The sequence below is a fragment of the Bos indicus genome, chromosome 1 (assembly GCF_029378745.1).
Source record: "Bos indicus isolate NIAB-ARS_2022 breed Sahiwal x Tharparkar chromosome 1, NIAB-ARS_B.indTharparkar_mat_pri_1.0, whole genome shotgun sequence".
NCBI lineage: Eukaryota > Metazoa > Chordata > Mammalia > Artiodactyla > Bovidae > Bos > Bos indicus.
In genome coordinates, this window is record NC_091760.1 from 100,162,129 (window position 1) to 100,446,450 (window position 284,322).

The following is a 284,322-nucleotide window of genomic DNA, read 5'->3' on the forward strand; positions in this document are numbered from 1 at the left end:
ATTCAGTGTCATAAGTAAGTTAAGTTGCTCAGTCGTGTCTCTTTGCGACCCCATGAATCGCAGCTCGCCAGGCCTCCCTGTCCATCACCAACTCCCAGAGTTCACTCAGACTCACGTCCATCGAGTCAGTGATGTTATCCAGCCATCTCGTCCTCCGTCGTCCCCTTCTCCTCCTGCCCCCAATCCCTCCCAGCATCAGAGTCTTTTCCAATGAGTCAACTCTTCGCATGAGGTGGCCAAAGTACTGGAGTTTCAGCTTTAGCATCAGTCCTTCCAAAGAAATCCCAGGGCTGATCTCCTTTAGAATGGACTGGTTGGATCTCCTTGCAGTCCAAGAGACTCTCAAGAGTCTTCTCCAACACCACAGTTCATAAGCATCAATTCTTCGGTGCTCAGCCTTCTTCACAGTCCAACTCTCACATCCATACATGACCACAGGAAAAACCATAGCCTTGACTAGATGGACCTTTGTTGGCAAAGTAATGTCTCTGCTTTTCAATATGCTATCTAGGTTGGTCATAGCTTTCCTTCCAAGCAGTAGGTGTCTTTTAATTTCATGGCTGCAGTCAGCATCTGCAGTGATTTTGCACCCCCAAAAAATAAAGTCTAACACTGTTTCCACTCATCTATCTCCCATGAAGTGATGGGACCAGATGCCATGATCTTAGTTTTCTGAATGTTGAGCTTTAAGCCAACTTTTTCACTCTCCACTTTCACTTTCATCAAGAGGCTTTTTAGTTCCTCTTCACTTTCTGCCATAAGGGTGGTGTCATCTGCATATATTAGGTTATTGATATTTCTCCCGACAATCTTGATTCCAGCTTGTGTTTCTTCCAGTCCAGCGTTTCTCATGATGTACTTTGCATATAAGTTAAATAAGATTCACCCATTTTAAGAGTTGTGCAACCTGACCACAATTATAGAATACTTTTATCATCCTGGAAAAAGTCTTCATGCCCAGATATTGGTTAATCCTTGTTCTCCCCAGTTCCAGGAACCCTTAACCTCTTTCTGGATGTTTTCATATACATAGAATCACACAATGTTATATTTCTAGTCTGGCTTCTTTTACTTAGCATAATGTTTTTGAGGTTCAGCCATGTTAGTATTTCTATCAGTACCCTTATTGCTAATGAATATCCCATTATATGAATCTCCTATATTTTATCTATCCTTTAAATAGTTGACAGACATTTGAGTTGCTTCCTTCTTCACTAAGATGCATAATGTTGCTATGAACATTGCTGCTATGAACATTCACCTGCTAGTCTTTTATGGACATGGGTTTTCATTTCTTTTAAATGGATACCTAAGAGTGGAAATGTTTGGTTGTTTGATAAATTTATATTTAAGTTTTTAAGAAAATGTCATACTGTTTTCCAGTAGTATACCATTTTACATTCCCAGCAACAATTTAAGGCGGTTCCCGTATCTCTACATCTTCACCATCATTTATTAATGACTTTTTTATTGTAGGCATTCTTGTACATGTAAAATGATATCTCACAGGGACATTTCCCTTATGATGAATGAAGTGCAATGTTTTTCATGTATATATTAGTATTTCACATGGTTCTTTTCACTTAATATCTTCAGGAATCACTCTATGCTTAAGTCTATTAGAGATCCTCTCTCTCTCTTTTTTTTTTTTTGTAGCAGCCTAGTGTTCCAGCGTGTGTAGGTACCCTAATTTATTTATCTGATCAATCTCCTATGCTTGTGCATTCAGATAGTATTCAGTATTTTGCAAAACTACAAGTAATGCTATAGTGAATGTTCTTACATACCTATTTCTGGTTTGTTTGAAGTATACATTCAGAGGAGACTCTTAGAAGTGGGCTTGCTACTAGTCAACAACATATATATATATGACATTTTATTAGATATTGACAAATTCCATAAAGGTTGAGGCAATTCATATTCGGCCAAGAATGTATGAGGCCATTTATTTACCCAAAACTTCACTTAAAATTGTCAAGCTTTTGAATTTTTGACTAGTAACTCATTATACCTTCATCTGCATTTCACTGCTGTGGGTAAAGTTAGGCATCTTTCATGTTTAAGGACCAGTTTTGTTATCTCTGATTTTGAATTTGCTTATGTTTCCTTACCATGCAGAATTTATGTAGACATATTTATTAATTCCTCCATGAAAGCATCTGGGCTTGGTGTTTTTTTGTGGAGTAATTGTTCGATAATTTTATTTCTCTTATGCAAAAAAATGTTAAGCTTTCTATCTCTACAGGAGTCAGCTTGTCAAATATACTTTTCTAGGAAAGTGTCCATTTCTTCTAGTTTTCACATGTGTATTTCTATTGAAGTGAGCAAACTAATGTTTTAAATTTTTCTCCGTATCATAGCTGTTTCTTTGTGGTGATTTCTTATTCTGTATATTTTCACTCTCTTGTCGTTCAGTTCATACATACACTCTTGTTTGACTTACTTGACCTGTCTCGTACTCCATGTTACAGCCTCTGTTAGTAGTGTGTTTCTCTGTTTCTCCCTGCAGCTCTTGCAGTGTTTGTTTACATATGTGGTTACTGTGTTATTTGTTGTATAGATATTCATACCTGTTACATCCTAAATGTGAATGTGATTTTAGCGTTATAAAGTGTCCTTTTCTTTTTTTCTTGTTTAGTAGTGTTTTTAAAAATTTGTCTTTTGACCTTGAGTTAAGCCCATTCACATTTATTGTCATGACTACTGTGTTTAGGCTAAATCTGCTATGTTGTAATTTCTGCATGTATTATGTTATAGATGTTTTTTCTACTTGCTTTTTAAAAAAAATTTCCTTTTGGTATTCAGGAAGGTATATATATTTATCCTCCACCAGGGAAGCCCCATTAACTATGTTTGGGCTAATTATGTATTATGTTTATTTTTTCTACTTTAAAAATTCCTTTTGGTATTTATAAAGTTTATATTTTTATCTTAGTGGTGGCTTTGTATTAATATAGGATTTTTAATCTTTTTTTCTTAAATTTTTATTATCTGGTGTGTCAGTTTTAAATCATATCCTTTAAATCTCACCTGTTATCTAAATGAGAGTCAGTGTTCTTTTTTTTACATCTTGTCCCCCTTTTCTCTCCCTTTTCTTATTTTTAATTACATTTTTCTACTTTATCAAAACATAATATTTACATGTTTTTCTTCTACCTTTGTTTTCTTCTACAAAGGTAGAAGAAATAATCCACCATTATTTCAGTATAAATGCTACAATTAAACATGAATACTCACATATATTGTGAGCTCACATACGTGTGAATGCTCACATATGTCATAGTCCCTTTGCCTGTTTTCTCTGTCATCTATTGGTTGGATGAAGTTCATCCTCTAGAAGCTTTTATAACTACACGTTTATATAGTACTCTGAGCTCTTGCAGGTTCAGCATTATTTTCCTATAGTCTTGTTTCTTAAAGACTTTCAGTTGTCTATAATATCCTTAGTTCACATTTTCTTCCCTTCAGTTTACTGAAAATTGTAGCTTCACTTTTGCTTTGCTTTGTATGTTGTTTCTGAGAAGTTTGATGTAAATCTAATTTTCTTGCTTTTATATAATTTGTCTTTTCACCTGGAAATGCAAGGATTTTCCCCTTATTTTCAGAGTCTAATAGTTTTATTAGGATATGTATCAAAGTTGGTCATTCCAGGTCAGTTTTCCTGGTACCTAATGGGTCCTTTTTATGTGTAGATTGAGGTCTTACTTTATTTCTATAAAGTGATCTTGGGTTACAGTTTTAAATACGAATTCTATTCCATTCTTTTGTCTTTCTGGGACATTAATTAACATGTTGAACTCTCTTTGCCTATCTTCCACTTTCTTTGTGACCTTCTTTTACTTTTTGCTTTATTTATTTATTTGCCTGCTTTTCATCAAGATTTTTTGTTAATTTTTTATCCAAGTCTGGCTGTAGGTCAGTGATCACATCATCGTGATTATCTGGATCGTGAAGATCACTGACCTAGAACCAGACATCCTGGAATGTGAAGTCAAGTGGGCCTTAGAAAGCATCACTACGAACAAAGCTAGTGGAGGTGACGGAATTCCAGTTGAGCTATTTCAAATCCTAAAAGATGATGCTGTGAAAGTGCTACACTCAATATGCCAGCAAATTTCTAAAACTCAGCAGTGGCCACAGGACTGGAAAAGGTCAGTTTTCATTCCAATCCCAAAGAAAGGCAATGCCAAAGAATGCTCAAACTACCGCACAATTGCACTCATCTCACATGCTAGTAAAGTAACGCTCAAAATTCTCCAAGCCAGGCTTCAGCAATACATGAACTATGAACTTCCTGATGTTCAAGCTGGTTTTAGAAAAGGCAGAGGAACCAGAGATCAAATTGCCAACATCCGCTGGATCATGGAAAAAGCAAGAGAGTTCCAGAAAAACATCTATTTCTGCTTTATTGACTATGCCAAAGCCTTTGACTGTGTGGATCACAATAAACTGTGGGAAATTCTGAAAGACATAGAAATACCAGACCACCTGACCTGCCTCTTGAGAAATCTGTATGCAGGTCAGGAAGCAACAGTTAGAACTGGACATGGAACAACAGACTGGTTCCAAATAGGAAAAGGAGTATATCAAGGCTGTATATTGTCACCCTGCTTATTTAACTTATTTGGAGAGTACATCATGAGAAACGCTGGACTGGAAGAAGCACAAGCTGGAATCAAGATTGCCGGGAGAATTATCAATAACCTCAGATACGCAGGTGACACCACCCTTATGGCAGAAAGTGAAGAGGAACTAAAAAGCCTCTGGATGAAAGTGAAAGTGGAGAGTGAGAAAGTTGGCTTAAAGCTCAACATTCAGAAAACTAAGATCATGGCATCTGGTCCCATCACTTCATGGGAAATGGATGGGGAAACAGTGGAAACAGTGACAGACTATTTTTTTGGGCTCCAAAATCACTGCAGATGGTGATTTGCAGCCATGAAATTAAAAGACGCTTACTCCTTGGAAGGAAAGTTATGACCAACCTAGATAGCATATTCAAAAGCAGAGACATTATTTTGCCAACAAAGGTCCGTCTAGTCAAGGCTATGGTTTTTCCAGTGGTCATGTATGAATGTGAGAGCTGGACTGTGAAGAAGGCTGAGCGCCAAAGAATTGATGCTTTTGAACTGTGGTGTTGGAGAAGACTCTTGAGAGTCCCTTGGACTGCAAGGAGATCCAACCGGTCCATTCTGAAGGAGATCAGCCCTGGGATTTCTTTGGAAGGAATGATGCTAAAGCTGAAACCAGTACTTTGGCCACCTCATGTGAAGAGTTGACTCATTGGAAAAGACTCTGATGCTGGGAGGGATTGGGGGCAGGAGAAAAAGGGGACGACAGAGGATGAGATGGCTGGATGGCAATACTGACTTGATGGACATGAGTCTGAGTGAACTCCGGGAGTTGGTGATGGACAGGGAGGCCTGGCGTGCTACAATTCATGGGTTCACAAAGAGTTGGACACAACTGAGCGACTGAACTGAACTGATCCAAATCTACTCTCTCAGACACTTAGTAATTTAATCTTTATTTATGGTGTAATTTTTTCCTCCTACGTTTAGTCAACTCTCATCTCTCCCTATTTTTGTGCATTTCTGTCCTTGGTACTTGTATTTCTGATTTAGTCTACTTTTTTCATATTGTTGTTGTTCAGTCACCCAGTCATGTCTGACTCTTTGTGACCCTATGGACTGCAGCATGCAAGGCCTCTCTGTCCCTCACCATCTCCTGAAGTTTGCCCAAGTTCATGTCCATTGCATCGGTGATGCCATCCAGCCATCTCATCCTCTGATGCCCTCTTCCTCTTCTGCCCTCAATCTTTCCTAGTATCAAGGGCTTTTCCAGTGAGTCAGCTGTTCGCATCAGATGACCAAAATATTGGAGTTTCAGCTTTAGCATCAGTCCTTCCAATGAGTATTCAGGGTTTATTTCCCTTAAGATGGACTGGTTTGATTTCCTTGCAGTCCAAGGGACTCTCAGGAGTCTTCTCCAGCACCACAGTTCAAAGGCATCAATTCTTCAGCTCTCAGCCTTCTTTGCGGTCCAGCTGTCACAACCGTATGTGACCACTAGAAAGACCATAGCCTTGACTATAGGCACTTTTGTTGGCAGAGGAATGTCTCTGCTTTTCGACATACTGTCTAGGTTTGTCATAGTTTTCCTTCCAGTAAGCAAACATCTTCTGATTTATTGGCCGAAGTCACCATCCACAGGGATTTTAGAGTCCAAGAAGAGGAAATGGAGGGGGGAAAGTAGAAGTAATTTTTCATATACCACATGCTTATTTGAGGATATTTTATTTAGTTGGGGTGGACTCGCTCAGTTTTCTTTAGTGGCTTATTTTGGGAGGATTTTTAGCAGCAAAAAATGGATTGTGTTGCTGTAGGGGAAAGAGCCCAGTGTACCCTGTTTCTTTTCTGTGACTGCTATATACTTAGTTTCTGCTTCTGCTCTCCTCCTTTTCTTCCACTGCCTTGTTCTCTGGATGCAGTGCTTCATCAGAGCTGCCGCACCCAGCCCCTGCAACTCATGCTGAGAGCTTTCTATCAAGTACCCACCTGTGCTCAGAGTCTTGGCCTTTCATGTTGCACTTTCTCTTTCAAGAGATGATTTTATTGTTGCTTTTTCTAAGTCCTCTTTTCCTTTCTGCTCCTTTCCAGAGGCTCTTAAACTTCCCCTAACCTGCTCTCCTGGCTCACAGGCTTGCCAACAGCAGGAGAGAAGTGAGAACTGTCAGATTTTTCCTCTCTACTCACTGGTGATTTGAAAGTTGTGGCGTTCGCTGTCTCCTAGTTACACGGAAGGCATACATCAGCTAACATTTCATTTACTCTTATTGAATTTGTCATTTCAATTAGGATACCAAATATCTTTTGGGATATTAAGAATCAGACGGCCACTGTTCTCCAAACCTAGCATTTCCTTTCTCAGTTTTTCCAGTAATTTTGCTGGTTTGTGAAATCCCCAATTCCTGAAACCTATGGATTAAAAGACTCGGCTTTGGAGATAAATGAAGACTCCGTGTTTAGGCAGGCAGGCTTCACTGAGACGCTGTGGACTAGCTCAGTCCTTCCAGTCTCCTTCCTCTACAGGCAGCACTGGTAGGAAGTCAGCTTCTGGTCTGGCTCTGGTCTTGGTGCACTTGCTGCTATCTTACAGGTTAGCAGTGGGAGACAGTTTTCTATTCTGAGAGAGTTCTAAGTGGCACACTCATGTTGGCTAAACTGGGATATTCCTGGACTTCAAAGTAAGCATAATGTATCTGGAAAGTCCGAAGGTCATTTCCAGCCCTCCAATGAACTACGCAGACCAACTGTGATAAATGTAAAAGCATGCATTTTGAGTAAAACTTAGTGTTATTAATGAGGAGTAGGCCCAGCTGAATCAGTCTACCCTGGCTGTCATGAAATATCATAGCCTACATGGCTTATACAACAAAATTTCATTTTCTTGCAGATTTGGAGGCTGGAAGGCCGAGATCATAAACAGAAAAGAGGATCAGCGAAGAGAACGCTAGGAAAACTGTTGAACTTCAGTTATGTTAAGGAAGACCTAAGATAGACGGTCTCATTTGCTAAAATTAATATTAAAGGAGGGAGGGAACCCATGAAAGAAACACACAAGAATTTAAAAATGAATTTGCATACCATGCCTTTCAACTACAAGAAATAAGCAGAAAAAAGAAAATGTTCTGAAGATGATTCTAAATAACATTACCTTGTAAATATGCTAAAATGTTTCACTCAGCATGAAATAATCAAGATATTTGTTTTGTTTTGTAAAGATGCTAAATAAGAGAACAGAATGCTTCAGAAATGATGTCTCATCACCTGGCACACTGCATGAAAAGCTAAAAATTATCCACAGGATATTATTCTAAATGGAATTTGAAAAAAGAAGAAATTACATAGATTGAATTCCAAATGAAATTAAGATTTAAGGTGGGGGCAAGTATAGTGATCTATTGCACCTATTTTCTTGATTGACATTTATATTTGACCTCTTTTATAATGTTTATGCATTTCTCTTTGCTATTACACATTTTCCAGAAATTGTTTTAGAGCATTTTTATGATTTTGACAGTTTGACATTTATATTCCAAGCAGAAGCGCTAAGCTTTTTCAAGCATGTGTTACTAAGGTCTTTGAGAAAATAAACCCAGTCATTTGATACCACTGCAGGGAAATAGCAGTCATCTTTCTAAATCACATCAGCTATTCATAACAGCATATTTAATATCTCATTTCATCTACAACTACCCTTCAGGGTCTGGCTTTGTGAATATAGTTGGAAAATTATTCTCCAAATACCATTATACTTACCAGCATATTTCTTATTTTCCTCTTTTTTTGATGGTACACACAAGCCCCCCATGAGTTACTTCCTCCAGACTCTATCCTTGAAGGAAACTGCTCCATTCATGGTCATTGCTGAAGAAAAGGGATCCTGGCTGTTTCAATGTGACGTTTCCCATCTACACTGATTGGAACAGGGGTGGAAACCTTATCCAAGGACAAAAATTACTGGGATTGGCTTTTGAGATAGCTGTTCTGTAGTACATCTCTGCTCAACCATGGCCACTACAGCCAGGCCACTTCAATCTTGCTCTAAATTCTAAGCTAGGTAATTCTGAAAGTCAGCTGACTATGGGAAAGGAAACTGAAATGATACAATGACGCTATAAAGCAGAAGAAGCACATACCAGCCCACAGTAGGAGGAAGCAGAAAGGATGAGGTGGAGAAAATTGGCCAGAAGATAAATTGTCAGTTTGTAGTGAAAAAGTAGGTGTAGAAACAAAAATAAACAGCAGAATCACTCAAGTTACAATTGAGGTGAAAATTCAATTGACTGCTATTGAGAGAAAATAATCCAATTCTCAGCCCTAGTTTGGTTCTAGAATGACCTTCCAGTGCTGCATCAAACTTGGCTCTGCTGTGCAGACATATCTCAGAGATGTTGCAGGTTCAGTTCCATATCACCACAATAAAGCAAATCCAGTTCTTTCATTTCCCAATGTATATAAAAGTTACGTCTATACTGTAATCTAGTAAGTGCACCATAGTTTTATGTCTAAAAAACAACACACATGCTTTAATTAAAAAATACTTTATTGCTAAAAGTGCTAGCCATCATCTGAGCCTTTGAAAGATGAAACTGTTAGTCATTCAGTCATGTCTGACTCTTCTGTGACCACATGCACTATAGCCCGCCAGGCTCCTCTGGCCATGGAATTCTCCAGGCAAGAATACTGGAGTGGGTAGTCATTTTCTTCTCCAAAGGATCTTCCTGACCCAGGGATCAAACTGTGATCTTCTGCATTGCAAGCAGATTCTTTACCATCTGAACCACCAGGGAAGCCCATCTAAGCCTTTGAGTTGTAATCTTTTTACAATAGTAATATCACAGATAACTGATTACAGATGACCATAACAAATACAATAACAATGAAAAAATTTAAAATATAAAAATTACTGAAATGTGTCATGAAGATGCAAAATGAGAGATGCTACTGGAAAATTTGCTTGACACAGGGTTGCCACAAACCTTCATTTTGTAAAACGTGCAATATCTGTGAAGCATAGTAAAACAAGGTATACCAGTAATTCCTTACTTCTTCAGGGGTGCCCAATGTGTCTCTCTCCTTGCTTTTAGTCATATTATGTAACAAATCCCCATTACTTGGTTGTCGGAGCAAGCCTGGTTCTTACAACCCATATAGCCTGACCTACATTGCCTTATAGTAGTGTTTCAGTAGCTCTATTGTGAAGTATTGGAATATAGGTACTCAATTTTCTTAACCTATTATTCTCTCTTAATTTCTCTATTCCCCTCCCCCCACTTCTTTTTTTTTTTTTTTTTTTTCCTGTAAGTTACCACTGAAGTAAAAGCTCTATTTGTGGAGTATTGGTATTTAGGTACTCATTTATTTTCTTAACACATTATTCTCTTTTAATTTCTCCATCCCCTCTTTTTTTTTTTTTTTTTTTTTGCTGATAAATCACCACTGAAGTAAAGGGAGGAAAAGAAGGTGGGCTGATCTGGAGAGTTATCAGCTATAGAACTCTCCTGACTAGTCAGAATTTCTTTCTAATTTAGAACAGAATGGTCTCTCAATTGTACTTACCACTCTCAAATAAAAGACAACTAGATTTCTAAAAACTGTTTCTCATTTTTTCTTTCCTAACTAAGAGAAAAAAATATATATATACAACAGGTACTTCCCAGGTAACAGAAATAGCACAAAGGAAAAACAGTCCCCACCTGTTGCTTCGCCTCCTGTGTGTTCAAAAATACAGAAGGTGGAGAAATACGGGAAAATGATTTCAGGTGTCACTTAACTGTGATGAGTGCTCAGAAGGCTGATGTACATCATCCTCTCACCTTGATCTCCCTCCTTCCTCCCCTGAATCCATCATTCCAAATTCAAAATGCCTAAGGAAACACTCCAACACTCATAGTTGCTTCTTGATTGGACACCCCAGTTAGCTGGTCCTCAGAAACCTAGGTTCAAAGTCTAAAGCTTCACTTGTTGCTTGTGTATTCTCTAGTATTTTCTAACAAGGCGAATGGTGTTATCATCTTCCTAATTGTATCTATTAAGAACATCAGGCTTCCGAGGTGGTGCTAGTGTTAAAGAGCATGCCTGCCAATGCAGGAGACATAAGAGACATGGGTTCAGTCCCTGGGTCGGGAAGATTCCCTGGAGGAGGGCATGGCCACCCATTCCAATATTCTTGCCTGGAGAATCACATGGACAGAGGAGCCTGGCAGGGTACAATCCATGAAGTCACACAGGATCGGACACAACTGAAGCAACTTAATGTGCACACACACATTAACAACATACTAGTTTGTGAGTAGCAACAGGAGGTTTTTATTTTTTTTTTATAAGACATTTTTTTAAAAAAGAAAGTTGCTGATGTTGGTTAAGTGACACCACTTACAAGATTTTTGAAGTGTTTCCTTCAGCTGCTTCAGTGGTGGAGTCCAGATTCAGGACAGGATGAAAAGAAGAGGGGGTGCCTTTCCTATTTTATCATGTAAAACAAGAACCTTTCCAGGGCCCTGTTAGTCTTCTACCTATAGTTTCATTGACCAGAATTATGTCATTGTGTCATGTGGTCATCTCTGCCTGTGAGGGAGTCTGGGAAAACAACCTGTCTTGCCTTGTGTTGGGTACAAATTTCTTCTCTATGAAAAGGGGATTCTCTTAGCAAGGAAGGGACAAGGAAGGAATGTTGAGGGGGAAACCCAAAATTCTTGCAAGATGGTGAGAAAAAATTTACACCTGGTTCAGTGGCTTTTTCAAGCCTCGAAATGCCTTGCATTTGACCTTTTTTAGAAATGCTCTTGCCACATTAAGTCTAGGATTTATAGGGAGTTTATATATCCTGGACCTAAGAGAAACGAGTTTCTAAGGACTCTAACAGTAGGATTTATAGGGAGTTTATGTATCCTGGACCTAAGAGAAACGAGTTTCTAAGGACTCTAACAGTTCAAGCACCTGTACTTGTGTTGTGCTTAGTCACTCAGTCGTATCCAACTCTTTGGGGTCCCATGGACTGTAGCCCCCCAGACTCCTCTGTCCGTGTAATTCTCCAGACAAGAGTACTGGAGTGGGTAGCCATGCCCTCCTCCAGGGGATCTTCCCAACCCAGGGATCAAACCCAGGTCTCCTGCATTGCAGGCAGATTCTTTCCAATTTGAACCACCAAGGAAGTTGCAAATGACTTTGTAAATGACTTTGGAGAAATTAATAACCAGTACTATGAGAGGCAGGCTGTGCTGGAGAGTGGGCACCTGGGTTGGAGGAGGATGCTGGGTGACTCCTAACTGTAAAAACTGAAGTGACCCCAAAGTCAATGGCTTCCCTGAATGAAAATGTCCTCAGACACTCAGCTGGGCATCGGTGGGCACTTCCCCCAGCTCAGGTTCAATCCTGAAATTTGCTCTTTATCTGAAAAAAAATGTAAAGCTACAGAATTGTAAGAATAATACAATAACATATGTCTATGTATCAATATTTAGAATTGTTATATAATATATGATCATTATTGTTGAGTCCATTGCAAACATTACAAGCATCATGAACCTTATCCTCAATACAACAATCACCATGTATCTCTAAGAGTAAATACATTCTCTTACATAACCACAGGTCAGTTATCAAATTTGGAAAATTTCATATTGATTCATAACTATTTCCTAACAGACAGTCCACATTTAAACGTTGCCTCTCCTCCCCATGCTGGTCCCTCCTTCACGCAACCCCGATTCGAGGAGCCAATCAGGGATTATGAGTTGCATGTAGTTGCTTTGTATCTTCAGTCTCAGTGATTATCTTTTCATGACACTGATTTTTTTTGAAGAAGATGGTTGGCTGTATGGAATTCTGTCGATTTGGATATGTCCGATTGTTTGTTCATGACAGACTCAGGTCTGGGTTTGGCAGGGATGTTGTGGAAGTGATGCTGTGTCCTCGGCACATTGCATCCAGATGCACATGGTTGTCAGTCTGTCCCATTGTTGGCCGTGTTAACTCCGATAACTTACGCCCCTGCAAGGTACCCCTTTGCCTTGTGCAATACAAGTAATCTGTGGGAAATATACTTTGAAATTGTGTAAATATTTTATTTTTTAAGAATATTTAGTCAACTGATCTTTTCCTGAATCAATTATTAATAAAGTTGGTTATAAAATAGTGATTTTCTAACTCTATCAAAATGTACCTCTTTTTATCCCCTCCCTGTCCTGTTCCTTCCTTTCATCCTTCCCTTCCTCCCTCCCTCTCTTGTTTCCTTCTTTCCCCTTTCTTTATATATATACAAATACACATATATTTGTGTCAATACAGAATGATGGACTGTTCTTGAAAGTTCTCTGTTACCCATTCCTCTCATTCATTTTGTTGCTCAAATTGACCCCAATTTGGCCAGTGTGAGTCCCTTTGTGCCTTCTCCTATTCCTTTTTTTATGTCTCTCATTTTTAAAGCATTTTTTAAAACTTTCTAACAAACAAGATACCCAAGGTTTATCTCGTACTGCTTCTTTCAGGGCTCAGAAATCATTTACTTCTCCAAAGAGAATGGTATTTAGAAATGAAGGCCTAGGCTAGATGTGCTTATTGCATTTGAGATGTCAGCAGTCAGAGCTAGGAATTAAGTTTGTGTGTGTTTGTGTGTGTGTGTGTGTTTGTGATTAGTTTATATTTTTATCTTTTAATTCCAATGCAATATTATAGAATTCTTCTTTGCCATGTTTGTGTCTCTCTTCTGCTACAAAGAAAATCCTGATTCCTAACAAAATCAATGTTCATTTATTGGTGCCACCCTGCAGTAAACACAAAATAGTTTTAAAATAACTGAAATCCATGTCACTGCTGTCAAGAAAACTATTGTTCAAGATACTTTGTAGTTCTGTTTGTCCTTCAGTCAGTTAGTTCAGTCACTCAGTCGTGTGACTCTTTGCGACCCCATGAATCGCAGCACGCCAGGCCTCCCTGTCCATCACCAACTCCCAGAGTTCACTCAAACTCACATCCATTGAGTCGGTGATGCCATCCAGCCATCTCATCCTCTGTCGTCCCCTTCTCCTCCTGCCCCTGATCCCTCCCAGCATCAGGGTCTTTTCCAATGAGTCAACTCTTCACATGAGGTGGCCAAAGTACTGGAGTTTCAGCTTTAGCATCATTCCTTCCAAAGAACACCCAGGACTAATCTCCTTTAGAATGGACTGGTTGGATATCTTTGCAGTCTAAGGGACTCTCAGGAGTCTTCTCCAACACCACAGTTCAAAAGCCTCAATTCTTCAGTGCTCAGCATTCTTCACAGTCCATACAAGACCACTGGAAAAACCATAGCCTTGACTAGATGGACCTTTGTTGGCAAAGTAATGTCTCTGCTTTTCAATATGCTATGTAGGTTGGTCATAACTTTCCTTCCAAGGAGTAAGCGTCTTTTAATTTCATGGCTGCAGTCACCATCTGCAGTGATTTTGGAGCCCATAAAAATAAAGTCTGACACTGTTTCCACTGTTTCCCCATCTATTTCCCATGAAGTGATGGGACGGGATGCCATGATCTTAGTTTTCTGAATGTTGAGCTTTAAGCCAACTTTTTCACTCTCCTCTTTCACTTTCATCAAGAGGCTTTTTAGTTCCTCTTCACTTTCTGCCATAAGGGTGGTGTCATCTGCATATCTGAGGTCATTGATATTTCTCCCGGCAATGTTGATTCCAGCTTGTGCTTCTTCCAGCCCAGCGTTTCTCATGATGTACTCTGCATATAAGTTAAATAAGCAGGGTGACAGTATACAGCCTTGACGTACTCCTTTTCCTATTTGGAACCAATCTGTTGTTCCACGTCCAGTTCTAACTCTTGCTTCTTGACCTGCATACAGGTTTCTCAAGAGGCAGGTCGGGTGGTCTAGTATTCCCATCTCTTTCAGGATTTTCCACAGTTTATTGTGATCCACACAGTCAAAGGCTTTGGCATAGAGGTGATATAGTCAAAATCCTGTGGACTTGTTCTGTTTTTGTTTTCCCTGTAGTTTTGTTTTATCTTTGGTTAAGTTCACTTGTTTCTATTTGTTCTCAATTTTAGTTTTGCCCCCCTCTTATTTAATTAGTTATATTTTAAAATATTTAAACTATTAAAGTAGTTTCTGAAATCTAAACCATACAATAAGATTTCAGAATTGTGCCAATGCTTATCCTGGATTTTTCTCTCCTCCACACTTATCGAATATTCTCTCTTGTATTTATGATAGTTTTCTGGGAAAAAATAAAAGCCATCATCAGCTCTCAGCTTTATTTCCTCAGTTGCCTCCTAGCTGATCTTGCCTCCTTTTGATACAGTAGTTCTGAGTCTTAGTTGTACAATCTTAGAATGGAAGCATCTGAGGAACTCTAAAAATTACTGGTGACTAGATTCTACCTCCAGAGACTGTAAATAATTGTTCTGAAGAGGAACTTGGGCATTGGATTTTTAAAAGCTATCAGATCACTTAAAAACTACTGAGATGAGAGCCACTTGGCATCAGTGATCTTCCATAAATGCACATCTCATCATGTTACATCCTCTGCTTAAAATTTTCCATAACTCCACTGCCCTCAGCGTGAACACCCGACTCCCCAGCAGGGCTCTTACAATCTGGACCAGCTTACTTCTCCAGCCAGACTTCCATCCCTTCCCACAGCCCTCCTTCCCTATGCTGTATGAGCCATCCAGACTAAATTGTTTTTATCCCCAGGAATCCACCATGAACTCAGTCATCTCCAGACCTTGGCTATTTCTTCTGTTTAAACTCCCTTCATCTTATTCTTTATCTGGCTAATACTTACCCATCATTTGGTAGCCATCATGATTATAACTTTTTTCAATAACACTTTCCTTTTCCATTCTTTCCAACTCTGTTAAAGCCCCTGTATGTTCTTCCTTGAATCCACTTGCTCTATTGAGTTGTAAGCTTTATGAGAGTCGGAGCCAGTCTGACTTCATCCCTTGATAGCACCAGTACCTTCCACTACGTGTAGGCCACTCTGTCAATCACTATATGGTGAAATGGATGGCTGGGTGAATAAGCAAATCCATTTGAACTGTATTCTTTTGAGAGAATCCTTTTGCGATAATCAAAAGCTGAAATCTCCACTGCTAATCCAGTGAGAGAAACAGGTAGTCTTGGGGTGAGAGTGTGGCAGGTGGGCAGATGCTTGACTGACAGGTCCCATTAGTTAGTCCATATGATAATTTATCATCAAAAAAGTATTTATGATGTCGAAAGTTGTGTCTTGGGTACTGTGGGTAAACATGAAATACTACTACCTGGGACATGGACTATTTTCTTTTTCTGCAGAGCTCACAGGGTTCTTATGCCCCCCCACCCCACTTCTTAAAATTAGGTAATAGAGGAAACTTTTAAAGATCATATGATTTAATCTTTTGATTTTATAGATGAAGATTCTGAAACCAGAGAAGTTGAGTAACTTCCCCAAGGTCATGCAGCTGGTTATGATCATAGATTTGTATCATTTTCCTGTTCAGTTGAAAATCTGACTCACTTCTATAAATTTAGCATCCCACTTGGTAAATTTGTGTTCCTGACCATTACCACAGCTATATTTTCCCAATAGGTGGATGAGATTTTTCCTGAGCTAACTGGCCCCCTACACACACACATCTGTAGAAATATGAACACAGTAATCAAGCCCTCCTGCCATCTGCTCTGAACATGCCCAACTCCCTGTCTCATTCCAGAGTGCATTTTTAAAGCTTTCTTTGAAAGGGCCTTGTGTTTTTTTCAGACATTGTCAAAAATTCATCTTGAAAATTACAAAACCAAAATATGTCGAGTAAATTAAGATCCATTTTCTCTGACAGCATTTGGTCTAGGCAATGATTGCAAAAGTTCCATCTGCATTTTATAAGACGCTTCTCTATGAGTACAGTTTCAATGACTTGATTTTGGAGTGTACTTCCGATGTGAATTTGACCATTGCTGTTTCTGCCGCAGACAAATAGAGGCCTGTGGTCTTCAGGGCTTTTCATCAGAGCACCATGTCCGAGAGCATTCCTTTCTCTGAGAAATATTTGTTGTGGCAGTGTTCTCTCTCTTGGGATCATAGCTCTCAATCTTTTAAAGTGCCATTTGTCTCAGAACTTTCATTTTTACAAGTTTTGAATTCCTTTTTATTGCCTTTTTTTATTTCTTTACTTTCCTAGACAGAATTTCTTGGAGTAAACACAGGGGAATTGGCAGCATTTTTCATAGGAGTGTGGATTTTTCTTTTTCTTTTTTTTTGCATGTGTGATAAGTAAAGGGTTGGCCTGGAGAAGAAAAGAAAGTATGAAACAGATAAAAAATACATATATTTGATGCCAATCTATTCCTCTTTCTGTGATCTCCGTTTTATTTATTAAAATATTCATTCAATAAGTATTTATTTGGTGCCAAGTATGTGCAAGCACTGTGCTAGGTGCTTAATATTATATAATAGTATATTACCTAATATACTATTGTAAAATCTGTCCATGGGATTTCCCCGGCAAGAATACTGGAGTGGGTTGCCATTTCCTCCTCTAGGAGATCTTCCCGAACAAAGGATCGAACTTGGTTTCCTGCATTGCCGACAAACTCTTTATTGATTGAGCCACCAGGGAATCCCACATAAAATATTATCAGTTCAGTTCAGTTGCTCAGTCATGTCCAACTCTTTGTGACCCCATGAACTGCAGAATGCCAGGCTTACCTGTCCATCACCAACTCCTGGAGCTTGCTCAAACTCATGTCTATCGAGTCTGTGATGCTATCCAACCATCTCATTCTCTTTCGTCTCCTTATCCTCCTGCCTTCAATCTTTCCCAGCATCAGGGTCTTTTAGTTACCATATTATTGTATTATAAATATTGTATTTACATTTTATTGATTTAATAATAATAGTAAATATATTAATAACACACATTTCTATACATAAACTGTCTTTCTTGTATTACCATATAAACAACTGTATGAATTTCCAAGGGCTGCCATAACAAATTACTATGGACTGAGTGGCTTCATTAAACAACAGAAATTTATTATCTGAGTTCTGGAGGCTGGAAGTCCAAAATCGAAGTGACAGCAGGCATGCTCCCTCTACAAGCACTAAGAAAAGATCTGCTGCAGGCCTCACTTGCTTCTAGCTTCTTCTAGTTCCTTAGCTTGTAGCAGAGTAACTAAAATGCCATTGTGTGTGTGTGTGTTTATGTACAAATTTCCTCTTTTTATAAGGACACCAGTCATACTGGATTAGGGGCCTACACTACTCCAGTATGTTCTGCTGTTCCTGCATGCATGCATGCTCAGTTGCTTCAGTCATGTCCGACTCTTTGCGATCCCATGGACTATAGCCCGCCAGGCTCCTCTGTCCATGGAGATTCTCCAGGCAAGAATATTGGAGTGGGTTGTCATGGCCATCTCCAGGAGATTTCCCAACCCAGGGATTGAACCCAGGTCTCCTGAATTGTAGGCAGATTCTCTACGTAACACTGAGCCAACTGGGAAGCCACCTTATCTTAATTTAACTGATTGCCTCTGCAATGACCCTGTTCCAAATAAGGTTACATTCTGAGGCATCAGGGGTTAAGACCATATGAATTTGGGGGATACATAATACAAGCCATAACACCAAGTTTAATGCCACCTCTTTTAAGGCTATCTTTGCTCCATCCAAAATGCCTCCTCAAATATATGTAAGCAATCTCTTTCTTTACCACTTCCACATAGTACTTCATCTATAACACTTATTTTACCTGAATGAATCATTTTGTAGACTTTATGTCCTTTACTATAGGACCCATGACTGATAACCATGGGTATCATGACAGTGATACCTTGCACATGTTGGCATAGAAATATTATAAAATGAATGAATGAATCAACATCAATCAACATCAATCAACATCAATCAACATCAAATATGTATTCACACAGCTGTCTCTGTTTTCACATATGTTGTCCCCTTTGAGCCTTAAAGTGAGTCTTTGAAGTAGGCACATAGGAATTACTATTTCCATTTATAACTGTAGAAAACTGAAGCTCATAGGTAAATATCCAGTCTTACATGGAATAGTGGAACTACATTAAAATCCTGGTCTCCTGACTCTGACTTAGTGCTTCTTGTCTCCTTATATTTTATCTGTTCTGGATATTTTTGTCTCCTCTGGATATTTTTATCTCTGAATCACACCTGGTTAGTGATCAGTGCTCACCCAAAGGTTATGCTTGCCCACGACTATCCCTTGCTTTTGAGATAACTCATCTAGAAGCTCCCAAAGTTACACTCCTAAACATGTCTCCTCCTCTCTCTCCTTCTCTCTCTGTATGCATACATATGTGTTTAAATTTATGTACACATATCCTCCCTTGAGGTTAAGCCATCCAGAGAGTCCATATTGAATTAAAAATCCACTTCCCTTTTAAAACAGAGTTTTCAATGCTTTATAAACAAAACATCTGATTCTGGGGATTTGGACACTTGAATAGTAAGAAAGAAAGACAGTAAAGTCTCTCAGTCATGTCCAACGCTTTGCGACCCCATGGATTGTAGCCTACCAGGCTCCTCTGTCCATGGGATTTTCCAGGCAAGAATACTGGAGTGGGTTGCTATTTCCTTCTCCGGGGGATTTTCCCAACCTAGGGATTGAACCCGGGCCTCCCATATTGCAGGCAGACCCTTTACCCTCTGAGCCACCAGGGAAGTCAAATAATAAGAAGCTCATGTTATGACAGACAGTGGTTACACGGTTTCAGTGATGGGAAATAACTATTTCCATTATTATTAAAGACAGATTCAGCACCAAGCAGATTTCTGTAGTTACCATCAGCTCTAACTAACTCCACACAGAAAATGTTTTTTCAAGGTGTTAAATATAACATATACACACACATAATAAATATTGTATTTAATAACTAACCTTGAAATTTTTTATATGGCATTGATCTCTCTGGGATGGATTCAGACATAAGAACTAGGAGCAATGAAAATTCCTAGGAGCAATGAAAACGATGATAGAATATCAGCTTCAATAGTAAATGTCATGACATGGATAATTTTGCTTCATTCTGCTTTACTTACAGTATTCCAGCCTCTCCGTGAACTCCTACACAATCTTTCTGAGTTTGAAGGGATTTCCCTTGCACTAACAGTGTACTAATATTAATGCTAATTCATGTGCATAATGTTTTTACCGTTGACAGACTTTCATCACCTTATGTCATTTCAACCTTAAAACTACTCTGAGATAAGCAACACTATCTTCATTTTGAGAAATGATCCAGCTTGCTCAAGAAATAAAGGATTGAAAGGGAGAGAATTAAGACTTGAACCTGGTGTACTGAGTCTAAATTCTAAGTTCCTCTGACTTTATTACCAAGTATATGCTTTCTCATTTCCTCACTTTTCACACATCTCAGCTGCTAAACTAGATCACAACTTAGTCTAGTGTCTAGCAGAGTACTCTGCACAGGGTTTTGCACTGTGGAGAACATAGAAGGCTGAGTTTTGAATTATAGTTTTGCTGGGTCACCTTAGACAAGTTATTTAAGTCTCAATTTCTTCACCTATAAAATGGTGACCATACGATGCCCACATCATAGGATTTCAAGGAGAATTAAATGAAAAATTAAGTGTCAAGTCTTGTTGTTGTTTAGACTCTAAGTCATGTCCGATTCTTTGAGACCCTGCCAGGCTCTTCTGTCCACAGGATTCTCCAGGCAAGAATACTGGAGTGGGTTGTTATTGCCTTCCCTAAGGGATCTTCTGGACACAGGGATCGAATACATGTCTCCTGTTTGGCAGGCAGATTCATTACCACTGAGCCACCTGGGAAGGCCATGTATCAAGTCTTAGAAGAGACCATAGTATGATATTATTGTGTTATACAATTTCCAAGTTGTGTGAAGTTGGGAAAGATACTTCCTCTTGTTTAGTACCATTATCAGTAAAAATCAATTTGGAAAATATTAAGTATCTTGCAGGGATATTATGAGGCTTAATAAAATTACCCTTGCAAAAGTGCCTAACACAGTGTTTGGCATATACTAGGGACTCAATAATTGTTAATCTCCCACCTACCTGCTTTCTTTCTTTATTTAAGGGTGAAATCAATAAATGTTTACTGGATTTTCAGTGAGCCCTTTCTTGCAATGATTTTATGACTACTTTTTAGTGTTTCTATACATGGATGCAAGTGTTCGATATCAAGGTGACTTTGACTAACTGTTTGCAAGCTCCAAGTGGAATAAAATGCAGCATTCTCTCAGAGAGGCAACATAAAGGAATTTGGTTACCTAGTTCAGAGTAATTGTCCAGAAAGTGGCTCCCTGGTGAAATCCCACTGACAAACAAGTCCATGTGTGACTTTGAACATGGACATTGGATTTCTTTTTTTTTTTATTTTAATTTTTTTTTTCTAGGGACAGAGGAGATGAAGGCTCAGTGCGGGCAGTTGATTCCTAAGTCCCAAGTCTTCTGGTTAGGGCGTGTAATCGTGAGAAAATGAGAAAGTGTGTTTGGATGCAGAAACTCTCTGGACATGGACATTGGATTTCAAAGACAAAAATTTGTTAAACCAAAGAGGGCCTCAAAAACTGATTAACTGTTGGGAACACCTGTCAGGATTTACATAAAAATTGAACTTTAGAATATTTTTAAGCACTGATTCTCAATATTTAGTTCAGTGGATCTGATGTATCTACTGGTAAAATAAAATCATAGTTGCTTTTTTCAAATGAGTAGGAATGCTTAAGTCAAAAATTAGGATTTCCCCAGTTTTACCTTCCACTTCCACATATTGAAAATTTAGCTAACATTGCTTGCTTAGACTAGAACTTGACATATGATGATATGCAATTTATTGCACAATGATAAATTTAATTATTTTACTATATAATAAATTACTATTTAATGAATTTTCAGTATTTAAATATTTGAACAGTCTGAGAAGTGCTGTTGTATAAAGACAGTTTTCTTAATTTGGGCATTGTACAGCAGATCAAAAAAATAAAAGGCAAATATTATGTGGCGTAAGAGTTAACAGGGGACCTGCTTTCTCAAAAGATAAAATTAACTTAAAACCAAAATTGACTTTTTAAAATTTTTGTTCTGGGTTTGGGTTTTTGTTGTCTGTTTCTTTTTGGCTGTGTCGCATGGCTTGCAGGATCTTAGCTTCTGACCGGAGATTGAACCTGGGCCCACAGCAGTGAAAGTGCCAAGTCCTAATCACCGAAACCGCTAAGGGATTCCTCAGAGTTTACTATCATGTCCCTGAGCAACAGTGAGCACAGAGCACTAGCTCATTCATTTTTGCTTTTCTGGTGTCTGGATCAGTGACCAGAACAGAGCAGGGCCTCAACAGGTCTGCATCTTATGTAGAAATTGCATGTATTAAATGGAACACTTTGTTTCAAGTGTTCTCAAACAGTTTTTTCTAAGAGCCTTGAAGATACAATGGCAAAGTTGGTTTCCCTCATTAATTATTTTATTGTGGAATTCTACCTCTATTTCAGACTCAATACCACTCAGGAAACTGTCCTGAAAACTCAAAGCCACAGGAGAATTTCCTTTTCAGCCCATCTTATTTTACAAATAAACACACACAACCGTGCCGCTGTGCAGTTTATACAAAGCTCTGTGTTGGGCCATGTTAGGCTGTAAGCTTTAGTGAGGTACTGTCCTTGTTTTTAGGGAGTTAGTGTGGTGGGAGAGAGACAGAAACACAGGCAATTAATTATATTGCAAGGCAGAAAGAAAAACTGCTGTGGTTAAAGTGTAAACAAAATGCTGTGGTTGCAGAGTGAAAGGAGTAATTAATTTGAGCCAGGAGGATCTGGAACAAGAAAGGAGAGAAACTAATATTTATTGAGGGCTTAAAATGTGCCAAGGGTGGAGCTGGTCCTTTCTCTCAAGCTCCGAGAGGATGTGATGTTTAAGTGAGCTGGGAGCTGAAAAGAGAGGGCTGTAGGGGTGTGTTTGGCCACTGGGACCATGTTGGGAAGGTGTGTCTTCAAGAAGCAAGGAGACTGTGGGAAAACACCCTGCTACTGGCCCCAAGGGAGGGGACTGGGGCAAGGAGCAGCCTCAACTTGAGATGGTTTGGTGAAAAAGGGGGTTTGTAAGGGGAAGCTGGTTTCTCTTATGTGAAGGAGATGGAGGGAGAAATTTTGTCAAAGATTATGGCTCGGTGGTAAAGAATCTGCCTGCAAATACAGGAGACTCAGGAGATGTGGGTTTGATCCCTGGATTGGGAAGATCCCCTGGAGGAGGAAATGGCAACCCACTCCAGGTATTCTTGCCAGGAAAATCCCATGGAGAGAAGAGCCTGGCGGGCTACAGTCCATGGGATCACAAAGAGTTGGACATGACTAAGCGACAGAGGGTGCACAAGAATGTTGATAAGAACAGGCCTTGGTGTGCGGAGAGGAGAAACAAAGGGAAGGAAAATTGAGAGGAAAGGCGGGGCCTGCTCTTTGTGTTGGTGGGTGTGAATTATGGGGGAGGAAGAGAGCAGAGATTTGGGGGTGGACTGGGAATTGTGACAAGGACACATATGGGAGTGTCTATTCAGTGGGGATAATGATGCAGGCCCAAGGTTCCAAAAAAAGCAAAAGCTAGTGATGTATCTGCTTGCATGGTCCTCTTGGGTGCCTAGTGCTCTTCTGTGCTGGTGACTGTTGGCTGGTCCCTGCAGGAGAGAGGGGCAAGTGTTAGTCAGTCAGCTTTCTCTCCAAACTAGAGCTCCCACTTTTAAAAACAAAAACTTTAGGCTGCACTGGGTCTTCGTTGCAGCGTGCAGTCTTCTCTTGTTGCAGCGCATGGGCTCAGTGGCCACATGGCGTGTGGGATCTTGGTTCCCCAACCAGGCATTGAGCCTGTGTCTCCTGCATTGGAGGGCAGATTCTTAACCAGCGGATCACCAGGGACCTTCCACTTTTTAAGAGCACAGACTGTCATCACTTCCCTGTCCCACACAGAGCCTGGGATGGGACTGGGCAAGTGGCAGATTTTCACAAACTCATAACTGATGCTTGGAAAGCAAGGAGGGTAAATTTCAGCATAGGCAAGAGTTGCAAAGAGTTGGACATGATTGAGCACAGGTACACACAAAAGACTAGGTATAGACTTTTTAAAGTGGTAGAAGTTTAACCTGAAAACTAACCACACCATTACAAAGAAGGTGAAAGCCATGGAAGGCTTTGTAATTGAGAATGATTTCTAATGCCATGATTTTACAGGAAGGAAGCTGTGTGAATTGATTAACTTCTACGGTAATTTGTTGGCTGCTCATTATAGTCTCCTGTTTTGACTAATGAATACGTTTAGAGCTTCATCTCTGTGCAAGCTAAGGCATCCAGGCAGTTTGACTGTCTTAGAATAATTAGAGAATTTTGCATTGTCAGCCAGTGGGATACTTACCTCTCCCGGTGAGCTTCACAGAGTATTTTTTCCTATTTCCTCTTCCTTCCCTCATTAGTGTCTGTTATGGAATTAAGCCCAACTCTCCAACAGATCACTATAAAACATTTTATAGACATTTATAGGACTGATCTGACTGAACTAAACTATTATTAATTTGCTAATTAGGATGGTAAGAAGACAGATGTTATTCTTATGTGAGATAATTTAGGGGAATTTATCATATTAGGGCTTAAAGATGTTTTATCTAATTTACTGAAGGGCTAAACCAGGAAAGTTAAATGTGTGATAAACATGCCCCCCTCAACCCTTTTGTGCCTGTGATACACATTTATAATTTATAATGCCGCTCTTTTCCTCTGAGCCTGCAAATGACTTCACAATTCTGCATACAGCACTGGAAACAGCAAGAGCTTGGGACCTGACATGAAAGATGAACCAGACAGCTAATTGTTCCTACAAGACTGTAAGTCCCTCAGGGGTAGGCACCGGGTCCAAGTCAGGACTCGACACACAAGAGACTCTTAATAAATGGTTTTCGGAATGAATGATAGAGAGATGGATAAATTAATGGGTGGGTGAATAGTATTTCATTTTTTTTACTACTGGTTCAGGAAAGCCTGTGGGATGCATCTATCTCTGTGTTGTAGGGAACGTGCTTTGCATCACCTTGCGCCTGTGAACACTAGCTCACTGAATGATGTTGCTGGAAGAAAACTTAGAGAACATCTTTTCAGTTTTACAGAGATGAGAATAAGGTTCAGAGGAGGCATGCATCTAAAACCAGGAGCCACTCTGCCATTTCCTACACCTTACTAACTGTGAGACTTTTGGGGTCAATTTTGCCGCTTCATCTGTAACCTGGAGTAGGAAATGAAAACCTACTCCAGCATTCTTGCCTGGAAAATTCCATGTATAGAGGAGCCTGGCGGGTTACAGTCCATGGGGTCGCAAGAGTCAGACACGACTGAGTGACTTTCCCTTCATCTCTAAAGTGGGAAGAATGAGCTTGTCTGCTTTTCAGGATTATTGTGAAGCTTTAACAAGATAAGGAACTACAAAGTGCTTAGTGTAGTGCCAGGACTTCCCTGGTGGCTCAGGCGGTAAAGCGTCTGTCTACAATGAAGGAGATCTGGGTTCGATCCCTGGGTTGGGAAGATTTCCCTGGAGAAGGAAATGGCAATCCACTCCAGTACTATTGCCTGGAAAATCCCATGGACAGAGGAGCCTTGTAGGATACAGTCCATGGGGTTGCAAAGAGTCGGACACGGCAGAGCAACTTCACTTCACTTAGTGTAGTGCCTGGTACATGGTAAATGTGAAAACAAAATGTTAACTTTCTCCTTTTTCCTTTATTTTCATTAATATTAGCTGAACCAGTGATGGTACTCGGAGAAGGCAATGGCACCCCACTCCAGTACTCTTGCCTGGAAAATCCCATGGACGGAGGAGCCTGGTAGGCTGTGGTCCATGGGGTCAAGAAGAGTTGGACACGACTGAACGACTTCACTTTCACGCATTGGAGAAGGAAATGGCTACCCACTTCAGTGTTCTTGCCTGGAGAAGCCTAGGGAAGGGGGAGCCTGGTGGGGCCTCACAGAGTCGGACACGACTGAAGTGACTCAGCAGCAGCAGCAGCAGTGATGATACTGTAGGTAGTTTTATCATAAGATTTATCATATTATGTTATACTGTGTTCTCCTTCCATATTTTCAGTGAATTGAAAACCTATGCTACCTGTGGATACAGAGCACCTACTGTAGACTGATGATAATTTTACTTTCAGATGGGACAGAAAATGAAATATTTGCTTGGAGAGCTGGATTAATCTCTTATATGAAGTAATTAGCATTCCCTCTGACATTTGCCATTTGGAACTGCGCATTGTTCCCAGTGCTGCCAAAAGTCCATAGTAGAGTACACACTGCTATATTCGAAAGGGATAACCAACAAGGACCTGCTGTATAGCACAGGGAACTCTGCTCAATGTTAGTGCCAGCTGAGATGGGAGTGGGGTTGGAGGAGAACAGATACATGTTTATGCACGGCTGAGTCCCTTCCCTGTTCCCCTGAAACTATCACAGCATTGTTAATCGGCTATACCCCAATACAAAACGTTTTTGGTATTAGAAAATAAATAAAATTTTAAAATATATATAGTAGGTGCTCAATAAATATTTATGAAAAGAATGAAAAAAAAACAGGCTAAACGATTCCCATTTTATACACATAGAAACTAAGACAAAGAGATGATAAGAAATGGGTTCTTATTAAACACAAATGAAACATTTTTTACATAGAAAATGTAAAATTCCTAAATTCATTGTTGTTTTCTTTGAATAATCATCTTGCTTCATAATACATTACACGTTTCATAGAAAATACGTTTATAAAAGTTGTCTTTAAATAATGCAGTGATGAAGTTTAATTTTAAAAAATGAGTGGGCTGAATTGTCCTTGAAAAAAAACCTCAGTGTTTATATTGTTTATTCAAACCTTCAGGTCAGTCATTAGTTGCTGGACGGGATGGGGGTGTGAAGAGGAGGAGAAAAAGGAAGCCTTAGTTGGCTTCGCACTGGTTGCCAGGAAGCACACAAAGACAGCATGCATGCATGCAACAAACAAGGCCATGTTGCTGGGAAGGTAGTCATCAGAGGCACACACTTCACTGGGACAGAAACCCTACAGCTGTATCACCTTACACCTCAAGACAAGAAAACGGAGTTTAAATCCATGACATATGAATAAAAGCAAGGTTAGCCAAAGAGATTTTGAAACATTGCTTTTCTAATGCATTTTAAATGAGTATTAGAAGTTGCATTTTGTGTCAGTTGCTATAAACCCGGCAGAAAGCTTTTATACTCTTGTAATCAAGCCAGGTTAAACAGAATATCAGTGGTGGTGGGGGGAGGTGTTTTAAAAGGATTCAACAGTGGACTTGGAAAATAAACTGGAATTAAGGAAGAGTGAGGGTCAAGAGCTTTCATTCCCTGCCTCTGGGCTTGAATTTTTTGCCTCCTAATTGAGTGCCTTTAAAAGTACTTTTATTTTGGAATTCGATTGCTAAGTTGTTTCTTTTCAAAGGCACCTGTTGAGGGATAAAGAAAAAAAAAAAAAAAAACTTATAGAGAGAGTTGAAGACTGCTGAAAAGAGGTGAAGCCATTATGAGTTGCCAGAATGCTACCCCTGGGTTGAACAAAGGATCTCAGCCCCGGCCAGAGAACCTGGAGAAGACTTCACACGGTGCAACTGCAAAGGAAGACGCCAGCACAGTGCTGCTTGAGAACCAACTCACCCCGGGCGACTTTGTCCAAATACAGAGAGCCTTTGAGGTAAGCACTCATCTTATTTGCTGGAGAGTTTGAGTTGTTTGTGAAAGGGGCAGGGATGGAACAAAGACTTTTCTCTTAAAAGATTTTTTTTTTTTAAATATACTTAATAGTTAAAAGGGCTTCACAGGTGGCTCAGTGGTAAAAAATCTGCCTGCAATGCAGGAGACACAGGTTCAATCCCTGGGTCAGAAAGATCCCCTGGAGCAGGAAATGGCAACCCACTCCAGTACTCTTGCCTGGGAAATGCCACGGACAGAGGAGCCTGGCAGGCTAACAGTCCACGGGGTCATGAAAGAGTCAGACACATTTGAGAGACACAACAACAACAGGGAACTGAAGAGAATTAATCCGACTTGGATTTAACACGAAGTAACTTTATCCATTGGTTCACTGGGTGAGATAAAATTATTTAGTATGAAATTGCTGCTACTGAATATCATTACCATCCAGGAAGGAAAATGAATTCCTGGACAATTTTTTTTTTTAAGAGATCAATGTACTTTTGGAAAATAGAAAATTATGATGCTAAGAAGGGGAAGCCAGATCTCTAGGGTGACTCCCAGTAATAACCCTATCCCTCTGCAAATGCAAATAGGCACCTCCAGGTATATGGGCTTCCCAGGTGATGCTAATGGTAAAGAACCCACATGTCAGTGCAGGAGACACTAGAGATGCAGGTTTGATCCTCGGGTTGGGAAGATCCCCTGGAGTAGGAAATGCAACCCACTCCAGTGTTCTTGCCTGGAGAATCCCACGGACAGAGATGCCTGGTGGGCTACAGTCTGTGGGGTCACAGAGTCAGACACGACAGAGCGTGCTCCCACGCATGCACCTCCTGTGTGAAGACATTCTCCCCTGCCTCACCCTAAGCAACATGGCTCCTTTTCATAGCAGGTAATGGCACTTCATTGTCCCAGATCTCCTGTGAGGAATCAGTCTGCCACTCTTTTTTGCAAATATTGGAGCAATGCCAATGAAAACAAAAAAATTTAAATTTTAATTCTACATATAAACCTTAGGAATTTTAGCTATAAATGAATAAGTCCCTTCTCTCTATCTCAATTAAGTTGGAACTCTGCCGATGTGCAGAATGAACAGCGTACATCAAAATGACTTTTAGCCTCTGTGCTGATAGGAAGTATTCTTCCATGCTGTGGAATTTCAGTACATATGAGCCTCCATCCTTTCTACTTCATTACACTTGCTAAAATATGCTCTCAGGGCTTCAGGATGTCCTCTGAGGGTGCTTGAGAATGTCATGTTAATTTGAAACAGACATACAATGTTTGGGAATACCACCTTGAAACTAATAAAGCATGGTGAAATCTAACCATTCTATTGCCCTATAATTGGCACAAATTTTAATCTTTACCTACCCCCCAAATAGTTGCTAGCCACTGAAAAACTACTATATCCTATTTTGTATAACCAGTTAAATTCTACCTGTGTTGATAATGTCCCATTAGTATCAATCATCTCTTTTTAATAGACTCTATCATATTTAGTAGGACAGACATGCTCTACCCTACACTTTTCTCATTTTAATCTTCATGTTTTTGCAGTTCACCCAAACCCACTGGTCTGAAAAGACTTTTAGTGCTGCTCATGTCCAATGCCCTAAATGAATCTGGCATATTTTGATAGACATTGCAAACATTTTGACAGCTTGAGGGCATTCAGAAAAACGTAACCACAGACTTTGACAGCTTTGACTCTGGAATGAACAGAAAAGTGGGCAGTTTTGTTCTGGTGCTCAGAACATGAAGTAGAGTACTAGGGTCTGTTAGGAGAGTCTATGTTATAAAGTCCATGGGTTAGAGAGTGAAACTGCTACAAAAGGTTGGGGGTGGATGTTCTTTCCAAATTACTGATTAGTCTGGAGTGAACCAAAGTAAAATGGGACAATTCAATTTCAAGATCTTTTTTTTTTTTTTTTTTTAATCTCTAAATGTTTCAAAGACTGGATCACTTTTTTTGAAATTAACCACTTTGAAGATCAGGTTACCACTAATGGATCGAAAAGGAGAAAGAGATTACTATTCAGAGCTTGCATGAACCTAGAGAATCTAATGACAGCATTTAAAAAAGAAATTGAGCTTTGCAGGCTTACTTCAAGGAAAAGTGAAAGTCCATCCAATTTTAACAGACTCAACAGACAGAATGGAATCATCCAATGGCAAATGTACAACCAGGAATAAAAATTAGGCCCTCGATACAACACAGTTTCCACAAACACCACAGACACCTAGAGAAGAATGATACACTAGATGATTTCCACAAACTCCCTTCCATCTGTCGTGAGGGATGGGCCCACAGGTCACAGGTGTAGACTGCTGTAAAAGGAAAAATTGCCCTCAGGGGTTGTTCTGCATCATAGAACTCCGAAGGCAGTTATTTGTAGTCCATTCATTAAAGACACACTCTCAGAATGCCACAATTCTGAAACTGGATCCTTTTATCTCTTGTTTTGTTTTCTTGTACCCAGATTGCTTATTCGGAGCTGAAGAGTTGTCAGGTAATAGGCGAAGTCCATGTTCTTAAATAGCAGTAGCAATGCTTACTTGAAAAATGGAAAGATGAGTCTTTGAATTGTGTAGTGAATGTTTCACATGTTTCCAGATGAGTTATTACGTACCATATAAATCTTAGTAGTAACATTTAGAAATAAAGTGCTTGGGACTTCCCTGGTGGTCCAGTGGTTGAAACTTGCCTTCCAAGGCACAGGGTGCAGGTTTGATCCCTGGCTGGGGAGCTGAGATCCCACATGCCCCGTGGCCAAAAAACCAAGACATAAAACAGAAGCAATATTGTAAAAAATTCAATAAAGATGTTAAAAATCAGTTCAGTTCAGTTCAGTTACTCAGTCGTGTCCAACTCTTTTCGACCCCATAAATTGCAGCATGCCAGGCCTCCCTGTCCATCACTAACTCCCAGAGTTCACTCAGACTCACTTCCATCGAGTCAGTGATGCCATCCAGCCATCTCATCCTCTGTCGTCCCCTTCTCCTCCTGCCCCCGATCCCTCCCAGCATCAGAGTCTTTTCCAATGAGTCAACTCTTCGCATGAGGTGGCCAAAGTACTGGAGTTTCAGCTTTAGCATCATTCCTTCCAAAGGAATCCCAGGGCTGATCTCCTTCAGAATGGACTGGTTGGATCTCCTTGCAGTCCAAGGGACTCTCAAGAGTCTTCTCCAACACCACAGTTCAAAAGCATCAGTTCTTCGGTGCTCAGCTTTCTTCACAGTCCAACTTTCACATCCATACGTGACCACTGGAAAAACCATAGCCTTGACTAGACGTTAAAAATGGTCCACAACAAAAAATTCTTAAAAAAAAACAAAAAAAGGAAAGAGAACCTGAGTAGTGCTTACATTGTTTGGTGGTATAAATGAGTCAGAATCAGTGTTTAAGAGTCGGGGGTCAGACTTCTTGGATTTGATTCCTTGTTTTGTCACTGACAATATAACTTTGTGCAAATCACTTAATCTCTCTGAGTCTCAGTTTCTTTTATTTCTAACCTGGGGATAGTAGGGTTGTTGTGAGGATTAAATGAAATATTACCTGGAAAGCACTTGAAAGAGTGCTTGATATAGAAAAAGTGCTCAGTCAACATAGTTATTATATTTTCAGTGAGTAGAAATTGAACAACATGGCCTTTAACAGTCTCTTAACTTTAACACATACATACCCCCCTAAAAAATTAAGCTTTGAATAACACTCACAACTATTCTTTTATATTCCTTTTGGTTGGGGTAGGAAGTGGAAACAATGAGTTGCAAAGACACAAATTCACATAGAAAAATACAAAAGCTCATCTTTTCATCTCGTATTTCATATTTGATTAGCATGTGAAAGATGTCAAGATATCTTGATCCTCTTCTTTAAAACAAAGGAGTTATCTGGATAGAAGTACTAGAAAAGTAACTATGAGTTTTGTTTTGTTTTGTTTTGTTTCTTTTAAGTGATGGTATCCAAAAAGCCATATTTCAGTTTGCAGGGAATGTAACTTGTATTAGTCATAGAACTGTAAAATGCTTGTTACCCAAACTTCCCTACTTAAAGAAATGATGTGCTCTCTGGATAGTCACATTATTTTAATGTTGAACATACTTTACATTTTCTTAGATACTTCAGTAGCCCATTATTGTGTGAAGAGGGATGCCTATGATTTGCTGATCTGATAGGAATCTTGAGAAGTAGAAATTAATGGTCCAAGGGAAATGGGATTTTGGAAATGCTGCATTGAGACTTGATATATTTTGATTTTTTTTCCCCAAGACTGTGACTATGTAGGTTCTTGATATTTCTTTTCTTGACTTCTCCATCATTGACTTCTTTATATCAGGACAATCTGCTCTTTGATCTTGGAAGCCTTGTTGCCTGTTTGGCTTGGGTCTATAATTTGCTATGCTGCTGGACTCCCTGGATTGGGTCCTGACCTGCCTCTGTCAGCCGCGCTGTCTGTAGCATCCCTTGGTACATCCTTTTTGGCCCTACCCTGTCTGCTCTGTGCTGCCATTTGCCCAGTTCAGTTCCGTTCAGTCGCTCAGTTGTGTCTGACTCCTTGCGACCCCGTGAACTGCAGCACGCCAGGCCTCCCTGTCCATCAACAATTCCTGGAGTTCACTCAAACTCACATTCATTGAGTCCGTGATGCCATCCAGCCATCTCATCCTCTGTTGTCCCCTTCTCCTCCTGCCCCCGATCCCTCCCAGCATCAGAGTCTTTTCCAATGAGTCAACTCTTCACATGAGGTGGCCAAAGTACTGGCATTTCAGCTTTAAAATCATTCTTTCCAAAGAACACCCAGGACCCATCTCCTTTAGAATGGACTGGTTGGATCTCCTTGCAGTCCAAGGGACCTCAAGAGTCTTCTCCAACACCATAGTTCAAAAGCATCAATTCTTTGGTGCTCAGCTTTATTCACAGTCCAACTCTCACATCCATACATGGCCATTTGCCCAAGTCCTACTAAATCTTAAGCTTCAGTTCAGTTCAGTTCAGTTGCTCAGTCGTGTCCGACTCTTTGCGACCCCATGAATCGCAGCACGCCAGGCCTCCCTGTCCATCACCAACTCCTGGAGTTCACTCAGACTCACGTCCATCGAGTCAGTGATGCCATCCAGCCATCTCATCTTCTGTCGTCCCCTTCTCCTCTTGCCCCCAATCCCTCCCAGCATCAGAGTCTTTTCCAATGAGTCAACTCTTCACATGAGGTGGCCAAAGTACTGGAGTTTCAGCTTTAGTATCATTCCTTCCAAAGAAATCCCAGGGCTGATCTCCTTCAGAATGGACTGGTTGGATCTCCTTGCAGTCCAAGGGACTCTCAAGAGTCTTTTCCAACACCACAGTTCAAAAGCATCAATTCTTCAGCGCTCAGCTTTCTTCACAGTCCAACTCTAACATCCATACATGACCACTGGAAAAACCATAGCCTTGACTAGATGAACCTTTGTTGGCAAAGTAATGTCTCTGCTTTTGAATATGCTATCTAGGTTGGTCATAACTTTTCTTCCAAGGAGTAAGCGTCTTTTAATTTCATGGCTGTAGTCACCATCTGCAGTGATTTTGGAGTCCAGAAAAATAAAGTCTGACACTGTTTCCACTGTTTCCCCATCTATTTCCCATGAAGTGGTGGGACCGGATGCCATGATCTTCATTTTCTGAATGTTGAGCTTTAAGCCAACTTTTTTACTCTCCTCTTTCACCTTCATCAAGAGGCTTTTTAGTTCCTCTTCACTTTCTGCCATAAGGGTGGTGTCATCTGCATATCTGAGGTTATTGATATTTCTCCCGGCAATCTTGATTCCAGCTTGTGCTTCTTCCAGCCCAGCATTTCTCATGATGTACTCTGCTTAAATAGTTTGAAATAAAGCTCCTAAACCATATGTAAAAGGTGAGCTATTTATGCTTAAAGTCGGAAGGGCCAAAACAGTTCAGTGTGAGAAAGGCATGGTAAAAATCCTAACAGGAAGTCCCCAGAGATGTTCAGGGAAGGTTCTCAGAACACAGTTATCTTGGGAGATGAATGGAATCTAAACACAATGCACTTGTGCTCACTTAACCTCGATAGACCAAAGTTCAGGAGGTATTTGCAGTTCTGAAAATTGTGCTTAAGGTATAATAAATGATTAAATCCACAGAATTTATGATGTATTCATGCTTGATTGTCTCTATAAAAATTCCCAACATTTTTGTCTACAGCAGGGCCTATGAACAATGTTTCCCTTGTACCAACAGGACCAAATCGAGAGTTCTGATGCCCTGCTAGGCAGGGTAGACTTTAAGGAATCCAGAAAGTCACTGTTATCAAAAATTTAATTACATGCATTTACAGTTAGATAAGTCATATTAAACCCCTCTCCAAACAAACAAACAAACAAGAATGATCTCGGTCTGATCCTCCTGTTCCACCCCTTCCACCCTCACCTCTCCCAGACATGAGAAGGAGAAATTACTTGAGTAACCCAATTGATGGTGACAGTGTTGGTCTGTATTTTTAAAGTAAGTGGTGGGTGGGTGGGTGGGGGGTAATCTATTAAAAGGATATGAGGTTGAAAAAAAAAAAGATTCCCACTTTTTCCATTATTTGGCCTTTCTTTTATATATATAAATGAATTTGTTTTATTTATTTATATTTTGTCCATGCCACTTGGCATGTGAGATCAGAGTTCTCTGACCAGGTATTAAACCCTAGCCCCTGGCACTGGAGGTCAGAGTCCTAGCCCCTGGACTGCTAGCGAAGTCCCTGTCCTTCTTTCTAAACTCTTAGGACTCTCCCAGTTCATAAGGGACTTGCCTTCTCATTTCCCACTGTATCTTTGCTATTAATTTACCCAAATGGACAGGCCTTCCTAAATGTAGCTCCTGTTCCAGAACTCTTCTTACCTCTTGCTTCTTTTTTTTTCTACTCTAGATATCACCATCCCAAATGCATAAATAAAACCATCCATCTTTGTTTCACCTCTCCTCAGAACTGTTAGATTTTGCTTGTCTCTGTCAAAATATGATACAGTCCATGAAGATCACTTAAAAATTATTTTTAAGGTATCACTGATAGTTAACAACTGTATAGTATGGTATCCAATGAAGTTCTGAAATTAGAAAATTTTACAGGGTGTACAAATTGTGTAAAGTATATGATAGCACATTCATGATAATGGTTTATTTATCACTCATGTAGAGGGCAGATATTTCTAATTGGCAGCAGCTCCAAGTAGGGATTCTAATAGGCAAGCTCCTTCCATCTTCTGCCTTCAGGCTGGCTGTGTGTCAAGCTAGTCGTGGGAGTAAGAGCTTGAAGGAGCACATAGGGGAGGTTTCATGGGCCAAATTCCCCTCTCTACTGCCAGGGCAGCTGGAAAGGGGAGGCAGGCGTGTGCCCAGAAAACAGTCTCACTCACTATCCTCAGAGTGTAATGGTAGGAAAATTTACATCTCTCCTAATAAACCTGTGTGCTATATTTCATAGATTAAGGAAAGCTATGTACCTAAGGATGCTTTATGTTTTGCCTTTGTTGCCAGGAAGTTCAAAGTTAAATTTAATCTTCGATTGATACAATGATTCTTAACATAAATTTTTCTGAAACAATTATCTTCTATTTTCATTCTATGATCCTTGTTCTTTTATCTTGATTTTAATGGTCTGACTGCCTGTGTACTGTAACTGAACACTCAAGTTCTTTCTGGAAATCAGTGGAGGTAAAAATGATGAATAAAAATTTAATGTCTTTGAAGTATGGTGAGATTTTACCAAATACCTCTGTAGGTATTGTGTGATTTGATCCTCTCACCAGCCTGGAATGTAGTCAAGGCACGTATTTTTATTTCCCGTTTACACATGAGGATAATAAAGCTCAAAGATATTTAACTGAGTTACCCTATAGAGCAGAGCCAGGGCCCTGGAGTAGATTGTCAATCTTCTAGCCCTTTGTATGGCAGGGCTCCCACTGGCCACCAGGCACCCATCCTTTGGGATTTGCTCTAAGGAACAGGAATCCAATAGGATACGGACTTTAATAATCAAATGAACATGTCAAGTTAGTACCACACAGACACTGTGCCTTGGTCACTTGGAATTAATGCAAATCAGCAAATAATAAGCCACATCCGAGGTCAGCGGCAGAAGCCGGGAGGACCCCATGCCCGAAGGGCGGCGGCCAAGAGGAGTTACCCCACATCCGAGATCAGGAGCAGCAGCCGAGAGTACCAGACTGCGATGGCGCAGTAACAGCCGAGAGGAGCTACCCCGCATCCGAGGTCAGGGGCGGCGGCCAGGAGGAGATACCCCACGCCCCTAAGCCCGAGGCCAGGGGCGGCGGCGGGGAGGAGCAACCCCACGTCCAAGGAGCCCTGGCTGCGCGGGTGCAGGAGGGCCTAGAGGAGCTATCCCACGCTGAAGGTCAGAAAGAGCTGCGGTGAGGAGATACCCCTTGTCCAAGGTAAGGAGCAATGGCTGCGCTTTGCTGGAACAGAGGTGAAGAGATACCCCACGCCCAAGGTAAGAGAAACCCAAGAAAGACGGTAGGTGTTGCAAGAGAGCATCAGAGGGCAAACACACTGAAACCATACTCACAGAAAACTAGTCAATCTAATCACACTAGGACCACAGCCTTGTCTAACTCAGTGAAACTAAGCCATGCCCGTGGGGCAACCCAAGATGGGCGGGTCATGATGGAGAGATCTGACAGAATGTGGTCCACTGGAGAAGGGAATGGCAAACCACTTCAGTATTCTTGCCTTGAGAACCCCATGAACAGTATGAAAAGGCAAAATGATAGGATACTGAAAGAGAAACTCCCCAGGTCAGTAGGGGCCCAATATGCTACTGGAGATCAGTGGAGAGATAACTCCAGAAATAATGAAGGGATGGAGCCAAAGCAAAAAGAATACCCAGCTGTGGATGTGACTGGTGATAGAAGCAAGGTCCGATGCTGTAAAGAGCAATATTGCATAGGAACCTGGAATGTCAGGTCCATGAATCAAGGCAAATTGGAAGTGGTCAAACAAGAGATGGCAAGAGTGAATGTCGACATTCTAGGAATCAGCGAACTGAAATGGACTGGAATGGGTGAATTTAACTCAGATGACCATTATATCCACTACTGCGGGCAGGAATCCCTCAGAAGAAATGGAGTAGCCATCATGGTCAACAAAAGAGTCTGAAATGCAGTACTTGGATGCAATCTCAAAAATGACAGAATGATCTCTGTTCATTTCCAAGGCAAACCATTCAATATCACAGTAATCCAAGTCTATGCCCCAACCAGTAATGCTGAAGAAGCTGAAGTTGAATTGTTCTATGAAGACCTACAAGACCTTTTAGAACTGACACTCAAAAAAGATGTCCTTTTCATTATAGGGGACTGGAATGCAAAAGTAGGAAGTCAAGAAACACCTGGAGTAACAGGCAAATTTGGCCTTGGAATATGAAATGAAGCAGGGCAAAGACTAATAGAATTTTGCCAAGAAAATGCACTGGTCATAACAAACACCCTCTTCCAAAAACACAAGAGAAGACTCTATACATGGACATCACCAGATAGTCAACACTGAAATCAGATTGATTATATTCTTTGCAGCCAAAGATGGAGAAGCTCTATACAGTCAGCAAAAACAAGACCAGGAGCTGACTGTGGCTCAGATCATGAACTCCTTATTGCCAAATTCAGACTTAAATTGAAGAAAGTAGGGAAAACCACTAGACCATTCAGGTATGACCTAAATAAAATCCCTTATGATTATACAGTGGAAGTGAGAAATAGATTTAAGGGCCTAGATCTGATAGATAGAGTGCCTGATGAACTATGGACTGAGGTTCGTGACATTGTACAGGAGACAGGGATCAAGACCATCCCCATGGAAAAGAAATGCAAAAAAGGAAAATGGTTGTCTGGGGAGGCCTTACAAATAGCTGTGAAAAGAAGAGAAGCGAAAAGCAAAGGAGAAAAGGAAAGATATAAACATCTGAATGCAGAGTTCCAAAGAATAGCAAGAAGAGATAAGAAACCTTCTTCAGCGATCAATGCAAAGAAATAGAGGAAAACAACAGAATGGGAAAGACTAGAGATCTCTTCAAGAAAATTAGAGATACCAAAGGAACATTTCATGCAAAGATGGGCTTGATAAAGGACAGAAATGGTATGGACCTAACAGAAGCAGAAGATATTAAGAAGAGATGGCAAGAATACACAGAAGAACTGTACAAAAGGAGCTTCACAACGCAGATAATCACGATGGTGTGATCACTGACCTAGAGCCAGACATCCTGGAATGTGAAGTCAAGTGGGCCTTAGAAAGCATCACTACAAACACAGCTAGTGGAGGTGATAGAAATCCAGTTGAGCTATTCCAAATCCTGAAAGATGATGCTGTGAAAGTGCTGCACTCAATATGCCAGCAAATTTGGAAAACTCAGCAGTGGCCACAGGACTGGAAAAGGTCAGTTTTCATTCCAATCCCAAAGAAAGGCAATGCCAAAGAATGCTCAAACTACCACACAATTGCACTCATCTCACACGCTAGTAAAGTAATGCTCAAAATTCTCCAAGCCAGGCTTCAGCAATACGTGAACTGTGAACTTCCTGATGTTCAAGCTGGTTTTAGAAAAGGCAGAGGAACCAGAGATCAAATTGCCAACATCTGCTGGGTCATGGAAAAAGCAAGAGAGTTCCAGAAAAACATCTATTTCTGCTTTATTGACTATGCCAAAGCCTTTGACTGTGTGGATCACAATAAACTGTGGAAAATTCTGGAAAAGATGGGAATACCAGACCACCTGATCTGCCTCTTGAGAAATTTGTATGCAGGTCAGGAAGCAACAGTTAGAACTGGACATGGAACAACAGACTGGTTTCAAATAGGAAAAGGAGTATGTCAAGGCTGTATATTGTCACTCTGTTTATTTAACTTATATGCAAAGTACATCATGAGAAACACTGGACTGGAAGAAACACAAGCTGGAATCAAGATTGCCGGGAGAAATATCAATAGCCTCAGATATGCAGATGACACCACCCTTATGGCAGAAAGTGAAGAGGAACTAAAAAGCCTCTTGTTGAAAGTGAAAGTGGAGAGTGAAAAAGTTGGCTTAAAGCTCAACATTCAGAAAACAAAGATCATGGCATCTGGTCCCATCACTTCATGGGAAATAGATGGGGAAACAGTGTCAGACTTTATTTTTCTGGACTCCAAAATCACTGCAGATGGTGACTGCAGCCATGAAATTAAAAGACGCTTACTCCTTGGAAGGCAAGTTATGACCAACTTAGATAGCATATTCAAAAGCAGAGACATTACTTTGCCAACAAAGGTTCGTCTAGTCAAGTCTATGGTTTTTCCTGTGGTCATGTGTGGATGTGAGAGTTGGACTGTAAAGAAGGCTGAGCACCAAAGAATTGATGCTTTTGAACTGTGGTGTTGGAGAAGACTTTGAGTGACCCTTGGACTGCAAGGAGATCCAACCAGTTCATTCTGAAGGAGATCAGCCCTGGGATTTCTTTGGAAGGAATGATGCTAAAGCTGAAACTCCAGTACTTTGGCCACCTCATGTGAAGAGTTGACTCATTGGAAAAGAGTCTGATGCTGGGAGGGAATAGGAGCAAGAGGAGAAGGGGATAACAGAGGATGAGATGGCTGCATGGCATCACTGACTCGATGTACGTGAGTCTGAGTGAACTCCGGGAGTTGGTGATGGACAGGGAGGCCTGGCGTGCTGCGATTCATGGGGTCGCAAAGAGTCGGACACGACTGAGCAACTGATCTGATCTGATAATAAATCAATGCAGAGAAGGGTGGAAGAATGTAAGGGAAGGATAGGAGTAACTCATTGCTTTTTTATTACTTTTTCCTTTCTGAAGGCATTCACTGGAGGCCTGTGAGAAGGTAAACAAGTAAAGCTTAATCTACTACTGTATTCCATAGTACAGCGTGCATCCAGCAATCTCAGTCAGTCCATCACTTGCTGACCAAAAGCAGCAGGTCAGAGCATTTCTCACTCCAGCTCCCTTAGAAGAATCAAAAAACCTCATTTTTTATGGCAGCAGAAAATCGGTGAACCCTGCAGGTGCCCATCCTCATCATTAAGGTAATAGCATGAAGACAAATTTGATAGCCCTGCAGTTGGCACAAACGGGAACGACAGAGGATGCTTTGGTGGTTTTGTCTGAGTTGTTAGAATTCATGGGGAGGTTAACAAAGGATGCCATCATTGGAACACAAGCAAGTGAAGTTCTCTGTCAACACACATGAAAAATCGGCCTTCCTGAACACTGCTGCCCTTGTGCTGAATTTTGTGACAAGTTCTAACAGCTTCATGCCTTTTCTAATTTCTCTGTTTGCTTTCAGAAATGTCATTTATAAAAATTAATCTAGATCAGAAAGGGTGATGAAGAGTACTTTTGAGGGACAAACATTTTAACCTTAAGCTTTGGCCAGGATTGGAGTAGAGAAGGCAAGCAAGAAACTTGTTATAAAGGAGAAAGAAAGCAAGCAAATATGCCTACTGCTATTCATTTGTAGTATATCAATTTAACAAGACCTTTACACCATGGGCCTGTGTGCTTCCTCAGTCACTTCAGTTGTGTCCAACTCTTTGTGACCCCATGGGTCATAGCCTGCCAGGCCCCACTGTCCATGAGATTTCCCAGGCAAGAATACTGGAGTGGGGTGCCATGCCCTCCTCCAAAGGATCTTTCCAACCCAGGGATCGAGCCTCATCTCTATGTCTCCTCTATAGCAGGCAGATTGTTTATTGCTGAGCCACCAGAGAAACCAAGATGAAGGGCACAGCCTACCTTTTCAAATTTCCTAAAAATTAAGAAAGAAAAATGAGGAAAACAGACAATTGGAGAGATATAATTTGCGCTGTTTTGATTTTGCATTTGTGCTATGTTAGCAAGTATAGTTACACCCAATGATTAGACAGGAGCCCTCTGAATTGCCCTTCATGATTTCTGATCTTTCCCTGAAGCTTTGGTCAGACACAAGTCCCTCGGGTCATTTTTTCCTCTCATCAGGTGTTACCAACATATTATGGAAAAGAGTCTTGTTAGATCTTGACTCTGGGCACCAGCATTCTCTGCTGAGGACTTCCAGGGATACAGTTTTCCTATACTCTATTGCTTCCCATGTTCTCTCTTCTTAATTCTCACAACCTCTGAGGCCAGCTTCTCACACTGGTCTTTCTCCAGATCTGTCCAATATGGCAGCCTTGAGCCAAAGGTGGCTATTTAAATTAAAATGAAATAAAGTTCAGTTGAGTTCAGTTGCTCAGTCATGTCTGACTCTTTGTGACTCCATGAACTGCAGCACGCCAGGCCTCCCTGTCCATCACCAACTCCTGGAGTCCACCCAAACCCCTGTCCATTGAGTCGGTGATAACCATACAGCCATCTCATCCTCTGATGTCCTCTCCTCTTCCCGCCCTCAATCTTTCCCAGCATCAGGGTCTTTTCAAATGAGTCAGCTTTTTGCATCAGGTGGCCAAAGTATTGGAGTTTCAGCTTCAACATCACTCCTTCCAATGAACACCCAGGACTGATCTCCTTTAGGATGGAATGGTTGGATCTCCTTACGGTTCAAGGAACTCTCAAGAGTCTTCTCCAACACCACAGTTCAAAAGCATCAATTCTTCAGCACTTAGCTATCTTATAGTCCAACTCTCACATCTATACATGACCACTGGAAAAACCATAGCCTTGACTAGATGGACCTTTGTTGACAAAGTGATGTCTCTGCTTTTTAATACGCTAAGTTGCTCATAACTTTCCTTCCAAGGAGTAAGCATAATAAAGTTAGAACTTACTTAATAAAATAAAAGTTCAGTTCCTCACAAGCACCAGCCATGTTGAAAGTATTCAGTAAGTACATGTGGCTAGTAGTCACCACAGTGGAGAGTACAGATTATAGAACATTTTCTTCATCAGAGAAAGTTCTATTAGACAATTAGACCTTTTTCTTGGTGTCCAAGTAGCTTGCCCCCTTTCCATACTTCTGGTCATATATATATGGCCAACAGGCTACTCTCAGCCCCTCAGTACCCCCTGGAAGTATACCAGACTCCTCATTCCTTAGAGCCTGGAGGCCAAACTGATTATTAGCTCCGGTGATTGTTGGTGTTGTTCAGTCACTCAGTCATATCCTACTCTTTGCGACCCTGTAAACTGCAGCATGCCAGGCTTCCCTGTCCTTCACTATCTCCCGGAGTTTGCTCAAACTGATATCCATTGAGTTGGTGACACCACCCAACCATCTCATCCTCTGTTGCCCCTTCTCCTCCTGCCCTCAATTTTTCCAACATCAGGGTCTTTTCCAGTCAGTTGGCTCTTTGCATCAAGTGGCTGAAGTATTGGAGCTTCAGCTTCAGCCTCAGTCACTTCAGTGAATATTCAGGATCGATTTCCTTTTGGATTGACTGGTTTGACCTCCTTGCTGTCCAAGAAACTCTCAAGAGTCTTCTCCAGAACCACAATTTGAAAGCATCAATTCTTCAGTGCTCAGCCTTCTTTACAGTCCAACTCTCACATCCATATATGACTACTGGAAAACCATAGTTTTGACTATATGGACTTTTGTTGGCAAAGTGAATGTCTCTGCTTGTTAATATGCTGTCTAGGTTTGTCATAGCTTTTCTTCCAAGGAATAAGCCTCTTTTAATTTCGTCACCATCTGCAGTGATTTCAGAGCCCAAGAAGATAAAATCTGTCACTGTTTCCGCTTTTCCCTCATCTATTTGCCATGAAGTGATGGGACCGCCTGCCATAATCTTAGTTTTTTGAATTTTGAGTTTTAAACCAGGTTTTTCCACTCTCCTCTTTTACCCTCATAAAGAGGCTCTTTAGTTCCTCTTCACTTTCTGCCTTTAGTGTGGTATGATCTGCATATCTGACATTGTTGATATTTTTTTCTGTCAATCTTGATTCCAGCTTGTGAGATATCCAGCTTTGCCCCTAGAGATACCAGAAAATATTTTCCTTTTTAATTTAGTCTAAGACCCATTTCTCCATTTTACCAGGACTGTAGAGAATGGGGACATCCATTTCTCTCTAAGGAATCCTTACCTCCCCCCTTCAAGCCCAGAGCTCACCTCTCCCCACTGGTATTCAGTTAGGCTTACAGTTCTAACAAGTCAGTCACAAAATTATCTGACACTGGATGGAGCATTACCCATATTGTCCATTCTTGTAGCATTTTAGTTATTAAGTGTATTCCTGTTTTAGAACCTATCATATGCTGGTGCCTCAGGTTGAAATATTCCTGCTTCTCTCCCCACAATCTCCAGCTAATTCCTATTCATACTTCATGTTTAAATACTGCTCTCCCCAGAAAGCCTTCTCTCTCCACCCTGGCTGGATTAATATCTTAATATCTATTCCTGTCTCCTTTCCTCATAGCTCCTGTATGTTCTTCTCTTGTACTAATTGCAGATGCTCTGATTAAGTACAACTAGAGCCAAGTAGAAGGATCAGAAAGGCAGAGAGAAATCCGTGTGGGATCCCGGAAGGTGGAGACCCTGGGTTCAAATGAGATCATCTTGAGGAAAGAGCCCAGTGTCTAAGACTGGATCTTAGGGAAATCCTTCAAGGGGGTAAAGAAACAACTGGAGTCCTTACATACAATACAATACAGAAAGAGAAGCAGGGTTATTTCCTAGAAATAACCTAGGGAGGAGAAACAGGAAACAGGAAAACAGGCAAACAGGAAAAGTTGGTGCAGCCAGTCATACACAATTTCATTTAACAATCCTTTTAAAAACAAGTTAGAATGAATACAACATTTTCATGGTTATAAAATCAAATGTATCATGTGAAATCCCCTCTGGCCCACCTTCAGTGACGAGTCTGGGTAACTACTCCTTTTTTTTTTTTTATGGTAGTTGTGCTTTTTTTTATTGTAATGGTTTTATTTTTTAATTGAAGGATGATTTCTTTATAATGTTGTATCACTTTCTGCCATACAATAATGCGATTGTTAACTATTCAATGCTGCATCCTTCCAGTGTGTTTTTTGTTCATATCTACCCATATATGCACATATACATATCATATGTAGCTTTATTTTACATACAATGTTATTTTACATATAATATATATTACATACTTCGTCATATTTTGTGCATTCAAGGAAAAGTACCATATAAATAGCTGCTAAACATGTTAAAAGATGCTCAAATTCACTAGGAACTGGATTTGAAGTTCTAAGCAAGAAAGAAGACAGCCTTTTCATTCATCAGCTTAGAAAATATTAGAAAGATAGATGATATTTTCTGTTGGCAAAGAATCAGGGAAATGGACATTATTACTAAGACTATAAATTGTCAAGGCTGTTTTTGGTAGGCAATTTTCCAAAATATATCAAATGTATAATTTTTGAACCAGCAATTCTAATTCTACAAGTTGTCCTAAATAAATTATGACAGGGGCAGGAATAAAATTTGTATAAAATATTCATTGTAATATTGTCAATAAAATGGAGTATTTAAAATAGCCCACATGTTCATCAATAAATTAATGGATAAATAAATTGAGGTAAACTTCTACTACTCTGCTATTAAAAAGAATAAGGAAGACACCAAATTGCCATGATTTACTATTCAGTGAAAAGAAGAAAATAACAGAAAAGTGCATAATATTATTCTAAAATGAAAAATGTGTGTTTTTGTGTATGTGTACAAGGTCTCAATTATGGAAAAATAGAACCATGCCTGTAGCAAGGTAAGGTATGCCAAATGGCTTTGTGGGCTTTTTATCTATACCATAATTCGATGCAAAGATAAATGTTATTAAAATGTCAGTATATCTTAATAGCCTAAAGACTTGTTGCTACTATTTTCTAAACATATGGTCTAATGATGCTGAATTTAAAAGCAGGACCATTTTTGGACTTTCCTGTTGGTACAGTGGTTAGGACTCTGTGCTTCCATTGTAGGGGCATGAGTTCAATCCCTGGTCAGGAAACTAAAATCCTTTATGCTTCTCTGTGTGACAAAAAAAGATTAAAAAGTTAAAGTTAAAAAAAATAAAAATAAAAGTAGCATCTCCTCTAGATATGTTGTCTTAATATTACGTAGTTTTCTTCAGGAGAAGGAAATGGCAACCCACTCCAGTGTTCTTGCCTGGAGAATCCCAGGGACAGGGGAGCCTGGTGGGCTTCCGTCTATGGGGTCACACAGAGTCGGACACGACTGAAGTTACTTAGCAGTTTTCTTCATCACTTTCCTTTCACTGAGCTTTAGCATCAAGAGAGAGACTACAGAGACCTATTTTATTGCCTATATTTTACAGATGAGGAAACAAAAATCCAAATGAAAGGATTTATCCAGGTTCATTTGACTTGTTGGCAGAACCAGAATATCACCCAAAGTAGTCTGATATCTATTTCTGTCTGTTTATTCTTAGTGAAGAATGCTAAACTTCACTCAAACTTACTTCTAATTTTCCAATGTTATTTTATACAGTGTTATCTTATAATTTGGGCTTTCTTTACTACTCTGACCCCCACAAAGTGAAAGTCACTCAGTCGTGCCCGACTCTTTGCGACCCCATGGACTATACAGTCGATGGAATTCTCAAGAATCGAACCCATGTCTCTTATGTCTTCAGCATTGGCAGGCAGATCTTTATCACTGCACCACCTGGGAAGTCGAGTGTGGTTATGTGTACACACACACACACACACACACATATACATATACATATACATATATACAGTGTCTTACTCCTTCCAGGAGACTTAATACAATATGACAGATGGGTAGCTTACAAACAACAGAAGTTTATTACTCACACTTCCAGGGACAGGGAGTCTGAGATCAGGGAACCAGGATGGATGGGTGAAGACCCTCTCCCAGGCTGCAGACTTCTTGCTGTGTCTTCACACGGTAGAGAGGGCTAGGGAGCTCTAGATGTCTCTTATACAAGAACACTAATTCCATTCATAAGAGCTCCATATTCATAAACTATCAGTTTCCAAAGGCCTCACTGCCTAATATCATCATGTTGGGCATTAAAATTTCAATTGGTGAATTTTGAGGGGACACGAATATTCAGACCATAGTACATCGTTTTACCTCAGTCATTTAAAAGTAAGTTCAGGCATGATAATAGTTTGCCCCAGTTAGCTCAAAATATATCTTTTAAGAACAAGGGCCTTCTTCTAAATTTAACTTCATGTATTACCTAATAAAATGTGTATATTAAAATATCCCCATTTGTCCTAATGTCTTTCACTTTTTTTTTTAATTACAGATCTTTTCCAGGATTACACATTTCCTTTAACTTCCTTTAATCGAGAAGTATAATCCTACTTTTTGTGATCTATCATGATATGGACTTTTTGAGGAGTCATGCCATGTCTAGAACATCTCACAATCTGCATTTTCTCGTTAATTTGATTTAGGTACACTGTTAGATTTAGGCTCACCATTTTTGGCAAGAATACTTCATAAGAAGTGTTATGTCTACCTCTTGAGACATCAGAGGCACAGCATGTTGCTTTCCCATTACTGGTGATGCTATAAGCTGGATCCCTTGATTAAAGTGGGTCCACTAGGGGTTTTGGATTCCCAGGGGGCACAGTGGTAAAGAATCCGCTCGCCAGTGCAGGAGATACAAGAACAGAGGACAGAGGAGCCTGGCGAGCTACAGTCCATGGAGTCACAAAGAGTCAGGCATGACTGAGTGACTGTTCTAAACATAGCATTACTCTGTAAAAAAGAGGCTTCTTCTTTCTCACGCCTTTTGTTCTCTTCCCTCATTATCACTTTGTCTCTGTATCTCGAATATTACTACAGACTCATGGAATCATTGATTCTATTCAATGCATTATTATCTATTATCATCATTATTCTTTCTGATACTGGAAATTACCCCAAATTTGATCAGTGTCAGTCCCTTCAGACCAGCTCCCACATCCTTTTTACAAGTTTCCATCAATCTTTTAGGGCTTCCCTGTTGGCTCAGATGATAAAGAATCTGCCTGCAATTCAGGAGACCTGGATTCAATCCCTGAGTTGGGAAGGTCTCCTGGAGAAGTGAATGGCTACCCACTCCAGTATTCTTGCCTGGAGAATCCCACGGACAGAGGAGCCTGGTGGGCTACTGTCCAAGGGATCACAATCAATCTTTTATTACTTCCTTGCTTTCTGGCAGAGCTTCTGCCCAACAGTCAACCTTGATCAACTGTAGACTTTGGTCAGTGAACAGACACTGATAAATACTGCCAGAAACAAGACTGGAGCTTTTCCCATCACTAATGTGGTGTGATCAGGCTACTGTGAAGTTCTGGGGAAGGGAAAGCTCCCAAAGCAATCGGTCATGAAGACCAAATTCTTCAGCAGAAGAGCAGAGGAAGGGATTGAGAATGTGTGTATATGTGGAAGCCTTTATCCTAGTGGCTTGAAGTCACATGGAGGGAGGTTCATGAAAAGCTAAGTATTTATATGTATAAATTTTTTTTGAGCTATGTTGCCCGTGGAATTTTCTCAGTGGCCATGTCACCACCTGCCATCTTGTCTCCCATCTTGTCCACCTCCCCTATCTGACGCTATTCTCTTCCCAGCTGTTTAATCAAACAGCAAAAACTACCAAATTCTTCTTCTCTCCTTTAGAGCAGCTTGAACCTTTTTCTTTCTTGATTGATGTCTTTCATGTGCCTCAAGTTTCACTTTCTAACTAAATAGGAGTATCAAGAATCTGAAACAAAGATACTTTGGCATCAAAATTAACTTGGTATATTTTTCCTTATAAGAATTGGAAAGAATCCACTAGAAGATTTAGCTACAAGTTATTAATCCTCATAGTAAGAACAGCTTCAGTGGAGGGGAAGGGAAAGAAGCTGGATTGCAAAGACTGAGTAAGTTGGAGGAGAGAGAATTGAAACAGTGAAAGAATATGATTCCTTCAAGATGGCTGTTCGAAAGGACAAGGGTGGGGCAGTGGCTAAAAGAGATGGGAATGTCGGGCAAAATTTTTAACAGTTCAAGTAATTTGATTATGTTGACATGCTAATGAAAAGGAGTCAATAAACAGCAAGAGAAGATATTCACTGAGGTGGTGGGGGAAGGACATATCTAGGAAACAGGAGAATTTCTGTTGCCACAGGAAGGAAGAAAGAAATGGCTACAGACGCAGGTCAATCTCTGTGTGTATGCAGAAGACTGAGGAAGTTCCCATCTGGTTGATGCTCCCCAACCCCCCATTTCTTCTCTCTATTCTCCTTCTTCTTCATTTCTGTGAGTGAGTAGTCAGATTTCTGTTAGGAATAGACAAGGAAATGATGAAGTAGGTGTTTGAGGAAAGCAAATGAGTTCAGACAGGAAACATGGAAGGGTTCCTATTAGCAAAAGAGGGAGTTTTTGAGGTTGGAGATCCTGTATTTTATTATAGTGGCACCATTCTGCCCATTTCTGTGATGTTTGTTCAGCAACCTGGTTGTAGGCATGGAGAAGACGGTTTTCCAGGGTTAGTGTTTTGCTGGACACCTGGGACGAAAGAGTGACATCAAAGAAATAAGTATAAGGACCAGAGATTGGTTGAAGTATTGGATTTCTGGTTTGAAAAGGATACAACAGCAGGAAAGAGCTAATAATTTGGTTTAAAAAAAAAATGTCCTTTAGAGCCTGGGATGGACTCTTTCTCACTCATTTCCTGCTTACTTTGTTGATTCAGAGTTCATATGTATATTTTAAGTACCTCATCAGAAAGCTTCAGTGTGAAATTGAAAGTATTAGTTTCTCAGTCGTGTCTGACTCTACAACTCCATGGACTGTAGCCCACCAGGCTCCTCTGTCCATGGATTCTCTGGGCAAGAATACTGGAGTGGGTGGCCATTCTCTTCTCAAGGAGATCTTCTTGACCCAGAGATTGAACCCAGGTCTCCCACAGGCAGTTTCTTTACCATCTGAGCCACCAGGGAAGCTTCAGGGTTCTCAGTAAATAGCTTTTATTAAAATTTCATGAGGCTATTTGCTGAGCCACAAGGGAAGCCCATTTTTTTTTGGCGGGGGGGAGGGTGGTGTATGCTGCTGCTGCTGCTAAGTCGCTTCAGTTGTGTCCAACTCTGGCGACCCCATAGACGGCAGCCCACCAGGCTCCGCCGTCCCTGGGATTCTCCAGGCAAGAATACTGGAGTGGGTTGCCATTTCCTTCTCCAGTGCATGAAAGTAAAAAGCAAAAGTGAAGTCGCTCAGCCATGTCTTTCTCTTAGCGACCCCATGGACCACAGCCCACCAGGCTCCTCTGTCCATGGATTTTCAGGCAAGAATACTGGAGTGGGGTGCCATCGCCTTCTCTGGTCGGGGGTGGGGGTGGTTATGGGAGAGCTTAATTCTAAACCTTCAATTCAGTACAGGGGTTTCAAGGTTTGTGTCTTTGTTAGTCACAAAACTTTAACTCCATTCAGATTTCTGAGTTCTTCAATCATTGATATCATAATGTAAATGAAAATTATAACCAACTAAAATCCATTGAAGCAAGAAAAAAGAGCAGTATGAACTTTGGCTGGCAGACTAGTCTCTTCTGTTCTGTTGTTCAGTCTCTTATGAATGTTCATGGGTAGATGAAAATTGCAGTGGATGATAGAAAATGATGCATCTGTTTTGAAATAACATATCTAATCTTCTGCTCCAGAAGATGTTCACAATGTTTGACAGCAAACTCTAATACATATTCATAACCAACGCACTTTGTAACCACGGGAAATTGAGGCAAGTGCAATGGAATAAAGTGTGAGGAAGCAGCATGCTAATTTTATATTTAATTAGAGAGATGGGGAGAAGGATGCATTGAGATAGTATATCCTCATTCAGCTGTCATTGAACCTTACCCAAAACTCATGCCACAAGTTTGACAGAAAAAAAAAAATAATTTTGGTGAAGTGATTGATAAAACTAGCAGTTCTGGGGAAAACAAGATTCTGAGATCCTACTAGAAACTATTTTTTAAAATTTATTTTAAGTTGGATAATTGCTTTACAATAGTGTGTTGGCTTCTGCCATACAAAAATGCGAATCAACCATAAATATACTATTTTTTTTTAATGTAGAGAAAAAGAAGCACTGCAGAATTCTAATCATTTTAAGACAATTTTTTTTTTTTTCAGAGAAAAGAAAGATTTCTGGTCCATGAAAGATTTCAGTTCATGGAATGTCTTTGACATGTTTAAATCCTAAATTCAGTTTGAAATTAGGAAAAGCATTAATTACTGTGATTCTTGTGATGTTATTACTTTGGGTAACCCAGAACCACATGTCATTCAGTGTGATCAGTATGTTTGGGATCCTCACTGCAGTATAAGGATTCGAAGAGCAGAGACTTCTGCTGTCTTTTTTTTTTTTTTTTTTTTTCTCTGCTGTCTTATTCAGAGCTGGTTTGGCATGGATCAGACGTTTTACAAATACTTGTTCAATGAATGAATAAATAAATCTACCTCATGCTGCCTTGTATGGGCTACATGTTCAATATATGTTAATAAATAGGTCAATGGGTAGATGGATGGAAATATTTCTCTAAGTGACTTAAAACTCACCATTTGATATTAATTTTCAGAATCAAAGGAAAATGCTTAACAATGGGTAAGGGCAATGAGTGTGACATATTAACCCACTCTCAGTTTTGAAAAATACTCCAGATTTCTGACCAGATTGGATTGTGCTCTGTCCATGGTTTTAAAATTGTGCTCTCTCCATAGTTTTAAAGCAGAACTTGTATTCTTGTCTTAGGCAAGTCCCTGGTTACAGAATAGGAAAAAAGAAGAAAAATTATCTTTCTTTTACTCATTATAAAATATTGCTATAGGAAAAAGTTAAAGAAAAAACAAACATAAACAGCATTTCTAAGAGTTGGTGTATTTTCAAAGAGTTAAATGTCTGGTTTGGGAATATTTCACTCTGTATTGCCAGCAAGTATGTCAATGCTCAGGCTAACTAGAACTATTTTTTAGAAACGAATCAGTGACTCTTAAAAAAGAATAAGAATACCCCAGCTTGGTGAAGGTCTCGCATGTAAGCAATATCATACTTTGTTAATGAAAATGTAAATTTTTTTGGTCTTTTGCAGGACGATTTGGCAAAATATACCAAAAGCTTTAAGAATGTGCAAAGTCTTTGATGCAGCACTTCTAAGGAATTTCCCTCAGGAAATAATTTGATAACTAAGCAAGGATGTATCTGCAGGAATGCTTGTTGCAGGGTTGTTTACTTGGAATGGGAAAGCACTGGAACAATTGAAGTTTTTAATAATGGGGAGTATAATTGTATTTCTTCTCTACAGAAGATTGTGTGGCCATTAAAATGATGTTAAAGACAAATATATATTACACAAGGTGTAGCTAGAAGGTATGATATAAAATGGAAAAAGCACACAAGGTATACATTAATAAATCATGACACCATTTCGTAAATAATGCATAAGTATTTCTATTTCTGCCTAGGAAAAGAGTCTGGTAGGCTGATGGCATTATGGAGGATTTTAAATTTTGGCTTGTGTATATTTTGTCTTTTCTATAGTAAACATGAATTATTTCATGCAAAAAGTAAATAATTTTAAAAATGGGTTGGCACCCTCATATGTTCTAATTGAAAGTACATGATCTCTTCTTGATGAAAAGAAAGGGCTGTCAAGTATTTTAAAAAGCTGTATTTTCAGAAATTTGAACTTAGGTTTAGTGCTCAGTTTTTATATAAGTTACAGTGAAATCCAAATCTTGACAAAGCTGAAAAGCTGAAGAGAATTTTATAGAGTTCATGCTTTTTAATTTTTTTTTTTAATTTTAAAGCTCACAAGGACTGACTGTAGCTGCAGAAGATGCTTTCCAGGCAAAAGAAAATGATTTTTAGAATATTCTTTGAAAGGGATTCAGGAAGACAGGAAGACTTTTAAAGGTCTAAAGTTGTGCTTGCTGAGATAATCAATCAGACATTCTGAGTATATTAGCTTCCTTGCAGGAGCAGTTGGAAGCCTTCGCTGGTTATTTTCTTACTCAGTCATTACATAGACACAGCAAAATAAATTTATTGGCATTATCTTAGCAAGGGCTGAATAAGAATACGTTTTTTAATAGATCATTCACCCTTTGCTTTTATTAGAAGAGGAGTTCTAATAGATGCAGGGGTACTAATTTTTACTTAAAAAGATTGACATGGTCATGACTAATAGGAGCAAAACTAACAGGAGTGAAAGGGTGTACTTTAAACACTGTGTGGTAGTTTTTATTTGGAAATCCTACATTCAAGTTAGAACAAGCTGTCTATGGGAAGACAGATTTGTTAAAGCCATACTAATTACATTTTTAATTGAAGAGAGAATTATTTTGTACTCTGTTTTATAATGAAATCTGATTTCCTAAATTCTTAATATTTTGCCAGCTATACTAACTATATGCTTGTGAATTTAACTTGATGTGGATGTCTTCAACAATAATAAATATTGCTTGAATAAAATCATTTAATGCAAAAAGTGTTAATTGCTGAGTCATGTCCAACTCTTTGTGATCCCATGGACTGTAACTCACCAGGCTCCTCTGTTCATGGGATTCTCCAGTCAAGAATACTGGAGTGGGTTGCCATTTGCTTCTCCAGTTTAAAGATGGCCTTGCTGCTGCTGCTGCTAAGTCACTTCAGTCCTGTCTGACTCTGTGCGACCCCATAGGCGGCAGCCCACCAGGCTCCCCTGTCCCTGGGATTCTCCAGGCAAAAACACTGGAGTGGGTTGCCATTTCCTTCTCCAATGCATGAAAGTGAAAAGTGAAAGTGAAGTCGCTCAGTCGTGTCCGACCCTCAGCAACCCCACGGACTGCAGCCTTCCAGGCTCCTCCATCCATGGGATTTTTCAGGCAAGAGTACTGGAGTGGGGTGTCATTGCCTTCTCCAAAAGATGGCCTTATATACATATTATTTTACTGAAGCCTTATAAAAACCCTGGGAAGATTATGACTAACCTATGGTCACATAAATATGTTGTAAATTCAGGCATAAAACTCAGATGTTAACTAAATTAGGACTAATTTAAGTACATGCCAAGCCATGCTAAGTTGCTTCAGTGTGTCTGACTCTTTGTGACCCTATGGACTGTGGCCTGCCAGGCTCCTCTGTCCATGGGATTCTCCAAGCAAAAATACTGGAGAGGGTGGCTGTGCCCTCCTCCAAGGGATCTTCCCCATCCAGGAACTGAACTCATGTCTCCTGTGGCTCCTGCATAGTAGGCGGGTTTTTTACTTCTGAGCTACCAGGGAAGCCCAATTTAAATACATATCTATATGTATATAAATGTTAATATATAAAAATATAAATGTAAATTTATGCATACCTACATATAAACATATAAAAATATATCCAAAGATGACTCAAAGATAAATTATTTTGCCACTTAGCACTGAACCTAATACAGATTGAGAGTTTGTAACAACTAAATCATGGTATGTGCAAACTCATTTTTAAAATGAAGGATTTTCTTCCTTCTTTCCATGAAATTATCTATTGCCAAGAAGAGAGGAACAGCAGGCTCACCTGAAATTCATAGAGTGACACTATAAATAGCTCAAGACAAGATAGGAGCTGCAATTACGGTGATGAAAAGTCAGTGTTATATATGTGAAATACTCTTGGTTGCTGAGAAGAGGTAAACTTCACTTTCAGTGGACTCACTGAGGACAGTTTTATATTTGTGCCTCTGAGGAAGAGCAGCTGAAACAGTGTGCATTTGCTGTTTCATATTAAGGCAAAAACAAGCATCTGCTCCTGTGACCGCAGTGGTCATAGAGAGCTTCATGTAACCCTGTGAGTGGACATATTCTTCAGACCCACTAAGATCATTTTTAAGACCATCTAGCTAGTAATTAACCACCCCTGATAGATAAGATCAATTTACTAAAATTAGTAATTATGCATACCTCCCAAGCCTTACACACACACATACACATAATCAACAAATGAGTTTAGCTAAATTCTCAGGGAATAGTCATTGCCGGCATGATGACTCAATTTATAGCTCTTTTTCTTTTTTAAGATTTTTGATGTGGACTATTTTTAAAGTCTTTAGTGAACTTGTCACAATATTGCTTCTGCTTTATGTTTTGGTTTTTTTGGCTGCAAGGCATGTGGGATCTTAGCTCCCAGGTCAGGGATCAAAGCCATACCGCCTACATTAGAAGGTGAAATCTTAATGACTGGATCACCAAAAAGTCCCAATTTATAGTTCTTTTCTTCTTTAAACTCTTTAGTAGTCAATCAATAATAAATAAGGGCTCCCTTGGTACTTAGACGGTAAAGAATCTGCCTGTAATGCAGGAGACCTGGGTTCGATCCCTGAGTTGGGAAGATACCTTAGAGAAAAGAATGGCTACCCACTACAGTACTCTTGCCTGGGAAATCCCATGGACAGAGGAGCCCGGCAGGCTACAGTCCATGGGGTCACAAAGAATCAAACACCAATAACACTTTCACTTTTTGACTTTCAATAGTAAATAAATAGTGACATACAAAGGATGGGGAACACGTGTATACCCGTGGCAGATTCATGTTGATGTATGGTAAAACCAATACAATATTGTAAAGTAATTAACCTCCAATTAAAATAAATAAATTTATATTAAAAAAAAAGAAATGTGTTGAACTCACATTAAACGACTCCATGTGGTATACATACATTAAATTATCAACTAATCCTGATAACAGCTCTGTTATCAGGGCTGTCGCTGCTGTCACTTCAATTGTGTCCAACTCTGTGCGACCCCGTAGACGGTAGCCCACCAGGCTCCCCTGTCCCTGGAATTCTCCAGGCAAGAACACTAGAATGGTTTGCCATTTCCTTCTCCAATGCATGAAAGTGAAAAGTGAAAGTGAAGTCGCTCAGTCGTGTCTGACTCTTAGCGACCCCATGGACTGCAGCCTATCAGGCTCCTCTGTCCATGCGATTTTCCAGGCAAGAGTACTAGAGTGGGGTGCCATTGCCTTCTCCAGATAACAGCTCTAAGCATTAGTTATTAGCTCTACTTAGAGGTGCAAGCTGAATCTTCAAGCTCCTATTATGCAACCACACAATCTCCCTACTACAACTTGTGATACAAATAATACAATGGAATGAGTGAATGAATTCTAATCCTAGAGCATAAGTGGAGGCCACTGATAAAATGAGAATTAATTGTTCAGTAAAAGTTAATGCATTTATGATTCTGAGCTTGAATCAAAGTTCATATATTTAATTGTACATTGAATTTATTAAAACTGGCATAAGATAGAATTAATAAACACAAATCTCACACTGATCAAGGCATAATGCTTCTTGAACAAGTTAGGATTTTTTAATAAACAGCTTTCTAAATTATAACCAAATGTATGGCAAAATCATGGTTTTAGTTTCAGACTAAAGCAAATAAAGCTAGCGAGTGAACAATCAGTAATAGAATTGTCAAGAATATGGTACAATTGCACATATCTGTCAATTTCATAAATTGGAAGTATTTCTTAAATCTTCCCCCACTGTATATTGGCACTATCAATGTACATAAAATTATGAAGTTGATTGTATGTATTACTTTGGGGAAGAAAATTTATTTTTGTCCTTGTTTATGTTCCATTTGCAATTCCATATTCTAGAATGTAAAAAAGAAATTGTCTTGGTATTTGTCAGTCAAAACAGTTTATTGATTGTAGAAATAAAAGTAAATTACAAACACAGGAAGAGAATATTTTGATTCAGCTTTAAAGTGTTTTTTTGTTAAATGGATTAATAACATTAATAAATGGATTAATAACAACATACATTTGAGGCATGGATTGATGTCATTATGTAATAGTTCAAAGGGTCTACATCTACTTAGCTTTCAGAAACAGTTTGCAGTTTGGCTCAAATGGAATATTTTCAGGATGAAATTTCTTTCCACATTGTTAATATCTGGGTCACTGAAAAGTTTCCACCTCTTTGAACTTTTAGATTAAAAATAATTTAACAAAGACAAGAATGATGGACTTCTGAGTAGTTCAAATTTGCATTTTCCATTTAGGTCTGTGATCCATTTTGAGTTAATGTTTGTGAAGGGAATAAGGTCTGTGTCTAGTTCACTTTTTTGCTATATGAATGTCCAATTACTCCAGCACTGTTGAAGATGTTATCTTTTCTCAAATGTATTGCTTTTGGTTCTTTATCAAAGATGAGTTGACCATATTTGCTGCTGCTGTTGCTAAGTTGCTTCAGTCATGTCCAACTCTGTGCGACCCCATAGATGGCAGCCCACTGGGCTCTCCCGTCCCTGGGCTTCTCCAGGCAAGAACACGGGAGTGGGTTGCCATTTCCTTCTCCAATGCATGAAAGTGAAAAGTGAAAGTGAAGTCACTCAGTCGTGTCTGACTCTTATCGACCCCATGTTTACATGGGTCTATTTTTGAGCTCTCTATTCTGTTTCATTGATCTAGTTTATATTCTTATGCCAATATCACAAATGTCTGGGTTACTGTCATTTTTTAATAAGTCTTGAAGTTGGGTAGAGTCCGTCCTCTAACTTTGTTCTTATCCTTCAGTATTGTGTTATCTCAGTATTTAGCCTCTCCATGTTGACTTGGAGTCAGTTTGTCAGTATTAATAAAATGACTTATTGAGATTTTTATTGGAATTGCATGGGAGCTATAAGTTGTCTTGGGAAGAATTGAGGTCTTAGCAAAAGTGAGTTTTCCTATCTATTAACATGGAATATTTCTCCAATTATTTATTCCTTGATTGTGCTGATAGGAGTTTTGTAGTTTTCCTCATATAGATCTTACACACATTTTGTTAGATTTACATGTATTTCATTTTTGAGGATGCTAATGTAAAATGGTATTGTGGTTTTAGTTTCAAATTCTTCCTGTTCATAATTGGTGTACAGGAAAGCAATAGACTTTTGAATGTTAATCTTGTGTCCTATAATCTTTCTGTAATCACTTATTATGATGGTTCCAAGGGTTTTTCCATTGATTCTTTCAGATATTTTACATACATAATCATATCTTCTATAAACAGACAGTTTATCTTTCTTTCCAATCTTTATACTTTTACTTCCTTTTCTTGCTTTATTTCATTAAGTAGAGCTTCCCATATGGTGTTGAAAAGCCATGGTGAGAAGACATCCTTGCCTTGTACCTGATCTTAGTAGGAATGCCACAAGGTTCTCACTGTTAAGTATGATGTTTTTGGTTAAGCTGTATGTTTGTGGTAGATACTCTCTTTCAAGGTGAGGAATTTTCTTTCTATTATTAGTTTACTGAGAGGTTTTTTTTTTTGTAATTATAAATTGGTGTTGAATTTTGCTGAATGCTTTTTCTTCACCTATTGATGTGCCATTTAACATTCATAATCATTTTTCTGAGACTGGCATTTTGCTATATCTACTGGCATATATGGTTTTTCCAGTGGTCATGTATGGATGTAAGAGTTGGACTGTGAAGAAGGCTGAGCACTGAAGAATTGATGTTTTTGAACTGTGGTGTTGGAGAAGACTCTTGAGAGTCCCTTGGAATGCAAGGAGATCCATCCAGTCCATTCTGAAGGAGATCAGCCCTGGGATTTCTTTGGAAGGAATGATACTAAAGCTGAAACTCCAGTACTTTGGCCACCTCATTCGAAGAGTTGACTCATTGGAAAAGACTCTGATGCTGGGAGGGATCGGGGGCAGGAGGAGAAGGGGATGACAGAGGATGAGATGGCTGGATGGCATCACCAACTCGATGGAGGTGAGTCTGAGTGAACTCCGGGAATCGCTGATGGACAGGGAGGTCTGGCGTGCTTCGATTCATAGGGTCGCAAAGAGTTGGACACGACTGAGCAACTGAACTGAACTGAACTTTGCTATATCTACTGGCATATCTACTTTACAGATGGGAAAATTAAGCCTCAACAATGAAGTAACTTTCTAGTAGTTCCCACATATCTGGTGAAACCAGGATTAAACCTACAATTGTTCGACCTCCTCTACAACATGCTGCCTCCCAGTGATTACTATCAAATCTGATGCTTTGGCTCTGAGACAGTAGGAAAACAGATTCTCTCGCTGTGAAGCTCACCAAACTAACCAGCCTATCAGTATTAAACTACATAGTTATTTGGAATACAGATGGTTCTCATCATTGTCAGATTTTGTATTTGTGAATTTGCCTACTTGCTAAAATTTATTTGGGTCCCCAAAGTCAAAACTCAGGTCACCTTCATGATCATTCACAGACATGTCAGTCAGTCAGTCAGAGAGTTCAGTCACTCAGTCGTGTCTGACTCTTTGTGACCCCATGGACCGCAGCACCCCAGGCCTCCCTGTCCATCACCAACTCCCGGAGTCTATGCAAACTCATGTCCATCGAGTCGGTGATGCCATCCAACCATCTCATCTTTTGTCGTCCCCTTCTCCTCTTGCCTTCAATCTTTCCCAGCATCAGGGTCTTTTCAAATAAGTCAGCTCTTCACATCAGGTGGCCAAAATATTGGAGTTTCAGCTTCAACATCAGTCCTTCCAATGAACACTCAGTACTGATATCCTTTAGGATGGACTGGTTGGATCTCCTTGCAGTCCAAGGGACTCTAAAGAGTCTTCTCCAACACCACAATTCAAAAGCATCAATTCTTCATTGCTCAGCTCTCTTTAGAGTCCAACTCTTATATCCATACGTGACTACTGGAAAAAGCATAGCATTGACCAGACAGACCTTTGTTGGGAAAATAATGTCTCTGCTTTTGAATATGCTGTCTAGGTTGGTCATAACTTTCCTTCCAAGGAATAAACGTCTTTTAATTTCATGACTGCAATCACCATCTGCAATGATTTTGGAGCCCAGAAAAATAGTCTCTCACTATTTCCACTCTTTCACCATCTATTTTCCATGAAGTGATGGGACTGGATGCCATGATCTTCATTTTCTGAATGTTGAGCTTTAAGCCACCTTTTTCACTCTCCTCTTTCACTGTAATCAAGAGGCTCTTTACTTCTTCACTTTCTGACATAAGGGTGGTGTCATCTGCATATCTGAGATTATTGATATTTCTCCTGGCAATCTTTATTCCAGTTTGTGCTTCTTCCAGCCCAGTGTTTCTCATGATGTACTCTGCATAGAAGTTAAATAAGCAGGGTGACAATATACAGCCTTGATGTACTCCTTTTCCTATTTGGAACTAGTCTGTTGTTCCATGTCCAGTTCTAACTGTTGCTTCTTGCGCTGCATACAGATTTCTCAGGAGGCAGGTCAGGTGGTCTGATATTCCCATCTCTTTAAGAATTTTCCAGTTTATTGTGATCCACACAGTCAAAGGCTTTGGCATAGTCAATAAAACAGAAGTAGATGTTTTTCTGGAACTCTCTTGCTTTTTCAGTGGTCCAGCGGATGTTGGCAATTTGATCTCTGTTTCCTCTGCCTTTTCTAAAACCAACTTGAACATCTGGAAGTTCATAGCTGGAAGTTCATATTGCTGAAGCCTGGCTTGGAGAATTTTGAGCATTACTTTACTAGCATGTGAGATGAGTGCAATTGTGCGATAGTTTGAGCATTCTTTGGCATTGCCTTTCTTTGGGATTAGAATGAAAACTGACCTTTTCCAGTCCTGTGGCCACTGCTGAGTTTTCCAAATTTGCTGGCATATTGAGTGCAGCACTTTCACAGCATCATCTTTCAGGATTTGAAATAATTCAACTGGAATTCCATCACCTCCACTAGCTTTGTTCATAGTGATACTTTCTAAGGACCACTTGACTTCATGTTCCAGGATGTCTGGCTCTTGGTGAGTGATCACACCATCATGATTATCTGGGTCATGAAGATCTTTTTTGTATAGTTCTTCTGTGTATTCTTGTCACCTCTTAATATCTTCTGCTTCTGTTAGGTCCATACCATTTCTATTCTTTATTGAGCCCATCTTTGCATGAAATGTTCCCTTGGTATCTCTAATTTTCTTAAAGAGATCTCTAGTCTTTCCCATTCTGTTGTTTTCCTCTATTTCTTTGCATTGATCACTGAGGAAGGCTTTCTCATCTCTCCTTGCTCTTCTTTGGGACTCTGCATTCACAGCCATGTGCAGAATGTCAAAAAGTTGCAGTCTTCCAGTGTGTCTATTTCATGCTGAGATCAAACTTGATGACACCCTGCCTTCTTTTATTTTCTAATTTATTTACTTTAATGGAAGGATAATTGCTTTACAGTGTTGTATTGGTTTCCTCCATACATCTACATGAATCAGCCATAGTTATGCATATGTCTCCTCCCTCTTGAACTTCCCTCCCATCTCCTACCCCATCCCACCCGTCTAGGTTGTCATAGAGAACCAGGTTGAGCTCCCTGTATTATACAGCAACTTCCCATTAGCTATCTATTTTACGTACACACTTTGCCTTCTTATTCCAGTTCTTGCACTTTAAACAGGTATTCTATTTGTGCTCCACTTAGGGTAAAGTTTTTGCATTTTGAGCTTTTTTTCTTGGTGATTTTCACTTTTTAAAATGACTCCCTAAGTGTAGTATAAAGTTCTGTCTAAGTGCAAGAAGGCTATGCTGTGCCTTTTGGAGAAAATACATGTGTTAGATAAGCTCCATTCAGTCATAAGTTATACTGCTGTAGGCCATGAATTCAATGTTAATGAATTAACAATATATATTAAAATGTCTTTCAATGGAAACAGACATAAAACAAAATTACAATTTGACCAGTTGATGAAAATATTGTGACCAGAGGCTCATAGAAACGTAACAGTCTCTTTCCATAAAAGTCATCATTCAGTATCTGCTAATTTTGTGTTTGTAGAACATAACCATTATAGTACATAACTATCATGAATAACCAAAATCAACTTATAATGTTTCACTGGTTTTGTAATTCTGTGTTCATAGAGGTGATTTCTTGCTCTTGGATTAAAGTGTTACTGTGATACTATTTTACTGGCAGTGCTAAACTCTCCTCAGGTATTCATCTATTTTCTCTAAACCATTATATTCATTTCCTATTGATGCTATAACAAATTACCACAAACTTAGTAGCATAAAACTCATAACTATATTATTTTACAGTTCTACAGCTCAGAATTCCAAAATGGGTTTTCCAGAGCTAATATAAAGGTATGGTCAAGATGGTTTTCCTTCTGGAGACCCTCTGTTTCCTTGCCTTGTCCAGCTTTTAGAGGTCACCTGCATGCTTGGTTCACAGTCCTGTGTCACTCTGACCTCTGCGTCCACCATCATATGAAATCTCTGGCTTTCCTGCTTCCCTCTGTCAATTCCCTCATCTGTGATTGAGGATGTCAACTTGCAGATCTGTCAATTATTTGCTTCGCAGCCCAAATTCACTTCAGTATAACACCATTGTAAGGTAAAAGGTATTCTTTGCATCTTGGAAGAATTGCTGATGAGATTCACCTTTGAGGGTAGCACAACGGTCTCTTTCACTGATATCTTATTTTTGTTCTTGTTTCTAGCCCTCAGAGCCCAGTCAAACCATTTGTATGTCCAGAGAAGAGTTTGTGCAGAGGATGACAGAGATTGTTGGCTGGGGTACAAAGGAAGAATATGGAGAGCTCTTTGATAAAGTGGATGTGGCCCAAGAGGGCTTCATTAATTGGGACAAGCTGACTTCATTTCTGCTGTTAACACTTTATGAGAAAGATGAACAAGCAAAGGCAACTGTGGTTCCCCAGTGGAGAGACCTTGAATTTCTCCCAGTGAAACACAAGGATACCATCCAAAGAGTAATTTTCTTAAAAAGTTCAAGTCGTTATCTGACCATAAGTAAGGAAGGTTCAGTAGGAATCTGGGGAGAGAATTTAAAGCTGCAAGAAATGCTTCCCATCACTTCAGATGCCACCAAGCTAAAGAACCTGTGGGTGACAAGTATGGTTTCTCTGGAAAATGTAAACAAGGTACAGAGGCTGTATAAATAAATTTATTGCTTGTTAAAGGGGGGAAATGATGGGACAGGACTCCTGATAAATAGCAAGTGTAACACTAGCAATGATAGAGAACTGCATTATTCTTCCATACCTTTAATATGACCTGGAGGGAACACAAGTCAAGCTAAGTGAATATTTCCATTTCCCAAACTTTTCTGTTGTGTGCCTTTAAATGACAAAACCGGTGGTGACTCAGATTCTTGGCTCTGTCCCCCAGGAGGTCAGTGTACATTACTAGTTGATAAGACCTTTATACCTCTGTAGTTTTTAGCAGTCTGAAAGTATATACATTTATATGCAGAGTTGAGAGGCTGTATAAGTGCAAGGCACAGATCAGAAAATTTCAGGAAACCGCTGATCTGATTTTGACTGCTGGATTAGTCAATTTCTTAATTTTGATGGGTAGGGCCCATTCAGTCCAGATACCCTCATGTAACCATACCTATATGGAAGATGACATACTGAAAGGAAAGTCAGTTTCTGAGGGAATAATGAAGCTTAAATAACCCATATTCTTATTATATTACATTAAACAGATGGTAAATTTTACTATGAAAAAATTAAAGTGCACACACAAGCAGAGATAATCCCATTAAGAGCCAGTATTCATCCTTAGCCATTTCCAATCCACAGCCCTCCTGTTTCTTCTACATCTCCTCTTTATACTGAAATCCAAAATTCCAATCATTTAATCTGTAAATACTTCAGTATTTCTGAAAAATATCTCTTTAGCACAACCATAATACCGTATCACATTTTATACCAATAACAATAACTCCTTAATATAATGAAATATCCAGTCATGAACATATTTCATTGTCTTATGATTTTTTAATAGTTTGTCATTTGTTTTGATAGTTTGTTTGACTCAAGATATGAATAAGGTCCAAACATTATGAATGGTTGATATGCCTTTTTTGATTCACACATTTTCCTCCATCTCATTTCTGTTTTGTATTTTGTTGTTGTTGCTATTGCTATTGTTCAAGAAGCTAGGTGTTTGTCCTTTGGAGTTTCTCACAGTCTAAATTTCTCAGACTGTTTGCATGGGGTTGTTTAACATGGCCACTTGCTCTCCGTGTTTCCAGTAAATTGGTCCTCAAGTTGAAAGCCTTGATCATTTGTATATTTTGGAAGAGGTGTTCTTCAGTCACAGGGCATAGAATGCCTGGTTCCATCTCTTCTTGGGATGTTAACAGATATTATGGATTATTATTAGATACATCAATTTATCAGGAGTTGCAAGATGGTGATATTCTAATTTCATCATTTCCTTTTTCTTTATAAGCTGGAATACCTCTATAAAATAAAGAAACTCCCTGTCATTAGCTACTGTGTAATACAAATTGTTAACAAAAGCAGAATAAATGCCCAGGTCTTTCCTTTTATTCACCAGTATTCAAAATAATTAGCTAGTTTTCTAATGAGATGAAAAATGAGTGCTATATCATTATTGTTATCAATATCATTATAAACTCATGGGTTTAAACAAACTTGATATATCTCAATCCACTGAGGTATTATCCTGCCCCCTAAATTATACCATCTTTGGACAATGGAACTAATACAAGTTAGCTGGAGTCTTTTCTGATATAATCCTATCTGTCTTTCAAAGCTTCCTCGTTTCCTGGTTAGACTAGACGTTCCAGGATCATCTTGTGTATTTATTAGAGCAGACCCAGGACCAGCCATTTGAATGGCTCCAAGAGCCAGATTCTTTCAAGTGGGGAATAGCATGTTCTACTGCCAAGAATCATCAAAAAATAATCATCATGAACATTAGCTTTCTATGTACACATGCCTTGCTCTGTTAATCATCTCCAGATCACCTTGTTGTTCAGTCACAAAGTGGTTTCCAACTCTGTGACCCCATGGACTGCAGCTTGTCAGGTTTCCCTGTCCTTCACTATCTCCTGGAGCTTGTTCAAATGAATTTTCATTGATTCCATGATGCCGTCCAATCATCTCATTCTCTGTCACCCCCTTCTCTCTTGTCCTCAGTCTTTCCCAACATCAGGGTCTTTTCCAATGAGTACTCTTGGCATCAGGTGGCCAAAGTGTTGGAGCTTCAGCTTCAGTCCTTCTGATGAATAATCACTTTTGAGGGGATTTATTTCCATTTTAAGAGAGACTGGGCAAGGAGAGGTTGTGAAACGTGCCCCATGTCACACAGGATGCAATCAGCGTTGCAAGATTTGTAAACTAAGGTGGCTTGATTTCAGAACGTGTGCTTCAGAATCTTTGCTGTGTCCCTAGTGGCAGTTGACATCATATCCAGTTCTTTCTTGCTAAGGATCTGATGTTAATGTTTAGCTGGCATGGATTAAAAATGTTTCTAGTTTATCCTTTTTTTGGTATGTGTGTGTAGCATTCTGTGCATGAGTGTGTACTCAGTTGCTTCAGTCATGTCCTACTTTTTTGCAATCCTATGGACTGTAGCCTGCCAGGCTCCTCTGTCCCTGGGATTCTCCAGGCAAGAATACTGGTGTGAGTTGCTGTGACCTCCTCCAGGGAATCATCCCAACCCAGGGATTGAACCCACATCTCTTACATCTTCTGCATTGCCTGGGTTCTTTACCACTAGCACCACCTGGGAAGCCCTTGTAACATTCTGTATTATCATGTAATGCTTGTGTTGGTATTGGGTAATGACTATGTTGCACTGTTTCTGCTTTCCAGGACTGATCATTAAATCTTAGCCTTTCCTTTGTTTAGGAAAGCTTTGTTCAGGTGTGATTATACAAAATCCACTGTATATATTAAAAGTATCCAAGTTGACAGATTTTAATATATGTACATAGCTGTGAAAAATCAATAGTATGATGAAGATAATGAATGCGTTTTTTCACCCTCAGATTTTCCTAGAGTAGTTTTGTAATCCTTCATCCAGCCCCTCCCTTCCTTACTTATCAAGTAACCACTGGTACGCTTTCTGTCACTATAGACTAGTTTGCATTTTCTCATCTGTTATGTAATTGACATTATACAGTGTATACACTTTCCTTTTATGGTCTGGCTTCTTTAACATAATTAGCATAATTATTTTGAGATTCATCTATGCTGTTGGATATATGAGAAATTTATCTTTTATGGTTGTGTAATATTCCATTTTTGATATAACATATCCTCGCCAATACTTGGTATGATCAAGTTTTTTCCTTTCTTTTAATATTAGCCCTTTTAGTAGGTTTGTTGGAGAAGGCGATGACAGCCCACTCCAGTACTCTTGCCTGGAAAAGCCCACAGACAGAGGAGCCTGGTAGGCTGCAGTCCATGGGGTCGCGAAGAGTCAGACACGACTGAACGACTTCACTTTCACTTTTCACTTTCATGCATTGGAGAAGGAAATGGCAACCCACTCCAATATTCTTGCCTGGAGACTCCCAGGGATGGGGGAGCCTGGTGGGCTGCTGTCTATGGGGTCGCACAGAGTCGGACACGACTAAAGCGACTTAGCAGTAGGTTTGTATTTTGTTTTATTGAGGTTTGATTTCACTTTTCCCTAATGAGTAATAATGTTGAGCATATTTTCATGTGCTCGTTTCCTACCTGTATATCCTTTTCAGTGAAGTGTTTGTTCAAATTCTTTGACCATTTTTATTGGGTTTATTTTGTTATTATTGAGTTTTGAGAATTCTGTACATATTCTATGTATGTGCAATTATGTGATAGATAATTTACAAATATTGTATCCCAGTTTGTGCTTTTTCTTTTCATTCTGTTAACATCCTATTTGATAATTTCATTTTCAGATTGTCCATTGCTAATTAATATAAACAGATTTATAAACTTGATCTTATACCCTGCAACTTTGCTGAATTCATTTATTAGTTTTAATTGGTTTTGCTGTTGTTTATTTTTCATGCTTAATTTCCCTGGATAGAAACTCTAGCACAGCGTTGAATAGAAGTGGTGAGAGTGAACATCCTTGTTTTATTTCTGATCTTAGGGAGAATACACTGTTGTTCACCATCAAGTATAATATCAGCTGTAGATTTTTGCTTTCTTGTACAATCTCTTTATCAAATTTCTTTCTATTCCTGATTTGTTGAATATTTTTATCATGAAAATGCATTGGGCTTCATGAAATGCTTTTTTGCAGACATTGAGTTGATAATATAGCCTTTCTCCTTTATTCTTTTAATATGGTGTATTACATTAGTTGATATTTGTATGTTAAACTAACCTGGAATTCCTGGTGTTGGGAATAACATGTATATCAGAAGTATCTCAGATGAACTGAGTAACTCACCAAAATGTCCAAAGCCCTCACCTTAAATACCATCTTTGTTGTTGATGTTGTTTGGTTGCTAAGTCATGTCTGACTCTTTGCAACCCCATGGATTGCAGCATGTCAGACCTCCCTGTCCTTCACTATCTCCCAGAGTTTGCTCAAACTTATACCCATTGAGTCGGTGATACCATCTAACCCTCTCATTCTCTGTCAACCCCTTCTCCTCCTTCAGTCTTTCTGAGTATCAGAGTCTTTCCCTATGAGTCAACTCTTCATATCAGGTGGCCGAAGTATTGGAGCTTCAGCCTCAGTATCAGTCCTTCCAATGAATATTCAGGGTTGATTTCCTTTAGGATTGACTGATCACCTTGCAGTCCAAGGGGCTCTCAAGAGTCTTTTCCAGAAACACAGTTCAAAAGCATCAACTCTTTGGCACTCAACTCAGCCTTCTTTATGGTCCAACTCACATCTGTATAGTGGAAAAACCGTATCTTAGACCATACAGACCTCTGTTGGCAAAGTAATGTCTCTGTTTTTTAATATGCTGTCTAGGTTGTTAAAAATACCATCTTTAGGAAAGACAGAAGAGGGTGTTGGAGTGGTGGTTTAGTATTTCGAAGGGGATAAAGACAATTTACATGAAGACCGAAAAGTAAATTTTTGGTGTACAAAGGTTTGCTGGGCCATACAGTGATGCTGGGACCTGGAGTAACTCTGATCTCTAGACCCTGAGTTTCTGCCACCACACAACTAGCCTGTAGTCTTTGCAGATATCTCTGGTGACACCTCTGTTCTGGTTTTTGTTGTTGTTCAGTCGCTCAGTCATGTCCGACTCTTTGCGACCCCATGGACTGTAGCATGCCAGGCTTCCCTGTCCTTCATCGTCTCCTGAAGCTTCCTCAAATTCATGTCCATTGAGTCAGTGATGCCTTCCAACCATATCATCCTCTGTTGCCCCTTCTCTTCCTGCCCTCAATTTTTCCAACATCAGAGTCTTTTCCAGTCAGTTGGTTCTTCACATCAAGTGGCCAAAGTATTGGAGATTCACCTTCAGCATCAGTCCTTCCAAAAAATATTCAGGATTGATTTCCTTTAGGATTGATTAGTTTGATCTCCTTGCAGTCCAAGGAACTCTCCAGAGTCTTTTCCAACACTACAGTTCAAAAGCATCAATTCTTCACTCAGCCTTCTTTAAGGTCCAACTCTCACATCCATACATGACTACTGGAAAAACCATAGTTTTGACTTATATGGACCTTTGTCAGCAAAGTAATGTCTCTGTTTTTTAATATACTATCTAGGTTTGTCATAGCTTTTATTCCAAGGAGTAAGCCTCTTTTTATTTCATGACTTCAGTCAACATCTACAGTGATTTTGGAGCCCAAGAAAATATAGTCTGTCACTGTTTCCATTTTTCCCCATCCATTTTCCATGAAGCGATGGGACTGAATGATTTGCATGTCTTCTTTTCATTTTCATTTCACTAAATCCATCAAAAATGTTTTCTGATTTTATTCTTTGTTACTTTAGATAGCAGTGGCTTTTACAAGTAAAGAGATTTGTTTCTATGATCTACTGTCCAAAGAAGAATTTCCTTGTCAATATAAACTCCAAGGCCTGAAAGGAACACCAATTTGTATGGATTATTGGTACAATCCTCTTGATGCCAATGAGTCAATTCTTTCTTTTGGGGACATAACTGGAAAGGTAAGTGAGGGGAGGATAAGGTTGAACATTATGGATTCAATCATCAAACTATAGCTCAAAATAGAAGTAGAGTGCAATGAATGTGACCTCCTAATTGAACTGCTTTATAGATGACAAGGCCACATACCATGGATATGAAAAGATGGACTAGGTCATAGTTCCTCTTCTTGCCTATGAAAACCAATCTTCACTGTGGTTTTCTTGCCTAGGTATAGACTCATTTTCTTTGTTTAGGAAAGAGTATTTGCTAACTTTTTCACCATAGGATGCTTAATCTATTAGATTCCAATGTGAATCAGCATATAACGCTAAATGTCTAAAGTTATGTCTCACAACCGTTTCATATTGATTATTCAGATTTTTATTCACAAAGTTTCAGGCTTCTCAGTAGCAGACTCCCTGGACATGCTTATTTCCTGTCTCAAGTGACGAAGGAATAGATGCATTAAAGAGAGCAGCACCAAACCTCAGACACTGCATACAGTGATTTCTGTTTTTCCATCAAATTCTATGACTCTGAAAAATGATTTTTAATGAATGACATAGACAGAATATGTCTATGAATGCTGAAATAGTCTAATTTGAACAATTTCATTTCGTAATTATGTAAGTTTTTCATCCTTACTGTTTTTAATGACAAATATATCATAAAAGCAAACAAATAAATGCCCTTGGTAATTGCCTTAGCAACCTTGTAGTGTCATGCCTTTCAATATAACTGCCTGTGACCTTTAAATAATATTAAATAAATGCCTATTTGTTCAATATCTATTCCTTATTAATCTTAAAAAACATAGAATCTTCTATCGACAATCACCCTATGCTTATTTATTTTTCTTGCAATGTCTCTCTCAAGGTTCAAGTAATTGCTTTCACAACGGCCTTGATTTCCCTTTTTGAGCATCCTGCTGGTGCATGTGAAGATGAAGAAGCAACAGTGACCATTAACTGGGCAGAGCTGTGCTCTGGACATCACAAATGTTGCTATACGTTAGGGCACAAACTTCATCATGGAGACTGGGTCAGACAAGGTACTTAACCTAAACAGCGATGAAACAATCACCTTAGCCTTCTACATTTGTATTTTTTCATGAAAATATTTCACATACAGTGTTCAAGTCTAGAAACTAATCATTGATTCCCAGGAGGTTCTGACCTGAACTCTGCTATCCCCTACATGCTAGCAGGAATTACTTCTTTCTTTCTAAAATTTATGCCTCATACAATTAATTCAGATGGACTGTGCAGTCAAGAAATCTCAAGAGAGAGGAGAAAATTATCACAGAATCCATTTAACTTCACCCCAACTCTGATCCTAACTAATTTTGTGTAGTCACATTCGGATCTACTTAATAAAAGAATTTAACAAGAGCCCTTAAAACACTCCCTTGTTTTCTTTATATTCTCATGAGAGGTGTATTAGTTTGACTGTCTTCAAAATGGAATCTTCTTAATTTTCTTTTCTTGTTTCTCTTTTTCTATGTAATGACTGAACTGCTTTGATCTAGAGTACTTGAGTGGCAGTTCTCTGTGAGATAGGAGTGTGTTATAAAACAGTATCTATGGAAGGTCAAGACTTTTTTAAAACCTAGTCAACAATGAGTTTGCTAATTTTGTATTATGCCTAACTTTTACAAAATTTGCATATGATGGTTTAAGATCCAAATGTGCAGTATCTGCTCTGATATCTGTTTTGGTCCAGACACTAAGAGTATGGTATTTTTCTCACTTTAAAACTATTACATAAACAATACTCACTGAAAAGAATGGATCAGTCTCATTGTTATATTGCAGGTATATTCTTAATGTACTTTGAAGAAGAGATAGTCAAAATGGACCCAACAATTGGCTGGTGTGATAGCTTTACCCTCTTTGAGTTTTAGGAGTTTGGAACTAACTCTTTAATGCATGACCCATGATAATAATATCCCACATGATGAACTGTAAGTTCTGCATTTTTTTCTTTGGTACAAATCATACCATGTCTTTTGTAATTTCTGTGCTGTGTTGTGCTTAGTCACTCAGTCATGTCTGACTCTTTGTGACCCTATGGATGATAGCCCACCAGGCTCCTCTGTCCATGGGGATTCTCCAGGCAAGAATAGTGGAGTGGGTTGCCATGCCCTCCTCCTCCAGGGAATCTTCCCAACCCAGGAATCAAATCGGGGTCTCCTGCATTGGAGACAGATTCTTTAACAGCTGAGCTACCTGGGAAGCCCTTTGTACTTTCTACCTACCCTTAATTCTCACATGATATTAATCATGGGTAAACAAAAAATAAAATTTTTGGTCATCCACTATGTGTGACAGGCACAAAATTCTGTGTTATGTTTTCATAACATGGAAACAAGTAAGTACTAGAAAGTGAAGAGAGTACTTGAAAGTGATGGAAGGTGTTACAGCTGCTTCCAAACAAGTATTATATTTTCATATATAAACTAAAGACTTAATATTTTTTGTGCTTTAAAACTGTCTTAGGCATTGGTGGCAATAGAAGAAAGATAAATTATAGACTTATTTCAAAAAACTTAATATACAAATAAGAATGAAAGAGTAATATAAAATAACTTATTTAAACATTGTACAGTGGTGCTGAAAATTAACTACTAAGTCATATAAACAAGATTTTGCCTCTTTTGGAATTTGTAAGCAGGAAAAGACATGAGAAAAAGCTTCAGGGGTCAGTGGAGGTAGTTGAAGGATGAATGAGGGGAGAGGAAGAGAGCACAGTGAACATGAGGAAATATAGGCAAGCAGGCATAGTAATGCAGCAGAGATGAACATGAATAGATTGGACATGGAGTATTAAGAAAATAACAATGCCAAGATCGACAGGGATATCTATTGGAAGATCTTGACAACCAGACCAAGTTCACATTTAACAGAAAAACGAAACAGTGATGCACTGAAGGTTTTTGAGGAAATCTGTGCAGACTTGATACAGATAGCGTTTAGGAAAAGTTTATTTAATAGTTCTGTCCAGCATAGATTGGAGGACAGAGAAAGAAACTGCAATCAAATTGGCTAGTTGGTCATGAGAAAATGGAAATGATAAAGCAAGGAGAGAAACAGGCAGCCTTTAGAAATGGGATCTTCAGAACTCAAGGTCAGAAATGTGGAGTGATGAACAATATTAGAGTATCTTATAATGACTTTGATTCCCAAGTAGGGAAATGTTCTTTTTACAGATGACAGATGCTCTCTGGGGGCCAATGCTTGGACTCTCCCTAGCTCACTTTCTCAATGTTGACTACTTCTGAAGGAGTATTTATTCTGAGATATTCTAGATCTGCCACCAAAGAAGAATCTTCCTTGCCAGTATTACTACTGAAACTTCTCTTCCCTTTGTCAAGCATCATATTTGTCTCTTCAGCCATCACGTGCAGGTGGACTCTTCCTCGTGTAATTTGCAAGCTCCTCAGTTCAGGCTCTGCTCTTGGGTTCCTATAAACTTCTGTTCTCATATCAGAATCTTGGTTCTGTCATAACCTTCCTAACCCCAGCAGGAAGTTTGGATGCCTGACATGCAAATCACACTTATACAGAAACTGAAAATTAAAACACTGTATTTAGGGCAGGAAATATGTCCTTTATTCTCATTAGGGTGCACTCTAACACATAGTACAATGTTCTTATGGTCCTTCCATTTCTCACTGATTTTAAGCAATTTGATTGTAATGTGCCTTAGTTTTCTTGGTGTGTGTGTGTGTGTTTATGCTGTTTAAAATTCACTGAGATTCTCAGATATGTGGATTTAGAATATTCATTAAATTTGAAAATGTTTCTATTGTTATTTTTTCCAAAGGTTTCTGTTTCTCTCTTTTTCCCCCAGGGACTCCCATTATTTATATGTAAAATGCTTGATATTGTCCTACAAGTTATGGAGGCTTTTTCATTTTTATTCAACAATTTTTTTTTAAATAACTATGCTTTAGATTTTTGTGTGTGTGTGTTCAGTTGCATTTGATTCTTTGTGACCCCATGGACTGTAGCCCACCAGGCTCCTCTGTTCATGGAATTTTCCAGGCAAGAACAACAGAGTGGGTTGCCATGCCCTCCTCTAGGGGATCTTCCTGACCCAGGGGTTGAACCTGCATTTCTCATGTCTCCTGGATTGACAGGCTGGTTCTTTACCACTGCGCCACCTGGGGAACCCATGCTTTAGTTGAGTTAGGTTCTATTACTGTGCCTTCAAATTCCTGGATCTTTTTGTCTTGAGATATTGCAGAGTGGTTTCAAAGGTGAGTGAGGCTGCCTCTGTGGTTCAGGTGAGCCAGCATGCCCCGGCCTAATGCCTTGGTGGGGGAACCTGGCAGAGACCTGGTGTAGGCTGCATCCAATAGAGCCCTGACATGAGTGGAGCCACCTTAGAGAGCTGTGGCATGGGTGGGGCCACTGCCACAGCACGGACAGTAACTTTGAGGGTGACATTGCTATCCCAGTGGGTCTGGAAGGCAGATAACCAGACCAAGAGGGCTATTCTTGATCCATAATGTTTAATGGAGGTTTCCTTGTCAGGTTTTGTATTTACTTGAGACCTATCACTTCCTTTTTCCTCTCTTTTGGAATAGAAATACTTATCACATGCCTGTTCTACCATTCTATTTTGGAAGCATAGAACTCACTTGGTTCCACAGTTCATAGCTTGGAGAAGGATTTGCCTCAGGATGGGTTGATTGTATCCTGAGTCCTACCCAAGTCTGATTTAGATATTTAGATGAGATTTGAACTTAAGACTTTAATGTTCTTGTTGGAATGAGTTAAGACTTTCAGGATTGTTGAGATGTATTTTTCGTGTGATAAGGACATGAATTGGGGGAGAGGGCTAGGGGAAGAATGTATGGACTGGCGTTTTGTGTCCCCTCCCCCCAAATTCACATGTTGAAGTCCTAATCCCAGTCCTCCCTCCTCATGATTGTGCCTTTGGGACATGATTAAGTCTTGAAGGTGTGGCTCTCATGAATAAGATTTGTTGTTGTTCACTCCCTAAGTCATGTCCAACTCTTGCGACCCCATGGACTGCAGCCTGCCTGGCTCCTGTGTCCATGGGATTCTCCAGACAAGAACACTGGAGTGCATTGCCATTGCCTGCTCCAGGGTATATTCCTGACACAGGAATCGATCCCGTGTGTCCTCCATTGGCAGGTGGGACAGGAGTCCTTTACTGCTGAGGCACCAGGACAGCCCCATGAATAGGATTCAGTTCAGTTCAGTTCAGTTGCTCAGTCGTGTCTGACTCTTTGTGACCCCATGAACTGTAGCACTCCAGGCTTCTGTGTCCATCACCAACTCCCAGAGTTCACTCAAACTCATGTCCATTGAGTCGGTGATGCCATCCAGCCATCTCATCCTCTGTCATCCCCTTCTCCTCCTGCCCCCAATCCCTCCCAGCATCAGGGTCTTTTCCAATGAGTCAACTCTTCACATGAGGCGGCCAAAGTATTGGAGTTTCAGCTTTAGCATCAGTCCTTCCAATGAACACCCATGACTGATATCCTTTAGGATGGACTGGTTGGATCTCCTTGCAGTCCAAGGGACTCTCAAGAGTCTTCTCCGATACCACAGTTCAAAAGCATCAATTCTTCGGTGCTTTCTTCACAGTCCAACTCTCACATCCATATATGACCACTGTAAAAACCATAGCCTTGACTAGATGGACCTTTGTTGGCAAAGTAATGTCTCTGCTTTTGAATATGCTATCTAGGTTGGTCATTACTTTCCTTCCAAGGAGTAAGTGTCTTTTAATTTCATGGCTGCAATCACCATCTGCAGTGATTTTGGAGACAAAAAAATAAAATCTGATACTGTTTCCACTGTTTCCCCATTTATTTGCCATGAAGTGATGGGACCAGATGCCATGATCTTCGTTTTCTGAATGTTGAGCTTTAAGCCAACTTTTTCACTCTTCTCTTTCACTTTCATCAAGAGGCTTTTTAGTTTCTCTTCACTATCTGCCATAAGGGTGGTGTCCTCTGCGTATCTGAGGTTATTGATATTTCTCCGGACAATCTTGATTCCAGCTTGTGCTTCTTCCATCCCAGTGTTTCTCATGATGTACTTTGCATATAAGTTAAATAAGCAGCATGACTATGATTAGTGCCCTTATAAAAGAGACCCCAGAGGATTCTCTCACTTCTTCCCCATGTGAGGGCCCAGTGAGGAGAGGGCATCTGTGAACTAAAATGTGGACCCTAACCAGACACTGAATCTGTCAGGACCTTGGTCCTGGATGTCCTAGCCTCCCGAACTGTGGGAGATAAACATTTGCTGTTTACATTACTAGGTCTCTACATTTTCTTATAGCAGCCTGGAGTAAGACATTGGGCAAATATTATTAAAATATTTAAAAAGAAAAGAGAAACCAAGAGAAATCTTGCTAAATATTGGTAGCCTTCTTTTTTTTTTAAGAGGGATAATTTATGGTAAAGAGGAAAATGTCAAAGTGAGAAAAATACATTTACCAATAATGTGTAGTTTAATACTTTGCAATGGCTGTTGAGGAAAATGTAGTAGAAGAGACGATAACTGAAAAAGGAGAAAGTAGAGTGTGTAGAAAGGTGAAGTATCCAAATAAGATTCTCTTCTTTCAAAGTTGAGATTTGAAAGGGGATCTGCTTCAGATTAAGGCAATGGGTGACTGCCTTTCTCCAGGTTTAGTCTATGGGACTTAAAGCTTAACTACAACTGTTTCTTGGCTTCTTTGCAACTCAGGTGTTTTGCTATGAGACAAAGGGAGGAAGGCTGAAATGAGGAGGCAGAAAAAAGAGGAAAGCAGGCTGGAATAAAACACAGGACGATGGTCTTGGTAGCAATTATGCTCCTTGGTCTGCTAGCCTTGCTCTGTCAGGAGCAAGCAAACACTGGTTGCTTTCAAGTGAGGCTTTTTTTGTGTTTTTTTTTTGTGTTTGTTTTTTTTTTTTTTTAAATTTTGGGGCGGCCCGGCGGGGCCCAGCGGCCTCGGCGCGGCCTTCGCTCGGGTCCCAGGCTCGAGCCTCGGCGTCCGCTTGCGACACGCTCCGGCCAGCCCCGCGCAGGCTCCGCCCCTTCCCACGTGACCCGCGTTGTCCAAGTGAGGCTTTTTTTGACCCCAGCAACATGAACTGATATTCTTAGACCTCCTCGAGGAACATTTTTACTGATTTCCATCTCAGTGTGAGGAGGGAATATACAACAGACAAAAGAAGCTAATACATGGACAAGCTTGGTAATACTGTTTCACTGAAGCTAAGATAAAGGTATCTGTAAAACTGAAATATAAGAAATACTCACTTTCAGACATAAGGATATTAGCTTACTGCTTTGAGATAAGGTTAGGTTTATTTAAAACTTTGAAGGAGAAAATGCTTTCATCTCATCTGAGTAGTTCTGTGTTGTATCTTAATGGAAAAATAATTACCTTCTGAAATGTAAAGTAAGTGCAGAGTAAGTACAGAGATTTTGAGCAATAGTGGCAAGACATAAATATCTTGAACCTCAGAGAATTTTCTCTCTCTTATTTGATCATAAAGAATTGCTTTTTCATATAGATAATATCATTGGAAACCTTGAAACCCACAGACTGGAAGTTCAGCTCTGGAAAGAGTGAATACTAAATTGCCTACAATAAATATAATTGCTTTTCTTTATTATGTTGGAAGGTGTTTTGCCCTCTTTGTTTGACTATGGCTATGAGAAGGTACAAAACAGTTTGAACTGATAAAATCACTAATTGCTGAGCTGATTAATGAAAGGGTGCCAGAGAATTTAGAATACAGAAAGCAGATTGTTTTCTTAGGGAGCCTTTCTAATTGATGCAGACTAAATCTGGAAAAGAAGCCAGATTTAGTGTCTTGCATGTGTGTTTTTCCATTTCCCTACATCTACGTCAGTTCTCCAGACAAAAACGGTGCACCACAGAGTCAGCTGGAACATGCTGCCCTTCTGGGCAATGCTCTTGCTGGGTTTAAAGCAGTTGAAATCAGCTGTGAGTGACTGGCCAATATTTGCAGTAAAAGATCTCTTCCTGTAGATTTTCCCATAGTGTGACAGAAGGGTAAGATCCATTATAAGTCTAGTCTAGTATTTTGAAAATTCATTAAACGAATGGCATTATTATTTTTAATATGCCTACCAGGGCTGAGTTAGATTTTTTTTTTTAATGAAATAGCTAGCTTTATTCTTTCTTATCTTTCCTCTTTGAAATGGTAGTTATTCAGAATGTAGAGAGTCCCGGGGTGGTCTCAGAGAATGGGACTACTCCAACTTCAAAATAGGGAATACAACTGAGAATAAACTCCCTCAGACAAGACTCCTTCAGACAAGAGATCTTCCCTGATAGCTCAGTTGGTAAAGAATCTGTCTGCAATGCCAGAGAATCCGGTTCAATTCTTGGGTCGGGAAGATTCACTGGAGAAGGGAGAGCCTACCCACTCCAGTATTCTTGGGCTTCCCTTGTGGCTCAACTGGTAAAGAATCTGCCTGCAATGTAGGAGACTTGGGTCTGATCACTGGGTTGTGAAGGTCCCCTGGAGAAGGGAATGGCTACCCACTCCAGTATTCTGGCCTGGAGAATTCCATGGACTGTATCATGGGGTTGCAAAGAGTCAGATAGGACTGAGCGATTTTCACTTTCACACAAGAGAACATCAAAGAAAGTTCCAGGTAGGGAGTTTTCCTAAGTCACATGACTCATAAAGTGAAAACCTGAAAAATGATAATAAGAATTTTTAGTTAGAAATGGCCCAGTTTTCTACACTGCTATAGTTCATGGGATCGCAAAGAGTCGGACACGACCAAGGGACTGACCTGAACTGATAGCTTCCGTCTGTTGGCAGATGATAGAAAAGGGCCTCATTCTAACTTCAGAGAAGGCAATGGCACCCCACTCCAGTACTCTTGCCTGGAGAATCCCATGGATGGAGGAGCCTGGTGGGATACAGTCCATGGGGTGGCAAAGAGTCGGACATGACTGAGTGACTTCACTTTCACTTTTCACTTTCATGTACTGGAGAACAAAATGGCAACCCACTCCAGTATTCTTACCTGGAGAATCCCAGGGACAGAGGAGCCTGGTTTTCCCAGAGACAGAGGACCCCATAGCTGCCGTCTATGGGGGCACACAGAGTCGGACACAGCTGATGCGACATAGCAGCAGCAGCAGCATTCTAACTTACTCTAAGTGCACTTAATAGCATTACTTACTGAGTTTTTAGGTATCACTTTTCATTTTCAAATCACTTTTTCCACATAAACTAATTGGTATTACACAGTATTTTGATAGCATCACAAGGGTGAGGATCTGTGATGACAGCTTCCCTTAATGCCTTTTTTATGACTAAAGGGCAAGACAGTGGAAGAGTTGAAAGTTAGCATCTTAAGGAATGGACAGACATGATCAAATTGTCCTTTTTATCCCTCAACATATCATCTAAAAGTAATTTTAAATATTTTGCTACCAATCCTCAAACTCATTGAGACTATTTAAAACAAATCATTTATTTTGTCAGTTCTTTCCATCCACTAGCTTGATATTTTAAAAACTTTTTCATCATAAACCCATCATTTCCTTTTCTCTCTTCAAGAAATGAGGAACACATTTTTATCTACCAGGTAATTTGATTTCAAGGAAATGGCTTTACTTTTACCTTTTGCTCGGGCATTCTCAGGAACTCTGGCATTCTACAGTTTAACCAGAAACGAGTTACATCTTGGTTTAGAAACAAAGTGTGAATTGTTTGAACCTCCAGTATGGAAGACTGCAGGTCCATAAATGTCACTTGCTATATTTTGGCCACCTCATGCGAAGAGTTGACTCATTGGAAAAGACCCTGATGCTGGGAGGGATTGGGGGCAGGAGGAGAAGGAGACAACAGAGGATGAGATGGCTGGATGGCATCACTGACTCGATGGACATGAGTTTGAGTGAACTCCAGGAGTTGGTGATAGACAGGGAGGCCTGGTGTGCTGCGATTCATAGGGTCGCAAAGAGTCGGACATGACTGAGCAACTGAACTGAACTGAATCTCCAGATTAAAATCTTAAAGCAATACTTTAAATACAAGGACAGAATGTACTTCTTTATATGTCTTTCTTTAAAGCCTTAAAACTGAAGAAGATACCTGGATGTAATGTGGAAATGACAAAGCAATTTTCAGGGTAGAAATACTTTATTTTGATTGTATTGTAATGACATTATGGAATGTCCATGGATTTGAAGATATAATTATAGTGCTCTGTAGTATCCTTCATGTGTTATACTACTGTTTTATTAAGTCAAGTTATAATAACTCTTAGCATTTTCTTTTTTAATTTTTTTTCCTCTTTTTTTTCCTAATTTTATTTTATTTTTAAACTTTACATAATTATATTAGTTTTGCCAAATATCAAAATGAATCCACCACAGGTATACATGTGTTCCCCATCCTGAACCCTCCTCCCTCCTCCCTCCCCATACCATCCCTCTGGGTCGTCCCAGTGCACTAGCCCCAAGCATCCAGTATCGTGCATCGAACCTGGACTGGCAACTCGTTTCTTACATGATATTTTACATGTTTCAATGCCATTCTCCCAAATCTTCCCACCCTCTCCCTCTCCCACAGAGTTCATAAGACTGTTCTATACGTCAGTGTCTCTTTTGCTGTCTCGTACACCGGGTTATTGTTACCATCTTTCTAAATTCCATATATATGCGTTAGTATACTGTATTTATGTTTTTCCTTCTGGCTTACTTCACTCTGTATAATAGGCTCCAGTTTCATCCACCTCATTAGAACTGATTCAAGTGTATTCTTTTTAATGGCTGAGTAATACTCCATTGTGTATATGTACCACTGCTTTCTTATCCATTCATCTGCTGATGGACATCTAGGTTGCTTCCATGTCCTGGCTATTATAAACAGTGCTGCGATGAACATTGGGGTACACGTGTCTCTTTCCCTTCTGGTTTCTTCAGTGTGTATGCCCAGCATTGGGATTGCTGGATCATAAGGCAGTTCTATTTCCAGTTTTTTAAGGAATCTCCACACTGTTCTCCATAGTGGCTGTACTAGTTTGCATTCCCACCAACAGTGTAAGAGGGTTCCCTTTTCTCCACACCCTCTCCAGCATTTATTATTTGTAGACTTTTGGATCACAGCTATTCTGACTGGTGTGAAATGGTACCTCATAGTGGTTTTGATTTGCATTTCTCTGATAATGAGTGATATTGAGCATCTTTTCATGTGTTTGTTAGCCATCTGTATGTCTTCTTTGGAGAAATGTCTATTTAGTTCTTTGGCCCATTTTTTGATTGGGTGGTTTATTTTTCTGGTTTTGAGCTGTAGGAGTTGCTTGTATATTTTTGAGATTAGTTGTTTGTCGGTTGTTTCATTTGCTATTATTTTCTCCCATTCTGAAGGCTGTCTTTTCACCTTGCTAATAGTTTCCTTTGATGTGCAGAAGCTTTTAAGGTTAATTAGGTCCCATTTGTTTATTTTTGCTTTTATTTCCAATATTCTGGGAGGTGGGTCATAGAGGATCCTGCTGTGATGTATGTTGGAGAGTGTTTTGCCTATGTTCTCCTCTAGGAGTATAACTCTTAGCATTTTCTGTAAACAAAGGGAATTGTTTCATTGAGGATGCTCCTGATAAGGACATTATCCTCAGATTTTATACTGCTGGTACTTCTAGTAAAGTAGTAGTATTAATGTAGCAAGTGATCAGCAAACTTTATGCTCCTGAAATTAATTGCTCCCCAGTGAGGTTCAAAGGGGCTTCCCCAGTGGCTCAGTGGTAAATAATCTGCCTGCAATGCAGGAGACACAGGAGACTCGGGTTCTATCTCTGAGTCAGGAAGATCCCCTGGAGGAGGAAATGGCAACCCACTCCAATGTTCTTGCCAGGAAAATCCCATGGATAGAGGAGCCTTGTGGTCTAAAGTCCATAGGGTTACAAAGAGTTGGACACGAGCGAGTGACTACACATGCATGCACACAATGAGGCTCAATAAATGTAATTGGTAATGGAAAGAACTTCAAATCAGATAATAGAAAAAACCTGGCATACATATGGCAGTGTAGCTTAGTGGAAAAGAAAGATTGTTGTTTGCTGTTCAGTTGCTAAGTTGTAACCCCATGGACTTTGCAAGCCCATGGACTGCAGCATGCCAAGCTTCCCTGTTCTTTACTATCTCCCTCAGTTTGCTCAAACTCATGTCCATTGGGTCAGTGATGCCATCCAACCATCTCATCCTCTGTCTCCTTCTCCTCCTGCCCTCAATCTTTCCCACAATCAGGGTCTTTTCCAATGAGACAGCTCTTCACTTCAGGTGGCCAAAGTATTGGAGTTTCAGCTTCAGCACCAGTCCTTCCAGTGAATATTCAGGACTGATTTCCTTTAGGATTGACTGGCTTGATCTCCTTGCTGTCCAAGGGACTCTCAAGAGTCTTCTCCAAAACCAAAGTTCAGAAGCATCAGTTCTTCAGTGCTCAGCTTTCTTTATAGTCCAACTCTCACATCCATACATGACTACTGGAAAAACCATAGCTTTAACTATACAGACCTGTGTCAGTAAAGTGATGTCTCAGCTTTTTAATATACCATCTAGGTTGGTCATAGCTTTTCTTCCAAGGAGCAAACATCTTTAAATTTTGTGGAAAAGAAAGGTGCAGTAGTACAAATGAAAAGCTCACAGCCAGTCAGATGGCACTCAGTCTCATCTCTATCCTCAATTAGCCACATGACCTAGGGTGATATGGCTTTTGGACTATTTCCTCATCAGTAAATTTGGGATATCTACCCACATCAAGGCATGGTTTGATACCTGGTAGTGGAAGGGATTTAAAAACATTACTCTAATAATACTTTTAAGTAATCCATAGATTGAGGGAGATTACATGATGGGGGATGAGCAAGAAACAACAGTCCAGGTGAATTCTGGGCTGAGTGGAGAAGTAGACCATTTTGGCCCTTAGCAGTCCTTTTGTGTTTCACATTTCACAGCACACTGTATGGTGAATTATTCTTCTGCCTGGAGCTCCTTTCTAAAAGTCTCTTTTGCATTATCAGAGCCCCTTCTTTTTTCCTTAGAAATTGTGTTCTGATTGGCATTGACTAGTAGAAACTTGGCATCAAAACTCAGCTAAACTCATTTACTTTAAGAAGTAGAAACTAAAAAGACAAGCCCAAACTCAGGTTCGGCTGCTCACCAACTGAAAGTCAATGCTTGAGAGACAAGTGCTGGCAAGAAAGGAAGTGCCTTATTCAGGAAGCCTGCATCCTGGGGTAGAAGGTAGACTTGTGTTCCAGAACCAACTCCAAAGATTCTGCTTGGCCTTGAAAGCTTTTAAAGGGAAAAAGGAGACATAATCTCATTTAATCATCGAGGTAGGGGGTTAGATTCATCACTATCTCCCACTGCGTGCAGACTCGTGGACTCCTTGTGATCTTTCTTTAGATGCTGTCTCGTTCCCATAGGTAGCTTGAGGGATTACGGAAGGGGAAGCTGGGGAAAAGATCTACTTCGCTGTTAATTACTTACCCTTCATTTCTATTTCTTTGATCTAAGAAAAGAATCAACAGATTAGACAAGGCACTGTGTGATCAAAGGATTTGGAAGGTGTGCTTGACCAGGAGATGAGTAGAGCATGGGAAAGCCTGGTTTAAAGGTTAGTTACAATATAGCTTTTCTAAAGTGACAAGACAAAAGGGGCCTCCTGCAGAGAGTGGCTTCCTGCAAAGAGCTATTTCCTGCCAAGAGATACTTACATGGGCATTGATTAACACAAAGCATATGCATCATTAGTAATAGGAACTTTAAGAATCATTTGAGAAAGCAGGTGAAAGTTTTGCAATCCCAAATTACCTTGTTGCTAGAGATTTCTCATTTGATTTCTTCAGATCTATTATTGTTGGGCTTCATGAATAGAGGTGGGGAGGTTGGGGAGGTTCCTCAAATCCTGATATTTTATACAAACTTTTGTGTGTGCACATCTTTTTGATGGAGAGGGTCTACAGCTTTCATCAGATTGCCAAAGGAGCATTTGATCTCCCAGATTTTGAGAAAATGAAAGTGTTAGTTGCTCAGTTGTGTCCAACTCTTTGCAACCCTATGGATCGTAGCCCGCCAGGCTCATCTGTCCACGGGATTCTCCAGGCAGGAATACTGGAGTGTATAGACATTCCCTTCTCCAGGGGATCTTTCCAACCTAGGGATTGAACCTGGGTCTCCTGCACTGCAGGTGAATTCTTTACTGTCTGAGCCACCAGGGAATGGTTTAATTCTCTAGAGTATAGAAGGAGAGCCTTGCTCTTAGTAATGTATTCTGCTGCTGCTGCTGCTAAGTTGCTTCAGTCATGTCCGACTCTGTGCGACCCCATAGACGACAGCCCACCAGGCTCCCCTGTCCCTGGGATTCTCCAGGCAAGAGTACTGGAATGGGGTGCCATTACCTTCTCCAAGTAATGTATTCTAGTGTCTTGCTACTCAAAGTGTGATCATCACCAAAGAGCATCACCAGCCACAACTGGGGATTGTTAGAAATGCAGCATCTTAGATTTTCTGAATGAATATCTGCATTTTAACACCAGTTTCTAGGTGACTGTTTTGCTTATTACAATATGAGAAGCCCTGTTCCAGTGGTCAAGAGGTCAGGTCTGAATTTGTACTCTGACTCTGCCAAATGCTAGTTGTCCTGAGCCTGGATCTTTAATATAGTATGCTATATAACATTAAACCAAACTTAGAGGCTAAATGCTTGGGCTCCAGTCCAGAGTTTGACAACAATCAGTTGTTGACTTTTGCCAAATACTTGAATCTGCACAGGTGTCTATTTTTCAGTCTGTAAAATAAAGAAGTAGATAAGTCCTCTTTCAGTCCTGAATTCTGGAGTTTACCTTTTGTTTCCCACCCATGTGTTTTGTTACTGCTCAGACTGTAAAGAAATGCAATGTGAGAGACCTGGGTTGGATCCCTGGGTTGGGAAGATGCCTTGGGGGAGGGCGTGGCAACCCCCTCCAGGATTCTTACCTGGAGAATCCCATGGACAGAGGAGCCTGTCAGGCTACATTCCACAGGGTCTCAAAGAGTCGAACACGACTGAAGCAACTTAGCACACACAAAGCACAACCATGTTAAGACATATATTTCATAGTGAAATAACTATGAAATATGTTAAATTAAGCTATTCACATGTCAATTGCAGTTGTTTTAGTTGCTAAGTTGTGTCTAAGTTAGCTCTTCCCTTTTAGTTTATTAAGTGTATTGTATTAAGTGTATAATGTATAATAAGTGTATTATTAAGAGTATTGAGCTACAGTTCTGCCTCTCAGAATACTTGCCTTTACTAATTTGGAAATATATATATATTCATATATATGTATGCATATATGTATACATACATTTATATAAAGCAAATTAAATTCTTCCAACCAAAATAGTAGGACTGTTTCCAAGTTAGTTACTAGTAAGTTAGCTTGCCATTTCCAGCACAGCCAACAATACAAATACTGTGGCTCTCACGCGGAGAAAGAACTTTTAAAATAATCTTAAAATGAGAGAGAACATAAGACTCCTGTGTTGCAGAAAATAGGACTTCATTATTCACAACACAGCAACCCCCGTAAGTATCAGCATATTCATGTCAGTTCCCCTTGACACTCAGGTCTCACAGAGGCAAAGCAGAGAGTTGCAGATGAATGCCTGCACAGTGGGTTATGTTATAGGAAAAGAACCCTGAGCTTATAGAATCTGAATCTTCTGCAGTGGGCAGGATGCATGCTGTCTTTGGCTCCAGAGTTATTTTTGGTAGTAAATTTGTCTATCGTTTGCTACAGAAAAAGAGACAAATATGAGACTGCCATGTCTCATATTCTAAGGTGTTTTCTATGCAAACACTCTTGACAAGATAGTGAGGAACAGTGCAGTCAAGGATTAGTTTAATAAGAAGCGCAAGAATTCTAGTGATCCCTGAGAATTGTATTACAAGAGTGTTAGCTCTTGATGCTGGATAATAAACAGATCAGAAACATTTTCAAGAGCCGTTCTATTAAAACAACTTGTCTTAAGCTGTACGGAGTTACAACATCCCTCTTTGTGTGAGGCAGAAATTTGGGTTTGAGATCAAATTGGAAATCTTTCACCTTGGGGCACAAATATATTGTCTCAGCCAAATGTGAAAGAAAACTGTCATCTAACCATGGAGGGAATAGTGGTGAGAAGTTTGTGGCAGAGCAGCTGTGTCTTTTGGAGCCTGTGAGTCTATAGGAACTCACAGGTCTTTCTGACAAAAGACAACAGAATCATTCTTCTTGCTTGTGGGGTTTTGCTGCTCATCTAGTGTATCCTTGCCTGGACAATCCCATGGGCAGCGAAGCCTGGCGGGTTGCAGTCTGTGGGGTCGCAGAGTCGGACGTGACTAAACACGCATGGTCCTCTCATACTCCTATTACTAGATCATCAAGAACAGGAAAACTGCCAATCGATCTAGATTTCTAGCTGTGAATATTGGCAGAGCTTCAAGTCCTGGCCACCCCACTCTCAAACATTCTAGACCAGTCAAAACATAAGCAAACCAATGGTTTGGGCATGAGCTGGACCTTGAGAGTAGCAGATGTTTGCTCAACTCCTGTTTGCCTACTTTAGACCCAGGAAGAAGCACCGAGCATTTTAGCCAGTTACTTATATCTCCAGAATCCCATGTAATTATTGATTCATATTGTTTCCTGTCATGTGTTCTAATTAAAATTTTTTAAGCTATCCTTGAGGTGGAAGAAAAGTCTGATTGCAGATTTTTTGGTAAGTTTTTACTCTAAGTTTTTTGGTGGGAGAAGCAGTTAGTGAGGTGTTTTCTAAGTATCAGGTTGTATCATCATAATATGAGTTTAATTTTTAACCTCATGTATTAAAATAATACTGTTCTCCCTGTGTCTTGTGAGAAATCAACTAAAGATTGTTTTTTTTCTTTTTTCTTTGCTCAGTTACTTACAATGCATCTTTAGATGCTATTATTTCCAGTACAACCAGCAATACAAATACCGTGGTGCTGGCCTGGAGAGAGAAATCTAAAAAGCATCTTAAAATGACATCCTTCAACATTGCCCAGGGCATTCATGGTTTTGATTACCACTCTCAGCTCAATTTAATTGGTATGTAAAATAAATCACGATAACTATGAGAGACTCCTGAATAGTTTGCTATGCATATTTGCATGCATGGGGCCTCTTCACCTTGTTGCTTTTATTGCCGGAGAGACCAGCTTGAGTAGCTCACATTTTATTACCTGAGAATGTCTGATAATGATGCATTAAGATGTGCAGCATATATGAACTACATTGGGGTGAAAATATGAGAAAGTGCTCCAATGCTTTAATGAGCCTTTTGCTCAGCATTGGTGGGGAATGTAAAATGACATAGAGAAAGAAGACTATTTGTGCAGTATCTGCCTTCTGCCATCTTCTTAGCATAACCAAATGCTCAACCCAAACAATGGAGAAAGAAATGGCAACCCCCTCCAGTATTCTTGCCTGGAGAATCCCATGGACAGAGGAGCCTGGCAGGCCACACTGTATGGGGTTACAAGCAGTTGGACATGGCCGAGTGACTATCACTCACTCACTCTACCCAAATACATCATTTTCTTTGTTCATGTACACACACACACACACATACACTCACTAGAGAAATGTAAAATGTAGAACATTTTCTAATCACCTTTCAGAATATAACTTCTGATGCTTTTTGAAAATTTTCAAACTTGCCCTTTAGCATACTAAGGGAATTTTCTTTAAGTAAATTTTTATTGGAGTACATTTGCTTTACAATATTGTGTTAGTTTCTGCTGTATAGCAAAATGAATTATCTATAACATATAGATATATCCCCTCTTCTTTGGATTTCCTTCCCATTTAGGTCACCACAGAGCATTGAGTCAAGTTCTCTCTGCTATGCAGTAGGTTCTCAGCTATCTATCTTACACAAACTAGTGTATATATGTCATTCCCAACCTCCCAGTTCATTCCACACTCCCCTTCCCCACTTGCTGTCCATACATTTGTTCTCTATATCTGTGTCTCTATTTGTACTTTGCAAATGGGTTCATCCATACCATTTTTCTAGAGTCCACATATGTGTTAATATACACAATATATATTTTTTCTTTTTGACTTACTCTACTCTGTATGATAGCCTCTAGGTCCATCCACATCTCTGCAAAAGGCACAATTTCATTCCTTTTATGGCTGAGAAATATTCCACTGTATATATGTGCCACATCTTTATCCACTTCTCTGTTGAAGGACATTTAGAGGAGAGCTCTTTTTTTATATGTAAATTTTAGCTGAGGAAATAAGCAATAAAGATTTTCAGGTGTTGTCTATTTAAATAAATTTTAGGCATTTTGAAAGCTGATAATTTGATTTATATGATATTAGTTCAAATATGAAAAGTGAGGTGTTATTCTAAACATTGATAGGGTAGTTACAGAGAATGAATACACATGGCCTACAGAATGGGTCTTATTGACCCTCTTTCAAAAGCTGTCATTTATATAAAGAGTATTGATATCAGCTAAGGGGCTGAATCTCTAAAATTCCCAACAATCATAGCTGCCATTCATGATAAAAGAGACTGACTTTGAAGTCAGAGATAGGCGAACAGCAAACTTTCAAGGAGGATTGTAGATTTATTAGAGAAAGCTGGACGAGTTAGTGAATTGGGCTTAAAAGGACTCAAATATCAACCAGTGCCTTGGTTCATTATTATTTCAGCCCCTTTGTATTGATCTCTAACATATACCTGGCCCACTGCTGGAATTACATGTTACTGTATGCAGTAATACTCAGGGTAAAATTTATCATTTACTAATTTCATACTATGGAGTAAAGACTTGAAACAAAAGTACATTCAGTTCCTCTTATTTCTGTAACCCTGGGCTATTAATCCAAATAGGGGTCTGACATTTATGGCAACTCCATAAATGCGAATAGATTCAGCTCTTCAGTTAGCCCTAAAAATGGGAACAGCAGAGAGGGCTCCGCTGAATTTCCTCAGAACTGAAGAAGCACAGGCACCGTGCTCCCAGTTTCTGATGCACGCCCTGAATATAATTAATTTGTATTTTTTTAAAAGCCTTATTCTTTCAATAGAGCAGGTCAAACATATATTTCTGCTGCTCATTTGCTTACAAATTCTTGATTATTTACATGACAGTGAAAAATAATTGATTTCCTTATAATTTTTCATTAATTTGGAAACTTTAAATATTGTTTTAGTTCTCTCTTACTCCTGGGATAACTTTAATGTGATCTGCATTCCTAGGCTGTGCAGGCTGGAGAGGGAAACACTGGGACCGGGAGGAAGAACTTTCTGTCCTCCTGCTTGGGCTGCTGGCACCTTTTAAAGAAACTGTTGTCCTTTTACCCCGTGCAGACCCATCTTCCCTACACCTTCCATTTCAACTACTTCCAGTGTTAGAACTCATGCCCTATTAGCCTGGACTGTTGCACAATGATAGAATTTTCCTTCCTTCAAAACAAAGGTGTGTTAATGCTGAGAAGGCTTTTATCAGCCTATGGTGATATAGTATGTGATATACTCATTTCAAAAAGAAAGTGTTGTGGGGTATTCCTATTACTAAAAACATTTTTTTTCTTTCTAATTCTGATTAGCAACTGCTGGCATTGACAATAAAGTTTGCCTTTGGAACCCCTATGTTGTCTCTAAGCCGGTTGGTGTCCTTTGGGGTCACTCAGCCAGTGTGATAGCTGTCCAGTTCTTTGCTGCAAGAAAACAACTTTTCAGCTTCTCCAGAGATAAAGTAAGTAACAGTGTACATTCAGTTTATTTAGTTCTGCCTCCCCACTTCCTACCCAAATCTATCTTTGGTTTGAAATTCCTCTTAGAGATGGTATAGATTTTTAAAATATAGTGACTTACTACTATGGTTTGGAAATCTATATTTAAAAAAAAGATATTGATGATAATTTAGGATCGTCCTGGGCAACTGGATGAGTTATTTCATTAAAAAATTTTTTCAAACCATGTGCTCATAAATTAAATCCTTATTAATGAGTTTTCGATGGGTTGTTTTAAAAGTTTCCAAAGTATTCATTAACCCAATAAAAAAAAAACAGAAATGGGAATGATAAATGTTACTTTGATAAGATATGGATGAATAGGATCACAGATGTAGGAAATGGACTTGTGGACACAGTGGGGGTCGGAAAGGATGGGAAGAATGGAGAGTGGCATTGACGTACATGCACTACCATGTGTGAAATAGATAGCTAGTTGGTGCTCCTGGTAAAGAACCCACCTGCCAATGCAGGGTCAGGAAGATCCCACTGAGGAGGGTACTGCAACCCACTCCAGTATTCTTGCCTGGAGAATCCCATAGAGAGAGGAGCCTGGCAGGCTGCAGTCTATAGTGTCGCACAGAGTTGGACACGACTGAAGAGACAACATGCGTGCAGTGGGAAGCTGGTGTAAAACACATATGTCCTCTGTGATGACCTAGAAGGGTGGAATGGAAGGGTGGGAGGGAGACTCAAGAGGGAAAGGACATGTGTATATATGTATATAGCTGATTCACATTCTTGTACAGCAGAAACTAACACAACACTGCAAAGCAATTACATTCAAATTAAAAAATATGGAATAGACACAATCAACCAGCGTTGCTTTGCTATTGAAGAGTCTCATAAGTTAAAAATCAAAGTTAATCTGCAGGATATTACATTAAGAAATTTCAGTTAAATATGTCTGTCCATTCTATTTGATGACATTGATACATATTCTATATAGGGTGGAAAAAACATTGTACCAGAATCAGATAGTCCGGGTTATACCTTGACCACATTATTTACTACTCATATCTCCCAGGTAAATTTCTTATCTCTAATAATCTAGTCATTTGTTCCCCTGTAAAGCTTCTGTTTTACATAATGCCTGACATAGATCCAGTAAACACGTGATAGATTTCAAGAAACCTGATTGTGAGAACACGGATAGGCTATACACTTATTGGGGACAGCCCTTGAGAGTTTTTCAGTGACTCGGACTTTTAACTTTATTCGGAAGTGATACACGTATTTGTGAAAATTAAATAGAATATAATAGAAATTCACCTCAACTCCTTAGCCTCACCTTATGAATAAAGGGAAACAATGGAAACAGTGAGAGATTTTATTTTGGGGGGCTCCAAAATCACTGCAGATGGTGAAAGCTGCCATGAAATTAAAAGGTGCTTGCTCCTTGGAAGAAAAGATATGACCAATCTAGACAGCATATTAAAAAGCAGAGACATTACTTTGACAACAAAGGTCCGTCTAGTCAAAGCCATGGTTTTTCCAGTAGTCATGTATGGATGTAAGAGTTGAACTATAAAGAAAGCTGAGGGCGTTTTTGAACCGTGGTGTTAGAGAAGATGCTTGAGAGTCCCTTGGACTGCAAGGAGATCCAACCAGTCTGTCATTAAGGAAATCAGTCTTGACTATTCATTGGAAGGGCTGATGCTGAAGCTGAAGCTCCAATATTTTGGACACCTGATGCGAGAAGCTGACTCATTTGAAAAGACCCTGATGCTGGGAAAGATTGAAGGCAAGAGGAGAAGGGAATGACATAAGATGACATGGTTGGGTGGCATCACCGACTCAATGGACATGAGTTTGAGCAAGATCTGGGTGTTGATGATGGACAGGGAGGCCTGGCATGCTGCAGCCCATGGGGTCACAAAGAGTTGGACATGACTGAGTGACTGAACTGAACTGATACATAAGTCCTGTCAAACTTGCTTATTTTAGTATATTATGTATCAGACTGTAAATCTCCTTCACCACTGAACTACCAATTCCAGTTGATTCTGCCATCAAATATATTCATCAACTTCACCTCTCTCTCAGCTGCCACAGCTCTAATCCAAAATCTCATCTTCTTTTGAATTATCTCACCCAAACCATGGCAAATTTTTCCTAACATGTCTTTCTTCTTGCAGATGGGTCTCATTTCAATCTGGCCTCCATCCTGCTAATTCAGTGGTTTGTAAGAAAAATTCTTCAACAGCTTCTCTTACCCTCATTCTAAATGTCAGCACTAAAATTCTTAAGCTTTTCTATAAAACTCATCCCCAGACCAGGCCCAGCTCACTTCCTGCTTTTCTCTTCTGTTCATTCGGTGTTGCAGCCATATCACGCTTTGTTCCCACCATGCTGCATCATGATTCTGCTGCATGCCTGCTCTCTGTCTTCAGGTCCCTCTCCTCCATGCTCGACTGGCAAAAGCCTATTTATCCGTGAAGTTTCAGACTTTTTTGGAGTCTTTCATGGAGACCTAGGTGTTTGTTTCTCTGCACTCCCACACACCTGTGTCCCTTCTTAGAGCATGTGTCTTGTTGTACTGAAGTTGTTAGTTTGCTGTCTTAAGCTGGGTCGTATCTTTTCAGCTTGTGTGTTGGCATCAGTCATAGTGCTTTGCACCTCGCAGCATTTGTTCAGTGGTTATTTGTTGACAGTTTAAAGTGAAGACATATTACTGTGAATATCAAGTCACAAAGAAACTCAGAATGAAAACTCTTCTGATGCCTTAGTCTTATTTAGTTGTTCTATTTCCTAACGTCTTTTAGCTCTAACTCCTATTATTGAATTTCACACAATCTGACAAGTATACTTGAAGATTGTATATGTATATTGTGTCTTTCACTAGATTTTGAGTGCTTAAAGGCAAAGATTATTTGCTGAATTCATTTCTTTGAATTTTTTTTGTTGATGTGTATTGTGGTTGTTTATTTAGTCGCTAAGTCGTGTCTGACTCTGTGACCCTGTATACTATAGCCTGCCAGTCTCCTCTGTCCATGGGATTTCCCAGGCAACAATACTGGAGGGGGTTGCCATTTTCTTCTCCAGGGCATCTTCCTGACCCAGGGATCGAATCTGTCTCCTGCATTTGCAGGCGGATTCTTTACCACTGAGCCATGAGGGAAGCCCACCATACACATAGTAGGTCCTTAATAAATCTTAGTTAAGGAAGTAAATCTTTATCAGAGCTAAGTATGAAGGAAATAACAGATATTTTATCATTACAGAATTCCCTGAAAGGTGGTATACCTTTAGAAGCAAGTGGAAAAAAATGTTCTTAAGAGTCAGAATTAATTGCATATAGCTATCATCAATGTTAAGACTGCCTGGTCTCTTTAAAGGCAATTTTATCATTCTATTTTTGCTTTGACTTTTAAAACATTATGGTGTAATAAAGCTTGTCATGCTGTCTTTCACATTAGTCTAAATCCATTTCACTTCGATAAATGCATAATAATCTTAGCCTGTATGTCTTCACAATAAACAACAGGTTTTCAGCTACCAGGTTAATCTTTGGCTTTATTGTCATAAAATTCTTCTGTATATTTTATAGGACTAGGGTTAATTTAGGGAATGGGGAAAATGAAAGAAAGCATTCTTTTTTCAAAAAGTCTTTGATTGAACCATATTTATGCCTATGAATTGCTAATAGAGGATTTTCAAATCAAAGCAATTTAGATCTAAATAACTTCCTCCAATAATGACCTGAGACTTCAACTGTTTTTTTTTGAAAACTGCAGTACTGTGCTTTCCAATGATGATTAAACAATAAATTTATCTGTAGAATTTAATATTATACTAAGCAATAGTCCAATTGCATTTTGTTTCTGAGCCCTAAATTGTCTCATAAAATGGTAATCACTGATTGATAGCACGGCCCTGCTGGGAACCAATAACTTGGTCATTTAAAGGAGGAATCACCATGGGAAGTAAAAGGATTTTCAAAGCCTCTGGGAAATACCTCTGCTGGGGGTTGACATTCCAACCAGGAAATCTGATTAGGCTTTTCTATTGCTCCTAACTCCTCTCTTAGGCTGCTCATCCTGAATTGGCCACCAGAATCAGATCAGTTTGTAACTTAATATTTTGTTTGAGGTTTTGATTTTTTCCAGAGTGTAGTTTCTATACTGTGGTCCCACGGTTGGGAAGGAAAATACAAAGGCTCTTGTGCTGGTGACTAGTTCTTACCTGTCTGTCTTCCTTTCTGTCCTGCATACCATTTCTCCTCAAATTTCCTCCATCCATCTAGAGACAAAGCCGGTTTCATTTTGTTTAAATTGTACAAGTAAACAGATTAATGATCTTTTGTAGAAATTGCAAACGAGGAAGCAAGTTGGAAAGAAGTAAATATTCCTTTTCTTCACCCTCTTAAAATCAATTCCTCTTCCAAGAAATAGCTATTATTAACACTTGATCTGTATAGTCTCACATTTTTATCATATACTTACATATTATAGTATTGATATATTACATTTTAATATGTGGTGGTGTCATAATTTGTTATTTATGTCCCTTCTTATGTGTGTATACAAATTCAAAGTACTATTTATTATTACTTTTATATAAATGGCATCACATGATATATATTTTTCTGCCGCTTCCTTTTCCCTAAACAATATCTCCTGCAGATCTTTCATTATGAGTGTACATATACCTGATTTTTTTTCCTGCTGCATAATAATTCATAGAATGGATGGTCAACCTTAATTATTCAATCGCATGTTGATTATAAGAGATATCGTGTCTATGACACCTACACACACATGCACATACACATCTTTAAGACCACATAAGTTGATTTCTTTGTGATATGTTCCTAGAGATGAATTTCTAGAAATGATGCTATTGGGCCAACAGGGATTCAATTCTTAAAGAATGATTTAGATCCAGAATTTGTGTCAATTGGTATATTCATCAGAGGTGTGTAAAGGTGTAAAGGTATTTGTTTCCCTGCACTCTTGGTAATGATGTGTGTGTGTGTGTGTTGTGTGCTCAGTCATGTCTGACTCGTTGAGACTCCATGGACTGTAGCCCTCCAGGCTTCTTTTTCCAAGGAATTTTTCAGGCAAGAACACCGGAGTGGATAGCCATTTCCTACTCCAAGGGATCCTCCTGAGCCAGGGATCGAACACTCACCTCTTGTATCTCCAGCATTGGCAAGTGGATTCTTTACCACTCCGCCACGTGAGAAGATCCTTTGGTAATGACAGATACCATTAATGTGCTTATTCTTTTGTGAATCTAATGGACAAAAAATTAGAATGAATTTCTTCAATTATTTACTGACCATTTCTATTTCTATTTTTTATGGTGCATTATCTGATCATGTTCTTTATTTTTTTTCATGATTTTAAAAAACTTTATTTATTTTTAGTCGGAGGATAATTGCTTTAAAATGTTGGATTGGTTTCTGTCTTACATCAACATGAATCAGCCGTAGGTATACATATGTCCCCTGTCTCTTGAACCTACCACCTCCCACCCCATCCCACCCCTTTAGGTTGTCATTGAACACCAACTTGAGCTTCCTGTGTCACATAGCAAATTCCCACTGGCTATTTGTTTTACACATGGTAAGGTATGTATTTCAGTGCTGCTCTCTTAATTCATCCTATCCCCTCCTTCTCCCACTGTATCCACAAGTCTGTTCTCTATGTCTGTGTCTCTTTTGCTGCCCTTTAAATTCTTTTATCTTATTAACTGAACTCAGGACTATACTATCAGCAGTTGTAGTTTGGAAAATAAATTGATTATCCCTTATTATATATGATGCAAGTATTTCGCCTCTGTCAAGCATACTGCTTTTAACTTTGTTCATGTGAGTTTTAAAAAATTATTGTATTTATTTATGTATTGCTGTGCTGGATCTTCATTGCTACCTGCAGGCTTTCTCAGTTTTCAGTGTGAGGGCCTCTTACTGCAATGGCTTCTCTTGTTACAGAGCACAGGCAGGCTCTAGAGTGCTCAGGCTTCAATAGTTGTGGCACATGGGCTCAGTAGTTGTGGGGTAAGAGCTTAGCTGTTCTTCCACATGTGGGATCTTCCCAGGCCGGGGATTGAACCAGTGTCCCCTGCATTGCAAGGTGGATTCTTAACCACAGGATCACCAGGAAAGACCTGTTTATGTGATTTTTATCATTCAAAAGTTTTGTTTTTGCAAAACTGAGTCTAAGAAATGATTTTCTTTATGGCTCTGGATTTTGTATCTAGCTTAAGAATGTGTTCCACACATCATATTTATAGAGGTGTTCTCCTTTGGTTTCAGCTAATACTTTTTATATTGTTGATTTTTTTTTGCATTTAATTTTGCAGTTTATTTTTATGTAAATTTTTTGTTCTACAAATGGGTATCCAGGAGGTTTTTGAATAATTGTTTTGAATAATTTGTTCCCTGGTGGCTCAGATAGTAAAGAGTCTGCCTGCAGTGTGGGAGACCCCAGTTCGATCCTTGGGTCCAGAAAATCCCCTGGAGAAGGACATGGCAACCCATTCCAGTATTCTTGCCTGGAAAATCCCATGGATGGAGGAGCCTGGCAAGCTACAGTCCATGAGGTCGAAAAGAGTCCGACATGACTGAGTGACTTTACTTTCACTCACTGGTTTCAAATTCCATTGTTATTATTTGAATTTCCATGTATACATGAATTTGTTCTTGGATGCTTTATTCTTTCCATTAGTCTGTCTTTTCTTGCATGCATATATCACCGTTTTAACCAGCATAGTTTTTTTATATGTTGTGATACCTGGCAGAGAAATTCCTACTTCTGTTTTTTTATTTTAATTTTAACAACCCCCTGGCATTCCAATCCCAAAGAAAGGCAATGCCAAAGAATGCTCAAACTACTGCACAACTGCACTCATCTCACATGCTAGTAAAGCAATGCTCAAAATTCTCCAAGCCAGGCTTCAACAATACATGAACCATGAACTTCCAGATGTTCAAGCTGGTTTTAGAAAAGGCAGAGGAACCAAAGATCAAATTGCCAACATCCTCTGGATCATCAAAACAGCAAGCATTCCAGAAAAATATCTATTTCTGCTTTATTGACTATGCCAAAGCCTTTGACTGTGTGGATCACAATAAACTGTGGAAAACTCTTCAAGAGATGGGAATACCAGACCGCCTGACCTGCCTCTTGAGAAACCTGTATGCAGGTCAGGAAGCAACAGTTAGAACTGGACATGGAACGACAGACTGGTTCCAAATAGGAAAAGGAGTACGTCAAGGCTGTATATTGTCACTGTGCTTATTTAACTTATCTGCATCATGGGAACATCATGAGTACATCATGGGAAACGCTGGACTGGAAGAAGCACAAGCTGGAATCACGATTGCTGGGAGAAATATCAATCACCTCAGATATGCAGATGACACCACCCTTATTGCAGAAAGTTAAGAAGAACTAAAGAGCCTCTTGATGAAAGTGAAAGATGGGAGTGAAAAAGTTGGCCTAAAGCTCAGCATTCAGAAAAACTAAGATCATGGCATCTGGTCCCATTACTTCATGGCAAATAGATGGGGAAACAGTGGAAAGAGGGGCTGACTTTATGTTTTTGGGCTCCAAAATCACTACAGATGGTGATTTCAGCCATGTAATTAAAATATGCTTACTCCTTGGAAGGAAAGTTATGATCAACCTAGATAGCATATTGAAAAGCAGAGACATTACTTTGTCAACAAAGGTCTGTCTAGTCCAGGCTATGGTTTTTCCAGTAGTTATGTACAGATATGAGAGTTGGGCTATAAAGAAAGCTGAGTGCTGAAGAATTGATGCTTTTGAACTGTGGTGTTGGAGAAGACTCTTGAGAGTCCCTTGGACTGCAAGGAGATCCAACTAGTCCATCCTAAAGGAGATCAGTCCTGGGGGTTCATTGGAAGGACTGATGTTGAAACTGAAACTCCAATACTTTGGCTACCTCTTGCGACAGGCTGATTCATTTGAAAAGACCCTGATGCTGGCAGGGGGAGAAGGGGACTACAGGATGAGATGGTTGGATGGTATCACTGACCCAATGTAAATGAGTTTGGGTAAACTCTGGGAGTTGGTGATGGACAGGGAGGCCTGGAGTGCTGTGGTTCATGGGGTCGCAAAGAGTTGGACACAACTGAGCGACTGAACTGAACTGAACTGGCATTTTATCTTTCTAAGTAAATGTTAGGATCAGTATTCATGTTCCATGAAAAACTACATTAATTTTTGAACTGGATTTCCCTTGATTTTGAACATGACATCGTTAAAATACTGAGAATACATATTCTGTATTTTACTTATTGATTCTTTTAATGGTCTTTCCAGAAAAATTGTACACTAAGTTTCCATTCCTTGTTGAGGTTTTTCCTCCACATTTCAGAAGGCATTTTGTCATATTCTTGACTTTTATGGGGGTGTTTATAATGGGATGTGCCCACTTTCTATATAACCTATGCATTTAGTTTTTAAATGTAACAATTTTTTTTCTAAACATTTTTTAACTGCCTGTTAATTGTATATACTCTTTTGTTGTTTGCTCATTTGGGGGATTTTGACTTTTAGGTCTTTAATTTCATTTTAATTACTGCATTTTCTTATCAGATAATTTTAATACCTGGAGTCATTGGAGAACCAAATTTGATATTTGCTATTCTGGTGATTCTCCCACATGGTGACATGTTTCCTTTTTATGTCTGGTTATCCTTTATTGTTACCTCATTTTTGGTTGTTGCTAAACTATAGACATTCTGAAGAATGAAATTGAAAATGCTTTCCTCCAGAGAAGATTTGTGTTTGTTTCTGCAATATGGAAGTAAAGAAAGCTATTGTCCTGAGGCTACTGCATTTCCTTTTTCTTTGTCCCTTTAATTGAGCAATCTTGCTTCAGTGCCTCGGTTGTCCTGCTGGTCCAAGGCTTAGGCTCCTGGTTATAGTCTCTTCATGTATGCATACTGTTCACTGTCTCCATATTAAGTTTGCTTCTTATACCTCTTTCTTTTTTTGGACCTGTGGAGATTGTTTTCAATCCCTGAAGATCCAGCAAGGCGACAGAAATTATGTTTTAGTCATAGCTATTTTTCTTTGAAGCAGTAAAGCCCCCTACAAAAACCTAGTCTGCAGTGATACTTGAACCAGAGTTCCCTTATTTTAGTTGGTTTTCATTTACTTTCTTCAAAAAAGGTTGTTAGTATAACTATTGAGCTTAAAAAAAGAAAGAAGTTTAAAGTGTTTATGTTTACTTTGTGAAATAAAAAAGAGAGAGTAATCTTTAAAACACCAAGTTTGAAAATTTCTGTTTAAAGCCTGGGAAAAAAAACCTGGTTATGTTTTTCAGTGTTATGTGAGTAATGATAATAGCCAAAAAATCAATTTAACTGAAGTTTTAAAATCCCCAAGTGAATTTTGTTCTGGAAAAAAAAAAAAAAAACAGCCTTTGAAACAAAATGTTGATGTTAGTTAAATTTATTGCCGAACTTGAACTGGGAAATTAGTGAGATTTTTTTCAAAACAATTCATAGTGTTAAGAAGCATTTTGACTTTTTCAAGGTCAGTGATAGAATACCAAACAGACACACAATAGAAATCTGTGTCTTAGAGCTGTATGTCTTCTCTCATTTTTATTGAAAAGGATGAAAATAAAAAAAAAAAGATGATAATGGCTATGGTAACAATTTAAGGGTGAATAGCACAACAGATTTTAATTTCCAACTAATATCTTAAATTAGATCTCATCCTGGGGGGAAAAAATGGCAAAAATATTTCTTAAAAGAAGATCTGTTATATGAGTTAAAGATAAAAACACTAACTGAGGTGTTCAGTAGAATACTATTGCTAGCATATATCATGTCAAACAAAATTGCCTCTAAACATTCACTGATTATGCCTTTGTGGATTATCCCAAGGCTGAAATTCTAAATAAATAGACTTGTTAATACATAAAGGTATATTCAGAAGAGCCAATGCCCTCAGTTCCTGTTATCCTATTATCTGCAAGTAGGCTATCCATTTTTGTGGATTATCCTGGAGAGCTGAGCTGCTGCACTGCTGTCTTCAAAATCCCCTAGTGCTATATTCTCTCTCTGTCTCTCTTTCTTATTGTCATTTTATATCTATGCCCTGCAGGATGGCAGGACTTAGTAGCAAATGTTTGATGCAGTCAAACAAGTCTCATTTAGATACAGTTGTCTGTCTTCTACTTTTTTCTCATTTTTCTATCATTATTAGGAAACTTAACAGCTTTTCCCCCAACCGCTTTGAATAAAATTTGAACATGTTGCTAATATGTAAATAATACTGGTTTGGTTTTTAAAAGTGCACTGAAAACAGATTCTATATCCATCCATACATCTATTTGTGCATCCAACCTTCCCACTTAATAAGTTACCCACTTAATAAATCTAATATTTATAGGATAAAAAAAGTTTTATTTATTTATTTATTATAGTTGTATTAGGCTTCCCCAATGGCTTGGCAATAAAGAATCCACCTGCAAAGCCCAAGCCACAGGAGATGCGGATTCCATCCCTAGGTCAGGAAGATGCACTGGAGGAGAGCATGGAAATCCATTCCTGTATTCTTGCCTGGGAAATCCCATGGACAGAGGAGCCTGGTGGGCTTGGGTCCATGGGGTTGCAAACATTATAGTTTTGTTATGCCTGTGTGAAATGATTCTGCCCATCTCTAGCAGGGACAAGAAAGAAATTCCTCAGTAAAATTAGACTACATTTCTTTAACCCAATTTTCACAATACCCTTTCTTGAAACTGCTTCCATTTTGTTATTTTGGAACCTATAGATAATGGATCGAGCAATTTCAGTACATTCCAAAAAAAAATGGTAGAATTTCAAAGCTGGCAGGAGCCCATTCTGTATAAAGATGAGGAAATGGAAAGGTAATATAATACACCTAAACGGACAGACCTGAGTAGTATTAAAATGAGGATCAGCGTGTCTGGAGTCTCCATCTTTGATTTCTAGTGCTAGTTATGATTTGTACTGGATTTGCTTTCATAATCCTGCATTATCAAGTGGTAGCAAGATAAAGATTAAGTAGAAAGATGTCTTCATCATTATGTGAAAAGCTAAATTCTGTCTTGATATATAATCACAAGCTTGGATATTTATTCCTCCTAATACTATAAAAATGGAGATGAAATAAAGAGCCGTGCATAAATCATTTCAAGGACTAGACTTAGTAAGTCTGTGTTTGGACAAGCATCACAAGTTCTCAGGTATCGTGATGAAAATAGAAGGTACAGTTTAGATGAGAATTTATGGAAAATATAAATTAAAAAATAATCATTTATCCAATGATAATTTTTAAGTCTGGATGTTTGTCCAGTTCTTTATTTTACCTACTAAGAATAAAGGAAACATCTCTAAGATATTTGGAATGGAAAATGATATTAAATATACTCCTTTCTGAAATGTGGCATAACCCTCTTCCAGAAGTCAACATGAACATATAAAAGAGGAAAATGAAGAATTCTCAATAATAAATAGTTATTTAAGTGATATTTTACAAAGAAAATAGAATTAATGTGAGATATTTTTCATGATTAAAGAGATATAGGCTGATTAGGGGAGCACAGTTATCTGGCTTTTAAAGCCAAGTCACATGATATTACTTATTTAACTTATATGCAGAGTACATCATGAGACACGCTGGGCTGCAGGAAGCACAAGCTGGAATCAAGATTGCCAGGAGAAATATCAATAACCACAGATATGCAGATGACACCACCCTTATGGCAGATAGTGAAGAGGAACTAAAAAGCCTCTTGATGAAGGTGAAAGAGGAGAGTGAAAAAGTTGGCTTAAAGCTTAACATTCAGAAAACAAAGATCATGGCATCTGGTCCCATCACTTCATGGCAAACAGATGGGAAAACAGTGGAAATAGTGTCAGACTTTATTTTTTGGGGCTCCAAAATCACTGCAGATGGTGACTGCAGCCATGAAATTAAAAGACGCTTACTCCTTGGAAGGAAAGTTATGACCAACCTAGACAGCATATTAAAAAGCAGAGACATTACTTTGTCAACAAAGGTCTGTCTAGTCCAGGCTATGGTTTTTCCAGTAGTTATGTACAGATATGAGAGTTGGACTATAAAGAAAGCTGAGTGCTGAAGAATTGATGCTTTTGAACTGTGGTGTTGGAGAAGACTCTTGAGAGTCCCTTGGACTGCAAGGAGATCCAATCAGTCCATCCTAAAGGAGATCAGTCTTGGGGGTTCATTGGAAGGACTGATGTTGAAGCTGAAACTTCAATACTTAGGCCACCTCATGCAAAAAGCCAACTCATTTGAAAAGACCCTATTGCTGGGAAAGATTGAGGGCAGGAGGAGGAGCGGACGACAGAGGATGAGATGGTTGAATGCCACCACCGACTCGATGGACATGGGTTTGGGTGGACTCCGGAAGTTGGTGATGGACAGGGAGGCCTGGTGTGCTTCGATTCATGGGGTCCCAAAGAGTCGGACACAACTGAGCGACTGAACTGATCTGAACTGAAAGCCAAGGCAAATGATATTACTGATTAAGCTGAGAGAAAGAGACCTTAAAAGCAAGTTGAAAAGCTAAAGTATAATACAGTGGAAATACTTGGGAAATTAAAGAAACCTCATGCTTGAGCCCCATCCTCAGAGAGTCTGATTTAATTGGTTTTGGAAAAGGGCCCAAACATGAGCATTTTCTCAAACACCATTGGTATTTTTAGTGTCAAGATTAATAATCACTATCATAGATTATGTAAGTATAGGAAAAAATGAAAATCATATGGGAAGTCACATGCCATGACATTATTTCTGGGAGAACTGAAACACTGTTGCAATGGAGTATTACTCTGCCATTAAAAAGAATACATTTGAATCAGTTCTAATGAGGTGGATGAAACTGGAGCCTATTATACAGAGTGAAATAATCCAGAAAGAAAAACACCAATACAGTATAATAACGCATATATATGGAATTTAGAAAGATGGTAATGATAACCCTGTATGTGAGACAGCAAAAGAGACACAGATATATAGAACAGTCTTTTGGACTCTGTGGGAGAGGGCAAGGGTGGGATGATTTGGGAGAATGGCATTGAAACATGTATACTATCATGTGTGAAATGAATCACCAGTCCAGGTTTGATGCATGATACAGGATGTTAGAGGCTGGTGCACTGGGATGACCCAGCGGGATGGGATGGGGAGGGAGGTGGGACAGGGGCTCAGGATGGGGAACACATGTACACCCATGGCGGATTCATGTCAAGGTATTGCAAAACCAATACAATATTGTAAAGTAATTAGCCTCCAATTAAAATAAATTAATTAAAAAAAAAGAAACACTGTGTTGTACATTGATGACACTATATAAATGTTGTTGGCTTTGATTCTTAGCAGAAAGAAAAATTAGATAGTTAAAGATGGAAGGGAACTTAGTAGGATCACTAATTATGAGAATTAAGGGTTCTTCAAGGGAAGGAGGGAAAGAAGAAAAGTAAAAATTAATTTTAAGAAAAATTAATAAAGATACACACTATGATTTTTAAAAAGCACCTCTAGTTTTGATTGCTGATAGCAGGAACTCACCTGTCATAGAGTAGAGGTTCACTCATCTATTTTTAATTTTTCATTTAATTAAATGTGACTAAATGTCAACAAAATATTAAAGTCAATATAAATGATTTGAACAACATGTGGAAAATGATTCTGGGGAAATTATAATCCATTAATATTGTTGGGTTATCTTGCCCCATATTGTTTTTCTAAAATGAAGTTAATTCTCCTGAAATAAAGTTAATTTCAGCTTTTTTAGGAACAAATTCATACCAAACAAGACAGAATTTTGAACAATGGGGATATAACTATTTTAAGTTATATGAGAGTTTGAGAGTGATATAGATGTGTTTAATCTTGTGACTCTAACATTCAAAATAATAACTTATCAATCCTATTATATTTAGAACACTTTGAAATATATTTGAAAGTCTTAGTTCTTACAGGATTTATAGTTTTGAAGATAAACATTTGCCTCAGAGTTGCCAGAATGTTTTAAATAAAAATTATAAGGTTTAAGATTTAGAATGAGTTGTTTAATAAAAATATTCTTGTCAAGAAAACCCAGTGTACTTTTATAAACATATAGTCTTGGGGTTAGAAGGGTTGGTAATGCTTTTTATCTGGGAGGGTTTGACTATGTCAGTTTAAGTTTGTTACAAGCGTTAGTACATGGATACATTACCCAATACATCAGTTCAGTTCAGTTCAGTCACTCAGTCATGTACGACTCTTTGCTACCCCTTGAATCACAGCACACCAGGCCTTCCTATCCATCACCAACTCCCGGAGTTTGCCCAAACTCATGTCCATTGAGTCAATGATGTCATCTAACCATCTCATCCTCTGTCATCCCCTTATCCTCCTGCCTTCAATCTTTCCCAGCATCAGGATCTTTTCAAATGAGTCAGCTCTTCACATCAGGTGGCCAAAATATTGGGGTTTCAGCTTCAACATCACTCCTTCCATTGAACACCCAGGACTGATTTCCTTTAGGATGGACTGGTTGGATCTCCTTGCAGTCCAAGGGACTCTCAAGAGTCTTCTCCAACACCACGATTTAAAAGCATCAATTTTTCGGCACTCAGCTTTCTTTATAGTCCAACTCTCACATCCATACATGACTACTGGAAGAACCATAGCCTTGACTAGATGGACTTTTGTTGACAAAGTAATGTCTCTGCTTTTGAATATGCTATCTAGGTTGGTCATATATTTTCTTCCAAGGAGTAAGAGTCTTTTAATTTCATGGCAGCTGTCACCTTCTGCAGTGATTTTGGAGCCCAGAAAAATAAAGTCTGACACTGTTTCCACTGTGTCCCTATCTATTTGCCATGAAGTAATGGGACAGGATGCCATGATCCGGTTTACCCCAAGCATACTCATTTCTGCAAGATTTTTGAAAAATCCTCATAACATTTTCTTGTGAATTAGATGAGATCTGCAATTGGGTAAATAACCATGTAGAAGTTGAGGCAAGCTTTGTTTATGGAAGTGTTATATTTTTCGACTTATCCTAGCTAATATTTGTCATCAGTGAGCTGGATAAAAACATAGTTATTAGATGAACCACAGCCTTCAGAAAATTAAGAAAATATCTATTTACTATTTACAGTATTCCATGGGATGTGTGGACAAATCAGGGAGGAGTTATCAATATAATATAATTAGGATTCAAAACTGTATTCTTATACTTTGAACCTAGAAAAATCCTAACTTTAGCTTACAACATCAGATTTTTGAAGGTAGAATATTAGATGTTTGCCTTGTTTATTCATGGGAATAAGATTTAGAGTTTTACTCAGTCAGGACCTCAAGGTAAGGGCGATGCATATTGGAATGGCTTATTCAGCTAATGTAAAAATAGAGTTTTTAAAGAAGTCACAGTGTCTGTAACAGTGGTTAGAACACACTTGAAATATTGGCTCAGTTCTGGGGACTCTAAGGTGTTCATGCTATATATTGGTGAGTAGAGATATACTGTCTTCTATTGATGGTACATTAAACATTGTGTAAATATATTATTTTAAAGTGTACAACACTAGGACTTCCCTGGTGACTCAGTGGTAAAGAATCCACCTGCCAGTGCAGGAGCCACAGGAGACAAGGGTTTGATCCCTGGGTGGGGAAGCTCCCCTGGAAGAGGGAATGGCAACCCACTCCAGTAGTCTTGCCTGGAGACTGGAGGAGCCTGGCAGGCTACAGTCCATGGGGTCACAAAGAATCAGACACAACTGAAGCAACTTAACACACACACAATGTTTAGGACCAAAAAATACAATGTTTAGATTGGGGCAAGGGGATGAGAAAGGGAGAATAGGAGTGTAAGTAAGTATTTCTTTCAGAAGAGAGTGTTATTCGATGTACAATTAATATATGCTATATTCACACAGGCACACATGCATGCACACCCACACAAACAGCTGTTATTTGGTGTTATGGAGAAAACCATAACTCAGAAACAGTCAAAGAAGGTTGTCTCTGAGATGGGGGGTGGGGGGGATGGGGACTTGGGATTGAGAGGGATGAATTGATTAAAAAAAAAAAAACATTTTAATGCTATTGGATTTTACACAATGGACATATCTTATTACATTTTTTAGAAAAAGTTATCAAGGCCTGGATGACCAACCTCCCTGGAGAGAAAGTGAAAAAAAAAAAAAGACGAAGTGAGAGAATCAAGAGTGGGATCTACAAATGATGCTATGATTTAGAAGGAACTGGGGGTCATCTACCCTGGACAAGAGCTGTATGAAGAGACTTATGTAGATGTAGGGAAAGAGAGTAGAAATGTAAGAGATGTAGGGAAAAGAGAAGTAGGGGAAGAGAAGGAAGGCTTTGGCTTATCATAGTGCTATAGGAATTCCTATCCCATGGGATCCCAGGATCTGCATGGGAGACTCGTGTATCTATGTATCCAAAGAAATTCTATGGAATATTGTGCTCATATATGAATATGTGCATTTAAGAGGAGGGGATGCACCATCGTTTTCAACTGATTTTTTTCCCCCAAAGGAGTATAAGATTTAAAATAGGTTAAAACTACAGGGTCACTTGCCTTATGGAGTAATAAACACTTGTGTAAAGAGGCCATCTTTTATAGATAATTTAGAAATAATTCTCACACTGGATAAAGCACACTGGTTTATTTGAAAGAAACTTTTTCTGCTCTAAGGTTCTAATATTTATATAATAAAAAGGAATAAAACACATTTATAATAAAACATTTATTGGGCACTTGCTACATATAGCTCATCATGCCAAATGCTTGACATGGGCTCTCATTCAATCTTTATAGGGTCAGATTACATAGGTACCAGGCTTCCCTGATAGCACAGTTGGTAGAGAATTGCCTGCAATGCAGGAGACTCTGGGTCGATTCCTGGGTCAGGAAGATCCACTGGAGAAGGGATAGGCTACCCACTCCAGTATTCTTGGGCTTCCCTCAGCTGGCTAGGGGGTGGCTCAGCTGGTAAAGAATCTGACTGTAATGTGGGAGACCTGGGTTTGATCCCTGGATTGGGAAGATCCCTGGAGAAGGGAATGGCTACCCACTCCAGTATTCTGGCCTGTAGAATTCCAAGGACTGTATAGTCCATGGGGTTGCAAAGAATCGGACATGACTGAGTGACATTCCCTTTCACTTTTCAGGTAGGTATCACATCAAAAACTCAGAGAGACAAAGAAACTTACTAGAGTTCACTCTGCAGTAAGGGACAGAGCTAAGATGACAGCCGAAGAAGTCTGGCCCTAGAACTGGCCTGAAGCCCCCTTTGGAAGGGTTTTTCCCTCTCATTCTGACTCGCCCTCACTGAAAGAATTAGTCGCTCAGTCATGTCTGACTCTTTCCAACTGTATGGACTGTAGCTCGCCGGCTGCTCTGTCCATGGAATTCTCCAGGCAAGAATACTGGAGTAGGTAGCCATTCTCCAGGGGATCTTCCCCACCCAGGTGTTGAACCAGGGTTTCCTGCATTGCAGCCAAATTCTTTACCCTCTGAGCAACCAGGAAAGCCTGATTCTCCCTCACTGCACTGTGTTAATTCTACTCCATGACTGACAGTGGCAACACTGGCATCTGCAGAGCTCCTCTTCCCATTTCCTTCAGTGCTTGTCCACGTGTGTGGCATTTTGGTGCCTTAATTGTCTGTGTTATCTGAACTTGATTTCCTTTAATGGACTTCCCTGGTGACTCAGACAGTAAAGAATTTTGTTTCACAAAAAATACATATATTATCTACCTAGCTAGCTATTATCTATTCTTCTATCTATATAGAGAAAGAGATTGTTTTCATTTTCTTTTGCTACTTTGACAGATAACAACAAACTCAATGGTTTGCAACAGCATACCTTTTATGTTTTGTAGGTTAGAATTGTAGCCTGGTTCTCAATGGAGTAAAATCAAGGTACTCACAGGGCTGTCTTCTTTTCTGGAGGCACTGGAGGAGAATTTGTTTCCTTGCCTTTCCCAACTCCCTTGGTTCATAGCCCCTTTTGTCCATCCTCCAAGCCAGGAACACTGGTGGTAGTTTTAATTGCCGAGTCGTGTCCAACTCTTGTGACCCCATGGACTGTAGCCTGCCAAGGCTCTTCTACCCATGGGATTCTCCAGGCAAGAATACTGCAGTGATTTGCCACTTCCTTCTCTGGGGGATCTTCCCAACCAAGGAATCAAATCCCAGTCATCTGCATTGCAGGCGGATTCTATACTGACTGAGCTACCAGGGAAGCCCTAGGCAGAGTTTATCTTACATTCTGGAACTTTAATCTCCCTGTGGTTATATTGTTGTTTAGTCACTTCAGTTCAGTTCAGTTCAGTCACTCAGTTGTGTCTGACTCTTTGTGACCCTGTGGGCTGCAGCATGACAGGCCTCCTTGTCCATCACCAACTCCCAGAGTTGACTCAAACTCATGTCCATTGAGTTGGTGATGCCATCCAACCATTTCATCCTCTGTCGTCCCCTTCTCCTCCTGCCCTCAATCTTTCCCAGAATCAGGGTCTTTTCAAATGAGTCAGTTCTTCACATCAGGTAGCCAAAGTATTTGAGTTTCAGCTTCAACATCAGTCCTTTCAATGAATATTCAGGACTGATTTCCTTTAAGGGGGACTGGTTGGATCTCCTTGCAGTCCAAGGGACTCTCAAGAGTCTTCTCCAACACCACAGTTCAAAAGCATCAATTCTTCGGTGCTCAGCCTTCTTCACAGTCCAACTCTCACATCTATACATGACTACTGGAAAAACCATAGCCTTGACTAGATGGACCTTTGTTGGCAAAGTAATGTCTCTGCTTTTTAATATGCTGTCTAGGTTGGTCATAACTTTTCTTCCAAGGAGTAAACATCTTTTTATTTCATGGTTGCAATCACCATCTGCAGTGATTTTGGAGCCCACCAAAATAAAGTCTGACACTGTTTCCTCATCTATTTGTCATGAAGTGATGGGATCAGATGCCATGATCTCAGTTTTATGAATGTTGAGCCTTAAGCCAACTTTTTCACTCTCTTCTTTCACTTTAATCAAAAGGCTCTTTAGTTCTTCTTCACTTTCTGAAATAAGGGCAGTCTGTCTGCCCTTCTCCATCAGAGGGCAGACAGACTAAAAACCACAATCACAGAAAATTAACAATCTAATCACATGGACCACAGCCTTGTCTAACTCAGTGAAACTAAGCCATGCCGTGTAGGGCCACACAAGATGGATGGGTCATGGTGGAGAGTTCTGACAAAATGTGGTCCACTGGAGAAGGGAATGGCAAACCACTTCAGTATTCCTGCCTTGAGAACCCCATGGACAGTATGAAAAGGCAAAAAGATAGGACACTGAAAGATGAACTCCCCAGGTTGGTATGTGCCCAATATGCTACTGGAGATCAGTATAGAAATAACTCCAGAAAGAATGAAGAGACGGAGCCAAAGCAAAAACACCACCCAGTTGTGAATTTGATTGGTGATGGAAGCAAGGTCCAATGCTGTAAAGAGTAATATTGCAAAGGAAACTGGAATGTTAGGTCCATGAATCAAGGCAAGTTGGAAGTGATCAATCAGGAGATGGGAGGAGTGAATGTCGACATTTTAGGAATCAGTCAACTAAAATGGACTGGAAAGGGTGAATTTAACTCAGATGACCATTATATCTACTACTCTGGGCAAGAATCCCTTAGAAGAAGTGGAGTAGGCATCATGGTCAACAAAAGAGTCCAAAATGCAGTACTTGGATGCAGTCTCAAAAATTACAGAGTAATCTCTGTTCATTTCCAAGGCAAACCATTCAATATCATGGTAATCCAAGTCTATGCCCTGACCAGAAATGCTGAAGAAGCCGAAGTTGAACAGTGCTATGAAGACCTACAAGACCGTCTAGAATTAACAACAAAAAAAAGATGTTCTTTTCATTATAGGGGACTGGAATGCAAAAGTAGGAGTCAAGAAACACCTGGAGTAACAGGCAAATTTGGCCTTGGGATACGGAATGAAGCAGGGCAAAGGCTAATAGAGCTCTGCCAAGAGAATGCACTGGTCATGATAAGCACCTTCTTCCAACAACACAAGAGAAGACTCTACACATGGACATCACCAGATGGTCAGCACTGAAATCAGATTGATTATATTCTTCATAGCCTAAGATTAAGAAGCTCTATACAGTCAGCAAAAACAAGACCAGGAGCTGACTGTGGTTCAGATCGTGAACTCCTTATTGCCAAATTCAGACTTAAATTGAAAAAAGTAGGGAAAATCACTAGACCATTCAGGTATAATCCCTGATTATACAGTGGAAATGAGAAATAGATTTAAGGGACTAGATCTGATAGAATGCCTGATGAACTATGGACGGAGTTTCATGACATTGTATAGGAGACAGGGAGCAAGACCATCTCCAAGAAAAAGAAATGCAAAAAAGGAAAATGGCTGTCTGAGGAGGCCTTAGGAATAGCTGTGAAAAGAAGAGAAGCGAAAAGCAAAGGAGACAAGGAAAGATATACTCATTTGAATGCAGAGTTCCAAAGAATAGCAAGGAGAGATAAGAGAGCCTTCCTCAGTGATCAGTGCAAAGAAATAGAAGGAAAAAATAGAATGGGAAAGACTAGAGGTCTCTTCAAGAAAATTAAAGATACCAAGGGAACATTTCATGCAAAGATGGGCTCAACAAAGGACAGAATTGGTATGGACCTAACAGAAACAGAAGATATGAAGAAGAGGTGGCAAGAATACACAGAAGAACTGTACAAAAAAGATCTTTATGACCCAGATAATCATGATGGTGTGATCACTCACCTAGAGCCAGACATCCTGGAATGTGAACTGAAGTGGGCCTTAGGAAGCATCACTATGAACAAAGCTAGTGGAGGTGATGGAATTCCAGTTGAGTTATTTCAAATCCTCAAAGATGATGCTGTGAAAGTGCTACACTCAATATGCCAGCAAATTTGGAAAACTCAGCGGTGGCCCAGGACTGGAAAAGGTCAGTTTTCATTCCAATCCCTAAGAAAGGCAATGCCAAAGAATGCTCAAGCTACCACACAATTGCACTAATCTTATACACTAGTAAAGTAATGCTCAAAATTCTCCAAGACAGGCTTCAACAATACGTGAACCATGAACTTCCAGATGTTCAAGCTGGTTTTAGAAAAGGTAGAAGAACCAGAGATCAAATTGCCAACATCTGCTGAATCATGGAAAAAGCAATAAAGTTCCAGAAAAACATCTATTTCTGCTTTATTGACTATGCCAAAGCCTTTGACTGTGTGGATCCCAATAAACTGTGGAAAATTCTGAAAGAGATGGGAATACAAGACCACCTGACCTGCCTCCTGAGAAAACTGTATGCAGGTCAGGAAGCAACAGTTAGAAATGGACATGGAACAACAGACTGGTTCCAAATAGGAAAAGGCTGTATATTGTCACCCTGCTTATTTAACTTCTATGCAGAGTACATTATGAGACACGCTGGACTGGAGGAAGCACAAGCTAGAATCAAGGTTTCTGGGAGAACTAGCAATAACCTCAGATATTCTGATTACACCACCCTTATGGCCGAAAGTGAAGAACTAAAGATCCTCTTGATGAAAGTGAAAGAGGAGAGTGAAAAATTTCAGTCACTAAGTCATGTCTATTCTTTTGTGACCCCATGGACTATATGTCGGGCTCTTCTGTCCATGCAATTTCCCAGGCTAGAATACTGGAGTGGATTGCTATTTCCATCTCCAGGGGATCTTCCTGACCCAGGGATAGAACCCACATATCCTTCATTGACAGATGGATTCTCTACCACTGAGCCACCTGGGAAGCCCTGGGATTATCCTGGACTGGTCCAAATCAACCAGGATTATCTCTCCATCTCAAAGGCCTTAATTTATGACATCTGTTTTGCCATATAAGATAGCAATTTCACATTTTCCAAGAATTAGCACATGGATATCTTTGAAGACAATTATTCTTCCTAGCACAAGCACTTAATGCAGGCATTTTTTTCTGAGGACTGAGACAAAACAAAATCCCTTCCCTAGAAGAGATTACATTTGAGGAAATACTGAAACAGAGAAGGGAAATACAAAAAATGTGTTCTATGAGATAAGGATGAACAGTTAACAGCACTATGGGGAGCCTGCCTGAGGTTGAGGGTGAGCTAGAGAAAATTTGGTTAGAAAATTAGAATAATTCTTGACATAGTCCTATGACTCTGTTACTTTTCCTGCAGGTTTTGAGACTCTGGGATATTCAGCATCAACTGTCCATCCAGAGGATCTCTTGCTTTTTCCCCAAGAGTCAGGACTTCAGGTGTCTCTTCCACTTTGATGAAGCCCACGGACAACTCTTCATCTCGTTCAATAACCAGCTAGCTTTGCTGGCAATGAAAAGTGAAGCCGGCAAGAGGGTGACAAGCCACAAGAAAGCAGTCACTTGTGTACTTTACAATTCAGTCTTGAAGCAGGTAACAATGCTTTTCTGTCACTCTCCTAACATGTGCCCACATTCAGTTCCTTAATTCAATCTGGGGACAAATATAGAAAAGGAAAGGTGGGAAAGAAATGATTTAAGCTGTGTGCTTTTCTGCAATAATGTGTATTCGGGTGGATTTGGAGAGTTATTTCATTTTCAACCAGCAACCACAGCAGCACTGATAGAGTTACTCGGAGGCAGTATTCCAGCTAAAGCAAACACAGCATGGAATGTAATTGAACTTATCTTTGTTACCCTCTAGTTTAGCTCTTGATGCCAAATGCAAGTGAACCTGGCTGTAAAATTCCCTCTTACGCACACCATCACCATCCCCCTGCATCCCTGTGGAAAGATCTGAAATATGCATGAAATGTAATTAGCAAAGATCCATTTTGCCGGCACAGTTTCGGCGAGTGGCTCGCTGTGGCAGGCCCGGAATGTATTCATAATAAAATGATTCTGTTAAATGTGCTGCCACTTGGTATGCAGCTCGAGTGTTGTTTGTCTCCCCACCACGTTAATGACGCTTTGCAGCCTTTGCTTATGGGAGCGCTCCCTGCATGTCAATGAGAAAATGGGCTGCTCTGGAGTGGAGATGCCACAGGGACCACAGCTCTTCTTAGAGGACAGGGAGGGCCAGCCTGTGGGTATTGTGGAGGGAGTGGAGCAATCCTTTTCATTGCCCTTGGAGCTTAGTCTGTGGCCATGATCACCCCAGGCCTGACAGTCACAGAACAGCAGGAGCCAAGCTGACAGCCAGTATCCAGCTTGTGGCCGATTAAACAATAACTCCAGCCCATCCTTCTTTCCTTTCTGCAGAAGCTTCTGCATCCACGCAGAAATGAGTAGTTCAGATGGTGTGCAACGGGAGGAAAGGCCTTTGTTAGTAATGAGTAGTGTGTCATGTCACTACTTCAAATACTCTGCTGGTTATTCTAGGAGATAAAAGTCCTTTATAAAACAATCCATTTTGAATTCCATCTGTGGGGGAAACATCCCCTAGTAAATGTTTTACTGAACTGTATGAAGGCAGCCAGTTAATTTGGCTCCCTGGTGGCCACTGAGAGATATATTTCTTTCCAGAAGAATGTTCTGCTAATGGAGATTTGCAGAGTTAAAGTGCTGAGTTTATGTGTAGATGTTATGATCCTATATTGCCTGACCATAAGATGAGCAATTTTCCATGAGGCATTCAGAAAATAGGACACAAAGAAGGTCTGGAGTCTTCCATTTGGAACATGAAGATAAAGCCAAAATAACACAAGGATATGCCAGTTATAGGCAACAACGGAATATGCACATGTGGAATATTACATGCAAAGAATCTCTGTACAAATGAGTTGGATATTGATGCCTCTTTTATTTCTGAGATCAAAAGTATAAATAATTAAATGCAATGTTAAAGTATATATAAAGTACATAGAGTTGTGTATCATCAGAAATGTTTCCTATTATCAGCTAAACTATGGAGAAACACTTTAACATTGTGTAACATTTATAATTGCAAAAAATATATATTGCAATCAAGTACAAAGGAAACAATATCACCCACAGACCCATAAGCCAGTGATAACTGATCATTTCTAAGTAGTTAGATAAAACAAATGAAACTGTTTTGAACAAGTGTCAGGTGCCAGGAACGAGGGATCAAAGATTCACATACCACAAAGTTTCTTTACCCTCATAGTTCAAGGAGATTTAGATACAGAGAATCTTCCCAGAGCTCACTGCTGGGCAGGTGCTCATTACAGGATTGTGGGGTGATATCAGGGGACCAGACACATGACTCACTCACAAAGAAACAATGGAATAGAGTCAAATGAAGAGAGGAAAAAGCAAAGTGCTATACTTGGAAAGAGGACCATTCTGCCTAGGGCTGAGTGGGTGACAGTTTAGCAGAGCCCTGAAATCTCCAGTGGGAACCTCTGAAAGGAGAGAATGAAGTAGCTCCAGACAGATGGTACAACGTGACCGCCTGTTTAAGCACAAACAATGCATTTTTTTTCAGGGAGAGGGTTTATTCTGATGTGACTAGTTTGTGGGTACTTAGCAAACACTGGGAGACTTGAGACAGTGGAGGGAGCTTAGAGTCAGGTTGTGAATGCCATTCACTCAATGAACCAAGGTCTAGTCTTGGAAAAATACAGACTTGAGGTTAGAACAGCAATTCTCACAGTGTGATCTCAGATTTCTGGGGAAGTCAGACCCTTTCAAAGGGTCAAAACTATTTTCATCATAATATTCATCTATTGTCCACTTTTTCCACTCTCATTGTTTCATGAGTGCACAGTGGTGTTTCCTAGAGGCTATGTGATGATTGATGGCACAATGTGCTTTTGTATTTATGTGTTTTAACGATTTCTCAGTTTAAACTTCTAATATGGTAAATAAATATATGTGTTTATCTGTTTTTGTCTTTATCTCTATCTCTGTCTCCCAGATAAATAGAAGCTATTTGGATTCTTCTGTACTTTTTAATAGTGTAAAATCAAAAGATCAACGTTTTGAGAACGCAGAGAGAAAAGAGTTCAAATGTTTGGCAGACTACGTCCTGTGTCTAAGCTTCAGTTTATTGATTTTCACCAGTGTGTGGCTGCGTGTTGGGGGCAGGCATAGACATGATGATGGTAGCAATGGCTGTCTCTGCAGCATCACCCTGCTGTGTCCTGCTTCTCAGAGGTAGTTCTTCTTCCTCCCAGGCAGTCAGCCCAGGCAAGTCTCCCCGGTCCCCCCAAACCTCTCAGGTTGAAGGGTGATGCTTTTAATACACCTCTTCCTTATTTACATCTTGATATTTCTTACTCTTTATTTTACCCATGTGACATATGAAAGCAGAAGTTGGAAACAGTTAGAAAGGCAGAGGGACCCCTGAATAGGGCTTTGTCTCTGGCTCCGTGAGATGAGGAAGTGGTTTTTCCTGCTCCTCCTCTTCTCTGCCACTGCAGTTCTTGCTGGTTAACATTCAGTTCTGGCACTCCTCTCTGGTCCTCTCTGCATCTGATGTCTCCAGGAACATCTTCTGCCACACCTCTCTCCCTTGCATTTCTAGTTGTTATCCAGCTAAACAGTTACCTAAATTCTCACTTTCTCTCCTCCCATGTTTGATAAAAGGGAAAGATTCTTGTCTTTCACTTTCGTATTTTCCTACAACTCCCAACACTCTTCTGAACAGCAACAAATGCTCAATTCTAGATTTGGTCGATTGTTGCTATTTCTAAATCTAAGTTCAAAAGGAACCCATGCTTTTTCAGTCTGCTGGTGCTCTTAGGTTATTTGGTTTGGTGTCTTTTTGAAATACTTTCCTTTTATCTGAATTAAATGAAAACATGACAACATGTTGTCATTTCAACACTTTGCTACACCTTATTATTATTTCATTCTATTTGGTCATCAATGAGAACTTCCCATTATTCCTATATGAAAGTGACATGGCATATTTCTGTGACTCATCTTCCTGCCTTTTGGTACCTTCACATCCTAATCTAAGAAAGTGATGTTAAGCCACACAGAGACTTTGAAAATGGACTGTGAGCTTTATTTCACTCAGCAAAGCTTACCCTCTCAGCTAGTGGCAGAACAAGTTGGGACAGGATGAGGGAGTCCTTGGAATGCACAATTTTGAAAGAATCAAAGTCACACAATATCCTGGAGGTAGTTCTAATGAACTGTCTGCATAGAATTCTTAAGTGAAGCTTTTCTTAAAAACCCACGATTGTTGGGGCACTTTAAAAATGTGTTTGTAGATATCATATAAACTTAAAAAGAGAAAATTTCTGACTTATCCTAATGATGTGCTTTTGTAAAACAGGTGATGTTTCGGTGCTTTTTACATCTGGACATAGTTAGGCTAAATGTAAATAGGCATTATCAAATCTTGACAGTGATAGTCACTATTTTTCCCATTGAAATAATTTACTTTTTGTAAAACAATACTTTCTTATTACAAGAAATTAAAATAATGCTGTAAAGTTCAAATAAGGAACTAAATATTGCTGAAATATCATCAACATGTTCTAAATACCTCTCTGTGCATAGACTATTTCACCTGAATATGGTTCTATAACCTACATTTTACCCTATGACATATTGGAATTAATTCCTTGTTTCTAATGTAGATGTCCTTCATCATTTAAAAAAAGCAGCACAGAGTCCCACTGTATGTGTATCATAATTTACTGATGCATTTGCCTTAATGAGCATTTTGCTATTATGAATTTCTTTATGCATAAATATATTCACACTCATGACTTTATCTCTCTAAGGCAAAATCTTAAGAATGAATTTCAAAGTTAAAATATATGTATATGAGATAATTTGGTACACAAATTGCCTCCTGAATCTTACTATGTTACCCAATCTTTAAGAGTAAACACATTATTCATATAAAGAGACGTGTCAGACAGCAAATGCCTGGCAGCCTCTGGCAGGACTCCTACGATCTCTGACATTGTTCCTGTTATTCACCAGGAAATGTTGTCTTTGAAAATTTGAAGATTAGACCTTCTTTACTTTACTCAGAGTAGTGTCTGTTTCTTGAGGACCAACTCTTACAAGAAACATGATGTCAATCATTCATTTAAAATGGGGTTAAGGTATAATTTTTTAGTGACAGTGCATCTCCTGTCCTTTTTTCTGCATGCGATTTTGGGGGAATTGTGATGTTTGAGAGTCTAACCAATTCAATACATAGTTCCTATGGGAATTGTAAAATCTGAGTAGAGGGAAGTGGACAAGCTTGAGGGAAATTTATCTCCACTTTACAAGACATTATGCCTCTTTGTGCTTGTATTTAGGGCAAAATCAATGAGTTTCTCCTTGATAAGTAGATAAACACAGATGAAAACTTTCTCCTTGCCTGCTTACTGCTGGGCTCCAAGTGACTTGTGTTAATGTGGCTTTTCTTCACTGGTCAGATTAAGGTTGTACTTGGTTACATGTCGATACTGAGGCTATGAGCTCTGGTCACTTGTTGAAGACATGGGAAATGCCTTAGTGTTAAGGGTAGAACTCCCCTGGTGTTCCAGTGGTTAAGACTTCATGCTTCCACTGTAGGGGACCCAGGTTCGATCCCTGGTTGGGGAACTAATATTCTGCTTGCCAACATATATACACACTTACATGCGTGTGTGTGTACATATACATACATGTTTATTTAAAAGTGATTGCTTGGAAGGAATACCACATTTCAGTGTTACAAAACTCAAAAAGACAAAGGGTATACAGTAAAAATTTCCTTTTATCACTGTTTCTATCTACCAGTTTCCTTTGCTTGTAAGCAACTAGTTCATGAGATCCATGAGCACCCTTTAAGAGCTGTTGTATTCATACACAAGTAAATACATATTTGTTGTAAAAAATATGTATACTCACTTTTAAATAGATGTGTATAATAATTCTTAATATTTAAGAATGTTAATTATGTGGTTTTACAAAACAGTTGTATGTTATATGCACAGCAACACTGCTCTGTACTTTGATTTTCCACCCAACAATACAGCCTAATGATCATTTTATTTATCTCATTACCCAGAATATCCTCTTTATTTTTGACAGCTGCATGGTATCTATTTAATGTGAGTGACAAATGTTGAAAAGTAGAGACATTACTTTGCCAACAAAAGTCTGTCTGGCCAAAGCTATGGTTTTTCCAGTAGTCATGTATGGATGTGAGAGTTGGACTATAAAGAAAGCTGAGTGCTAAAAAATTGATGCTTTTGAACTGTGGTGTTGGAGAAGACTCTTGAGAGTCCCTTGGACTGCAAGGAGATCCAACCAGTCCATCCTAAAGGAAATCAGTCCTGAATACTCATTGGAAAGACTGATGCTGAAGCTGAAACTCCAATACTTTGGCTACCTAATGTGACGAATTGACTCATTTGAAAAGACCCTGATGGTGGGAAAGATTGAAGGCGGGAGGAGAAGGGAAGACAGAGGATGAGATGGGTGGATGACAGCACTGACTCGATGAACATGAGTTTAAGTAAGATCTGGGGGTTGGTGATGGAGAGGGAAGCCTGGTGTGCTGCAATCCACGGTTTGCAAAAAGTTGGACATGACTGAGTGACTGAACTGAACTGATGGGACCAGATGCCATGATCTTTGTTCTTTGAGTGTTGAGTTTTAAGCCACCTTTTTCACTCTTACTTTCATCAAGAGGTTCTTTAGTTCCTCTTCGCTTTCTGCCATAAGGGTGGTGTCATCTGTATATCTGAGGTTATTGAGATTTCTCCCAGCAATCTTGATTTCAGCTTGTGTGTCATCCAGTCTGACATTTTGCATGGTGTACTCTGCAAGTAAGTTAAATACGCAGGATGACAACATACAGCCTTGATGTACTCCTTTCCCAATTTGGAACCAGTCTGTTGTTCCATGGATGTTCCAGTTCTAACTGTTGCTTGTTGGTTTGCATACAGGTTTTTCAGGAGGTAGGTAAGGTGGTCTGGTATTCCCGTCTCTTTAAGAATTTTCCACAGTCTGTTGTGATCCACACAGTCAAAGACTTTAGTGTTGTCGGTGAAGCAAATGTTTTTCTTGAATTCTCTTGCTTTTTCTATGATCCATTTGATGTTGCCAATTTGATCTCTGGTTCCTTTGCCTTTTCTAAATCCAGCTTGAACATCTGGAATTTTTTGGCTCACTGTTGAAGCTTAACTTGGAGAATTTTGAGCATTACTTTGCTAGCGTGTGAGATGAGTGCAATTGTGCAGTAGTTTGAACATTGTTTGACATTGTCTGTCTTTGGGATTAGAATGAAGACTGACCTTTTCCAGTCCTGGGCTACTGCTGAATTTTCCCAATTGCTGGCATGTTGAGTGCAGCCCTTTAACAGCATCATCTTTTAGGATTTGAAATAGCTCAACTGGAATTCCATCACCTCAACTAGCTTTGTTGTAGTGATGCTTCCTAATGCCCACCTGAGTTCACACTTCAGGATGTCTGGCTCTAGGTGAGTAATCACACCATCGTGATTATCTGAGTCATGAAGATCATTTTTGTATAGTTCTTCTGTGTATTCTTGCCATCTCCTCTTAATATCATCTGCTTCTGTTAGGTCCATACTGTTTCTTTCCTTTATTGTGCCCATGTTTGCATGAAATGTTTCTCTGGAATCGCCAATTTTTTTGGAGAGATCTCTAGTTTTTCCCGTTCTGTTGTTTTCCTGTATTTCTTTGCACTGATCACTGAGGAAGGCTTTCTTATCTCTCTTTGCTATTCTTTGGAACTCTGCATTCAGATGCATCTAGCCTTCCTTTTCTCCTTTGTCTTTCACTTCTTTTCTCAGCTATTTGTAAGGCCTCCTCAGGCAGCCATTTTGCCTTTTTTTTTCATTTATTTTTCTTGGGGATGGTCTGATCACAGCCTTGTGTACATTGTTACTAAACTCTGTCCTTACTTCTTCAGTACTCTGTCTATCAGATCTACTCCCTTGAATCTATTTGTTACTTCCACTGAATAATTGTAAGGGATTTGATTTAGGTTTACTTGAATGGCCTAATGGTTTTCCCTTTTTTCTTCAATTTAAGTCTGAATTTTGCAATAAGGAGTTCATGATCTGAGCCACAGTCAGCTCCTGGTCTTGTTTTGCTGACTGTGTACAGCTTCTCCATCTTTGGCTGCAAAGAATATAATCAATCTGATTTCGGTGTTGACCATCTGGTGATGTCCACGTGTAGAGTTGTCTCCTGTGTTGTTGGAAGACTGTGTTTGCTGTGATGTGTGCTTTCTCTTGGCAAAACTCTGTTAGCCTTTGCCCTGCTTCATTTTGTATTCCAAGGCCAAACTTGCCTGTTACTCCTGGTATCTCTTGACTTCCTACTTTCTCATTCCAGTCCCCTATGATGAAAAGGACATCTTTTTTTTTTTTTTTTTTTGGTGTTAATTCTAGAAGGTCTTGTAGGTCTTCATAGAACCGTTCAGCTTCTTAAGCATCAGTAGTTGATGCATAGACCTGGATCACTATGATATTGAATGGTTTACCTTTGAAACAAACAGAGATCATTTTGTCATTTTTGAGATTGCATCCACGTACTGCATTTCAGACTCTTTTGTTGACTATGAGGGTACTCCATTTCTTCTAAGGGGTTCTTACCCACAACAGTAGATGTAATGGTGATCTGAATTAAATTCACCCATTCTGGTGAATGATATGATTATATTGCATTAATTTTATGATAATATTGCATTGATATGATAGTTTGCATTAATATTCAGAAGTTGAACCAATCAAATGCTTCTTACACTTTGTTGGATTTGAAATTATTTTGTTGAGTACTTTTGCCACTATGTTCATGAGGATATAAATACTTTTCTCTACTTGTATGTCTTTGATTTTGGTAATGCTGGTCTCATAAAATGAGCTTGGAAGTATTTCCTCTACTTCTTTTCCCTGAATAAGATTGTATAGAGTTGGCATAATTCCTTCCTTAAGTGTTTGGTAAAACTCAACATCTGCTGCTTTCTGTTTTGGAAGACTATTAGCTATTGATATAATTTATTTAATATTCGGTGAACTCCGGGAGTTGGTGATGGACAGGGAGGCCTGGCGTGCTGCGATTCATGGGGTCGCAAAGAGTCGGACACAACTGAGCAACTGAACTGAACTGATGGGCCTATTCAGACTCCTTCTTGTGTGAGTTTGGACAGATTATGTCATTCAACAAATCAGCCCATTTTATCTAGGTTATCAGCTTTGTAAGCACAGAATTGTTTAGCATACCTCTATAATCTCTTTAATGTGTATGGGGTCTTGGGTGATGTTCTCTCTCTGATTTCTGATGTTGGCAATGTGCATCTTTTGTCTTTTTTTTTTTTTTTTTTACTTAGCCTGGATATATCATCAAATTTTAAATTTTTTTCTAAGAACAAGCTTTTGGTTTCATTAATTTTAATGATTTTTTATTTTTAATTTCATTGATTTCTATTCTAATTTTATTTTTCTTTTCTCCTGCTTATTTATATTGTATTAACTCTTTTTTTCCCTACTTTTGTGAAGTAGAATTTTAGATGATTGATTTTAGATCTTTCCCCCGCCCAATACATGTATGTAGTGCCATAATTTTTCTTCAAAGCACTGCTTTCTCTGACCTGGGACTTAGAAGAAAATCTCATAAATTTTGATAAGGTATATTTTCATTTTCATTTAGTTAAAAATATTTTAAAATTTCTATTGATGTTTCTTCTTTAATCCATGCTTTATTTGAAATATGTTGTTTAGTCTCCAAGTGTTTGGGGGTTTTCCAGTTATCTTTCTGTATACGTTCTGAGTTTAATTTTATTGTGATCTACGATCAGACACTGTATGATTTTTATTCTTTTAAATTTGTTAAGGGGTGTTTTATGACCCCAAATGTGTTCTATCTTGGTCAATTTTCCATGAGCGCTTGAGAAAAATGTGTGTTTTGCTGCTGTTGGGTGAGGTGGTCCATAGATGTCAATTATATTCAGATGATTGATGGTGTTGTTGAGTTCAACTACATCTTTACTGGTTTTTTGCCTGGAATGATTCTTTCCATTTCTGATAGAGGGATGCTGAAGTCTCCTACTATAACAGTGGGTTCATGTATTTCTCCTTGTAATTCTACAAGTTTTGCCTCACATAGTTTGACAAAGGTTTTAGTCATATACACGTTGGTGATTGTTATGTTTTCTTGGAAAATTAACCTTTGTCCTTATGAAATGCCCTGCTTTATTCTTAATAACTTTCCCTGCTCTGAAGCCTGAACATGAAGTGAAAGTCATTCAGTCGTGTCTGACTCTTTGAGACCCCATGAACTGTAACCCATCAGGCTCCTCTGTCCATGGTATTTCACAGGCAAGAATACTGGAGCGGGTTGCTGTTTCCTCCTCCAGGGCATCTTCCCAACCCAAGACTGAACCCCAGACTCTTGCATTGCAGGCAGATTCTTTACCATCTGAGCCACCAGGGAAGCCCAGTTCAGAGCCTTCAGAGGACAAAGGCTCTGAAGTCTGATTTTTCTGAAATTAATACAACTACTTCTGCTTTATTTTGCTTAATGTGAGTATGAGATACCTTTCTTTATCCTGATCTGTAACCTCAAAATAATACTTGTAAACTTGTGGGAGAGCTCCCTATGACCAGCTACTCAGAATTTTTGACTCTCAGACTTGTCCACTTTGAGCTTCCAGCAATCCGTCAGTTACAGTTCTGATTTTCTTCTCTCAGCTTCCTTCCCCAGGGAGTTTTTGGTTCATGAGTTTCTGCTCTGGTAGGTTGTGATTTTCTCGATCTGCTTGTTGGTCTCTCCAATTTGGAGAGCAAAGATCTGCCCTATGATCTCGCTTCTTGGAGTGGTCTAAGAAGAGTTGATGTTTCAGTTTGTCCAGCTTTTTACTCATTGTTAGGATGAAATAAAAACTTCCAAGCATGTGGCATCAGGACCTGCAAGTCCAATGCAATCTCAACTATTTTTGGAAGTAGTTTTTTTTCTCAGCAATTTTTCAGAAGGAAGGAGGTGGTGAGGTTTTAGACTCAGAGTTTTCCAATGATTTCTACTGAGCAAGTAATTTAATTTCTTTAAGCAAAGTTTTATTATCTATAAAATAAGAATTTATAATACCTCCCGTGTAGATTTTCTTTAAAGGACAAAGGCTATTGTGTATAAAGATACACAGAACAAAGCAGGAGTAAAAGCTAAATAAAGACTAGCCAAAAAGGGGAAGTGATGCTTTTCTGACTTCATACCCTAATCCCTGTGTGTGCCTGGTCGTTTGGGGAGTATTTTGAACACCTGAATAATGAGCACAGATGGTCCCAGCCCGTGGCCCGTCTCCTGATTTACATTGCTTAAGCCTTGCTGGCCTCCTTGCTAGTCCTTGAACATGCTAAAGACACTCTGTCTCGGGGCTTTTGCATTGCTGTTTACTTTGCCTGGAACTCTCTTCACCCAGGTATCTGTATGGCTCCCTCCTTCACCTTAGTCATATCTTTCTTCAAATAATTCCTCAGGGAAACCTCCCTTAGCCTCCCAAGTTTGTACCCACTCCCAGTGATCTCTGCCTTCTTCTTGGTTATAGTTTTCTCCATAATGTTTTTCACTGTGAAATATTGTGTGTGTATGTGTGTGTGTGTGGGCACATGTGTGTGTATGTATGCATGCCTTTTTTGTCTTTCAGTTGCATCACTTCCAATCTTCCTCCACTAAATATAAGGGCAGGAATTTTTCACTGTTGAATCACCAGTGCCTAGACCTTGTGCCTTGCATACTGTTGTTATTGTTTACTCACTAAGTTGCATCTGACTCTTTTGTGACCCCGTAGACTGTAGCCCATAGACAGAGGAGCCTGGCAGGCTACAGTCCATGGGGTCACAAGAGTAGGACACTACTTAGCGACTAAACCACCACCATCAGACAAGAATATTGGAGTGGGCTGCCATTTCCTTCTCCAGGAGATCTTCCTGACCTAGGGATCAAACCTGCATCTCCTGCATTGGCAGGATGATTCTTTGCTACTAAGCCACCAGAGAAGCCCTTGCATATTGTGGGGGTTCAGTAAACTCAAGGAATGAATCTAAAAAGTCCAATTATAAATTCATCTAGAAAGAGGTGATACCTGACAAATAAGATTTATAAATGGAGAATGACGTCCTTAAAATATTTGCATTCTTTGTCTGTACCAGTCCTCTGAGATATTATTATTCTTCTCACCTCACTACTTACTGAGTTGTAACTTCTAGAGATTTGATGCAAAACAGAAATAAAAGAGGTAACCTGCTTTATATTATGGAACTATAAACAGCACTGACTTAAAAAAAAATAAAATTATGAACAGCAATTCAATCAAATGTCCTGATCCCTTGGTAGGCAAGCAACACCTGCCACTGCAATTCTGTAATTTTTGATTCTTCTTGCCTAGACCTAGAAATTGAGATGCATATAAAATAGAACAGAAGTTCTTATTGTTGTTGAAATAGCAAGAAGACATTCAGGGGGCATGGATAGCGCCTCCCATCTCTTACAATTTTCTGATTGACTGTGACAGCTTCAGATGAAAGAGACAAAAAGACCTCTATATTCCTAAACAGCGATTAACTCAGGTACATAAGGTGGAGCATTTCTCCATCGGAATGATGTGCTCACAAGGTCCATTTGCACTGAAGTGTAGTTATTAAGACCATGCTATTTTCTGCTCTGCAGATGCCAAAGCTCGGTCCTTAACGGTTTAGGTCTCATCTGATGAGAAGCAGTCAGGAGTAAACTGAAAACTTAAAGGGACTTGATATCATCAAAATGTGGCATCTAAATGTGATGCCAATACTTATTTCTGGGTTTTATCACTGATAAAAACATTTTGCTATAAATACCATCTTCACAGTCTGATAGTCAAACCTCTTCATCTGCCAAGTAATGTGAAACACACTTCTCTCTCACTAGACTTTGAATGTCTTTTCACTTGTCTTGTTATTCTTGTATTCTGATATTGTCATAGTGAGAGTAGATTCTGGTTAATACTGGGTGTGTGTTTGTGACATAGTCAGTCCTTATATTTCAACACATGGTTTTCCTGAAGACTGCGCCTTAAGGCAGATTGCTATAGAATGAAATCTGACTGGCTGTACACTGTTGTCATTATTGATTCAGATTTCATGAGAAATTGTGAAATGAGTAGAGAAAGGTGCTGAAAAGTGATGAATGGTATGTTGGGGCTCAGCCAGTTAAGGCAGAGGAAGGGGAGTATAAAGCAGCAAAAAGCGAACGTTCCTAACTCCTGATTAAACGTCTGCATTAGATAAAAGCAGTGGGTGGATGATGAGATGCTTTGCAATATGAACGAGGCCAGTCTTGAACAAGTAAGCACATCTTTCTTTGAACATAGTTTACTTTCTTTTTCTTTTTTATTGTTTCTGTCAAAGGATATTTTTTAGTGCTGAAATGCTTAGCATATAATAGATCAATGAATATTTTTGAATAGATGGTTCCCAGGTGGCTCAGTGGTATAGTATCTGCCTATCAAACAGAAGATGCAGGTTCTATCCCTGGGTTGGGAAGATCCCCTGAAGTAGGAAATGACAACCCACTCCAGTATTCTTGCCTGAGAAATCCTATGGAGAGTGGAGCCTGGTGGGTTGCAGCCCATGGGGTCTCAAAAGAGTCAGATATGACTTAGCAACTAAACAACAACAAAAAATTCCATAACCTTTCTTCAAAGATCACTATCAAAAATTTCCCTTGAGGGGACATAAATAGTATACCTAAGGCTGATTCATGTTGATGTTTAACAGAAAATAACAAAATTCTATAAAGCAATTATCCATCAACTAAAAATATATATAAATTTTAAAAAAGAATAAGGGCAATTAATTAAACATTTTTTCACTCGTTTGGAGTATTATGTTTTCATGACTTTGTCTTTAATGAATACAATCCAAAGTCTTAAGCAATTATGTGCAAAATCTTGTGTGACATAATTTTAAATTTCAAGGTTCATCTAAAAGGCTGGTTTCTCAAATGTAACTGTCTGCATTCATTCTCATGGCTGGAAGAAACCAAGTCATTAAATATTTTTATTAAATTGGTTTGGATATGAAAAGTGACATTAATTCAAATAAGAGGTCAGGTTATTAAGCTTAAATGGAATAGTAATACTAGCTAACTTTTATGAAGTATTTATTGTATGCTATATACTGCACTAAGTGCTTTACAAGTATCTGCTTACTTAAACCTCTTAAAAACGGTTTGAGGGATAACTATGAATCTCTCTGGTTTATAGGTGAGGAAACTGAAGCTTATAGAGATTAAGTAATGAATCCAAGTTTAGACACTGACATTTAAACTCAAACATACTGGCTCCAGGCCCAGTACTTAACCACCATGCATATTGCACAAACAAAAGCGGATAGAAACACAGTTACATGGAATGATAACTAAAGTGTTACATCATATTATTATGAAGATCCAGGTCATTTGCTCTAGAAGTTACACTCTAGGGTATGTGGCAGCCTGGATGGGAAGGTAGTTTGGGGGAGGATGGATACATGTTTATGTATGATTGAGTCCCTTCACTATGCACCTGAAATTGTCACATGATTGCTAATCAGCTAAATACCCTGATACAAAATAAGGTTAAAAAAAAAAAAAAAGAGTTTGTATAAATTGGGTAAGTATGGATGTTCAGTTCAGTTCAGTTCAGTTGCTCAGTCACGTCCAACTCTTTCTGACCCCATGAATTGCAGCACGCCAGGCCTCCCTGTCCATCACCAACTCCCAGAGTTCACCCAAACTCATGTCCATTGTGTCGGTGATGCCATCCAGCCATCTCATCCTCTGTCGTCCCCTTCTCCTCCTGCCCCCAATCCCTCCCAGCATCAGAGTCTTTTCCAATGAGTCAGCTGTTCGCATAAGGTGGCCAAAGTATTGGAGTTTCAGCTTTAGCATCAGTCCCTCCAATTAACACCCAGGACTGGTCTCCTTTAGGATGGACTGGTTGGATCTCCTTGCAGTCCAAGGGACTCTCAAAGAGTCATCTCCAACACCACAGTTCAAAAGCATCAATTCTTTGGTGCTCAGCTTTCTTCATAGTCCAACTCTCACATCCACACATGACCACTGGAAAAACCATAGCCTTGACTAGATGGACCTTTGTTGGCAAAGTAATGTCTCTGCTTTTGAATATGCTATCTAAGTTGGTCATAACTTTCCTTCCAAGGAGTAAGCGTCTTTTAATTTCATGCCTGCTATCACTCTGCAGTGATTTTGGAGCCCCAAAAAACAAAGTTTGACACTGTTTCCACTGCTTCCCCATCTACTTCCCATGAAGTGATGGGACCAGATGCCATGATCTTCATTTTCTGAATGTTAAGCTTTAAGAAAACTTTTTCACTCTCCTCTTTCACTTTCATCAAGAGGCTTTTGAGTTCCTCTTCAATTTTTGCTGTAAGGGTGGTGTCATCAGCATATCTGAGGTTATTGATATTTCTCCTGGCAATCTTGATTCCAGGTTGTGCTTTTCCAGCCCAGCGTTTCTCATGATGTACTCTGCATAGAAGTTAAATAAGCAGGGTGACAATATACAGCCTTGACGTACTCCTTTTCCTATTTGGAACCAGCCTGTTGTTCCATGTCCAGTTCTAATTGTTGCTTCCTGATGTGCATACAGATTTCTCAAGAGGCAGATCAGGTGGTCTGGTATTCCCATCTCTTTCAGAATTTTCCACAGTTTGTGGTGATCCGCACAGCAAAGGCTTTGGCATAGTCAATAAAGCAGAAATAGATGTTTTTCTGGAACTCTCTTGCTTTTTCCATGATCCAGCAGATGTTGGCAATTTGATCTCTGGTTCCTCTGCCTTTTCTAAAACCAGCTTGAACATCTGGAAGTTCATGGTTCAAGTATTGCTGAAGCCTGGTTTGGAGAATTTTGAGCATTACTTTACTAGCTTGTGAGATGAGTGCAATTGTGCAGTAGTTTGAGAATTCTTTGGCATTGCCTTTCTTTGGGATTGGAATGAAAACTGCCCTTTTCCAGTCCTGTGGCCACTGCTGAGTTTTCCAAATTTGCTGGCATATTGAGTGCAGCACTTTCACAGCATCATCTTTTAGGATTTGAAAGAGCTCAACTGGAATTCCATCACCTCCACTAGCTTTGTTCATAGTGATGCTTTCTAAGGCCCACTTGACTTCACATTCCAGGATATCTGGCTCTAGGTGAGTGATCACACCATCGTCATATTCTGGGTCATGAGGCTCTTTTTTGTACAGTTCTCCTGTGTATTCTTGCCACCTCTTCTTAATATCTTCTGCTTCTGTTAGGTCCATACCATTTCTGTCCTTTATCGATGCCATCTTTGCATGAAATGTTCCCTTGGTATCTCTGATTTTCTTGAAGAGATCTCTAGTCTTTCCCATTCTGTTGTTTTCCTCTATTTCTTTGCACTGATCGCTGAGGAAGGCTTTCCTATCTCTCCTTGCTGTTCTTTGGAACTCTGCATTCAGATGCTCATATCTTTCCTTTTCTCCTTTGCTTTTCACTTCTCTTCTTTTCACAGTTATTTGTAAGGCCTCCTCAGACAGCCATTTTCCTTTTTTGCATTTCTTTTCCATGGGGATGGTCTTGCTCCCTGTCTCTTGTACAATGTCATAAACCTCCGTCCATAGTTCATCAGCCACTCTGTCTATCAGATCTAGTCCCTTAAATCTATTTCTCATTTCAACTTTGTAATCATAAGGGATTTGATTTAGGTCATATCCGAATGACCTAAATCTAGTGGTTTTCCCTACTTTCTTTAATTTAAGTCTGAATTTTGCAATAAGGATTTCATGATCTGAGCCACAGTCAGCTCCCAGTCTTGTTTTTGTTGACTGTATAGAGCTTCTCCATCCTTGGCTGCAAAGAATATAATCAATCTGATTTCAGTGTTGACCATCTGGTGATGTCCATGTGTAGAGTCTTCTCTTGTGTTGTTGTGCTGACAGAATGTGGTCCACTGGAGAAGGGAATGGCAAACCACTTCAGTATTCTTGCCTTGAGAACCCCATGAACAGTATGAAAAGGCAAAATGATAGGATACTGAAAGAGGGACTTCCCGGGTCAGTAGGTGCCCAATATGTTACTGGAGATCAGTGGAGAAATAACTCCAGAAAGAATGAAGGGATAAAGGCAAAGCAAAAACAATACTGAGTTGCGGATGTGACTGGTGATACAAGCAAGGTCTGATGCTGTAAAGAGCAATATTGCATAGGAACCTGGAATGTCAGGTCCAGGAATCAAGGCAAATTGGAAGTGGTCAAACAGGAGATGGCAAGAATGAACGTCAACATTCTAGGAATCAGCGAACTAAAATGGACTGGAATGGGTGAATTTAACTCAGATAACCATTATATCTACTACTGTGGGCAGGAATCCCTTAGAAGAAATGGAGTGGCCATCATGGCCAACAAAAGAGTCCGAAATGCAGTACTTGGATGCAATCTCAAAAATGACAGAATGATCTCTGTTCGTTTCCAAGGCAAACCATTCAATATCACAGTAATCCAAGCCTATGTCCCAAGCAGTAATGCTGAAGAAGCTGAATGGTTCTATAAAGACCTACAAGACTTTTTAGAATTAACACCCAAAAAAGATATCCTTTTCATTACAGGGGACTGGAATGCAAAAGTAGGAAGTCAAGAAACATCTGGAGTAACAGGCAAATTTGGCCTTGGAGTATGGAATGAAGTAGGGCAAAGGCTAATAGAGTTTTGCCAAGAGAATGCACTGGTCATAGCACACACCCTCTTCCAACAACACAAGAGTGTGGATGTTAGAGATATTGATATAGGTATAAATATGTGTTTGTGTGTAGATATAAATAAAATTCAAGTGTATTCAGGAAAAAAAAGAGGAGTCTCCATTCATTCAGTCTAACATCTGCTCAGCCTAAAGTGGAAACACCTGTTAGTTTATTAAATTGTAGAATTAATTCATGTGGAAATAAGAGAGGAGGGAGAAAGGAGGCTTTAATTCATACCAAAGGGAGGAATGAATATATTTAAAAATAAATTATGCCATAGTTTAATAATGGTAATTAAACACTGAAGCTACTTTTGGTTCACTGAGAGAAAATGTGTAGCATAGATATAGTTTTACATCATTTAAGAAATTTTCTGATTGAGAGCTGCAATATCAGGGGAAAAAAGGGCTGCAAGAGCACCCATGCAAATAATCAGTTCTTTGTTGAGGCATAAAGATTGTTAAATGGTGGCCCTTTCATTCAATCCCTCTTCTTTTTTTGCTTCTGGGAACTACTGCCGTAGGTGAGCATCTCTACCTGGACTATAACAGCAGCCTCTGAACGGTCTTCTCACAACCTGTTTGTTTTCTACACTGTTGCCAGAGGTATCTCCACAAACTAACTAATAAAAGATGCACTTTTTCTCTCTTCCCTATGAGAACAAAGCAATCATTCTTAATTTTATTTTGAGTCATACATGCCACTGATAACCAATGAAGATATGAACCCTTTCCCAGTTAACAACAAAAACTTTATACATGCTATTATTCTCTGGCATTGCTCACTAAAGATTTCAAATCTGTTGCTATTTTGCATCCTCACCTGATATTCCATCATTTATCTTATTGTCTGCACTCTGGCTTCATGACACTTCTTACTGCTTCTCATGCTTGAAAGGGACTCCAAGTTCTCTCTTCTAAGCACTTTAACTACCTAGGGGTACAATGATGAAACAGAGGAAGGCTTTTGATGTGTTTGTCATAGAAGGTCTAAGATTCAAACCTTGTTACAAGCTTGGCAATGGTACTTAGCTGATTAGAATCTCAATTTTATCATGGTAGAAAGAGAGTGATAACATAATTTTGCAGGGTCTGTATAAAGGTCCAGTGAGATAATGAAAGTAAAGGGCTTGGCACTCATTGTTCCTACCTTCAATCCCCGATTGAGCCTCCTTACATTTTATCCTCATGCCCCACTCCAGTGAATGGATTTGGGGTTTTACTCTTTGTGTCCCCAGATCACGGAGTGCTGATACCTCTGTACTTGTAAGATTTGGGGACATTTATTTATTTCTTGTCTGTTTCTCTCTCTAGCCCAGTAGCTCATGACCCAGGCTGCATACTTAAGTAACCTTTATAAATTCCACTGCTGGTCCAATTAGTCCGGTTGGTCCAATTCCAACTCTGGTCTGGTCTGAAATTGCGATTTTTAAAGTGATTCTAGTGTACAAGCCTAGGCTACAGGCCCCTTGAGAGCAGAGATTCATCAGTGAAGCTCCACTGTCCACATGGAGCTGGTGCCCAGTGGGTGTTCAATGAATGCCTGTAGGGTGAATGAATGAATGAATGAGTAAATGGATGAATACATGCATAACAGCCAGTTATCTAGGTCTTCTGAACATGCATTTGATAAACTTTAACCCATTTAATTATGAAAATGTGACACTCTAGTTTAACAAATTCCTGATAAGTTTATATTTATACATTGGCAATCAATACATAAGTGGATAAAGTTATGCTTTAAATTTTTAAAAAATCTAGATATTGCTCCAGGCAATTTTCTACCTACATATTTCTATGTTTAATGGTATTTTGTTTTTTCTTTCCTTCCTTTGTGTCCCTATGTCACATAAGCAAAGTAATTTTAACCTATAAATCTCTTAAAGGGCATCTAACTACCTAGAGCTTAAATAAGCAGTCTACTTGACACTGTTCTTACTGTGGGACTATTGCATGCAATCCTATCCTTGCATTTGTTTTGTTGCCTTCTTCTTGGAGTTTATATGCAGATTTATATTCAACCTTCCTGGATTCTTTGTTTTTAGTGACCCATCAATAATTATGCTGATTGTGAAAATATATGCAGTACCTTGAGGAAAGGAACTAATGGCGTTAGAAGCAGTAGTTCTAGCAATCAGCTGATGTGAACTTTTCCCCATAATGGCTGGTGGTGCTTTCCCTTCTGAATGCTAAATGAAAGCTGATATGTAATAAAAGTTTTATTTTCATAGAGTGAATAGTGTCAGAGCATCATGACTGATAAAATCAACTTTCTCATCTAAATGTGAAAGATTTATAAGTTTATTTTCAGTAGGATTCGATTTCAGGATGGTCTCTAGACAGTAAGCTGAACAGAGGGTAAGGGAAGAAGATTCCTATTTTTTCTGATAAAGAGAATCATGACTTCATTACCTCAGTTCTGGCCTAGAAATAGAAATGTTATCAGCTTAACAAAAGAAAGCAAATACATTACAAAAATGTCTCTAACTGTTGGTGGAACTCACTAGCGGAAATGCACAGGCTGGATATTTTGATTGAAATAAAAATGGTGGGTTCTGGGACTATATTTAATTTCTCTACAATGTTATTTTCTCGTAGGTAATCAGCTCTGATGTGGGGTCGACTGTTTCCTTTTGGATGATAGACACTGGGCAGAAAATCAAACAGTTTACCGGTTGCCATGGCAACGCAGAAATCAGCACGATGGCCCTAGATGCAAATGAGACGCGGCTTTTGACTGGCAGCACAGATGGGACCGTAAAGGTGCGAACACAGTGACGCTTCTTTATCCAGACAGGAGGGGGCTAAAACATTGGGCGAGGAGACACAGCTTTGGCTATATCTGTGTTGGTATTTTTGGTCTTGGAAGAAAAGAGATGAGACAAGGAAGAGCTAAATAACTCAAACCATCTAATAACAAAGCTGTTAGGAAAATAAACCTCTGTGGAAAAATGAATAAATGATTTTTCTGAATAAATTATTTAGAATCAAAGCACAGCTTGTCTTACTCATTTCAGAAAGCCTTTTCCAGTGTTCTAGATAGAGGACCACTTTGGGGAATAAGAGGCCTGAATACTTTTCGTGTGGTTTAGCTAATGTCTTTGATTTCATTTTTCTCAGTTTATAAAATGAGAAATCAGGGCAAGTACATAAATTTTAAAATGACATGAATGCAAGTTTTTCAGAAAATGAATATCTTAAAATCAACCTATTTTGTAAATTGCATTTTTATGTGAAGGTAAGTATCAATAAGATAGTAAAGAAGGATAGTAGGAAGGACAATCATAATCTTATTTGTTATCCATCCTAAACTAACACTATTTTATCCTCTCAGTTATCAAATTATTATTAATTTCTTCTGGGAGGAAAGTGCTATATTATTTTGCAGAAATCATCAAAATTTCAGGTAAAGCTAGATTCTTACAATCTAAAATCATGCCCAGCGGTGAATCTTCTCTGCTCACCTCAGCACTGAAAGTGATGACAATATCGGATTGGAGATGACTTGTGACACTTTGAGTCAACAGAAGGCAGTTTCCTGAATAAGCTTTGAATTGTTCTTAAGTTTCTGTCATAAGTGGGATCAGAAGGCTATTAATTAGAGGTACCTCCTGTGTTAAGGTGTATGATGCATTCAGGTAGACTGCTGGGGATGGTAGTGGAAAGCTACCTAGATATGTAGGTAGGTAGGTAGGTAGGGAGTGAGTGAGTGATAATTGCTCAGTCATGTCTGACTCTTTGTGACTTCATGGACTATAGCCTGACAGGCTCCTCTGTCTATGGAATTCTCCAGGCAAGAATACTGGAGTGGGCTGCCATTGTAGGTAGAACATGGTGGAATTTGGGGGCAAGTATTTAGGAGAATTCCAGCATGCATCGATCACTGTGAAGCATACTACAGTGAGCATCTCTGGAAATTAGCAGAACATGACCTCTGGGAAGGATAATGGCTTGAAGTATGGACTAGGAGCATGGGTTTAAGTCAAGTTACATCTTCATGTGAGAAAATGGTTAAATGTGTGAAGATAATGGGATAATTCTAATCACAATAGTCAGGTGGAATAAAATAGAAGTAACTGGAACTGGAGTATTAGACAGTGACTTAGGCAAAAAAAAAAAAAAAAAAGTGAGTATCCCACATACCAGTCCTTGGATACAAGACTAGACTGAAAAAAGAAGGCAAAGGATTAGACTGTTTTTATCCCTATGTTGGGAACTAACTGGTCATAGAGTCCAGGGTAGGGCAGACTTGTAGATGGTTGCAAAACTGGTCCCAGTTAAGGGGCTTCATAGGATCTGGGGACAGTCAAATCCTTATATACTTTTCTGTGGGTATTATTTTAGGTGGGCTTTATAAGAGCCCTGTTTAGAGAAAAACAAGACGACGTGGGTGAAGAGCATGCACACCCCTCAATGTCTCAGCTTGAGTCCTGACATCTTAGAAGTTAATGTGAATTTAGTATTACAATCACAGCTTTTGAAGGTACATTTATCTTTATCACAACAGCACAATAGAATTCTGAAATCTGGCAACTTCTGTGTAGGATGCATAAATCAAGGTTGAGCTGCACAGGCCATATTCTAAAAAGAAACAAGAATGAATGATATTTTCCCAAACACATTTATAATTTAGAACCCCAAATCCAGTACTTATGCAATTAAAGATTTAAAAGTATTACCCTACTTATCATGGTTTTCAAGTCTCTGTTTTTAAATTAATTGTTTTGAATAATGTATGCACACAATAAAATTTTAAACCTAAAAGATATATACAGTGAGAAGAAAGTGTCCTTCTCAACCCGTTCCCTTCTCCTCACTTGTGGCTACCAGAAGGACTAGCTTCTTGCACATCTTTCTAGACTGAGCACCATTTGCTTTTCAGTGGCAGTCCACTGTCCATACTGTTCTGCATTTTACATTTTCTGCATTAGACTGATTTATATGAAGGCAAACAACACCAATAATATTAGTTAAATTTGATTGCATATTACTATGAATCATGCACTGTCCTAAGCACTTTACACACACACACACACACACACACACACATACACACACCTCTATATGCTTGGTACTATTATTATACCAGTTGAGAAAACTGAAACCTAAAGAAATAAACAACTTGCTGAAGGTCCTGTGGCTGATTGGCTTTGGACAAAGCTTAGACAACTGGAGATGACCCATTCTTTGTAATAGCTGTATTATATGCTACAAATGTGGAGATATTCCACATTTGGATGTTCAATTCCTTGTTAATGAGCAATTAAGTTGATTCAAATTTTTAGCTGTTATGAACAACGCTTCCAGAAAATCCTTTAAAATACATAATTTCACATATGAGTATCTCTGAGTAATGATTTTCTAAAAGTTGAATTTTTGAGGCAAAAGGGATATGCATTTTTATCTCGATAGAAAGTGCCATCTGCCCTTTGATGATGTACCAATAATGTTTCATAGCAGGGCTTAGTTTTAACAGCTAATTACTTTCTCTCTTAAAGTGAACCGATTGGTCTACATCCTCATCCCACGGCCTGAGGAGGTAAACTAGAATTGCTTGTGCTTCTGTGGATGTGGGTCTGGTACCCACTGTCAACAGGAGGTTTTATTGGCAGAAGATAGGAAACCTCGGACATGATGACTGTGTTTCAAGCTCTGTATTATATGTTTACAATTCCAAGCATCCCTGAAATAGAGGTCCTATGTCATAAATAAGAAAATCAAAATTTAGAAAGATACTTGGAGAAAGAAACAGGATTTTGACAGACTCCAAAATGAAGCTCTTCATGTTTTTATACTGCCTCCCCCTTAAAAATAAACACTGATGTATTGCCTTTGAATCAACTATTATCAGAGTAGACTGATAAAGTTACAAATAGAGTAATAAACATACGAGCTAAATTTAAGTGGTGAGAAGGCTTTAATTATTATGTGTCTCAAGTGAATCAACCCTAGTGCAGAACATAAACAAAAAACTGTAAAAATCCTATTACATCCTGTTGCTGTACTCATTGAGAAGACATTTTCTTTTCTTATCTCAAAGCTGATTTTAACTTCTCTTTTAAAGGTCTGGGACCTCAATGGCTGTTGTCACCACACACTCAATGTTGGGCAAGAGGGAGCTGTGGATATTTCACACATCCTGGTTCTTAAGAAGACAATCCTAGTTACAGGCTGGGACAGGTATGATAGACTTCATGCAAAACTGTAGGAAGGTAAAAGGAGAGAGTTTTATAATCCCCTGAAAAAGGGAATGGCTACCCACTCCGGTATTCTTGCCTGGGAAATCCCATGGACAGAAAAGCCTGGTGAGCTACAACCCATGGGGTTGCAAGAGTCAGACATGACTTAGAGACTAAACCACCACCACCACCACAAAAGGAAAAAGAACCCAGAAATCCTGTTTTCTGCTTCAGCTGATTTAATCCTATTTCTGAGTCTTTAACTTGCTGGTGACCTTGATGAGTGAAACTGTTTGGAACTGGCTGGATGCTTAGTGAATAAAATATTTTAAGATCATGTAGCTTGAGCGGCTTTGAAAAGTGTTAACAGTGCTTTCTCCTGGTTTTAGGAACCTGTCTTTTTCTTTAACCATTTCAGACAGAAACATAATACCACTTCCTGAGTGTTAAATCCAAAACTTTCCCAAATTTTACAGTCAATAAATTCTTAATGTATAAACTTCATTCCTTCAACTGTAAAAGGAACTCATTCCTTCTTCTCTTCTTAGTTTCAGTTGCAGTTGCAGCACAAGAGGGAAGCAGCCTGCTGAAATCTGGGTTAGCACCTTCGTCACTTCAGAGTGGAGAAGGGTCTTTCACATTCCACTTACTGTACTCAAAGAGCAATTTTTCCATTTCATTTATAAAGAAAATTACTTTGCTTTCCTCTTTTCCTGAGAGAACTAAGGGATCATAAACAGGGGCTTTTCTATGGCATTGTATAAGCCCTAAGAAAATTAAAGTGTGATATGTTTCAAAAATACATTGTCCATAAATTCAATAGTTCAAGAAATATTGCTCTAGTAGGTAATTTGCCCAAGATTATTCACTATGGAAATATGATTGTAATGGTTTGAAGCTAAGATTAAATCAAATTTTATACCTAGAAAACAAGCAATATGTATTTGGGGATTTTTATCACGCTTAGGGAAGGGTTGTGTCTAATGCAAATATGAACATCCTAGACTAGACTAGAGAATACAGTGCGACACAGAGCTTAGTTTTCAGAGGTAGTTTGCCTATAAGGAAAGAAAGTATAGTTCAGATTGTTCTACTTGCTATTAAGAACTAATTTAATCATCTTCACCTTTGAAAGAAAGCTTCTTCATATCCCTGGGAGCAATCATGATCCATCAATGACTCATAACTACTCCTGTAGACTATGGCCTAATGCTCTCTATAATTAGGCTATGGCAATGAATAAGTGGAATTATCTAATATCGTGGCAGAGTAGATGTGTAGTATACACTTTAATTTTGCACATATCAAAAAGAACTTTAAAAATTAATGTGTTGGTCAAAACTTTGGAGACACCATTTTCTTAGTCATATTTTTTAGACATCCCTGGTTAGAAATGAGCATCAAATGTAAGGCTTTTTAAAAAAATTGGTCACAGGGTGAAATTTCTAAAGATTAGCTATATAGAGTAATCTAAAACTGATTTAAAAAGAACACTCAATGATCTGATCTGTATTGGGGGTGATCACTTTCTTTAACCCTGGGGAGGAATTTTGGGGGAGATTGAAATGAGTGGAGGAAAACATCACTCTTCTCATTTTTCTCCATGTTTTCCACCTTCCATAAGGTTGTCAGGACTTGGATCCTATAGTTGGAATTGAAAGTTGAATGACTATGTTCCCAGTTATATTGTTTTACTTTCATATTGATGAATTTGAAAATGATAATTTTATATTTTCTAAGCAATATGTCTTACGTTAGAATGGATTTTGCAAAATCTTTGCAGGATCAGTTTTTTTTTTTTTTTTAACCAAGAGGCATTTAACAAAAGAGGCAAGAAAACAGGTAAGTTGTTTGGTTATGTCTTGGGGAGGATAGTCCATTAAGCCAGCTCCCTAATAGTTTAGTGACTTGAGAAGAAATAAGTGGAAGTTTGAGAGTCTTTATTAGGCTTTCTTTAAAATCCAGAGGAGGCTGTTAAGTTACACTGTAACTTTAACTTTAGGCTCTATTTAAATAAAGAAATTGGTCTGATAATTCTGTCCAAGATGGAATAGAAATTACATTTATTGAGTTTGGTACATAAATATGCCATCAATTTATTTTATTCATAGAGCTTTGTAGCATTATGCACTTTACATACATTATCCAACTTAATCCTTAGCTTCATCTTGGAAGGTAGGCAATATTTTGTAGATATCTCTAATCTCTGTCTTCAGCTCTTATCTTTCTAAGCTCACTCATCCGTTTGCTTGCTGGATGTATCTGACTGTGATCCCAAATTCTTCATATTCTAAACTGAGTGTATTATGCATGAAAGTGAAAGTGATAGTCATTCAGTCATGTTCAATTCTGTACTACCCCATGGGCTGTAGCCTACCAGGCTTTTCTGTCCATGGAATTCTCCAGGCAAGAATACTAGAGTGGGCAGGCATTCCCTTCTCCAGAAGCTCTTCCTGACCTGGGGATCGAACCCGGGGCTCCTGCATTGCCAGCAGCTTGTGTATAGTCTGAGCCAACAGGGAAGCCCATTTTATTCATTCCCTTCCCTAAACCTACTTTTCTCTTAGATGCAGAGCTTCAGTTAATAGCTAGACATCCTGGTCATCCACCTGGTCATCCCTCTTATTCAACTTCACAGTCAAGTAGTCACTAAGCCTTATCTCTTTTCTAGTCTAAATATTTTTTTTCAAATCTATTCCCAATACTACTAGACTGCATACTTTAGAGCATCATTTCTATGTACATGAATGTCACGGTCTTCTCATTTGTCTTTCTCTGGTAAATGTCTCTCTTTTACCTCTTAAATAGATTTACTCATTTTAATGATTTCTACAGTGATTTCTTTCTATAATACCGTTTATCTATGTCACTTCCTTGGTTCAATGATTTTTAAAATGTCTACAACAAAAAAACCAAAGCTCCCTGTGTCCCAGACCTATTCTGAGCTTCATTTGTACACTCCATTCTTGTGTAAATTCTAAACTCAAATAGAAACCTGCTGTCAGAGTGTTCCTATATAAGCCGTACCATTTCACACTCCCGTTCTCTCCCCTTTTCTAGAAATCTCTCTACAAATATTTTTCATGTAGTTAATGTTTATTCTTCTTTGAAGTCTCGTTCATATAGCTTTTCTACCAGAACCTTTTTCTTTCCCCCTATGGTGGAAATACGCCCCCATTTGTCTTTGTGCTTTCTAATTTCCTGCACTTTATTTAACCTAGGAATATAACTACTGAACATCTAATACGTATGTATGTCTAATATGTGCTTATTAGATGTTATATGATACTTGTCGAATGACTTAACATTTATTGAATAGATAGGAAATCTGAAGATTAAAGAGATTAATTGGCCATCTATGGGGTTGAAAAAAAAAAATAAAGAGATTAATTACCCATGGTCACACTCCAAATAAGAGGAAAACAGAATTGATATTCCAATCTATTCTTTCATTACAATAAGCCAGAAAGCCAAGTATTACCAATTCTCTTTCACAAAGGAGGAGGCGAGGCTTGATGAGTAACCTTGCCAAACCTAGTAGGCAGCTGAGTTAAAAGTCTATGCCAAAGTGCATACTTTTTCTACCATTCCTGAATTACGGGTTTGCATTCTTTTAAAGAAATAATTTGACTAAGTTGATCAGGTCAATCAAAGCTAATGAATCAGTTTTGTATATTTAAAGGGAAAAAAAATACCACATATTATTAACTTAATAATACCTCAGAATTTTATCTTACCATAATTTTCCCCTTTCCTTTCCACAAATATCTTTAAACTGCACCTAGATAGAAAACATGGAGTTAGGAAACATGGTGTGCTGAATGTGAAAAAGCAGGATTCCTTCGCTCAAGGGCATCACATTCTAATTGAGGAGTTGATGCATACAAGGCTGGATATGGAAAATGCCCCTTTCTGCTAAACAAAGCCTGAATCAGAAAGCCCATTAGGTTGTTTAGGAATATGGCCATTCATATCTAGAGATTACTTCCACCGGAAAAAAGAACCCAAATTCAGAAATTCTACAATATGTTTCTTATCATCGTAAGCAAAGTGTACTGAGAGACAAAGCTGTAAATTGACATTGAGTCAGTTAAAAAATACTCGGTTAAATACCTAACCATGTTTATGTTGGTAAAACTAAGTGAAGAGATGATGAACTATCTTTGCATTTGTTAAGTAGTCATATAATATGTATAGTTCTGGTAAAATCAAATAAATGATCACAATAAAGTTTAAGATTTTATCTTATTTTTATCTTAAATTTATGCCCTGAAATTTTATGATTCTATATTTATAACTCTGTATAAAATAAAAATAAGTTCTTCATTTATTTCTCTTCTTTCAGTTAAAGGAGAAAACTTTGTTTGTGAAGGTTTTATGTCTGTAAAATATATAAGTACTTATATAAATATGTATATATAATATATAAAGATATAAATAGAGAAAAGAGAATTTTTCATATAATTTCAAATAATTCTGAAAATATGATTGAGAGTAGCATTCTTCACAGAATTCTTTAAAAAGTAGGTGCTCAATAAATAGCTGTTGATATAATTCTATTTCTAAAAGTATTTTTTAAGGGAGCTGAAATTAGGGATTTGAAGTTCCTCAACAATAAAACTTACCTATCACAAGATATTAAATTCTTAAAATAATTGCCTTTCTAAAGAACTGTATGTAATCTTATATATGACTCAATCATCTTTTATTATTAGGATGAGAATCAGAATGAGTACTTCCAAAGCTGTGACTTATTCTGGATAATCTTGTTGGAGGCTGGATGGGGGCGAGTATGTGTGAAATTCACAAATAACCCTCAAGACTAACTTTGTGATGGTTTCAGTATCCAAAATTGGGCTCCACAAATTTTAGGAAAAAGCATGAAAAATAACATTTATTTTGAACTCATTCCCTACCTTTGAGATAACCTTTTTATCCTAAAAACAATGGATATGTTCTTTTGGACTAACAAGACATGAACAATTAACCTCTGAGGGAGCAGATGTGTAAAATGCATGTCTGACTCTGTGACCCCATGCACTGTAGCCTGCCAGGCTCCTCTGGCAGGCTTTTCTGGGATTTCCTAGGCAAGAATACTGAAGTAGGTTGCCATTTTCTTCTCCAGGGGATCTTCCCAACCCAGGGATCGAACCCATGTCTCTTGCATCTTCTGCATTGCTAGGTGGATTCTTCACCCAACTGTGCCACTGAGAAGCCCCAAGAGAACAAATAATTGACTTTGTTCTTTTGTTCTCAATGTTACAATTTCTACATGATAAGTTTTGGTAAAATTTATTATCCTCTCATTCATCCTAAAAGAGATTATTTTTAACACATTGAAAATGTTTTTTTTTTTGCTCTTGTCAGGCAAACTAATTTTACTTTCTCAGAATTGGTCATCATATCTAAATTCTGAATTACAGATAAGGCCGTCATCAGAAGAACACAGTGACTCAGTAGCTGTCCTCCCAGGACTTCAGATGTGAGGTGTGGAATGGAACTAGTAACCTGCTTCAATGTCAGAAAGAACAAATCTCTCAGACTCTTAAAATGGCCTAAAAATTGGCTCGTTCTGCACTTCAATTTTACTCTTGGCAAAAGTACAAACTTAGAAAAAAAGTTATATTGAAAATGTACAAAGTAAGAAATACAGTGTGGATTCTGAAGGTATTTTAAGGATAACTGTCATTTCAAATGAAAGTTTCAGGTTAGGTTTCAAGGGAAAGTAGGCAGCTAATTAGCTTCTCACCACTGTGACACACAAGGTCAAATATCAGAATGGCTACTTTTTATACCATGTTATGAAAAGGATTTTGTGCTTTGGGGTGTACTCCTTAAGTATATCCAGTTAAAATGGTAGCTTGGCAAAGAAGACAACTGACATTAAATATTGGTGGAGAGATAATAGAGGAGATATGGACTGACCTCTTCCATCTCACTCCCACCTTCATACGCTCCCTTATCAAAAGATAATCTCTTTAATCAAACATACCAATAGGTAAAGAGGAAATTTTAAATATATACATATAAAACTCTTACAAAATTCATGACAATTTCAGAACTGCAAATTACCTTACTTATACTATCTTGTCTTGCTAAGCCTTGTATTAATATTATTAAAATAACATTGATATTAGATGATTGATTTAAAAAGTAGAATAATTCATATATTGATTCATCAAATTTTTATGAAATGCCTATTATTTTCTAGGTACTATTTTGGGTACTACTGATGCTGAGAGGAAAAAAAAAACTTTGCTCTCCTAGAGCTTACTTATGGTAGGAAATACAGAAATGAATCAGACAAATAGATATAGATTCCAATATCACATAATGATAATGTAATCAAAATGATGTAGGTGAGGAATGAGAGACTCAAGGAAGTCTTTAGCTTGGGTGGTCAGGGAGGGTTTCCCCATGGAGGTAACATCTGAGCAGAGAATTTTTCATCTGATCATTTGAAAATATTTATTGAATATTCAATATGTGTAGGTCACTATGATTGCTACTTAATATGTATAGGTCACTATGATAAGGTTGTGGAATAAAACACGATCCCTGTTTTCTGTGAACTTACATTAGAGCAGAGGAGCAGAGACTATATAATATGAATTAAATGTTGTGAGTAAAATGTAAATTATGTAAGAGATCAAAAGAGGGATATATTTCTTTCAACACTAGTTATTGACCCATTGGAAAAGACTCTGATGCTGGGAGGGATTGGGGGCAGCAGGAGAAGGGGACGACAGAGGATGAGATGGCTGGATGTCATCACTGACTCGATGGACGTGAGTCTGAGTGAACTCCGGGAGTTGGTGATGGACAGGGAGGCCTGGCGTGCTGCAATTCATGGGGTCGCAAAGAGTCAGAAACAACTGAGTGACTGAACTGAACTGAACTGATTAAGGAAGCCTACAGAACAAGATAGGACTTAATGAATGGGTGTATAGACAGGTAGTGTGGGTATGTGTGTGGAAGGAAATCCACAGAGGGATGGAAGATCCCACTGTGAATAAAAACAAAGCAGCTAGAAATGCAAAGCATATTTAGAGAGCAGTAAGAATATTGCTTAGGTCTTCTCGAGTGGCACAGGTGGTAATGAATTCACCTGCCAATGCACAAGATGCAGGAGATGCAGGTTCAATTCCTGGATAGGGAAGATCCCTGGAGGAGGAAATGGTAACCCGATCTAGCAGTTTTGCCTGGAAAATCCCATGGACAGAGGAGCGTGGTGGGATACAGTCCACGGGGTTGCAGAGAGTCAGACATGGCTGAGCAACTACATGCACACACATACACACGCACAAACACACATGAGTACTGATTGGCTTGAACATGAGATGTGCTTCAGAAACAACCTCTAGATACTCCTAACAGCTTAAAATAGCTCCTGCAAGGAGAGAATCTATTTGAAACCTTGTATTCTATCTATAAAATCCAGGTGAATTTTGCTTTCTATTGCATTTATTCATGTATTCTTATTTTAATATAAAAATATTTTCTCCCAAACTCTTTGAGTAAAATGAACACTTAGGAAGGTGTGTCAGCTCTACCTGTGGTTTCCAGTAGCCCTGTCAAACATTTAACTGAACATTCACATTTTACTCTGAAAACCAAGGACAGAAGAATAAAGGGGAAAATGCTAAAAGAGTTGATTGGATCCAAGTATTATTGGGTCTCAAATAATAGGTCCAGACATTTGACTTTTGTCATGTAAGAAATGGAAAAACTAAGAAATATTTTTTAACAGGGTATTAGCCTTATCTTTTTGATTATGCTGTTTCCCCACACTGCTTGGAGTGACTTCCTCTTCCAAATCTTACCCATCTATAGGGTTCGGCTCTGTAGGTTCTGTTCCCTACAGCACCATGAGCAGGGACTTTCATGGAGAAAACAAGAAATGTTTGTAGAATGAATGTATATCAAGAGCTCCTGAATGAAATGATTAATCTGGTAGCAGGATGAAGGATGTACCAGAGGTGGGTAGCCTAGAGACAGGGAAATTTGTTAAGAGTCCTTTACAATTGTTCAGCCTTGAGCTAGTGAGTGCTAAGCTAGGAAGCTGTCATTGATTATTCAAAACAAAAAAGGAGGAATGAATATATAACATCACAGAGGCAGAATCTGAGGATTTTATTTGACTAAGGAAGAGAAAGACAAGCAGGAATTTGGAATTCTGGTCTATTAACCAATTTTGAGAATTTAGTGAGTCCTCCTGTGGAGGGAAGGTAGAAATTTTAGATTTTTGATATTAGCTGATGGAAACTATAATGGAACTGTCAGCTGTCAAGTGAGAACAACTCAACACTGGAAAAAGTCATGAATGAAGATAGATTTAAGAACCACGTTTATAGAAGTGAACTGGAAATTCACTGGTGGTGAATATAAAACCTGCCGGGGTCCAGCCCCGGCTGATCCAGGGTATTCGAAGGAGAGACGGCATCCGCGACCTATTTATTTAAATATTGATCAAAGATATAAAGAGTAATAGAATGAGGATAGCTCAGTGAGGAAATTCAGTGGAGAAAAGTGGCTGAAATAAGGATAGCTCAGTAGGAAAATTCAGTGAAGAAAAGAGGCTGAATAAAATTCCAAAGCAAGGAATTTACGTCACCTATGAAGGCCGCAGGCGTCCTCCCGTTCTCCCGAAGGAGAGGAGACACTAAGGCCTCCCCGGTCAGATCTTAGAAGCCCAGGCAAAATTAGTAGGCTTGACGAGCTTCCCCGCCTTAGAGGAAAAATTCAGCCAGAAGGTGAAAGAAAGAACGACATGGGGAGACCAAGTTTTGGTGAACAAGGCCCACACTTTATTTTCCAAAGTAGTTTTTATACCTTAAGTTATGTATAGAGGATAATGGGGGAAGGGGTAGGTAGAGTCATGCAGTAAGCCAGGCTTTCTTCCTGCAAACTTATCATATGCAAAAGTTTAGGTGATTTGCACCATCTTCTGGCCTGGAGGCCTGTTAACATTTTAAGACCCTTTCTTCAGAAAACTTATTTTTCTCTAAAGGTGATTAGTCAGGCACCACCCTCCAAAAGCATTAAAGTTGCATTCCTATAGGGCAAAGGTGTGGTGGGCTATAACAAGAAAAAGAATTAACTCAAGGGTTCAAGGTTACAAACATTGAGGCTACTACTTACATTTCTATACACCCATTATATCAATCAATACACTGCCAAGGACACAGTAGGTAAGGGATATGGAGATTTAGCAGCAAACATTGGCCCAACAAGTGAAAAACCCTTCACCAATACAATTTCTAATCAATCTTTTAACTACTCAAAGGAATCTGTGTTTAGACAGTTTAGAACATCTCCTGCCTCTTACAGTTGGGAGGCTCTGAACAATCACATGTGGCCGGAAAAACCTATTCAGGCAGGCTAGAGGATTTCCAAAGGAGTTTGTAGGTTGAAACACTGTCACACCCAGGAATTATTAACTGGAGCTGTAAGCTAACTCTTTTTTCAGAGAGAGGTAGTGGGGGACAGCCCCCGTAAAGTCAGAGGTGTAGGTGAAAGCACAAAGCAGAAAGTAGGCAGACTCTGGTTTGGGGGTAGATGCTCGAGAATTTCCAGGGGGACTCCTGAGGCTCGATCCTGCCTTTGCATATGCCGAGCCTCCTTCCTCATGACCTTTGCCACGGGCGGAGTTCCTCACGCTGGCTCCTGGCAGTGATAGACTTCCAGCTGAGCTATTCCAGATCCTGAAAGATCATGCTGTGAAGGTGCTGCACTCAATATGCAATATGCTGGCTCCCGGCAAAAACCCAATACAAAAACAATACAAAAACCAATACAAAAACAATACAAAAACCAATACAAAAATAATACAAAAACCAATACAAAAATTGATGGTTTACAAAACCCCTGCACAAGCCCTTTTGATCAGAGAGAGGGGAGTGGATGAATGATGGTCAACAGTGTCCATATCGAAAGGTAAGAGAGAGAGAAGGAAGGGGCAACAGAGTACAAGGAGTGACAGGTCAGGGAACAGGAAGAGAAGCAGGGCATTTGGCAACAGAAGAGTTTCCAGAACAAACTCATCCATCAGAGGGTGAGGAGTTGGTAGGGCAATTGGAGATCTTTAGTGTGAGTGAAACATAAGCAAGGTTTCAGGAAAGTGAAGACAGAATGTGGGTGGAGACACCAAGCCTGGGGTTACAAATGCCCCTTTGAAGTGAGTGTGGCTCTAGAAGTGGGGAGAGGCTTGCCAGGGCTGGTAGCCAGAGTTCAATCAAGAGGAAACAAGGTGGTCCTATAACTTGATGCCTCCAGTATGTAATTTTTAAGCTCCTCACCAGGCATCAGGCATTTCATTCTCTGTCCTTTCTGATCTGTCCTCAAATTCACCAGTAATGCCTCAGGATACTGACCTTTAAAAAAATTTTCTGTTGAAAACATCTCTGTCCTCCATCCCATTCCTTTGAAGCTGCATTTTCAAGTGTTCCACAAACAGTTCCTCAAGATGCCGTATGAGAAAGTACTCTGTGGTCAAGTAAGTCTGGAAAATGCCACAGGGAATATAAACATGTTAAATATCCTGGATGAACTGATGAAAAGAAACTTTAATGATTTTGTCTAAACTATCCAATATTATTTGTTCACAGACTCTACTCTTTTGTCTTGTTACTGCCATGAAATTCTTAGTGGTTCCATTTTGGAGACATTTTATTTTTAAGGTCTTGGTGGTGGATGATTAATCTGATAAATGCACACATGTTTGGTATTAATGATTGTGAAAGGAAGATTAACCTTCTGATATTCATAATTTACCAGGGAATTTAAGAGAGACTTCAAAAGGAAGTTCAGTGTTGGGATTTAGCATTATGGATGACAAGTAGGGATAAAGTTTTGGATAGCATCTTCTTTTTTTATTTTTTAAAAAATATTTATTTATTTGGCTGTGCCAGATCTTAGTTGCAGGATCTTCAATCTTTGTTGTGGCACATGGGATATTTTTTAGTTGAAGCAGGCAAATTCTTTAGTTGCAACATGTGGAATCTAGTTCACTGACCAGGAATGGAATCCAGGCCCTCTGCATTGGGAGTGTGGAGTCTTAACCACTGGACCACCATGGAGGTCCCCAGCATCATCTTTTAGACTTCTCAAATCACGCTATTCAACTGTGGGATGGCTACTCCATATCTATATCACTTTTATTTCCACGGCTAAGTGCAATATCCTTTTTTCACTAGGTCTATTACTGTGTTTAGACCTCAGAACTTCAATCAGTTTTCCATCCAGCCTGAAGAATGGAAGGGAGGAATTCAACACCATGATGATATATTATGTGCTGCATTTTCACCTCCACAAACTCTTGTTACAGGTTACTTGAATGTTCACTTGACAATCAGTGGTATAGTTTCCTTTGCCTCACTTTTAAAAAGCCTTTTCTCAACTACAAAATGAACAGGTTTCTTAAAGAAGCTGTCCTTGTACTTTAAACTAAATCTGGTCCTTATTTCTAGGGCTGTACAACAGTGGTTACAAACACCATCTCTGAAGCCTGGCTACCGGGCTTCAGATCCTGGTTCTACAAGTTGCCACTACCTCATATTGAGCAAATTATTTTGACTCTAAAATACCGTTTTCTCTGGCAAATAATAATTTACCAGCATGTTGGTTTATAGTGAGGATCACATAAGATAATCTGTGTATGGGTTTAATCCAGTGCTTACAATAATCCCGTCAGTAAATACTAGCTTTCGTTTTCATTGTCCTTTTCTGAGGAGCAACCTCAGGGTTGTTGGGTACAAATCACATTTCTGAAGCACTCAGATGTTTCATAACAGGAACACCCTCTGGGCACAGTTTACTCTAAGTAATGTTGGTTAACGACTGGTCTCACAAAAAGTCTATAAATCCAAGCTCTTGACAGGATCCATGGGCATACTTTGATGTGGCATATTAAAGAGGATCAGAAATTGTTGAATTATTTCCAACCAAAGAAAACAATTTATAAAGACAGATTGCACCATGAAATTATAAAGTCCGTATTTTGACAGCCTGATTTGTTTTATAGGACCAAAAATGTCATTAATTAAGATGAATGAAAAATTACAGGAAAAGAATATACTTTTTATATCCAAGAACACTTGGATATCTACAAAGTGTTATCATATGAGGTTTTCTGCTTCATCTACACTTAGAATTTTGTTTTCAGAAGTTCCAGGAGGGCCAACTCTGCAGTTGAATTTGCTCTAAAGCTGCTGGAAGTCTACCCTGCAGCACGTACCATATACTGAAATGTGATTAAAACAATATCGCTGTGTAGCTGATATTGAAGTGTCATAAAATACCATTGTAACTGGGGAATAAAGGATCTCTTCATTCACTTTCATTCCTTCAATCCTATGTGAACATGCTCGGTCAAACACTTTGCAAGTGAAGCATTTTAAAATGTTAAGAGAAGGTGGATGTTCCCATGAACAGCTAGCCCGTGGAAGCTTATCATCTTTGGCCGGTTTGTGAGTTACACAGGTTGCCTCTCTGCGACAATACAGAGTGCAGTAGGCATTACTCGCTTCTCTTTTCAAATCCCAAGAAGGACACCATCAGTACATACCACTCAGCTCTTGTCTTTTGCTCTCCTCTTGCTGTTGGCCCTCTGCTCACTAGGGAGCTCTTCTCATGGGGCTGCTGAGAACCGTGGTCTGGGTATGCACTGCTCCTTCTAAAACCAGCTTGGTCAGACTTAGCCTCACTGTTTGGACTTTTCTGTGTTTTCTGCATGGAACAGTATGAAAAGACTTGTGTAGGGAAAGTTCTAGGATTGGAGAAAGCAATATTCAATAAAGAACATATAAAAAATAAACAAAACACACACAACAAAAGAACAGATGTAGGAAACAAAACTTAGAAGGAAAATTCATTTGCCCTCAATAATAAACCAATAATATAGTAGTTATTATTACTATTTCAGTATTTGTAATATTCTAGGCAGTAGGTGCTTTTCATTCTTCAGAGCATAAATTCATTTATCAGACAAAAACTTTATTAACCCATTTTTTAGGTGAGGAACTTGTGGCATCAAGTAAAGTTAAATAACTTGCCAAGGTTACACAGCTGGTAGGTGGTAGAACCAGGACTCAAACTGATGAAGTACAAAGCCTTTATTCTGAATGCTTTCTTACCACAAAATAAAAAAAGATATAACAATAATCTCTATCAAACTTACTGAATGGTATTTTGTGAAGTTTCCAATTTCTAAAGTTTAGTAAAAACAGTAGTAATTACTATTCATTCATGTCTCCAAATATACAGAGAAAACTTACAAAGTGCCAGATTCCATGTAAGTTATTATGATAATGATTTCTTCTAATTGTTGTTGCTCATATTTTCTATCTAACTTTCTGGTAATTTCTATTCTCTGTCTTGGCTCCTGTAGGGAGTTATGATGGAGAAATTGTTCTGTGGAACAACAGCACAGAAAATGCTCACTATGTCCTTCACCCTGATTATCAGAGGCTGCTAAAATCAAAATCGGGTGAGTGCAAGTTTGAAACTAAAATAATGTGGCCTGGTTGTTTGTGCATGGGCCTGCTGCAGCTTGCTTCTGAATTATAGATGATTGGCTGTAAGCGCAAGGGATTAGTGATACCGTTGTCTTGTCAAAGTGACTAAAAAGAACCTTGAGATTTACTTGGCTTAGCAAATTCTCCATGGCTGGCTGTTCCTTTTCCTTATGCTACATCAGCGCTTCTGAATTACTGATGGTGGGGAACAGGACTCTCATTTTTATCTAGTTTATTTTTTGCCAATAAACCTCGCCAAATTGCCTTTGAGTGAACCTTGGGTACTCCTTGGTAGAAAAATGGGAACTCGTGTTCACTTGATAGGCTGCTCAGGCTTAGTCTAGAGCTTGTATTAAATATTATGCCACCTGGAAATCTTAAATTATTTCTTGCTTTAGAAACCTGTGTGAAGCATTAGATGGAATTATATTGTATTTTATGGAAGTTTAGCAGAGCAGATGAATATTTTATGCTTAAGCAAAATGTCTTGACAATTGCCTCTCACATTTTATTTTAGTTTCCTTAGATACTAAAGGTTTTTCCTTAGACTAATTTATTTGGGTAATGAATATGTCACACCTCATGTCCCAGTGACGTTCTGTTGTATCAACTGGATAAACTCACAGAGACTGAATTAGATTAGGAAAGGACTGGTCATCAGATACGGTTTTGCGTGTGTGTGTGTGTGTGTGTGCGTGTGTGTGTGTGTGTGTGAAAACCTGAGGGAGTAATTTGTTAGGAGGAAGAAAACTAACAAGAAATTTGGAGTTTACTTGGCTGCAGGCATGAAACTCTGACTTGCTTTATGTTTTCAATACAAAGAGCTCATCATTAGGGTTCATTTGAATCCTCAAGGGAGAAAGTGGAATTCTGCCTCTTTGCCACACCGGCCCTCAGGGGAATAGTCTTGTTCTCACAGCAGACTTAATTGTGACTGTGATTAAAAACACAGAGAGACAAATAGAAAAGAAAAGCAGATAATGTCAAATTTTTAAAAGACACAAGAAACATTGCTGTAGATTTCTGGCTTTGAATGTTTGAAGATACCTCTGTATACATTTTTCATAAGTATGTTCAGACTATTTATAGATTCTGAGATGAATATCCCCAGCTTTTATTAGTGTGACATGAAGATGGTATCATTAGATCATGGAAGTACCATTAAGGATATCCTTTTTAGGGTAACTCACTAACAAATAATATTGCTTAAAAATGATTTAAATACATAGTCATTATATCTCAAGTTCATTAAATTATTTACAAGCTTAATATTAATGATTAATAAGTTGAAAGTGGCATGATATTAGGATCACATTTGTCTTGAACATATCAGTATCTCTAAGATGTTATCAGGGACTACAAAATGAAGTCCCTATTAATTCATATCAAGAGAAAACACAATAAACTTATATGCAGTATGAGAAACAAAAATGGGATCAGTCTGTGAAGTTGAGGTTGAGGAAGTGAACTGCAGGGGGCTCCATGGATGTTGACTGGAAGCCCATTGTAAGACTTGCTGGAGTCATCAGAGATTGTGATGGGGGTGGCCTGTTGTTTTTCTTAAGTGTTTGAAGAGCAGATGCTTCTATTCATTAAGTCACCTGGCTTGTCTCCATCTCAGATACAGGGCCTCAAAAGCTTCTTGGTGCTGGGAGGAGCCCCTCTACCCACCCCACCTACGACCAGGCTACCCTGGGAGCCTGTTCCTTTGAGATGGACACTGAATGCAATCATGCTGTTATGAGGCTTTGCTTCCTTGAAGCAAGAAAAAACATCACAGAGACAGGTAAAATACATATTTATATTTTGACTATAGACTGCTTTGATACATTGTAAAATGTTGGGACAGGGAACCATAAAGAAAGTTCAATCTAATTTGATCTAGGTCTTGTAGAGTTTGACTGCATCTAGCAAACAGTCAGGACCAGATTACAGAAGTCACAGGCCACGGCCAACAAGGTTAAGGCTCAGGAGGATGGGTCCAGGAGCAGAAGCTAGACCAGACTCTGCCAGAAATTTATACCATGTGGTATATGTCAGGATCAGAGAGACAAAAACTCTAGGCAACAATCAGAAATGAAGAAAAGCTATGACAAACCAGACAGCATATTAAAAAGCAGAGGTGTTACTTTGCTGACAAAGGTCTATATAGTCAAAACTATGGTTTTTCCATTCGTCATGTATAGATGTGAGAGTTGGACTATAAAGAGAGCTGAGTGCCAAAGAACTGATGCTTTTGAACTGTGGTATTGGAGAAGACTCTTGAGAGTCTCTTGGACTGCAAGGAGATCAAACCAGTCCATCCTAAAGGAAATCAACCCTGACTATTCATTGGAAAGACTGATGTTGACGCTGAAGCTCCAATACTTTGGCCACCTGATGCAAAGAACTGACTCCTTAGAAAAGACCCTGATCCTGGGAAAGATTAAAGGTGGGAGGAGAAGGGGATGACAGAGGATGAGATGGTTAGATGCCATCACTGACTCAATGGACATGATTGAGCAAACTCTGGGAGTTGGTGATGGACAGGGAAGCCTGGCGTGCTGCAGTCCATGGGACTGCAAAGAGTCAGACATGACTGAGTGACTAAACTGAACTGAATCTAGCCATGGCATAGAGATTTGTTAGGTATAGGGCTCAGCATGGGCTTCCCTGGTGGCTGAGATGGTAAAGAATCCACCTGCAATTCAGGAGATCAGGGTTCAATCCCTAGGTTGAGAAGACCCCTGAAGAAGGGAATGGCTACTCACTCCGTTATTCTTGCCTGGGAAATCCCATGGATAGAGAAGCCTGGTGGGCTCCAGTCCATAGGGTTGCGAAGGGTTGGACACGACTGAGCAACTAAGTACACAAGCACAGGGCACAGCATGAAATATGCTCCAAATGTATGAGCCAAAGCCTACATGGGGTACAAGAGTTGCATCTGAGATGAACACACTGGCACATGTTATCAACATGGGCTAGGAGAAAATAGTGAGAAACTCGGAGATTGGAAACTATAGTGAAATTTGAAATGGCTGCTGCTAATTGCTGATCCCAGGTCATGAGAACTGCCTGCTCTTTGTCTTAATATTTTTGGTGGGGGTTAGTAGGTAATGCTTTGGGTGTCTATACCAACTGTGCATTCTTTTCAGAATAAATCTGGTTAGAGCTGCTTCTAAGATACATGCTAACATATGATTTACCACAGTTATTTGATATTATAATAGATGAAATAACTATTTGCTTAATTTCCTTTTTGTCTTCAGTGGTGATGTAAACATGGTATTGATGCAGCCTGCATCTTCCCAAAATAAAAATCTGCTTCTGAAAGCAATGCATATACTTTTCTTCTGAAAAAATAATTGTTTAATTTTAGAAGTATTTTTCCTTAATGTTAGAAATCTAGATCTATATGTATAATAAGATTGAAAAAAGAAATAAACATATCTGAACCCTGTTTTCCATATTCACTTTCTCATATTCAATTTGAAGATAGAAAATCTGCATGATTTTCATGTAAAATTTTTTTGCATTAAAAATCAATAAAGGTGTATACCCTTATAGAGTTCTAGAATCATTGTGGAAAATTTAGAATAGACCTTGAAATGGTTAGAGTCTAAAACTTTCTATTTTCCAGAATGCATCTACACTCACAAAATGAACTGTTATCCTGAAATTGCTCTCATTTCCTCAACACTAATTCGTCTTAATGTTATCAGTATTCCCAAATTGTTTCCACTGAAGCGGCTACATACCATTATTTCTACCTTAAACAGATATCATTGTTAATAGGCAGCTCATTTGTGAAGCAAATTGGAAGTCATCTACAGATTTATCAAATAATAATAGGAACTTTGCCACAGAAGAATAATTTAGGTAAAGTACTTCTACATGCATATAAAAATGGAAAATGAAAAGGTTAGTTCTAGGCCTGTGAACCAAAAAAGTGTTCCATAAGAACTTGCAATGAATTCTTGATGAAAGATTAAAAAGCAAGCTCATAAGTAGATTTCTAAGCATATGGCTGCATAGAGAAACCCATAGCTGTGCTACTGTAACTATACATATATGCACAGCCAGCTCTGTGCATGAGGAATTTTACTACTTTGGTATATGTGTCCAATGGGTAGTTAAGAAAGATGGATTTTCTGTAATTGGAATATTATCATAATGTTGAAATTAATATTTTGTAAGTATGTCTGAAGTAACAGATCAATTTTATCAAAATTTTGAAACCCAAATAATATCAAAATAATGAATGAAGGAGTGGTAACTAGATTTTATAGAACATCTTATGTATCCTACCTCACTTAATACTCAGCACAAACCAGTGAAGCTTTCATTGGGCTTTTCCCAGTGTATATTTGAGAGAATCAGAGTGCTGGGAATTGATCTCAGGGCTACTCCCCTGTCCAACATCCATATGCTTTCAACAAGGAAACTGAGGAGAAAGTTGTTTCTTGTGTTTGTAGTTTCCTAATTAGGTGTTCTCATATATTAGGGGGAGCCAACCTGGTATCATGTGGAGGATCTGGGTATGTCAGATTCTGGGATACATTTAAGAAGCAACTTTTGGCTGAATTTTTGGCTCATAGTGGAGTTGGTTCTATTATTATGTCTACTGATAAATCAAATCGATACCTCGCCACAGGAGATCTGGAGGGCTGGTTAAAAATCTGGAATATAGAGGTATGTTGAAAAAATTTTCACATTATCATTATAATTTTTGATTGTCTTTTGTTTCAGATAATTATGAATCAGGTCTTGTCTGTTTCTAGATAAAGGAAGAAACATTCAGTAGTCTAAAGAAAACTTATGTATTGATCAGAGACTTCTTTAATTTATGGAGAAAAACAGATTTTTCTCAATATTGAAAATCCTCTATTAATATAGTCAGGTCAGTCTCCCAATTTAGGAATGCAGTATTGTTAGTACGGTTCTACAGCATTGTTTGAGAATAAATAGTTAAGATACGCCTCATTTTAAATGAGATAGTAAACATGATCTAAGTAGTGTACTGCCTTTTATCTAACATTGTTGTCATCTGAATTTGGGATTTTTTGTGTCACTGATTACCTGCTCAATTTTCTAATAATGCTGTAAAATTGTATAATATGTGACTACCTATACATGATAAAGTTCATCCACTTTATCTAATAGCTGACTTTACTGCTTATATTTTTCCATCCTTCCATTCCCCGTCCTTCCTTTCTGTCTACTTCTCAAGTTAGTCAAATCAGTTAGAAACATTTTCTTGAATGTGAATACCATTTTTCTAACCTCTGTTATCATGAGCTCTTCTTTTGCATTTGTATCACAGATTGCTATTCCCAAATGCACCTTTGTTCAATTTCTGTATCAGACTTTTTTTTTAAAAGTGGTATATCACTGTAGTCATTTCATATTTGGACATTTTAGAATTCTGGCATGTCTTTTCATTCAGGAGTACTGTCTTAATTCCAGCAAGAACAAACTCACACAGGCCCCAGCTCTGATAAGATCCGTCCGGCCTCACGAAGACTGGATAAGCTCCTTAGAGATGTGTGAGGCGGGCGGCCGCTCGCTAGTTCTCTCTGCCTCTGCAGACTGCAGCATTTGTGCGACTGATGTCTGTGGTGTTCCTGTCCAGACCTTTGGTCAGGTAGAAATATTGCTTCTTTACTATTCTAATATTTACTTGACATTTAGTATGAACTTGGCTTGGTTTCCATTTGAATCCCATCATCTAGTAAAGTTCATTAGTCATGAAAGAACTGACTTCCATTTCTGCAACTATAGCTCCAGGCATCCCTTATTAACCATGGCAGTTCCATCAAGTAGAGGACACTGGAGACATGGAAAGATGGGGGACCTAAGCAGCTTAAAATATGTAAAGATTTCTGAGCAAAATTTCTCCTCCAAAATAAGTGGATCTCTTCAGTTTCAAAATTCAGTAGAAATACAGTGTGGATAATTGTACTGCATTATTATAAAATAGATGACTGTGACAGTCCGATAATAATCAGGCAGTGATCAAATACAGAAATAAAAAAACAAATCTTTTGTGTTCATTGTCTGATTTATTCCTGCCAAAATTGCATTCATTAATGTTTTCTGAGTTTTTCCTGTTCTAAGGTCTCTAAGGGCGTGCTGTGTTGCTTCAGGTGTGTCTGACTCTTTGTGACTCCATGGACTGTAGCCCGCCAGTCTCCTCTGTCCGTGAAATTCTCCAGGCAAAAATACTGGAGTGGGTTGTCCTGCCCTGCTCCAGGGGATCTTCTTGACCCAGGGATTGAACCCTCATCTCTTACGTCTCCTGCATTGGCAGGCGGGTGCTCTACCACTACTGCCACGTGGAAGCCCTACGTGAATTATTTCATGTAATCTTTGTAACTGCCTGTCCTAGGGAGGAATGCTCATTGCTCCCATTTTACATATGAGGAAACAGAGGCACAGAGTTTAAATCAATTGCTGAGGTCACAGACACTAATAAGTGGTATAGTTTGGCTTTGAATTCAAGCTGTCATTTCACAGCTCATGTTTTTAATTTCTTCCTCCCGTGAAACTAAGCTCTGATTTATATGAGCCTACCAAAAAATGGAACCAGAGGTCTTGGAAGAAAGAAAATATTTATTGTCTCACATTTCTTTTTTCTGTTTGTTTTCATGGGTACTCGGTTCCTAGTCCCTTTTGTTTGGGGGACAATGTAGCAGTTTGTTGTATTTCAACCAGTACTGTTCAGACATGGTGGTATGAGCTCACCCTGGAACTTCAGCTTCTGTCTGGCTGGTTGACTTAGTCCTAGTCAGCAGCCTTGGATGCCGCTCTCATGCCCTGAGTATGGCGGTTCCCTTCATGCTGGGAGACAAAGTCTGTTGTTCCTTTTGTGGAGTCAGCTTGAGGATGTCAAGCTGTGCTGCCCCAGTTCCGTACAGCCCCTGAAGACATGGAGGGTGGTGGTAAATCAGAAAATGATGGTAAATTGGTGGGTGGATTGGCTGGGAAATGTGGGAGTTGCCACGTGACAGCCAAGAGCTGTATAGCCTTTTCTGCTCTGTAAATAAGGCAAGTGCTAGACTTTTCTTAGCAAAAAGAGTGTGTGAGTGGGAACGCAAATGGGTGTGTGGGCAGTTGTGGTGAGAGAGACAGCGTGGGGCATGGCTGGCATTCTGAACATGAAAGGAGTTGAAAAGCTGTCTGGCAGCTCTAGAAGTTACTGCAATCCTGACATTGCTACAAGGCCACGCCACACGGGCTCTGGTAAAAGGAGGTGCAAAGAAACAAAGTCATCTGGCAGGTGGTGTCTGGAGTATAAGTACCTTTTGTGTGTGTGTGTGTGTGTGTGTGTGTGTGTGTTAGATGCTCAGTTTTTTCTGACTCTCTGGATCCCATGGACCTTAGATGATGCTACAGCAAGAAATAGGACTATTCTAGGTATGGGTGCCACAAAAACTGTGTCCAGAAAGCACAATCTTTGTGGAAATTTTATTAGGATTAAGAAATATATGCTAGTAAAACTGTTCATTTGTATGCCTTTGGTCGTTTTCCTTAGTTGTTTTGTAAAGTCTTTTGTATTTCGAAGGACTTTAGCCTCAAAAAGCCTCCGTGAAAATAGTTTGGTTTTATCCCTTCTGTTCAACATAGGAAAAGAGCCACTAGAGCCTGGGTAGTTTTAGAAAGTAAAGGCTGGCAAAGCAGAGGACAGCTGGCTTTTCTAGTCCCTTCTGCCTGAGCTTTAATTTTTTTTTTTTTTTTTTTTTTTTGAGAGCTCACTTTTATTAAGCTCTTGGATATGGTGCTGCTAGTTTCAAGGGCCAGAGGAGGCAGTGGGAGGGGAGGGACATCAAAAGGAGGGGAGGAAGAAAAAGGAAATTAGTAGATAACTGGAAAAAAGCAACAGTGAATGTTCTTCTCATGGTTTGAGCAGAGGCATGATTTCACACAAAGATATGGTAGGCAGATGGAAATACTTAGAGAAGAAGAGACTCCATTTGTAAATATGACTAGGGTCAGAACAATTTTTTCCTGATCCACCTTGATTTGTATAGCATAGTGACCTTTGATCTATATTTGAATGTTGCATTTGTCTTTTAGTTGAATTAATTTTGGTCTAGTAGTTATAAAAACAAAAGGAAAGGCAATCATGTATTTTAATTTCCTTCATTAAGCCTTCATCTTCCGATTGCAATCAATTTGATTAACGTATTCAAAATTTCATGTAATTGTGGTTCAGGATATTTCATAAAAGAAGTTTTTTTTTCCTTAACAACTGTGAATCAGTTTTACAACATGGCTATTCATCTGAGGTTGGTTTTCAAGTTAGATTTTTAAACGTAAGTAGCGCGCTATGTCTATTTCTAGAGTTGGAGAGATGGAGTGGGGATGTTTATCTGTGGAGATACATTTATCCCAGGAAACTGTCAGACGATTGTGGTATAAAAAGAAGTGAGATGGTTCGTGTGCTTCTTCAGTGTCCATCACAGCACTGACCACTGTTGTGCTCTACAGAACTTGTGTTCTGGTGCCCGCTCCTCAGCTGATGCTTCTGATACTCAGTGACTTTGATTGAGCTTATTTACCCAGTGTTTAAAATTTAAGTTTCCCATGTTTGAACATGAGTTTTCATATAAGATCCGTATTTCTTACTTCTCTCGGAAAAGAACATATGTCATTCCCTGAGAGTTGCTATGGCTCCCTTAATGGAAAATGGGCTTACTCTAAGTCAGTGTAGTCCCATCTTTCTTTCCCTTTTGTTTATGAACACTGAGGCTGAATTTAATTTACTATTTATCATCCTATATGAGACCTGATCATTCATTGACACTATATTCCTGGGCCCTGGAGGCATTCTACTCTGTAAATCCTTCTGACAAAGGTTGATCAGTTGCAGGTGAGATATGCTGGGGATCCCTAATGTTCTCTCATCATACAGGCTGTGTTCCCTGAGGCATTCCTGTGGATGCAGTGTGAACTGGTAGAAGACAAATTATAACTTCAGAAAATTTCTGTTTGCTTCTTATGATGCATCCCTTTCTAATGTTATTAAACTTACATGTGTATGGTCCATCTCCCTTTTAAGCCTATAAGCTCCTTGAGAACAAGAGCCATATATCCTTCATTTTTGATGTCCTGAGGATTTCAATAAAGAATCTAGCACATTTAGTCACTTCACTCCTGTCCCAGTCTTTGCTACCCCATAGACTTTAGTCCACCAGTCTCCTCTGTCCATGGGATTCTCTAGGCAAGAAGATGAGTGGTTGCTATGACTTCCTCCAGAGGATCTTTCCGACCCAGGGATCAAACCTGCATCTCTTATGTCTCCTGTATTAGTAGGCAGGTTCTTTACCATTAGCTCCAAGTGGGAAGCCCAAATGTTCAAGGAAAGTACAGTTTATAAAAATAAATCTCTCTCTCTCTCTTTTTTTTTTTTTTTAGGAAAAGCATTGGCAACTTGAAAACTGTTCTTCTGTTCCTAAAAGAGACACTAATTTAATGGGAAATAAGATTCAAGAGAAAAGCATAAAGGAAATTCGTTTATTTTCTAAGGAGGAATCATGTTTAGACCCATCAAAACATTCGCTACTTGATAAGAAAACATACAGGTTAGTACATCTTACCTGTAAAGGGTAAAATTGGCCCCCAGTTCCTTCTATGCTCTGTGGAATGTCTAATAACTACCTCAAGATTTCGCTCACATTGTGATCATTGGTAGATGTGTGTGTGTGTGTGTGGCAGGGGGAGAGCTTATATTCTCAGGCTGATATCTGATTCTTACTTCTTGTCTCTTTGTAATGATTGATTTCTATCCTGTCTTCTAGTCTTCTGTGTCTATTCCATCATCAACCTAATTTTGGAAATTAACCCTTTTCTTCAAAAGCAATATATGTGTGTATGTGTGTATGTACGTGTCTGTCTAGCTAGCTACCTCTCTTAGAATGTATGTCAGATTTTACTTCTGGTTTTGGTAAGGCACACAGAGATTTGTGGGCTTCCCAGGTGTTTCAGTGGTAAAGAATCTGGCTTTCAACGCAAGAGCTGCAGGAGACGAAGGTTCAATCCCTAGGTCGGGAAGATCCCTGGAGTAGAAAATGGCAACCCAGTCCAGTATGCTTGTCTAGAGAATCCCATGGACACAGGAGCCTAGCAGGCTACAGTCTATAGATTCACAAAAAGCTGGACATGACTGAGCATGCCTGCATTCACAGAGGTTTATGTGACAGAAGGTCAAAGAGCTTAACTTTGAATATTGAACATTACTCTCATTCTTTGACTTCTAGTCTTTCCTTCCTGTTGTTCAGCCATTTCATCTCTTCTGCCACTCAGATGGATCCCATTCTTACATTCCTCTAACTCTCTAACGCCAGGCAGTTTTAATTTTTTTTTTTTGGTTTATTTGTTTTCTATATTCTTCATAACTCATGGTCTTGTAATTTCATCTTTTGTATTAAACATTTTTTTTAGAAAACAATTTTATTCATTGTATTTTCTTTGATACAGTTGGCATTTCTATTACCACATGCCTATATTACTTTTTTAAGCTCTATAGAAAAATTGCATAGAAAGTAGAGAGTTCATACATACTCTGCCCTCAGCCCATACAGTGTCTAATGTTAGTGTGGTACATTTGTTACAATCCATGAACCAATATTGATACTTTATTATTAACTAAAGTCCATAGTTTACATTTAGAGGGTAAAGTTGAGCATTCTCTGATGACACTACCCAGAGACCTCTGCCTTGCACTTTTCTAAATTAATGCACTCTTTGACTAAACTCTTGGGGCTCAGACCCGCCAGTTGGGGTTTTTCTGTTCCAGTCTCCTCACCCTGGCAGCCTTGCCTCTTGCATAACTTCCCTTGGGTTAACTTCTGCTTGGCCAATAGGAAACCCACACATCCTTGCCACCCCAGCTACTCGACAGTCACTCCTTCTCCTCCTGCTCGCTGGGGCAGTTTCAGTCATAGTAGACTTTTTCAGATATTAATTCACTGGTTCACTGTGTCCCTCTAAGGGTTATCCTGGGCAGCATATGTTTAGCTTTTTGCGTGGCTTATGTGAATGGAAGCTAAAACTGAGAGGAAGAGTCCTTCCTCTTCCATGAGGGTGGGACTCAGTCCTTACCTGTGACTCTCTCCAGTGCAAATCTCTCTCAGAATTTCTGCATCCTTAGTCTTTTTTTGTCCTAGAGTGGTGGTTGATCTGAGCATCACAAGATCAGTTTTGGAGCCACCTTCTTGACAAAGGGAGCAAGCACAAGGAATTGATCTAGCACCTCAGTTTGAAATGTGGGAATGCTGTCTACCTCCTAATTAATTAATTATTTTGCTTTCAGACTTTTTGGACCTCTGTTGATAAGGAGGTAGAGGAAAAAAAATTCCCTTTTAAACATCCTGTTACACTAAATTACCCTTTGGTATTTGTTCTTCCATTTCCTTGAATTATGGCTTGCTAAAATGTCAAGTGGCATTTTGCTTTCAGTCAGAAGAATCTTTCAGTTTAGAAATATAGCATGACTGATCCTGTACAAGAATAGAACACTGAGAATGGAAAACTTGGGGTATGGTAAAATGCCCCCACCCAGCCGCCCAACTTAATCAGGAAATAAAGTTACCCCAGGATAACACCGATTGATCATTATTTCTCTTTCTGTGACACTTCCAGAAGACTGAATCCAAATGTCCACAGATTCTTATTTATTTCAGCCAAATACTAATTTCCCATTCCTTATGACAATCTCAGTCATTTAACTTTAATCAACCTTTCCTTAGAGTTCAAAATTGGCCTCTTGAACTCTTTACTTCTTTTTGGACTTCTGTCTCATCTTATTTCCTTTCCTGTTGTCCCATGACACTTGTCTTCTGAAAATTAGTGCTGATGTGTAGATACTTAAATTCACAGATTTCTCTTAAAACTAGAGCTTTGCATCTGCTAGATTAGATAAGACTACAGCAGAGTGATCTTCTTACCTTTGTTATATATTTCTGTGGGCCTTGGGAGAGGTTTCTGGCAGTAAAAATCGAAGTTATCCCTGTTTACTGCATCTTTTCAAGTGACAATATACCCCAAAATATCTGTGGTCTTTAAAATTTCTGCCTTTAATTCAAATGGGTAGTTGGCATAATTTTAAAAATTTGTAGTAAAGAGATAGTACAGAATAAAGTAATTTTGAAATTTTTGAACTAATGGGAAGAAAAAAATTAAAAACATATCCTTAGAATTGACTTGGCAGGTACAGCCCTGACTTCTCCCAGAAATATGTTCATGAATCCTATGGAGAAAACCTAAAAATGCAATACAGCTGTCAGATGTAAAGTATCTTTTGTGCTCTTCATCCAGTATTGAAGAGATTATAGATTACCGTTTACCTAAGAAAATATTATTCTGAAGAATGTGCCCTATTCCTAATCAGATCAGGAAATCCAAGGAGAAATCATGCCAGTTCTCATCTATATGCAAAAGTATGAATGAAAAGTAAATACATGAAAGAATTTAGAGAGACTAAAAGGGGAAAAGCACATTTGGTGAATGTATGCAGGTGGGGAAATGTTTAAATGGAGAGGGAGGAAAAATAAGAAAGATAGAGATACAAAAAGAAAAAGCCGTTCAGGATGGGGAACACATGTATACCTGTGGCGGATTCATTTTGATATTTGGCAAAACTAATACAATTATGTAAAGTTAAAAAAAAAAAAGCCAATAGGAAATAGAAGAAGCAGGAATAATAAAGGAAAAAATTAAATCATGTAAAGCCATGTTCTCACCTTAACTCCTAAGAGTCTCTTTCTAGGATAAAATCTTTGCATTTATTATGTTCTGTCTTATACATAAACATCAGGTTTCCATAGACTTAACATATTTTATGATATAATGTGTGAGAAGAAGGTAGGTGGTAAAACGTCATCTTCAATTTAAACCTGAGGAGATGAATGAAGATGAATATGGAGTTTAACAGAGAATAGGAAGTTTTAATGCTTAGTTAACAATTGACCCAAAGAAATAGATTTTTCCCTTCTATAGTTTCTACAAATGTCATATTACCATCAGAAAATGGGAAAAAAATAAAATGACTAAAAAGATAAAATAGAGAAAGAAAACCGCAGTGTACATGCATTTTTCTTAATGTATAGCAATATTTGGTTTCTGGACTCACACAAAAGTATTCTAATCTAGATAAATTACAGATAAAATGAATAATTTAGGCAATATAGCCTTAGAATACTTCTTTATTATGAAAATAATACATGTCCATTAGGATAAAAATTGGACATACAAATAAGCAAGACGAAAAAGATGAAAAGAAATCATTAACAGCAAAACCACCGCTAACACTTAGGCATTTCACTCTTCAGGTCTTGTTCCGAGCATGCTAATGCAGCTAAACAAATATGCATTTTATAAAAGTGAGGATGTAGTACACATAGTTTGTAACCTGTTTTACAACCTAAAAAACATACAGGTAGTACATTTCCATGTTATTTAATATGAGTGTCCCCAGATGTCAATATTCACGACAACTCCTTAAGAATTATCATGTAGCTTTCTAAACATTCTCTTCTTTTAAATATTTAAACTGTTTACAAGTTTTAACTGGGAACATTTCTTTAAATACCTTCATGCATACGTGTTGGAATACCTGACCACATTCATCATTAGAATAAATTATTTGAAACGGAGGTGTTGAGTCAAAGTTTTAAAGGTCTCTGAGTCTTGCTAAATTGCTGTCCCAATGATGTGTGGGCTCTACCACCAGCAGGAAAGGGAAATGACTGTGTCTGAACGAACACTGCATGTTGTCATTGTCTTAAAATTGTTGCTCTGATAGACTGTCAGTGTTTTAAGTTGGACTTTTAAATTATTTGTGAGAATAAACATTTTCACATGTTTATTAATCTTTAATAATTCAGTAACAAACTTGAAAGAGGTATCTGATGTCTGGTAGACTAATTCCCAATCCAGCCGTAAGAGAAGCATATTCCAGCCGTATCTTGAATAAATCCCATAGGCTACACTCACCATTGTACAGATAGACTTCTCTGTTATTGAACCACTCTTCATTTTAGAATGACTCTATTGGTAAGTCAGACCTATCCATCTGAACACACTCTAATCCATCTTTATTCTTATGCTAGGGCAACAAAGAGCACTCTGTCTTTGGAGTGCTCCAGAGCACTCCGTCTGCTATGATCTGACACACTTTTCTTTGGCTACCATTAAAAAAATATTTATGGTGAAAGGATTATTTATTAGAAGACAGGGTAAAAGAATTAGTTGAGAAATGAAATGTAGATTTCCATTAATTTCTCAGTAAATTTGTATAAAACAGAAGGCACACTTACCGATTCTTAAACATACGAGATGATTAGGTTCTAGAGTCCATATTATTATTAGAAGGGAATTTATATTTAGTATTATTTATATGATATTGATTTTCTAATTATTCTGCCAGTAGAGCTTATGTGATAAAATAGGAGTAATTGTAAATGTAAAAATTTTTAATATAAGATTAAAAAAAAGAATATTAGAACTGACTGCATATACATGTGCTTAGTGTATGACTCTGTGTGACTTTATGGACTGTAGCCCACCAGATTCCTCTGTCCATGAGATTTTCCACGCAAGAATACCAGAGTGGGTTGTCATGCCCTCCTCCAGGGTATGTTCCCAATCCAGGTATCAAATTCTCATCTCTTGCATTGGCAGGCAGGTTCTTTACTGGTGAGTCATTGGAGAAGCCCCAGAATTGGCTTTTGGGAATATTGGAACACCTAATTTGAGTGGTAAATATTGTATTATTCTGTCCTAAAGTGATAGTAGTCAATACTTACTGAGCTCTTACCATATTCTAAGCATTCTTCTAAGGTTTTTATGGTTTAGCTCATTTAATTGTCACTATAATCCTTGGTCATGTATGGACATGAGAGCTGGAGCCTAAAGAAAGCTGAGCTCTGAAGAATTGATGTTTTTGAACTGTGGTGTTGGAGAAGACTCTTGAGAGTCTCTTGGACTGCAAGGAGATCCAACCAGTCAATTCTAAAGGAAATCAATCCTGAATATTCATTGGGAGTACTGATGCTGAAGCTGAAGCTCCAGTACTTTGGCCACCTGATGCTAAGAGCTGACTCATTGGAAAAGACCCTGATGCTGGGAAAGCTTGAAGGCAGGAGGAGAAGAGGACACAAGAGGATGATATCGTTAGATGGCATCACCGACTCGATGGACATGAGTTTGAGCAAGCTCTGGGAGTTGGTGACACGGAGGGAAGCCTGGTGTGCTGCAGTCCATGGGGTTGCAAAGAGTCGGACATGACTGAGCAACTAACTGAACAGAACTCAACTGATAATCCTTGGTGGTATCCACAGTTGTAATCTCCATTTCATGACTAGGAAAGCAAGACAGAAAAAAGTTAAGTGACTTACACAACCTATAAGAGGTGAGCCAGGGACCCTAAAGCAGGCTCCAGAGTCAATACGCTTTGCTGCTGCTCTATTCTGCCTGTGCAACAATCAACATGTGGCAGTATTGAAATTTTGTTGGTCTCTGAGTCAAGTGATCAAACGTTTTGTTAAGCATCTGCTATTGGTAAGCAACTCCTCTAGGCACCTTCACTTCCTTTAATGCCCAATAGGGCACTTGGGAACTTGACAGTCATCATTCCTCCCTTGTACATCCAGCACTGAGAGACGGGAAATATGGTCTTCCCTTCTCATAGAATTGATGGCAAGGATGCCATAGTCCATAGTAGGCCCCCATCTTGCATCACCCCATAAGACATTTTTGCAAAAGTTTTAAACTCTATCTATGCTCTGTATTAGCTTCCCAGGTAGACAATCCCCAAGCTAGTGATAAAGAACAAACACCCCCTGCCCCAGCCTGCCCCAGCCAATGCAGGAGATCCAAGAGATGTGGGTTCAATTCCTGGTTCAGGACGATCCCCTGGAGAAGGAAATGGCAACCCACTCCAGTATTCTTGCCTGGAGAAACCCATGGACAGAGAAGCCTGGCAGGTTACAGTCCATAGGGTTGCAAAGAGTTGAACATGACTGAGGAGACTTAGCACATGCACACATTTTCTTTATTTCACTTCTGAGGTGGCATAGTGGTAAAGAATTTGCCTACCAATGCAGGTGAGGTGAGTTCAAACCCTGGGTCACGAAGATCCCCTGGAGGAGGAAATGGAAACCCATTCCAATATTCTTGCCTGGAGAATTCCATGGACAGAGGAGCTTATAGCCCTGACAGGCTACAATCCATAGGGTTGCAAAGAGTCAGACATGACTGAGCAGGCACACATGCATGCTGTTTATTACATCCTTTAGTTTCTTTGTATTTGTCCACCAGGAATACTGGAAACTTGGGAGTATTCACCTCTTTCCAGTTCCCTGTACATTTTCATAGTCACCGTTTTCCCAGGAGTCAAATGTCTTTGGAAATGAAGCAATAGATTGGCCTTTGTGGTTTGGGGAAAAATTTCCATCTACCCTCAGTCTTTTGGATGGCAAAGATTTCCTTTAAAAAAGTTATAATTCTAAATAATTTATGTAGATACTCCCCCCAGTCAAGGAGGTAGAACTTAACTTTCCTCTTCATCTGCCTTCAGGGAGTATTGTGTAGACATTTAGGGAAAAAGTAACTTTGCTGAGACCTGGCAAGCAACCTTGGCCAGTTGATAAAGTTTACATCAAACAGTGGTAAGTCAGGTCAATAGCAGGTGCCCTTGATAAATTGTGGGCTTCCCCGTGGCTTAGTTGGTAAAGAATCTGCCTGCAATGTGGGAGACCTGTGGTTCAATCCCTGGGTTGGGAAGATCCCTTGGAGAACGGAAAGGCTGCTCACTCCAGTATTCTGGCCTGGAGAATTCCATGGACTGAATAGTCCTTGGGGTCAAAAAGAGTCTGACATGACTGAGCGACTTTCACTTTCACTTTGATAAGTGGTAATGAACATAACACTTCACCTCTCTTATCTTTCTTCCAACAACTCATAATCCCCATCTAAGCATTAGAAAAGCATCAGTTCAGTTCAGTTCAGTCGCTCAGTCGTGTCCGACTCTTTGCGACCCCATGAATTGCAGCTCGCCAGGCCTCCCTGTCAATCACCAACTCCCGGAGTTCACTCAGATTCACGTCCATCAAGTCAGTGATGCCATCCAGCCATCTCCTCTGTCATCCCCTTCTCCTCCTGCCCCCAATCCCTCCCAGCATCAGAGTCTTTTCCAATGAGTCAACTCTTCCCATGAGCTGGCCAAAGTACTGGAGTTTCAGCTTTAGCATCATTCCTTCCAAAGAAATCCCAGGGCTGATCTCCTTCAGAATGGACTGGTTGGATCTCCTTGCAGTCCAAGGGACTCTCAAGAGTCTTCTCCAACACCACAGTTCAAAAGCATCAATTCTTTGGTGCTCAGCCTTCTTCACAGTCCAACTCTCACATCCATACATGACCACAGGAAAAACCACAGCCTTGACTAGATGGACCTTTGTTGGCAAAGTAATGTCTCTGCTTTTGAATATGCTATCTAGGTGGACATAACTTTCCTTCCAAGGAGTAAGCGTCTTTTACTTTCATGGCTGCAGTCACCATCTGCAGTGATTTTGGAGCCCCAAAAAATAAAGTCTGACACTGTTTCCCCATCTATTTCCCATGAAGTGATGGGACCAGATGCCATGATCTTTGTTTTCTGAATGTTGAGCTTTAAGCCAACTTTTTCACTCTCCACTTTCACTTTCATCAAGAGGCTTTTTAGTTCCACTTCACTTTCTGCCATAAGGGTGGTGTCATCTGCATATCTGAGGTTATTGATATTTCTCCCAGCAATCTTGATTCCAGCTTGTGTTTCTTCCAGTCCAGCGTTTCTCATGATGTACTCTGTGTATAAAGTTAAATAAGCAGGGTGACAAAATACAGCCTTGACGTACTCCTTTTCCTATTTGGAACCAGTCTGTTGTTCCATGTCCAGTTCTAACTGTTGCTTCCTGACTTTCATACAGATTTCTCAAGAGGCAGATCAGGTGGTCTGGTATTCCCATCTCTTTCAGAATTTCCCACAGTTTATTGTGATCCACACAGTCAAAGGCTTTGGCATAGTCAATAAAGCAGAAATAGATGTTTTTCTGGAACTCTCTTGCTTTTTCCATGATCCAGCAGATGTTGGCAATTTGATCTCTGGTTCCTCTGCCTTTTCTAAAACCAGCTTGAACATCAGGAAGTTCACGGTACATGTATTGCTGAAGCCTGGCTTGGAGAATTTTGAGCATTACTTTACTAGCATGTGAGATGAGTGCAATTGTGCGGTAGTTTGAGCAATCTTTGGCATTGCCTTTCTTTGGGATCGGAATGAAAACTGCCCTTTTCCAGTCCTGTGGCCACTGCTGAGTTTTCCAAAAGCATCAGACAAACCAAAATTGAAGGAGACTCTACCAAAAAAATGGACAGGTGTTTCTTAAACCTGTCAAGGTCATCTAAAACAAGTAAAATCTGAGAAATTGTTTTATACCAGAGGAGACTAAGGGGTCAGAAAACTAAATGTAATGTGGGATCCTGGGACAGGAAAAGAGCAGTTAGAAAAACTGGGAAAATCCTAATAAAATACTACTAATAATGTACCAGTATTGATTTTGAAATTGTGACAAATGGTAATATAAGATGTTAACAATAGGGAAAATTGGGTGAAGGGGTTCCAGAACTCTCTACTATCTTTATAAATTTTCTGTAAATCTATAACTACTCTACAATGGAAATTTTACTTTTAAGCTCATTTAAGTTTGAGAGATAGTCAACTAGGACAGAGGAAAAGGAAGGAGGGAAATTAACATTTATTGAATACTATTATTTATTAGACACATCACTCAGCATTCATCCTTCTTACCTCCTTTAACACCACAGTAAGAATCACACGCAGAGCAGAAATTGAGGCTGAGAGAATAAGAAACATCTCAAGGTTCTATGAAAAAGTGAAAGTGTTGATCACTCAGTCGTGTCCAACTCTGTGACCCTGGGGACTGTAGACTTCCAGGCTCCTCTGTCCATGGAATTCTCCAGATCAGAATACTGAAGTGGGTTGCCATTCCTTTCTCCAGGGACTCTTCCCAATCCAGGAATCAAATGTGTGTCTCCTGCATTGCAGGCAGATTCTTTACCATTTGAGCCACCAGAGAGGCCCCAAAGTTCTATAGCTGCTCAGTATGTAACAAAATTGGGAATAAAGGTTAGAAGGGGGAGTAGTAATCACAAAGGGTTAAAGAATGCAAGGAAAGGAGGCAGAAGGAAGAGGGCAGTCCCTGTGACTCTCAACAATTTTGTGAAAATAGGGATGTTTTCTGACCAGACACTTCCCAAGAAAATAATAATTTTTGGCAACATGGCTTGTAGCTGTTAAGGCTGAGGTCTATGACAGTAAATGTTAAATATATTTGAAATCATTTCCTGTTTGCTGACTGGAATTATATACAACCATGTAATGGTTTCCCTTCCTGTGTTTTATTGATAAAAACTTTTTCTGTAAATTTAAGCTAATCTAAGGTTTTCATGTAGATTTTATATGACAAGTCTCAAAAATACTGAGTTATTTTTTTCTTTTTGCATTTTGGATACCATAAGTGAAGATGCAGGCATAACAATGGAGAAAAGAACTTTTGATCAATAACAGTAATTAGCCCATATAATTTACACATAGGGCAAGATAGTGTGCATTTCTGTGACATTTTCTTCTGAGGACGGGACCCTTGCTTAAACTGACTTCTCCTTCTCTGTGACTCTTCCTCTTTTATACCGTCACCTGGCTAGGCCTTGTACTCGAAGGTGTAACTTGATTAGTGTAAACAAATGTCACTACTTAAGTCCACAGGATAGAGATTTTTTTTGTTGTTGTTAAAGGTATACATTTACAGCCAGAAAGTGTCTGTTCATCCTTTGTGGTTGATTTTTATTTCATCATAAATTATTTTCTTCCAGTGTCAGACCTTCAGAAGTCATAAACTTAGGTGTGAAATATATGGAAACACATGACCTTTACGATGGTGGAATTATACGAAAATCTTGCAGTAAGTTATCACTGTTGATATATTTTTATTATGTTATTATTTTATAGATTGTTATGAAGAAAACAAATAACTATGCTATGTGCCAGGAATATTGGTGGTGGTGGTTTAGTCGCTAAGTTGTGACCGACCCTTGCAACCCCCAATGGACTGTTCGCCAGACTTCTCTGTCCATGGGATTTCCCACGTAAGAATACTGGAGTAGGTTGCCATTTCCTTCCCCAGGGGATCTTCTTGACTCAGATTGAACCAGGAATGTTGGTATTCCATAATAAACCTGAATAAGGTCTTGTGATCTCCATTGAATAAAGGGAAGACAAAGAGGCTCAGAGATATTAAGTGACTTGTCCAAGCCTTCACAATCAACAAGTGGAAGAAGTGTAAAGTCTAAGCCAGAAAACATGTGGAAAGTGCCCAGTATAGTTTCCAAAATAGAGTTGGCACTGAAATGTTAATTTTCTCCCCTAAATATTTAAAAGATAAAAATAAAACTAAAAGTTTTTTTTTTTCTCAGAAAGTCCCAAATCACACAGAATAGTGTATTTTTTTTTTAGTTTTGGCAGACCAGATAATTATTTAAAAAATTAATTAAAACAAAAAATTGTTATCATACTGAAGTGTATTATTTAGAAGAGTAGTGAGAATCATTCTGGAAGCTCCATCATATAACAAGAATATTTCACTCATTACAAATCTTTTGTCAACTTATGTCCAAGGGGGTGCTGCACTTTCATAGAGCAAATATGCTCATTTTTGTTGAAATTTTTGTTGTCAAAAGGTACATTATTATTTGTTAATATTCAATGCATATTTATAAACTAATTTGCTCCATAGGGGTTTTGCCAAGATTACATGAAATAATTATATGTGAAACACTTTAGTGCTTGGCATATTATAAAAACTCAATACAATTTTATTACTAATATTATTAATTATTATTAGTATTATACCTTGGAACACAACTTTTGGAATGAAATATGTTTGAGTAGATGTCCAAGGTCTGCCATTTACCAATGATACTTTACAGGTTGTGAATATTTCTCCTTTGGTTTGACATACACTGGTTCCCAAAGTATGTTCCCTGGTCTACCAGAATTAGCATCACTGGAAACTTAGAAAGGTAAATTCTGGGGCCGTATGCCCACCTGCTGGAGAAGGAAATGACAACCCACTCCAATATTTTTGCCTTGAAAATCCTATGGACAGAGGAGCCTGGCGGGCTCAGTTCATCAGATTGCAAACAGTCGGACATGACTGAGCAACTAAGCATCCCCACCCAACTAAATTAGAAACAGGAGTGGTGCAAGTGGTTTATGCTTAAACAAGCCCCACAGATGACTCTGATATCTGGTATAGTTTGAGAACCACTGACATAGCTTGTCTCTGAGTAGATGCTGGTTACAAGACAGCACAATGAAAAAGCACAGTTTTTACCCTAGAGCTAACAATCAAGAACACACAGAATCACATCTTTTTAATTAATTATTTTTTGGCTGAGCCATGTGGCATGTGGGGTCTTAGTTCCCCAACCTGGGATCCAACCCATGCCCCCTGCAGTGGAAGCATGAAGTCTTAACCATTGGCCTGCCAGGGAAGTCCCTAGGGTCATGACTTGAATTAAGTTTTTGTAGACTTCTATTCCATTTGCTAGGGGCTTCCTCAATGGCTTAGCAGGTAAAGAATCCACCTGCAATGCAGGAGATACAGGAGGTTTGGGTTTGAGCCCTGGTTGGGGAGATCCCCTGGAGAAGGAAATGGAGAAGGAAATACCCAGCCCAGTATTCCTGCCTGAAAAATCCCATGGACAGAGGAGCCTGGTGGGCTATGGTCCATGGGGTCATAAAAAGTCAGACATGTCTTAGCGACTAAGCACACAAGCATTCCATTATCCATTTATCCCATGAAGCAAAAAGAAAACTTTCCACTCTTACTTCTCATTATCTCATCGTGTGAATCATAGATATAGTAACACAGCCCTGGTTTACATTATAGCAAAATGAAATTGTACCTGCATATTCAAAATTTTAGATATATTGTTAAATTAAATACTCAAAAATAGGTTTCACCTCACAAAGCCTGCAATTTTCTTGCAGAGAAACTGGGCTTTTTCCAAAATTGCAGAATACCCGTTTTCAAAGGAAGATCGCAAAAGAATACAAAATGAAAAATAAATGAATGGGGAGTCTTGAGTTTCTTTTCGTCCCTTTGAATAAAAGGACCATGGCTTTATCTTGAACAGCTGTGTTTACAGGGTTTGCTGATCACTGCAGCTGTACCAGCTGAGTAACAGGAAGGTTAAATTTTAAAAAAAAGAAGTTAACTTGGAAATGTGCTAGCTCTTTCTGAGGAATTAATGATATTGTACTTTTTTTCCCCATCCTCCCTTAAAACTTGCTGTTGTGAAGGCAGTTTTAGGTCATTAAGCATTGGAACGTTGAAAGAGCTACCTGAAGTGAATAAACCAGCTTTTCTTCTAGACCCTGAGAAATACTTTAGGGAAGGCCCAGAGGAGCAGTGTCCCCAAATTCCAGAATTTCCATCACTTTCTGAAAGTAAGTCCTCAATCACTGTACCACTTCGTCCTTTCTCCTCAGGAAACTCAACCAGTTAAGAAAACAAAATGGAGAGACATGAAGGGAACACATGTTCACCTTGTAGATGGCAGTGAAATGAAGTGTGGTTTGACTATTAAGATTTATAGCTTAGTTGCTGGTCAGTGCTCACAGAAAGGACAGCTAATGGGCTGAAATACACAAAAGGAATATTTTTATTTTGCCACTTTTCTGAAGTCAGAAAGCCATAAACAATATGATTCTGCTATGAATAAGAACCTTTCCCCCCCAGTAATCTGAATTTTCAAATCTGATACCAGAGAAAGAGACATCCTAAGGCTGCTGCTGAACAGAATCTCTGCCAATCTGGGTTTGTTCTTTTCGTGTGAAACTCTATAAATGGCGGCTACTTAAAGTGTATTGTTTTAGAGCCTTCCAGCTGCAACACTAGGCTAATAGGATGAGAGGAAAAGAAAGCTTATCTTAGAACATAGAAGTGAATGGGCTCTGAACATTTGGAAACAAGATGTGCATAAGAATGCTCTATTTTTTTTCAGATTGTTATAGGGTTCCAAGTTTCCAAGAATTTAAAGAGTAATTCTGTACAAACATCCTACCCGCAAAGAGGGACACAACGGGAGTGCAGGCGATACAACCTGCTACTCAGCGAGGCACTCGGAAAGCATATGGACACCACAGGGAACTCATTTAAAATAATTAATGAAAAGAGACATTTTCAGCTTGTAGTAGTTAAAAGATCAGAACTGCACTCTAACCATCTGAGATCTGTGGTTTCTAAACTTTTCAAATCCTCTGCGATTGGGGTTCAACATCATCCTTGAGAAATAAGGAGGGAGGTGTTTATGCTTACACTTGAGGAAGTTTAAGCCTCTTGTCTCTGCTTGCTTCCCTATTACAGCTGGTCAAAATGTGTGTGGTTTTTTTTTTTTTTTTTTTTTAATTCCACTTGGAAGCAAGGTACAGCTGCCATTCCTCACCACGGTATTTCCACTCTAATTATTATCAGCTTCCTTTGCTTTTTCGCAGTTTCTCTTTTCTAAATCTAGCGTTTATTTGCTCTCAGGAGGATCATCTATGATACCTGCTCATTTCCTTTTAAAAACATGAATCCATAAATGGTAGGGCTTTAAATAACCTTTAGTTCATCCGACAGGGCTTTCAGTCTATCAGGCAATTGCTTTTTCCCCAGGATGATTCATTTTCAAGAATAAACATGGGAGGACTTATCTCATCCTGCTGAGTCACAGACGGAAGAGAATTTGGGGAACAGCGAGTAAGAAAAGATCCAGGGAGCCAGAACAAAGTGTAAAGGCAGTCCAGGCGTAGAACATGTACCCAGGAGGAAACCAAGATGGAGCAGAGTTAGAATTGAGGCAAGAGAAATAGGAGAGGGAGAATGCAGAAACCTGAGAGCCACGAAGTAGGAGAAAGAAATGATGAGCGCAGCAAATGACTCTTCTCAGATCTGGGAGCTCCTGTGTTTTTGAGGAGCCTTGCCGTCTGTGAGGTCGCACAGAGTCGGACACTACTGAAGTGACTTAGCAGCAGCAGCAGCAGCACATTCTGCAGCAGGAAAATTCTCCTTTGTTTTCAGACAACTGCTCCTCATGGGCAGGGAGGATGTGTAAGGGAAGGTTGGGGTGAATGACTGGTTGGAAATACCAAAAGTGCAAAGAAGTACTTTGACAAGTACATTTTCAAAGTTCAAAGAGAATTTTTTCTCCCAGATATCTTAATATGTTTTCCTGTAATTTCCACACGATTTAAAAAAGATGCTTTCTTTCTTTTGCTTTTCTATTTTATTCTTCAGCTTTTCTTTCTTTGCTCCCTTCTAAATATTTCTACTCATCTGCTTTCTCGGCAAGGAAAACAGTTCCTTTTTGAAAAAGTTTCATCAACTTGAGAGAGACAGATATAAACTATTGAGGGTGACCGAACACATGACGCATGACACCACAAATGGGTTCTGTACCAGGCAAGAAGGCAGATTAAGTCTGTGCTGTGTTGTGCTTATTTGCTCACTCATGCCCGACCCTTGGTGATCCCATGGACTGTAGCCCGGCAGGCTCTTCTGTCCATGGGATGGAACCTAGGGGTCGAACCCAGGTCTCCTGCATTGCAGGCAGATTCTTTACTGTCTGAGCCACCTGCCTGGGGCATAATGCTCCCCAGGTGGCATTAGTGGTAAAGAACCCACCTGCTAATACAAGAGATGTAAGAGAAGCAGGTTCGATCCCTGGGTCAGGAAGATCCCCTGAAGGAGAAAATGGCCAAATCCACTCCAGTGTTCTTGCCTGGAGAATCCCATGGATAAAGGAGCCTGGCAGGCTACAGTCCATGGGATCCCAAAGAGTTGGATATGACTGAGGTGACTTAGCACACATGGGGCATAAGAAGGAATTAGTTCAAATTTCCTCTGAGTAGTGAGTGGTGTTAGTCGCTCAGTAGTGTCCAACTCTTTGCGATCCCATGGACTATAGCCTGCCAGACTCCTCTGTCCATGAGATGCTCCTGGCAAGAATACTGGAGTGGATTGCCATTCCTTTTTCCACAGAATCTTCCTGACCCAGAGATTGAACCCAGGTCTCCTGCATTGCAGGCAGATTCTTTACCATTTGAGCTACAGGGAAGACCCTGTGGACTTAAAATGGGTAGGAGTTCAAAGGGTGAGGAAGGACAAGAGGAAGTCTAGACCAAAGAAACGTAAGGAAAAACGTAAGGAAATCAGGAGTGAAGTAGGGCAGACGTCCAAATGATTTCAAGCTGGCTGCAGTGGGTAACTCAGACAGTGTCATGGTGACTGAGTTTGACACAGATGAACAGAGTTGAGTTTGGAAGGTGTTGAGTTAGAGGTACTGGTGTGCTAGTTAGAAACAAAGGTCTGGAGAATGCCCCAGGATTGTACCATGCTCTGCATAATAATGGTCTTCAACTAGCTGATATAGAAATCATGTCTGCTCATGTGTGTATTTAGCCTCCCTGGTGAATACTGAATGCCTTCTCTGCTGGCACTTGTGCTGGATGGTGAAGGGACAGAGCTGACATGTAGAGGGACAGCCTTCAAAGTTCTTGAAGATTAGTTGGGGAAATAGATAAGGAAACAAATCATTACGTTGCAGGAAGGGGGACGTCTTCCAGGGCCCGAGAGTGGGCCTTGTCTAATACTCAGAAATGAATTGTCTGAGGAGACATGTGTGCTGACAAAGGAAGAGACTTTATTGGGAAGGTGTGCCCAGGTGGAGGGCAGGAGGGTAAGGGAACCCAGGAAGACGGCCTTGCCATTTGGCTCAAAGTGGTCTTATGGTAATGGGATTAATTTCCAGGTTGCCTCTGGCCAATCATTCTGACTCAAGGTCCTTCCTGGTGGCATATGCATCACTCAGCCAAGATAGATTCCAGTGGGAAGGATTCTTGGAGGGTGGAAGAATATATGGACTGGCGTCTCCTTTAGACTGTCCCTTGTTGATGGTGGTGTGTTGGTTCCGTGTTCCTTACCAGGACTTATGGTTATTATGGTGCTTGGCCTGGGTGGGTGGTTTTAGTTAGTGTTTCCCCATCGCAATTATGTTTTACAGCAGAGGCTATAATAGCGATAAGCCCTGGGCACTGTGGGACCATATGGAGATTCATAGATGATTCTCCAGAGAAACCAGATCATGCCTGAGCTAGATAGTCAAAGTTATATGTGATATTATTCAGATTAAAAAAAAAAGGAGTATATGTTTCTTGCAAAGGAGCAGTGTATGCAAGGGTAAGGTGGTATGAAAAAGATGGATGGTGTGTGTATAGGGAGCTATGTGTAGTCCCATTTAAATGGCTGGGTTCTAGAAGGAACATGAGAATTAAGGCTAGAGAGGCAAATGGAAGCCAAAGCATAGAGCACTCAGCTTGCTATGTTAAGGACTTTGGTATTTATTTTACCAGAAATGAGGAGACATTGGAATGTTTCAGTCAACTGTTCTGAATTATCCCATTTTATCTCTTCTATTAATTCTTCAGTTTTTATATCAGTTTGTGTTATCCTTTTAATGATTATTATAAAGGTTACAATACTCTTTCTTTTTTTTTTTTTTGAAAGTTAACCTTTTAATTTCCTTTGAATCAACTTTATCTGACTCTGAGCCCTCATCCAAGCAGATGAACAGAAAACCCCTTTCTGGTCATTGTGGGGCCGTTCCTCCTCCTTGGATGACTTCAGGATCCAGGAAGTTTCTCTTTAGTCTTCTGGTTGCCACAGACATCCTCCCCATGATAATCCTTGAAGGTCCCTTGAAGTCAGAGTTGGGAGTTTATCTGCTTCAGCACTCCATGGGATGTGGGAATCTTTGCCAGGCTGAGAGTCCTGGTTTGGGGTCCTGCTCCTCAAGACAGCCACACCAGAATTCCCTCCGAGAACGTGTCTTCCTGTTTCCTCAGGGCAAAGCACTTGATACCCGCTTCCTCAGCACAGGGGGAAGTCTCTCCCTTCATCTTCAGGGTTATTAAAGCCTTTGTCCTGTACCCTCCACCCATTATGAGCATCTGCTGGGCTTTGTTGGTATTTAGTCACACAGTCGTGTCTGACTCTTTGCGACACCTTGGATTGCAGCACACCAGGCCTCCCTCTCTCTCACCATCTCCTGGAGTCTACCCGAGTTCATATTCATTGCATTGGTGATGCCATCCAGCCATCTCATCCTCTGATGCCCTCTTCTCCTTCTGAACTCAGTCTTTCCCAGCATCAAGGACTTTTACAATGAATTGTCTGTTTGCATCAGATGACCAAAACACTGGAGCTTAGATTTTTACAAATGAGCCTTTGAATTCAGGCTACTTCTGCCTTCAGTCCTGCAGAAATACTTGAAGTAAGAACACACACACACACATTCTTTCTTGTGTCCTTTAGTTCTTCTTGGGGTACTAGGCTTCCAACTGAGATTACTTTCTTTCATTCAGAACTTCCTGTAGTATTTCTTATAATGTCTGATGGGTCTGATGGTTAATCATTTTCCAGGCTTTTTGTTTCTGAAAGATGTCTTTATTTCATTTTGACTTTGAAAGGATACTTTCACTGGATTTAAAACTCTAGATAGCAGTATTTTTCAACTTTTTAAAGATACTATATCATTGCTTCCTTGCTCCCATAGTTCCTGTTTATAAAGTTCCACTCTTCATACTATTGTTACTTCTTTGAATGTAATATTTTTTTCTGACTGTTTTAAAGGTTTTTCTCTTTATCTTGGTTTTTAGCAGCTTTATCATGCTGGGCATAAATACACTTTTATCTGTATCTATTCTGCTTGGGGTTGATAGGAATTTTTGAGTGCATCTTTCTTCAATGTTGGATAATTCTCAGCTATTATCTGTATTTCTTTTCAATTACCACTTTCCAGTCCTGCTGGGATTGCAATTACACATATTTTGGACTTTAATTATATCACAAATGTTTCCTGTGTTCTTATATTTCCATTTTATTTTCCTCTCTGGGCTTCATTTTGGATGTGTTATATTGATTTATCTTTGCATTCACTAATCTTGTCTCCTCTGCAATTCTTTTAAACCTATGATATTAGTTTCCCATGTTAGATTATATATATGTGTGTGTGTGTGTGTGTGTGTGCATATATACATATATTCAGTTCTAAAATGCCATTTGAATCTTATATATATATTCTAATTCTCAGTTGAAAATACTTATTACTTATGTTTTAAATTACTTTATGTCATCCATTTTGTCCAAATACTCTCTCTGTTTTCTTTAACATATTTATAATTTAAAGTCCTGGCCTGCTGACATCAATATCTGGATGATCCTTGGATCTGCTTCTAATATCTATTTTTCCTTTTTGGTTATTGGTCACATTTTATTTCTTTCTTGCAAGTCCTATAATTTTGTACATTTTCTGGTACAGTTTTTTTAATTGTATGACAGAAATTGTGTAAAAGTTCTATAGATAATGAAGTTAATGTTATTTTCTTTCCTTAGTTGGACGAAGAGCATGAAGTGTGGTTCGTGTTAATTCAGTTAGGAATTGAGTTCAGTCAGAGCCTGGTCATGGCTGCAGTTAGACTTTGTTCACTTTCAATTTCAAATGTTTGTTTAAGGCCTCTCACGTTAGTGTAGTTATTGTCTTCTAAGTACTGTAAGACTGCGGGAAATGTTAATCTGCCTCCCCAGTCCAATTCATGGTCTCCCACACCATCCAGCACTCAGATTAAGTCCTGTAGGGAACCCTGGGCACAGTTACAAAGTTCCTCTGGATTTCAGTCCATCACATCAACCCACACAGTCATCCAAAGCCTTCTGATTTTCCTTTCCCTTTAGAAAAGTCTCTTTGTCTGTGGCAAACTTGTTTCTTAGCAGTGCCTGGACAGGATTAATCCCCAGAGGGAAGAAAAGATTTGGCAATCTCAGCTCACCTGAGAAGGTTCTACCATCTCATGTATTTTAATTTGATAATCTTTGTTTCCACAGCCCTCTATGGCTTTAAGAATATTGTTTCTGTAATTTTTTTTCCTTCTATCTAGTCCAATGAGAAGGATGACCTGCTGCTGCTTATATCCTACCCAGAAACAAAATTCCTTTTGAAATCTTTAAACAGGAAAATGCCATGTCCAGATTTGCATTTTAGAAAGCTTTCTGGAAACTGTGTGGTGGATACATTATAATGGGGCTAAACTGAAGGCAGTGGATGTATTAGAGCTGTGGGAACTTGTGTGACATCAACTACCTGCTTTTCCATGTTCACTTTGCCTTTTACTAGTTTATATCTGGATAAATTACATAACCTACAAATTCTCAGTTTTCTCATCTGTTGAATGGGACCAATGGTGCCTGGAGTTGTGTGGATTAATTTTAGCAGTGACTAGCCCATAATAAGCATAAATGGTAACTATTATTATTTTGAAGATAAGGAGACCCTGAAAGGAAGTAACTAATCTGAGAAGTGTTGCAGAGATAAATGAAAGGATTATGTGCCCTGGTGAGATGTTAAGACATGTATGATTGTCAGGTTTCTAGCCTGGATAACTGTGTCAATAAAAGAGGCAGTTATTGAGAGAGGACTTATAGGAGGAAGAGATGGTGTAGAGTTAGTTTCAGACTATGTTGAGACAGAGGCACCTGTGGGTCATCAACCAAGGAAAGCTAGCACTTTTCCAAGAAACTGACTATAGTGGGGAGGAAAGATAAAGACCGATAACTGAGAAGCCACTATAAGTCAGGAGAATTACAGTCAAGGCATATTTTAGAATTAGTTTTATTTTTTAGTTCATTTTTTCTTCTGATTTTAGATATAATATATGCACATTATAAAACACTGGCTAGTAAGAAGTAAAGAGATTCTAAAGAACACAGCAATAGGGGGTCTAAAGAGCAGCCACTACTTCCAGGCCTGAGTTAGATGGGGGAAGATGTGCACTAGGGCTGAGACCCAGACCTTGTAGGAGTGGGTTCATCCCTGTCTCACTGGATGGCAAGATGGCAGAGCTGCTGCAGGTGGAATTTGCAGAAATCTGTTATCAGATTCTCTCCCATCCACAGGGGGTGCAGAACTCACTGCAGAGCCATGAAGGGGGTGCAGGGGAGGCTGTCACAGGGAGGAATCACACTGGTGGCCTTCCCCTTGCCTCCTGGGGTATTATGGAAAGTCATTCACTGGATGGTGGCACACAGGTGGCACTCTGCTGCAGTCACCTGAGAGGGTGACAAGGGAAGCTGCCGGTTCTGGAGAAGCCATACTTGCATAACAAGAGTCTGGAGCTGGAGAAGACACAAGAGGAGCTGGGTCCTTGGGAAGCCACGCTGTAGGTGTCCAGTGCTGGAGGAGCAGCCCTGTAGGAGGCTGGTGAGAGAAGCACCCACTTAGAGAGAAATCCAGTGTCCCTCTAGTGCCCTCTAGTGACAGAGCTCAGCATCATACCAGCTGTTAAAGTAGAGCATTTACAAGACTCTGGCCCATTATCACCCGGTGCTTAAGAACCTGCCTGCCAATGCAGGAGACCTAAGAGATGTGGGTTCTATCCCTGGGTCGGGAAGATCCCCTGGAGGAGGGCATGGCAACCCATTCCAGTATTCTTACCTGGAAAATCCCATGGACAGAGGAACCTTGAGGGCTACAGTTCAAGGGTGGCAAAGAGTCAGACACGGCTGAAGTGACTTAGCATGCAGGCACAGACCATTATCACACAGCAAGCAGTGAAGAGTGGAATGGGAACTGAGGAGCAAAACATTGGTAGTTGGCATAGTACCCTGTTCCTTGGCTATTCATGCTTTTTATTCCACTCCTGTCCTTCACATTATTTGGTAACCTTTGAAATCACAGCCATTATCCCTACTAAGTTATAAGGTATCAATGGTTATGGTTGTCTTTTGAATAAAATCTGGAAGACTCAAAGCAATAAACATATAGTAAGGGCCAAATTTCTAGCGTAAGCATGGCTTCAAATCAAGACTATTTGCTATCTGTATGACCTTGATCAAGTCAATTAAACTCTCTATGCCTTAGTTTCTTCAACTAAAAATGGGCATCATATTTGTTACCCTCCCCATAATGTTGTCGTGAACATTAGGTGAAATAACCCATGTGAAGCCCTTAGCACAGAGCCTGTCACCTAATCAAAGTTTAATACATTTTCTTTATTGATGATATTATTATTCCACTAAATACCTCTATGACATAGGGATTATTATTGCCCCTATTTACTATATAAAGGGTCTCTGGCATAGGCTCCATGGCATAGAAGAAGAGTTTAAATAATTTATCTAGCTTTGCATAACCAGTAAAAGGTGGATTATAGTTGAGAAGAATCCATGTTATTCAGGCAGGTGTCCATGTTATTAATATTTCTAGATGCGGCCCCTCTTGTTCAAATTTCAAATGATGAAATCACAATCCCTGGGCAACCTATTCTTATGATGATTTATAAATCCAGCTATTTCACTTAATATTGCCTGTTTTTATCATTTTCATTTAAAATTGTTCATCTCCTTTTTCATAGGAGGTATTGAATTTAAAAATTACTATTATAAAGGGCACTTAAAAAAAACTCTTAAAAAAAATCTCAAAAAATCTTAAAAAAACTCAATCACCAATACAGTCCCCCCTCCACATTATCATTACAGAGTCTACCTTAAGTCTTTGCCCTGCATTTTACATACATTCTTGAAATCTCCATAATTACAGTGTTTGGAAGGTTATTTGGGGATTGTACGATGAGAGGCATTTTGCCAGACTTACTTTCAACACTCTAAACTATTATTTTGGAACTTGGGACAGTTTTCAAACACTTTGTAACCCCCAGGTGACTTTTTAATCTTACCTACTGGGTTTTTCAGTGTTCTTTTGTATTTTCTTTCTTTCCCTTTCAAGTTGAAACATCTTTCACAATCTCTCTTTAGCTTCCAAGTTGTTCCCTGTGGGTTCTCAAACAGCTTGAAACTCCTTTTTGATATGCTTTATTCAAAAAACTGGAAGCTACTTAGAAGTGGCTCTGGGTCAGATTTTGTCAATAAATTCCCCAGAAGTCATTCAAATTGTACCTATAATATCTTTAAAACTTCCAGGGTAGAAGAAATGCTGCATTAGTGATACCTCGGGCGAGTTGTTTTGTTGTTGTTGTTCTGTCAAAGACAAAATGCACAGGATAAAGTAAGAGATAACTGTATTCAAGCTATTGCAAGAGGAAGAACATTCATTAAAGAGGAATATCTCAACAAAGGAAGGGGGCTTGAGCTCTTACAGAGACAGGTCGAAGAATCTCAATGAATCCAAGTCTTATCAGACTTATGAGGAGGGTGGAGAAGGCCTTATCGCAGAAGGAGAGAGAAAAGAGTGGTCTTTTGTTGTCATCTGTTTCCAGAACATGAGAGAGTGTGACATTTCTTAACTGCCTCCATGTTCTGGTTTTACAGGATCCAGGTAAGGTTCAATGTTGTTAGCCACCTTACTTCTGTTCAAGATGAATGAATACCGCTCATTGTTGGACAACCCAGAGGTGATCATGAATTCTCTGGGTTGGGCAAAACAGTGTCTAAGAAGTCTCTCTTGGGGATTCTTGCCGGCATTGCTCCAGCAGAACCAGTTGAGCCCGATGTTAAGAGGGAGTGGCAAAGGTCAGTTGTTTCTAAGTCCGGGAGGTCCTGACAGCAAAGGAGAGCTGCAAGGCAGCCTAGAGACTTGGACTGTCAGGTTTTAGTTCTCAGTTTTAGACAGATGTAAGAGGAACTGAATAAGTTTGGAGGATTGTAGTCAGATACTGAAGAAAACTAGAACTGAAAAATTGGTCCAGTTCAGTTCAGTTCATTCGCTCAGTCATGTCCGACTCTTTGCGACCCCATGAGTTGCAGCACGCCAGGCCTCCCTGTCCATCACCAACTCCTGGAGTTCACTCAAACTCATGTCCATCGAGTCAGTGATGCCATCCAGCCATCTCATCCTCTGTCATCCCCTTTTCCTCCTGCCCCCAATCTCTCCCAGCATCAGAGTCTTTTCCAATGAGTCAACTCTTTGCATGAGGTGGCCAAAGTACTGGAGTTTCAGCTTCAGCATCAGTCCTTCCAATGAACACCCAATACCGATCTCCTTCAGAATGGACTGGTTGGATCTCCTTGCAGTCCAAGGGACTCTCAAGAGTCTTCTTCAACACCACAGTTCAAAAGTAGGGGTTAATAATTTGTACAAGATAATAGCCTCTGACACAACTTGCAGGTAGAGTACCAAAACTGGTGTTTTCAAGGAACAGGAGCAAGTCCGTTAAAACTCTATCAGATGAGACAGAGTTTGCATATCCATGCTGCTGCTGCTGCTAAGTCACTTCAGTCGTGGCCGACTCTGTGCGACCCCATAGATGGTAGCCCACCAGGATGCGCCGTCCCTGGGATTCTCCAGGCAAGAACACTGGAGTGGGTAGCCATTTCCTTCTCCAATGCATGAAAGTGAAAGGTGAAAGTGAAAGGTAAAATGAAGTTGCTCAGTCGTGTCCGACCCTCAGCGACCCCATGGACTGCAGCCTTCCAGGCTCCTCCATCCATGGGATTTTCCAGGCAAGAGTACTGGAGTGGGGTGCCATTGCCTTCTCTGTTGCATATCCATGGCAACCTACAATTTACAAAGAGGGGAAAAATAGTTCCAAAATAGTGAACTCAGCTAGAATCTGCCTACTTAGAAGGATATGCTAGAGTCAATACTGTCAAATACTGGGTTTTCATTGCTCTCTATAGTTCTTAAACTATAGGTAAGACATATACATATAAAATCCACCCTGCTTTATAATATAATCTTAAATCTAATATCAATAAAGAAAAATAATCTGATATTATGGAAATCTTCTTACTTGAACAAATATTTAAGTAAGAAATAAGAGATTTCTACATGTTATTCATTCCAGGAAATTTTAGATAACTGAAGGTCCAGATTGAGCACAAAACTCAGAGACATCTTAGAAGGAAACAAAAAATCCTTCCTATTATATCTTTGCTTACATGATAGCACCATAAATTGAGTGCTACAAAATAGAAGTCATTAATGTGTGAAAAACATTTTTTAAAAGATCCAACAGATGGTTCACATCATATGTCATCAGGGAAACTCAAAGTAAAAAAGAACAATGAGTTATCACTATGCAGTCATTAGAATGGCCAAAATCTAGAACATTGACAGCACCAAATGCTGGTAGGGTTGTAGAGCAACCAACCAACTATCTTCCAAAGTGGCTGTACAATTTTGCATTCTCACCACGGGGAAAGAAGCTAATCTGTGAGGTGCACACTGTGTGATTCCCATGACTCCTACTCTGTGAGATTCTGGAAAAGGCACTGTTGCTCATCTGATATATAGTTAGTCTTCAACCAGGGGGCAAAGGGGAGATCAGATGACAAAAGATTAACTTTGCTTTATTAAAATCAATGGATCATTTTATTTTCATGAAAATGTTTGAATAGCTTCATGACCACCACATTTTTCATTTTCATAATTTTTAAAACACCTTTTGGTTATCATTATTAACAAATCTTGTTGGGCAGCCAACTATAAAATAAAGTGATCAATGTATAATGTCATCATTTCCTGACTAGGAAGTAGAGACTGTAAATGTTTACTGATAACACTTGATGTTAATTTTTAAGAGCAGGTGTTATGGTTAGTGGGTGGATATACAGATTTGCGACATGGAAATCCACCCTTCTATTACCATAACAGAGTTCCTCGGGTCTCTGGAATGTAGGAATTTCAAAGCGTGAGGAGTGCGCCTGCCCTTTACAAGCCTGGAGAATCTTCATTCATTTGTCCATTTATTCAACACACACACACACACACATATATATATATATATATATATTTTTTTTTTTTAACCATCTTCTAAATACCAGACACAATGCTGCATGCTAAGGATGTATGGGATATAAAGGCAGACGTGGTCTGTGCACTTATTGAATTTATCACCTAGGAGCAATAACTAAATAACTGAATATAAGAAGGTACATTTGGATAGTGATATGGATAAAAGGCAGCTTCCCAGGTGGTGCTAGTGGTAAAGAACCCACCTGCCAATGCAAGAGATGTAAGAGATGCGAGTTCGATCCCTGGGTTGGGAAGATTCTCTGGAGGAGGGTATGGTAACCCACCCTAGTATTCTTGGCTGAAAAATCCCATGGACAGAGGAGCCTGGCAGGCTACATAGGGTTGCAAAGAGTCAGACACGACCGAAGCGACTTAGCATGCATACATTAACAAATGGTATGAAGAAAACAAAGCAAGATAATGTGATGGGATGTGACTAGATGGAGCATCAGTGAAAGTTTCTCTGATTGTTGAGCTGAATCCTGAAAGATAAGAGGAAATAGTTCTTCAAACAATTGAGGGTAGAATATTCCAAGGATGGGAACAGAAGTGTAAAGCTACTGAGGTGGGGACAGTGTTGGTGTATTCTAGGGACAGAAATGTCAGTTTTGCCGGAGCAGAGTGAGAGAGATGCTTGTAGGGGGCATGAGGTGAGGGTGGAGTGGGTTAGGGATCAGGTCACATGGGGCCATGTAGCCTAGGCAATAAACCTGGGTTAATTTTAAATGTGAAGGAAGTCTTAGAAGGCTTAAAGATGGAATGTGACCCAATGAATCCAAATACACTGGCTGTTACTAACCCTTCTGTGTGAACCACTCGCCAAGATTACAAGTAAATTGTTGGGCCCAAAGGACAAGAAGTTTGAGGCTTGAGGTTCTACATGACACCTATATGGGAACTTGAAGGTGCTTTAAGATAAGCTGTATGTTTGAATAAATATACATTTTCTTTACAAGGAGTATCTGACAGATTCCAGTCACAAATCACAAGAACTTTGACAAACAGTCTATTTGTCTTCATAAGAACACTTCACCCTTCACAACTGTTCTGCCTTAAACAACACACTTTATGGCAAGTGTATCAGTCAGGGTTCAGGGAAGCCAAAGTAGCAGGACCATGTATTGAAATTTATGACAAGGAATCACCTTATGCGGTTGTGAGTCTGGTGCAGCAAGTCCAAGAAGAGTAGGGCTGAGTCAGGAAGGAAGATTGTGGGCAGATTGAGCATAGGCTAAAGCTGTCATCCACAGCAGTTAAAACAGGAAGAGCATGGAACTCGTGGGCACAAGCAGAAGCCTTTATCCAGTATGTTGGCATTTCTTTTCTCTCATAAGGAAGCCTCAGTCCTGCTTTTGAGGTCTTCTAACTGGCTAAGTCTGGCTTTCCCAAATTATCCAGGATAATCTCCCTACTAAGAGTCCATTGATTAGGGGTTTTATATTGGCAAAATTCTTCAGAGATGCTGGGAGCCGGAGTGAGGACCTCCACCCATGGCAAAGGTCACGAGGAAGGAGGCTCAACATACACAAAGGCAGGATCGAGCCTCAGGAGTCCCCCTGGAAATTCTTGAGCATCTACACCCAAAACCAGAGTCTGCCTATTTTACTACTTTGTGCTCTCACCTACACCTCTGACTTTACGGGGGGCTGTCCCCCACCACCTCTTTCGGAGAAGGACTTAACTTAGAGCTCCAGTTAATAATAATTCCTGGGCGTGTTAGGAGTGTTTCAATCTACAAACTCTGAAGGTTCTCTAGCCTGCCTGACAGGCTTGTCTGGCCACATGTGATTGCTCACAGGCTCCCAACCGTGAGAGGCACGAGATGCTTTAAACCTTCTAAAAACAGGTTCTTTAGAGAAGTTAGAAAACTATTAGCGTAAGTATAGTGGGCTGTTTAGAAATTGTATTGGTGAAGGGTTTTTCATTTGTTGAGCCAATGTTTACTGCTAAATCTCTACATCCCCTGCCCTTATACACATTAATGAATATATAGAAGAAATAAGTATTAACCTTTGATATTAATCATGTTAGACCTTAAGCTAAGCAAATTCTTTCCTTAATTAAAACCCACTACACCTCACCCTATAGGAATGTAACTTTATCTGGTGCCTTCGGAAGGTGGCATCTGTTTTAAGAATAATCACCCCTGGAGAAATAAGTGTTCTGGTTGACTGACTGCTGTCACAAGGAGAGGGTCATAAATTGTCAGCAGGCCCCCTGGCCAGAAGATGATGTAACACCCCTAAGACCTTTGTATACATCTGTATGAAGCACCTGACTTTAATAAAAGTCAGGACGGCTGACCTCGCATGACTTTTGTATAACATCTCAGTGTATAAAAACAGACCCTGGAAAAATAAAAAACGGGATCAGTTCCTCGAAAGACTGGTCTCCCCATGTCGTTCTTTCTCTCACCTTCTGGCTGAACCCCCATCTGGAACGTGGAGGCTCGTCAAGCCTACTAATTATGCCTGGGCTTCTAAGATCTGACCGGGGAGGCCTTAGTGTCTCCTCTCCTTCGGGAGAATGGGAGGACGCCTGCGGCCTACGTAGGTGACGTAAATTCCTTGCCTTGGAATTTTATTAGCTTTCCACGTAAACCAAGTTATTCAGACTCTTTTCTCCACTGAATTTTCCTGCTGAGCTATCCTCATTCTATTACTCTTTATATCTCTAATTAATATTTAATTAAAGCTATCGTATCCTGATCGCCGAAGCCGTCTCCCCTTCGAACTCCCTGGATCAGCCGGGGCTGGACCTCGACAGAGCAACACCTAGATTAGTGTTTGGTTGAATAACTGAGAAGAGTCTTCAGAAGAGTCTGTGATGAAAACGAGTCGTCAGAGCAAGGTTAAAGATATTCTTTTATAATCTTAAAGAGGTTCAATAAATGGATAATGGTTTCTTACATGTATCATAATCCATGGCAGACTCACTCATATGCAAACATTATGCCATGAATCCAGCAGGTGTTGTTACTCTGAATAGCGAGATGAATTGAGGACCATTATTCATTTGGAAGGTGTTAGGTTAATGACATGACTTTTGCCACATAAAGGAGTTAGTAAAGCTAATGTAGGTTAAGTTATATAAGTTTTATCCACAAACACCCCTGTGAATATTAGGAGTTACAATCACTATGGTGGCTCAGATGGTAAAGAATCCATCTGCAATGCAAGAGACTGGGGTTCAAGCCATGGGTCAGGAAGATCCCCTGGAGAAGGGAATGGCAACTCATTCCAGTATTCTTGCCTGGAAAATCCCATGGACAGAGGAGCCTGGTGGGTTACAATCCCTGGGAGTGCAAAGGGTTGGGCACAGTTGAGTGACTAACCCTTGCCTTACCTTATCACTTCATGGCAAATAGATAGGAAAAGTGTGAAAATGTCGCAGATTTCATTTTCTTGGGCTCCAAAATCAATGTGGATGGTGACTGAAGCCACGAAATTAAGAGACGCTTGCTCCTTGGAAGAATAGCTGTGTCAAACTTAGTGTTTTAAGAAGCAGAGACATCACTTTGCTGACAAAGGTCAATATAATCAAAGCTATGGTTTTTCCAGTAGTCACGTATGGATGTGAAAGTTGGACTGTAAAGAAGGTTGCACACCGAAGAATTGACACTTTCCAACTGTGGTGCTGGAGAAGGCTTTGAGAGTCCCTTGGACAGCAAGGAGATCAAACCAGTCAATCCTAAAGGAAATCAGTCCTGAATATTCATTAGAAGGACTGATGCTGAAGCTGAAGCTCCAATACTTTGGCCACCTGATGCGAAGAGCTGACTCACTGGAAAAGACCCTGATGCTGGGAAAAATTGAGGTCAAGAGGAGAAGGGGGCAACAGAGGATGAGATGGTTGGATGGCATCACTGACTCAATGAACATGAGTTTGGGCAAACTCAGGGAGATAGTGATGGACAGAAAAGCCTGGCGTTCTGCAGTTCATGGGGTCACAAAGAGTCGGAGACCACTTAGCAACTGAAAAACAGCAACAGCAAGGACTTTTAGGGTGTTCTGGGTAAGGAGAGGAAGTCAGATTGCAAGCAGGGATCATTTCCAGGTAAACATTTCAGGTGCCTTTTGTAAAAGAAATCTGAAGACGAAAAGGACTCAGCTCTACAAAGCGTCCATTAATTTGTTGAGATTTATTTTCTCATTCTAAATACATAGCCACTTTTATGAATAATTTTGTATTTGTAATTTTTTGTTCATTTTCTTAAAGAAGGCCCAGGAAATAGATATCCAACCTTGCATATGAATTTTTATTCATTTGTTTTTTAACTCAAAAATAAATAAATAAATTATCCCTGACAAGAACTTACAAAGGCCTTTTGGTTCGTTATTGGTTGAATGGTCCCCAAAACCAGTCAGTTACAATGAAAGTTCCCCATCTAGTTGTGATACATCTCAGCAAAATACTAGTGTTTATTTCAAAAGCAACGTTTTGGCTTTCACAGTGGTCCTCAGGAGAATTCTGAGGCCTTCAGAATGCCTTGTGATGCTACAGTGCTTACCTGCAGGCACAGATGACAGAATCAACTACGAACTGGCAGGAATCCACACCATCTTGTGTTGCTGGTATTAGGGCAATGGAAAGTGTTTTCATTTTTAGCTTTGCTGATGAGGTAGGTCCAGGTTGCATTTTGTCTTATTAACAAAATATAGGGCTTCCCTGGTGGCCTAGTGGATAAAAGTCCACCTGCCCATGCAGGGGACATGGATTCGATCCCTGGTCAGGGAAGATCCCACCTGCCTTGGGACAACTAAGCCCAGGTGCCACAACTACTGAGCCTGTGCCCAGTAGCCCCGACCAGCTACTGAGTCCACGTGCTGCAACTGCTGAAGCCCATGCATCTAGAGCCGCTGCTTCGCAGCAAGAGAAGCCACCCAAGGAGAAGCCCATGCAGCACAACTAGACGGTAGCCCCCAATCGCCACAACAAGAGAAAGCCTGCGTGAAGCAGTAACTACCCAGTGCAGCCAAAAACAAATAATCAACATATACATATGTTCTTATATGAAAAACAGCGTATGGTCCTACTGCCCAAATATTAGAACGTATAAAACATTATTCAGTGAGAATTCTCTCTCCCATGATGCTGAAGTTTTCACTGGACCTGTAATCTTTTTCTTTATTGTTATTTGGGGGGTTGTTATACATTTGTATTGGTAGTACCTTTATAGTCAGAGGTTTATATAATTCTTCTAGTACTTTATTTTTCTAGGACAGTAACAATTAGATTCATGTTAACTGATGATAAAATGAACATGTTTCTTCATTCTCCTCCCCCTCTTCCACCACACAATTTTATTTAGTAATATGATCTTTGTGCTTCTGTTAAATTTGCTTTTGCTGCTATCACTTGACTTGGTTTAAGTCCCTTGTCTCTCAGCTGTTACTGAATTATCAAAAATGAAACTTCTTTCTTACTTTCCCAGTTTTTGTTAATTGTATCTGGCATTTGCCTTCTAATTTGTCATCCGAGGCTATGCTGTTTTAATCTCACTTATACATTTAAATTCCCATCTCTTTCAGAATTTTCCACAGTTTATTGTGATCCACACAATCAAAGGCTTTGGCATAGTCAATAAAGCAGAAATAGATGTTTTTCTGGAACTCTCTTGCTTTTTCCATGATCCAGAGGATGTTGGCAATTTGACCTCTGGTTCCTCTGCCTTTTCTAAAACCAGCTTGAACATCTGGAAGTTCATGGTTCATGTATTGCTGAAGCCTGGCTTGGAGAATTTTGAGCATTACTGTACTAGCTTGTGAGATGAGTGCAATTGTGCGGTAGTTTGAGCAATCTTTGGCATTGCCTTTCTTTGGGATTGGAATGAAAACTGACCTTTTCCAGTCCTGTGGCCACGGCTGAGTTTTCAAAATTTGCTGGCATATTGAGTGCAGCACTTTCACAGCATCATCTTTTAGGATTTGAAATAGCTCAACTGGAATTCCATCACCTCCTCTAGCTTTGTTCATAGTGATGCTTCCTATGGCCCACTTGACTTCACATTCCAGAATATCTGGATCTAGGTGAGTGATCACACCATCGTGATTATCTTGGTCACGAAGATCTTTTTTGTACAATTCTTCTGTGTATTTTTGCCACCTCTTCTTAATATCTTCTGCTTCTGTTAGGTCCATACCATTTCTGTCCTTTTTCGAGCCCATCTTTGCATGAAATGTTCCCTTGGTATCTCTAATTTTCTTGAAGAGATCTCTAGTCTTTCCCATTCTGTTGTTTTCCTTTGTTTCTTTGCACTGATCACTGAGGAAGGCTTTCTTATCTCTCCTTGCTATTCTTTGGAGCTTTGCATTCAATGGGAATATCTTTCCTTTTCTCCTTTGCTTTACGCTTCTCTTCTTTTCACAGCTATTTGTAAGACCCCCTCAGACAGCCATTTTGCTTTTTTGCATTTCTTTTCCATGGGGATGGTCTTGATCTCTAACTCCTGTACAATGTCACGAACCTCTGTCCATAATTCATCAGGCACTCTGTCTATCAGATTTAGTCCCTTAAATCTATTTCCCACTTCCACTGTATAATCATAACGGATTTGATTTAGGTCATACCTGAAAAAGCCTCTTGATGAAAGTGAAAGAGGAGAGTGAAAAAGTTGGCTTAAAGCTCAACATTCAGAAAACTAAGATCATGGCATCTGGTCCCATCCCTTCATGGGACATAGATGGGGAAACAGTGGAAACAGTGTCAGACTTTATCTTTTTGGGCTCCAAAGTCACTGCAGATGGTGACTGCAGCCATGAAATTAAAAGACGCTTACTCCTTGGAAGGAAAGTTATGACCAACCTAGATAGCAAATTCAAAAGCAGAGACATTACTTTGCCAACAAAGGTCCGTCTAGTCAAAGCTATGGTTTTTCCAGTGGTCATGTATGGATGTTAGAGTTGGACTGTGAAGAAAGCTGAGCACTGAAGAATTGATGCTTTTGAACTGTGGTGCTGGAGAAGACTCTTGAGAGTCCCTTGGACTACAAGGAGATCCAACTAGTCCATCCTAAAAGAGACTAGTCCTGGGTGTTCATTGGAAGGACTGATGCTGAAGCTGAAACTCCAATACTTTGGCCAGCTCATGCGAAGAGTTGACTCACTGGAAAAGACCCTGATGCTGGGAGGGATTGGGGGCAGGAGGAGAAGGGGACAACAGAAGATGAGATGACTGGATGGCATCACTGACTCAATGGATGTGAGTTTGAGTGAACTCTGGGAGTTGGTGATGGACAGGGAGGCCTGGTGTGCTGCAATTCATGGGGTTGCAAAGAGTCGGACATGCCTGAGCGACTGAACTGAACTGAACTGAATGGTCTAGTGGTTTTCCTACTTTCTTCAGTTTAAGTCTGAATTTGGCAGTAAGGAAGGAGTTCATGATCTGAGCCACAGTCAGCTCCCAGTCTTGTTTTTGCTGACTGTATAGAGCTTCTCCATCTTTGGCTGCAAGGAATATAATCAATCTGATTTTGATGCTGACCATCTGGTGATGTCCATGTGTAGAGTCTTCTTTTATGTTGTGAGACGAGGGTGTTTGCTATGACCAGTGTGTTCTCTTGGCAAAACTCTATTAGCCTTTGCCCTGCTTCATTCCATATTCCAAGGCCAAATTTGTCTGTTACTCCGGTGTTTCTTGACTTCCTACTTTTGCATTCCAGTCCCCTATAATGAAAAGGACATATCTTTTGGGTGTTAGTTCTAAAAGATCTTGTAGGTCTTCATAGAACCGTTCAACTTCAGCTTCTTCAGCGTTACTGGTTGGGGCATAAGCTTGGATTACTGTGATATTGAATGGTTTGCCCTGGAAATGAACAGAGATCATTCTGTCGTTTTTGAGATTGCATCCAAGTACTGCATTTCAGACTCTTTTTTTGACTATGATGGCTACTCCATTTCTTCTAAGGGATTCCTGCCCACAGTTGTAGATATAATGGTCATCTGAGATAAATTCACCCATGCCAGTCCATTTTAGTTCACTGATTCCTAGAAAGTCAACGTTCACTCTTGCCATCTCCTGTTTGACCACTTCTAATTTGCCTTGATTCATGGATCTAACATTCCAGGTTCCTATGCAATATTGCTCTTTACAGCATCAGACCTTGCTTCTATCACCAGTCATATCCACAGCTCAGTATTGTTTTTGCTTTGGCTCCATCTCTTCATTCTTTCTGGAGTTATTTCTCCACTGATCTCCTGTAGCATATTGGGCACCTACCAACCGGGAGAGTTCCTCTTTCAGTATCCTATCATTTTGCCTTTTCATACTGTTCATGGGGTTCTCAAGGCAAGAATACTGAAGTGGTTTGCCATTCCCTTCTCCAGTGGACCACATTCTGTCAGACCTCTCCACCATGACCTGTCTGTCTTCGGTAGTCCCACACAGCATGGCTTAGTTTCATTGAGTTAGACAAGGCTGTGGTCCATGTGATCAGATTAGCTAGTTTTCTGTGATTATGGTTTCAATGTGTCTGCTCTCTGATGCCCTCTTGCAACACCTACCATCTCACTTAGGTTTCTCTTACCTTGAATGTGGGATATCTCAGCCACTGCTCCTTACCTTGGACAAGTTTTCTCTTGAGAAACCTATATGCAGGTCAGGAAGCAACAGTTAGAACTGGACATGGAACAACAGACTGGTTCCAAATAGGAAAAGGAGTACATCAAGGCTGTATATTGTCACCCTGCTTATTTAACTTCTATGCAGAGTACATCATGAGAAACGCTGGGCTAGAAGAAGCACAAGCTGGAATCAAGATTGCCGGAAGAAATATCAATAACCTCAGACATGCAAATGACACCACCCTTATGGCAGAAAGTGAAAAGGAACTAAAAAGCCTCTTGATGAAAGTGAAAGTGGAGAATGAAAAAGTTGGCTTAAAGCTCAACATTCAGAAAACTAAGATCATGGCATCTGGTCCCATCACTTCATGGGGAGTAGATGGGGAAATAGTGGAAACAATGCTGGACTTTATTTTTTGGGGCTCCAAAATCACTGCAGATGGTGATTGCAGCCATGAAATTAAAAGATGCTTACTCCTTGGAAGGAAAGTTATGACCAACCTAGATAGCATATTCAAAAGCAGAGATATTACTTTGCCAACAAAGGTCCATCTAGTCAAGGCTATGGTTTTTCCAGTGGTCATGTATGGATGTTAGAGTTGGACTGTGAAGAAAGCTGAGCACTGAAGAATTGATGCTTTTGAACTGTGGTGCTGGAGAAGACTCTTGAGAGTCCCTTAGACTGCAAGGAGATCCAACTAGTCCATCCTAAAAGAGACTAGTCCTGGGTGTTCATTGGAAGGACTGATGCTCAAGCTGAAACTCCAATACTTTGGCCAGCTCATGCGAAGAGTTGACTCACTGGAAAAGACTCTGATGTTGGGAGGGATTGGGGGCAGGAGGAGAAGGGGACAACAGAGGATGAGATGGCTGAATGGCATCACTGTCTCGATGGATGTGAGTTTGAGTGAACTCCGGGAGTTGGTGATGGATACAGGGAGGCCTGGCATGCTGTGATTCATGGGATCACAAAGAGTTGGACAGGACTGAGCGACTGAACTGAACTGATACATTTAAATGTTAAATACATTCAATATCACCACCATATCTATTTCCATATTTTCCACAGTCATTTCTCAGTTTGTGTTGTAGTAATTTCCTAAAAAATACTGTTGGGAGCAGTAACCCCTGAAATCCCCACATGTTGCAACTATTGATAGTTTTCAGAGTTGAAGGGCAGCTTGGATGTTTGTCATATTCATACCTCACATATTGTTTGCTTGCTTATCTTGTGGAAGTTGCTCTGTCTTGAAGATATCTAATGCCTGACATTTATTTCTCTTCACTTGAGTGACTAGATCATTGAGGTTTGACTCTCAAGTGATTCTGTCTTTATCTTTAAAAACTAGTGATTTTGCTATTGTTTTTGGCTATTCTGAGTCTATTATTTCTCACACAAGGTATGTCTTTTTTCCCCCCAGACTAAAACAAAAATTAGGTTTTTTACTTATATCTTTTTTGCCCCCAACTCCTTCTTTCCACTAGAGATATCACCAAACTCCATCTTTCCCACAATTAAAAAAAAATTGTCTCAGGCCAGTAACAAAGTTTGCCTGTCTCTAAGCTATACAAAACATAAAACTATACCAAGAAATATCAAATTTACCAGCAAATAAAGGGATCGGGATTTTGGAAAAGTGAAGACATATTAATAAAACTGTGATTATGTTTGGAACTAAGTTACCAAACATGCAGAGGCAAGACTGAAGCTTCATTGGAACTTGAACGTTCCAAAATACATGCTATGGGCTGAATTATGTTTCCCCAAGTGCCTAGCCCCCAGCATCTCACAATGTGACTCTATTTGGAGACAAGGCTATTGAAGAGGTGATCAACAGCAGATCTTTTCTGTATGTCAGGTCGTCTCTTATTTGAGGGTAGTTTTACTACATAATGCTTTAAAATATTTCTGCTTACATTTTCTTTAAGACTCATCCCATTTATGCTTGCTGGATCTTTTTTTCAACATCTCTCATTTCCCTCTAATTTATTCTTTTAGATTTTCATCTCCTCGTATTTGTTTTTCTCACTTGGATACTCTATGCTTCCCATTGTGTTACTGCAGTCTGTTTTCACTTTGGTATTCTTTTCCCCTAAGTTCTGCCAGTTGACTTTTCATCATTTCCCGTTGTGTCTTCATCTCTTCCCTGAGTTCTTTCACTCTTGCTCTGTGATCTTCCATACAGAGATAAGCACTTTTTGCAATTTTTGAAATTTAGTTTGTCTCAAAATTCTTAGTAACAATATTTGTCTACTGGCAACGTGTTCCTGGTGGTGATATTCATATTGATGAGTTTTGCTGCTCTTTTAAAAATTCACTTTAATTTGGTTTATAATACATTTGTGTCCATGCTATGCCAGTTTTGTTCTTTTTTTTCAATTTACCCTTTTAATTAATTATCTTTAATGAGGTTGGTTTTCATAGACTTGAAATTTGTAGTAGGTCCCTGGCTGAGAGCCTGGGACATGTGATCAGTGTGGCCTTCAAGTTTTATAACCTGTAGAGATGGTCTTCTTTAGCAGGAAATGGCTTGTAGGTGAGATTCTTTATATAGTTCTTCCTCATATGTTTCTCTGAACCGCATGAGAGCTTGGGGAGACCTTTTGCTTCCAGCTTCCAGCCTTGTTCACCCCATGTAGCATCCATAGGTATAAATGAAAGATACAGTGTTTGGACCGCAGGGTGAGCTCCTCATCTTTAATGAGCGTCTCTTTGCCAGCACTTTCTGAAATGCTGCTGTTCTCTCCATACTTAGCAATTTATCTTTGTAACTTCTGTCCAGTCTCTGCTGTTTGCTGCCCTTCTTCATGGTTTGTAGGCTGCAGGTTAGGTCTACTTTGGGGTTTTGCTAAACATAGAATTTGTGCAGTTATTTCCTCTTACTTTCCTGGTTGTTCTTGTATAATATCCAAGAACAAAGAAGGCAAGATACCGACTTTTATAGTTATGTTTGTATGGGAAGTGGAGAGTTTGGGTTTTCTTTTTTTTTTTAATCCAAATGTATAAAGATGCTTCTATACTGTGAGGTTTTTTAATGTCTATGTAGTTTCTTTGTTTTGTATTTTTTGGCTTAGTATTTAAAGTGGCCCTCAGTCCAGCTCAAATATCATTCTGTTTTATATATCTTACACTTCTGTTAGATCTTTCTGAATTACTCAGAGTGGCCAGAAGAGTAGCTCTCTTTCTCCATACTTGTATTTACTTTGACCCCAGTAGTTGGCTTTCCTTTTCTCCCTTGCAAATGTTTCCTCATCTCCATAGTCCTCGCTATCAGTGATAATTCTCTCTGGGCTTCAGGGTCTATTTCAAATAGCATCCAATTCTTAAAATCTTTTCTCTGATCTCTGTGTATTGTTACAATCTCATTATGTGTTTAACCACCGTTTACATTGCTCATATTCTCTTAGAACAGATCCTATTATAGATGATATTTTGGTTATTTGGCTACAGCTCCCACTTTCTACCAGTTGGAAGGAAGCCTGTGACTTAGTCATATTTGTGCCCCATTTATACCTGAGCATAGTACGTAATGTATATTCAACAAGCATTTGTTAAAATGACAAAATTTAGCAAAAAGCCAAAAAAATTTTTTTTGGAGTGCAAGGCACAATTTCCTCCTGCTTGTCACTAACACATATAACCATTCATGGGGCTAATTTGGCTGTCTTCTGAAGCCACAGATCCCTGCAGATCAAACTATCCTATAATGATGTAATGGCAGATGTACTTGTTTAGTCATGCATTCACACTGTGTTTTGACGATTTTAATTGTTTTATTTCAATACAGAATAATTTGTTCTTTGCTTTGTACGAGTCCTTGATCATTGTTAAGTAGATGAAAAAACAAAAATGGAAAATGCAAGCTTCTTTAGTCTTTTCCTGTTAAATGGTAGATCTCTATCATGATATAAATACATTAATAGATGAAGTCTGTTAAAATTTAACTTCTAAATTTAAATTGAATTAAAAGGAATAGAAGAAGTTTAAGAGAAAAATTTCCCAGGAGACGCTTGGTTTGAAAACATCCACATTTCAAGAAGAAGTGAAATTTGAAAATTTCTCCCCACTATTTCATTTAATTGGATCTTTTACCAAGCACAATTTATATGTCATTTTCTACACCATTTTGCAGCATTGAAAGCAATATTTGATGAGAAAAACCTGTTCCCCAAAGAAATTCTGGATCATGAAAGAAGAGCCAAGCAGTTATGTCAAGAAACAAGTAGTGAAGTGAAGATAAAAAGAAATAAGAAACCATTGTAATTGAAAGAAAAATAAATATTTCATCATCGCGTGAAGTATGTGTATAAAATGCACAAAAAATGGAATCAAGAATATTGCTCCTTTCTTTTACTCTATATTTGAACTCCAGGAAACTTCATTTTGAAACAGTGTTTAAGTGCTGCTTTTATCCATCACATTTCAATTTCTCTCCCTTTTTAACAGAAAAATATGACTAAAGAGGGGACAATAGCACCTGGTGTCTATTCTCATGTTGTTATATAAAAGTTCCACATTTTTTTCTAAACAATTCCAGAACACAGTGTTCTAACCAGTCACACTTCTTGTTGCTCCTGTAGACAAATATGTTTGTTCAATTTTCATTGTAAAATCAGTTTGTGTTGAAGTTAAATATGTACTGACACAGAGAATATAAACTTGACTAAGAAAAGCATTCAGGGTTATTTATGCTCTTTTTGTTTTAAACAATGATTCTGATAATGCAATTAAACCTTGTCAGTAACAGCTATTACTATTAATTTTTTAATGACACGGCCATCTTCCAGGTGCTTATTGAGAAATCACTGCATATGTTCTATACTTCGTTATGTGTTGTGCAGTACTTAGTCCCTCAGTTGTGTCCGACTCTGCGACTCCATGGGCTGTAGCCCACCAGGCTGCTCTGTCCATGGGGATGCTCCAGGCAAGACTATTGGAGTGGGTTGCCATGCCCTCCTTATACTTTGTTATACTGTACTCTAAAATTTAGTGGCATAGCACAGCCAAAGAGGAAAAGGCCTCAGGGAAAAAAATAGGAGACTGGGTTGTATAAAAGACTCATTTTATGTGGAAGGTCAAGTAGGGACTATTTGGTTTGGCTTATGAAAGAGAATTCATGGGAGATACAAACTATTCTCAAACATTTCAAAGCTGCCTTGAAGAAAGAGAGTAGAAGTAGAACTGATGGGCACACTTGTAAGAGGGCAGATTCTGGAATTGCTTCCTAATCCTTGTTAAAACTTGAAAAGATTTCTTATTTCCCCTTTCCTTCCCATATTCATTTCTCATCTTGATACAGAATTGTTGGCAGCAGTCCTGCTGCATGGCTAGGAAAGAAAGTAGGAGGACCTGAGAGAAAACCCAGCAGAGATAAACTAGACCCAAGAGTATGGGTGGGGGAATTTAGTGGGAAAGGGTATTAGTGGATGGAAAGGAAGAGGGTTGAGCAGAAGCAATGACCAGCATAGTTGAGAGATTGGTTATGTTGTAAATAAATATTGTGTAAATAAAATGAATAAATTAGTAAATATATTGAGAAGCAGATCAGATCAGATCAGATCAGTTGCTCAGTCATGTCCCACTCTTTGTGACCCCATGAATTGCAGCACGCCAGGCATCCCTGTCCATCACCAACTCCCGGAGTTCACTGAGACTCACGTCCATCGAGTCAGTGATGCCATCCAGCCATCTCATGAGAGCCAAGTATCTCACTGTTATAGAAGGTATTTATAGGACTTCCCTGGTTGCTCAGTGGATAAGAATCTGCCTGCCAATGCAGGGGACACTGGTTCAATCCCTGGTCTGGGACGATTCCACATCCCGTAGAGCAACTGAGCCCCTGTGCCAAAACTACTGAGCCCACATCCTAGAACCTGTGAGCTGCAACTAATGCTCTCATGTGCCACAACTACTGAGGTCCCCGCACGTTTAGATCACATGCTCTGCAACAAGAGAAGCCACTGCAACGAGAAACCCACCTAGGCACTGCTCTGCTCTCCGCAGCTAGAGAAAGTCCATGCAAAGCAACAAAGACCAAGTCAGCCAAAATAAAGAAACAAAGAAAGAAAGAAAGAAAGAAAGAAAGATATTTATAAATTTTGAAAGGAAGAAAACTAGAAAGAACCTTGAGCTTTGGGCTTTGGATTATAGATATCAGTTTGAACTCATGATTTTAGCTGACTAGTTAGCTAGATAATAGAATGAAATTTTTAGGAATACTTCAAAACTGTGATTGCAGCTTACTTTCAAATGATTCAGAAAGTACTAATTATAATGTTTATATATTTATATACATAAAAACACACCACATATATTTATCCACACATACACCCATATATATATATATATATATATATATATATATATATATATATATATAAAAGGAGAATAGTGGAGGACACAAGAGCCTGGCATGCTGCAGACTGTTGTATCATAAAGTGTCAGACATAATTTAGCAATTGAATAACAGCAACAGTGAAAGGATAAAGAAAGAGAGGGAGAGAAAGAGAGATTAGGTTTATAGATAGAGCACATATATGTGGTGAAATGTTAACAATTGGAGAAACAGAGAGAGAGGGGATGGTTGTTCTTTGTATTATAACAGCAACTTTTCTGTAACTTTAAGGTATTTCAAACTAAATTATTTTTTAAAAATGCAAGTTTGCCTTAGTACAAAGGGCTCCTTGACATGTTAAAACAGAGGCTGAATAACTCTCACAGGGAGTTTGCAGAGAACTCTTGCACTGGTTGGGAGGTTTGATTGGATAATCCATCATTTCTAACTGAAAGCATGAATCATAGATTGGTGACAATACAGTGGAGTGAAATTTGAGCCTTATTTCCAGAAATTTAAGGGAATATTAAGATGTTAAAGAGATGTAATATGGGTGCCAAATACTTTGAGACGTTCCTTTTCCACATCCATCCATCCATGTATCTATCCAACCAATTATCGAAGGCATATATTCAAGGCACTGTTTTCCATACCAGCTTTATGCATATAAGTAGAGTACACTTTTCCTGCCATCAGCTTTCTGGAGTGAAGGCACATAAAATGCAGTGACTCTAAAGTGAAAATTGAATGAACCTTCTAGTTTTTCTGTTGTAATTTGGAAATTCTTTTATTAGACCTATTTTATACTTTTTTTAGCCCTGGAGATGACTTTGTTTGAAGTGATGATTCTGAAATAGCCTGGTTTGTGTAGACAGAACTTCTCTCTGTAACCTACTATATGTTCATGGCACTATGCTGTGTGTGACCCTAATTCCATCCTTAATTAATTCAGGGCCTCTTGTATAAAAGGAATTAAGAAAGGCTTTCTCATAAGTATATTTAATGAGAATAGAGCTTTTAAGAGTATGAAAGTCTCTTTTAATGTTACTGTTTTTTAATAATTTAGAACAAAAACACAAGAGGAAAAAATAAAAAGACATTTAGTTATAATGTCTTACTGTCTTATATCTTACAGAAACTAATTGTGCTAGGCAGGTAGCAGGGTCTCACCTATCAAATGTTAATAGAACTAAGACTTTATAAGTTGTTTCTGAAATTAACATTTAGGTTCAATTATTTAAGATCCATTTTTCTGCAGTGAAAGAACTTGTCACATTAAAATAGGATGTGCCATAATTTTCAATGGGCTGCTTTGTTTGTGCTGTGTAGACTTACACTAAATATAATTTAACCTATTTTTTTTACAGAACATTTTCCTCTTATCACTCACAATATACAGAGCAAACTGACAAAGAAAAGAATGCCTGAAATTAACCCATGCTCACATGGAAGAATTAGCTTACATGTCCTTTACAGATGAGAGCATTTGCTTGTGAGTTTTTAGTTTAGAATTACTTTAAAATAACTATAAAATGCTAAGAAAGATAATGAGATTGAACCTGCAACCCTTGCTACTCTTTTTTACACATATTAAAATGTATTTTTTACAGTGGGAATAGTGATACTGCTCAAATTTATAGCAAATGCTCTGGTTTTCACTAATGAATTTTTCTCTAATGATCTAGGGGCAAATAGAGTTATAGAAAAAGCAGGTTTGTGAAAATATTTTAAAGATTTGCAACAATATTTTACAGACAACTGTGGTATCTTTATTGTCTATTAAAAGAGCTTAAACCATGGAAGAGAAATTCATGATCACTGTTTTTTACTCCCCAAGAGACAGGAAAATATACAATCTGCTTGAACTGCTCCATCATAAGGTTCTTACCGAACAACTTCATTAACTGATCTTACTAACACAGACTGTCTGTCTCTGTCATCGGAAGGAAAAGTAATGAGCTGTCCCTGGGTAAATCACATTGTAACCTGAGTAATGTACAGACATAATAATTTGGTAGCCAAGGGTATTTGTGATGGATATTTGCTGGTGTCACTGCATGGGTAGAAGAACACTGATTGAATGATAGTCTTAGGCATTCAGACTTATTTTTGAATTGCAGAGTAGACCAAGAGGCATGATAATGTTGCTAAAATTAAGAATTTTAATAAATTAAGAGATCATGTTCTTTGTCATCAGGCTTCTCAGTCCTGAGCTATTGCCCTGTTAAGACACTGAAAGAGGTTAACAGGGTCCTTGCAGAAGTATTTTTTTTAAGAATTTTAGAAAAGTATTTACATTCATTGTATTTCTTTCTCATAAGGATATCAGAAATATTACATTTAGTGATCAATAGTGAATATTTGTTTAATTGAAACTAAACTGAATTTTCCTTTTCAGAAAGGCCTCTGATAAATAAACCAATGTGTTTAATATCTGATTGCCATTGATATGATTGATTTGAATTAGAAAAATGAGATCAAAACCCATTCAATTATGTATACATTTTTATTAATAACCTGTTTGTAGAGAACATCATATAGAATTTTAAAAGCATTTAAAAGTAACACCAATGTTTATTATCAAATTATTTATATTTAATAATATCTTGATAATTTGGTAAATCGATAATCTTAATCTGGTCTTTTTGCTCAACATAAAGACTGTACTCCTTTTCCTAAGGCTTCAAATGGCCTTGTATCCACAGGAAACTCCTCTGACTATTGTATAATTTGATGAATTGTTGAGTTCTCTGTAAACACAGCAGTAATTTGTCTCTGCATTTTGGATTTGATTTAGCTTTATTCTTTTCCTTATAGGCATTCTGAAATATTTGTGATGGAATACACTGGTAATCTGATGTGAGAGTCCTATAAAAAAACAAAAAGAACTAATTACTAGCAAATTTACAACCACTGGCACATTCTTCCACATTTTGTTTCTACTTACTATGTGTGTGTGTGTTTGTTGTGCAATCATGAAATAATGGATGAAATAATAATTCAAACTTAATGATTAAAAAAATTCTATTGTTTTCTCCTTGATGCTTGCATATTTCATAATTGATCATTAACCTGGTCATGTTAGTCCTTCTGTACAAATGTGAACACCTGCTTTGGTTTTAGAGGAATTAATTGGGCAATGTTCAAGATAAACAGAGTTGGCCTTGTCTGATCAGGTGTCCTATGTCCTAGTGTTTCCCAGCAGGCACATTTTAGCTGTACCATTACAGTGAGTAATCAGAAGCCAATTTTGGGGTAAGTATCTTAAAATTAAATAGCTTTTGAATGAAGTATGTATGCAATAACTTTGGCCATGAGTGTTAATAGAGGAATGGCGTTTCAATTCACGTTGGTGCAGGTATAATTTACATGTGTCAAATTAACACATCGTTTTATTTTCCTATAAAGACTAAAATTTCCTTAAATTTTCACTATCAGTTTGAAGGTCAGATTCTTATAGAACTATTTATCAGGTTGCTTAGTTCACCAGTCCTTCATGTTTTCTGATGAGATACAACCTGAAACCCAATGAGGTAAGTGAATTTTAAAAACATATTTTTTTTTTCATGAGCTTGTAGTTTATTAAGCACCTAAAATTTTTCTGGGAAAACAGATGCTCAGAGGATATATACTTTAATTATTAAGATTGTTAATAGGACAACTCCCAGATTCTATTACTAAGGAAAAATTGCATCCTTCATAATATTTATTACTGTAATATAAACCAAGTACTTAAAAATATGCCAAATAAGTTGCCAGTTTATGACTTAAAAATATTAATAACATTTTGATGACTTACATGTCTACAAACTGATATTTCAGTCAGAAATCTCATAAGATGATGAATATATTAGAAAATGATTCACAGAAATTAATTATTTTGTATGTGAAACTTCTTTTACACTCTGGCTTTTACTATTGTTGTACTACCAGTCACAAGCTGATATACTGATTTAATTCTCAATAAGGCATTTGCTTGATAGCATATATTTATATTTGTAGTTTGTTAACATGTTATTTTCTAAAAACTGTTTAGCTTGTATTTTGAGAGTTTTTTCCTTTGTAAGTTGTATATCTAAGCAAATAGAGTTTAACTACACATTTCAGAAAAGAAATGGAAATATCTAGATAATGACTTTATAGCTTAGTTTTGGGAAATAATTGACTATTAGTATCTTTATGCATGGAGCTTCTCTGGTGGCTCAGTTGGTAAAAAATCCACCTGCAATGAAGGAGATCTGGGTTCGATGCTCAGTGTAGGAGACCCCGGCTTGATCTCTGGGTCAGAAAGATCCCCTGGGGGAGGGCATGGTAACCCACTCCAGTATTCTTGCCTGGAAAATTCCATGGACAGAGAAGCCTGGTGGGCTACAGTCCATGGGGTCAGAAGAGTCAGACATGATTTGGTGACTACACCACCACCACGACCATCTTTATGTATAATGGTGATTCTTAGTGACTCAACCATTTAGGGGTCATGGAAGCCTTCCTAATAATTTGCAGAACACTAGAAATATAGTTCTTCATTTTTTAAATATGAGACTAATAAAACATTATTCCAGAGGTTTTCACTTTTTCCTCCAATAGATAGTTACTTCCTGAGATGGTTAAACTAGAAGTTACTTAAAGCTACTAAAATATATTATTTGTAAGGTAAAAATTAGTGTTACTTAAATTTAAAATAGTTTAAAAATTAATTTAAAAATTTATTTAAAATACTTAAAATTTCAAGTACTTCAAAGTCACTATTCTAGAGTCTGCAGCAATATGGCAAAAATCACACTATTCCAGATGTAATGAGATGGTTGGGTTTCTTGCAATTTTTGTGGAGAGCGTTTTAATAGGATGTCATTAGTGTTGTGAATTGGTTACAATTTTCAATTGCAACTTTCTTATATTTGTTAATTTATTTGTCAAATTATTCTTTGATTTTTTAAAATGCTTTCTTATGTTGTTGCTGTACTGTTTGTATTTGATTGCAATTTTGTTTCTTTATAGTTTTTTCTGAGCTTTTTTGTGTACTTCCCTTGGAAAAGGGTGAGGTGGGTTTGGGAGTTCTGTCATCCTACAGTAGCAGGATTCTGTAATGTGTGAGACTTGTTACTGTAAGAAGTTAGCCAGATTACTCAACTGGTTTAGAATACTTTAACTTCCTAATGTTACATGTTCAAAACCACACTGGAATGTATTTAGTTTTTATTCCATTTCTCCTTTGTTCTTTTACCTGTTTTAGAATCATCTGGACAGAAGTTTCCCTTGATATCAGAGCCACAAGTGTCTCATTTAAAACCATGGGAAAAGATGCAAAAAAGTATCCTATTGCTATTCAGAGATAGTATTGCTGTTGATAATGTTCCAGAATTATAATTTCTCCTTTAATTAAAAAAAAAGCTGCAATACATTCTATACTGCTTGTTGAATGCATGTAAAAAATGCTGATAGCGTATGACCCATTTCTCCTAATAGATGATGCTTAGTCTGAAAATTTGCATTAAAATAATTTCGTGGTAGTTTGTTCCAATAAGATGGAAAGTTCTAATAGGTAGAAATCTTTCCATTGAACTTACTATGATAAACTCTGATTACTTTAAAAAACTAATAAATTTTGAATTAATGAATGCACAGAGGTCAAAATGGATAAGATCCTGCTGTGGAGTCTTCTACTGACTTTTTCTGGAAGTCAAGCCTCAAGCCCCTGGGCTCAAAGAAATGCCGAATTTGTAGTGGATCTTTATCAAGCTGTTGGTTTATCTCATAAGAACAACATCATAATTTCACCTCTTGGAACAACTTTGGCCCTTGGAATGGTACAACTGGGAGCAAAAGGAAAAGCACAACAGCAGATAAGAAAAACTTTAAAATTTCAGGACACCTCAACTGGTAAAATTCTTCCACATGATTATTTACACTGGTTAAGATCTGGGCAAATTTATTTTTAAACTATTAGAGAAGCTAAGGGTCATACAACTTTAGTAAATTTTGAAAGTTATGAAAGGTATAAAATTATAATCATATGGAGAATTTTAAATGCAAATAATCATCAATGTAAGCAATTTTTTTGTTTCTTAAGGAAAATATTACCAAAATAATTTATAAAAAATTGATTCTATATACATAAAAATTGTGACTATGTCTATATATTTTCTTCTGGCCTCTTTTGGCCAGTTTTCATTGAGATCAGTGTGTGTGTACATGTGTGTGTGTATGAGTAGATATACACCCATATATATGCATACATATATACTTCTACTAGCACTTTCTGTGTTCTGATTGTTTTTTCATATCATGCAATTGTTTCAGAGTATATTTTTAATTGCTGCATTTTATTGTCTCTAATGGAAACACCATTGCTTATTTACCTAATCTTTCCTTATTAAGTAGTTTCCAGTACTTCTTTTATAAAAATGCTTCAGTGACCAACCTTACCCAGAAATCTTTGTGTGTCTCATTATTTTGTAGGCTTTTAAAAGATAGTTTTTTAATTGAAATTTAACTTTTTCACTTAAATGAGACCAAGAAAAAGCATGTACTTATACAGTTTCAAAGCTTATTTAATAGCTTCTAAATATTTTTTCAAAAGAATCATTTACATGACTCATCAGAGACCCTTTTGTGTACGAGCAGTTGTTATCTAGTCTCTCAATGGCCTACATAAGACACTGTGTAGACGCTTTAGTGCTGTTATCCCATCTTAAGGTGTGGTTGTCCATCTCCCTAGCTATCCTGTGCTTCCAAGTTCTATAATGATTTGAATTTTAAATTTTTATATCACTGTCAGATATCATATCCTAAATATTAGAGGCAATATACAGATTTTTTATTTGGGTATTTAATCACTGTAACTGTAACTAACTTCAGTATGTCTGCCCTAGCGTAGAATAGCTGTTGTTTAGTTGCTAAGTTGTGTCTGACTCTTTTTGACCCCATGGACTGTGGCCCACCGGGTTCCTCTGTCCATGGAATTCTCCAGGCAGGAAGACTGGAGTGGGTTCGCATTTCCTTCTCCAGGGAATCTTTCCAACCGTGTCTCCTGCATTGCAGGCAGATTCTTTTCACTGAGCCACCAGGGAAGCCCAGCATAGAGTAGTTACATTTAGGAAACTGTTTTCCTGAATAAACAATTTACAAAGTTCTATTTGCTTCATTTTAAAGGCAATTTTATGTAGAAAAGAAACTGGTGATAGTGAAGTTACTTGACAGAGTTCTCCTTTGTGGATAATGTAAAATGAAGTCACTGTATTCCAGATCTAGTCTTCATTGTCTGTGTTAATTTCAGTAAATCCCACGATACAGTCCCAGAAACATTTATATCACATGATATTGCTTTGAAAAGTAATAGAACATTCATGAAAATATGTAAAGTTGATTCCACGATAAACTAGCAAAATTAGAGCCTTTGAAATTTAAATTAAACGAATCCATCTTATAGAGGAACATGGGAGTCTTAACAACTCTGGATTGTGAACATAATAGTAACAATGCTAAAACTATCAAATATATATAGTCAGTCACTGTTTTATGTACTCAGTATACTTTATTTTATTTACTCTTCACAATTACTCTGTGAGCCAGACATAAACCTGCTATAGAGATGAGGACACCAAGAAAGGTTGAGTAACTTGCCCAGAACTAATTCCAAAAATGATTCACTGAGGGTTATAGTTCACAAGACCAACAATCAAAATTTTAATATTTTCTTTGAAAGAGTATATATGCATAAAACATTAACTTTGTAACATACACAACAAAATCCACCAAATTTGCTATCTCTTGTTGTTGTAGTTGTTCAGTCACTCAGTTCATGTCTGACTCTTTGCAACCCCATGGACTGCAACATGCCAGGCTTCCCTGTCGTTCACCATCTCCCAGAGCTTGCTCAAACTCATGTCCATCGAGTTGGTGATGCCATCCAACCATCTTATCCTCTGTCATCCCCTTTTCTTCCTGCCTTCAATCTTTCCCAGCATCAGGGTCTTTTCTAATGAGTCGGCTCTTTGCATCAGGTGGCCAAAGTGTTGGAGCTTCAGCTTCAGCATCAGTCCTTCCAATGAATATCCAGGGTTGATTTTCTTTAGAACTGACTGGTTGGATCTCCTTGCTGCTATCTCTTATACTTTGTTAAAGGAGAGAGAGAGGCGCAGATGGTGAATATGTGCAAAAAGAAAAGGAAGACCAAACAAAAAGGGAGAAAATATAAATATTAAACTCTGGAAAATTTTTAGAAAGAAGTTAAGAAGGAGAGTAGCGAGAAAAAAGTGCAGGAAGATGAAACGAAAGAGATGCAAAATGATTTCAGGGTAAAACAAATGGTGCAACAGATCAGAAGGTAGTGCCTGGCAGGGCCATACTGGAACTCAGGGCAAAAAGAAAAATCAATAATTATGATCTTGCCTTTACTTTAAATTTTTATGTTTTGTTCATTGTGGCTTTCTCTGTGTTAATATTGATATTTAAAATACATTTCAGTAAAATATTGTTTATCCTGATTACTGAATATGTTGCCATCTCCTTAAACTTTATGCCAAAATGAGGGTCTCATTGACCCATCTTGGTCCTGGCCCTGCCTTCAGTTCCCTCTGATTGTCAAATGGTGCTATCTGTTGAATCAGGCTATATTTGCCTTCCCTGCTACCAACCTGTTTCATAACCTGCTTACTCTGCAGATGGGCTTAAAGCTTCTGGCATCCTACCCACACTGGGGCTCTCAGTGTCCTCACTTACTCTTCTTTCCCCATTGCTAAAAGAATCTGTCAAAATTTACCTTCTCCTGTTTACTGAGCATCTGATAATACTCCATTTTGCTTTGCTTCTAATAAAGTTGCTTATTAATTGAAGACTAATTTAAAGGTGTTTCTTTATTCTAAGCAGTTTATAGAAAGAGAACTGCCATGAACTCCTGGTTTAGTTATGTGTCCAAATGATGCTGTGATGGGGTACCTTTCAAGCTATCTTATCTCTCGGGATTTTAGATTCTTCATTATAAAATGAGTTTGGATTAGATGATTTCTATGGGCTTCCCTGGTGGCTCAGATGGTAAAGAATCCACCTGCAATGCGGGAGACTTGGGTTTGATCCCTGGGTTGGGAAGATACCCTTGAGGAGGGCATGGCAACCCACTCCAGTGTCCTTGCCTGGAGAATTTCCATGGACAGAGGAGCCTGGGGGGTCTACAGGTCATTGGGCCACAAAGAGTCGAACACGACTGAGCGACTAAGCACTGCACAGCATACATGGACCTTTTAGCTAAAACAATCTATAATCCTATGACTGCCTTTGTTTTCATCTTTGGATCTCTCACATTGTACACACAGTTGGCCTTAAGGCTTTCAATAGCAGGAGAAGTAAACATGTACCAAAATTTAGAAGTTTTTTGGAGGTCTGGTACAACCAAACCAGAGTCACATTCACCAAAAGTCACATTCACTCCATGACCTGTAGGATTTCCATGGCTCTATTTTAGGAAATGAAATTAACTTACTGCTTATTAGGAGCCATGTATATATATTCTTTTTGATCTATGCTAAAAGAAGCTGTTAATCTGTAAATTAAATTTATAAGGCAGATAACTTTATATTCTCCAAACTTGTGCTATTGGTTATATTTTTTCATTGACTTCGGAGTCCAGCAATTTATCAAAGAGCAGCTGACTGTCATACAGTCTTAGACCAAAAGTACATGACATAAATTTATTTGCTCTGACAAATGAGTTGGAACTACTTTTTTTCCTCCTCTCATTTTTTCTCCCAATCCTTTAAAGATGTTCATAAATTATGAACTTCTGAAAATTGGTTTCAAAGTTTGTCATTTTATTCCTGACTTTAATTAATTCTTTTGGAGAAGCTCTCGTGTCTTCACCCAGAAAGTCATCTTGGTAACTTTTCAGCTATTGAGATAATATTTCAGCTTCCAATAGCAAGAAGTGATTGCATCTGAAATAATTGTATAAATAAGTAAAATAGATTAACATTCTTCATTATGTAAGGAATTCCAGGGTTGTAAAGAATCACTCATATTCTTCAGATCCAATCATATGGAAGAAAGTTTTTATATCTAAAATTGTTTACGTCTGTGTCTATATCCCCATGAATGGGGAATCATGGAGTTTGAAATGTAATGCAATATACCTTCCAAGTCTGTTCTGTGGTTATGTAGGCTGAATTTGCACAAGAGAACCTTCCCAGATGGCTCAATAGGGTTTGACCCCTGGGTTGGGAAGATCCCCTGGAGTAGGAAATAACAACCCACTCCAGTACTCTTGCCTGGAAAATTCCATGGAGAGAGAAGCCTGGAGGGCTACAGTCCCTGGGGTCACAAAAGAGTTGGACACAACTGAGCCAGAACAAAAGGACAAGTGGGGACTGAAATGTGGCCTTCACTCAGCTGGACAAAATATGAGGTAATGGGGATGCTGTGCCCCCACAACCACCCAGTTTGTGAGAGCACAACTTATTTGCACAAAGATATCCTATGGGCTACTGCTGCTGCTGCTGCTGCTAAGTCGCTTCAATCGTGTCCGACTCTGTGCGTCCCCTCAGACGGCAGCCCACCAGGCTCCCCCGTCCCTGGGATTGTCCAGGCAAGAACACTGGAGTGGGTTGCCATTTCCTTCTCCATGGGCTACTAGCTCTCTGATATTAATAAAACGTTTACACACACATGTACACATCTGATTTCCAATAGACACCTCATAGCAAGTTCCTCTCAGTCTTTTATTCTTTATTCAGTGGACATTTCCCAATGATGAACCATTTGTGTTTTCTTCAATAGAGATAAATTGCATGCAATCAAATTTTAGTTGTGAAAGTGGTATTTTCAGTATTTAACTCAAAATAAACAAAGGCTCTGAAGAACTGTGGATTTGAAATACAGTTCCTGGATTTAATGATTGAGTTCCAAAATGAAGCCAGAAGGAAATATAAAATATTGGTGCCCTCTGGTAATAAATTGGAAGCCACTGAGCAACGATCGGAGCTGAATTCTTTCATAGCACATACACCTTCCTGACAACACTGTAGTCAGAATGACCTGACGATAAATAAGTATAGGCCAACGGTAATTCTTAGCTGACTCTAACAGATGCATTTGGCTAGTGGTTATAGTTGGAATGGTTAAATATTTTTCTTGTTTACATAGACAACCAAAGTATAGAGACTCATGAACCTGGAGAAATAGGCAATTCTGATCCTTAGCATCTCTAGAGATGATTACAAGGGTTACCTCATAAATTTCAAAACGTGGACAGGCACAGTTCCTTATAAGAGAGCAATTCTTTCTTAAACTGAAATAAAAGTAGTATTGAAAAGGATTGTTTATCACTGTCTTAGCCCTCATCAGCATTCATTAGTATTCCTCCTTCACAAATATCTCATGTTATGCATAGGATGAGATTCTAAAGATACCTTTCCAACAACTAAGAATGAGCTAAATTTGACTAAAAGAGGGAGTTTCCTTCAACCTTTTTGAATGCATATTCTCATTTTTGACAAATTTCAAATTTATGTGGACAATTTTTTTCCTGTAGGAGAGCTGGTTTCTTTACAAAATGCATATTCCACAAGAGATAAATGCTTAAAATATTTATACTAACTTAGAAAATGTCGTTAGTTGTACCTTAGGGTGCTAAAAAATGGTGATATGAATCAGAGTGCTTAAAAGTAAAGCTGAGAAGCTGTTGTTTTTATGTTGTTCAGTATGTCAGTGTACATTATAATTATTTTTCAGGAGAAGAATTTTCTGAGCTGAAGTCATTTTTCTCTGCCATCTCAGAGAAAAAACAAGAATTTACATTTAATCTTGCCAATGCCCTCTACCTTCAAGAAGGATTCACTGTGAAAGAACAGTATCTCCATGGAAACAAGGAATTTTTTCAGAGTGCCATAAAACTGGTGGATTTTCAGAATGCAAAGGCTTGTGCAGAGACAATAAGTAACTGGGTAGAAAGCAAAACAGATGGTAAAGTTTCCCATTTCCATAAAGTCATTATTTGCCATTGTATTCATGGTTTTTAATATACTAAAGTAAAGAATGATTGAATATTTTCCTATTAAACTGTGGCTCAGAGGGATCAGTTCCTCTGTTTTGCTTCCCTGTTATTCAAATTAACACTGAATTGTAAAATGGAGAGACATTGTAAGCGGCTTTGAAAAGTATACAGATTTTTTTTTTTTTTTTGACAGGTAACCTGTTTAAGAATTCTTACAGGAAGAATTTTAATAGTAATCTTTTATTAAAGTGTGTTTTTTAAAGTATGACGGCAGGAATAATATATTTGGCCAGATAAGACTTAAATCTATCCATCTCAGATGCTTTCTTTCCCACATACACTGTAAATAATTAACACATATTAGTTGGATGTGTTAATGTTTCATAATAAACATTGATAGTTCTATCATAGAGTTGTAATCTAAACTTTTAAGTATAAGCTAGCAAAATTCCAAGGGCACTACTGAGAGACATAGTAGAACACAAAGTTTAAGCTCATACAGATCTGAGTTCAAATCCTGACAAGTTCTAAGCCATGCCCCATTTAAAATGAGGATACTATTATAATGTTTCAGGATTATTGAAAGATTAAAAAGAATGTGTGTGAAGAGACCAGTATATATCAGGCCCTCAATTAATAGCAACTTGTTTCTTCATTCATTCATTCTGCTATTTAAGCCAAAAAAAATCTGTGATGTATAAGATGAGACTCTGTTATACATGGGGAGCCTCTGATGGAGAAGCATAAGTTGAAAATATGAGATGGGTATTGTGAGCAGTGTTCACAGGCGAGTACTATTACTGGGATACACATTAAGAACATCCGTAGACAGCTCCATGGCAGCTAATCATGCTGTGGACTCATAGCTTTGAAATACTCATTAGACATAAAAATCAGAGACTGAGTTTTTAGAAGAGGAACATCACATTAGCAACTCCATTCTTATCCTTTCTCAATGGTCAATGGCTACAGATGCAACAGCAGAGAATTTGAGTGGACCACTAATTTATTAATTCTGATTGACTTGCTGAAGAACTTTGAAATAAAGTTTGAAAAATAACAACAGATATGAAGAGATACTTGATTTTGTTCTTTCTATCTGAAAAACAGTTTATACAAATGATTTCACCAAAGAGCAGCCATTGCTAGGTCTGTCTAAATTTGTCTAAGATAATTCCGTATCTCCTGTTTCCTAATGAAGTCCTGTTTGTACCTGTTTCTTTGTGAATATTTAATAAAGCTCCTCCTTAACTCCTCCAAAATTGCCACATTTAAATGATAAAACACCCTATTTTTAATTGATTAGCAAGATAAATTTTTGTTTTAATTTAATTTAAAGCAGTTCTTTGAATCACTGTTGCATGTTTCTTTCTGCTTCTTCCTCTATACCCTCCCCAGGAAAAATTAAAGACATGTTTTCAGGGGAAGAATTTGGTCCTCTGACTCGGCTGGTTCTGGTAAATGCTATTTATTTCAAAGGGGATTGGAAACAGAAATTCAACAAAGAGGACACACAACTGATGAATTTCACTCTGAAAGATGGCACAGCAGTCAAAATTCCAATGATGAAGGCTCTTCTGAGAACGAAATATGGTAATATGGAAAAAAAACCACACTCTAAAGGACAACTTTGGGAATTGCTAAGTATATTAATATTTTATTTTCTCTGTTTCAGGTTATTTTTCTGAATCCTCCATAAACTACCAGGTTTTGGAATTACCTTATAAAGGTGATGAGTTTAGTTTAATTATCATACTTCCTGCAGAGCACACGAACATAGAAGAAATGGAAAAGCTAATTACTGCTCCTCAAATCCTGCAATGGTTCTCTGAGATGCAAGAACAGGAAGTGGAAATAAGCCTTCCTAGGTTGGTAATGTCATTTTATCACTCTGGCTCTTATGTTTTCACTTATAGACAGATTTCAATAGCTGGCTGAAAGATAACTAATGCTTAAAAAGTCTATTGACAAAAATAAAAAGAAATACCTGTTAGGAATAGTTACTCTACTTTATGGATACAAAGCAGGTCTGAACATTGCCAGCATTGTTTTGCCATGAGGAGGATAGAATTTAAGTACTCAATATTCTCTGAAAGGAATGAACAAATGTAAGTCTTCAAAACAGAATGCTGGGATTAAAAAGAATTACTACTCTTTTTATTATACAAACTTATTTTTCTCTAACTTTTTTTTCTGGTTGAAATTTAAAATATTTTATCTTCTCTTATGTTTAAGGAAAATAAAATTCCCAAGACACTTGTGATATTATACAGTTAAAAAATATGTTGTTACCTTTGATAGAAGGTGCTCTCTGTTCAGTTCAGTTGCTCAGTTGTGTCCGACTTTTTGCAACCCCATGGATTGCAGCACTCCAGGCTTCCTTGTCCATCACCGACCCCCAGAGCTTACTCAAACTCATGTTCATTGAGTCAGTAATGCCATCCAATCATCTCATCCTCTGTCGTCCCCTTCTCCTCTTGCCTTCAATCTTTCTCTGCATCAGGGTCTTTTCCAGTGAGTCAGTTTTTCGCATCAAATGGCCAAAGTATTGGAGTTTCAGCTTCAACATCAGTCCTTCCAGTTAATATTCAGAGTTGACCTCCTTTAGGATTGACTGGTTGGATCTCCTTGCAGTTCAAGGATCTTCTCCAACACCACAGTTCAAAAACATCAATTCTTCAGCGCTCAGCTTTCTTTATAGTCCAACTCTCACATCCATACATGACTACTGGAAAAATCATAGCTTTGACTAGATGGACCTTTGGTGGCAACGTAACTGGTCATAACTTTTCTTCCAAGGATCAAGCTTTTTTAAATTTCATGGCTGCAATCACCACCTGCAGTGATTTTAGAGCCCAAAAAATAAAGTCAGCCACTGTTTCCATTGTTTCCCCATCTATTTCCCATGAAGTGATGGGACAACATGTCATGATCTTAGTTTTCTTAATGCTGAGTTTTAAGCCAACTTTTTCACTCTCCTCTTTCACTTTCATCAAGAGGCTCTTTTGTTCCTCTTCACTTTCTGCCATAAGGGTGGTGTCATCTGCACATCTGAAGTTATTGATATTTCTCCCAGCAATCTTGATTCCAGCTTGTGCTTCATCCAGCTCAGCATTTCTCATGATGTACTCTGCATATAACTTAATTAAGCAGAGTGACAATATACAGCCTTGATGTACTCCTTTCCCGATTTGGAACCATTCTGTTTTTCCACGTCCAGTTCTGACTGTTACTTCTTGTCTGGCATACAGATTTCTCAGGAGGCAGGTCAGGTGGTCTGGTATTCCCATCTCTTTAAGAATTTCCCACAGTTTATTGGGATCCACACAGTCAAAGGCTTTGGCATAGTCAATAAAGCAGAAGTAGATGTTTTTCTGGAACTCTCTTGCTTTTTCAACGATCCAGCGGATGTTGGCAATTTGATCTCTGGTTCCTCTGCCTTTTCTAAATCCAGCTTGAACACCTGGAAGTTCACAGTTCATGTACTGTTGAAGCCTTGCTTGGAGAATTTTGAGCATTACTTTACTAGCGTGTGAGATGAGTGCAATTGTGCGGTAGTTTGAGCATTCTTTGGCATTGCCTTTCTTTGGGATTGGAATGAAAACTGACCTTGTCCAGTCCTGTGGCCACTGCTGAGTTTTCCAAATTTGCTAGCATATTGGGTGCAGCACTATCACAACATCATCTTTTAGAATTTGAAATAGCTCAACTGGAATTCCATCACCTCCTCTAGCGTTGTTTGTAGTGATGCTTCTTAAGGCCCACTTGACTTTGTACTCCAGGATGTCTGGCTCTAGGTGAGTGTACTCCAGGATGTCTGGCTCTAGGCTCATAACCACACCATCATGGTTATCTGGGTCATGAAAATCTTTTTTGTATAGTTCTCCTGTTTATTGTTGTGACCTCTTTTTAATATCTCTGCTTCTATAGGTCCGTCCGTACTATTTGTCCTTTATTCTGTCATACTCCTTTCCCGATTTGGAACCACTCTGTTTTCCATGTCCAGTACTGTTCCCTTGGTATCTCTAATTTTCTTGAAGAGATCTCTAGTCTTTCCCATTCTATTATTTTCCTCTAATTCTTTTCATTGGTCACTGAGGAAGGCTTTCTTATCTCTCCTTGCTATTCTTTGGAACTCTGCATTCAAATGGGTATATCTTTCCTTTTCTCCCTTGCCTTTAGCTTCTCTTCTTTTCTCAGCTATTTGTAAGGCCTTCTCAGACAACCATTTTGCCTTTTTGCTTTCATTTTCTTGGGGATGGTCTTGATCACCACCTCCTGTACAGTGTCATGAATCTCCATCCATAGTTCTTCAGGCACTCTGTCTATCAGATCTAATGCTTTGAATCTATCACTTCCACTGTATAATCATAAGGGATTTGATTTAGGTCATACCTGAATGGCCTAATGGTTTTCCTTTCTGTTTTAAATTTAAGTCTGAATTTGGCAATAAGGAATTCATGATGTGAGCCACAGTTAGCTCCTGGTCTTGATTTTGCTGACTGTATAGAGCTGTATAGACTGTATAGAAGGTGTATAGACTCTATACACCGTTTAGACTGTATAGAGGGATATATATATATATATATTATATATACATATATATGTATAGACTGTATAGAGGGTGCTCTGCTGCTGCTGCTGCTGCTAAGTCACTTCAGTAGTTTCCGACTCTATGCGACCCCATAGACAGCAGCCCACCAGGCTCTCCCATCCCTGGGATTCTCCAGGCAAGAACACTGCAGTGAGTTGCCATTTCCTCCTCCAATGCATGAAACTGCGACCCCTTGGACTGCAGCCTACCAGGTTCCTCCGTCTATGGGATTTTCAAGGCAAGAGTACTGGATAGGGGTGCCATTGCCTTCTCCGACAGTCATTAAATTATAAGTAGGATCCTAGGATAATATTTATTATTGGGGTATTTATATATATATATATTTAAAACTTCTCATTTTTATGCAATTTTAAAGGTTACTTTCCATTTATAGTTATTACAAAATATTGGGTTCTTTTTGGACAGTTATTACAAAATGGAAATCACAAATGCATATCTCAAGAAGCCGTCATTATAAACACTAACTTCTTGATATCATGCTTCTGGGAGACAGGAGAAACTTCAGAGCAAAAGATGTGTCTAAATAACTCTCAACCTGAACTTTTAAAAGGAGAGATGTCTAATAGATTATTTTCCATCCTGTCATTCCTAAATTTTTCTTCAAACTTATCAGAGCCTGCATGTGCCCTGATATGCAGTGCCCCATTTTCCTGGCTCTCTGTCTCTCCACCTGCTTGACTTTTCTTTCTGTTTGCACTTAGCTAGGATCTAGTTAGTTGTTTGAATCGTACTGTCACCAAACATTTGCCATATTTTTGTCACCCGTCTTTACTCCTTTGTAATTCTCTCCTCATCCTGAATCCTCAATCTACTCAAAAAATCTCTTGGGTTCCTTAACTACTGATTTTGTTAAGCAAAAGCCCCAGAGCAGTCACTGGCCTCCCTTAGGCTGGAGCTTAACAGTCTATCTTCAGAGAATGTTCTTTTCTAACACTCCACCAAGACTTTACCTCTGCTCTCCAGGTACTGCTTCATGTTGATTATCTTACTCTCAATGTATATCTCAACTCCCTGTTTCTTAAAGAAAACATACTATTATGTAAACTCACGTCTCTACACTTCATCTCAAAAATTGTATGAATCTTTGCTAAACTTCTCTTTCTCTATCTTCATTGATACTCAGGAGAAAGAAGTATCCTATGCTTTCTTCACCTTAACTCTGGGCTCTTGATCCACATATTTTTAATCATCCCTTTTTATTAAAAACCTTTCTTTCTTTAACCCCTCTGGCATTACTTTTATTTATTTTTCTCTCTTTCTGTGAAATTTTCCTGCTCCCTGACTTACACATTTTTTCTTTCTGTCCCCAGATAATGTTTACCAGATTTCATTTTCAGAAATTTCCTATTCCTACTCTTTTTATTTTTGTTCCTTATATTTCACGTCTCTAATATCCAACTCTTAAGTTCCAATCTCTCTTCTAATTCTCTACTGTCTATAAATCTCTATCTGCATGTTATTTGGTATTTCAGAGTATTTTTTTAAGCTCTTACTATATGCCAAACATTGGGTATATAATGGTGTATGTGACAGATAATTTGCTTATTAATCATAGAAATAATAATTTTTGAAATTGTTTATTTTCAAATTTACGTCTCTCTCTCTCTTCCCTTTGGGAAGATTAGTAGAAAAGGATGTACATAGAAAGCCCTGAGTTTGAGGAGTGTCTATACTATTTACTAGCAGTGGGGTCTTAAGAGAGTCACTGATGTCCTGAGTTGTGGTTTTATTAGCACAGAATGGAGATAATGGTATCTATAACCAAGATGGCTGCAGCTTCTTCAGTCTAGATATCAAATATCTAAGTAGGAATGCGATAATTTCCAAGATCAATTGACAATAGAAAATATAGGTTTTCACCAGAATTTCTTTCTTTACCACATTAGGAATCCCCATAGCAATGGTTCACAGTGCACAAATCCATTTAGACCACTGCAGTCTGGACAGCCCTTTTCAAACTTCAAGACCTGTTATTAGCCTTTCCAAACTGTAGCAACATTTCTCATACAACTTCTCCCATAGTGTGGACACAGACTTTGCTTTTAATTTCTCCAAGAACAACTGCTATGAGCTGAATTATGTGCATCTCAGATTTGTATGTTGAAATGCTAACTCCCACTACAACAGAATGTTTTCTTATTTGGAGATAGAATCTTTGTAGAAGTAATCAAGTTAAAGTGAAGTCAATAGGGTGGACTCTAATCCCATGTGACTCCTTTATAAAAAGGAGAAATTTAGATTCAAAGATACACAAACAGGGAAGGTGTTATGAAGAGACCCAGGGTTAAGATGGCCATCTACAAGTCAAGGGGAGAAGCTGGAATAGATGTTTTCCTCACAACTCTCATAGGAAACCAATCCTGCGGATGCCTTGATTTTGAACTTCCAAACTACAGAACTGCGAGACAATATGTTTCTGTTATTTAAGCCACATAGTTTGTGGTACTGTGTTAGGGTAGCCGTTGACAAGTCTATACAAACAAGATCAACTTCAATGTTTAACTAAAGTCTACTGAAATCTAATATGGGGCTTCCCTGGTGGCTCAGATGGTAAAGAATCTGCCTGCAGTGCAGGAGACCAGGGTTCAGTCCCTGGGTGGGGAAGATCCCCTGGAGAAGGGTGTGGCTACCCACTGTAGTACTCTTGCCTGGAGAATTCCATGGACAGAGGAGCCTGGCAGGCTACAGTCCATGGGGTTGCAAAGAGTCGGACATGACTAACACTACTAAAATATAATAATAAAAAAGGCTTGTGAGGTGAAAAGTAGTTTAAAACCTGTTTCCAGGGATGAATATTCCTAGAAGAAGAAGAAGAAGAGAAGTCATTCAGTCGTGTCCAACTCTGCAACCCCATGGACTGTAGGCTCCTCGATCCATGGAATTTTCCAAGCATGAATACTGGAGTGGGTTTCCATTTCCTTCTCCAGGGGATCTTCCTGACCCAGGGATCGAACCCAGGTCTCCCACATTGTAGGCAGACACTGTACCGTCCAAGCTACCAGGGAAGCTGAATATTCCTAGACTGTAGGCCATTTCTTTGTACTCGGAGTCTTCTGTCTGTTACTGTCCTTAGCCTACCATTATCATGATGTCAGGGCCCACTAATCCAAAAGGGGTATCTTTCCCATCTCTATCAGCATTCAGAATCCTCCAACTTTTCCCAGCATAAAAAGAAGGTAAGCCAGATTTTCTTGCATCCCCTCTTAGGCTAGATTCCTAGTTATGATTAGAATCTATAGCAGTAGAGTTCAACCCTCATTTTAAATTCCAGACACCAAAGATTTTTTTTAAAATGTGGTGGTAGCTTCCATTACACTATCTCATTACATACTTCTACTCACAGCACAAAGCCTAACAAGTAGAAAATGCTAAATAAGTGACTTATTTTATTTGGATGATATCTGCTCAGCCAGCAGCAAATGGGAAAGAATTCCTCTGACTTTTTAACCTCCATCCCTCCTATTTCCTTGGTCAGGCCCTTCTCCATGGTGTCTAACCAGTATTTTCTCATTCATCCTTCAGGGTTCCCTTAAATAAATTACATGTAGGTTTCTCACCATATTCAGTTAGAATCAACCATTCCTTATTTTTATTTCCATAACACTTTATGCAGATTCACACTATAGCCTGCATTACATTGTGTTTTCGTTTCTTCATCACATTCTTGTCTGTCTTATTAAAACGTGAGTTCTGTGACAGTGGCAGGCCATAAGGTCAGTGGACTTATGGTCCAGTCCATAGGACAGTGGCTTGTGACATTTTGGCCTCCATAGTCCCTAGCACATTTCATGGTACAGATTAATAGTATGGGCTTCCCAGGTGGTGCTAGTGGTAAAGGACCCGCCTTCCAATGCAGGAGACATAAGAAATGGGAAGATCCCCTGTCAGAGGGATGGCAACTCACTCCAGTATTCTTGCCTGGAGAGTCCCATGGACAGAGGAGCCTGGTGGGCTACAGTCCACAGGGTCACAAAGAGTCAGACAAACTGAAGCGACTTAGCACATGCACACACATTAATAGTATATTCTGGATGAATATTATTGGGCTAAATTACATAAATGTAGTCAAAGAGGTTCTATGTTATTTCCATTTATCTAATTTTAAGTATCTCAGAAATCAGAATTCAATTTCTTAGTCACTCTCGGATTCATTCCTTGTGAGGATCTGAGAGAGGCCATCCTCCTTCCCATCCATGCAGCATAACAAATGATAGGATATCAGTTATTTCTTGGGAAACTTCTCTCTAGAGAAATAAAAATGAGATTTTTAAAATTCACAAGACTGAAAATTCTGTTATCAATTATTCAGTCACATTAATACAACATTACATTTAAAATGTATTCCATTTTCTATGAAAGGATGAGTCTTCTGATTTCTTAAAGGAATGATTTGCTTATGTGTTAAGTTCATGAATAATTTTAGTCTATCAGGATGCATATATTGAATTAAGGTTCCTGAGTGCTCAGATCATGGATTGAAAGCTCTGAAATACGTTTCTCTCAAAATGCTTTCTCTCAATAAAAAGAAAATTACCCATTCAAAATCTCTGGTCAGTGCAGAAGAGGAAAAGTTGTACAGGCTCAATAAAAGCTTTTTTTTATATTTTATTACTCAATGCTGTGATCCTTTTATATTTGAATGAGTGAATTATGGTTTCAAACTGATAGCTAAAGATTTTGATGAAATAGATTAGGGAATTTATTAGTTTTCCAGAGCTGTATTAGTTTTCCAGAGCTGTTGTAACAAAGTACCACAAACTAGGTGACTTAACACAAGTTTATTTTCTCAAAGTTCTGGAAGCTGGAAGTCCAAAATCAAGAGGTCAGTAGGACCATGCTCTCTTGGAGACTGTGGAATTGTCCTAGCCTCTGTCTAGCTTCCCGTTGTGGTTTATCATCCTTGGTGTTCCTCTTCTTGTAGAGCCATCATGCCAATCTTTCCCTCTGTGGCCATCTTTTTCCAAGTGGCATCTTCATTTCTTGTAAGTCATATTGGATAAAGAACTGGCTCTACTCCAATGTGATCCTTTGATCTGAAACAGATAGACTGCCAGATGTTTCTCCTGCAAAGATAGGTTTATTTGGGATCAACAGAGAATTTCAATTTGGAATCTGTAACTATGGCAAGCCACGTGCAAGTCCTCCGAAGGCAAGGGAAGGAGAATGATTGTATATAGGAGAAGGAAGTTGGGAGGGCTGTAGTAGACAAGGAATCCATGATTTTTCACAGGCTGAGTCCTTCCTAATAAGGAAGAGGAGTCTTTCTTCTTTTAGTTGGGCTCTGCTATTATCTTCAAAAGCATGTAGGCTCCCTCTTCTGATCTCCCAACTTTATTTAATTGCTCTTTTGGTCTGTTAAATTTTTCACATCCTCAACCTAACTAATTATATCTGCAATGACTCTGTTTCCAAATAAGGTCACATTGTAAGCTGTTGGCAGTTAGAGCTTTGACACATGAATTTGGGGATGAGGGGATGCACTTCAGCACTTAACATATACTGTGCAAAATTTTGTCACTGTAAAAATAAATAAACAAATGCATCTTCGATGGCAAAATTAAGTAAATGTCAAGAAAAGAAAAATTAATCATAAGAATGCTTGTATATAAGCAACAGTAGGCAAGATTGTGTGAGTGATTATAGTTATTGTTAGAAATAGTATAGAAACAGTTCTTCCTCTCTTTGATGTATGACTCATTTAGATTTGAGGCCAATAGGACAGAGCATAGTCTAAAAACACTAGGGTGGTTTCTGTTTACTATTTGTAACATACTGGATACCTAATTTTGGACATTATTCTGCAGTTGGATACCAAAAATCACAATACCTTTTTCTAAATTTAATATGAAATTTTATAAACATCTTAATAGTTAGATTTCCTAGGTTGAGGAGTCTAACACACCCTTATGTATCAGATTCTTCACTGCATAAGAAAAAGTTTGAGATTGTGTTTTTATGATTGTGTATATGTGCAAAGTTAATCATTTAATACATGTAAATAAGGTAAATAAACAAGAAACTTTCATCTACATCCATTTTAACTTTGTAAAGCATTTAATATTTACATTTTAATACTAAATGCTACAGTTCTGTAGTCTGACTTGGTTATGAATTGTATTCTACAGATAAGGAAACTGTCACTCAAAAAGTAAATTGATTGACATTCAGTTAAGTTCTGGGAGACAGGTTAGCTCTCATTTCCATTGTTTCATAGCCTTATGATACTATTATTAGTTTACTACTTATTAGAAAATGTATTTCCTGTTCAAAAGCAGAGATTGATTGGGACCCCACTATGAACAATGAACTGAGACACACGCAAAATGATAGACAGGATTTCTATTGAGAAGATAGTTGCCACTTAGGTGGGGTGGTGCAAGATTTGCACAAGTTTACTAATAATTAAATACTGAAAGAATGGTATAAGTAAGAACTTCAAGGTTCATGGAAAAAGAGAGGAGAGAAGGGAGAGGAAGCACCAGAGACTGGAACTGTATAAACAAAGGCTTCAGTAAAAGGGAGGATTTGAACTAGGCTTGTTGTAAACTTGTTGAGGTCAGAAGCTATGCATATTTCCTTTCTTTGATACCATAGCAGTGCATGCATCTGAAAGATAGTAGCTGCTCAATTTGTTGCTTTAATTTAAATAGTCGTGATGTTTGGGATGTGTTAGAGAGGGAAAGACTGAAGCCCAAAAGATGTTAAGAAATCACTGCAACAATTCAGGCACTCAGTAGCGAGCACTTAAGGGAGCAGCTTCACTGGGAATGTAAATGGCAGGTGATGCAGAAAGACATTTATTGAAGTGTATGACTAAGTACATATGGGCTAAGAAGGAATAGATCATTCTGAGGTTTTAAGTTTGATTGTAGGAAAATGAGAAGATATTGACTTATTTTCTTCTTTCGTAGCAGTCCTTAACCTGGGCACCATGGACTTCTAGGATTGCAGAGTAGAATTCAGAGTCCCTGAGGCTGTTGAAATTATTAGCAAGTTTATGAGTTATTAGGGAGAGTCTAAGTTTTTGGCAGTCTGAGTCTTTGAACTTATTAAATACTATGTTTTTATTCAAAAGTATAGTGATAACTGGGATTCCCTGGTGGCTCAGACTGTAAAGAATCTGCCTGTAATGACAGTCCTTGGGGTTAGAAAGAGTCAGACACGACTGAAGAACTAACAGTGTCACTTCACATTCACTTTCATAGTGATGACTAAGCAAGAGCTGCAATTCTTCAAAGAAGTATCCCTCTTTAAAGATATTGACTGATGTGACATCTCACAGTATCTTTTATCAACTGTTGAATCAAGATTATGGAAAACAGAACATAATATTGTAGACCAAGAGCTTTGTCATCTCTATACTGAAAAACTTTGTCTTGCCTAAGATTTTTCTCTTACTGTTAGATGAGAGACTGACAGTATCTGCCTCTTAGGGTTGAAAAACTTTGTCTTGCCTAAGATTTTTCTCTTACTGTTAAATGAGAGACTGACAATACCTGTCTCTTAGGGTTGTTCTCATTATGAGAACATGTTTGTTGCATTTTTAGTACTCAGTATATCTTATATTGTTGGTATTGTTTATTATTATTATTCTCATTCAGCTTTTAAATTTCTTGACAATCCATTATAGTGGATTGCTTTCCCTGTTTGCCATGTCTCACTTAATCACCACCATAAATTTGATAGAAATCTATTTTTAATATTTAGGTTGCAGTTGAGATGGAGACAGGTAAATGCCTTGCCAGAGGTCACACAGCTAGCAAATGGCAGAGTCAAAATTGCAGGAGTCAGGAAATGCTTGTGTAAAGTGGGGCAAACATGAAGGAGGGCACAGAACAGAGCAAATGGCCAGTGACATGATGAGCAGCTGGGTAAGCTACACGACACAGCAGTGCCACAGAGACTCAGAAAGAAATCACACATTCCATAGGACATCATGTTCTTGCTAGGCTAGTAATCCATCCCAAGTTGGCCAGCTTCGGATCTCTGAGTGCATGAATGTGAACTGTGTGTGGGTGAGAGAACATGACCTCAGGGAAAATGAGGTTGGGTGTGAGAGTAGATAAGTTATGACCAGCTGCAGTGGTGCTTACAAAGGTTCATTTACTTTAACCTATCAGACACTGATACAAAGCAGAATCCAAGTTTACATTGACCATTGTCCAGATAGGTTTCCTATGTGACAGAAAGCATTTTTAATTCAGCTCTCAAGGCTGATAGAATATTTTATACACACACACACACACACACACACATGGAAGTGACACATAATAGTCCAAGTTGAACACTGTCAAGGATTGTGTTATTTTTTATCCTTGTGGGCAGCCCTAAGACTTGGTTTGGTTGTTTCTAAGCCTGAACCTTTCAGTGATGGCTCAAGGCCACTGTATCAAAACTGGGATTCCAAACAATTAAGGATAGGGACCTTGAAGGAAAACAGCCAAAGACATTTTGTCATTAAACAAGAGTCCTGTGTATAAAGGAGGAGAGACAATAGAAATCCACAGTAGGGCCTGCAGACCAGGAGTGAATCCTTCTTCAAACAGAAATTCTAAATTGTTATCCTTTGTTTTCTGCAGCTTGAACTTGTATGAGACCACTTTAAGCACAATGGATGCCTATGGCAGTAAATTGCTGCCTTCTAAGAAGGTGTATAATATTTACATACGCTAAAACATTCATTTCATGATTGCTTACTTGGTAATTGTCTATTGAGTCTTTTTTGCTGCTCATTCTTTAAGCTTTAGCTGTATTCTTTTGACAATTTTAGAGGAGGGTCAGGGAAAAGAAAGAAAATGAGCCACATCTAGAATAAATATTAAGACTCACAAAATTTGGAGGAGGTACATAATTAACACTATACATATATATATTGGGGCTTTCCAGGTGGCACCTGTGGTACAGAACCTGACTGCCAATGCAGGAGACATAAGAGATGCGGGTTTGATCCCTTGGTCGGGAAGATCCCCTGGAGAAGGGCGTGGCACTCTGCTCCAATATTCTTGCCTGGAGAATCCCCTGGACAGAGGAGCCTGGGTTACTACTGTCCATAGGGTCACACAGAGTCAGACACAACTGAAGCGACAGCACAGCACAGCATATATATGAATTGATCGAGATTACGATTTTGAATTATATTTTGATTAGAAGGCAGTGGAGGTTAGCACATCAGCTTTAATTGGAATGGACCTGAGTTTGAACGCTAGCCCTGTCGATCTTGTCCTTGGAAATCAACCTCCTCAAAACCTACACTTTCTTATATGTTAATGGGAATAATAATGCTCACTTCCCAGGGTTTTTGTGAAGATTAAAAACTATAATCTCTATTAAGTACCTAACACATGGAAGTGCTACTTCACACCTGACTATTCATGGCTCCAATAATTATGGCTAATTAGAAATTGGCTGCAGATTATATTTTATTAAATGGTTGAATGGGTTTCTATTGCTGTAGGTTTCATTGCACTATATTATGAGCAAGACTGTTACTTAAATGACTCTCTGGTATAATTAGGCCTTATTAGAGGTTGTAATAAGTCTTGCAGTATTCTTGTCATTATTCCCAAATCACTGGACTATTATACTAAAAATAGTCAAGTTACAGATGGACTAGAACATTTATCCTCTACCCTTTAGAAGCCCATACTCCATTCTGTATAAAAAAGAGTGTGCTAATTAAAACAGAATAAAAGCACAACCCCAAAGCCTCAAAACCATCATGCTACATATTATCTTTCTTAGCAGGAAGTTAAAAAGAGGTTGAAAATGATTGGCATAAAACAAGTTATTTTCATTATCAGTAGGTTCTAACGTGCACATTGTGAGTTGTGCCACAATTATGCACAATTATGCTCTAGAATTATGCAATTCCAGTTAGCTAGGGTTCTGAATGAAATAACATCTTCCAAAAGTACATAATAATTTGCCAAGAAATCATTTAGGCCCAGTAAATTTTTGCTACAGCATGTTCATTGTTTTGAAGAATCATAATTATTATGAGAAGCTTGTTCAGTATTTGGCAATTAAAAAAATAATTTAATTAGACTGATTGTGCAAGCTAATTTCTGGCCCCAGATGTGGGCCTGTTAGCTAAGCAAGGTTCCTGTGCTTAAGCAATCATGTCTGCATCCACACCAGAAGGTACCAACCAGGGCAAAGGTCCAGCAAGGGAACGGACAGAGCTCCTGCGGCAGGAACCGTCCTGGGATTGCCCTGAAGTCGGAAATAGACTTAGCTCCCTGTTGAAGGACTTTATACTCTTTTCTTTCATGAACAAAATTTCCAATCTGGCTGTAAAATGTAGATAGATGCTTTTAGCATCTATAAAGTCAATAATTTAGCTTTTGTTTTTCTTCCATTTTTTTTAAAATGGAAGGTGAGGGTCATAGATTGCAGTTAACATAGAATCATAGAAGGTCAGTGCCTGAGAGGATCTTTGAGATTCTTTGGTGAAGTTCCCTCTTCAGGCAAACTGATGCTTGGAGACTTGCATAGAACCTAGAGTCTTAACTTAGGGCCTTGCATTAGAAGTATTGGCAAGCTCTTCCTTTTTCTCCCCTCCTATAATTTTCTACTCTATTTTACTGGAAAGAAATTTAGTCCCCCTTCAGTCTTTTACCTCTTCTACAGGGCTTATTGGAAAGATGTTAGATATGTCATAAATTGAAGGAAGTCACATCAGCTGTGACAGCAGATATGAAAGGATCATAGGCTACTAATGCCCCCTTTCTGTACCTCAGTAGCCAATGATCTTTTTAATGAACTGTTGGCTTCTGTTTCTGGCTCATAATATCTTGGATGCCTGCCAGGAATGATCTTGGATGATGTGAAAAAAAACTTGAGTGTGTACAGTTGCTGGAGGGAAGTTTTACAGTTCTAGGGAAGAAGCCAAATAATCGAAAACTTAGAACTCTCACCCTGTTTTGTTGGGTAATTGTTACCTCAAAAAATAGAGTATTTTCTTCTCCCTTCCCAAGTAACCATTTATCTGGGAAGCTTATTAGCCATCCAAAATTGCTCAGTGGAGTAGTGGGGAAATGGTGTGAAAAATGAGGATAATGAAAACAAAATATTTCACAATAAAACATCTTCCAAGTCATCCATTTTATAAAAAAGAAACCCTTTTGGTAGCCAATGTGTACAGTGTTTCACAAATTTTCCTCTTCATTTTTTTAAGCAGATTTAAAGTAGAACAAAAATTAGACTTCAAAGAAGCTTTGTATTCATTGAATATAACTGAGATATTTAGTGGTGGCTGTGACCTTTCTGGAATAACAGGTAATGTGAAAAATTATTCTTATATTATCAAGTAAATGTGTTCTCTTAGAAACTTAACTGACTGATCTTAAAACTGAAAGAGCATTTGGCCCCAGAAAATACGTACATGGGGAATAAATGTCATCGTCGTGTCAAGCTGTCTGTAAACAAGCACTCTATTTTGCATTTAAGTAGTTTTACTTAATGAGAGTCAGACAGCATGTTAGAATGTTAGATAAGCTTTCTAACCACACTTACAATGAAACTATGTAGGCAAAGTATTGTATGGGGTTTTATTCCAGCTCTGTTTGTATTTCCTTATCTGAATATTGGGAATTACAACTTTGAGGCTCTCATCTAAGCAGAGCTAATAAAACTCCCAATTTGCAAATGTTAATTTGGTAATATTAGAGCCCGTGAAATAGGCATCTGCAAGCTGTTGGATGATGAACACAGTCTAGAAATTGTACGGCTGCAGCTTGTAGATTTAGCTTGAGACTGACAACACATCAGAGATGGAGCTTTTATACTAACTGGCACTTGGGAAATTGTGCATGGTTCAGATGCTCACTTTCACAACAAAGCCCAAGACACTCTTTATTTCTCATCCTGGCAGTACCTACTAGTTCAAAAATAACTAAAGAGAAAAAAAATGGACGAAGAGGGACAAATTATCCCGCTATTTTAAATTCTTTTAAATTCAGTCTTCTGTTTTATAAAGAAAAAATAAAGTTCTAATGATACAAGCTTATCTGTCTGATGGGGTTGGATATCCCAACCTAGAATTATTGTGTATTCCTATATAAAAGGTGGGCTTTGGAGAGGTATTCATTAACTTATTCACTTATCAATTATGTGGGTAAGTGAACAGAATGAATGAGTTTTCCTGGTGGAGGAGGGGGGGGTATACAGGTGACATGGATGTTCGTTATCACCTTCACACATGATTTAGCTGCCTGTTCTCACACTGACAGATAGATCTGACTTCTTTGACAATTTCATCAGCATCAGGAATGAGGCAGTCAAAATTAAATACTGCAACAGGATTCTGTCTAAGTGTGCCCTGGAATGCAGCCACCTTACCAACTTGAAATAAACCAAGCCATTTTTTAAAACACCTCTTCCTCTTAAATTTCTTTCTGGCCTTCGGAAGCTCACTTGCTATATCTCAGGCATTTCAAACAGCCACTTGCTCTGCAAATTCCCAGCAATTTGCAACTTCTATAAAATCTCCTTTTACATCAATAAAATAACCCAAAATGTTTTATAAGAGAATTTGTATAAGAGAATAACCCTGAACAGAAAAGAGTAAGTGTCCAACATTTTTTGCTCTGAGTTACCTCTTTGAGTTGATTTAACGACTTTGGTTCTGTCTTATTGCTTGAAATAGAACAACCACAGCCAAAGCTGGCACTATTTCTAGTCTTTAGGAGAACAGTGAATTAATTTCCTGCTATTAGTACGTTTTGTGCAATAAGCGTTTTCTAAAGGCTATTGTGGCGGCTCAGTGATAAAGAATTCACCTGCCAAGCAGGACACGCAGGTTCCATCCCTGGGTGGGGAACGTCCCTTGGCGAAGGAAATGGCAACCCACTCCAGTATTCTTGCCTGGGAAATCCCAAGGACAGAGTAGCCTGGCTGGCTACAGTCTGTGGGGTCGCAAAGAGTTGCACACGACTGAGTGACTAAAACAACACAAAGGCTACTGTGGATCAGTCCAATGCTACTGCTATGGGATACTTACACAAAGGAGACACTATCTTATACTCAGATTGTCCACAAATTTTGAATGAAAAATGTTTTTGAAAGAGTTATTTTTGCAACTTTGAGATGAATATTTGACTTCTGTCACCCTTAGTAAAATATTTAACCTTTCTGAACCTCAATTTTCTAATCTATTAAATAAACAATATATCCCAGTGGCAGAAATAAATAAAAGGACATACGTAAATCACGTTGTTCACCATCTGTTATATAATAGATGGGCTTCCCTTGTGGCTCAGATGGTAAAGAACCCACCTGCAATGAGGGATACCTGGGTTCGATACCTGGGTAGGGAAAAGCCCTTGGAGAAGGGAAGGGCTACCCACTCCAGTATTCTGGCCTGGAGAATTCCATGGACTATATAGTCCATAGGGTTGCAAAGAGGCGGAAACCACTGAGTGACCTTCACTATATAGTAGATACTCAGTAAATGTTAAATGCAAAAAGAAAATTGAGCAAATGGCACATTAATATTTACTCGCACATCTTCTAGCAAAGCTACTGAAAGTTTCTTATCTTCTTAACTTGACGAAGACATGCTTGGAATCTTCATAGAGAATTAAGGAAAGGAATAATTACAAAGGTATAGAAATCAGTAAGTTGATGAAGTTCAGATCCCTTGTTCTAATCTAGCATCTTCCAGGTCCTGTTCTTTTTCTAAGACCGTGCCCCCTCTGTAGAAGATGGAATACAGAAGGTCAAATTGCTCAGTCTACTAACCAAAGGCTCACTTGATTTGGTGCCAGTGGTAAACTGCATGTATGAAATTCTCCACTCAATCCCAACCTGCTATTTGGTCTTCATTCTTTGTATGGGCCCCTCAGTTATCTACTCTCTGCTCTATATGCAAATCCTTATTCTAGGCAGCCGTGGGGGAAAAAATGTGCTTATTTGCATGACCTTAAAAGACCACACTCCTGCATTTTAGTTAAACCACACTCATGATATGGACGCCCCCCTTTCTCCATCTGAACTGTTTCTATCACTGGACATATTCTTATCCACTGATTTATTTATTTGGCAAGTATTTATATAAGCCAGCTAGCTATCTGCCAGGCGATTTTCTAGAGTTGAATAAAATCCACAAATTCCCTCTCCTAATGAAGTTTACATCTGTTAGGGCAGATGGACGATTAACAAGTAATTAATTAATTAAATGATGAGGTGATAGATGGTATGAATTAACTCAAATAGAGTCATGGGATAAAGAGATTAGATCAGATAAGAGGAGAATTAGACATGGTGGAAAGAGAAGATTGCTTTGAGGAAGTGTCATTTTTATTGAGACCTAAGTAACAGGGGACCCAATCAGGGTAAGTTCTGGGAAAAGGGATTTTAAGCAGAGGGATGGATGAGACTAAAGCCTTGATGCTTGACCTTGTAGCTGGAGTTATTGGGTGAGGAAAGGAGGGTAGGAGATGGGGATCAGAGGTAATCAAGGGCCCAGACAAAGTCATCACACACAGGGTCTGGAGTTATTTTTAGGAAGCCATTTTTTATGCAAATCACCCTTTGATGACTTCTCTCTATCTTGCCTGAGGGGATTTACTTTTCTGTAAACTGTCAGAGATGGTTCCCCTTGAACCATTTTTTTTTCATGAAAGCGTTAGTCACAAAATCGTGTCCAACTCTTTGCAACCCCATGGACTGTAGCCTGCCAGGCTCCTCTGTCCATGGGATTCTCCAGGCAGTAATACTGGAGTGGGTTGCCATGCCCTTCTTCAGGGGATCTTCCTAACCCAGGGATTGAACCCCAGCCTCCTGAATTACAGAAGATTCTTTACCACCTGAACCACCAGTGTAGCCCCTATTTCTGCATAAACTCTTCTAAATTTGGTTGTCTTGATGGAGTCCACCTGCATCACATCAGCTTTCTCTGTCAAGAGGGACGAAACACCTTCATCGCCTTTCTCTTCACGTGTCAAGGCTCGCCTCGCTTTCTTCCACCCTCTCGCCCTCACTGAACCCACCACCACCTTTCTGTTGTTTCTGTGAGGAACGTTTTCAGGTCGATCTGGACTCGACGCAGCAGGGACGGCAGATGGCCTCTGAACTTCCAGTTTCACTTCCCCTTTCTCAAGGAGATGCTCCACAGGTCACTGTATCAGAAAGGCTTCACACATACATCAGTTTCACCGAGGGGATGAGTGGGGCCTTCTCTCTCAGCTTGTTTCCACAGCAGAACAAAATGTTGTTAAGACACTGTCTTACACTGAGAAATTTGACAGGTTTTAAAGCCTAGCTCTGAAGTGGCTTTGGAACAGATGACACAAAAGCCCTTTAGACTTTTATCACCTCACCAGTCTGGAAGGAAAGTAAATTTTGTTCTAAACTCAAATCAAAACCCAATACAGAATTTAAAAGGCAAGTTGGCTTTGAGGTTGAAAACACAGGGTGGGATTAATTCATATCTGTAAAGCCTTTTTCATCTTATCTGTAGACCATGACGAAGGGGAGCAAAATGCTTGATCCATTGAAATATTTCACTTAGTGGGGTACCTGACTTGAGGTTGATCCCCTTCTATCTTTACCTTTCATATCTGAGCTAAACTTGGTCTCTTCATGTTTTCTCTGTATCATCTCTGCCAGAACTAAACCTAAACCACCTTTATCTCTAGAAAATTAACTAACTTGGAAAGAATTTTTTTTTTTCCTTTTTCTTTGTTCATTTGAAAATGTAATGGGATCCAGTAAGTAATGGTTCTTAGTTTTAACCCTTAAATGCACTTTCATATTTTCTAACAGATTCTTCTGAGGTGTATGTTTCCCGAGTCATGCAACAAGTTTTCTTTGAGATAAATGAAGAAGGCAGTGAAGTTGCAACATCAACTGGTAGGACAAATGATGTCACAGGAAGCCAGGAGGAAGGACTGGGGAAATGAGCAAGAGGATGCTGGCCCTTTGTGGCTCTCTGACCTCCTACCCCCCTCCTGCTGTTCAGTACACGATAGGAAGGGCAAAGTGGTTATTTAAGCTATTTATGCTTCTGTGTGGCTGGAGTTTAGGGCAAAAAAAAAAAAAAAAAAAAGAAAGAGAAGGGACTGATATCTACTTATTTGTGAACTGGATTACCTGCCCAATAGCAGTCAGGCTCAAACCTGAAATCATGATTGCTCAGGAATATTCACTCTTAAGTGAATTCACTCATTTCATTCTTCCTCTGTACTCTTAGTTCCTCCTTTTCTAATTTGATTCTTGTTGTTAATGTCTATGGCAGTGGCTCTCAAACTTAGCTGCATGTGAGAGTTAGCTGAAAAGCTTTAAAACTTCTGTGCCCAGCCGAGAATACTGTATATTAAATTGAATATTGAACACCCTAAAATATTGAATCAGTATCTCTGGTGATGAGATTTAGCCTTCAGCATTTTCTTACATTTTCCTAAGTGATGACAATGCACATTAAAGGTTGAGAACTGCTGCTCTCCAGTGACTTGCAGCTTATCCTTGGTACTATGAGTATAATGCATAGACCAGCAGCATCAGCATCATTCTGGAACTTATTAGAAATGCAGAACCTTGGGCCCAACTCCAGACTGACTGATCCAGCATCTGCATTTTCCAAGGTCTCTTAGTGACTTGTATGAACATTACAGTTTAGGAGCTGCTCTTCTATATCTCCTTGAACAAGTGGCATTTTGAATAGTATCTATGCTGCATAAAAGTAATATTCAACAAATAATTGGAGAAAAAGCCTTAAATTCAATTAGAAATGGGAAGGCAACTTTAATGAATTCCTCATAAACATATTTTAATTTTTCAGACTATTTGGATGTTAGCCAGTATGTAAAAGATACATATCTTTTAAATAGTCATATTGTTAAATTTATACCCACATTATTAATGCCAGTGGATTTTGACATCTGGGTGGGCACACTGGGCTCCCTAATGTTTTGTCATCTCCTGAAGGGCTCCTGTATGGGCTATTACAATCCTTAGAGAAATCAAAGCTGGTGTTGGGATGAAGTTGCTAGTTCATGTAGAAAAAATTTTCACTTGCTTTTACATAGAATTGGAAGAGTGCTTGTAGATCATAGTCTGATCCTCTCATTATGTTGGTGATAAAACAGACTCACGTGTGGAGCAGTTTGCCTAAGGTCATATTAGTAAGAAACAGTAGGGTTTGGAATGAAACCAGATTTCCTGATTTCAGGTTCAGAACTCTTCTGCCTTGGCCAAGGCCTCTTGTTTTTAGTATAGAGTTCTCTAAGAGGAGATAACAATCATTAAGGGGTCAGCAGTGACCCTGATGTATCACCTTTGTTAGTGTGAGTATTTTGACTTTCAGGCATCTTCTCAGTGGATTTACAAAATACCTGGATAGGAATTAGGAGTACAAACACTATAAATTATCTAATGTAAATAAAAAGTGAGCAGAAAGTTACTGCTTAAAAGATGAAATTTTCAGCTGCTGTCACTAAATTGAATCTAGTATCTGGCTTTCTTCTTCATTAAGCATAAAGTGTGAAGTTAGAATTATTCCATGAATTCCAATATCTTTTCCTCTGCTCTTCAATTTTTAGATTTATTCCAAATTTTTGTATTTAGAAAATGGTTATTTTTCCACATGTTAACTCCTCAAACAAAAATGGCCTTTCCTGTCTACAAAAAATATTGTGAATATTATGGATATATTTTCTTTACTGATCTTTAAATGTGAACATCTAAATAACTCTTGTCTCTATTTCATAGGCATAAATACACCTGTGATCATGAGTCTGTCAAGGAATCAATTTATAGCAAATCATCCATTTCTGTTTATTATGAAGAATAACCCAACAGGTACCTTTTTGAGAATTCCCTGGGGGAACTGTTTAAGTTCAATAGACCTAGTCTATTGAATATGTTGGAATCTTGCTATTAATCACAATCTGTTCCAGCTGCAAATGACAGTCTGAAGTCATTTGTTCTTTCAATTTATTGAATTTATTTTATTTTTTTCCAAAGTTTTTTTAGTGATTATTTGTTGAGTGCTTGTTTTGTACTAGGCATTGTGTTTTAAGAGATGCCAGTGACCTAAAATGGGAGAAGGCAATGGCACCCCACTTCAGTACTCTTGCCTGGAAAATCCCATGGATGGAGGAGCCTGGTGGGCTGCAGTCCATGGGGTCGCTAAGAGTCGGACACGACTGAGTGACTTCACTTTCACTTTTCACTTTGATGCATTGGAGAAGGAAATGGCAACCCACTCCAGTGTCCTTGCCTGGAGAATCCCAGGGACGGGGGAGCCTGGTGGGCCGCCGTCTATGGGGTCGCACAGAGTCGGACACGACTGAAGCGACTTAGCAGCAGCAGTGACCTAAAATAGATCAGTACTAGTAATAGCTGCTAAGATAGTCTGTATAGGTGCTGGTGATGTTAAATACCAATCTGTACAGTTAACACCATTCCAATAAGTCAGATATTTGATGCACAAAGACATAGAAACTCAAAGAGAAGTTGTGTAGTTTGCCTAAGGTCATACAACTGAAAAGTGGCAGAGTGAAAATAAGACCTGTTTGTCTCAGAAGTCAACTTTCTTTCAATAGGAGTAGAACTTGAAGTTGCACAGTTGTGAAAGGTTTCCTAGGTAGATTCCAAGAATAAGTGACTAGCTATAGGCTCTGAGTGGGAGGGAGGGGTCAAACATTATTCCAATTCTCTAATTTGGGCAATTCTAGAAGATAATGCAGTTAGGTACAAAAGGTGGGGGCAGTAGTCAATTGGACTGGCATTACAGACACGGTGGACACATAAATGCAGATGGTCTGGATAGATGTTTTTGCATCTTATGAAATGAAAGAGGCCATAAATATGGATGGTGAGGAAGCTTTCTTTAAGTATATATTTAGGACTCCTCAAGAGTCATAACCCGATGACTGTATACCTGTATATTTTATCTGGAAAAGAGAAAATACTTACTCATTTCTGTATCCCGCCCAGAATTTGGCAAAGTGCCCTGCACTTAGTATCAGTATCTCTAGAGATTGAAGGTTTGGACTTGGGTCCAAGGACGAGTTTAATGAACTAATAGTTCTAAGTCACTATACTTTCTAAGCTATATTTTTCCCACCCCCTATTTGAACATAATATTAGTACTTATGTCATGCTGTGCTGTGCTTAGTTGTGTTCGACTCTTTTCAATCCCATGGACTGTAGCCAGCCAGGATCCTCTGTCCATGGGGATTGTCCAGGCAAGAATACTGGAGTGGGTTGCCATGCCCTTCTTCAGGGGATCTTCCCAACCCAGGGATCAAACCCAGGTCTCCTGCATTGCAGGTGGTTCTTTACTCTCTGAGCCACCAGGGAAGCCATTATCTCATGGAGGTAAATAAAGAATATATTAAGCCTGTGACACAGTGCCTGGCACATGATGTTCATTGTGAATACATCAATAAATATACATAAAGGAAGGAAGAAAAGTGGAAAAGCTTCTCTAAATGAATTGATTTACATGGAGAAGAGACATAGTTAATTTCAGAAACTGAATCTGTTAGTTTACTGATATTAGTTTAACTGATATTATTGACCCCTGATGAGATGGCTGGATGGCATCACCGACTCGATGGATGTGAGTTTGAGTGAACTCCGGGAGTTGGTGATGGACAGGGAGGCCCGGTGTGTTGCAATTCATGGGGTCGCAAAGAGTCGGAAACGACTGAGCGACTGAACTGAACTGAAGGGATATATCAGTCTCTTTTTTTAGGTTGTGTGAAACTAATGCTGAATGACTATTCTGAAAGTTACATCTTGGAAACAATGGGATAGTTTCAGATTTGCTGAGGCTGTATTAAGACAACTTCAATTCTATAGGGGATGAGTCACTGTTACAACTATGTCATTTGATTTATACATCCTTAACCTTAGGATGTATAAATCAAATGACATAGAGTCGGACACGACTGAGCGACTGATCTGATCTGAACCTTAGGATATCTCTAATTTCTTACCTTTAGTGTGTAATTATTGAATATGCAGAACAAAAAGAACTGAAGCTGCATTGGGCATCAATGCTCAAGGAAATATGGCGTTTAGAATAATATTTGACTTTATTTTCCAAATTGATGACTGAGGGGTTAAGGATATGTAATAGCTATCAGTTATATGGTAGTGAAAATTCAAATTAATTCACTTATTTACTTATTTGTGATAATGCTTAAGTGTCAGACCCTTAATGACAATTTCCACTGTTTTATGATCTTTATTCTAACGAGACTTTCTAAACTAGCGCTACTCCCCTAAAGTGTTGTTTCAAATGAATGGCCACTCATTTATAGGAGGCTGTAAATTGTTGCCATATATAATGTAGAATGGGCTATTATCTTAAGACAATACTCATTCAGTGATTTATTTATTTTTCCTTTCACAAATGAACTGAAGAAATCATTGGGATTAACGAAGCTGGTGATTTACCATGGCACAGTGACCTACCAAATGGCATAATGATTTATATAAAATATATTCATTTGACAATTCCTGAAGTATGAGAATGAATGTTTTTAGTTTTAGTAAAACCAATTTTTACCTAGATTTAAAATTTTCCTTTGATAAAACAACCTTCTTAGGCAAAATCCATACATTATTTGTATTTTCGTATCAGTATTTAACTTCCTATCATATATACATTTCAGTATGCTCATCCAAATCTCTTACTGAGCCAAACTTCCAGGGAAATGGAGAACAATTCTTCTTCTTTAAGGTTGAGGGTATAGGACAGCATTAGAGACTTTTAGAAGAAGGTTGTGAAAAATGCTACATGAAATGTGCCATTTCCCAGAAAGTAGTGAATCATAGTTTTGAAACTGACAGTGCTCCATACATAACAAAAAAATATTGTGTTTAGAATGTTTTCAGGTCCTGGGTTGAGGGGAGAAGCAGACTGCAGGGTATTAAAAATCTTTTTTTCTAGGCTGTTAGCTTTCGTTATGCTATTGTATTTTTTAGATTATGAACTAAAAAACTGCTTCTGACAGAGATGTTTTATAGCTATATATTTAAATATGAGGGATACCTCTTTAAGAAGTGGGCATGAAAAGTGGAAACAACAATGAATCTGCTTCAGCTTGCCTCTATATCCATTGAGACAATGTCAAGGAAGGTTTCACTAATCCGTCCAGTTTTGTAGTGAGTAGATTGGCGATTGCTTGTAGACTTAATTCAAAATATGGTTCTCCTTGGTCAGAAAAACAGATTGAAAAGACTAGGACAAATGGCTTTTATGTAATGTCCTATACTTCTGATAGTTTAAAATTTTAAACTATTGTCTTCAATTTATGAGGTTAGTTACTTTAAAAATTCTTCAAACAAGCATTTCTGGTAACCATTTCAATACCACAGAATTACAAAGATGTAAGAGTTATTGTTGATTCTTCTTGTGTCTAAATGCAGTATACAGCCTGGGGAAGTTATTTATGTATCCATGTCTGTCTGAAAAAAAAAAAAAAAAGTATTTGTTTTCTTGTATTGTTGGAATTATTTTGAGATTTTTGTGGCAAAGTATTATTAATTTATAATCATAAAAAGAAGAAAAAATCTGCTAGAGATTATGTCTATTTCTGTGTTAATTGGCTTTATTAAGACTGTGTCTTGGACTGAACAATAAAGAGTTCATGAAGAAGGGCTCTTCCTTTTTACTTCATTTCTGCCATTGTTATTTCAATACTTGTAAGTGTAATGTTCATTCTCTTTAAAATTATGTAAAATTTTATTTTGTAACTTTTGAAATGAACCTTTATTACATATGAGTTTAAAGGAGGTAACCCAAAGCAGCACGACATTGAGCCATTCAAGCCATTTACCTTATCCTAGTTGGCAAGAAAGGTGAATGGATTTTGATGTGTCATTTATTTCTGTTTTGTCCTCTAGTTCATAGTTTCTTTTCACTTGAAAAACACAGAATGGCTGGAAACAGGTGTTTACATTTATGCTGTATACTATATCACTTTGGTGAGGATGTAAAAGTATGAGAGATGTGAAAATATTGCCTTTAGCAGTAAGCTTTGATTCAGAGCTGAAGGAGAACTGAGAAGCTGCACTTTTAACCCCAAGGGTTTATATTACATACATAAAGAGATGACTGCTAATGCCTTAAATTTAAAACGTTTCCTATGCTCATCACCATTTTATTACTCTATGTTTGCCTGACTGAGTCTCTATATTTAGACGAACACCTCTCTGTCACTTTAATTTTGCTTTCCTTTATGAAAAACAGAACTAATGCATTTTCCATGACAAGCTGTTGTAGGTGTCAATATATTTCATAAATTATCAAAACGTGATTAATAATGATATAGTCATCTGCTTTAGAGAAGTGGGCTTTGTTATTAGACATTGCCAGTTTACCTTATAAGTAAAAAGACTAAATGACTTGTTAAAACATTAAGAAAAATTGATTATTATCATCTTTTTCTCCAGAAATTCCTAAAGAAATTTTTTTTCTTTTCCTAGATTCAATTTTGCTTATGGGAAGGGTGACAAATCCTGACACCCAAAGGATGAAGGGAAGAGATTTAGATTCACTGTGAATGGAAAGTGCGGCCTCAGAATAGAAGGTTATTCCTGGAAAATAGTTGACTGGCAAAATATCATCAAATATTTTCTATATATCTTTTTCTGTCTTAAACAGTGGCTGTATTAATCTGTATCAATGAATAAATGAAATTATGCATGCATTAAGTGTTTTTGTGCTTTCTGTATTTTTATAAAGTATATATGAATAAAAAGCAGTGAACTTACATAAAATATTAATACATTAGAACAGTCTGTCTATGATATCTTAGATATAAAAGTCCTGTCTTAGATATCAAAGTCTCTATATTCCTACAAGACCGAACTATCTGACTCCCAAGTATAGCACCTTTATCCAGACCATGGGGAATTGAGTCAAGAGAGAGAGTGCATGTGCTGGTACCTCTCTGGGGTGCCACTTGAGATACCAAGATCCAGTACCTATGATAGTAAATGAACTTTGAGTATTTAGTTTATCTTAACTTGACATTCCATGTGTTATGTTTAATAGTTTCATTGTTTCAATACATATCAATTTGTTCTTCTGATTTATGCCTTAAACCTGTAAAAGAAAGTAGAAGCAACAAGAACTTTTTAATAAAGCTTTCCTGTACATGAAATTGGCAGCTAAATTAGTGTAATTTAGGAGGCTGACCATCCATGATTTTATAACACTGAGCTAATGGAAGTATTAGAGCCAAGATTGTAATCTACAAATATTAAATGCAACACACTTCCTCTGATGTCAAATGTAAATACCCCCAACAATACTACTTTCAAATGATTTTATATAACATTTTGTAGTTTTTATATTTTCATGTTAGTAATGCAAAGTGTCCTTTTGTTTGTGCTGGCAATTCTCTGCAGAGTTTAATGATAGTGGCTTTCCATTGTTGAGCCCTGATTTTGTGTCAGGCACTGAAGTCAGCACTTTTTGGACATTATGATAAATGCAGGAAAGATCCATGAGCTACTATTACCCATATTCCTGATGAAGAAACTGAAGCTTAAGCATATTATATAAGCAGTCAAGGACATATAACAAATAAGTATGGAGTCTTTACCATATTTCAAAGTTTGAGCTCAGGACTATCTGTATCAGGAGACTCTGACCATAATCACTGAGTTATAATCCCTCCTAAGTAAGTCCTTTAAAGTAGTGCAGATTTTCCCCTGAAACTTCATGCTTTCTGGTCTCCAATGTCTAGATGTCCATCTGTAGCAAAACCTAGAGCAATACTCAAGACTATATGAAGAGAGCTTTACAACTAATTGTGATGGCTTCAAACCATAACATAATCAAAAGTAATGCTAGCTTTCCTAGACTGTAAATTGCATCTTACTTAGATATAACACAGTGAATGCTAATATATATGTTAGTGATATATCACAAGTTTGTTCTTCATCATGGAACTGATTTAAAAATATGTTTCCTTAATTTAGGAAGAAGAGCATAGTACACTATTAAAAGGACAGTAGTTTTATTTTCAGGTGTTTTTCTTGGGTTAGGTAAATTTGTACATTCCCTTCCATGTGTTACATGTTAATCTGCTCTGGAGATTCATTCATCCCTTCCACAAATACTTACTGAGCTTCTATGTTCCAGGCACAGTTGTGTCCAGCTCTTTGTGACCCCATGGACTGTAGCCCGCCAGGCTCCTCTGTCCATGGGATTTCCCAGGCAAGAACACTGGAGCGGGTTGCCATTCTCTCTCCAGAGGATCTTCCGGACCCAGGGATCAAACTTGTCTCCCGCATTGCAGGAGGCGTCTTTACCACTGAACCACCAGGGGTAAACTAGTAAACAAAACTGACAAGGTCTCTGACCTCACCAAACTGACAATTTGCCAGTGGTAGAAACATAGTAAATCAGTGAAAAAATAAAGTAGGATAATGAAATAGCAAGGAATTTATAGCATCAAGTAATGTAATAAAATGACTGTCCAGGTTTCACTTTATGTTTTCATAATATGTTCCTAATATATATGCTTCTCTTAAGTAAGATCTATTAAATGTCTGCCTCGGTTTTCTCACTATGGAGTCCAACTTTGCATTGTTGCTGTTTTTCTCTGCCAATTTCGTGCTCTACATCTGGTAGGTATTACTTGTCTTACAAAAGGAGATGGTTTAAGCTCCTTATAAAAGAGAATAGCCTTCTGGTGTGGATTCAAGCTTAAAATATCGCCTTTCCCTGTTCTAGACACATAGTTGTCACAGCACTTCTAAGATTAAAACCTTAATCTTCACCTTCATTGCATTTAACTCAGTGGTTATTATAGTTCCATATTACAAAGGTTAGAAGTGTCTGGAATGTATTTATAATATATATGTGTATATTTATTTATGAAATAAAGTAAGTATGAAATAATTTTCTCTGCCAAGCTATATGAAACCATTAAAATTCACAACAGTATACAATATATGTGGGATAAAAATATTTTCAAATTAATAACCCTCATAAAAGCTTAATATATCATATATACATATATATAAGCTTAACATATCATATATATATGATGTAATTTCAAAGTTATTAGGAATTAGGTTTCATTGACTTCACACAGTTATAATACATGGCATATTTTAGAGGAAGGAGTCTGTTACATTAGGAAATGGGACCTGGGAGATCAAAGGTCTGAGACAATAAACAATTTCTATTTCAGGGGTGAGGTTTAGAGAAGTCTCTTGAATTGGTTAATAAAAACATGGAAACCTTGAAAGATACAGAGAAAACTTTAGGGCAAGTTTTATTAGAAGCCAGTGTTTTGGACCTCTGTAAAGAAGATATTTTCTCTCAGGATGGCGTCAGATACACCCTATATGGGGTAAGTCCTCCTGAGCTATGCGTCCTGAGACCGACTCCACGCTTAGGGTGGGAAAGGGGGTCTACTGAAAGTCTGCTCGTAAGAGCACTCTTTCTCCCTGTGGTTTAGTCACTAAGTTGTGTCTGACTTTTGCGACTCCATGGTCTGTAGCCTGCCAGGCTTCTCTGTCCATGGGATTCTTCAGGCAAGAATACTGCCATTTCCTTCTCCAGGGGATCCTCTTGACCCAGGATTCAAACCTGGGTCTCCTGCCTTGCAGGCAGGTTCTTTACTGACTGAGCTACTTTTTTTCTGGCTCCTTGTGTGATCATCTCTTAATCTGAACCTGAAATTTAAGAGATCAAAAATCTAGTTTCTGTCTCTTTTTTGATGCCTCAAGTGACCACCTTGATGTTATAATGTAAAGGAAATGAAAGATGATATATTTTTCACTAACATATTTTTGGCCTATCATCTCAATTTTCTGGAACTTCAGTGTCCTCATTTGTACAGTGAAAGGTTGGACGAATCCTATTTAAGTTCCTTATTCCAAAGTCCTATGCTTGTAAATCTCAGGATTTATCTACAAAGACACATTTGGAATTATGTCTTTGGAGTCAATATTGTTTCTATAAGCAGTGTTTCTGCATAAATGAAGCAGAAATCCAGGATGAACTAGAGTTTTAGTTCATGATACTATCTTTAACTATTTATACTTATTTCTTTTTATAATTCTATTGGAGTATAGCTGATTTACAACATTATTAGGTTTAGGTGTACAGTAAAGTGATTTGGTTATTCATATATGGATACTCATTCTTTTTCAGATAGGTTATAAAAATGATAAAATTGTTTCTTCATAGGTTCGAGATTTAATTTTTAAAAACAATGCACATAAAACAATCTTACTACTGTGGCAGAGACTCATCTCTAATGAAGGTTTTTGAACGTGGTTTTGAGATGTTGCTGGACAGTGGGAGCCTAGCTGAGCACTTCATTTCACCTATCATTGCATTTATTGAAGTGAAGCCTTGTAATTAGTTCTCCTTAGTGGAATTTGATGGAGGTGAGTTTCACTTATGAGTCTGTTTTTGACTGCTCTCTTCTCCTGTACCAGCTAGATGCAAATGCTCAAGGCCACCCCAGAAGTCCTATTTAGAAGATGACAGAGGTCTGCTAGCCTGGGTACCTCTGTCATCGTATGTTACAGATCCTCTTGCTGCTGGGTCAAAGCCAACTAGAAATACCAGCTTGGGATTCATGTAAGCAAGAGTTCCATTTTCACTGGAGTTAGGTTGTTAGTGACAATGGTGAGGGTTGATTTGGTACTTTAAAAGTGGTGATTCTACAAAGTAAAGAAAGCATGTGGTGTAACTTGAAATTGGATGCAAAAACAACAAGAACACAGACATAGCAGTCTGAAAGCAGCAGAGTTTGTTAAGCTGTGGAACTGTTTGGTAAACTGTTGCTTGTGATAATCTGGAAAGTAGAACATATGTGTACAGACCCAGTATCTAGCCAGAGATGACATTTCACATCTCTCTTGAACTTGGTGGAGTACTGGGTCAGGAAGATTCCCCTGGAGCAGGAAATGGAAAAATTCCAGGATTCTTACCTGAAGAATCCCATGAACAGAGGAGCCTGATGGGCTACAGTCCATGGAATTGCAAAGAGTCGGACACACCTGAGAACTAAGCGCGAGCGCACACACACACACACCCCAAGCAGAATATGAGCAGAAATGTTCCCTGTTCCCTCTGGCCACAGTGATTAGGAAGCAAGTGAGCCTACTTTTCTTTCTCTTTTGTCCACCCTGTTTGCTGCATATCAACTCTTAGGATGAAAATGAAAACCTTAGAAGACATCTGGGAGATGGCTTATCTCTATCAGCCTGAGTCCCTGAATGATTGGATAGATCACAACCACTCTATTCTCTGTTATACCATCCTTGACCAGAGATTCCCGCACTGTACTAGGGGCAAGAAATACACCATACAATGCTAAGCCATGTTAAGTAGGCAGATAGACCTCACCAAAATAATATAATGATGTTTTCAATACATACGTTCCATGTGTTAACTTGTAGTGTTTATTTTCTCCTCCTGGCACTTGACACTTGGTAAGACAATATTCTGGAATGCTATTTCACTTTGTCTGATTCATGAAAGAAACTCAGGAATTATCCAGCACATTTTCTCTAGCAAATTCCTTATCTCTGTGATAAAAATGTATCTTTACCCAAAGAGACAAAAGTTTATAAAATACAGAAAGCTCACTAATGGGGTGCTTTTCTGGCTGCCACACAACTCTCTTAGTAAAAAAGCAACCTTTACCTCCTAATTACTCTGTGTGTGTGTGTGTGTGTGTGTGTGTGTGTGTGTGGTGGAGATGGGGGCGGGGGGTTGAGGGTTGAGGGTATCTTTAAAGATTTGTCCTGAAAAGATTTTTGACTAATATAAAAAGTAGGCATCATTTGCTTGCTTGCAAAGGATGCAGATGTGGCCTTGCTAATGATAACTTAAAAGCATGTGCTCAATGCTTCAGAGAAAATGACCAAAAAAAAAGGTTGCAAGTCTTAGATCTCAACAATCATTTTTGGAGATCAAAACATATTATTTTGGATACTAATATACATATTATATTTGTATTCTTTAGCTTTTCATGGCTTGTATCACATTATTCATATTCTTTGTGTCCATGAAAATATATAGGAAAAAACATTTCTGGCAATTAAGTTTCTGTTTTGTAATTTAGAGCTTATACTCACAGAGATCTTACTATCACTAAGTAATATATATATATACAGTATCTTATATAATCCTCACATTTCTCTTTCACTCTTTGTAAAATGATAAAATTGAAGTCAAAATATTAAGACACTTTGCTCTGGGGCACATGTGGAGTATAAATAATAGAACTGGTATTTGACTTCTGATACATCTACCTGCCAATGCAGGAGACGCAGGAGATGCAAGAAACTTGGGTTCTATCTCTGGGTGGGGAAGATCTCCTGGAGAAGGTAATGGCAACCCACTTCAGTTTTCTTGCCTGGAAAATTCCATGGACAGAGGAGCCTGGCAGGCTACAGTCCATGGTGTCAAAAAGTTGGACACACAATTCCTGGCTTCTCTGACTCCAGACCTCACTTTTAATTACTAAGCTAGTAGTTCTCACACTTCGATTGCATTGGAATCATCTGGAACCCTTGTCAAACCAGGTAGTTGGTTCCTGCCTCCAGGGTTTCTGATTTGGGAGGCCTGGATTGGGTCCTAAGTATTTATATTTCTAACTAGTTTTCAGATGGTGCTGATGCTGCTGGTCTGGAAACCATACTTTGTGCACCACTGAAACAGGATAAACTTACTTCTCTTCTATGATCTTTTATTTTTTTTTTGCTATACTCAGAATGACCTGATAATCAGTATGATCAGAAAGGAACCACGAGAACACATGATTCAATGAAGAAAGAGGCCAATGACAAAAGATTACATTAAAATCCAAATGAAAGAAGGTAAACAAATTGCAAAGGTGATGATTCCTCATTGCATGAAGAATGAATGCAAGACTGCAGCCAATATTTAAAGTCTCTTATAAACTAACCCCAGATTTCTAGACTAATCTTCACTCATCTGTGCTTGGTCATCCAGCACATCTACAATCTCTCACCTTGGGTGATATCTACTAATGGGTACTAAAGGATACCTCCTCTGCCTAGAAATGCTTTTCTCTCCCTTCCTGCAAAATCTGTCGAAGGTCTAGTTGTGCTTCAAGATTTAGTCCAAATCAGATCAGATCAGATCAGTAGCTCAGTCGTGTCCGACTCTTTGCGACCCCATGAATCGCAGCACGCCAGGCCTCCCTGTCCATCACCAACACCCGGAGTTCACCCAACTCACGTCCATCGAGTCAGTGATGCCATCCAGCCATCTCATCCTCTGTCGTCCCCTTCTCCTTTTGCCCCCAATCCCTCCCAGCATCAGAGTCTTTTCCAATGAGTCAACTCTTCGCATGAGGTGGCCAAAGTACTGGAGTTTCAGCTTTAGCATCATTCCTTCCAAAGAAATCCCAGGGCTGATCTCCTTCAGAGTGGACTGGTTGGATCTCTTTGCAGTCCAAGGGACTCTCAAGAGTCTTGTCCAACACCACAGTTCAAAAGCATCAGTTCTTTGGTGCTCAGCCTTCTTCACAGTCCAACTCTCACATCCATACATGACTACAGGAAAAACCATAGCCTTGACTAGACGAACCTTTGTTAGTCCAAATAGTTCCTTTCATAAAACAGCCATCCAAGTCTCTCTTGATATCTACTTCTTCCCACTAAAATTCTTCCCTGTATCACCAAAATTATTTGAGTTGTTCAAATAAGAATGGGTCCAGGAAGAGTTGTGTGTTTTAATTACATGTAATGAAGTTTCATTCGTATTTGTTTCCCATAGGATTTAGGATTCTGCTGCATCCTGGCAGTTGCTTAGCACTGCTGCTGCTGCTAAGTCACTTCAATAGTGTCCGACTCTTCACAACCCCATGGACTGCAGCCCATCAGGCTCCTCTGTCCATGGGATTTTTCCAGGGAAGAGTATTGGAGTGGGTTGCCATTGCCTTCTCTGGATTGCTCAGTCAGGGCTCATCAAATCCAAGTAATTAAAGAAACTTGTTAGAGTCACCAATTCAGGTATATATTTGCCTTATCAGACTGTATGAGGGCCCCCAAATGATAGATAATTGTATAAGGTAGAATTTTTTGACTATGAATAATAGTATTTCAAAAAAACTGACTTAAAATGACAAAAATTTACTTCTGTATCAGATCAAAGCAGACTGGAGGTTCAGTCCACAGCTGATATAGAGCTCTCATGACTGTACGAGACTCAGTCTCCTTAAGTAATTCCATCTCTGTGGTGGTGTATCTTAGCTCAGGCTGCATCAGTGAAATGCCATAGATTGGGTAGGTTAAACACAGACATTTAATTCTCAGTTAGTGAGGTTGAGAAATCCACAATGAAAGTGTTTCCTTTAGGTAATGTGATCTTGTTTTCTACTTGCTTTTCAGCTATTTAGTTACAGTGGGCTGTGATGTTATCTTCATTGCATTCATTCTACTTGGGGTTGTTGTCCTTATTGGATTCAAGGATTAACATCAGATTTGGACTTTTTGGCCATTATTTTTTCAAGCATTTTTTTTGTCTCCCCACATCTGGACTTCCACTGCATGTAGGTTAACTGCATTACATCACTCCACAAGACATTGTGGCTTTATGTTTTTCTTTATGAATTAGTGTGCATTGATTCTGTTTTAATGTCTTTCAGTTCAGTTCAGTCCCTCAGTCGTGTCCGACTCTTTGCAACCCCATGAATCGCAGCACTCCAGGCCTCCGTGTCCATCACCAACTCCCGGAGTTCACTCAGACTCACGTCCATCGAGTCCGTGATGCCATCCAGCCATCTCATCCTCTGTTGTCCCCTTCTCCTCCTGCCCCCAATCTCTCCCAGCATCAGAGTCTTTTCCAACGAGTCAAAGTTCAATAATTTTTTGTTTGGCAGAATCTAATCTTCATTGAATTCCATCCAGTAAATTTTTTACTACAATTTTTAGCTCTAAAAGTTTCATTTTAAAAAATATTTTCCAGGCTTCCCTGGTGGCTCAGTGGTGAAGAGTCTGCTTGCCAGTATAGGTGACATGGATTCGATTCCTGATCTGGGAAGATCCCACATGCCTCAGAGCAACTAACCCTGTGCACTGCAGCTACTGAGCCTGTGCTCTAGAGCCCCGGAGTCGCAACTTCTGAGTCCACACACTGTAGACCCTGTACTCCAAAAGAGAAGCCATCACAACGAGAAGCTCAAACACCGCAACAGAGTAGACCCCACTTGCTGCAACTAGAGAAAAACCCACACAGCAACAAAGACCCAGTGCAGCCATAAATAAATAAATAAAATTATGCTTAAAAATCTTCAATTTTTCTCCAGTTTTTATTTAGGATTCCCTTTAAATCTTTAAATATGTTTATAAAAGCTATTTTGGGTCCTTGTCAGTCCTATTCACTGTTATTTTAGGGTCTACTTTTCCACTGGTTAATTTTCCTTTAATTGATGGATCACATTTTCTGCTTCTTTGCACATGTAGTGGTTCTGATTAGATGTTGGGTGTTGTTAATATTGTTATTATATGACTGTGATCTGGATTTTGTTGCTTGCCTTTAAAGAGAATTGAGTTTCATTCTAGCAGCCCTAAAATTACTTGCAAATCAGCTTGATATTTTCAAGGCCAAAGACAGGAAATTCAGTTAAGATTCAGAAAATGATAACATGAAATGGAAGAATATGATTTACGTGTAAAAGGGTTAAGTCGTCAAAGAACTGGAAACTTCTGACACTGTTTTCCCTGCTGATAGTTAAAGTCAATACAAATAATTATTTAGTTTTATATCCATATTTTCTCATCTTGTCGCCACTTTGTAAAAAAAAGTCTAGAATTAAACAGAGAATATGTGGATACATATTTTTCCTCCATATCTCCTGCAATTTCACTGCAATCCAGATAGGCTACTTCTCGGGCTATTTCCTGACTTTTAACATCACCTTGAGGAGTGTGCATGCCTAGAGTGGAGAAACGAACAAGAAGGTAACTTTAGATACCTTTGTAAATATCAAATTTAGCATGGAACTAATCACCTAAAAACAGACAGAATATGATTAAGTGAGTTTGACTCTGGTGTACTTTCAAAAGATTGTTAAGAGATGAAATTGAGTCTGATCAAATTATCTAGAGATTATTGAAGAAAGATAATTTGGAAGTTGGGATATTTGAATTTTCTCAAATAAACCAAATCACAGCATATATTCTCCTTTTAGAGATGTATAGAATTCTACAATTCAATTTTGATTAGTATATTTATTTATGTACTTCTTGTACTAGGAGTGTGTGTATGTATATACATATATATATATATATATATATATATATATATATATATAATATATAAACTTGTATATGGTAAAAAAATATCAAACTGAAAAATGCTAGAAGAGTCCAGTTCTATATGGGAGCATTCAATGGAAAAAGTGATGCTAGTGTTTGAAGAGATTTAATAAAATAAGTTGCTAATTTGTTCATTCTGTCTACCTGATAATGAAAAGTTAACAAACCAGCCCACTGTATGAATAGATTATGTAAGCTTTTTCAGATTCAATTTAAATTTCACCAAAGTATATTATGCATTGGCAAACTTAAAGTAGGAAAGTAATTTCCCCTTCAGAAACTAGTGGTGTAAGATGCCACAAATATGTGAATTTGTTCAGTTTAGTTAAAAGCCACAACGAAAAGATTTATTTTTGGAAAACTGCTTTATATTTTATGTTTTGACTCTTAATATTGTTTTTTTTTAGTGTTTGGCTGTATTTTTCAAAGTATGGTCTGGGAATCCTTGGGAGCAACTGAGACTGCATGAGTTCAAACTATTTTCATAACAATATGAAGTTATTTGCCTATTTCACCCTCAGTCTCTCATGAATGTACAGTGGAGATTCCATGGGATGTGGACAAATGACATAATACTGCAACAGACTGAATGCAGACAGATACAAAACTATAGCTGTCTTCTATTAGACAAGATATAAAAGAGGTATGAATAATGTGAAGATATGCTACTCTTTCCTGTAGTTTTAAAATTTGGAGAACAGTTTGTTTTTTTTTTTAATAAAAATACACTATGTAACACATCATAGATGTTTAATGTCATTTTATTTTGTAAAAATATTTATTTATTTAGTTGGTTGACCTGGGTCTCAGTTTCTGCACATAGAGTGCTTGATCTTTGTTGCAGCATGTGGGATCTTTAGTTTCAGCATATGGGATTCAGCTCCCTACACCAGGGATGGAACTGAGGCTCCCAGCATTAGGAGCATGGAGTTCCAATCACTGGACTACCAGGAAATTCCAATATTATTGCAAATTTAAAGTGAATTAATACAATTATTTTAAAAATTGTTCTTTTTTTCCCTCTAGAATGGAAAAAACCTTTAACTATTCAAAATGATCTTAAAAATGTGATTTTTAAGTGTAGATACCTTAAGACCAAAATGCTTATAGACCCCTAGTGTACATGTACATAGGCTACATTGACATGAGATAGTTAAAGATTGTGCCATATGTTCAGTTATGTCTGACTCTTTGTGACCTCATGGACTGTAACCCACCAGGCTCCTCTGTCCTTGGAATTTTCCCAGGCAAGAATACTGGATTGGGTTGCCATTTCCTCCTCCAGAGGACCTTCCCAACCCATGGATTGAAACCATGTCTCCTGTGTCTCCTGTGCTGCAGGCAGATTCTTTACCTGCTGAGCCATTAGGGAAGCCCCTAGTTAAAGATTACAAAAACAAAAACAAATAAATGAGACGAAAAGCCAAGAGTATATGACACTGTGAAACAGGCACATCGCAGAGATGTGTGTATAATGTGGATAACTATTTCAAGTACTGTCGCATCTCAGTCCCCTGTTTTTTTTCTCCTACCAGAAAAGGAAACAGAATAGCTATACAATCTTTTATGTGATTACAGGATAGACTGACTGCAGAGCATGGCTCCAGAGCAGATACTGCCATAGGAAGGGCAACAGAAAATTAATACAATTAAAAAATACATGAGAGTGAATAAGATGGCTGAGGAGTAGGTGTACGTGGAGTACATCTCTCTCCACGGATACATCAGGAATACACCTTCAGACACAGAAGTTCATGCAGAACACCAGCTGAGAGTGGACAGGAGTACCTGACCAGTGGAAAATAATACATAGACCCACACAAAACTCAGTAGGATGAAGGAACTAGGAGAGAAACAGGAGTGTTACTAGGACTGGACCTGCCCTCAGTGGGTGGAGGAACTAAAGCAGGGGTCCGATCGCCACATCAGGGCAGTTGTCGGAATCAGAGGAGAAACATTTAAGGCTGAGAGTGAAACAGCTGATCTGTGGCAGCCTAAATGAAATGAGAATCAGATAGTCCTTGCCGCAGCCATACATACCCTGGACAGGGACGCAGGTCCCCTAGAAGGCAAAGCGGCTGGCAACTGGAGCTTAGGGATGGGAGGAGATTGAGGTGGGAAATGCCTGTGGAGGAAAGCCAGGCAGTCATGGAAGCAAGGCAGTAATGCTGAGTCATGCATAGGGGGTGAAGCCATCACCATAGCCTCTCTCTCCCCATAGGCCTGCATGGGCAGCTGAACAATAGAGAGGCTGGCCCATCAAGAGCCTGAGGCATGGAACTACAGAGTAGGACTCCACCCATGGTGCCCCTTTAAGTGCCTGATGTACTGATCTACAGAGTAGGACCCCAGCCTCAGGGAGCCCTCTATGTTCCTGACATGGTGAACAACAGAGAGGGACCCCAGGCAAGGGAGCCCTCTAAATGCCTGAGTGGGTGGAACTATGGAGAAACAGTAGCCAAAGAGTCCTTCTGATTGCCAGCTACCAGAGGCTCAAAAAAAGACTTTAATAGGGCCATAACTCTAGCAGCTGAGGCAGTCCATGTCCCTGCACACTTGGTGCCACTAGGGTCCCCGTGACCCAATCAGCTGTGGCAAATTCATGCTCAAACCTCACTGGGGCAGAGCTGCCACAGGAGGAAAAAAAAAAAGTCTTGCATTGGTCTTGTCCAACTCTTTGTGACCCTGTGGACTGTGGCCTGCCAGGCTTCTCTGTCAGGGGGGTTCTCCAGGCAAGAATACTGGAGTGTATTGGCCAACATTGGTTGCCATACCCTTCTAGAGCACTATATTTCCTGCTTCCCTAGCCACCAACACTCCTGAGTACCTGGTGCTGCCAGAACCCTTGCAACCCAAGCGGCTGCACTACCTCCATACTTGGCCTTCACTGGGGCAGACCCAAGTCCTTCAGGGCAGCCTCAAGAGCAAACCCCAGTGAACAACCCATATGCAGGGGTGGAAATAAAACCACAGTTGAAACCCAGGGGCAGTCTGGCTAAGGAAGAAAACCCAAAACCTTCCCACCAGCTGTACAAGCTGCAGATTAAATCCACATTATCAACTAGGCAGACTCTGTCTACAGAATATATAAAAGGACATTGAGAGTTCCCACAAAAGAAAGCACACTAGCTCTGACAGCTGTGGACATTGGAGGCAAGAACACACAGGAGTAGGACCAGATTAGAATCTGAGCTGCCCTCACAGCAGGTCCAGAGACCACACAGTGTTGGAGGGCATCCTAGGGCGGTGAGGTAGACTGTGACTCCCGCCAAGGGAAAGGATCCTGACAGCAGTGACTCAAGAAAAACATTCATTATTCTTATATTTTGACTTGTTCTGTAGTTTCTTTCAGATTTTTCTTTTCTTTTCTCTCTTTTCCTTTTCCACCCCCTCTGTTGTAGTTGTTGATTTTATTGGCACTATGAAATCTAATTAAGCTTTTGAGTTTTTTGTATTTTTTTCAATCACACTTTTTATTGTTGTTGTAAACTTCTGCCTCTACTTCGGTCTTTTGCAGTTCTGTGGAGTTTTCTTTTTTTTCTTTCCTCTTCCTTTTTTTTCTTTTTTAAATTTTAATTAAAAAATTTTTAAACCTATTATTATTTTTTCTTCATTTATTCCTTTGTTTGCTTTTCCTACTGTTCTTTTCCCCTTGCAGTTAATCTTTAATGTATATGAATCTTCTTTATCTACCTTTATTTAGCTTTGCATATCTATTCTTTCTTTCTTTCTTTTCTTTCCTCTCAATATATTTGTTACTTTTGTTTTCATAGCTTTATCCACCAGTTGGCACCTTGCTTTAGTTTTGTTTTCCAGTTTGTGTTTTAGTTAGTTTTGTCTTTAATTGGTAGATATAAGTTTTGGTTTCCTTTATTCGCTGGGTCAATCTATTTTACTTTATTTTTGTTGAACTGTTTTGATTTTGCTTATGGATGTATATAGGTATATTACATTATTTTTATTATGTGCCTGATTTTATAACTGCCATTTGTGTGAGGTTCATCTTTGGTTTCTCATTTTTGGGTATGTGTTTTAACCTCATTTAATGCCATAATACACCACTTGTGGAATCATCGTTCCTAACCAGAAATCAAGCCCTGAGCCTATGAAGTGGGAGCACTGGCTCTAAGACCCTAGACTACCAGAGAACTAACCCTTGGGAGTATCAAATAGTAAGAACTCCCACAAAGGAAACCACTTGAATACAAGACCTGGCATCACCCAACCACCAGTAGCAACCTGTGCAGGATGCCTCATCCAAACAACAAACAAAGCAAAAATACAAACCCAATCATCAACAGACAGGATTACCACCTCACTCAGTCTTGCCCATCAGAGGAAAAACAAAACAACAACAACAACAACAACAAAAACTCAGCATAAGTCTCATCCTATGAGAAGCTTAAACAAACCACTGCACCAACCTTAGGGGGGACAGAAACCAAAAGGAAGAAAGAATTCAACCTTGAAGCCTGCAAAAAGGAGACATCAAACACAATAAGTTTAAAAAATAAATAAAGAAAGAAAAGGCAGAGAATATGGCACAAATGAAGAAACAAACTAGAAATACAGAAGTCCAAATAGATGAAGAGGAAATAGCAAACTACCTGAAAAAGAATTCAGAATAAGGATAGTAAAGATGATCAAAAACCTTGAAAACAAAATGGAGAAAATGCAAGAATCAATTAATAAAGACCTAGAAGAATTAAAGAATAAATACACAGAGACAAACAACACAATTACTGAAACTAAAAATACTCTATAAGGAATCAATAGTAGAACATACGAAGCAGAAGAACGAATCAGTGAGCTGGAAGATAGAATGGTGGAAATAACTTTTGAAGAGCAGAATAAAGTAAAACAAATAAAAAGAACTAAGGATGGTCTCAGAGACCTCTGGGATAAAATCAAACACACCAACATTCGAATTATAGGGGTCCCAAAAGAAGAAGAGAAAAAGAAAGGGTATGAGAAAAATTCTGAAGGGATTATAGTTGAAAATTTCCCCAATATAGGAAAGGAAATAGTCAATCAAGTCTAAGAGGTGCAAAGAGTCCAATATGGGATAAACCCAATGAGAAACACACCAAGACACATACTGATCAAACTAACAAAGATTAAACACAAAGAAAGAAAATTAAAAGAAACAAGGGGCAAGTAACAAGTAATATACAAGGGAAACCCCATAGGTTTAACAGCTGATCTTTCAGCAGAAACTCTGCAGGACAGAAGGGAATGGCAGGATATATTTAAAGTACTTAAAGGGAAAAATCTACAATGAAGATTACTCTACCCGGAAAGGCTCTCATTCAGAACTGATGGAGAAATCAAAAACGTTTCAGACAAGCAGACGTTAAGATAATTCAGCACCACCAAACCAGCTTTACAACAACTATTAAAGGGACTTATATAGTCAAGAAATATAAGAGAAGAAAATGATCTACAAAATCAAACCCCAAATGATTAAGAAAATTGCAATAGGAACATATATATCTATAATTACTTTAAATGTAAATGGATTAAATGCTCCAACCAAAAGACAAGATTAGCTGAATGGATACAAAAACAAGACCCATATATATTCTGTCTACAAGAAACCCACTTCAGACCTAAAGACACATATAGACTGAAAGTGAGAGGATGGAAAAATATATTCCATGCAAATGGAAAGCAAAAGAAAGCTGGAGTAGCAGTCCTCATATCAGACAAAATAAACCTTAAAATAAAGAATATAACAAGAGATAAGGAAGGACACTACATAATGATAAAGGGATCAATCCAAGAGAAAGTCATAACAATTGTAAATATAGATGCAATCAACATAGGAGCACCTCAATACATAAGACAAACACTAACAGACATGAAAAGAGAAATTGACAGTAACACAACAATAGTAGGAGACTTTAATACCCCACTCACACAGATCATCAAAACAGAAACTTAATAAGGAAACACAAGTCTTAAATGATACATTAGATGAGATGGATCTCATTGATATCTTCAGGACATTCCATCCAAATGCAGAAGAATACACCATCTTCTCTAGTGCACATGGAGCATTCTCCAGGATATACCACATCTTGGGTCACAAATCAAACCTCAGTAAATTTAAGAAAATTGAAATCATATCAAGCATCTTCTCCAACCACAATACTTTAAGACTAGATATCAATTACAAGAAAAAAAAAAACTGTAAAAAATGTAAACACATGAAGATTAAACAATACGTTTCTAAATAACTAACAGGTTACTGAAGAAATCAAAAGGGAAATCAAAAAATTTCTAGAAACAAATGACAATGAAAACACAACAACTCAAATCCTATGGGATGCAGCAAAAGCAGTTCTAAGAGGGAAGTTTGTAGCAATACAATCCTATCTCAAGAAACAAGAAAAACATTGAACAGACATCTTAACTTTACACCTAAAAAAACTGGAAAAAGAAGAACAAAAAACCCCTAAATTAGCAGAAGGAAATAAATCAGAAAGATCAGAGCAGAAATAAATGAAAAAGAAATGAAAGAAATAGTAGTAAAGATTAATAAAACTAAAAGCTGATTCTTTGAGAAGATAAACAAAATTGACAAACCTTTAGCCAGACTCAAGAAAAAAAGAGAGAAGAATCAAATCAGCAAAATTAGAAATGAAAAAGGAGAGGTTACAATAGACGATGCAGAAATACAAAGGTGTATAAGAGACTAATATGAACAACTATATGGCAACAAAATGGATAACCTGGAAGAAATGAACAGATTCTTAGAAAAGTTCAATCTTCCAAGACTGAACCAGGAAGAAATAGAAATTATGAACAACCTAATTACAAGCACTGAAAATAAAGCTGTGATAAAAAATCTCCCAAAAAACAAAAGCCCAGGACCAGATGGCTTCACAGGAGAATTCTATGAAACATTTAGAGAAGAGCAAAGGCCTATCCTTCTGAAACTCTTCCAAAAAATTTCAGAGGGAGAAAAACTTCCAAACTCATTCTACAAGGCCACCATCACCCTAATACCAAAACCAGACAAAGACAACACAAAAAGAAAATTACAGGCCAATATCACTGATAAACATAGATACAAAAATCCTCAACAAAATTTTAGCAGACAGAATTCAACAACACCTCAAAAAGCTCATATACCATGATCAAGTTGGATTTATTCCAGGGATGCCAGGATTCTTTTATATATGCAAATCAATCAATGTGATACACCATATTAACAAATTGAAAGATAAAAAACATATGATAATCTCAATAGATGCAGATAAAGTCTTTGACAGGATTAAGTATCCATTTATGATTAAAACTCTTCAAAAAATGGGCATTGAATGAACCCACCTCAACATAGTAAAGGCCATATATGATAAGCCTACAGCAAACATTATTCTCAGTGGTGAAAAACTGAAAGCATCCCCACTAAGATCAGGAACAATACAAGGGTGTCCACTTTCACCACTATTATTTAACATAGTTCTGGAAGTCCTAGCTACAGCAATCAGAGAAGAAAAAGAAATAAAAGGAATCCAGATCAGAAAAGAAGACGTAAAGCTCTCACTGTTTGCAGATGACATGACACTGTACATAGAAAACCTTAAAGATAGTATCAGAAAATTACTAGAGCTAACCAGTGAATTTAGCAAAGTTGCAGGATACGAAATCAATACACAGAAATCACTTGCATTTCTATATACTAACAATGAATAATCAGAAAGAAAAATTAAGGAATCAATCTCATTCACCATTGCAACAAAAAGAATTAAATATTTAGGAATAAACTTACTTAAGGAGACAAAAGAACTGTACACAGAAAATTATAAGACACTGATGAAAGAAGTCAAAGATGACATAAACAGATGGAGAAATATTCCATGTTCTTGGGTAGGAAGAATCAATATTGTGAAAATTACTATACTACGAAACACAATATACAGATTCAATGAGATCCCTATCAAATTACCAATGGTAATTTTCACAGAACTAGAAAAAAAAATTAAAAATTCATACGGAATACAAAAGACCCTGAATAGCCAAAGCAGTTTTGAGAAAGAAGAATGGAGCTGGAGGAATCAACTTTCAAGACTTCAGATCATCCTACAAAGCTACAGTCATCAAGACAGTATGGTACTGGCACAAAAACAGAAATATAGACCAATGGAACAAGACAGAAAGCCCAAAAATAAACCTATGGACCTATGGGTGTCTTATTTTTGACAAAGGAGGCAAGAATATACAATGGGGCAAAGACAGCCTCCTCAATAAATGGTTCTGGGAAAACTGGACAGCTACATGTAAAAGAATGAAATTAGAACACTTTGTAACACCATGCACAAAGATAAACTCAAAATGTATTAAAGACCTAAACATAAGACCAGAAACTATAAAACTCTTAAAGGAAAACATAGGCAGACACTCAATGACATAAATCAAAGCAAGATCCTCTATGACCCACCTCCTAGAGTAATGGAAATAAAAACAAAATTAAACAAGTGGGGTCTGATTAAACTTAAATGCTTTTGCACAGCAAAGGAAACTATAAGCAAGGTAAAAAGATAACCCTCAGAATAGGAGAAAATAATAGCAAATGAAACAACTGGCAAAGGATTAATTTCTAAAATATACAAGCAGCTCATACAACTCAATACCAGAAAAACAAACAACCCAATCAAAAAGTGGGAAAAAGACATAAACAGACATTTCTCCAAAGACATATGGAGGGCTAACAAACACATGAAAAGATGCTCAACATCTCTCATTGTTAGAGAAATGCAAATCAAAACTACAATGAGATATTACCTCACCCCAGTCATAATGGCCCTTATCAAAAAGTCCACAAACAATAAACACTGGAGAGGGTATGGAGAAAAGGGAACACTCTTACACTGTTGGTGGGAATGTAAATTGATATAGCCACTATGGAAGACAGTATGGAGATTCCTTAACAAAGTAGGAATAAAAGCATCATATGACTCGCAATCCCACTCCTAGGCATATACCCCGAGGAAACCAAAATTGAAAAAGACACATGTACCCCATTGTTCACTGTAGCACTATTTACAACAGCTAGAACATGGAGTCAACCTAGATGTCCATCAACAGATGAATGGATAAAGAAGTTGTCATACATGTACACAATGAAATATTACTCAGCCATAAAAAGGAATGCATTTGAGTCAGTTCTAAGGGGGTGGATGAACCTAGAGACTATGAAGTAAGTCAGAAAGAGAAAGATAAATATTGCATACTAATGCATATATATGGAATCTGGAAAAATGGTATAAAAGAATTTATTTGCAGGGCAGCAATGGAGAAACATAAATAATAGAGAATAGACTTATGGACATGGGGAAGGGGGAGGAGAGGGTGAGGTGTATGGAGAGAGTAACATGGAAACTTATATTACCATATGTAAGATAGCTAGTCAATGGGAATTTCTGTATGTCTCAGAAAACCCAAACAGGGGCTCTGTATCAACCTAGAGGGGTGGGATAGGAAGGGAGATGGGAGGGAGGTTACAAAAGGAGGGGATATATGTATACCTATGGCTGATTTATGTTGAGGTTTGACAGAAAACAACAAAATTCTGTAAATCAATTATCCTTCAATTAAAAAATAAATAAATTAAAAAAAAGCAAAATACATGGGTGTGTATTTCTTCCCCTGAGGAAATATAAAATCATTAAAATTGTTTTGTAGAGAACACACATTAAGAGAAAAGCAAGACTAATCTTTGTCTACTCAGTGTTTGCAGAGTTCTTTACAGAGTAAATCAGAAATTCAAGTAATATTTAGTCAAGGCTCTTTGGCTACAGAAACTCACCATATTGAAACAGGAAAGAGGATTTAGAAATATTTTGATTACCAAGGGAGAAACTGTAACCAACTCACAGGAACGATGAGAACCCAGACGTAACCAACGTCTTGTTCAGAGTGTTATTAAATTATCATCCTTCTTTTTGAAACACCAGTTTCTCATCTTTGCTTTTCTTTGGGATCCTGATAAATTCATTTGTCTCTGTAAGTCAGCTTTTTTGCTGCTTCATGCATACAGTTAAGTATATAGTAAGTTCCTACATAAGTTTCCATATTCACAAGCCAACCTACCAGCAGAGGCTGGTTAGCATCATTAAATTTCAGTTCCAGATTATTTCAGTTTGCAATAATCTGATTAGCCCTATTTGGGTTTTGTGTTCAGTCCTGATTAAGATAGTTATTGTCTACAGATATTTAGGGGCTAACATTCCTGAAGAAATGTAAATTAGGTCTCAGAGAAGAGACTTGAGAGCTGGACAAACACTGCCTTTCACTCTAAGTAAGAGAGATGTAATTATATTCTACAGATTTCTACTTATAACTAAGTAACTTAATTACCCTCCTCAGAGTCTCAGCCAATCATGAAACCAACTGCATAATCACTGCAGCTTTAGTAACTAGCATAATCACTTTTTTTTTCTTTAAACATTATTGTAGGTAACTGTTTTGGTTTAAGGTCCCTGGACAGTTCTCTTTATGAAGCTTGGGGCTCCCTAAGCAATTGCTATGTTATAATGAACTTTCCCTCTTTGGGCACCAGACTCTCACCTAAACTAATCAAAATCTATGTATAAATGGGGGCTGATGCAACCTGAGAAAATAACTGTGGATATCTTTAAGTCTGAAATGGACTCCTGCAGTTGACTTTAAGCATTGGGATCCATGTTTAAAGTATTCTGTTCAGAATGTTCTTTGCCCGAATGCCTCATCACTGCTGGTGATGTTAGAACTACACCCAATTGCAGTCATAAAACGGAAGGGCTAAACGCCACTCCTCCCGTACAGCCTGACTCAATGGGACATGCACCATTTGATCCGACACACAACTGTGGACTTCTTCTAGAATAGCCAGAAAAGCTATTAGGAATGCGGTCCATTCCCTTTCAATCCTGCCTAGAGTATGCTGAGAAAATTTAACGTCCATCTCTCTTCCTTGACTACGCACTTTTATTCCTCTAGTTAAAGGGAGCAATTGGGAGTGGTATTCAAGGTTGCCTGTCTTATCAGTACGGTCTTATGAGTCTCTATGTAAGTACCCACTGAATTAAAGGGGAAAAAAAAATTCTATAGCTCTACACTTGGGACTAGAAAGTCAGATCTTAATTAGACTAATTTAGTACTGAGGGCAATATGACATATGCTGCAGTGATAGTTCTTTTTATAAACAATTCTTTTAAAATTCTCATTTCCAATGCATATCATAGGTATGCCCAAAATTATTTCTTCCTAGTTTTTCACCAGTCTTGGGGATCTGATTTGGTGTGATCAATCCCCATGCCAATGTATAATGTAACTCAAATTGACATGCTTAAGAGGGTCCTTTCCCATATGTTAAGGTCAAGTGGTTGTATCAGGAAAGAGGACCAGAACCCAACTTACAAATCTCCTGGTTGCTTACTGCTGCCCTAGATTGGGTATCACAATTAGATCCAGGCAAGAGAGTTACTGTCCCATGATATAAACCTACTCTGACCAAGGAATTAAAAGTCTGCAAAACTAAAGGAATGAATCCATCCAGAGCTTGGAATCCTCTCATTTAGATCTTTTAGACCATGTTTTAGATACTCAAAATCCTAGAATTCACTTCCCAAACAGTCCCAAGCCTTCTTTCCAGGCTGGTGTCGGGCACTGCCGAGAATCTGTTCTCTCTAGGAATGGTTGCACAGCTAGAGAGACCATCTTGAGACCCAGGAAAGAGCCAAAAGACTGGTGTTCACAGGGTGGCAGATGGAGATTGGCTTTACAGGGTGGGATGGGTATGCAACCAGACTCCCCACAGAGTGAGGCAGAGGCAGGGTGGAAGAGAAGAGAGTGTGTTACTTCCCTGGGGATGAGGGTCTGGCTCTCTTCTTACCACCATGTTTTGCTAAAGGAACCCAATTAATTCAAAAATTCAAATCTCCTTCCAGGTTACTATTAAAGTTTATTTATTAAGCTAAGAGAATAGATTTGCTTCCCTTAAAATTTTGGCTGGATTTACAACTTTTAAATACTTAGACATATTTGTATGTGGGCCTCCATTTGACTCTTCATAGGGACCTGAAAATATTAGCAGTCAGCATGCTCAGATTCTTAAGAGCTTCCAGACCAAGAAAATGCAAATGCTTTGTTAATTTTTAAGCATTTCTATTTTGCCCTAACTGGATAGTATCCTTCTTACAGGCTGAGCTGGACAGAAAGAGACAAAAATGAAATCCTCTATGATAGGGCAGCTTCAACTGGACTCAGATCAGGCAACTTGTTTACATCTCTACCCACCCCATAGCTATGTATCAGCCCTTTAAATTCAATCTTCAAAAGCAAAAGAAGGTGAACCTAAACTCAGATGTTAAGAGTGTCTGCCTACAATGCGGGAGACCCGGGTTCGATCCCTTGGTTGGGAAGATCCCCTGGAGAAGGAAATTGCAACCCACTCCAGTACTCTTGCCTTGAAAATCCCGTGGACGGAGGAGCCATGAAAGGATGCTACAGTCCCTGGGGTCACAAAGAATCAGACATGACTGAGCCACTTCACTTTCAAAGAAGGTTGAAAGAGAAAGGGATCAGTATAAGATTCAGAGAACAGCAGACTAAAACCATTCTGTATCTTGAAATATATTTTCTCTATCTACACCTCTCTCTGATTTCTTTGTGAAAAGGCACTGAAATTTGCCATCAAGGTATTATTTGTCTCTCTTGGGCATATATTAAGTCAAGAAATTGCAGGTTGAGTATATTCTTCTATGACTGATTTTGCTCTTATGATCGAGCCCAGAATAAAAATCACTTTCAAAAGTTGTGATTTGGCAACCAAATCACTTGGCAGACCAAATATACAACTGAAGCTAAGATCATTGTGTAGAGCAGACTAAGAAATGCTCTCATGTGGTATCCTTTAGAGAATAATGCTGAAATGAGGTCCATATCTGCTCAGGTGTGCCCTAACTCATTCAAACACAGCCTTCCATGAGGGACCAGAGAAAGCCAGGATTGCTTTAATACAGCATCCAAACAGCAGCATGAATGCTAAAGATTCAAATTTCCTATTATATTTTATCTGGTAAATTTCACAGTATTTATTTTCAGGTTTTTTTTCACAATTTAATTTCACAGTATTTTTTATTAAGCCTATAGGTATCTCGCCATTCATGTTATTTTATGACACCTAATATTAAAGCTTTAAGCCAACTTTTTCACTCTCCACTTTCACTCTCATCAAGAGGCTTTTTAGTTCCTCTTCACTTTCTGCCATAAGGGTGGTGTCATCTGCATATCTGAGGTTATTGATATTTCTCCTGGCAATCTTGATTCCAGCTTGTGCTTCTTCCAGCCCAGCGTTTCTCATGATGCACTCTGCATATAAGTTAAATAAGCAGGATGACAATATACAGCCTTGACGTGCTCCTTTTCCTATTTGGAACCAGTCTGTTGTTCCATGTCCAGTTCTAACTGTTGCTTCCTGACCTGCATATAGGTTTCTCAAGAGGCAGGTCCGGTGGTCTGGTATTCCCATCTCTTTCAGAATTTCCCACAGTTTATTGTGATCCACACAGTCAAAGGCTTTGGCATCGCTTCATGGGAAATAGATGGAGAAACAGTGGAAACAGTGTCAGACTTTATTTTTGGGGGCTCCAAAATCACTGCAGATGGTGACTGCAGCCATGAAATTAAAACATGCTTACTCCTTGGAAGGAAAGTTATGACCAACCTAGATAGCATATTCAAAAGCAGAGATATTACTTTGCCAACAAAGGTCCGTCTAGTCAAGGCTATGGTTCTTCTTGTGGTCATGTATGGATGTGAGAGTTGGACTGTGAAGAAGGCTGAGCACCGAAGAATTGATGCTTTTGAACTGTGGTGTTGGAGAAGACTCCTGAGAGTCCCTTGGACTGCAAGGAGATCCAACCAGTTCATTCTGAAGGAGATCAGCCCTGGGATTTCTTTGGAAGGAATGATGCTAAAGCTGAAACTCCAGTACTTTGGCCACCTCATGCGAAGAGTTGACTCATTGGAAAAGACTGTGATGCTGGGAGGGACTGGGGGCAGGAGGAGAAGGGGACGACAGAGGATGAGATGGCTGGATGGCATCACTGACTCGATGGATGTGAGTCTGAGTGAACTCTGGGAGTTGGTGATGGACAGGGAGGCCTGGTGTGCTGCGATTCATGGGGTCGCAAAGAGTCAGACATGACTGAGTGACTGAACTGAACTGAACTGAACTGAATATTAAAGCACAGTTCAGAGGCCAATAAAGTTAGCAATGTCAATATTACTCACTGATGATCTCCTGATGAACTGCCACATTCTCTGGCAGGTCAAAATGTGGATATATTAGCCATATGGTTTGTTTTCCAGCTTGATAGTATATACATCAATGCAGCAATATTAGTGCTCATAAAGCCTAACCTTTGCAGGGCTCACTCTGTGTGTAAGTAGGTTAGGTGGCTGCAAACCTTTCCTATTCCTAATATTGTAAAACACCAACTCCGAACGTGCCATTGCACTGAAACCAGTGCTAAATGTTAGAACTAGATAGACATGGTTTTTCCCTTTGAATCATTAGTGCTAGGAGAGTAGCAGATGTGTCTGACTTGCTACGGTGTGGGAAATTCTTATAACAGAGCTGCTCCTTGTCATTAAGTAACTAGGTCTCTGGACCACCTGTGTTAAAAATGCAAATGCAAATGAAACTCACTGGTCTATTAACATCTGTATTAGTTAGGTAAAGGCTTAATAGCTATAAAATATAGTAGGTACCAAATACAAGGACTTTAAAAGATCTGCCATTTCTTAGGAAAAGTCTTCATCTCCACAATACAAGCTGAATTGCAGACAAGCGCGTATTCTGGCTGGGGGCAAGCGAAAAGAGCAGATGTCTAGGGCAGGCAATTTTCCTTTAAACTAATGAGGTAGAAATTGCACTTATCACTTCCATGCATATTCCATTGATGCTAAGTAAGTCACATCCCAGCTGCAAAGGAGTCTGTTAAAGCAGTGGTCTAGCTAGGTAACCACATACTCAGTTTGAACCCTGTTACTGTGGAACTGACTTTTTGTGGCCCCATGGACTGTAGCCCAACAGGCTCCTCTGTTCTTGGGATTTTGCAGGCAAGAATACTTGAGTGGGTTGCCATGCCCTCCTCCAGGGTATCTTTCCAACGCAGGGATTGAACCCGTGTCTCTTGTGTCTCCTGTACTGGCAGGTGGACTCTTTACCAGAAAAGGAGAGTAGATTTTGATAGAGCAGCAGCAGTATCCACCACAGAATCATTCGGAACATTTTTGGTATAGTTAATTCAATAAAGCAGCTATTGCTTTAGTGAAATCTTGAAAGTATAGGACATACAGCCAGAATATTCGTAATGGGAAGACAGTGAATAAGCCCTCCGCAGGCTAGTTGGGCCTGATTGTGAGTTGGGTATGAGAAGGCAATTGCAGTTGCCTGAAATAAGTTTAGGGGAGAATATAGTAGCAGAGATAAATTTGGAGGCACTAGGAGGGATCACCTTGGGGCACAGTGGAGATGTTACACTGAGCTGGTAGGACAAGGTCAGGATCTTTCCAGAGCTGTCTGAAAGCATATCAGTAGTTATAACACATGGATAGGGACTTCCTGGTTGTCCAGTAGCTAAGACTCCCTGCTCCCAATGTAGGAGGCCCAGGTTCAAGCCCGGGTGAAGAAACTAGATCCGGCATGCCACAACTAAGAGCTGGTGCAGCTGAATAAATGAATATTTTTAAAAAGCATGGATACAAATAATAAAAAGCTTGTATATTATTTTCACAAACCTTATTGAACCCGTATTTGCCTCAATGATTGGAAAAGTTATATAGGTACAGACATCACCTTTGGGCATTCCTTCTATATGAAAATATTTTAGCATTAATTTGAAGATGCTCTGGAAAAGGAAATGGCTACTCACTCCAATATGCTTGCCTGGAGAATTCCATGGACAGAGGAGCCTGGCAGGCTACAGTCCATGGTTTGCAGAGAGTAGGACATGACTGAGCGACTATCACTTCCACTTTCCTTAGAAAAATTCATTTTAAAATAATGCATTACACTTGGAGAGATGTAATATTCTTTCTTTCTGGTATCATTATTTGGATTTTGTTAGAGAAATTAAAAAAATAGAGGGTAGTGTATTTATACTTACGCATTTGAAGTTTTTGAAATGCTGGATGCTGCTGGGATTCTGTGGTTATGTGATGATCTGGCGCCACCCAGCAGACCAATTGAACATTGATTCAGTGGACACTTAGGGCAGAGTGGAGTGAGCAGGCAGAAGGCACTCCTAGTGGTGGACAGGGTGGTAGAGCTTCGAGCTTCGAAAGCAACAGCCTGTCGGTCCTTCCTGTTCTCGTTCCTGTCAGTGGGCAGAGAGGCCATTCAGGAATTACTAGGAGAAAAGTGATTACTTGAGTTAGATTATTATTTTTCAAATACTAAGTCCTACCCACAAAATTAAAACTTTTCCAACTTGCGTAATTCCTTACCTTCTTTGCAGAAATAATGTTAGTGTTTAGGTCTTGGTTGCCACTCCTCAAAGTCCTTTCTTCTCTCTTCTTCCTTCTTGGAGATCAAAGTAGAAAAACTGAGAGAGCTCCCTGATTTGCAGTGAAATCTGAAGTGTAAGACCTTTCCTAGATATATCCTTGGTGCTCACATCGAGGGTTATTTTAAGGAGAAACATCATATGAAGGGGTTTATAATTTAGATTTCTCCTAATGTTTACATCTTTTCTGCATACCCTTTCAATCTCATGAGCTCCCTGGAAAGTGTTTCCATTGTATGAAGATGTGTTAAACTTGTTCACTGTTGGGAAGAATGTAAGTTGACTTTTGCCCAAATTGCCTTTGAATGTTTATTGATATTCTTCCTATAAATGTACGCTTTTCCTCAACACTTCACACAGAAGAGCTGCTTATTAAAGCCTATTATCAAGGGCTAATTATATCTGAAGATGTCACTTAGGTTGAAAATCAACATAACATAAAGGGAGATATGATAATCTCTTTTCCAGTTGGGAAGACTCTATTGGTTGTTTAAGTGGGAGAAAGTGACTACTACATCTTTCTCATCATACACTTTTTCATTGTTGGTGACAATGACTCACTCAAATGTCTTCTTCAATTACTAATTTCAAGTCAGGAGTTCCCATTCTGTTTAAAAGTCAAGCTCCCAGAAAGAACAGATACTAACTCTTTCTTCACCTTCATCTTTCATTCAGTCTGCAATTCAGTGCCATGAGGTTTCCATCTCACCACTTCATGAAAGTATTCTATTAGAGTTCAGGAGTGATCTTCTATTCCCCAAGTGATTGAATGTGCTTTAGTTTTCATTCTCTTGCAACATTTACTTCCCTTGGACACTATCCTCATCTCAAATTAATCTCTCTCCTTGTTTTTTTTTTTTTTTTTTTGTGACAAACTTTTTCTGGTCCTCATTTCATTCTTTCCTTTTTTTTTTTTTCTTTTTTTTGCCTTTTTAAAAGAAATCAACAGGAACATAGAATGCCAAAGAGATTGTGTCAAGTGGATTCCTAATTAGTGTATTATTGTTGTTGTTGTTGTTATTTTGGTCACACCATGCAGCAAGTGGGGCATGGGAGCTTAGTTCCCTGACTAGGGATTGAGCCCAGGCCCCTTGCAATGGAAATGCAGAGTCTTAACTATTGGAACACCATGTAAGTCCTTCTTTCTTTCCTTCTTAGTCTCCATCTCAGGGTCATTATCCTGTCTACCTTTTTTTAATGACAGAAATGAAGAGTTCTGCCACTTCTTTTTCTCATTGAGCTTTTTTGACACTTCCAATGAATTCAAGCGCTGCAATTGTCTCTAACTGGACCTCTTCCCTGTTCTCCAAACACATAATTGGAACTCTGTAAATGACAATTATTGTCATTTATAGTATTAACAAAATATTTGTGAAGAAGTATTCATAAGATATGTACTAAATGAATGACTAATGAATGAGTGAATGAACAATAGCTGTAGTGCTTCAGTTAAATTTTCAACAGCTTTAGCTTTTACTTGGATTATCTCTATAAATTACCTTTTCTTGTATCTGAGATTTGCTCATTCTCATCAGTTTAACAATGGCTCTTAATACAAGGTTTTGAATGTAGCCACACTGACCTATGACAATACCCTGAATATTTAAGAACAATATGTTTCTGGTGTCTCACATGTCCTCAATTTTTGCTAAAAGGTTGTAAATATCAGATATCTAAAACTAAACTTTAATGTACTATCATAACTATTTAGATAAAAAGAGAAGGATTTACAGTAAATACCAACCAACAGCAATTATAAACATTCATTAAGTTTTTATATAATTGATCTATACATATTACATAATAAATTCACTAGATATAGAAAATATTTCTTAGCTAATACAACATACATAGCGCTATTTATGGCCTGTAATTTTCAATTTTGTAAAAATCCAGACAATATTTTTCTGTAGAACTGGGGATTTTTATTTTCCACAGTAAAAGCATGTTATTGACTATGTTATCGAGTCCTTCAGAGAATCTTATCCTTTTTATGTTTGTCTTAGACTGACAATAGTCTATCTGACATTTTGAGATAAAATCAGTTTGCATTTCACAGTTATAGTCAAGTTATCCCTTTTTGCTATGATAAAATATTGAAAAGGAAAAAAAAAAGCAAAACAAAACCTCTTAAGGCATCCTGACACATCTACATATTTCTGAAACATAAGCAAAATGAAGAATTTGAGAGCCTACAAATCAATTTTCTGTTGTAGAGATTATCTGTTATCTTGCTTGATTGAACAGCTCTATGGCTGAACAAGAATTAGATCTCATTCATTTTTTTTCATCTTCTTAGAGCACATTCATGCAACAAGGTGCCAGGATGAAATGGGCCCACTCACAATCATGTGGATTTTTCTCTTATACAATAGGACGCCACTGTTGCAGGAAGGGGGACATCTTCCAGGGCCTGAAACTGGGCTCTTGTCTAACACTCAGAAATGAACTGTCCGAGGAGACACAAGTGCTGACAAAGCAAGAGATTTTATTGGGAAAGGGCACCCGGGTGGAGAGCAGTAGGGTAAGGGAACCCAGGAGAACAGCTCTGCCAAGTGGCTCGCAGTCTCAGGTTTTATGGTGATGGGATTAGTTTCTGGGTTGTCTCTGGCCAATCATAATGCCTCAGAGTCCTTCCTGGTGGCGCATGCATCACTCAGCCAAGATGCTATTGAGAGGGATTCTGGGAGGTGGATGGACACATGGTATCTCCTTTTGATCTTTCCCAAATTCTTCTGGTTAGTGGTGGCTTATTAGTTCCGTATTCCTAATTAGGACCTCCCATGGTAAAACAATTCATGTGAATGGTTACTAGAGAGCCTGGCCAGTGGCGGTGGTTTCAGTCAGTGTGCTTCCTCTAACACCACCAGTCCAAATGTGCTTTGTTTCTTTTCTCCCTAACCTTGTTGCTAGATTGTCCTCATCTGAAATTTGCAATTTGCTGAGTTTAAATTCATTCTCATTTTACATGCAAACACAACCTTCTTTTTTTGCCACTGAGTTTCAGTTTAGTATTTAGAAAACCATATAAGATTTTTCCTCCCAAATGCTGCTGATTCAGCAGGGCATTTTTCCTTTTGAAAGGCAAAACCATTTCAAGTGAAAGTTCTCCTAAAGATGATTTGTTTTTTCTTAGCCTTATAAGTTTTGTCATGGTCTGCATTTCTTTTGGCATAAAAGGCTCCCTCCTGCCTTTCCCCTTTATTTATTGTCTGCTGTACTAACAATAGTTTTCTTGGAAGCAGAGAAATTTCTTACCTTCTGACTTCTTGCTGGTCAACACAACTCTTTACTTTGACATGTTACATTGGGAATGAAATATTAATATATGAGACTAGGTACTGTTTCAAGGAAGACAAAGTAAGGAAATAACACGTATCTAATAATTTTCTCTTGACCTGGAAAAGGAAAACTCTGTGTGTGTGTGTATGATGTATGTGTGTGTGTCTGTGTGCATGTGTGTATGTTAGAATGGGAAAGGGAGTAGTTTAACATGTCCATGAGTCATCCATACAGTATACTAGAGGTGACTGGTGTATCTTTGCAGACCTAGGGCAGAGCTCTTCCTCAGTCAAATGAAACTTGGCAATTTAATTGGTGGCTTGAAGGGAAAAAAATGAAAAATGCCAAGAAATTGAAATGAGGGAAGACAAGTGAGATGTAGAGGAAGTTTGTGGAAAGGGGCCAGATTTCTACCAGCAAGAATCTCTGTGCTTAAAAAATATCTCATCAGTTTTGCAGGCAAGTAGCTGAGTTCCTCATGTTTATAAATGAGATACTCAAGGATTTAATGATTTCAAAAAAAAAAAAAAAGGTAAGCAGTGTTATGTTTACCATATGAGACTAGAGCACATAGCCTTCTTTCCGGTCTTTCCTCTTCAGTAACAACAACTAAATCTGACACTGTGATATTTTATTTAAGTCTTGCAAAAAGCAGAGACAATTGGTGATAGTTGAAATTCTCTGAGGTCATTTTGCTATATTTCAGTCTTCTTTACCCTTTGCTCTTTGAAAAAAAAAAACGACAAAAAAGATTGCTAATGTTATTTTTCCAATTAAAGTGTTCATTTGCAAAATCCTAAAGACTTTAGTGTATCATCATCATTGTGTTCATTTTGAAAGGACTTTGCCATTTGCACACTCTCAATCATAAATCATAAATATTTATAACATGTCCAGGCATTCATAACTAGTTTCAACAAGATGTGCGTGCGTGCATGCTAAGTCGCTTCAATCCTGTCTGAATCTTTGTAACCCTATGGACTGTAACCCACCAGGCTCCTCCATCAATGGGATTCTCCAGGCAAGAATACTGGAGTGGGTTGCTGTCCTCCAGGGGATCTTCCTGACTCAGGATAGAACCCATGTCTTTTATGTCTTTTGCATCAGCAAGTAGGTTCTTTATCACTAGAGCCACCTGAGAAGCCCCTTCAACAAGACAAAGCAAAACAAAATAAGTTGCTAATTCTTAAAATAGCTCAAATCTGTGCATAAAATATAACAAGAATCTCTAGGTTTGTGAATCTCAATTTTGCCTACTTATTTGAAATTGTGTATGGGTCCATTTGGATATCAGTTTGACATATAAATAAATAAACACACATGCATATGAATGTGTATACACATATATAAGATATTTCTTTGCTATACAAATAAAATACATTTCAAATGTGATCGAATTAAGATTTTTATGCAACATTTTTTTGTAAGTCATGAAGTCATGTCTGACTTTTTGTGATGCCACAGACTTTAGCCCACCAGGCTCCACTGTCCATGGGATTTCTCAGGCAAAAGTACTGGAGCGGGTAGCCATTTTCCTTCTCCAGGGTATTATCCTGGCCCAGGGATAGAATCCTCATCTCTTGCATTGGCAGGCGGATTCTTACAACTGAGCCACCAAGGAAGCCCATGGAATTTCCTAATAGCATATCTTTTCAAATGTTGGTGAATGGTCCATCTGCATCAGAATTATCTAGTTAAGGGCTTCTTAAGCTGTGTGCCATGGGATCTTTTTCCCCTTAATCTGTAGAGGACTGACATTTTTGTTCTATGATCTGCACAATGAAACAAGTCCACTAACCATGGAGATTAGGTGTTGCAGCAGTGTCAAATGGTTCAGAAAACTTCTAGTCCTGTTCTCTCATTACCTTCTTTCTCCCAGGACTGAACGAATAGTTTTTCTAGTTCATACTGGTTCTTTGAGTCACACTGAATAAACAGGCTTGTGAAGGTCCTAATTAGTGAGGACTTCATGGGATGGGCTTAAAGGATTGACATTGTTAACAAGTCCCCAGGTGATACAAACGCACTCTAAAATTTAAGTATTACTGCCTTCAGATAAATCTAAGTATTGTCATTGCTTTTAATCACAAACCCAGGGAACCTAGTAGCAATTATAGTACTTCATAGAGCAAAAGAATTTGTATGTAGTAGGGAATTTGCTCCACAACCAAGCACATGTTCTCTTAACCACAGTCGTATTAGCTCTCTGATAGTCAGTGTCCAAGCACTGCACTTATCTTGTATCATCTGAAGACCCCCATTCTTTCTATTAGACACATTTGGTCTTCTTTTTTTTTTACTTTCTTGGATTTCAAAGTATTGCATCAGATGATTCATCTCTCCATCTGCATTTCTTTTACTTATTTTTCCATGCTAACTACGTACATTATTCTGGCTCTAAGTTTGCCTGGTGGCTCAGTGGTAAAGAATTCACCTGTCAATGCAGGAGACATGGGTTCAGTTCTTAGGTCAGGAAGATCCCCTGGAGAAGGAAATGGCAACCTACTCTAGTATTCTTGCCTGGAGAATTCCATGGACTGAGGAGCCTGGTGGCCTATATAGTCCATGGGGTCGCAAAAAAATCAGCCATGACTTTCAACCTTATCTCTGTTGTATATTTTGACACATACTTTCTCCCTCAGTGATTTTATCCATCGTGGTGACTTCCTTCTATCCCCTCTATATGAACAATCCTAGTTTCTCCAATTATAATTCTGTGTGTGTTCTTTCCATTACTCCAGTATAAGATTATCATTCTTCAAGCTCTTTTTTCTTTCTCATTTGTCCACATTACTTTGAACAAAGATGTCCAGCACATAGCATCAGTGTGTGTCATTAAAACACTCACCGAATATAGTGCCTGCTACTGTTTTATGTATACGACCTTGTCTTCCTGACTCTGTTGACTGAAAGACCAATAATAGAATATATTACACTTTGAAATGGTAAAGAATGTTGTCTCAGTGATACTTAACATTGTCTAGGAGTTTGGAAAAAAGTCACTTTGAAACAGTTTCCCAGGGTTCTTTGTTTTCTGATCATAACAATGAACAATATCCTTGTATTTATTACAGAATATAGATCCTGCAGTCTATAGGTCTTCAGGAGATTCTGATTCAGTAGATCTGATGTGGGACCAGGAAACTTTAACAAACACCCCAGGAAACACACATGTAAGGTGTCTTTCATTCAAATGGTCTATAATTCTACTGTAGACACCTGGACCATAAGGAATATATCTTTAATGGCTGTATCAGAGTTAACATTTTACTGAGAATAGAAAGGATATTCAGTATTGATTTAATTATTCATTGGTGAGCATTTTGACAGATTCCCGGCCTTCAATTCATATGCATAGCTTACATGCCATAGGTTACACAGTTTATGCCAGTGTTCTTTTAGATGTATTGCCAAAAAAAAATTATTGTGATTTTCAAAACATTTCACAGTTTACAAAGTATTTTTATTATTTGCTCTGTTGAGAACTTCATCCCAACCAGATGAAGTTGTTAAAGCACTATTACTGATATTTTACAAATGTGAGACTTAGGGATGTCAAGAACCGGCCCCTTTTACACTCAGCTACTATATCCAAAATCCAAATTTGAATTCAGATCTTAGGATTCTTTACTCTATGATCTGTGATGCCAGGCTGCTAACACTAGTAATCCTGTCTATACTTACTGTACACCCAGCAAAAGAAAATTCACAGCCTTATTCCTGCATAAAAAGACCAGTATTACGGGTGAAACAAGCTAGGACCAAAATCGATAACAATTACATACAAAATGTGAGAACAAAAGAAGAATATTCAAGAACATTTTTTTTCCCTAAGAAAGAATTTTAGCAATTTCTAATTAACCAAAGAAAATACCTATCCAGAATAATCTGCAAATTCCTGTATCTCATCATTTTCCCACTATAGTCTTAGCCTTCATTCTTCTAAATGGCAAGGGAAGGTTGGGGAAGTGAACCCTAGGGAGTAAGTGAGAAAATCTTAGGTCTTCTTTCAGAGGGTGAATCAATTGGAATTGAAAGGATAATTGAATCAGAAGCTAGTTTTGATACCTCTTTATTTCCTCCTGTGGCTCAAGACTGAAACTAACTGACGGCCGGGTCCCCATCTTCTTTGACCTTCCCTCAGGACGATGCTTTCACATGTGGTCCCTGGACCATTGCAGGTACTTGTAAAATTCTTGAGGTCCACCTCTTATCCATTAAATCAGAATTTCCAGGACTGGGTCCTTGATATTTATGCACACGTGAGTCTGAAATTCTGCCAGAGAGAGATTAACCTGCTTTTGCATGCAGGTACAAAACTTTTTGACAGCTAGTTCCCCAGGGAGGAATCAAACTTGTGGCAACTTTTTGTAGCACGTATTAGAATGGATGAACATTAATGAAGCCTTGTTTGTTTAATGCACGTAGCATTTTGTCTCAGAGGAGTTGAAATATCAGACATTTACCTGGCTTTTTTGATGGCAGAAAAAACGAGTTTGAGAGGTAAAAAGACAGAGCAGCATTTTTTCCTTCACTAAGCCAACTGTTATTTTCCATTTAATCTCATTAATCTGCCTATTTCTTGGAAAATAAGCAACTATATTCTTTGACAGGATTATTAAATTTGAAATTGTATGCTCCTTGTATTAGATACAATCAGAAAAGAGAATAGTGCCTAAACAAATACTTTCCAAACAATTTCCAGCGGGAATAAAATATTTTTGTCTTCAAATAGTAAATAGTGCTTAGTCACAAGCTATATAAAAGTGGAGAAAATGTAAAAAAGATAAAATTGAGAAATATTTTAAAATGTTAAGCTATGGTACAACTCCACCCAATGGATTTCTGTTGAATTTCACTTGGGCCGAGAAATACAATATATATTACATGCCATTTGAATTTATATTTGATCACAAATATTTGATCATAATTATGTGAAAATTAAATGATTAGTGATATGGATAGAGAAAGGGCTGGAAAAAATACATCCAGATATAAATAGCTTTTGATAAGTGTGGAAAATTTGGAGTGAATATATTTTCTATTTAAAAATAATGTTTCTACACTTTTCACCTATCTGCTTATATCTATGTATCTATATGTAAACCTAATGGTGAAAAATGTTGATAACATTAAGTGGAAGAAAGAAACATTTTACAAAGTGCTAACGGGCAGGTTTTAGGACCCATCATCCACATGATAAAAAGGTTATACTGTTTAGATCTTACATCATGTTTTTAATTGGTTGTGACTTGTAATTTAATAGTTCAATAAAAACAGAAGTGAGATAATTGCATTTTACTTCCACCTTTTCCATTAATTTGGTTTGCTCTTATAGGCCAATAATTTAATATCTCTACTTCAGTTTCCTCTTCAGTGAAATGAGGACAACCACATTAGATTTTCTTTTTTTTAACTTTAGCATGAAGAATTAATTGAGGCAATGGCTGGAGAGAATTGAAAGTGTATGAAGAAAATATTCATTAATATTCTGCAAGGTAGTATCATTACTTTATTTCTTAAACCATTATGGAAATACTGTCAATCTGATATTCTTGAAAACTAAACCCAAATAAATAATGCTAAAAAAACCCAAGGTTGTGATAAAATCAATAAAAATGAATAAAATGAGTGACAATGGAGATTTGTTTAACTGAGCACAAGAAAGAATTGGATAAATTAACTGCATGAATCAGTTAAGACTTAAGCTGCTAAAAATAAACTCAAATGTAGTGGCTTAAATAAGAAAGAAGGTAAATAATTCTTCCTTTTATGTAAGAGTCTGTTTGGAGATGAGTATTTAGATTGGCGACTCACTCACATTCCATTGATAAGAATTTAGTCATACAGCCATACCTAGCTTTTAGAGAGGCTGGGCAATGTAATTCCTAAGTAGTTTACTGTATTACCAGGGAAAAAAGGGTAAAATAATTTTTTGTTTTGCTTTAAGTTAACATGCATTCTGCTAATGATGATTATATTTAGCTTAGGCTCTGAAAGCAGTTTGTGAAATCGCTGCATCACCAGATAGAAACCACATCTTACACTTACTCTCTAGGGTATCTCATCTCATCCCTTGCTTTAAATTCCATCCATATGTTGATGATTCCCAAAATTTATATTTCCAGCTTTGATTATTGCTGAAAATATACTAGAGTGTTACAGGGAATAGCTTACTCATCCATCCACTTGAATGTCAAATCAGATAATGGCACCAATATCCATCCAAAATCTAGAAGCCAGATTAGATTTTTCCCCATTTACATGAAGACAATCTCTGAGTTTCCACCCTCACTTTCTTCTATTTGTAATAAAACCCTGGGTTTTAGATGGACACCTGGTCTCCCAGCTACCGACTATATTTCCAGCTTCCCTTGCAGCCAGGTGTGGTCACATGACCAAGCGCTGTTTAAAGGGATATAGACCGAAGCCAAGCAATTTCCAGGTCATGTCCATAAAACAAGTGGTGGTAAACTGAGTTGTCATACTTGTACATAAATATTTATAGAAACTTTATTGTAAGAGATAGAAATCTAGATACAATCAAATGTTCATTAAAAGGTGAGTATATAAAAAATTGTGGTATATCTATCAAGCGAAATGATTCTCAGCAACAAAAGGGAACAAACTGCTAATAAACACATCAACACACAAAAGTGTCGAAAACATGCTGAGTGGAAGAAGTTTAACACAAAAATGTGCAAACTTTATACCTTTAGTAAATTCAAGAATAGAAAAAATTATTCCACAATGGAAGACAGCAGATCAGTGGCTGTTTGAAAGTATTAACTGCAGAGGCAAACAGGAGCTTTGGGAAAATGATATATATTTTCTGTATAATGATTTTAGTGGTAGTTATGTGAATACATTTATCAAAACTCATGTATTTTTGATGTAAACTTAAAATATGTGTATTTTATTGTACTGTGTGTGTGTGTGTGTGTGTGTGTGTGCACGCATGTGCTCAGTTGCTTAGTCATGTCTGGTTCTTTGCAACCCTATAGACTGTAGCCCACCAGGCTTCTCTGTCCATGGAATTTTCCAGGCAAGAATACCGGAGTGGGTTACCGTTTCCTATTCTAGGGGATCTTCTTGACCCAGGGATTGAACCCACTTTTCTGGTGTCTCCTATATTGGCAGGCAGATAGATCCTTTACCACTGGGAAGACCACTATGTATATATATATATGCTGTTAAGTCGCTTCAGTTGTGTCCGACTCTGTACAACCCCATAGACAGCAGCCCACCAGGCCCCGCCGTCCCTGGGATTCTCCAGGCAAGAACACTGGAGTGGGTTGCCATTTTGTCCTCCAATGCATGAAAGTAAAAAGTCAAAGTGAAGTCGCTCAGTCATGTCCGACTCTTAGCTACCCTATGGACTGCAGCCTACGAGGCTCCTCCATCCGTGGGATTTTCCAGGCAAGAGTACTGGAGTGGGTTGCCATTGCCTTCTCTGATATATATATACCAAAGGTATATATATATATATATATATATATATATATATATATATATATATATAGTGGTAGCTCAACTGGTAAAGAATCCGTCTGCAATGCAGGAAACCCTGGTTCATTTCTTGAGTTGGGAAGATCCACTGGAGAACAGATAGACTACCCACTCTAGTATTCCTGGGCTTCCCTGGTGGCTCAAATGGTAAAGAATCCACCTGCAATGTGGGAGACCTGGCTTTGATCCCTGGGTTGGGAAGATTCCCTGGAGGAGGGTATGGCAACTCGTTCCAGTATTTTTGCCTGCAGAATCCCCATGGACAGAGGAGCCTGGTGGGCTACAGTGTATGGGGTCACAAAGAATTGGACATGACTGGGCAACTAAGCCAGATATATATGTGTGTGTGTGTATATATATATATATATATATATATAGACACAGCACTATATGTGTATATACATGTATATATATCGATAAATTTAGGTGAAAGAAAAATGACCTTGTTTAGAGACCAAATGGTAACAATTAAAAATCAATCATGTTGAAAAGAAGTACTTCACAGAACTAGAAAAACAAATGGCTATTAAAAAATGTTTAAACTCATTATGAAGTAAATGAAAATTTAAGATTTGCAAATTTATGCTTTTATCATATCAACTGCTACAAAAACAAACAGAAGATTCTGATATCTGGTCTGATGAGCTTCTTTTGGCAAGAAGTTTGGAAGTCACCATTCAATCCTAACAACAAGTAAAAGGCTGAGAAAGTGAAAAATCAACAGTGCTTCTTAGATCCATAAGAGAAATGAGGTCACAGGGCAAGCCACTGCCCCCCAGACTATAGAGACCTATCAGCAAATACAGAGAATCACAACTTTCTGGACCAGAAACATCCTGGGGAACCAGTGCCAGGGTCAGGAAATCAGAACCGTGATTGAAGAATTGCAAGAGGTGCAGTGTAGACAACTCAGAAAAGTAAAAACTCCAGAGGGACCCAGTCATTGGAGGGACCCCACACTTCTGTGTGTTTTAACTTCTGAAATGTTACCAGGTTCTCATAGTGAATATTGGAGGAAAACCCCTCATGCTTTTGGCAAGGGGAGGGGAAAAGTTATGTTAAAATATAGCAGAGCTTTCAGTTCTTCTTCAGAAGATCTACCCTTAGGAACAATTATTTAATCAGAGTCTAACCTGCTGGGATTTTTGCAGAGTCTAACTGACCTGGGGGAAGGGCAATACTCAGCTCCAGATGACTGGTCATTCTGACCCAGCTGAAGGGGAGGTAGAGGAACTGAGAAGCGTATGGGAAGTTAACAGTCCAGAGTGTTAAAGTATGTGAGGCAAAACTGGAAAAACTGAAAGCAGATTTTTATAAGTTGATTATTATGGTTGGAGGCTTCAACACTCCTCTATCTGAAATGGACAAATTGAAGAGGCAAAAAAATCAGTAAGGACAGACTGAATTCATCAACATCATCAGTCAGCTGGATATAAAGGACATCAGTAGACTGCTTCATACAACAAGGGCAGAATACACATTCTTCTAAAGCACACATGGATTTTCACCAAGATAGACCACATTCTAGGCCATAAAATACACATTAATACATTTAAAATAATAGAAATCATACAGTGTCTGCTCTCAAACCATAAAGAAGCTAAATTAGAAATCGATAATGGGATGATTGCTGGAAAATCTTCAAATACTTGAATTAACACACTCTAAATAATACATAGGTCAAAGAAGGAATATAAGCAAAATGAAAACATATGTTTTGAACCAAATGAAAAATTAGACATAATTTATCAATAATTGTGGGATGCAGTGAATGCAGTGTTTAGGAGGGAAATTTCCAGCATTCAATGTATACATTGGAAGAATGTAATACTTCTATGATCTAAAATCAATTATCTAAGTTTCTACCTTAGGAATCTAAAGAAAAGAATAAGGCAAAATTAAATCCAAAGTAAGCAGAAGAAAAGAAATGATAAGAATTAAAACAGAAATCAATAAAATTGAAAATGGGAAATCAACAGAGAAACTAAGTGGAACAAATAGCTGGTTCTTTGAAATGATCAATAAAATCAACGTCTCTGTCTAATCTACCTAAGGAAAAATGAGAGAACATCTCTATGTCCACAGATTTGATAACCTAGAGGAAATGGACCAGTTTCTTGAAAGACAAAATTTGCCAACACACACATAGTAGACTATCTGAATAGGCCTATACCTGTTAAACAAAGAGCCAATAATTAATAAACTTTCAAAACTGAAAGCAACAAATTTCACTGGTGAGTTCCACCATACATTTAAGGAAGAAATTATACCAGTCTTGTACAATTTCTTTCAGAAGAGCAGCAGAGGCACTACTCTAATTCATTTTATGAGGCTAACATTACTCTAATAAAAAACCAGAAAAGGACAATTTAGGAAAAGAAAACTATCAACTAATATCTCTCATGATATAAATGTAAAAATTCCATCTTTGGATCCATAAATATTGGAGATCATCCTTTTTCCTCAACCTCTAATTAATTCCAAGTCCACTAATGGATTTGTCATATAGATATTTGATTCTTATTTTCATTTTAATTCTGCTATCTTGTCCTAGGCCAGTAGTATCTGCCCGAACCAGGGTCTCCTGCATTGCAGGACGATTCTTTACCAACTGAGCTATCAGCGAAGCCCGACTATGGCTACTGCCTCTTAATTAGTCTCTCCTTTGCCAGACTTGTATGACCGTCATTTCTTTTATCCCATTCCTACTTCTCCTAAGTTCCTTTCAAGTTTCAATAAGGCTGTCATTTTCAGATTCTCGAAACTTACCATGGGCTTCCCTGATGACTCATTGGGTAAAGAATTCACCCTTCAAGGCAGGAGACTCAGGAGATGTGGGCTCAATCCCTGGGTCAGGAAGATCCCCTGGATGAGGAAACAGCAACCCACTCCAGTATTCTTGCATGAAAAATCCCACGGACAGAGGAGCCTTGCGGGCTGTAGTCCAAAGAGTTGCAAAGAGTCAAACACAACTGAACAGCAGAACAGCAAACGTAGCACACTCTAACTCATCATGGGGAAGTTTGCATGTTGTTTTTTTTCCTACCCACAACATGCCCTAATTTCGTGCACTCCCTTGATCAAACCTGGAGTTCCTACTCAACATCTGGGTCAAACCAAAATCATTTAGGCTAAGAAATCTTTCTTGAACTTTCAACTGTTGGGTTAATTTCCTTCCTCTGTGCTTCTAGAGTATTATGTTCTCACACAGTTTTAGTAGTTAATATTCTGAGTTTCTTGTCTGTATCTCCTGTCTTTTCTGCAATGGCAGAATACAATTTATCCTGCTCATCCTTGTAGCCATTATTTATCCAAGTAACTGGGACAAAATACGTTCTCAAGAAGTATTTGGTTGATGTCTACACCCTCATGAAAGCTAGCTACATTATATACATATGGTTTTTTGAATCAGTGCAAAGATGGATAATACATAGGTCATGTTAACTCACAGTGGGCATAAGAATGGTACGTCTAGTTTGTTCTACAGTGGAGAGATTTGGGACAACTTCAGGATGTTTTGGGAGCAACTTCTGCAAAAGGTAAGGCTGTTATAAAATGTTTCACAAAATCCAATGAAAAATCTGCCCTTGGGGATCAGAGCTATAGAATAAAGTTGATGAAAGAAAATTACTGTTAGACATCTCATGTCAAACAAACCTAATAACTCTTGTTTTGTGCCTCCCAGCTTGAGCGCATAAGAGAAAAAATGCAAATTTTCCAAATGAAGTAGAACTAACAGTGCATAAATCTCAAGAAGACAGTAGGATACACTTATTAAAAGGATCAAAATGAATGTCGTTTTCTCAGAAATGCTAGCTTTTTTTCTTTTTAAGATTAGCTTTTTCCTAAAGCTACATCAATTATAAATAATTGTCTGCTACAAAACTAGCACTGCTAAACTTAAAGAAAATAAACTAAGAAATTAAACTGATTAAAAAATAAAAGGTTTTTATCCTTTTTTGATAGAATGGCTTCAAAATATGCCAAATGACCTTCCTAACTTTGTATATGTAGGAATATTAATTTAAAATTAAGAGAGACATGGATTAATGTTCAACCATTGTGTAAAATAATTCCCTGGGAATCTAACTTTGGACTTACCTTATAAAAGAAGTAGGGGCTTCCCTGGTGGCTCATGTGGTAAAGAATCTACCTGCAATGTAGGACACCGTGGTTCAATCCTTGGGTTGGAAAGATCTCTTGGAGAAGGGAATGGCTACGCATTCCAGTATTCTTGCCTGGAGAATTCCACGGACAGAGAAGACTGGTGGGCTCCAGTCCACAGCATCACAAAGAGTCAGACACAATTGAGTGCCTGGTAACTTTAGTCCTACAATTCTAACAGTCATTTTCGTCAAGATTTTTTTTTTTTTCTCCACAACTGAAACTAAGCTATGCCAGTTTAACTAATAAAGGGGAATTTAAGATTATTAGAGTGTATCATGGAACCCAAAGGCTAGAATGTAGCTAGTTCTCAGGAAAGGGAATACTTCTATAAAATTCCCTGCTTTCTTTCTTTTTAAAATTCCTTTTTTTTTTTTTTCCATTTTTTTTTTCTTTCTGTTGTCCACATGGCAGAATATTGCTAACCCAAGAATCACTCTCTCAGTCTCAAATCTACATTCTCACAAGAAAGAATCTTGTTTGAATTTATTTATATATTTACGGACTCAGTCCACTAGATCATTACCAGCGTGGCCTGGATTGTGCAGAAAAACTCAAAAGCTCACAAATTGTTGCCAGGCAAAGGGAGGGAAATGAGGGACAAATTATTGGTATCAGTCAGTCAGTCTTTCCCATTCTGTTGTTTTCCTCTATTTCTTTGCCTTGATCACTGAGGAAGGCTTTCTTATCTCTCTTGTTATTCTTTGGAACTCTCCATTCAGATGCTTATATCTTTCCTTTTCTCCTTTGCTTTTTGCTTCTCTTCTTATACTTTATTGTTATTGTTTTTCAGTTGCTAAGTTGTGTCTGACTCTTTGTGACCCCATGGACTGCAGCATGCCGGGCTTCCCTGTCCTTCCCTATTTCCTGGAATATGATCAAACTCATGATAGAGTGGTGATGCCAGCCAACCATCTCATGTTTTGTCTTCCCCTTCTCCTCTTGTCCTCAGTCTTTCCCAGTATCATGGTTGTTTCCAATGATTTGGCTTTTCACATCAGGTGGCCAAACTGTGGGAGCTTCAGCTTTGCCATCAGTCCTTCCAATGCATATTCAGGGTTGATTTCCTTTAGGATTAACTGGCTTTTCTCCTTGCAGTTCAAAGGACTCTCAAGCATCTTCCCTAACACCAAAGTTCAAAAGCATCAATTCTTTGGCACTCAGTCTTCCTTATGATCCAACTCTTACATCCATACACTACTACTGGAAAAACAACAGCTTTGACTAATACTGATGTTTGTTGGCAGCAAAGAGATATCTCTGTTTTTCAATATAGTATCTAGGTTTGCCATAGCTTTTCTTCCAAGGAGCGAGCATCAATCTTTAGATGGAACCAAAAAATACTAACTTCATATTAAATTGGAAGGTGCAGAAAAAACAAAATAAAATAATTTTTTGTTCAAATGGACTTTTTTTCCTAGAAACCTCATCACCTGAATTCTCTCTTTGCCTACTCTGAACTTGTTTACCTAAGCTGAGTGTAGGTGTATTTATATTGGCAACACGTTTCAGGGACCAATGGCAATTCTTTTTTTATCACTTATTTTAGTGCGTGCTTCTCAATGGTAAATATATGAACGACACTGAGGATAACTGAGAATCACATTAATACATTCATGCATCGTGTCATGTTCATTTGTGAGGACCTTGCAATGAACACTGCAAGATAAAAAGGCCAAGTATTGGTTTCATATCCATCTATTTTCGGTATGTTGGATGAATATCTGTATCAAATCCAGCTCCTCCATAGTTTTTTGAAGGCTCCTGGGACGTTTTCAACTCCTCCTTTAGCTGTGGCTACTCTCTATATGTTGATGGCATGATCAGACACTCTAATATACACGATCCATCACTTTCCCTACAACTCGACTTAATTTTACTTTTGAGATAACAATCAGAAACAATAAAAATATTTCCGATCGCAAACTCAAAATTAAAAACTTGAAAAGTGAACTCATTTCTGTGCCATCTCTGTGGTCCTCATTCTGTAAACTGTTCCCTATTTGACATCCACATTTCTTCAGTCTTCAGATCCTGCTGGAATTTATGAAATCCCCTTGAATCTCTTTCCTTTGGCCTGTGCCCTCTGCATCGATTTATTCCAGACTCATCATTTCTATCTTAGACTAATATAACCATACTTTAAATATGTTTTTTTGTCTCCATTTTATCCTTTGGCTCTATTTGCATCTTAGCATGCTGAGATGATTATTTTCTGTTAAAAAAAAAAAAAATTTGTAGTTTCCACTGTGAACAGTGTAATGTCTGAGGTGCTTTTAAATTTGACTCTAGCACAGCTTTTTATCTTATCTCCCTGACATGTATATTATGTCTGGACCAACCAGAACTTCTGGCTATGCCACACATGTCTCTCTCCCATACTTTGTGAATATAGTACTTGCTACATTACATATTAATTATTTGTGATCTCTTACTTTCCTCAATAGACAATGGGTTCCTCAAAGGCAGAGATACAGCCTTTGTTCCTTTTTGTATCCACTTTTAGGCAGTGTCCACAATAGAGCAGGTGTTGAATAAACGCTGGTTGAAAACGACATGCCCATTGAAAAAGCTTATATATTTATTTTTCAACTGGGAAAGGACTACACATTGAAGGAAGCAGGAATTTATCATATGCCCTACACTTGTGAAACATCAGTAATCATTGCCTGTGTTATGGAAATTTATTTGCTGAAGAATTCTATGTCATGGGTGACCACCAGAAATTACAATGCTGAGAAAAATTACAAAAAGGACAATGTCACACCTTAACTATAAGTTTCTTCTCTTTCCTTTTTAAGTTTAGTCCATAAGATATATCTAAATACATTTATATCATACTAATTTATGTTTTTAAAAAATCTTTTTGTAATTTTATGTTGCCTCTAAAGCTTGGCTATCCTTGACAATTTGAAAAATCCCATACATATGTAATAGGATGTTATATCCACTGTCTGCCTAGGCATGAGGAAAGTAGATGTTCCATTTCAAAGTAAAGCTAAATTTCAGGACTTGTAAAAAGGAGATGATAGAAAATCTGTTTTATAATCCTGATTTGATTATCCACTTCTGCCTGTAATAAACTTCGGGGAACCAAGAGTGGAGTGGATATTGAAAGAGTACTTTTGATAAGTTTCTGCTCTGTCATGTGTCCCATCTCCCTTCAGAAGAGGAAAGCTTGGTATCCACTATCAAAATATAATTTCAGAAATTAAGAACATGATGGTCTATAAATATATTAATAGAATTTACATGTTTATTTAATTCATAAAGGAAGGAACCACCAGGATGGTTAAATTGGTTCAAAAACCTAATGCAAATGATGTAAAAATTGTAGATGGAAAAAAAACCTACCAGTTAATATATTACTTCACAGAATCAGAGCTTTATGACTAGTAAACGATAATCACACAAAGGAACATTTTCCTAGAGGATAAGATAACCTTTGAGTGGGCTTTTGGAGTGTATCTGAAATGACATGTAGTTATTCCTTTAAATGATTTCCAAGCTTCAGACAGTGTCTATTAACTGTCCCTGACCATCATTTCAAGCCTGGTAAGATGTACATCAGTGGGTCCGTGCAGTTGGGGACACAGTGGGCTGGTTTTGTATTCCATCTGAGGAGTCAGAAGTACAATTGCTAGGCCGGCAGGTTGCTGGTGTTTGAGGCAAAGAGAGATGACCATGCTGGCTGTCCTGCATTCCCACAGTGTGGAAGGGAAAGTATGAAAGAGCATTTTCTGTAGGTCTGACATGGAACATGCAAAAATGTAAGAGAAAGTAGGTCATTTAAAATTCTCTCCAGGAGAACCACTAAGACCCTGGAGAGAGAAACAAAAATGATTAGTTGATGCTTAGGGGTTCAGTAAGCAAAGGTCTAAGAATGCATGGTGTGCATCCAGAGCAAGGCAGGTAAGAGGTCCTCAGTGGATGTGGGGGGGCTGTGGATGTGGTCTCTGGGGAATGATATACTTTCAACACCTGTGAGGCTCACACCAGGCAAGGCAGGACATTTTTGTTTTAACCCTCACCCTTTCCTGTGATCCTAATGTAGGCGATCAGTCAGACTAAAACATGAATGGATGGTGCAGAATGGAAACCCAAGCTTTTCTTAAAGGTTCTGCGACTCCAGGCTTTCCTGCATTCAGGAGGTCCAACCACTGTGAAAAGAAAAGCCTTAGTGCTAAGTCACATGTGGAGTTTTGACAATTATGTGCGGTTGAACCTTTTTATTACTCATCTAAGAGCTTCCTCAGCGATCAATGCAAAGAAATAGAGGAAAACAACAGATTGGGAAAGACTACAGATCTCTTCAAGAAAATTAGAGATACCAAGGGAATATTTCATGCAAAGATGGGCTCGATAAAGGATAGAAATGGTATGGACCTAACAGAAGCAGAAGATATTAAGAAGAGGTAGCAAGAATACACAGAAGAACTGTGCAAAAAAGATCTTCATGACCAAGATAATCAGGATGGTGTGATCACTTACCTAGAGCCAGACATCCTGGAATGTGAAGTCAAGTGGGCCTTAGAAAGCATCACTACGAACAAAGCTAGTGGAAGTGATAGAATTTCAGTTGAGCTATTTCACATCCTGAAAGATGATGCTGTGAAAGTGCTGCACTCAATATGCCAGCAAATTTGGAAAACTCAGGAGTGGCCACAGGACTGGAAAAGGTCAGTTTTCATTCCAGTCCCAAAGAAAGGCAATGCCAAAGAATGCTCAAACTACACACAATTGCACTCATCTCACACACTAGTAAAGTAATGCTCAAAATTCTCCAAGCCAGACTTCAGCAATACATGAACCGCGAACTTCCAGATGTTCAAGCTGGTTTTAGAAAACGCAAAGGAACCAGAGATCAAACATCCTCTGGATCATGGAAAAAGTAAGAGAGTTCCAGAAAAACATCTATTTTTGCTTTGTTAATTATGCCAAAGCCTTTGACTATGTGGATCCCAATAAACTGTGGAAAATTCTGAAGCAGATGGGAATACCAGGCCACCTGACCTGCCTCTTGAGAAACCTATATGCAGGTCAGGAAGCAACAGTTAGAACTGGACATGGAACAACAGACTGGTTCCAAATAGGAAAAGGAGTACGTCAAGGCTGTATATTGTCACCCTGCTTATTTAACTTGTATGCAGAGTACATCATGAGAAACTCTTGGCTGGAAGAAGCACAAGCTGGAATCAAGATTGCTGGGAGAAATATCAATAACCTCAGATATGCAGATGATACCACCCTTATGGCAGAAAGTGAAGAGGAACTCAAAAGCCTCTTGATGAAAGTGAAAGTGGAGAGTGAAAAAGTTGGCTTAAAGCTCAACATTCAGAAAACAAAGATCATGGCATCTGGTCCCATCACTCCATGGGAAATAGATGGGGAAACAGTGGAAACAGTGTCAGACTATTTTTGGGTGCTCCAAAATCACTGCAGATGGTGATTGCAGCCATGACATTAAAAGACGCTTACTCCTTGGAAGAAAAGTTATGACCAACCTAGACAGCATATTGAAAAGCAGAGACATTACTTTGCCAACAAAGGTCTGTCTAGTTAAGGCTATGGTTTTTCCAGTGATCATGTATGGATGTGAGAGTTGGACTGTGAAGAAAGCTGAACACCGAAGAATTGATGCTTTTGAACTGAGGTGTTGGAGAAGACTCTTGAGTGTCCCTTGGACTGCAAGGAGATCCAACCAGTCCATCCTAAAGGAGATCAGCCCTGGGATTTCTTTGGAAGGAATGATGTTAAAGCTGAAACTCCAGTACTTTGGCCACCTCATATGCGAAGTGTTGATTCATTGGAAAAGATTCCGATGCTGGGAGGATTGGGGGCAGGAGGAGAAGGGGACGACAGAGGATGAGATGGCTGGATGGCATCACCGACTCGATGGACGTGAGTTTGAGTGAACTCTGGGAGTTGGTGATGGACAGGGAGGCCTGGCGTGCTGCGATTCATGGGGTCGCAAAGAGTTGGACACGACTGAGCGACTGAATTGAACTGAAGAGCTTTTATTACCTGTGAGGGACTAGGAAGTCCTGAGAACCACCACAGCTTTCCTCCAGATAGTGCCAACCAAGTGCAAAATAAGGTTACTTGATGAGTTGGGCTTGCTTAACGAAAGTTATGTGTTTGTGTGGTTTGTGTGTGTGTGTGTGTGTGTGTGTGTGAGAGAGAGAGAGAGAGAGAGAGAGAATGAATGTGTCTTTTTGAGCATGACCTTGCAGTTATTTTTTGAAATCAGTTAAGTCTGTGCTCTCAATTTCTTCACAGTTAATTTTTATCTTTTTAAATTGACTATCTCCAGTTCAGAAAACTTGCATTCAGGTCTTGTCTTTAGATTAGCACAATAAAGCATGGATTTGCCAAAATCCTCAGGAATACCATTCCCTCCATTGATATTGACGTGGCAACCTATTTGCAGAATAGTGTGTCAGTGTTGCCGGTATGTCAGTTAAATGTACTCTGCTTCAGCAGAAAGGATATTCTCTCTCTAGAGGTGTTACTCCTTTTACATGTTCAGTTTGTCACGAATCATGTTTTGAAAGACAAGCACATCCTTTTTTTCACTTTACTATGTAACTTGGCATGGGATTGTTTTTTGGCTCTGTTTTGTTTTGCATAAGTGTGCATGAACTAAGATCTTTTCCTAAATATAAGTATGATAATGTCCATCTTAAGTTTTTGAAAAGTGCCAGGATAATTTATACAATATTTTTATGAGTTTAATTTTCTATTGCTCCAGTCAATATGTTGCAAAAACTCATTTTTGAAGTAAAATCAGTGCTGTACAGAAGTGATTAGCATTTTTACACAACAGACTGCTCTAGATTGAGTTGGAGTTGAAGTTTGTTTACTGCCCCCTCTGTCTGGAATGCTTCTTGCCTTGGCTGCCACATGTCTTCCTCTATTATTCAGAGACTTCTCTGATAATCTAATCTAATTTGAACTCTTATTTCCTATTTCTTGATCATTATTCTTAAAAGCCCCTGACCACTAATTATATGTTTATTTATTGTCAAATAAAGTATACATTTGACAACAGGAGGGGCTATGTTTTCTTCACAGCAGTATTTTCAAAACATGGAACAATGTTTTCAGGACCTGGAACTCAAGAAATATTTGTTGAATAAATAAATGGATGAATGGATGAATGAATGAAGAGAAGAATGCTGGAAATAACTTCCTGGCAGTTCAAAGAGCACAGCTGCCTGAAAAATACAGTCCTGCACAAGAAACTTCTAGTAGTATTACACATTCACTTGAAATTTGTCATTGCACTAGATTTAAAGGAAGGACTTGGTGAATTTATACCATGAGCACTAAGATAACCACCATAGCTGCAAAATCACCACTATTTTTCAGCCATTTAGTATCTACTGTGGTTTAGTGCTAAAAACTTAACATAGTTTCATTCAATCTTTCATGTTACATGATATGTGGGTTAAACCAATAATTACCTTATGTAACCAGTTAACTGGGCCTTACAACTCACTCAAGGTCCCACAGCAGGTGAGTTATGGCAGGACCAGGACTCAGACTCAGCTCTGCCCTTATTTCTAAGCCCAGTCATAGCCGCATGGCTATCATTGTCCTTTCTCATCTATGCTGGTTATAATCTTATACAGTTGAATCTACCAGGTGAAAACATTTGATGTGTTCTTAAATAGGTATTGACAGGCACATTAATGTGGAAAGCAGTGGTGCAAGAGTTAGTATCTCAGCTATTGCTTAGCAGTTGAGATTATTAGTCCAGTAATAAGATTCAGTGTGGAGTCTTAGCTTAGACATTTTTTAGACTGACTGCAGAACAAACCCCTGATGGTTCAGACAAAAGAGTTTGCCTGCAATGCA

At 38.7% G+C, this 284,322-nt stretch overlaps 2 protein-coding genes across 4 annotated transcripts; both read left to right on the plus strand.

Annotated features, from left to right (window-relative positions):
* The first annotated feature begins 26,454 nt into the window (after nucleotides 1–26,454).
* WDR49 (WD repeat domain 49) lies at nucleotides 26,455–196,026 on the plus strand. 3 transcript variants are annotated; one of them, XM_070792208.1, is made up of 19 exons: nucleotides 26,455–26,705; nucleotides 27,035–27,283; nucleotides 60,694–61,134; nucleotides 66,929–67,105; nucleotides 67,962–68,136; nucleotides 84,038–84,205; nucleotides 86,726–86,874; nucleotides 109,124–109,357; nucleotides 129,187–129,351; nucleotides 132,653–132,768; nucleotides 143,963–144,093; nucleotides 146,155–146,253; nucleotides 147,903–148,067; nucleotides 150,765–150,952; nucleotides 151,707–151,904; nucleotides 155,678–155,844; nucleotides 166,190–166,278; nucleotides 168,681–168,827; nucleotides 193,860–196,026. In XM_070792208.1, the coding sequence occupies exons 2-19, from the start codon at nucleotides 27,116–27,118 to the stop codon at nucleotides 193,988–193,990; spliced, it is 3,108 nt and encodes a 1,035-aa protein (XP_070648309.1). In that variant the 5' UTR covers nucleotides 26,455–26,705; nucleotides 27,035–27,115; the 3' UTR covers nucleotides 193,991–196,026. The 3 variants fall into 3 exon arrangements, with proteins under 3 accessions (XP_070648309.1, XP_070648311.1, XP_070648312.1); XM_070792210.1 differs by having other exon boundaries at nucleotides 26,455–27,283; XM_070792211.1 differs by lacking the exon at nucleotides 151,707–151,904 and having other exon boundaries at nucleotides 26,456–26,705.
* Nucleotides 196,027–199,171: 3,145 nt separating this feature from the next.
* On the plus strand, nucleotides 199,172–235,326 carry SERPINI2 (serpin family I member 2). The gene is made up of 9 exons (XM_019959942.2): nucleotides 199,172–199,316; nucleotides 201,687–201,941; nucleotides 207,783–208,013; nucleotides 209,443–209,637; nucleotides 209,720–209,912; nucleotides 223,839–223,936; nucleotides 228,425–228,511; nucleotides 230,369–230,458; nucleotides 235,103–235,326. Exons 2-9 carry the CDS (start codon nucleotides 201,695–201,697, stop codon nucleotides 235,177–235,179), a joined length of 1,218 nt encoding a protein of 405 aa, XP_019815501.2. The 5' UTR covers nucleotides 199,172–199,316; nucleotides 201,687–201,694; the 3' UTR covers nucleotides 235,180–235,326.
* Nucleotides 235,327–284,322: the final 48,996 nt, after the last annotated feature.

Bases quoted from the DNA above. Each gene is read 5' to 3' on its own strand.
- WDR49 (XM_070792210.1), top strand. From the start codon at position 27,116: ATGAGTTGCCAGAATGCTACCCCTGGGTTGAACAAAGGATCTCAGCCC. The intron at 148,068-150,764 runs GTAAAATACATA...CTCATATATTAG, and splicing joins AAAAAACATCACAGAGACAG to GGGGAGCCAACCTGGTATCA. The intron at 168,828-193,859 runs GTAAGTCCTCAA...ACCATTTTGCAG, and splicing joins ATTTCCATCACTTTCTGAAA to CATTGAAAGCAATATTTGAT.
- SERPINI2 (XM_019959942.2), top strand. From the start codon at position 201,695: ATGGATAAGATCCTGCTGTGGAGTCTTCTACTGACTTTTTCTGGAAGT. The intron at 209,913-223,838 runs GTTGGTAATGTC...TTTTTTAAGCAG, and splicing joins GTGGAAATAAGCCTTCCTAG to ATTTAAAGTAGAACAAAAAT. The intron at 223,937-228,424 runs GTAATGTGAAAA...ATTTTCTAACAG, and splicing joins TGACCTTTCTGGAATAACAG to ATTCTTCTGAGGTGTATGTT.